Genomic DNA, 213,323 nt, shown 5'->3' on the forward strand with positions numbered 1-213,323 from the left:
TGGTGAAGTGCTGATTGCTCCCCCAAAAAAGATTCCATCGGAGGAGAATTTTCTGTTTCATTAAGCCATGGTCAGAAATAATAAGATAGCCATCTGTAGACTGAGAGAGAATAAGTGAAGGGGGCTGGGGTATATGGAAGGTGCACAGCTTCCAGGACTGTCATTGTGATTATTGTAAAGATGACTAAGAGACGGATTGTGATTTTGGTGTATTCTTCATTGATCTATCCTCTCTTTTTCTGTTGTCATCTCTATATTTCATTTTATCTTCACTTCTATTTGTTTTATTGCATTTTACTTCTGCTCTTAATCATGCAGGCCAAATCTGTGTGTTTTTCATTCTGACATGTGTACGTTGTCTTAGTTTACAGCCTTAATGTATCATTGGCTGGCTGAACACCAGCTCGATTTTATGGCCTGGGATCAAACACTGTAAAGCATGCTCCGATTGGCATACAAACGCACCAGTGCTTACTCATCACACTGCATGGAGGGCAAGCCTTGTGCACCGTTTATGTGCTTTGTTTTTCAATGCACTGATTACTGAGGAGTGCATGGTCTACAAGCTCATACTGCTGTGCCCCCTCTCTCTCTCTCTCTCTCTCTCTCTCTATCTCTTTCTGTCTCACTACTAAGGACATCTTCCTCATTTATTTGTGACAACATAACAAGAACATGACTCATCCAAGATAAGAGTAATGAATAGTGGGAGTCTTATGGGCCCGAAAACGAAGACATTAATGGCAGTTCTATGGAGAAAGGTCTGGTGACAGTTTGTGTGAAGGAAAGCCCCCTATCATTTCCAATCAGCTGCTAGTTCTGCATGACTAATGCTGAAATGACATATATCATTGTCAGATAGGGCATGTTCACACAGCTGTTTTTTTTTCTCACATACAGTAATAATGACAGCGTCCAACACACACACACACACACACACACACACACATGCACGCTAGCTCACTCTTATCTTGCTGGCTGACACCATTTTGCTCTCTAACAATCTTGCTAATTATAATTGTTAATTAATTCTCTGCCAGTGTCCTCATCAGGAGACTAATAACCTACATTTCCATTAATTAGACCTTCAACCCTTCGCTCCCTCTCTCAGTCTCTCCGTCCCACTCCAATCCACCCCTTCGTCCCCTGCCTGCCTGCATCTCTGCTCCCGCCTGCTGCTATCTTCTCCCAAGATTGTCAACGTGCAAACATGGGTGTGTGTGTGTGTGTGTGTGTGTGTGTGTGTGTGTGTGTGTGTGTGTGTGTGTGTGTGTGTGTGTGTGTGTGTGTGTGTGTGTGTGTGTGTGTACTTGTAGTACTGACATTGTGGGGACAAACATTTGTTCACACAGCCACTTAATGGGGACTCAACTACCATTTGGGTACAAAACGTTCCAACAAGGAAAGCAATTGAGTTTTAGGGTTAAAGGGATAGTTTGACATTTTAGGAAATACGCTTATTCACTTTCTTGCTGAAAGTTAGATGAGAAGATTGATATCATTCTCACATCTGTACGGTAAATATGAAGCTAAAGCCAGCTGCTGGTTAGCTTAGCATAAAAACTACAAATAGCTATCCTGGCTCTGTCCAAAGGTAAAAAAGACATTTACCTACTGGCACCCCTGCAACTCACAAATTAACACATAGTAGTCCAAGTCTTTGCTGGTTGCCTGGCAACTGGTTACTGGCCAAGAAATAGTCTGGCACATAACCCCCCTCAAAAAAACAGCAAACTGTTGTTTTTACACTTTGATTTTTGTAATTATAATAATTTTTGGAAAAGGGTTGCTGTTTTCCTCAATTTCCTTTCAGTCTTTATGCTAAGCTAAGATAACCAGCTTCAGTCTCTAGCTACACATACCAGCTACATACTTGAATGTGGTATACATTTTTAAGTAAACCTCCCAAAATGTTGAACTGTTCCTTTAAGGCTTAGTATGTGTTTAATTCATTAATATAAGTCAATGCAAAAAATGTGTGTGTGTGTGTGTGTGTGTGTGTGTGTGTGTGTGTGTGTGTGTGTGTGTGTGTGTGTGTGTGTGTGTGTGTGTGTGTGTGTGTGTTTGCACGTGCATGCCTTCAACAGTGTGTGGGCAATCAATTGACAAACAGACCCTTTTCTTGGAAACTACTCTTCCCATCAGGCTTAGCTGACCTGGTTTCAGTGCACAGTGTAGCAGTGTTGTCATGTCACCACTTGCTCTGATCTCAGAAGAAATTTCAGATGCTGTGAACATACTGTTAACTGTTGCAGAAAGATTAACAGGGTTGTTTATTTCATAGGCCTGTTGATCCTTCAGTCATCTGGATGCAAACTCCATGACTTATAACTGTTTATTTCCTGTTTTAGCTGCACTTAACTAGCCATTTCATGCACTCTCCACCTCTAAAGCGCTCTGCTCTTTTCTTCCAGACTGAATACTCTTTCGCTTCGCCTTTCCTCACTCCGTCTGGCACAAGAGGAAGTGAGATTCATACAGTTGGCGCTTGCCTGTCCATACTGTATTGGTGGTGGCAAAATGGCAGCTTCTGTCTCATCCGTCCTCCTTCCTCTACCTCCCTCACCCTCTCCTGAGAGAAGTAACCCAGATTTCAAAATGAATCGCTGCCTGGTCCCCTCAATCCTTCTCTCTCTCTCTCTCTCTCTCTCTCTCTCTCTCTCTCTCTCTCTCTCTCTCTCTCTCTCTCTCTCTCTCTCTCTCTCTCTCTCTCTCTCTCTCTCTTCCTCTCTTTCCATCTCTCATCCTCTTCTTAGTAAAAACAGAATCAATCTTGGAAAGAGAATACCACCTCTCTATCTCGTCCTCCTCCTCACCCTGCCTCTGGGTTAACGGATATATAACACTTTACTCTTCTATCTTTGGTTCCTAGAAAGCTTGAATCTCCTGAAACGCTCGTTGCTTTCGCTTTTGCTTTTTGTTGTAATAGGTTTTTCTTTTCTTTTTTTCTTTTTTACATTTTGTCTGATTCTTTTCTAATTACCACAGCACTACTTATCTCGGTCTTTTCTTCCGGTCGCTCTTTTTTTTTTAGGTGAACGGCTACAGGTGTGACACCCTAGCCTTTCTTTTGAAGTGAGCCAAACGAGGCAAAGAAAGGGGGAGAGGAAGAGAAGAAAGCTGTCCTTTAGTCGAGCCTTTCTTTCTAAATCACCACAAATTCAGGTATTGTGTTTTTGTTGTCTTTGCTAAATGGGTTTGCCCACATTTTCAGAACATAGTTCTTCTTGTCATTACTTTTACTAATTTCTGATCACTGTGCCTTTTTTCACCATTCTCCTTATTCAACCTTTTTGTTTGATTTACTTCTGCTTCTTTTCTGAGACACCATCATTTCATTACATTTCTATCTGGCATGTTTGTTTTTTTTAGCTACAAGGTTATTTATTTATTCATTAAATCCCTGTTGGTGTTTCATATATCATTTAGTAGTGTGCAACTCTTGCACCGCAATCTCTTCAGCTAATTTGCCATTTTGCTCTTTTTCCAGAGCATCTCATTCCCTATAGACATATACATAATATTCTGGTCCAAACTTTACTTCTAAAGTGGGACTAATTGCTAATAAGGGCAGGCAGAAAGTTGAGATTGGATACAGGCTCTAATATTGGAGCAGGTGGTGGGGGTGTTGTTGACATGGCAACAGGAGGCACAGTTGACATGATGACCAGGGGGTGGAGGGTTATCCGTTCTGCCAGGGGGATGGATATATAAGGGGTACAGCAAGCGGGAGATGTAGGTAAAATGGACAGGTAGTATGTGGGACAAACAGTGAGTCGCACTAATCGTTCAGCATCTCCAACCGCGTCTCAGAGTCTCTTAGGAGAGTTCTTTCTCCGTATGTGAATTAACCTCCCTGTCTCCCTCATTACACCTCTCTTTCTTCTAACACTCTCACTCTTGTCGCTTTCCCTGTGCTCCCCCCCATCTTCTTCTGCACTTCCGGTCCGTTCTCGATCTTTCTCTCGATCACGTCACTCCTTCACTGCTCCCTACATCCCATGTGCCATTAATACAACTCCTGTCGCTACCATGACCCATTACACTTTTCATCCCTCCTTCTCCCGCTCCCTCTCCCTGTTCTTGCCTCCTCCCCTCCTCCATCTCCCATGTTCAAGGTCTTTTTGCCTGTACAACTCTATACCCTCCGTACTGACACTCATCATCCATTCCCCCTCTCCCTCCCCCTCTCTTCTTTCTACAGTATCCTCCAGGCATCATGTCGACCCCGATCTCCCCTTCCCCCTCCCTCTCCCCGTTGACACTGGCCTCCCCTACATCGGCAACCTCCCCCGGTCCCTCCCCTCTGCCCTCGCCCCTCTCCCCTCCACCCAGGGTGCCTGTGTTCCAGAGGAAGGGAGCGCTCAAACACAAGAGGATTGTCGAGGTTAAAGACCACCAGTTCACTGCCCGCTTCTTCAAACAGCCCACCTTCTGCAGCCACTGCACCGACTTTATCTGGTACAGAAGCACACAAACACACACACAGCTGCACTTTTAAAGAGAAACCAACCCGGCAGGTCATAAACCGCCTTCTCAGGCATCCCACTACTCCATCTGAAACTGACTTTCTCTGCACGTTTTCTCTCTTTCACCAGATTCAGCTGCCAGCTGGAGAAACAGCCCACACTCTGTAGCCACACTGACCTGATCTGATCACATAACCTCACCTCCACACTGCAGCCCACACAATACAGGAGTTACTTTAGGAACTTCATGTACGCACACAAATGCAGACACATGCTGCATGCACACAAGCAAGATTTTAATTAGGAAATCGTTTTTTTTCTACTATGAATGCTTGCAGAAAGTAACAGTACATGCAAAAATGCACAAACACACACAGGCAGCGGTGTAGGCAATGGGGCGATCTTTAATACACCACTTCCATAAAGTCTCCCCAGGACAGATTAAAACAAGATATTCTAACTTTTTATTCTTCATTAGGTCCTGCCACCATTAGTGTTATTTTTCAGACTTTGGAAAGCTCCACCTAAGCCACAAAAGACATTATGGAATTGTTTTCACAGGCCGACTTCTCATAAAGAGTAAACTGATCATACATAAAATCGGTGGAGTGGACTACAGAGCTATCTACAGTAACTATCTTTTAAACTGCTGAAGTTTACACTTGTCACTGTCAACTACGCATCTCCAAATTTGTTGATTTTCTTTTTTTTTTATATAGATAAACTGAAGGATTTAGTGCTCCTTTTATGAGTTTAGAAAAGTATTTTACTTCTTAAGCTATATAAGCCATTTAATAATGATGGGAGAAATAATGCCAAAAATGGAAAACGAGAAATTTGGAAAAATGCATTGTCACAAAGCTGCTCATGCTGATGTTTTGCTAATGTTGATATTTTGGAGATACACAGTTTTCACAGGACAAGGATTATATTTTTCCGCTTATCTTAATCTGCTAAGTATTTACAGCTAAATGCAGAGGGAAAATATTCTATTGGGGAGGCAGTGTAAACAAAAAGAAAAGAAAAGAAATAGTTTAATAAAGTGCCAGTGCCTCATACTGAAGTTCAGTACTTGAGTAAATGTATGACCTCTGACATGCAGGCATATAGGTGTTCATGTTAAAATGTCCATACACACAACCATGCAGAGAGCTTTTTCTGTCCAGTGAAGCTTGTGTGTGTGTGTGTGTGTGTGTGTGTGTGTGTGTGTGTGTGTGTGTGTGTGTGTGTGTGTGTGTGTGTGTGTGTGTGTGTGTGTGTGTGTGTGTGTGGACATATGGTGGTGGTGTATGTCGGATGCAGGGCGGTGCATGTGCCAGCAGCCTCTGGGTAGCTTTCAGGACATTTTTCCAACTGGCTCCTGTCTTGGCTGCAGTAGCAGCACTTAGTTCAGGGTGAAAACTATTTTCCTTCACACAGGCTGTCAGAGCAGCAGCTCTCAACCTGGGGAGGATTGGTAGATTAATTAAAGACGAAAAAAAAAAGTGACACTTTTGTCACAGTTCAATGTGTGTTTGGAGTCAGTGACCTGCTGTTCTCAAGGGTCATAAGATAAAATCACTGGACCATACAATGATATTCTTTAAACTGATCTAGAGACAGATTCAACAGGCCTTTTTCACAGCAGACATTTTGACTTAGCATAGTAGGAAAAGCATGGATGTTACTAATATCATTTACAATGGATCTGTTGTATGCATGTGTCCCATTCAGCCATGACAGTGGGCCAACATGCACAATACCAGGACCCTGAAACTGAAGCTGCTAAATGGAATTCAGCCATGATTAATTTTGTCCTGTGACATGTCAAAAAAATTTCATCAGTAAAAAAGGCCTTTTTCAAAGACCTCTTAAAATGAATTGTAATTTATCTTTAATATATTATTTATAATTTTTAGTTAATGCTTTAACAGTCCAGCATGTTTTTGAGTATTCTGGTAAGTTTTATCGAGTTTTTCGAATGTTTTTATTATTAAATATATATAAAAAAACATTTTAATTAATTGCATACGTTTTCAAAGCATTACATTTAAAATGCAGTGAATTCCCTGTGATATCTGGCCAGCAAGCAACACTGTTGAATCTCTCCAAACCCATTCCTGACTCTCTACTGCTCTCTGGTGGTCAAAAAGCAGAACTGGGCCTCATACACAAAGACTGCTGCAGACAGAGACTTCTGTTGAATGCTGATCAAGGATCAGATTACCCTCTGCAACCCTGTCTTTAATTATTACTCAGCCAGATGGTGAACTGATTTTAGATCAGTGATTGTGGTCAGTTTCCTATGAACCCCTGGGCCTCTCCAGTATGATTGTGGAGTAGCTCTCAGCAGTGTCTTGTTTGTCTGCCGTTCTAATCAAAACTTGATTCAGAGCAGGCAAGCCGCTGAGTGGACTCTTTAGTCAATCAATGGCTTTAATTATTCAATTAAAGCTCTAAGGAGACACTGGAAACTAGCCAACAGCGCAGTTCTGGAAACTGTTTTTGAATTAAATTGTGTTTACCTGTGTGTGTGTGTGTGTGTGTGTGTGTGTGTGTGTGTGTGTGTGTGTGTGTGTGTGTGTGTGTGTGTGTGTGTGTGTGTGTGTGTGTGTGTGTGTGACATTGATTGACACCACCTGACCTGGTCAGCAGTGTGGCTTAGAGAGGAAAGACACTCAAACTTCACACATAATGACTTTGTTTATCACGTTGGTAGCCTCTAACACGGCTAGTGGTGTTTGTTTTTTGATGAGACAGAATTTGTTCTCAACTAGTGCCTGCATGTGTTTTGGTCTTAATACAGGTTCGAAGAATGCAACACTATCTCAGCACTACCTCAGTTTTGGCAGCATTATCTATTCTTCCATGGCTGGGAAATAGTCTCAGAAGTGTGATGTTTCACCTTAAAGAGGAGTAGATGATTGTATTTGTGTCTTAATCCATGTGCCTTTTTCATTTAGGGGCATCGGCAAACAGGGATTCCAATGTCAAGGTAACGATAAACCCGCTGTTATTGTCTTTTTCCGCAGTGTTTTATCTTCTCAGATTTTCTCAGTGTGACCGATTCATTTTTTGAGGATATTTTTCCTTGCGTTTCTTCTAGTTTGCAGTTTTGTGGTCCACAAAAGATGTCACGAATTTGTCACCTTCACTTGTCCTGGCTCTGTGGCGGGCCCCAGACCAGAAGTGAGCAGATGTGTCAGCGTATTCATTACTTTCACTTTTGTTTTCCTCCTTTTCCTCTCAATTTCTTGTTTTTCATTTTAGTCGAGATTTAGCCTGTCATCATCATATTTAGCCATCCGCTCAGTGCCAGGAGCATGTGTGCATGACTCATCCGTCAATCCGTGCATCCTTTGCATCGCGCATCTGTGACGTCTGCACTCATGGGATGTCATCTTACAAGGCCTCAGAGATGCAGCAAGTTGAAGATAGAGAGTGGGGGGGAGATGCAGGTGGAGGGGTGGAGGGGCTGATAAGAGGGAGAATTAGAGGGGGGAGAGAGCAACATACTCAGTCTTCCTCTCTGTGGCATTTTGAGGATTTCAGGGAGATTTGTTTTTTCTGAACCTTTTTTCTTCTTCTGTCAGCCAAATAAACTGCCTCAGAAATTAGGTCAAGGGGAACATGTGTGTAACAGTGTGTGAGTGTTTGAGTGAAAAAAAGGATGAGAGAGTGAAAGGAACACACACAGGAGAAAGAGGGTGACGGTGTTTTTAAATAGCGGCTCAGAGGGAAAGAAGTTTGGGAGAAGGTGGTGTGTGGAGAGTGGTGGTGGGGTCTGATGAGCTGTAGAGAGATAAAAAATGATTCATCTCTCTCTGCAAAGTACACACACACACACACACACACACACACACACACACATGCACTCCTACATACACTCACACACAGCCTTGCCGAGATGCACTCTCATTTATATGTCTTCTCCCAGTGGAGAAATCGAATTGGCTTGTGCATGAATACCCCACTCAACAGCTCTCCACTAATCATACTCATGCATGATTGTGTGTAAATGTGTGTGTGTTCACAGTTTCTTCCATGGTCACGCTGTGTCTGTGTGTGTGTGTGTGTGTGTGTGTGTGTGTGTGTGTGTGTGTGTGTTCTCAATGCAGATTGTTTCTGCTGTGTTTCAGGACCTGAAGAGTCAGCACACATTTAAAGTCCACACTTACTCCAGTCCCACCTTCTGCGACCACTGTGGCTCGCTGCTGTACGGCCTCATACACCAGGGCATGAAATGTGGCAGTGAGTTTCACCACATATAGCCTAACAAATATGTAATAAATCTGTGCATGTACTTTGTGTTGTGAAGACGTGAATCAGTTAACACAGGCACATTGTTGGGGGCTCGCCTTCCAGCTAGGGAAATAAAGCTGGTCCTGACCAAATTAGTGTTAAGTTAGAGTTGACTTTGTTAAGTTTATGTTTTGGGGTATTTTGAGAAATACGCTTATTCACTTTCTTGCAGAGAATTAGATGAGGTGATTGGCAACCAGCGGAGACTCCAGGAAGTGACTAGTGCCTGGCGAAGAAATAGTTTAAAACATAAATCCCTGTAAAACCACAACTGGTCAGGTTTTTTACCCACCAAACAAATGATATATGGCTTGTTAATTAGTGAGCTTTAGAGTTGCTGGTTTGTTACCGTCAGACAGAGGCCGGCTAGCTGTTTTCCCCTGTTTCCAGTCTTTATACTAAGCTAAGCTAACAGGCTCCTGGCTGTAGAGCTATAATTATAGGTAAGACATGACAGTAGTATCAGTTTTCTGATCTTACTATTGACAAAAAAAGCAAATAAGTGTATTTCTCAAAATGTCAAGCTGTTCCTTTAAGGTTAGGATCAGGGTAGGGGTTAGGCAGTCTCCGAGGTTATAAATATAAGTCAATGCAATAGCTTAAAGTGACAAAAACAAGACATGTTTTTCACAGTCAGTGTGATAGACATTTATTTATAGGAAACATCTGATCATTTTTAACTTGCTATTTATCTAATTACCGATTTTTGGCACCTATGCATGCCTTTGTTCATACTTTCTACATATGTGTATCTTTGTACTGTAAGGTTGTGACATGAACGTCCATCGACGGTGTGAGACCAGTGTTCCCAGTCTCTGTGGCCAAGACCACACAGAGAAGAGAGGGAGGATCCACCTGACTGTCAGAGGAGAGACGGAGGATGTCTACGTCACTGGTGAGGGGACCAGCTGGATCATGGGAAGTGTTTTAAAAGAAATAGTAGGATTACACAGGTAATGAAGGATTTTTCTCTCTGTGCTTTCTTTTATTCTACTTTCTCTTCAGTGCGGGAGGCTCGTAACCTGATGCCCATGGATCCAAACGGCCTGTCAGACCCGTATGTTAAACTCAAATTGATTCCAGACCCGAAGAGCCACAGCAAACAGAAGACCAAGACCATCCGCTCAACACTTAATCCCGTCTGGAATGAGAGTTTCACCTTGTGAGTCCTTGTGAACTTTAATCCAAGGTGGAAAATGTACTTGGGTCTGAGACAAAATGTGCTTTAATTACAGTAAAATGTCCCAGAAATTGGAATTACTGAGTCACAAAAAGGGACCCTGAAAAACAAAGATTAGAGGGTAGAAAATAAGAATGATGCTCCCTGAGTACATGCAGCTTATTGTACATCAATGGTGTTAATATTTCATCCTTTATGTTTGCATTTTTAAGTTAGGATATTTGGAAAATGCCTTATAAATCAAACAATTGTCACAAAGGTGAAAAAATAAGAAAAACAATCATTACCTTCTGTGTCTTTGTGCGTTGTTTGTGTTGCTTACACAGTGAGCTTACTCTCCCCAGTGATTTTGAGTTTTTGTGTTTGTCTCTCCAGCTCAGTGCGTGGTCACCAGTGGGACAGGCGTCTGTCTGTGGAGGTATGGGACTGGGACCGCACGTCCAGGAATGATTTCATGGGAGCGCTGTCATTCGGAGTGAGTGAGATCTTCAGGCGTCCTATCAGTGGCTGGTTCAAACTCCTCGCCCAAGATGAGGGAGAGTACTATAACATCCCTGTGCCAGACCCAGATCTGCAGGTAGGAAATTTACTCCAGTACGGATGGGAAAAAAAGCCATTGATCCTCATGTTGAACAAAAAGTAGTCTCGCATTGCCAGGCTTATCTTCACAGTGCTGCAGAGTAAGGTTTGGCTACACCACACATACTGTACATTCTGGGATAGGAGAAAAAAATGCTCTGGGTTGTTTTCATTTCTTTGAACCAATCACAACAACAACTGTGGCTCTGCAAAATTGTTTTGTTTTGTTTTGGTGGAACATTTGCACCCTGCAAGAGAAAATACCACATACAATATTAAATTAAGTTAACTGCTCACATAATACAGTAGTGTGGGCTATTTAAATTAGCTGGATACATAAACGTAATTTGCTTTTACCAGTGTATTGCCGTGTGTATTTCTAGCAATTCTCACCAATCGGTCCCAAAACTTCCCAGTTAGAGTAGATGCCATAAACATATTCTTTGTAAATCTTTACAATTGTTCCTAAAAGAACCAAGCAGGCCTGCCTTGTTGCATGATCCAAATTTTCTTCAAAACTTGCCATTTTCATCGTGTAGCTTGCTAGCTTGTTTGTTGTTGTTTCCTGAAGTGAAGGAAGTTTGAGAACGGCAACACACAGAGAGCGGGAGGTGAGGGACATCTAGCGCAGGCAATTATTCTGGAAATGTACTTCTGTTGATCCAGACTAAACAAAAAGCAACATGTAACTGGAGCAGCCCTTGATGTTTTTTCCATGCTAATGACCATTTATCCTAAGGCCTCAGCCTTTATCAGCTTATAATTACCTAGATCAAATAAACAACAGCTGCAACAGCTCACACTGGGTCAGGATCTTGAACTGTCCCTCCCTATTCTATCTGAGAAAAAAAACACAGAAGAAGATTTATGCCTGGTGTTGTCGCTAAATACACTCTGTCTCCACCAGGGGGCAGGATTGTTCTGCCTGACTGTAATCCGAAACTAGTGGTAGGAAGGAGTTTGGTTTGTTGGTAAGGTTTTGTGTGTGTGTGTGTGTGTGTGTGTGTGTGTGTGTGTGTGTGTGTGTGTGTGTGTGTGTGTGTGTGTGTGTGTGTGTGTGTGTGTGTGTGTGTGTGTGCGTGTGTGCGTGTGCGCACACGTTGGACTGCATCCACCCATTCATCTCTCAACTCTCCTACTACGATTCTCCAGGAGCCTCAGCCAGACGGCACAACACCCTCTTTGCCTCAAGCACTACCTGCCTCGCTGCCTGAACCGTTCCCTGCAGCCCTGTCCCCAACCCCTGTACCACCCTGCCCACCAGTCCACACCCCAGGCCCTGCCAAAGTGAAAGTGGGCATCCTTGACTTCAACTTCCTCATGGTGCTTGGCAAAGGCAGCTTTGGCAAGGTAAACACAGCAGTCGCTGAGATGAAATGTCATCTTCTCTACATACAATCAGTGCCTCTGATCCAACAGCTGTAGGTGATATCAAATAGGCTGTTCATGCTGAAAACAGCAAAGATTATTCCTGGCTTTAAATAATATTGATGGACTTGACCTTAAAGTGGCATTTCATACAGCAGCTCCTGGGTGGAATTTCTTTGTAGAAAAAACCCTTTCTTACTAACATGCTCAATGTCTCTCCTACTTTGCTGCCAAATGATTAATTTAACCCTTAGCTTCTTTTGTGTTGTCAGCAGTCGTGAGCTCAGGCTGACTGGCTTCCTACATGCCACACAGTCCTCCTGGAGGTGTTCATTTCAAGGGAGCCTCTGCTCTCCATTTTCTCTTTAATTCCCCAGTAGATGAGGCATAATGAAGAGAGTGGAGTTTTGAGTCCTTCTTCCTCCTCTGAAATCCCCCTGTGCTGTTTCATAACTGTCAGAGGAGAGTCTACAGAGGACAGGAGAAATAGACTCGACTTACATAAGATGTGAGAAAAAAAAAAACGACCCAAGAAAAGGAGACACAGACCCCGGGGCTGCCGAGTGAGGGAGAGTGAAACTAAGATAGAGAGGAAAAGGAGAAGATTTCTGTGCTGCGGAAAGTGACACGATGACCAAAAGGAAGTGGGATAACAAAACCGGAAAAGAGGGAAAAGTATATGTGATTGTGTTAGTAAGATTTGTAATATTCTGAAGAGGTATGAGTCCCATTTTTTTATGCGAGTTTAAGTTTAAGTTAGTTTAAGACCACGGGAAAGTGCAGGAGACGAGATCACTCGGTGACTCAGTTTATCAACGACACTGCACACATACACACACACACACACATACAAATGCACACACACACACACACAGCCTTCTACACAAGCACCTTTGTGTAGTCACATTGATTTCTGAAAAATGACACCATGTAATTTTCGCTACTATTCACAACTATTTGAAAGTAAAATGAGATCCCCACTAGCCAGTGGCAATTACAATTTTAAGCACTGTTGTTGTCAGCACTTTTCCAGTGCTCTTGACCATATCTTTCCCACGGACCACAGTAAAACCTGGGTCATGTGGCTCTCATTGTAGAAAATTATAGCATCATTAGCTTTCAGAGCAACCCACTAGCAGCCAGTTTCGCAGGATTGAAGAAATAGTTGCTGAATGTGTTTTTAATGTCTGATAAAAACTCTGCTTTGCTTTTTCATTATGACATTAATATGTCTTGAAATCTTCAGGTGTAGAGCAGCTTTAATTAAACATTGCCTCAGTTAGTTCACCATGTCGGGTAAATGTGCACAGTGCTGAACTTGCTTAAGCATCTGTTCATATAATGTGATAACGTTCTTACCAGTACATGCATTATTTTAATACTAGACACTTTAAACAAGTCCTGGCTTGGCATGACACATGATTTCATGCATAAAATATTCCAAATCTGCCTCAAAAGCACATAATTTTTATTAAAACAGCAGAACTAGTTTCCTCCTAACTAGAGCATTATGTCACTGATAACACAATGACCTAAAAATGTTCAGTACTGGCAGTATTACAGTATATGCATAATTCTATCTAAAGCTAGAAGTGAAGCTTTAGTGAGAGATGCATTTAAGACTTTGACGCAAAGAGTGCTGTTCTGTTAACTGTGTTTATGGAATTTGGAATTTAAAAATGCTCTTTAAGCAGCCAGTGGGTGTAGTGTTTTCTATAAATAAGCATTGTGTTTATTTATGGGCCTTTAATTTAATGAAAAGTTTGGAACAAGTGAATATGGAATAAAAAAAATGCTATTTTAGCAGACAGTGGGTGTAGGGTTTTCTATAAATAAACATTGTGTTTATTTATGGGCCTGAAGGTTTAAGTCGTGTACTTGCTGCTTTCAAATTCTTGTTGTTCTTGTTCTTTGTTGTTACAAAAACGTTCTCTTCTCTTGCTGTCTTCGTGCAGGTGCTGCTGGCAGAGGAGCGAGGCAGCGAGCGTCTGTTCGCCGTGAAGGTGTTGAAGAAAGACGTTCTCTACCAGGACGAAGACATGGAGAGCGCCCTGGTGGAGAGGAGGGTTCTGGCGCTTTCCTCTCGCCCTCACTTCCTCACATCACTCTACTGCGCCTTCCAGACTGAGGTGTGTGTCAGTCTCATAGACTGTTGGTCGGTCTGTGTGTGTAGAAGAGTATACAGGGTCCTAAATGAACCCATAAACTTTCATTAAATTGTCCATAAACCTACCTGACATGTTGGCTGCCCAGTCCTCCCAGGAGTTGTTTCAGCAAAGGCTGCCTGAGATTTTCGATTAATAAATGAAATAATTAGTTTGCTTTCTTTAACAAGGGTCCTTGGTCCTGAAGGAGGTTTTAACAGATTGCTTTTTAATTTGGACAAGAGAGGTGATTATGTATGGAGAGTGTATGTGTGTGTGTGTGTGTGTGGTGTGTGTGTGTGTGTGTGTGTGTGTGTGTGTGTGTGTGTGTGTGTGTGTGTGTGTGTGTGTGTGTGTGTGTGTGTGTGTGTGTGTGTGTTTTTTTTCTGCAGGACCGTCTGTATTATGTAATGGAATACGTCAACGGAGGAGACCTGATGTTTCACATTCAGATAGTCGGCAAGTTCAAAGAGCCTCATGCAGCGTATGTAGTCAAAAAGCTCCTTTCTTTCACCTTTAATTACAGTCCTCATCTACAGCTTCTCATTTTCTTTCTTTTATCCTCTGTTCCTTTACATACACACTCATCTCTTAGATTTGTTCATTATACCTGGTGACTCATAAAAAGTCATCAGCTCACGTACCAGCCCTCTTCTCTTTCTCTCGACTTTCTCCTCCCACCATTCTCATCTTTCCATCTATATTTTCCCTCCCCCTGGCTGTTCATCTAATCAATATTCTTTGATCAATCATCTAAAACTTATTCTCACCCTGTTGCTCATATCCAGCTCTCTTTCTTCATTTTTCTGCCTTTAATCTATTTTCTCTCCCTTTCATCACCCTCTTGAGCTCCCTTCTATCTTTTCTTGCTTAAAACAATTTTTCAAAAGATAAAGCAACCAGTAGTGAGAGACACCCCCCCCCCCCCCCCCACACACACACACCCCTTTTTCTTTCTCCCTGCAGATTTTATGCAGCAGAGATAGCGGTCGGCCTCTTCTTCCTTCACAGCAAAGGCATCATCTACAGGTAGAGAAGTGGGCTGCTCATCTAACATGGCCTGGTTTGGCGCTGTCACTGCAGCACACAGACATGACACAGATTTATCATGTCTTTTGTGGCTAATGACTGTTATAAAGATGTTATCTATCAAAATGATTCATACCTGTGTGATCTGTCTCCTCCTTTTTTAGGGATCTGAAGCTGGATAATGTGCTGCTTGACAGCGAGGGCCACATAAAGATAGCTGACTTCGGGATGTGCAGGGAGGGCATGTTAGAGGGCGACACCACGCACACTTTCTGCGGCACTCCTGACTACATCGCCCCCGAGGTACACCAAACCCGCCTCTCACTTCGTGGTCCAGACTCCAACTCCTGAATTTCCCTCATTTGCTCCTTAGATCCCTCATTTCCCCTCGTTTAACCCCTGTCCTTCCCTATTCAGTTGCTTGACCTGTTTTGCAGTGCTGCGAGACGGAAAGTTGTTTCGCTGCAACTCCTCTCATCTCCTCCGTCCTCTCTGACCTTGTCAGCATTTTTGAATAATTAACTTCACATGATTCAATTAGCAGTGGTGTGTGCTTGTGCTCAGAGAACGTCACGATTGTCCTTCGGAGACCTTGTATTACCAGTTTTACTTTCTCTTACTGCGATGACTTAAGGCGATTAACTCCCGTGAGAGTAACACAAACCACTGAAAACTCATCTCAAAAGGATTTCATTGACGAGGATGCAAATTTTAGCCTGAAAACAGTGGAGGGGATTTTGCTTGACACCCGTTTGAAATGCAAAATATCATAACTGTATGCTGTGTAATTCTTACCGTAAAAATTGTTTGAAATGTGTGTGTGTGTGTGTGTGTGTGTGTGTGTGTGTGTGTGTGTGTGTGTGTGTGTGTGTGTGTGTGTGTGTGTGTGCGCGCATTTGTGTGTTAAGTAATCATTAACAAATACAATTCAGAGAAAGAGTGAAGGAGATATCCACTGTCTGGTTTATGGCCTTGTAGTGAACAGACCCAGTAGAAAGAGAAAGAGAAGATGTGACTGTCTTTGATACGTCTTTGATATTGTAATCCTTGCTATACCCCTGGGTATCGACTCTCTTATGTAAACATTGATTCTCCTGCATCTGCCATTTTGGAAGAGATACAATATATTTCCCCAGGGGCTGGGGAATTGTTCCCATGCAACACACAAATCCAAAATCATGTGTTGATTATTTCTGAGCACATTCATACATTTATCCTCTCTAATACCATACTTTCCTCTCCCATTGCTTTTCACTCGGGCTGTCTCTGATAGCTGCATGCTGCGCTTTCGCTCACTCTCCCCGTCTTCTGTCTACTTCCTTATCTCTGCACTGCCATTCTTCCCCTTTTATCTCCTCTCCTGTTCTCTCCATCCTTTTCAGATTGTGGCATATCAGCCCTATGATAAAGCAGTGGACTGGTGGTCCTATGGAGTACTGCTGTATGAAATGCTGGCAGGACAGGTAACACTCAGCTTAATCCTAACAATAGAGCCCTATTCACAGACGCTTAAGCCTCCAGTGCTTGTCCTTTGTAATTACTTCAAAAGACTTTCAAGAGAACTTTAATTTCAATATATTTGCTCACAGGTCTTCGTGGTTACTCTCTCTTTTTTTCTTCTTCTCTCTCTGTCTTTTCCTTCCAGCCACCATTTGATGGTATTGACGAGGATGAGCTGTTTCAGTCCATCATGGAACAGAGTGTGGTATACCCGAAAAATCTCTCTCGTGAAGCTGTCGCTATCTGCAAGGGAGTAAGATGCCATTCTTCTCACTCATATAACTGTTTGCACACAGACAATTAAGATCAATGAACATGTAAATCAGAAAAATTTAATTCAATTACTTTCTAAAATATATTTAAATAAATACACCAAAGCTTAACCATTATTGACTACTCAAAGGAATTGTTCAATATGTTAGGAAATACGTTTATTTGCTGTGTTGTCGAGTTAGATGAGAAGATTGATCCATCCACCCATCGTCATCTGCTTATAGCTCTGACTGGGCATTACCAAGGCATTCCCAGGCCAGGGTGGAGATATAATCTCTCCACCTACAGTAGTCCTGGGTCTTCCCGAGGCCTCCTCCCAGCTCGACGGAGATTGATAACTGTTTGTTGAAAATGAAGCTAGCAGCCAGCAGCCATTAGCTTAGCTTAGCGTAAAGACTTTGAACAGGGGGAAACAGCTAGTCTGGCTCTGTCTGAAGGTAAAAATTAATCCTCCTTTCAGCATCTCTAGAGCTCAGTAATTAACACATTGTATCTTGTTTGTTTAATATACAGACAATAGTACAGTACATACAAATGGTTTTACAGTTTTTTTTTTTTGCCTGACTTCTTCTTGGCCGGGCGCAGTGATTTCCTGAAATTTTGTTACCATGAAATACTCCTGCACCTGAACTCCTGAACCTGATACAATATTTTAAATAGTGAGCTTTAGAAATGCTAATAGAAAAATTTTGTAACCTGTGGACAGAGCCAAGCTAGCTGTTTCCCCCTGTTTCCAGTCTTTATGCTAAGCTTAGCTGCTGGCTGCATGCACATTGTTGAGTAAGAAAAGCAGAGCGGGTATAATTCACCTGTATCCCATGATTACCACAATATTTTTCTTTTCTTTTTCCAATGTTTCCCTCCTTTTTCTTCACTCTTTCCCAAGCTCCTGACGAAGCACCCGGCCAAGCGTCTGGGTGGAGGACAGGATGGAGAGAGAGAAATCAGGGAGCATCCGTTCTTCTGCTGGATTGACTGGGACCGTCTGGAGAGACTGGAGATCCCAGCGCCCTTCAAACCCAGAACTGTCAGTTGAACAGATGGACTACAGACTCTTCTTTCTTTCTTTCTTTCTTTCTTTCTTTCTTTCTTTCTTTCTTTCTTCTTTCTTTCCTCTCTTCATTCCTCTTTTTTCTTTGTCTCTGTCTCTCCGAAGACACTTTTAGGATATTGAAGCTGTCACTTTCTTCCATCTGTCTCCTCTCTCTCAAACTCCCACGCTTTCCCTCATTTCTCTGCATCCTTCCTCTCTCTGCCATCCTCATTGTGTTTGCCATTTCCTCCCCTCTTCTTCTCTCTGTTCAAATGGCCTTGTCCCTCCCTCCCTCCCTCCCTCTCCCCTATTCCCCTCTCGTTTCTCTCTTTCAACACCTCTACTGGTTTCTAGAGATGGGCTTTGAGGATCAGACAGTCCAGTTATAACATACAGAACCCCCTGACCCTGGGGTCCTGCCTACTCCTCCCATATGCAAATATATGTCATCATTAGCCTGCCACACGCCACTTTGCAGCCCGCTGGCCAATGGTGAGGTGTGCCTTGAGTGAGCTGAGTATGCTCAGGGGTTAGAGGCCAGGCCCATTAGCCAAATGAGATTCATGTCATCCAGCACAATGGCTGTCAAGGAGCAGGAAAGGAGACGTAAGCAGCTTCCTTCCTGCAGTAGGTGTGGTAGAGAGCTCTTTCAAGAGAAAACGAGGGTGTGGGTGAGAAAAAGAGATACGTAGGTGGAGTCTTTTTATAATTTGGCTTCTCTTATGTCTTTTTTTCAGGAGGAGGATGAGGGTGTCTATGCAATCAGTAATAATCACAAATGTGTGGATGTGCATGCTAATCTTCTCTTTTTCTTCATCAGGGTGGGAGAAAAGGTGAAAACTTCGACAAGTTCTTCACAGCAGCTCCACCAGCTCTCACTCCCTCTGACCCGGATATACTAGCAGCCATCAACCTGGAAGACTTCCAGGGCTTCACCTTCCAAAACCCAGACTTTGCCCCCTCGCCTCTCACCGCTGTTTAAAAACGGCTCCCACACTTGCAAACATTTCCTCTGAGGGTACCCAAAATACCCTGGTAATCCCCCTAATAGTAGTTTTATAACAAAGAATTTGAACATGAGAGCTAGCAGCAAGTATTAAAGACACCTCTCATAACCAAATTCTGACGTTTACATGAAAATGCCAAGGCACCTTTATATTCATGCACTCTCTTTGATGCATGTATTATATCGATTGATAGTCACGGAATATGTTGCAGCAATGCAAACAAAGCCAGTATTATGCTTTAGGTTTCCATCTTAGAGTTTTTTTGGAAGACATCCCTTAATTTGATATAAGAGTACTGTAGTATGAACTTGAGAAATAAATCTCTTTTGCATGCAGTGTTTTAGAATGATTTGCTTTGACTCACTAATTTTCCAGCGTTGTAGATTATCCAAGGAAATATACCAGTGTAACTTTACAACCAATTTATTTAAAAAAGATTTTGTTACTCTGATTAGAATCATCTTGTATATTGAGAAGCTGTATTTTACAAAACAATTACTAGTCAGGTTTTTCTCATACAGGCCAGATAGCAGGCAAAACAAGTCACTTTTTAATCATTTTACAGTTCATACACACAAATACAAAAATGTTTCTTAGCAGGTCAAATACATTCATACACAGTACAGGAATTCAGCATCAGAATCATTATATTGTGTCTTTCTAAATATCTATCTCACTCTGTGTATGTGTGTGTGTGAGAGAGAGAGAGAGAGAGAGAGAGAGAGAGTTGACACTTTGATGATGCAAACTGAGCGAGTAGCCTTTTTTATTTATTAGACTGGCATCCTGTGGAAGAGCTCAGTCAGGTTCCTCTGGCCTGGCCTGAACTCTCAGTTTAACGTCACACCGGTGACCTCAGATCAACCACAGTGATGCTGAAACAACGGACCAGGCACGATGTGACAGTTAATGTAGGCTGCAGTGCTGCCTCCCCCCAGCTCATGCCCACTCTGCCTGGCTCTATTGTCACTGGGAGGAAGTCCTTACATCACTGCCACAGTTTGGGCTGCATTATTTTTTATTCACAGGTTTTTGTTTTCTCTAATATTCTTGAGCAAGCTGCGGGCCTATCCGCATTGCAATATACAGTATCTGTGCTCCTTAATGACATCATACAACACTAAAATATGTATTTGCAATCTTAGAAAATATGCCTCTTAATAATGTTTTCAAGAAGCTTGTACAGATACAAGGATTATTTTCGTGGTGTATACCATGAAGCTTTTTGCTGTATAATGACGTACTCCCAGCATTGATTAGGCGTAATTAAAAGTGAGGCTCAATGGGACTGTTCAATACATGGAAAAATAATAGCAGCACTGTCATTAAACACTATCTGAGCAGGGCAAGTGCCTGCAAATATACAGTTTAATAATCCCATTTCAGTGGTCTTATCTCAGAAACCAGCTGGTTATTTCACACCATCATTCTGAGGAGCATTTGCTTTAAGTGCGCATGTGTGTGTCCCTTTAATAGTGGCCAACTGTAAAAGGGCATTTCATCTGATCGCCTTAGCTCAGTTTGACTTGAGGTCAAATGTGACAACACACAATAACGATAGGCAACACAATAATATATAATACAATAGATAATGTATGCATTTATGTATCTGTTAGTTAACTTCTGTTTTTATCTGCTGGAAAAAGAATGTTGAAATAAACTTACTGAAAAAAATCATGAAACGAGAACAAGTGAAGTGTTTCATTATGTGATTTTGTGCGAAGCTGCTGAGAAACAAACATGCAGAAGAGCCTCTCGCTTTGTCTCCTTCTCACGCCTCTCTGTCACGCTCACTCCCTCTCCCTCACTTTCACACATACTTGCACTCAAAAGTGCAATCTCAAGCATGTGCACGCACACACACAAACACACACACTCAGAAGATGCTGACCCCTCTATTTACTGTGATACTGTAGTTGTCGAACCAGCAAAACCACCTCTCAGGCATCTCACTTTCACTTCCTCCTCCTCTTCTGAAGCAGCCTCACACTCCCACCTCCTCCAACCTTCTGCCCTGCCCACCTCCTCCCCTCCCTCCCTCCTTCCTCCCCCTCCAACCCCTCCAGCATCATGATGGGACTAATATCCCCATAGAGATCTGAGTTATAACAAGTTGACCTTCACATTAAAATCTCATCAACTTCCCATTTCCCTCTCTACCTCCCTCTCTTCCTCTCTATCTGGCCTTCATCTCTTTTCTTATCTGTTTGTCTTTTCTGTCAGTGCTGCACCGTAAATGCTTTAATGTATTATTTTATGTCATTCTCTGTGGATTACTTGTCAAATCTATTATTGTTGGTGTCATCTCTTTGATATACCACCCACTGTTGTCTTTTGATGCGAGTATCGTGTCTTATCTTGTCCTAGCCTCTGCATCAATAATATTATCTGTTTACACGTATATGTTCACTGATAAAGGTGTTCAGGCAGTGAAAGTGAGAGTTTTCTCACATTTTAATTGTATGATTTTCAAAACATTAGATCCCAATTTAAAGATAAAAGGATTTAATGGGTTTCCTATTGATTCTTGTGATGACAGGTTTTGCTTTTTTTATAGTCTGTGATGTTTTCTAACTGACAGTTTCACACCTAATAAGGGATTTTAAAGTATAAATAAAACATGGAATAAATCTTTGTTTGATGTACACCTGATGTTGACTGCCTGATTTTAAACTCCTCACCACAACCTTTACTCCAACCTTGACAGTATCGGCCTTCATGTAACTGAACCTCCAGCGCTCTCTGACCGGAGTCGTGTGTGCAGTCCATCATTCATTGTCACGTTGACATGATATAATTTCACTTCTTCACTGCTGCCTCCTCTTCCTCTATCTCTACCTCTCTCTGTTCTCTTATTTCGCCTTAATCTCTCATTCTCACCCTCCCTCCTCCTCCTCCTCCTCTCCCTCTCTCTCTCTCTCTCTCTCTCTCTCTCTCTCTCTCTTACACACACAGACACACACACGCTCATGCCCTGAGGTCAGAGTGTGCTGTAGACTATTGATATCCTTACTAAAAATAAAGGATTCCTCCACCAGCCAGCTAAAAATAGACCAAGGGACATGGACCACAGGAGACAAAGGATGAGGGGGCCAAGAGGAAGAGGAGGAGAGGGATGAAGAGAGAAAGAGAGACAGAGTATACTGCCTGTGCAGTTTTAACTGGTATTCATCTGCACTCAAAATGTGGGTTTAAATGAAAGTGAAGATCTTGAATGAACTTCTTGAATGTTTTCTACTTATAGCCAATTTGATGTTTAATGCTGTAAATTGGACTTAAGTTTAAATTGAAGTGAAATTTTATTTTGCTTTATTGGCACAATCATTATTTAAAGCATATAGTAAGCCTACAGTATGAGGTTTACAATGTAAGTAAAATATTTCTAAAAAAACGTAAGAAAACAGACAAGAAATGGTTTCATCCAATCAATTCAACTTTATTTGTAGAGCAGCTCTCCTACAGGTTAGTGCAATCTGTGTGTGGCAGATGACTGACATGCTGATAACAAAAGAAAATGGACAAATGTGGACGTAAATGGACACAATTATAAAAATGTAAACATTAACCAATAAAAAAAATGTAAAGAAATGTTTGCACATAGCTACACGACACTATATACAACATACACTACATTATGCAACATTATACAGCTACATTACTGTATATTATAATGAAAGAAAAACAAAAAACAAATCATTAAAAAAATGATATACGATAAGAAGAGAAATAGTAGCTGAACATGACTCCCTGCCTCTCTCTTTCTCTCTCTCTCTCTCTCTCTCTCTCTTTCTCTCTCTCTCTCTCTCTCTCTCTCTCTCTCTCGCTCACTCACTATCTCACCCTCTCGCTCTCTCTCTCCAACACTTATTTCCCTCCTGCTCCTGCTATGTCTCTGTTGTAGCCAAAGTAGCTTGCTGGACCAATCCACCGCAGTGCCTGGGACAGATTGAGTGAAAGAGAGAGTGAGGGATTTAGAGAAAGGGTAAGGGGGCCTAAGGGAAAACACATAGAAGCGAGAGAGAGAGAAGAAGAGAGACCAAAAATCCACCAAGCCTCCCTGGTGTGAGGTTTCTTGGCTACTGACGTGTGCGCACGACTCTCGTGGCAGGGTGAGTATTTTTTTTTTTCTCCTTTTAAATAACTACAGTTGTGCGTTTCTTGGCAGTAATTGTGACGATGGCGCCTTTTCAACCTGACTCAGTCATTTAAAATGTATGTGTTGTTTATTGTGTGTGAAGACAGCTATGAAAAGCGCAGCATTCATAACGTGTCCTCATGTCGTGTTAGCGTAAAGACAGCCGCTCGTCTTTCTTCTGAGATATCACAGTTAAATATTACCTGGAAGCCGAGTCGTTCAGCTGCTCTTCATTCCCCCCCTCCCCATTTCATCCCAATTTTGTGTGTGAGTCGCTCACATGTTCCCTGCTCTGTGTTTATCATCTCCAAACTCCGCGTGTGAGTGTGTGTGACAGTAGGGGGGGTTCTAAACAATCATTTGCGCTCATCACTGCCTCAGTCAGCCCTCTACCAGGATACAGATCCCGCTTCACGTACATGTAGTTTACAGAAAATATGATGTTTAACTATCCTGCTTGGCTCTGTGAAAATGGTGCGAGTTTCACCAGAGTGTGGCTGCGCAGCTGAAATGCTCTGAGAAATCATGAGAGAACCTACCCATGGAGTCACGATATCTACGTTTAGTCGTTATGAAGTCATTTATTTTCCACTGAGTGATTCCATCCTGCTCTCGGGCTGATTTTTGAGACGCTGCACAGTCAAGGTGGTTAGTTTAGCACAGGTGTAGGCGCATCCCCGTCGTGCGCGTGCAGTGTAGTCCTTCCATTTTTTGGGCCAAGGTCTTTCCCTGTGTTAACCTATATCTGCTACATGTACTCGTGCTGTCCCTGCCTTAAATACTCTCCAAACATAGTCTCATCCTCCTCCTCTCTCCTCTCCTTGCTGCTTTCTTTTCTTCAGCACATCTCAGAATCGTCTCCTCTCACCCATCACTCCCTCTTTCTCTTGGTGTCTTTATTGCCTGCAAGGCTTAGAGGTGATGTCAGTCTGTAGATTGTGACAGATTAGAGAGAATTAAACCTGTTGTCCCCCTTGTGGCACCTATCTAGCCAATTCAATTGGCTCATTACTTTCTGGGTGAGGGAGCTAAGGGGCCTGTCTCAGAGCGCTAAAATGGGATCATTATCACAAATCTAACAGCAATTTATTTTTCTTCTGCTGAATCTCAATCTCAAGTTTACAATGGCTATTTCTCCCAAAGCTGCAACAGCTCTTTACATTTTCTTTTTTTTTGGGAGGGATGATGTGAACATGGGCGGCGAAGAGCTGAATCGGTTCCTCTCATTTATGTCCAAATCCATTATGACCCAGCAGGATGTATTTCACGTTTTCAATTTGATGGTGCTGTCTATATGAGTGAGAAGAGGGTGCTGTCCATGGTGCTGAACAAGTCTAGAAGAGCCACTCAGGCCCTTCCACTCATGTCTGCTGGGTTGCAACTCCAACTGATTCTACTCATTCCTGACCACTTTGGCACACCCTCCAACTGCTGGAAGGTGTGATTGTTCATTCCCACTCCTCTCTGCTCATCTTTATATCTCCCCCCCTATGTGCCTTTGGTTATTTCATGTAATTTCAGTGAGTTGTTTTTTGATTTTATGGAGACTGCCTCAAACTTTTTCAATCACACAGGCTCAAACTCTTGTCCACCAGTTCCAAGTGTCAGCAGCAGCAGTGGCCAATTCTAGGCCTGCTGTGTGATTCACAACCTCTGACTAAAGAAGAAAAATTAAAGAAACCTTGGTCTGAAACTTAGGAATTCATACACATCTTTAATTGTGCCTTTGTGTCTCAGATGGATGTATCCTGCCATCTGTAAATCTTGTACCTTTGTCTTTTGATCACCCTGATTTTCCATCTTTAATCTGTCCTGTTTGTGGGAAGGTTAGTGGTTGGTCATACTTTCCCCCTCATATTGGTAATTCGCCCTGTGCTTCATGTGCTTCTTTTAGCCTTAACATGCCCAAACTTGTCATTTCTCAGGATTTCTCTGATGCATACCCTTAACCACCAGCTAGCTAAAAGAAGCTCTATTTATCCCTGGTGCTGCATAGAAACTGAAGCAACTTCTATAATGGTCACGTCTTGCACAATAGCTGTCCAGATAAGATGAGGCCAAACTTAATCTTTAAGAGTTCATTCCCCAGCAGAATGGTTGTATCTATTATAACTGTGCTCTTTAAAGACTCAAAGGCTTGTCTTACAAAGAAAGACCAGAAAAAGAATAAAGTGGTTCTCATGTTTAAGTCATTAATTTGGCATTCATTTTCCATCCTAAAAGCCCTATTAAGTGCCTGATAAATGGTCAGTGTTGAATTAGTTACCTTAACCATGGCTAACCATTTTACCATACATTTTTTATGCAAATGGTTCACTCCACAAGACAGTGACAAGGAACAGCAGTCAAGTGTCCGTTACACTAAATGTTACGTATTTAATAATACACAGGTGAGGATTTACAGAGAATGATACAAGAAATTGCAAAAAGGAATCTGGTCAGCTGCTGGACTGTGAACATTTTTATTAATGACAGTCAAACAGCCAGGCACAAGTATCCAAATAACAGCTCAGCACAACAGCTCAAACACATCTTTTCAAACATTGAAGCAGCAGCTGTGTTACATCAGCAGAAGAACGTGCCTGATTTCACTCCTGTCAGCTATGGTAAGAACAAGAGGCTGAAGCCTGAGAAGTTACGTACTGGACGAAGAGAGGAGCAAAAACATTTTCTGTTAGAACTAATATCAATTATTCTGTGACAGTAAGGGTCAGCTATTTGGTGTAAAAGCTCCATCTGCCTCTTGTACACAGTTCAGGCTGCAAACAGCACAGTATGTGTAATGATGTCGGAGAAGTTTTCTTGGTACACATTGGGCCACTGTTGCAGTTTTGAGGATTGAGTGTCAGTGTGTGTTTATACCTCGTTGCAGAGCAGGTGCATTGCTTTGTGCCCATAATTGGTCTCTTCCAGCCTGTTATTACAGTGTCACATTTCATTCAAAGTCACATAAGTGTACTTTAAAGGCCTGCACAGCCTGTGTGATGCAATGCGATACAGTACTGAGAGAGGGCCAAGCTCCTGCTGAAAGAACTAAATGTGGTCCCATAGTATAGCTAGTAGTGCCTAATACAATGACCACCAGGTATAAACCTGGATAAATTGAGAAAAATCCAATGTATCTACCATATATGGAATAAAATCTGTAAATTCAAACAAGAGAAACATCCAAACATGTCCGAAAATAATCAAACAAGAGTGAAGCTAACCTCTTAAAAAGGAAGATATGAGATCAGCTGCATTACAGTAATGATCCTCCCAGTGAAACGCACAATGTGCTTGCTTAATAACTCGACAAAATGAGGGTGTTTACGGTAAACACCAGCCCTCTTTGTGTTTTCCACATGCGTTTGTTCTCCATTACTTGTTAAGCTGATGTTACTAAACAGCGGCCCAAATTAAGCAAAGGCTAGTGGCTGAACAATCACACACACACACACAGATACACACACACACACACACATGCACAGAACCTCACAAATGCATACAGACAGCGTGCTCAAAGGATTTGCAGTGAAGTCTTTCCCCATCAACCGGAACTAAGTCACAGAAAGACCATGTTTGAGTCACACAGGACCTCTCCTGATCTGTGTGTGTGTGTGTTTCTACTATTCATCTCTTAGTCCTTGCCTAAGTTCAGTGGTTCACCATAAAGTCATCCTCTGTTGCGTTAACTTCTCTCTAACCTTTATCAGGATTGGTTGCCACCGGATGTGTCACTAACTCATCTTTAGGAATAACAAGGCGAGACAGGAAGATAGCCAATAGCTGTTTGCATGTGATCACGTCACATTCGGTGTTTCCCCCCGTTCCTCATGACCTCCCTCCATGACCCTGTCCAAATGTACCTACATTTGTGTCTCCGCAGTTGTGACGTGTCATTCCTCCTCTTCTCTAACTCCCTTCCCTCCTTCGTTCCTCCCTCCAGATGAGTTCGTGCAGTAGCCGTGCATTGACCATCCTGTCCACAGTGTTCGGAGCCTGCGGGCTGCTGCTGGTGGGGGTGGCCGTGTCCACAGACTACTGGTTGATCATGGTGGAGGGCATCATCCTGCAGCAGAACCAGAGCATGGAGGTGAAGATGGCGCTGCATTCAGGCCTCTGGAGAGTTTGCTTCGTGGCCGGTAGGAAGATACAACAACATTTTTGAATATTCACATTCAAAAATGAAAGTATGACTGTTGAAGACAGATAGGTGTGCACACATACACACACACACACACACACACACACACACACACAACCATCCAAACAATGCTGCTACGAGTGTGTGCATATGTCCACATCATCACAGCGACAAACACACTGAAAAAGCAGCCGAGCAGTGAATGGAGAAAAGAGAGAAAGCGAGCTTCTGGCCTCCAGAATCATAGCTGTCACAAAACATGATCGTTACCTGTGAGCAGGACTGCAGAGACCCACATGCTTTTTTTGTTTCCTCATGCATCACTGACTTTGATCCTAAAAGCAAACCCCAACATTTTTCTTTTTGTGTGTATGTATGTGTTTCCTCTCAGGAGCAGAGAACGGGAGATGTGTTGCGTCTGAGTACTTCACTGAACCAGATATCGAGATCACCACTGAAAACACTGCAAATATCCTCAGTGAGTTAAACATACAAAAGCCCAGTGACATTACACATTATCTGCTGTGAGGAACTGCAGAGTCCCCCTGCTGATTAATCGTGGGTACTGAAATTTGAACATCATTTTAGAACTGCAACTATTAGTGGGTCGACAGAAGATAATATTACTATTTTGATAATCGATAAAAAAAAACAGCCCAAATTCTTTTGTTGCAGCTTCTCAACTGTGAGGATGTTCTGCTTTATATCACTGTAAACTAAATATCTTTGGGTTTTGGACTGTTGGTTGGACAAAATAACATATTTATTTATTTTATTTAGAAACCAGATCATCCTCATGAACAAAGTGTTTTTAAGGGATTTACAAAAAAGTTAAAGTAAACTTAATTTGAAATAGAACAGGAACATCCAGAAAACTAGAAATAGTTTTGCTATCTTAAAGTTCTCTCTCTCTCTTTTTTTTTCTAACACTCAGAAAAAACAATCCTAAAAGTTAACATTTTACCATCAAGAGTTGTCATTTGTTCTTCGCCAGCATCATTTTCTAATTGCTGTTTTGGAATGGAATAAATATTCAAAGAGCATATTGGTAAAATAATAAATGAAAAGATGAAATTCAGTGATGTTTCTCTGTAATCTTATAGGTTTACAACCATGTCGCTATGTTTTGTTGTAACTTCCTAGCAAAGTTTTGCATCATAACTCATACAGTGAATCCTACAGTGAGTCTGGTTAGAAATATGTCTGTAAACAGCAGGCTATTGTAAAATAGGAAAACTGTTTCCCATCTCCCTGTTTTAGTGATGAAACTCACGGCATCTCCACATAACTGAGCATACTTTATATTCTAGAGTTTACTTCCCCTGACTGTATTAACTAAAACTTTTCAAAAACTTTTCACTTTTCTTCAGAGACATTATCATTCACCTTTCCCAGCAGTTTAAGGACACATTACATCAGCTTTGCTTAACACAGTGACCTCTCCTCCCTATAGAGATGGTGCGGACGGCCACGCCCTTCCCGATGGTGTCACTGCTCTTCGTCTTCACGGCATTCGTCATCAGTAACATCGGACACATCCGGCCTGAGCGCACCATCCTGGCCTTTGTGTCTGGCATCTTCTTCATCCTCTCAGGTGAGAGCTATTACTCATGTCCCGCTGTCACCACACCTTTGCTCTGTGATTGATTACAGCAGCCTGGTGTGTCCTGTGGTTACACATGGAGACACTCCATCACGGCTCTATTTTTAGTGTATCATGCAGGTATGTAGACTGTCATCAGAAAAGGTGACTAGATTAGTTTTAATGACCGCAGGGGGAGAGTTTCCTGCTCTTCTGACTTGCATTACTTTGAAACTAAACAGGCTTTATGTGATGAATTATGAATTTGGGACTACATCTAGGGATTGTGAAACTTCTGAAAATACATGCAAAATTCCCACAGTATCACAAGCAGGTCTTTCAGCTTATGCATTGTAGTTAACCTTCTTGAACATCAGGTGGCTGTAATGTTCCTACTTCTTGTCCTCTGTGTGTGGTGTAAAGACTGTCAGGAGCCAAATTTGAGCTCATGTTCTCTGAAGGCTGTTTCACTTGACATGTTTGAGAAGGAAGCAGCGCTGCAGAGAGGAGTGTCAAACAGGGGCTGCCACGGTAGCTACTGACTTTTCCATTGCGGGTTATGTAACATGGGTAATGTCATGTTTATAGCCTGTGCTGGAAGTGTTGCATTGTTTCACTTCATGAGGTATTTTGATAATAGGGTGATAATATAGGACACATGTATCAAAATGCTTTTCAGCGGTTAGATATTCTGCTGCACTAAGCCCCTCTCTCTAAACACTGTCTTCCTCCTGCCTTCCCTACTCATCCCTCTTCCCTCCGCCTCCCCCCTTCTCTTGTTCACCCAGCCTCTCAGTTTTCTTTGCTTTACTGTATCTCATTTCCTACTCACTGCTTCATTCAGAGTATATTCTTTCAGTATCTGAGTCACTGTGGATGTGGTGGTGTTTGTGATATACTGAGTGATATGAGCCTATTCTGCTAGCATCACTGACAAGGCGGTCTGGTAAATATTGTATTTTGGGTCGGTCGTATTCTGGTTAATATTACAGAATTCAGAGCATGGAGCCACAGCTGTTCAAGTATGGTTTAATTGCTCTCGTACCCCACAGACATCTTGCATATCCATGTGTACTTGTAGACACAAAATGTACCTCTATTTCTTCTTCCTTTTGTCTCACACACATGCACACCCTTTCTTTTACTTCATCTGCTCTTAGTGTGCACATGCACATGCATGTTTACCTCAATTGTTTTAGTGTTACTTATTTAGATAAAGATGTACTTCCACTGCAGGATTGACAGCAGCATGGTTTCCACATTTTCTGTACTTTTCTATTTTAAATTGACAACACAACCTCTTAACTGTTTATAGCGAAGGACATTACTGCACGACAGCCCGGTGGTACATTTGAATTTTGCAGTGAAAGCTAAAAATACTCATATTTGCTGCTTACAGCATGCAGCTTTCTTTGAATATTGATTCTTCGATGTTGGCCATATGTTGTATCTCATGAATTTAACATTTCTGAAGCAGAGTGGAGAGCATGTGAGTGTTCTCGGAGGAAGGGGTTTTAATTTTGTATCTGTTGCTTCTGGGTGAAAAGGGTTATTGAAAGCCCATTCTGGTTTTCCTTATGATGATTGTACTCGATAAGTCCTGTAACACGCTGAAGTTCACGCATGTAGCTTCTTACTAAATGGTCTTAAAAACTGTGTCAAGCCAGTTTTTAGCCATTTTTACCTCTTTTCAATGTTTAGCGCTCTCTTTTTTTGAAACATAGTTTCATTGTGATTTTCAGGAACAACTATGTTATAAATGCAACAATGAACAATTCAATTGAAGTACTTTGTCCCTCGGGATAAGTAAAGGAAAGATCATTGTGCAGTTTAAATGTTGATCTGCAGGCAGAACTGTCTCATAGGAATTACATTAATATGGTACTTATTAGAAAGTGCAAATACTGTATGTTGAAGAGAATAGTATGCCACCTGAATTATGTTAATCCCCATCATGACAACATGTCATAATGAAGGTTTTTTGACCCAATGTTCATGCAAAACGCTTGCTGACATTTCCAAATTTTATCCTGCAATCATGCAGGATTTCATAACATCCTGCAATATAACATCCACTCATAGCAACTAAAGCATTAGTCAACTTTTGTAGGGTTATATTTAGGCACTCAAAGGATAGTAGTAGTTAAGGTTCAGAAAAGATGATGGTTAAATATTGATAAAGTCAGTAGTGATTTGAAGCACAAGGTATTTATTAACAATTACCCGTAACCACAGTCTCACCTTAACCAAAGTACTTATGTTGCCAAAACCACACACTAAAAATGTACCACTACATACATCATCAACATCATGCTACTATGATACTCATAGAGAGTCCTTCCCAACACACACACACACATACACACACACACACACACACACACACACAAGGGCATTTTGCTTTTGCTTCTATGGGGGGAAATTTTCAGTTTAAAGTTTTTTCATCTCTACAGGTCATTAATCTTTATCTCTTTATCTTAATTATGATATACACTCCTTCTGGTCTCTCTCTCATCTCTTTATTAATGTTAGCATTTTGGAGGCTAATTGCTTGGTGTGGTCACTCCATATCCCATCTCTCTCTCTCTCTCTCTCTCTCTCTCTCTCTCTCTCTCTCTCTCTCTCTCTCTCTCTCACTCTCTCACACACACACACACACAGAGTCTCTTAAACCCTCATGGTCCCCACTGGTGCAGCTGTCTGGATTGCCATATAATGACCTCCTTGCTCTCTCTTGTATCTGACTCTCTTTCGCTCTCTCTGACTCACTGTCATTGTTAATGTGCTGTGTGCAGGCCTCAGTCTGGTGGTGGGCTTGGTGCTCTACATCTCCAGTATTAATGATGAGGTGATGAACCGGCCCAGGGAGCCCGAGCAGTTCTTCAACTACCACTATGGCTGGTCCTTCGCCTTCGCTGCCTCTTCCTTCTTACTCAAAGAGGTCAATCTGAGCTCTGTGTGTGTGTGTGTGTGTGTGTGTGTGTGTGTGTGTGTGTGTGTGTGTGTGTGTGTGTGTGTGTGTGTGTGTTCATGTCATGCGTGGTGAGGTTTCATGTGAATCTTCTGCTCATCTTCCCACCTCCCCTCCCTGCTCTTTCTGCCCCTCCTGTCTCTTTCCCATCATCAGCAGCACTGCTCTTAATGTGATGCAGTGGACACTCATCTCCTCTCTCCTTTCCTTTCTTCCCTGTTCTTCACACTCTTGTCTCCTTCTTTTGCCTATCTGTCTCGTTCGTTTAAACTTAAAGCGTACCCTCATCTTTCTACATCAAAAGCTCATACTTTCACCTCTCTACTTTGTACATTCCCTTTAACACTTCTTGCCTATTAGTCACTTTTAATCTAATTCCCCTAGCCATCACTTGTTACTATTTCTTTTAATTGTTTTGTGTCTCTCTCCCTGTTTGCATCTTATCACCCCCTCATCATTTCCTGCTTCCTCTTCTCACCCACTGTCTCAGGGGGCCGGGGTGATGTCAGTCTATCTGTTTATGAAGCGCTACGCAGAGGAAGAGATGTTCCGCCCCCACCCTGCACTCTACCGCCCCCGCCTGTCCGAGGGCAGCGACTACAGCGGTCAGTTCCTCCACCCAGAATCCTCCTGGCCTCCGCCGAAGCGAGGCCGCAGCACCTCCAATGCTTCCAGCGACATCTCCATTCAGCTCAACCAGGCACCCCCAGCGCCGCCCAAAAGCAGTCTCCAAGGCCAGGGTGGCCCGCCTTCTGGGTCTTCTTCCGCAGGGAGCTACCAAATGCCCCCACAGTCTGCTGGCTACCCCTCCACACACACCCTCACCAGGTCGCACTCCTCACATCCCCAAGGCCAGGCTCTTCCCATGGCCATGCCTCCATCGCCTGTACCTCCCCCTCACTATCACACACACATGCACATGAGCGCCTCCCCCTGTTAGGAAGATGGAGCATTGGGGAGAGTTGGAGAGACGCAGACTCCTCATAATCACATATACTGTACTATTAGATGTGGATAAGAGTAAATGCTGAGCTTGGAGCACAGATCATGTAAGATGAAGTGAAGGGAGAGGTGATCAAACATAATGAAATGTAGATTTGGAACAATATGAACCAAGGACAAAGAAGTGTTGGAGATTGAAAGTAAAGATTTTACAGGATTGTGGAGATTTGACAGAAACTGTGACGGACAGACGGACAAAAATTAAGACAGGAGATGAGTGGAAAAGAAAAAGATGAATTTTGTCATTTTGTCATGATGGAAAGAGGCAAAAAAAGGGGTTCCTAGAAAGCCTTTAGAGGTTAGGTTGAGTGACAGAGGAGATATAGGGGAGGGAGAGTGAGGCAGGGAGAGCGAGGGGCTGCGGTAATATACGAAGATGCTGCAGTGCTGCAGGAAATTTGTATGCACTAGGAAATGTACAATGCAAAACACTGATCACAAAGACTGAGGATGCACATAGTTTTATACATACGTAATTCATAAAAAAACATGGATTATGTACTATTATACCGAAAGGTAAATGTGGTAAAAAAAAAGTTATCTGAATTTCTTACATCATCAATCCAGTTTCTTAACGCACAATGTCAAAGTAGTATTATTAATATTATTAATAACAAAAGCATTAGTTTAACAATAGAGTACATCTGAAATGAGAACACTATATGTGAATGTTGTTAATCTTTGTAAAAAATAAAATACAGACAGAAGTGGATGATGTGAGAAGGAGAAATCTACTTTGTTTTACATAATTGTTTAAGATACACATTTCTAAACTTCTTGTACATAAAATTGCACATGAGGACATCTAATATATAGCTGTTGTAAATAATGAATGAAGCTTTGGCACAAGTCACATCAAGAAAATGTCTGACTCATTCTGCTTTGGATGAAGACTCTGCAACAGGCGCACTACAACCAACAACACACCCTCTGGATGCGGATGCAGCGCACGCTGGTTTGAAGGAGGAACCATCCGACACTGATACAGCAGTCTGATGCCCTCTACTGGCCATTGTTCTGCACTGACCCTGGATCAGATCAGAGGCCCAGGTCACTACTTGTTCATGCACATTTCCTTCCTCAATGACCTGCACTGTGTCAGTTGATAGTGCTGCACAGAGTTGGACTGAAGCTGTTATGGTGAATGTCAGGAGCAAAGCGACATGCCATATTGAGCTGCACTAGATTTATGCTTTAAAGACTGGTTAGAAGTATTTTTTAAAAGCTTTAATGCTGGTTATATATCTGGAAAACTTACATGATGAAAGTATTAATTACATTTGCACTTATACTGCTCAAAGGAAAATACCACTGTTTGTGAAACACAGATCCATATTATATAGACAAAGTAGTGGCCGCTGCTTTATTCCAATATTTTCAGTGGCAATTTGTGACCATGCATCATGCCAAAGGATGATGAGTATAATATAATGCAACTAATGATTATTTTCATTATCGGTAAATCTGTTGATTTTGTTTTTCTATTTATTGTCTATGAAATGTCAGAAAATAGTGAAAAATGCTAAATATAATGTCCCACAGCTCAAGGTGATGTATTTAAATTGCTTTTTTTTTTTATTTGACCAATAGTCCAAAACTAAAAGTTTTCTACCATTACATGACAAAATTCTCCAGCAAGTGTTTGACATTTTGCTTGGAAAATTACAAAATCATTAATCTATTATCAAAATAGTGCAGAATCATTTTTCTTGATGGATTAATTGATTATTCAGGTATTGGAATTTTCAGACGATCCCCAATGGGTCAGCACTTATAGGACATTGTAGGACGTTTTAGCCTACTTTGCTTTGCACTTGAAACAAATACGGTTATATTGTGTTTGTTGTTGTACTAAGTAATGTATTTTCAGATGCTTTCGAACTTTGATGCTCAGATCAAGTTGCTCTTTAAATACTGTGCAGTATCTCAAAGATGCAGAGTAGTAATCTTAAATAGACGAGCAGGACCTGTGTATCAAAAACAGTCGTATTTTAATTTAGAATAGTTTATTTTATTTGTTTTTAAGGCACATCATGAATATGTCGATACGATATATCTCTGCAATGAGAATTAAACCACTGTGTCATTGTGTAATGGCTGGTTTTCATTATCACTGTGATGCTGGAGATAGGGAAACACACTGATGTCCCACAGAAGATGTGTTAGATGAAAATCTCACAGATTTATGGGGGAGAATATGAAGTGAGATCAAAATATCATCGTATTTTCACCTTTATGAAGGGTTTTGTTGAGCAAGCGCGTGGCTCTTTAAAACCGCCCTGCTTTTTGTTTATGCAGTCGGACAAATTCATGTTGAGGTAAAGCCCAGTGTAACTGCAGCCTTCTGCTGTTGGCTCTGCTTTTTACAGTTAGAAGGTTAAGTGCCTTGCTCAAGGGCACCTCAGCAGTAGCTGTTGAAGAAGTTCAAAGTATTTCCCTTTCTAAACCTTCCTGTTAAAATCTCCTCTCCAATCTTCAGACTGCTAACCCCCATCATGACCTTTGTGACAGTGGACAGCTGTTCTGTTTCTCCCTTTGCATCACTAATTTCCATTTTTATTCATAGAACCATCTGATAATCATTCGGTGCCTCTTATTTTCTTTTTCATCTGTGTACCTCTTTGTGTTTCCCTTTGTACTACCCCATCTTTTTTCTTTGCCTCTACATGATTACATAAAAGGGTGTAGCTGTGTTTTCTTCTGCATAAAGCCTGGACTCCTAGCACATGACCATCTTTGTAAAGAAAAAGAAATGGGTAAAACAAATGCTTTTCAATGCTTCAATGGAACTGATGCTATATAATCTTGAGTTACATAATTCAATAGCAGTTATGATAAAAATCATTGTTTTTGAAAGTGTTGACATAGTCACTCACTTTCCTCTTAACATGAATAAAATTTTCAACATGGGTAAATTTCACCCTGTTCAACCTCTCTGGTTATCTGCTTCTGAATTTACATCTTTCATTTTTGCTATGAAAGGGTTTGGTTAGAACTGAACAGCATGCACTTATAATAATATGATACATTAACAGTGTTTCTGTGGTTGGTCTCTGTGATGGCGGGAACTATTGTAAATGAATGCACACTGCACTGCGGTGAACCACTGGGTGTTAACCAGGCTCCCTCCTCAGTCACTGCAAGCCACCACAGCCTGAGGGCAACAATTGATCAGTGTTGTATGTGTGTGTATGCATTTGTGCGTGACTGACTGACTGACTGACTGACTGACTGACTGACTGACTGACTGACTGTGTTTATTGACATATGTGGTTGTGTATGCATGAAGATTTGTAATTGTTTACCATAACCAGCCTGAGACTAAATAAATAGCATTAAATATATTAGAAGTAATTGTAATATAAAGCAACTTCACTTCAACAGGGAAGAAACAGTTGTCTCTAAAATATGGTCTGTTTTACATAAATGTCTTATTATACAATTAAAAAGAAGTAGGCTACCTGTTTTTGGTCAAGGTCAAAAAGAGAGTTGAGTGAGGGAATGAGCCATGTACAGTATGTAGGTGAACTAATAATACATTTAGAGCAACAGCCAGTCTCTTGTTTTAAAAAAAATGTAAGAGAGACTAAATATTTAAGAAAACTATCATTCCTATCTGAAATATATGCAAAATAGTAAATGATAATGTGTGTCACTGTGTGTAAGAGAAAGACAATTAGAGTGAGAGGTGTTACATTAGAAGGTCAAACATCAAACATCCACAGGTCAATAAAACTAAAAAGCGTGAGCACTCTGCTGTCTGACTTTCAGGAATGTGTGTGTGTGTGTGTGTGTGTGTGTGTGTGTGTGTGTGTGTGTGTGTGTGTGTGTGTGTGTGTGTGTGTGTGTGTGTGTGTGTGTGTGTGTGTGTGTGTGTGAGAGCATCTCTCCTGATGAATGAAGGTTGACTGCTGGGGTAAACAATTGAGAAATTGTTGTGACATTATGTGGCTACCTTTTTTGTAATAATGTGCTTTTTTACTGTGTGTGTGTGTGTGTGTGTGTGTGTGTGTGTGTGTGTGTGTGTGTGTGTGTGTGTGTGTGTGTGTGTGTGTGTGTGTGTGTGTGTGTGTGTTTGCTTTTTTTTTTCCGTGTATGTGTGTGTTTGACCCTATGTGTGCGGCACTGTGGGTTGAGTGGATCTCTCTTTTCACCATTACCATCACTGCATGAAAGACCTGTCACTCTGTATTAGCTCTCTTCAGCTCTCTCTCTCTCTCTCTCTCTCTCTCTCTCTATTTGTGTGTGTGTGTGTGTGTGTGTGTGTGTGTGTGTGTGTGTGTGTGTGTGTGTGTGTGTGTGTGTGTGTGTGTGTGTGTGTGTGAGAGAGAGAGAGAGAGAGAGAGAGAGAGAGAGAGAGAGAGAGAGAGATATGAACTGGGCAGAAAAAGCCATTTTAAAGCTATTGAAGGTCATTGTCCGCTCAGGTTTGTGCTTCCTAACTGCTGTGTGCGACCAGCAGCTTCCGCCTCTGGCTCCATGTTTATAGATCTGTGCATGACATAATTGAGTTTATATTACAAACAGCAGATCCTTCATCGCTAAAGACTAAATAATTATGGCAATGATAGTCAATCATCACAATTATTATCTGTCCACACTGAGACACATATTGACCTGTAGATATTTGACTCCATAATTTAACATCTTCTCTCTCTCTCTCTCTCTCTCTCTCTCTCTCTCTCTCTCTCACTCTCTCTCTCTCTCTCTCTGCAGAGCTGCGCTCGTGCTGCATTTCCCAGAACTACCAGCGCGGCCCCCATCATTATCATCATCATCACCACCACAGAGGGAAAAGTGTCCCAGCTGGCGCTCCATCGAGTCGCTCTCCAGCAAAAAATATATATCGACATCAATAACGCACACAGACGCACGCACACATACGTATGTAACCTGGTCATGGCTAGTAGGCTACTTACAAACGCACAGCCCTGCGCGCGCGGTACACGCTCCAATAAGCACATCCAGACCAATTCCTTCAATATGAGAGAGAAGAGAGAGAGAGAGAGGGAGGGGAGATGAGGGGGGTTAAACCTTCGCCGTGATCTTGTAGCGCAACATATTGTGGTAGATTTCATCTTGTGTCGATTCTGACATTATCCGTCATTCACATCATTGAGGAGTTTTGGTGGGATGCGACAAGTTGCTCGCGTCGGGCTCGGTGTGGGAGAAAAAGACAGAGGAGCAGACAGGCGAGCGCTCGTTCAACCGGAGGGGAGGGGGGTGGGGGGGGGGAGACGCATTCTCCCCGAGTACAAACAAGCAGCGGCCACATCCACTGTAGACAAATCCGTGTTCAGTGACGTGTTTTGTATTAGCCTTTTTTATGCACGTTCAACCCTTTTCCATCACTGGCTGATTTAAATTTAATCAGGAACCCAGTCCCTCGCGTGCTTCCTATTTTCATCAAGTCTAATCATCCCCTTTGTATTTATTTATTTTTTTGCCTCGATAGACCCGTTATTCAACCCATCCACCGTCCACCCCCTATCTTCTTTTTTCCCTCCATCTCCTTCTCTTCAGGAGTGCGACGCGCTGCGAATATCTGAAATAAAAAAAGCCTGCAGGTAAGACCTCTACAAGCTTCTTTTGATGATAATAATTACACTGTATCACTGTTGTTTTTACTTTGCAGTTAATGGATCACAGCTCATTCAGTGTAATTTGCACGCCACATTGATTTGTTTCACGTTGCCTTCAACTTAGCCCACTACTGACAGTGGAATTTACAGGAAAAAAAATTATGAAAATAATTCTCAGACTTCTGCCACTTCTCTTATTAAATGCTGAATTATATTTCCCCACCAATTTCTGCGGGCCTATAATTAGCGACGGCAACGTCTATTATGCAAATTAAACCCTTATAATAGCTCGTTTCAAGCCCTCCCTGCATCCTCACCGCAGGTGTGGAGACTAAAATATCTGTTGTAGCCTATGTGCTGAAATGGTCGCACAATCAGGAGTGATTTCTGTGGATGTGTGTCTTATTGTGTGATTTGTGTCCCATACTGAGTTTTCTCTGTACCGGCCGCGTGATGCTAGGCGTCCATTTTCCACCGTGTAGCCTATGCAGGCAGGGTGATGTGTGTAGCTTACTCTGTTAATGAATGCACCGCAGTCCGCATCACTATACTTGAGCTTTGCACGCTTTCAGCTCCGTAGCTCCGAGCTTGTATGTGTCTAATCAGTGGTCTTCGCAGCTTCTGCCGCTCTGCTGCTGGACTCCTCACAGTGCAGGGCCAACATCTTAGCTTCGTGTTGGACCTGGGCCACATCATGTTATCTGATGCGTTACGAGATTAATTTTCATTTTAGCCCACTGTCTCCTCTCGCTGGTCAACCTGTGCTCTGTGTTCTGACAGATCCAGAGATAAAGGGCAACAAACATCTGGCACAATATCAACCATTCATATGTTTCATCACAGCTCAGATCACATCTGGGCTGAAATGTCTTCTGAATTGGAGATGGTATAGGAGTGTGCACTGCAGCATTCAGGAGTCACAAACAAGGTAGTGAGGTATACTTGTCTTCACTGGGGCTGCAGCCCATGACAGGTACAACTCTGAATGATTGTCATCATCTGATGTGAAATAACGAAATGTGGTCGCTTGCAGTTACAGCACAAGCTTTTGATTTAGGTGCTGCATCTCTTGAGCATGGGGACTGGCCTTTCCTTTTTACAGCAGTGTCCATCAGAAGCACCTGCTCCTTTACGGCTGTAGCCTAATGCAGATCCAACTTGTGTAGCTCTCACTTGATGTGGGCAGTGTCACGGGGATAAAGTTGAACTTTTGATATTTACATCACTTACCCCTAAAGTGCTGGTGTCAATATGTGGGTGGTGATCAATACTTAAAAAGTAGTTTTTGTGTATTTCATTATAATTAGATGCAATTTGTAAATAGATAATTGTAAATGGGAAACTTAATTGCACAATTAATTAATCTCCATTCTGTACAACTCAGAAGACGCATCATATAACATGGAGTTCATATAAATAATTTAAACTCTAGTTTTCAAGATCACTGGAGGATTATGACTTTTCATAACAGTATAAATTCTAAGTTTATGCGTACACATTGTTGCTCCTTAAAGGGCATGTTCAGCTAACTTATGTGCAGCAATACATCAATTATGCTCCAAACAGTGACAAGAAACTGTCATTTTTTGCGTCATAGTGCTGCTGTTGAGTGCCTGCCTCTCCATCAATGATCAGCGAATCTTTTTTACTGAGCGATGGATGGTCCCGCCATCCGTTGGTCTGGTCACGCCTCCTCAGCCCCTTCGCCTCCCACGTGGTAAACACTGTCTGTACTATGTGTGGTATGTGTTTGTGGCCTTGATGATTGTCTCTGTAGATTTTTGGATAACTTTCAAAACCCCTCAGCCGCCTCTAGGATCTGCTGTTTACGATGTAAGGTGACTCATTGCAGTCAATACCGGTGCATAGCCCACGCAGGCTCTACTTGTTTTTTAGCGCCGGCCAAATCATAATCATCTAATGCACTAGCGGCCCCGAACAATCGGAAAGGATGTCTTTAACTTCTGAATGTTTCCGCTTGCTTTGCCTCGCTATTCCTCTCTTCTTTCATAGCTGGTTGGCCGTTAGCCGTTCATCTCCTTCTTACTCTCTGTTTTTTATCTCTCTGAGGAGAAACAATTCTGCAATGATCATCACATCTGTCATGTAGCCATATTGTTCAGAGGATCAATGCCTTTGCTGCAATTTTTCTTGATGGTCTACAATGTTCCTTCCTCTCTTCAGGGAGCTCAGGAGGAAACCCTGCTTTGTACAAGAGGAACAAACTCAGATACCTCAATTTAAATATAATCTCAGGGTCTCATAACCGGTCTAATGATCAAAACACAACTGTTCAATCACATAAACGTGTAACTTGTAATCTTTGCACCAATGTCAGTAAAACAAACTCCTGCATATTTACTGTACTTGGTAAGTTAAGTAAATCTGAACCTATGATTGTACTTGGTGTGCAAAGGAATGCAAATTCAACACAGGCTTCTTGTATTTGCTGATTCAGTACACAACATTGCTTATAATTCCAGTGAGCAAAGGCTTTTATCCGAAGCTTTCTAATTGACTCCTGTCTCAATGGCTGTGACCCATGCATCAATTAACCTCCAGCTTTGGTGATTTTAAGTGATTCACTGAAGTTAGAGCAGCCTCTGAGAGCAGGGTTGAAAGAGCCTGTGATTGAACTGTATCGTGTCAGTGATTTATTGTAGGCAACCTGCCTGTGCAGTGGCATGCAGTGTAAACAGACAGCAGACACAGTGTTAGCATGTCTGACAGCCGAGCATGCTCACTGCACTGGAGATACACAACATGGGACCTGTGACCAAAGCATCTTCGTTCATTGCAACAGGCTGCAGGTGTGTGTATACACTGTATATATAGTATTTTTTTTAAATAAGTTCGTCAGACATCTTCATCAGCATTTATATACAATTTCAAGGATGCCAAATAAAGTATAGTTCTTTCTGTAGCACTCTAATATTTATATAATGAATAAATGTCATACCTGTAAATACCTGAAAACATTGCTCGATTAATCAGTTAGTTGACTGGCAGAAAGTTAATTTAATAATTTTGATTAAAATAACGTCCACTTACTAGTTTTTTTCTGGAGCTTTTCCTCAGCAGAAGGAGCTTGCTCAGATGTCATTTGTTATCAACTCTATTTACTAATGAAGACCATGAGATGGGAATGAAATCCATTGTAAAAGCTAGTAAGTGGACCTTGATTGCTAAATAATAAGCTTGAGCCTGGAGTCAATTAGCTTAGCTTAGCATAACGACTGGAAAGGGTGGGAAACAGCTAGCCAAGTTCCTCGTAAAGGTAATAAAACATACCTAATTAACGCGTTATCTTCTTAACACATTTTCTCATCTTTTCTCATAAAGAAAGCAAGTTTGTGTATTTCCTCAAAATATGAAAATATGTTTTGCGTTTGTTTGTTTTGGTTGTTGTTCACACCAACATTCATTCATTCATATTATTCAATCATTTGTTAAAAAATGCCTTTTTCCATTATTAGAATTAGCTGTTTTCTCAGTTTTATATCATGTTTGGGTTTTGGACCGTTAGAAGCAATTTTGAGGTGCATCTTTGGCTCAGTTAAATTATGATGGATATTTTTCTAAATTTTATGACATCTTACAGACTAAATTAATCATTAATGAAAACAATCATTATTTTAAAGCCCTGCTGTCTGTATTAAGGGCTACTGTCTTTTTTGAGTAGCTTTGATATCTGCAAATATTCAGTTATTTTACTGATTCATTTCTTTCACCTCTGCGACACTTATATGGAGGGATAATACATTAACACACTAATTTATATGGAGGGATAATAAGTTAACACGCTTCTTTCTGTATAAAAACCATGAATTTAAAGAGCCATCTTTAGCTAGATCTGCTGTCACTTTACTCAGTGAACAGGGACGTATTTATGCATATGCATGGTTGCACGTGCACATGTGTTTAAGCATATGTTCATGGGTTCATGAGCGTCAGGTCATCCAGAGACACTTTATTTTGGGAGCCTCTTAGACCAAGGTGTTACTGTCACTGCCTCCTCAGGCTGTTCTGCTCAGACAGGCAGAGACTTGGTCACATGCAGTCTGAGGATCTTGGTGGACCTTACACATGGGCTGAATGGCAATTCTGCTACACTTTGAAGTGCTTTTTAAAGATGACCTATTTTATGATTTTATTGTCATAATTTTGACAGTTGTGGGGGTTGAGGCTGCATATGTGCTTACATGCCAAGGGTTTGATTGCATGTTGATCTTTTTCTGTGCACCTGTGCGTGTATGTCACGCTGGCATGCATATGTGTGTGTGTGTGTGTGTGTGTGTGTGTGTGTGTGTGTGTGTGTGTGTGTGTGTGTGTGTGTGTGTGTGTGTGTGTGTGTGTGTGTGTGTGTGTGTGTGTGTGTGTGTGTGTGTGTGTGTTAGCCAGCTGTGGGATCTCAGCAATGAGCTCAGGTGTGTAGCTTTTTCTCATGATTAAGGAGAGAGCTACCAAGTGTGCCTGCTCTGAATGTTTAGGCATGTTTGCATCAAGCACTCAGAATAGAATACACTGCATTTATTTTTAGATCTGTCATCATAAGTAGGCCTAGTGCATTTTTTCTCTCTTGGTCAAGCAATCAGTACTAGCTTATGTCATTTTCACTAACTACATCCCTGATTTCGGTTATATTTCCTCTCCTGGACATGCAACAGTGAATGTAGTGTGACTCGCTTTTGAATCGGTGTTGTTTGTCTACACTGAAAACACTCTTACATGCCCACAAAGGATCATTGCTTTTCACATGTGAGGAAAAACGTATTACAGATGTCATCATTTATTCAACAAGCAGTTTGGTAGTTGATTTATGCAATGAATAGCTAATGGAGCAGCTGCTACAAAATTCAAATCTCCTGTGTGATTTATGGCTGCATTATTAGAGCCACAACTCATTGGGTGTGCTTATATTTTATACAACGTATTCTGTCATGCTGGAAATGAGTCACGCAGGTAGATCTGATTACATCAAGTTTTCTGACAAGTGAGGGCCTGGTCACATAATGGTCCTTGTAGCAGCTAGCTCCCAAAGCTAAGCCCTTGGCCTTTGTTGTTCATCCTGCTGCAGCTAATTGCCCTTTGGCTAGCCCTGAGCCCGGAGTGTTGCAAACATGCATATAAAACCATCACTGTACATCAGCTCTGGGAAGCTCAGAATTATGGAAAAGGAAAACATGTATTTTTAAATCCACACCCATATTCTAAATCTGGAATTACCCTAAACTTTTCACTAGTCAGCCGAATCTGTTGCCTTTGGGGACTGTACAAAACTTCTTTAAGGTGTTGAGGGGAGCTGAAACTTATGTTTCACTTTGTAATAAATACTCATGATGGATAGTTTTAACATGGCGCCTCATAACCCACAAAGCAACTTAACTGCTGACTGTTTGGTCTGAGATCCGAGTGTTATGCTAGTAGCTGCTAATGTAGCCTCGGGCAGCTAGCTTCAAGTAGAGATGAGGAGCACCATTTACCCCAATTCAAACCTTAATATTTTTAAGCAACTTTTAATGTGTGCCACCAATGTTTACATTTATAAAACCCTGATACCGAGACAGAACAGTTGTCCTCTGCATATGGTGCACCTTCTGTATAAGGCCTCTTTGATGTAACCATTACCTATATTTGCAAAAGAAGGCTGAAATAAAGTATGGATTTAAGACAAGAAAAAAAAGCTATTTTATCTTGATTAAGAAAAATACCCTTCCCCTTTTTATGACCTCCTCTCCCCCCCCCCTAATCATTTTGTACAGTCCCTTGATCTAACCCATTTAGTTTAACTCTCACTTTTTCTTTTTTCTTGCCCTCTTGTTCTTTCACGCTCATTTGGTCTCACTCCCCTCGTTCCCCCCTTTCTTAATTATTGATGGAAAATAGAAATTACAGATAATTAAATGACAATTATGATCTCCTACACAGGGGAGTTTTCGCTAAGGGGAATAACTTAGTAGGTTACTGTTAAGGTCATTCATTAAATACTGGAGTCAAAGACCACACACACACACACACACACACACACACACAGTAGATACTGCATTTTTAGGCCTTGCAGATAGTGTAATCCTTTCTGGTATATTCCTCAGGGAGAGGCAGTATGTTGACAGGGTTGGAAGGTCATATTACATACAGAGAGACACACACACAAGCAACATAAACATTCACTTGTTTGCTTGCAAATATGAACCCACAATGTATAAATAAGCCACACTGTGTGGTAGTGTCATTTGACAGTTTACATAATAAGGTGCCTGAATGCCGAGATACGAGGCTAACTGTCTAACTATCTAAAGAGATAAGGGGAACATTACTGGGATTCAATAAGATTGGACGAGACCCATCCTCAGATGCACTGGAGAGGAAATGTGCACACATATAAAAAAAAGGCACACAACACACACCATCTCTCCTTCTGTCTCTGAGGCAGCTCTGTTTTGGGTCTCACAATGCAAACAGGATGTAACCTATTTTGATCACGGTGCCATATTGCATCATCAAATATTAAAAGACTTGACTGCACTGCATTATGTCTTCTAAATAATGTTTGTTTAATAATACGGGCTGCTATCGTATCCTCATATTTTTTCAAGAAAAGACGCAGACGGAGCGGTCATTCTTTCCTCAGTAATGTATGTATGTGTGTGTGGGGGGGCGGGGGGAGAGCATCTGTGTCATTGATAGAGCATTAGTACACTGTTCTGTCTCTGTGTCTGTCTGGGTTTCTCAGTCAACACTCATGCTAGTGATTTGAAATATTCCTCCTCATTTCTGACTTTTTCCCATCTCTTTTCTTTCTCTTCTCTGCCCTCTCTCTGCTTTGCTCTCCCTGCCTCTTTCTCCCTCTATCTTTGCCTGCCCCTCTTTCCCCCCCCCTCACTCTATGCTGATCCAGACTTTGGAATTCAATGTTGCTATGGTAACAATGTCAGGTTGGTCCTCTCTGCCTCCCCCTCTTGCTCCTCTTATTCAGGCTAGATGCAGTACAACTCGCTCTGGAGTCATTCTGTCTTTAGCCTGTAACACTGTCACTTATAATTACTCTAATCTCTATTAACATCATTTCAATATGCTTCTAAAACATTAAAAGAAAGCCTCTGTAGTGTAGAATGTAGATTTGATGGGTTGATTAATCAATCAACAGAAAATGAATCTGCAACAAGAGTCTACAACCCTGCTAGCAGCTCAGTGAGGCTCTAGGTACAGTGGCGCTTTGAGCTACGTAAATGCTAATATAAGCATGCTAACATGATCACAATAATAATGCTAACACTCTAACATTCTTCTCCCTAATGCTAACATAGCACAAAAGGTCATTAGGTTTGCAGATGTGTGGTCATAAATCAAAGTATTGGACAAATTATAATTTCGACCTGATGATGGTGCTTGATGAAAAGTCAGGGGATCACCAAAGTGATTACAGTTCATCCTGAGGAGGATATAAATGTGTGGAGCAAATTTCATGGCAATCCATCCAGTAGTTATTACAATATTTCACTAAAAGCCAATCATGTCAAGGTAATGGTAGCACTAGAGGGAAAGTTAGAGGACCACCAAAGTCACTATGATTAACTTCTGAAGATCATGAATGTCTACACAAAAGTTCTTGGCAATCTATCCAATAGGTGTTGATATTTCAGTCTGACAGACTGACACTGAGTCATGCTGCTAGAATGGCAAAAAATTAAAAATAATAAAAACTCCACAAATCCCCCAGTTCCAGATTCTCAATTGTAGGGATTCACTGCTTTATTTTGTCTTCATCTTCTAGATATTAAATTAAAAACGATACGATTGTGAGGTTTTGAACAAAAGTGGAAAGGGGCAGTATTCACTATTTTCTGACATTTTATAGATCAAACGATTAGTTGATTAATAGTGAAAATTCATTTAACCTTTATTTACACAGGGTGGTCCAGTGAGAGCAGTTCAGTCTCTTTTGCATGGGCGCCCTTGCAAACAAGACAACAAAAGCAAATGCAAAAATCCAACATTTAGACAAACATGAAAAATGTACTAGGGCTACAACTAACAACCATTATCAATTAATCTTCAGATTATTTTCTCGATTAATCATTTGGTCTATAAAATTTTGAAAAATGTCAATTACAATTTCCTAAAAACCGAGGTGACATCTCCAAACTGCTTGTTTTTTAAATTGACAGTTCAAAACTCAAAGATTTCTAATTTATTATCACAAAAGCCAAAGAAAAGCAGTAAATCCCAACAACTGAGATACTGGAACTATGTTCCAATGTTTGGTACTTTTGCTTGATAAATTACTTAATTAATCAATTATAAAAATAGTTGCTAGGCATTTTTTCTGCCATTCAACCAATTGATTAATTTACTCATTGTTTCAGCTCTAAAACTTACAAAATTGCAGCAAAAAAAGGATGAGGATAAAATCGACAAAGGCGGGAATCAAATCAGCATTAAACATGTTTTTTTCAACATGGCTATTGCAGCTCTGATTGAATGATTATACTTCTAATGACTATTTAAACTCTTTGTAATACACATATTGAACATGTTCTTTTCATCTTTAAATGCATGACCTACATAATACTACTACAAATACTAATAAAATCCTCCTGTCTTTTGCCTTATTTTCTGTGCAGCAGCAGAGCAGTGACCATGGTGCAAGTTTTCTGCTAACAGAGGACGGACGGATAGCGGGACAACCGTCCAAGCCACAACCTCCAACAGCAACATCTTTGAGAAAGAAAGAAAGAGAGAGAGAGCAAGTGAAAGAGGGCAAAAGAGAGAGAACGAGTGCACGAAGGAGAGAGGGAGCGGGTGAAAACAGTCGATGGATGCTGTCCGGATTGAGGGGACAGCACGTTCTTCACTGACGAGGAAAAGAAAGATTTCAAAATTGAGTCGAAGGATAGAAACTCGCCGTCAGGTAAATCTTCTTGACTGGTTGAGACTTTACTTTAGTCTTTTATAATGCCTGTCAGAATCTGTATTATCAGGCTGAAATGGAAACGCTTTATTTAATTATAGGCCACTGAGGCAACTTTATTGCATCTCACACATGCAGGTGTGCATCTGACGAGCTGTATGATGCTATTTGTGTGAGAGCATACATGCCTGTGTTTATGTAAAGGGTGCACCCACATTCCCTTCCTAATAATGACTGTAACAGGTACAAGGTGATCTCATGTTAGATCTGCTGTGTGTGTGTGTGTGTGTGTGTGTGTGTGTGTGTGTGTGTGTGTGTGTGTGTGTGTGTGTGTGTGTGTGTGTGTGTGTGTGTGTGTGTGTGTGTGTGTGTGTGTGCGTGTGTGTGCGTGTGTGTGTGTGGGTTTGTGTAGTCATCTCCAGTCCTGCTGATTCTGAGGAGGGAAATGGTGTCAGGGTCATGAATATGGAGCACATTGAGATTGGGAGGGTGTGATCTGTTGTGTTTCACATCAATTCTGTCTTGTTAAGCGGAGTCAGCAGAGTCATCAAACTCTCCTCCAAGGACACATCATACAGCCACTTATGCACCTCCCACATCCGCCTCCTCCTCGCTCTTGCCTTTTCTTATCGCCTCCCTCTCTGCCTCCCACCGGTGCCCCTCTTGCCCATCATCATCTCACCTGAATCGTCTTTCTCAATAAACTGCACTTTGTGTATGATTGTAAACACATGTCTGCTTAGTTATTCCATTCTTTCTTGTTCTCTAACTTATCCGTCCCTTTCCTCTTCTCCCTCCCTTCCTCCTCCTATACTTTCTCTCTGAAGGCATGGTGTGTGAGAAGGGGATCCAGATCCTTCTCACCACCGTGGGGGCATTCGCTGCCTTCGGCCTGATGACGGTGGCAATAGGGACGGACTACTGGCTGTACTCCCGTGCCCTCATCTGCAACAGCACAGCCAATGTTACCCAGGATGACCCCCATAACAAGGACAAGAAGGATCCAGGGGCGCTCACCCACTCTGGACTGTGGAGGATATGCTGCCTGGAAGGTAAAGAAGAAGTTGTGGGAGACATTTTGGGTCATGGGGTGGGATTTGGACTAAAGGGGATGTGTGTTGGAACAAAGTTGTTTGGGTTGAGGCTGTTGATTTCAGTAAAAAGGGTGCAGAGAAAGATGATGGAAGCGCAGTGCTGGTTATTTTCTAGCCATTTAGCATTTAACAGAGATCCAAATGAAGTCTAGACCTTCTTGCTTCCAGGATTTGTAGGGACCTGAGGGTGAGTAGGAATAATAAAGCAGAGTCAACTGAAGATTGAGAAATGCGCTTATTTGCTTCCCTTCTGACAGTTAGATGAGAAGATTGATATCATAAATATGAAGCTAAAGCCAGCAGCCAGTTAGCATAGCTTAGCATAAAGATTTGAAACAGGAGGAAACAGCTATCTTGGCTCTGTCTAAAGGTAACAAAATCCACCTATCGGCACCACAAAGCTCACTAATCAACACGTTATATCTTGTTTGTTTAATTTGTACAAAAACTGAAGCTTAAAAACGATCATTCGTAACATCCCAAATTGTCAGAGGCGTGTTTCCAGTTTTGGTGCTGAGCTAAGCTAACTGCCTTCTAGATATAGCTTCATATTTACACTACAGATACATTTGGTATACAGTTTTATCAATCTTCTCTTCTAACTCTCTAGTGAAAGTGTATTTCCCAAAATGTTGAACTATTCCTTTAAATGTTCTTTCTACTCTTTATTTCCCTAAATCAGTTAAGAGGGGATGGGTGACTACCCATTTTTCCTGCAGAATAATTCAGATTGCGCACACATTATTTTCTGTATATAGACTTTGTTGTAATTACAAACTCTTGTCTTTCTGCCTCCACTGTGTTTTGACTATTAAAACCAAAATCGAGTAGGTGCCACTGGACACTGGAGGTAGTGATGAATCCAACTGAACTGAACTCATTACATTGGAATGAAAATGTCTGTGCTATGTCAAAGCTTTTAAGTGGAAACATATTTTCACTCACCATGTGTTGCAAAGCGGGATCAGTTTGTTTAGCAGTGTCCGCCTTTCACTTGACCTTTGGACACTTTGTTTAGGAAGCTGCAGCATTGCTGTAATATCAGTAATCATTATTAGCATCAACATATACACATTCTTCTCATACGTTTAGACCGTACCTAGTCACAAGAAGACACGTTTGCATAATTGCAGTATAATTACATGATACTGAAGCACAACCCTCACTCTAAATAATCCATAAATCTTGTGTTTAAATCAGGCTGCAGTAATTTAATTCAAGTGCTAAAACAAAAGGCCCAAGTGGCAGAAGCTACAGAAACTGGCAGTAGCCATCTCTCAATCTTCAGCTTGTCACTGCAACACAAGCTGCTAATTTATTATACATTACACTGCCTGGCTGACACTCAACAGTAATGGCTGGGATGGAGTTAACATTGAAGCAGCTACAACCGGGGTAGTGGGAGTTAGCGATCTGCGCCTTTGCTACAGACTTCTGTCTTCAGGAAAACCTCTTGGCTCTCCCAATAAAGCATCCTCGGCCCATCCTGGGCTTGGTCATTGTACAAAGCTAATTTGTCCTCATCTCTAAGCTTCCTGATAGCAAAGCAGCCAATTAGAGATAAGCTCTAGCCCTTGCAGCACTGCTGCAGTGCACCCCCTCCCACTCCCTCCTTTGCCTCACTCTTTCAGTTTCTCCACTTGCTATCCCTCTGTCTTACTCCCCCAAACATTACATTTAATCTTTCACTGGTTACCCCTACTTGTAGTCTTTTCTCTCACATTGTGGTGCAAAAAAGCTGACAGTGTCTTGGCATGGCTTAGAGGTCAAGTATCCTTGATGTCTGTGAGTATTCAGCCAAGATAGATGCTCAGTAGTCGTGCAGTGATGCAGTGAGGTGTAGCTGGAGTGGAAATGCCGGACATGCTAGCTCTTAAAGATTTATGCCTGTGGGTTGGTGGAACATTATGCTGTGGAAAGAGATGTGTCCTGTCCTCTCCAGCTTTTTTGCAAGTTTACTGAAGGTGGGGTTGGACTGAATTACCTTTAAATCATTATTTTATTTTATTTGTAGGATTCTTTTTTTTCATTTAGCACACATATAACTTAGCCCCACAGCTGTGTCAGATGAACTCAGGTACCCCTTCAGGTTATAAATGTGTTCATTGAACTGATTATTAACTGGATGTTATTTAATACAAATCAATATATAACAGCGGATATTGTTATAATTCACTTTTTATATAACTGAACTCTTAATGTTGAGCTCAGTTTGGTTAAGTTCCAATTTTTACTACTTTCAACTATCAATTTTAACAATGTATCAAATTAGTTTTAGCTTTCTATTCAACTATTTATCTATTTTTATTCTATCCAACTATTTTAATTGCATTTTCCCATTACTACATTCCTGGTATTACATTGTAGCTGACAGTTTTTACTTTTCTGCTCACATGCTAACTGTTCATGTTTTAAAACTGGCTCAATATGTAATTTCTTTTCTCTTGTTTTGTTTCTTTTTATTAAGTCTTAATTTAGTTTTTGTTTTCAAATTAGTTGAGCCATTCAAAAACTACCCCCTGGTAACGGTAAAAGTACCCTTTGGGGTACAGGTGCCCCTTAACTGATATAGCACATAAAGATAAGATAAGATAAGATAAGATAAAATGGAGCTTAATTTATCACGAGGGAAATTGTTCTGCAGCAGTCGCAGTACTAAGTAGGAAAGAGTGCAAGTATATTGAGTGCAAATATTAAATATCAATAAGGTACAAATTCAAAATATACTAAAATATACCAAAAAAACAATTAAACAAAAAACAAAACAATTAAACAAAAATATAAACAGGTTAACAGAAGGGTCATATAAGAAGTGGCATATGTATGTATGTATGTACAATATTAAATCTGAAGTACAGGTAGTGTATATGGCTATACGGTTTGTCCACAGTTGTGTGTGCAGCACTGGAACCAGTATGAAATGTTATTGTCAGAAATGGGATTCAAACCCATGAATCCAGGGGAGCTTGCGACCTGAACGCAGCAACTTCTCTCAGCCATCCTGATTTATAGAGAAGTGAGGATAACACAGAACAAGCCAGCTAATAGCTTGTAGAGATGCGTTTAGTTGCAGTAAGTCATTCAGAGAATCAGTGATCAGTCCAACAGCAAACATGTGCTTTAAGGAGCTGAAGGAAATCTGCCAAAAATGCCAACTAATGTCTAAAAAAAATGAATGTATGACCACCACCTGAAACAGTCTGTTGAGGCTGTGTCTGAGAATGATTCACCGGCCCTGTGCGGCTCAACTGATGTACCTCCTCCGTTTCTTTACAGACCAACCTGTGGAAATATAAGAGCTGTGAGAAAGACCAGCTCACCCCACATGTGTCCGTCTCTCCCTACGTCTGTGTCTCTTCATTCCATCACTCCCATCCATCTTTCTCACAATCCATCCATCAGCAACAGTGGTGTGCTGTCATCATCGTGCGTGCTTCCAAAAATTTGTCTGTCTGTCTACATGCAAGACCCCGGCGGGTAGTTATCTATCTGCCTATGTGTGTCTACATACTTGTATTTGCGTGTGTGTGTGTATGTGTGTGCACTGTATATGTATGTGATGTTACTAACTTGCATTCAGAAGAACCTTTGTGATGGTCTCATCAGTATGTTGACGTTTATCACCCAGTGCATATGCTTGGATTCAAACAAGAGATTTTCCAATAAAGATATGACTATGTTCAGATGTCACTCAGTTTGTCCCTCAGGAGGGTATATGCTGTTCTCTTTTTTTAATATTACAATTGTGAGTTCCTGTCTTTTGTTATGTCTGGTCACCCCTGTTTCTTCTCTCACATCTCAGGAGTAAAGAGAGGATCGTGTTCTCAGATTAACCACTTCCCAGAAGATGCAGACTTTGACCATGATGGGGCAGAGTATGTCCTACGTAAGTCAATACCAGCATTACTAGGCATATATGATGAATGAATGAGAGAGAAGAGAGAGAAGGAAAATAAAGTGTACAATTACCTTCCATTACTTTTTTTACTTGGTGTTTTTATTGCGCATTCCTCAGAAGATTATCTATGCAAGAAATAAACGTGTCATTGTGTACAGAAAGTCAGGGGAGATGGGTTGCCCTAGTTTGTCCTCAGTGCCCTGCAGTGATGTCTCTCTGCTCCATGATATGCTACATGTGTGCCTGTGCATACAGAAAGAAAAGCTTGTGTTCTGTTTACAATGTTGCAGAGGCATTTTGCTGGCATTTAGGTGGCATTTTCTCTCCTGTGGCCTAGTTTTCCTAGATGAGAGAAGAGTGCTAATGTGTGTGTGTGTGTGTGTGTGTGTGTGTGTGTGTGTGTGTGTGTGTGTGTGTGTGTGTGTGTGTGTGTGTGTGTGTGTGTGTGTGTGTGTGTGTATGTGTGCTTGTGTGTGTGTGTGCGTGTGTGTGCGTGTGTGTGTGTGTGTCTGTGTTCAGACATTGCCAGACCTAATCGCAAATGCGAGTTAGTCTGGAACCTCCAATTTCCAAGAGGCGTTATCAACGGCCTTAGCCCAAAATACCTCTGGATGCAATTGGATGGACTAACAACCAGTCGAAGCACCGAAACATGTGTTGAGCACTGAGCGACGAACAAATGTAAACATACTACAGCGCGCAGAGATGATCTGTGATGGTATAGCATCAATGTCTGTAAATGAGTAAATGTTGCTGTTTTTGCCATCAGAATTTATCCCCGGCACAAGGGTGCGCGAGCCAAAAATTACGTCATCACATATTTGCATAAAGCGCGAAGGCCCTGCAACTTGTCAGTCATTGTCTGAAACCCACCCTATATGAGATAAAGTGTTTTTTATCTCAGTGTTTTATTTTATATGTATTTTTAAATTTTTTTATACTTATACTTTATACTTTTTAATGTGAACTAATATCTGTAGGAAATTTTTGGTTTTATAACTTATAATGCAGCTCTTTTATGTTGAATCAAGCGTGGATTTGATGTCATAAAATATATTATTATAACTGTAAGACAATTCAGATATTGTTGCAGAATTCCGATGTCATTCGACACATATTTGCATTCCACCTTCATTCTAGTTTTTGCTGTTCACCAGTATTCTCTCCTCTTTTTAGGGGTAGTCAGGGCTTCCAACATCTTCCCAATCCTCAGTGCCATCCTGCTTCTGATGGGAGGGGTTTGCATCGCTGCCAGTCGTTTCTATAAGAGCAAAAGGAACATCATCCTGGGGGCGGGAATTCTCTTTGTGGCTGCAGGTAACTTACATAAGAATACTGTATGTGTAGATATATGCGCTTATATGTGTGTGACTGCTTGTGTGAGTGGTGGTCCGGAGAATATTACTTGCCTGAACAGTTTCAATGCTTGGTCTGGAAGTGTCTAGTTGTGTTTAGACTATTCTGTCAGTTTAATAGAGCGTTTTACATTCAACTTTCATCTTGCCAGTTGTCTTCATTGAGAATGTCACAAATCATTATGTCAAACAAATGTGTTTATTAGTACAATAAGTTAGTCTGTCTGAGTTTATTTAGCTCTTTTGTAAACGCTGTATTTCTGTTCTCCCTTAGGTCTGAGTAACATAATTGGTGTGATTGTGTACATCTCGGCCGCACTGGGGGACATCTCTCCTAAGAAGGACGAGGATAAGAAGTGGCAGTACTCCTACGGTTGGTCCTTTTACTTCGGAGGTCTGTCCTTCATCATGGCCGAGATGGTGGGGGTGCTGGCTGTCAACATCTACATTGAGAAGAACAAGGAGCTGCGCTGCCGCTCGCGCACCGACATTTTCAAGAGCACCACGCACGCCATGCTCCGTCTGCCCAGCTACCGCTTCCGCCGCCGCTCCCGCTCTTCGTCCCGCTCCACTGACCCCTCCCGCTCCCGAGACCCCTCACCTGTAGGGGGGGGTGGGGGCAAAAACTTTGGTCTGCCCCCCTCTGCGCTGCTTTCCCAGGGCCCCATCTCAGTATCCACTTTACCAAATCCCCACTCTCGCTCCCACACAACCCTGGCTGGAGGCGACATCTCTCTCTACACGTTGTCCCGTGACCCCAAACTGGGGGGTTTGCCGCCCATGTATGGAACGGTGGACAGGGCCACGCTCTACCAGCTCCACAACTGCTTCCCAAAGGATGGAGGGGGAGGGGGGGTGATGATGAGTGGTACACTTCCCTCGCTTAAGTCCCACAACCCTTCCAATTCTTCCAACTCCAACGCACCAATGCCCAACTCGGTGGGCTCCGGCCCTCCACCCTTCAACTCGTCCACAGTAGACAGGGAGCGAGGGATGGGGACTCTGGACAGGCTGAAGGGAGACAGGGAGAGCAACTCCAACACCCTCAATAGGAAGACAACGCCTGTGTAGAGAGAAAGGGGTGTGAGAGGGGGAAGCGAGAAGGAAGGGAGAGAAGGAAGATGGGTAGTAATGAAAGAGGGAAGATAGAGAGAAGCACTGTGTTTGTGTGGCTCAACAGGAAATAGATAGCAAGACAGGTGCAATGCTAAAGCTCTCCCTCCATGTTCACTGTTAGTTAGTCTGCTCAATCTCACTGAGAACAAAAAGAAGATTAGTAATAACAGAGTGATAATAACAACAACAATAAACTTTCACAATAAAACTATTTTGATATTTTAACGTGCTAGAAATGATTTATTTTGTTAATGATCAAACGCAATTAACCTTGGGCTATTATAAAAAGGTTTCACATATTTTTTGTGCAATATTACTGCTAATTAATCAGATCATCATTAATGTAAAATTGTTGTTGTGATTATTCTTAGCGTTATTACAGGCTAGCCAGATTTGCAAACACTATATAGTTTGGAATGAAAATTTCAATTTCCATGTTACTTTCACTCTAATTTTGGATCTCAACGACTTTTACTGTGAATTTCTTCCATGCAGAGCCACTGGGACTGTCAGTGATCTGTGTGTAACTGTGTCAAAGTGTCAAGCATGAGTGTGCACAATATGTGGGAGAATGAGGGCCTGTATTTTTTTAACCCCCATATTATATAAATTTCATTTATAACATGAAGTCAGATTTGAATACTGTAAATTGTCTTCCAATATTGATACTGAAATGCAACAATAATGTGAGTGATTGAGACAACTGACCAACTTCGTTGTTATTATAAGTCTGAGTTTTCTATGGGCCTCTGTTAGTCTAATTTCCATTCTAATCAGTGTTAACAGTAGTACTTGTAGCTATAGTCGTGTTGAAGATGTTTGTTCTTGGGCATTAACAGAAACCTCTGACTGGAGGAAGCAGAAAATAGAGATATAGAATAATACATTTGTACAGATTCAGGTAAAGTTTACTGCCTGAGCAGAAAAACAAAAAACCTAATCATTTTTTTCTATGAAGAGTCCCAAAGTGAGACATGCAACTCATACTTTTCAGTGGCAAAAAAAAAAAAGACAATATGTATATGTGGGTTGAGAGGGTTTAAAAAACACTATAGAGAAAACTTTTGAAAAGATACATGTACATTGTAATTTACGCATACATATATTTGTAAAGTCTATAGATTCGTTTTTCGGGACCACTGTTCAAACTGGGTATGCATTTTGGGCTGTTTTGTTCCCGGTGCCCTCCCTGGACTCTTGTTGGGTGGTTTCATCCGCCAACCCTGCGCCGCCATACCTGCTCCCCCTGCCAGATTTACCACAGAGACGACCCCTAACCTCCCCAAAGATTCTTTTCACTGTGCTTCCCTCATGACCGCTGACTCCTGAGTCTGAACTCTGACCTGATCTGTTTATGTTGATGAGAATGTAAACACATGTAAACAACCCCCACCCCACCTCTCTCTTCTGAACTGTCCCGAGTGACTGCAGATCCGGGTTGAAACCATGGACACACCGCTACATGATATAATGAAGAAGCAAAACAAAACAACCAGACGCTTCCAGATTCTATGCGTTTTCATTACTTTGATTTAATTTCAGAAAAAGAATAATGTGATAAAAACTGCACACAGATAGCATTTATGTGGGCAATATGAATAGTATGTAGTTGAGAATAGATATATCTAGACAAATGATTATGGTTTATCTAAATGTGTGATAAACTTAAACACTGTATTGCACGAAGTTTATAAAAAAAACAATAACAGACATATTCACAGAGTACTGTCTTTTGTTTCTTTTTTGCTAAGAAAGCAGAGTGGGGTCTCTTCTGAAGTAGTGAGCATATACCTGTGTTTTCCCTCAGGAGCATCTGTAGACAGTCTATAAGTATTCAGATCCTTTAGCCTACTTAAAGTGGCTAAAATCAATATATATATATTTTTTAATAACAATGTATCTAATGAAAATGTGAAAGGAGTCGCTCGTAGTGAAGAAGCTCCAGAGATCCCCGGAATCTGCAGCTCTGCTCGGATTTACGAAGCTTTACAGCGAGTTTCAGCTCATTGTTATTGTTTAGCTATCCGGTTCACTAAATTACTGTTCTGGTTCACTCTCACCATTCTCATGGCGTTGTTTCCATCCGCAGCAGGAAGCTGTTTTCAGCAAAAAAAACTCTAATATTCTACTGTACAATTAGCTGCCCAGAACCAAACAGCAGACAGACACAGTTAGCAGCTAGCTGGTGAACATAGTGGAGCATTTACAAACTAAAGAGCCAGCTATTTAACTCAGAAGTTGGTAGAGACCAAAAGCAGAGCTAAAAGAAGAGTGAATCTTGGACCTGAGGTTTTCAGAAATACAACTCCAAATAAATGATAATGTTGCTTCATAACAGCATAACTATCTCTTTGCTAACAAGTTCGCCATATCAAGTGGCCAACAAACCTCTTATTGCAGGTTTAAGTAAAAGTAACAATATCACACTTCAAAAATACTCCATTATTAGTGAAAGTCCTGCAATAAAAATGCAACCTAAAGTCCCTTTCCACTCAAAAAAATTTTTTTATTCATTGTTACTTCACTTGAATGGTTGATCTTCACTGTAGAGAATGATGTATGTGCAGAGTTTGATACTAGAAGTCTGTTTTTACATCTGCTGAAAGTTTCTCTGTCTACTCTATAAAAATGCATCATATGTTATAAACTGATCATTTGTTTTGTATGTAAAATCTTCAACTGAAAAGTACTTTGTTTACTTTCCATCACTGGGCTATAACACTGTTCTTCGTTAGGAAGCAAACACAGCTCTTATTATTTACTCAAGCTCAAGGTCTCTCCGCTAATCTTTGGTGTGCTGTGACCCTAAAAAGACTTCAACCTTCACTGTCAGACCTGAGGCTCATAATATTTGCAAATATATGGGTAGCGCCAGATGGGTGGTATTTGTCAAATAGAATAATGAGGAAAGCAACCAATAGTTAATTCAGTGTACTTTTCTATGACCACCCTACTTGAGCACATCATTTTTGTTCTGATGGACCCATCTGGTATCTCATGCATGTTTTCGAATAAACAATTATAAAGTACTGTGAAGGTCTGCTTTGACCCCTTCAGGCCCACTGGGCAGGTTTTGCTTAAACTCAGAGGGTTGATCACTGGTAGGGAGGAAAGTGGGAATACTTGCAGTGAGGATCAAGCTGTCCCTTCAGAGACAAGAGATGATACTTCAGATGCATTAGGGAAGAGGGAAGCAGTCTCACTTCCTTGACAAGGGGCTGAGGTTCCCAGCTGTGCTCCTGGACCCTGAGGATTAGTTATCTGGAGTGTCTCCCCCTGCCATTATCATACCCACAGTGTAGTTTTATATTATATATGATAATAGCTAGATTCAAAGAGGCAGGATATTTAAAAAGGGAGGATGAGAGGCTGCCAAAGCAAACTCATGTAATCTACTACACAGGCACCATTCCTTATCAGATGCAGTTAAAGATGTATGGACATTCATATTTTGGCAATATATAAGTTAAAGTTTTTCCCTTCTCAATCAAGAAGTCCAGGAAGCCCATTTACATTTACAAAAATGGAGCTAGTGGTTGTGCACCACTTGTCACACAGTCTCAGTAGAACTATTAGAGTAGTATAACTAACAGCTATATATACAACCAGGATAGTGTGTCATGTGCATCAGTTTCTGCCCACTGATAGTTAAAAGCATGTGTGAGTGTGTGTGCAGGTGTTTGAATGCCACTCAGTCCCCAGCATTTCAGTTGTTAGAATAGTTATTGGGACATCTGATCAGCCCATTGTCCGGTGTGTGTGTGTGTGTGTGTGTGTGTGTGTGTGTGTGTGTGTGTGTGTGTGTGTGTGTGTGTGTGTGTGTGTGTGTGTGTGTGTGTGTGTGTGTGTGTGTGTGTGTGTGTGTGTGTGTGTTAGTGAGTGTGTGGCAGAAGGGTTGGTGGAGGTAACTGGCAGGCTCGCCTGGAGACAGCAGGGAAAGTGACGCACTGAGTTCAGGGGTGGGGAAGGAGAGGAGAGGGCAAAGGGGTGTGAGGATAGGCTGGTGGGTGACATAGTTTAAATTCATGGATAAGGTTTCCCAACCTCTGCAGTGATATGCATTGCGATGAGCTCTGGCCTAATTATAGAGGAGAAGATTTGGGGGAGGGGGATGTTGGCAGAGAGGTTAGGAGTCACATTGTGAAGGGGTGAAAATGAGTGAATGTCAAATTTTAAAGCAGACAGGGTGTCACGTCAGCAAACGAAACGGAGGCAATTATTTTATGTCAAATACCTTTAATAATAAGCAAAACTGGCGCCACATACTGTACATATATATGTGTACAAATTACCATTTATTTTGTAAAATATCCTTTTCTGGTAGAGAGACAAGGTGATCATCCTATGACAGAAATAAAGCGTATTTACTGCATACATACTGCAAATACAGTGACTAGAGACAACACTATAAACCATTCATACAATATAAACCCATTCATTCAGTTTATGTGCAAAGTTGAGCTTATGAAGTGAGTCCATATAATTCTCCGATATACAAAATAGTATTTTAATCACTTCTACAGTTGATTTCATTCAACATACACTCATAGTGAAGCAGCATTCATCCAATAGTTGTAAAACACACATAAATAATAATAAATAATGACATGAAGCCTTTCGTTAATCAAGTATTAAGTGTTAAAAAGCTTCATAGGACTTATTACTAGAAAATTAAGTATACTCATTGACTGTTCATAAATCAACATGTAGCATATACATATAAGTAACTTCTCTGAAAGTAATCAGGACTGCCTCTATACTGACTGTTAGTATTATCACAAACAGAATTTGTTGCTACGTTGATGGTGATACATTCTGATAGTGCTTTCGGAATTTGAAACTGTGGAAGCCCATTTCCGCCTGAAAAAAAGTACATGAAAAGTTAAGAAGAAAAGAAAAAAGTACTTATGGTTAGTTATAATTATGAGATGGTTGGTGTCCATCAGTTTGCCCCCAGAAGCCATAGCAATGATGACAGGAGCAAAAAAGGAAGTCAGTTGTCATTGTAGAGCAAAGTAGTAATTTTAATTAAAACAGGGAACTTTCCCTTGCACTAACCAAGTTGTTTTTGTGCCTAACGCTGGCTACACACTGGCTGCGTGGCGTGAGCGTGGTACACATGTATGTTTCCCATTGATAAACTGCACTCAAGTAGTAGTATATTTCATGTTAAACATAAATATATACTGATTTGATTACAACAAAGACAACGGCAAAATAGGCTACAGAATATTTCGTTCTGTATTAACAGATGCAATATTTGAAAATCAATAATTATTATTTATTTATTTTTAAATTACATTTATGTCTGCATTTATGTCAAAATCTAGAGACTTTCAAACATCAAAATGTCATTTATTAATACGTATTCATGTCAAAATAACAAAATTTTTTTCCTATTCTATTTTGCCTGGAAACGCTTCCAACGCTTCCAGGCGTCGGTTCTATTTCTAGCATGCGTCTCGTGCGTGTCACGCAGGCAGTGTGCAAGCTCTAACCTGTTAACATGGGAGCCGAAATAAAAACGGACACGCCACGCAGCTGACACGCTCACGCCACGCAGCCAGTGTGTAGCCAGCCTAAACCTAACCAAACCATAGCGTTATTGCCTCATAAAAGCAGTGATTTAGTTTAAAAAAAAAAGATAAATTATGCTGTCCCGCCCATAGCAGCGTCAGATCAAAATAAAAAAAGATTCTTCGCAGAAATGGGCTTCCATATTAAACAGACCACAAAAAGTTTTAGAATAGAAGTGTCTAAGCATTTTTTTTAATTTATGCTAGCAAAAAGACTGCATTTATGTGTGGATGTACAGCTATGGGCAGACTATTTTGTGACACACAAAACACCAGTTTGAAAATACAGCCTTCCTCCTGCAGCTCTTGGTCCTAAGCCCCTTCCACCAGACGAGCACCAGTATATGCACATGCTTCATACAGTCACCTGTACAAGTAGTTGCTATTCATTTCAATCATTCCGATTGTGATTGTGATCCTAATGCCATTATATAGCCATCCTGTTTTCTTTGAAAACTTGTGGGCCTGTAGAGCTTGTTGAGATGACATACTGTGATTGGAGGCTCTAGCTAACTACTTAAACATGAATTAGCCATAGCTGTGAGTCTTTGGCTACGGTTAGAAGAAGGCTAAACTTTTTGGAAAAGGTTATCTCTATCTCTGAAATGCTTCGCTGATATTGACACATGTTTTATTGTGTTTATTGTCGGACTCTCTTTTAGACTTTATTTCTTCAAGTATGTCTTTTTTTTAGGGTTTTGTAGTTTAGGTAGTTGTTGCTAATGCTGGAATAGCAACTTTTTCTGCAGGACCTTCCGTCATTGAATCATGCTTTCACTATCTGAAGGGATGTGCACACGCATGTGCATTTGTAGAACAGCCAATAGGAACGCCCTCTCTCTCTGATATGTCCTGTGATTGGCCAAAGTCTTCCGTCGCAGGCTAGATTTTCTAAAGCCTGAAAATAGAGCCAAGAGGAGAAACCACTTGAATTAGTCTACCATATGCTGAAAGTTGGAACGAAATTGTTTTTGCCTAATGACGCCAAAAAAAAAACTGCCTAAAAAACTGAGTACCCCAGCTTTAAGTAAACACAACAGCTACAAATTTAACAGCAGTAGCCCTGTTGTTCCTTTCGTCTATTTTCTACCCCCCCCAAAAAAACACTAAAACAATTTTTTACTAATTCTGAAGGCCTCACTAATGCTGACTTCTCTTCATACATTTGATTAAGACATTGTGCAACTTTCCTGACAAATTGTATGCCAAGAGCAAGTAAAGTCACAGCCAATCAGGAAATGGACGTTTCCACTTGCTCTCAAACAAGACATCAAGGATAGTACAGTAGCTCACAAAAGTGAGTACACCCCTCACATTTTAGTAAATATTTCATTATATCTTTTAATGGGACAACACTGAAGAAATGACACTTTGCTACAATGTAAAGTATTAAGTTTACAGCTTGTATAACAGTGTAAATGTGCAGTCCCCTCAAAATAACTCAACATACAGCCATTAATGTCTAAACCGTTGGCAACAAAAGTCAGTACACCCCTATGTTAAATTCCCATATAGGCAGGCAGATTTTTATTTTTAAAGGCCAGTTATTTCATGGATCCAGGATACTATGCATCCTGATAAAGTTCCCTTGGCCTTTGGAATTAAAATAGCCCCACATCATCACATGCCCTTCACCATACCTAGAGATTGGCATGGGTTACTTTCCATAAAATCATGTCTCAATGCAAATCAAACCAGCTATTAGGCTAACTGACATAAAACCATGCCAATCTCTATGTATGGTGAAGGGTATGTGATGATGTGGGGCTATTTTAATTCCAAAGACCAAGGGAACTTTATCAGGATGCATATTATCCTGGATACTAGCAACCTGATAAAGAGATGATAGAGAGAAGATTTTATGGAATCTACCCCATGCCAATCTCTAGGTATGGTGAAGGGCATGTGATGATGTGGGGCTATTTTAATTCCAAAGGCCAAGTGAACTTTATCAGGATGCATAGTATCCTGGATCCATGAAATAACTGGCCTTTAAAAATAAAAATCTGCCTGCCTCTATGGGAATTTAACATAGGGGTGTACTGACTTTTGTTGCCAGCGGTTTAGACATTAATGGCTGTATGTTGAGTTATTTTGAGGGGACTGCACATTTACACTGTTATACAAGCTGCAAACTTAATACTTTACATTGTAGCAAAGTGTCATTTCTTCAGTGTTGTCCCATTAAAAGATATAATGAAATATTTACTAAAATGTGAGGGGTGTACTCACTTTTGTGAGATACTGTATGTGCATATTTTATTATCATTCAAGTGCTAGGTGGCGCTATTCTTGTGTGGCAAGCATTTCTGCCAGGGGCTGAAAGGAAGGGAGAGGATGATGAAGATGAAACCTCCGAAAATAAGAATGGCACCCGCTGAGCCAACGCAGGCCACAGACCAGGACAGCTCATGGTGTAAAGGTATGGAGTGGTCACTGGATAATAAGGCCAGCACGGACTGGTGGAATATCAGGATAGAGAGAAGGACCAGTACACCTGCACACAAAGAGGAATTAGTGGCATAAAAATAAAAATAAAATCACATCAGACTTGGTAATGTCAACAAACAACTGATCATAAAGATGCCAAATAATAGTCAGTTAGTGATATTGCCAAACTTGAACGTAAATAGGTAACATAACGTAGTGAGGTTCCACCTGATAGGATGAAACAGAAGGAGGCTGGCTTGAGAAAGAAGGGCACTCCTTTGCTGAGAGACATGCCGATACAGATGGAGCCCATTACCATCATAGTCAGACTCAAAAGGGCCAAGATAGCTGCTGCTAGGTTCAGCTCTGTGAAGGAGAGCAGAAAGAAATTTTAAAAAAGTGAATGCGAGTAAAAACAAGAGTTGAAATTTGTAATTTTATTCAGCAAGAAATATTCAGGAAAGATGGCAGACACATTGTGAAATCCGATATTAGGTTTAATTCTACTGGGTTATAGTTGATTATACTTGATCATGAAAATACAAACATGATGTGAATTGTGCCACTTCCCATACTGGCTCCAATTTTATTGGCATTGCGAACCTGAACAGGTGCAACCCAAAAAGCTGATCAACATTTCACAACAGCCAGTGCCAGTTTTGTGTTTTTGGACACTTTTTTGACACAATTATTTTATGAATGAAAACACAGCAGATACAAGCTTTAGGAATAGGATAATTAGGAGGGATACGAAGCCAAAAAGGTGGTGAGATAGATAACAATGAAGGCAACACAAAAAAACGTATGTTTCTCATCATCCATTGGTGCAAGTGTGTGCTCATAAGATTTTTAAATGAACCTGTAGAGACTTAAAACTTGGTTGACGTGAATCAGTCCTCACAGTGAACACATTTTGTTAATGCAGTTGGCACCACGGAGTATTTTGAAGAGGCTTTATTGTTGGTGCCTGGCATCTACGAGCTGTCTGCCAAACAGCAACCACTTTCAGGGGAACAAGACTGAAGAGTCTGATGTCATGTCAGAGGATCTGCAAGGCTATTTAGGCAAACACACACACACACACACACACTAACATGCTCACAATGACTAAGGTAACATGCTAAAGTTTAGCAGGTATAATATTTACGATGTACACCATCTTAGTTTAGCATGTTAAATACAAAGAACAGATGGGAATGCCATTAATTTTGCATTACGTCAATGCTTGCTTAGTGCAAATCTTCTGGGTTTAATACACAAACAGCACACCTTCTGCAATTTGTTCTCACAGCTCATATTAAATGTCTGAGCTTCCTTGAATGCATCAAATTCGAGTCCCTGCTCAAAACCTTTGACCTGCTAAGCTAAAGCTATAGTTGACTTTATGCTCCCTGTGATGTAAGTATCAAGTCTCAGCCAGCTGATCTCCAAACTGCACTGAAACCAGCGGCTGCCCGGACAGTAAGGTAAACACATTAATCAGCCTGATAGCTTATGGTTTGCTTTGGAAAATGGGTGGCAGCAAAAGTTAATGGGCTGAAACATGCAAAAACCACCAGCATGGTCCTCTGAGCACTGCAGTGAACGTCTTTATTGATAGTAGCTGCAATGTAACCGTTAGTGTGCAAATGCATGTGTAACAGAAATTGCAGGGAGGAAGCATAATGTCTCACTCTTGTTAGTTGTCTTCTTGAATATGACTGCATTCTCCCCAGAGGTGAAGAATTTGAAGTAGGTGCAGTTGGTTTCTGTTGGTAGATAAAAAGACAAAGAGATCAGACACAGGTATACACACACACATACACACACACACACACACACACACACTCCTATGGATAGCTGCTGGTCTTCTGTTATGTGCCTCCTATGCATCCGTGCACTCTGTCCTTCCAGGCATCATTCCTATTTCTATCCAAGTGTCGAGCATTAGCTGGAATACCCAGAGACACACACCGCTACACACACACATACACACACACTGCCCCGCACTGCACATATGGTGCTGCCAAAGAGGGTGAGAGACAGTAAAACACTGAGGGTGGATGGCAGAGGGGAGAAAGAGAGATAGACAGAAAAAAGGTGCAGATGGAAGATGGAAAATGGAGAGGCGTGGCTGCAGAAGAAGAAGAATGAGTGAGGGGAAGGGGATATGTGGAGTGAGCGAATGATGAAGGGGGATGCAGGAAATATGGATAGCGGAGGATGAGATAGCGGGGAAAAGGAGGAGTGAGTTGGGGGCAGATGGAAGGGGTGGTGAGTGAAGGGGAAAAGAGAGGGGAGCCACAGATGGAGAAGGAGGTGAAGGAAGCAGGAGATGTCAAGAGGGGGAGGAAACACAGAGGGGTTGGTTAATACTGCATTAGACTCTCCCTCAGTCCCTGTCTGTCCCTCTTCCTCGTTCCCCCCTCTCTATATTTAGACAAAAACTGTGAAGTAGTCAGATTCCACTTGGCTTCACAAGCACATAGTGATGACTTTCACTCATTGAACATTATGTGGTCCAAGATGACCACACGCACGCACACACACACACACACACACACACACACACACACACACACACACACACACACACACACACACATACTCTAACACATTTCTTTCACACACAAAAACAATATGTTTGTGCCTGAGCACATTTGCAAACATTTCTACTAAAGCAGACACACCATTTATAAGCTTACTGTTTTTTTTTAACACATTATGCTATGACAGTCAACTGGTTTTGCTTTCGCTGTCCCTGCTGAGGCTATAACTACTGAGCTGTCATGTCCCTCTCCAGCAGGCAGCGAAGATGGATAGCTGGTCTTGAGATGACAGGCACGGCATCAGCGGGGCCGCACTTTGCTCAGGACAGGAGCCAAAGGCACGTAAACAGCAATGTGAAACAGAGAAGCAGAGATGGCAAAAACAGTTGTTTTTCTCCAAACATGACAAGCCCACGGCCATCTGCGACAGGCGGCGTGGGCCAACAGTGTTAGGAAGTGTGAGAAAGATTGTCAGAAGCATACTGGCTGCTCTCACACACACCAACAGACCATCTCAGAGGCACAGATATAGATCTGCTAGCTAGAAGCAGCCAGGGATGCAGGACATTTTGACAAGGTAAGATGAATTAGCCCTTGACAACTGGATAGAAAAACAATGTTGTGTCACATCATTCAAGGTGATGCATGTGAATAGTATTTATGTATATATGTGAACCACGTGTATCTCTGCTGGATGAGGAGATTTCTTTTTGGTAGCTCTACTGTGTCTCAGCAGTTTCCCTGAGATAGGCAGTGATTCCAAGAGCAGCAACTTCAAAAGCCTTCCTTGCCAATCTCTATCTCACTTCTCCCAATACCTGTCTCTCTGTCTCCACACTCGCTTTTCAGACACAAGTAGGTCATTGTGGAGAGAATCAACGCACCCTGGAGAACCCAACCATGGTCAAGTTGAATGAAGTGCTTTTAGAAAGGAACTGTCACAACTCTAAATATGGATGTTCGTCAACACAATAAACCTGTGGTCTGCGGCACTGCCCCATATCATCGTCTGTACTGTGTGTACAACAGGAGATGATTAGGTACCCAGTCAAGGGAAAAACTTGAAATCGATGCTTCATTTCACTGACAATATTGTGAATCACAAAGATGATATTGTATAATGCTACATGTACATGCATGCTGCTTCATTAAAACGCATACGGTGGTCCTGCTCATGCTCTGTAACTGAGCATCGTATTTCTTTAATGATTCAATTTGCACATTATCTGTAGGATGACCTAGATACATATGTATGCAGGCAGCTTCACATACACAACTATCCTCTCTCGATCCCTTTACAAGGTTACAGTGGATGTACATGTGTGTGTGTGTGTATATATGTATATATATATATATATATATATATATATATATATATATATATACTGAAAGAAAATGATAAATCATAAATATGTTGCTCTTAGTGGGATCGATTCTTTTTTATTAAAATGAAGTGTTGGCATAGCTTTCCTCAGTCCCTTATAGGTTCAGATAAAAGACCTACAGATGTAAGCATATTCCCAGAGGGCATACATCGCATTAGTTAAGCCTGCTCCCTCTGTTTTCACGTCAGTGGTGATGGCAAAAGAAAATTGTGGCAATTAAGTGTACACGTTTCTTCCCCCAATGATGTCAACATCCTCTCAGAAACATCTTTTAACCCTTTTTTTAATAATTCACTTTCATACTGAGGCTCATGTAAAGTGGAAGTAGCCTCAAAGTAGATTTGCATGGCCAGGTAATTCAGTTTGCAGAGAGGCAGACATGAGCAGACAGTTGGAGAAACGAAACAGACACATGCCCTACAGAAACCTCACCTGCTCACCTCTTGGACAGCACTGACAGACAAATGAACACAAACTCACACAAACACACTCCAGCTAGAGGTCTCACCTCCAGGTAGTTCAGCAGGGCCACAGCTCGTCCTCTCTGGGTCTATGTCAGCCACCCATAGGGTACGAATGCAGCCCTTCCACAGGCCATAATGGGCCATCTGGCAGGTCTGGTTGCCGCTGAAATTCTTTGATTGGGCCAGCTCCACCCAAAACTCTGTCCCCATGCCCAACACCGTCAGGGTCACGCCAATGATAGCCACGAAGAAGGCCAGCTTGATCTTTCCCTCCTCGCTGTCACTCATCTTGTGGGTCCTCCTCTGTACCCTTCCAGATTTAATTCCACCTAAACCCCCACCTTGTCCAGCCCCTGCCACCCCGATGCGACCATCCTCATCCTGCTGTACGAAGAAGTTGGACCACATACTGATCCCAACTGGCCAGGCCCAAGGAAGACCAGGGGAAAGAACAGGGCACTTGGGCTAAATATTAGTGGAGCAAATAATAGATGACAAGATGGAAGGAGGAAATGGGGAGAGGTTAAGTGTGAAGAAGGTGCAGGTTTAAAAACAGTGTATTTTAAAAACACAGCTATCAGCTATCCTGTGATCGATGGGTAAATTGAGCAAAAGCAGTCAGTGTGAACAAAGGATCAAGTGAAAATAAGTAGGCAAGACAATGAAATTAGACTGAAAGAGATATGAGTAAAGCTACAGTAAAGTGGGTGGCAGATGAAGTCAGGGAAATTATAAAATGGGAGGAGACGGAGGCAAGGACCAGGAGAGCCAGTGTCTGTTTTATGTCCAGTCCCCTGAAATAGAGAGATGAAACAGATAGATGAAAGAGCAGCCAGCATATGCTTCACAAGAGCAAAATCCTTTCATCACCAGCGTAATATTTAATTTCCAAGAGCTTTATCAGCATCTACAGTATTCCCTCCCTAAAAGCCATATGACATGCTCTCAGCCAACAATAGATAAGCCATATGGTGTTTCCCTGAAAGGCAGATTTTGCTTCAGATGAAGAAACAATTGGGCTGAATGAGCCGGTGGAGTTGGATAGTGCGGGTTCAAGGTGAGAGATAACACCACAGCACCAGACTGGACCACCCATTTTTTTATTTTCTCAGTGGACTTGACAACAGAGCTCTTCCCGAGCAGGTACACTATTTATGGCTTAGACACAGATCCTCTTTGATCTTAGGGGATAATGGGTTGCCACAAATACCCTCCATCCTGCATTATGTGTACCAGCAAACACTGGGAAACTGCCACCATGACATTTTTAAAGTGTGCAGTTGTGTGTGTGTGTGTGTGTGTGTGTGTGTGTGTGTGTGTGTGTGTGTGTGTGTGTGTGTGTGTGTGTGTGTGTGTGTGTGTGTGTGTGTGTGTGTGTGTGTGTGTGTGTGTCAGTATGGGGCATATGCACTGTAAGTGGGTCCAGGCTTATAGAGTTGTTTCCAAACTGTGAGCGAGGGGCCTTTGGAGCCGTTTAAACAACATGAGTGACGGGGCACATCGGTGTCGGCGCACTGCGCAGGGTGCATGAGAGGTGATAATTCATGGCTGACCCTCTGACAGACAAGAGGGGGCTGCAGTAATTAACTCTGCCACACACAGTTGGTGGATCACTTAATTCATAGATTTGCGGTGACAGCATCAGAGGTTTTATATAGGTAAAGCACCACATGAACCTACTTAGTGCAAGTCCTTTGTGTACACTTTTTAGTAGTACATTAATATAAAGAGCATTATGCAGTATGCACATTTAAAATTACTTTTCCAGTATACATTCTAAATATTATTGTCAAAATAGCCGATAGTAACATACATATAAACAACTAGAAAAAAACTATGGTCAGCATATGGTTATGGTTGAAATGATCATTTAAAGCGGAAATGATTAGTTGATTAATCGGACAGAACATTGTTCGGCAACAATTTGGATATTTAATTATTCATATAAGTAATTTATCAATCAAAAGAATGAAAGGAAATTTAAGAAAATTAGCTGCAGATTAATCGATAATGAACAGAATCATTAGATGCAGCCTTAAAGTCATTATCACAATATTTGTAAGGCTCATTACTGGTATAGCTTATAGATTATGATAAAACAAATGTGTGCAAAATCACATATAAAATGATCAAACTAATGTTCAAAGCAATAAACTGTTTCATTACATGTCACCAAACTTTCAGATGTGTAAAACAAAAACTGTCAGTTGAGCAACTCTATCTGAAAGAGTAAACTCCTTTTTGTGGAATGATCATGTGCTACGATTGAAAGCTCCAGAACAGAAGGTCGACTTTGTGGTGTGATTGTTTGGATGACTACTTGAATTAGATTTTAATCACAACTGTTTTGGAGACATTCATTTGGACAACAGAAATGTGTAGAACAATAACACGATAAGATTATAACATCATGATATTATTTTGCCAAAAGTCGATGAACGATTATATCAAAGTATCACCCGATCCTAATTTACAGCATGCCCTGCAAAGGGATATAATTCAATTCAATTGTATTACATTTTATTTATAGTGTCAAATCATAATAGAAGTTATCTGAGGACACCTTTCATATAGAGCAGGTCTTGACCCCACTCTATAATTTATAGAGACCCAACATTTCCCCATGAGCAATAATCTTCTAATATTAAGAGATTATCTTAAAAAAACAAATGTCTCTAATGATCCAAAGGTTTGGAATAGCAGCCATGCATTTGAATACTCCTCCAGCATTAACTGTAATAAAGAAAATCAAGACTGCAGCTGCTGACAGCCAACTTAGTAGTCATAGAGCAACAAACCTTGATCACATTACATCCATATTAACCACAGAATGATCGGAAGGGTCAGAGCATGCCAGGCTACTCCACACAGGGAGGGATAACACAGACAAATGCTCACTTTGTACTAAAACATTATCCTAAGCAGAGTATGCATGTATGCATGTGTTTTTGAGGTTGATGATGCAACAACAGCTATGATGCACTGACTTCTAAGGTCTGTAGCAGCTGAGCTTGTACACATGGGTGTATTTTACATGAGAAAACTATTGTTTCACCAAAGACAGCCACAGCCACCTGTGTGACATGTGGGCGTAAGAAAGAAAAACTATCTAATGCACATGAGTGAAAAGAAGAATAAGTCTGACCTGTTTGGCGTGTGCTGTTCAGTTCAGGAGGAAGAGACGCGTGAAACTTAATAGAGGGGGAGAGTGGTGATGGGGGAGTTAGTGAGAGAGAGGGGGGGTACATTAAGGGTTATGGAAAGTGAGTGTAACAGGGGAGGGGGCTGCAGCCTGGTTGGTTATAACACTGTTGATGATTAAATGTGTGTGTATACATGTCTGTTTGCCCCGCTTAGACTGCACCTGCAATCTCAACAGCACCCTGTTCACACTCCACACGTTTGAATGTTAAATCAATGAGCAGAGGTGCTACAGGGTGGTCTGCTCACATGACGACAGCCATGCCAGCATGATTAAAAAACATGTCTGTAACAGCCTTGCGTGTGTGTGTGTGTGTGTGTGTGTGTGTGTGTGTGTGTGTGTGTGTGTGTGTGTGTGTGTCTATTTTAACCAGCCACCTGTTAATGACATTAAGTGAGGGTAAAAGTGGAGCCTGTTTGTATGTGAGGGGCTAGGATAGAGTTTTACAGCAACACAATATACTGTGAGGTAAGTGCAACTGTAGTGCAAATGTGACACAGAGACAGAGTGAAAGTGAAACAGAGAGATGGAAAGAGCAGCAGAGAGGGACACACAAGAGAAGGGAAAAATAAGTACAAAAAAGGACAGAAAGATGGGAAAAGGAAGTGAAAGAGTGATAAAAAGGTAAAGAAGCACTAATGTATGGGGTAGATGCAGATATGGACTACACTGGCTGTAAATGAAATGGTTTCGAGAAGAAAATGAGAATGTGCAGCCCCCATTTCATTCCTCACTGAGCAAGGTCCGGAGAGACTTCAGAGTCTCAGTCTGTTCTTGTGGAAAGCTTTACTCGTGGCCCAGCCCTGCTTGGCTCCTCCACAGTTTAGGTTACATACGTGGCACAGTGAGAGGGAGGCCAACCCCAGCGGCCAGCCACGCTCAGGGAGGGCAGGAAGGGGGGAAGGGGAGAGAGGGGCAGGGGGTGGTGATGCAAACTGAGACTGAGTCGGGAACAGAGAGTCAGGACATGAGAGAAAAGGGACAAATCAGGCTGTAGGCAGTGGCAGGAAAATAAACACCTACAATGTTCAAAACAGTCATGCTCCTGTTCCTTTTTAGAAGAGATTGTTGTTGAAGCCACAGCGCACTTTGCAGATGGACTTTCCCAGAGAGACAGAAACTGTTTGGCCACATGGCAGCCATGATAAATTGATTCATCTGAAGTACAGCTATCTGTTTTAATGCACATATGTGTGTCTATTCTTTAAAATTACTTTGCTTCTAATTACACAGCCTATCTCTGCTCCTCCATCATATGAGATTGATAGAAAGTGTCCGTGGGCGGTCTGAGGCCATCAATAATCTACAGTATGCTGATGTGAATAATCTTGTCTCCACATTACTCAAGTGGCTCTGTCAGCAGTACTGGTTTATGCTTGAACACACTGAACTGCACACTTGTGTTCATGTATGCAGCCATGTGCACATTGATCATACATTACAGCTGCAACCATTTCTTACTTTGGCACTGCAACGTAATGTTGACTGAGAATATTGGCCCGATTAAAGCATAAGTCATTTAGAAAAATACAATACAAGATATGTATTTTTTGTATTGTCAACAAATCACATGAAAAGACCAAAACAATTAATTGACCTGTTCGGTAGTGTTGTTCAAAATTCAATAAGCCACAATTAACATGGGGCCTGCAGTTTATTTTTAGTCAATCCCACATGCACATTTTTGTGATGTAACTCCATATACAAGCTAGTGCACCAAATCTGCAACTGAAAATATTCCCCAACAAAGCCATTTACACAATTTTAATTAATGTTTGATAAAAAAAAATACAGTGCCCAGCTGTTTACATAAAAGATTTACCTTTTTTATTTTTTGAAAGCATATATTTGTGACCTGTATTTAAAGATTTACCTCTTCAGTAGAAACAAACGGGCTTAGGGGCAAGGAGCCACAGACAGACTGGGCAAGTCAGAAAGTATTGAGAGATGGGTCACCAACACACTGTTACCTTTGATCTTCATGGGATATGTTGACAATAACAAAAGCATAGAACATGTAGTTACTTATAACATTAACGATGGCTCAGTGTCACAGTAAGTGAGACAGTGAGAGCCAGCTTTCACTATACCAGGACACTGAAACTAAAGCAGCTAAATGGAATTCAGCCATTGATCATTTTATTATCTACACGTGCGTTTCCTACTGTGACATTTAAAAATGGCTTCTGTAAAAAAAAGTCATATGCATTCAACCAGACTTTCTGCGTCAAGGTCCTTTTTCGTGGGATGCTCAAATTCTTTTAACTCCCGTACGCTGAATGCAAACTGCCATACGTACACAGAGTACTGCATCCATCCTACTCCAGTGTTGCACTCTCCCACTGCTGCAGTGTTCTATCTTTCTGAATGAGGATCAATGGGGAGGCACTGCCCAGAATGACAATGACCATCACTAGAGTTTTACATTCACCACTAGAGGGAGATAATGCATTTGCAATTCTGACTGCAGCATCAGGCCTGGGGAGGGCTGCTAATAACATTTAATAGGTCTCATCATGTTAGGCAGCTTGAATGTCCTTATCTATGAGAGAGGCAGGGTCAGTTTTACACGTTTCCTCTGGTGGATATGGCTTCAGCAGCCCTGGGAGAGCTGCTGTTTTATCTGTGCCCTCCGGGAACAACAGGGTAGCGTGAGTGTTGCATCAGTGGCCCTGCTGCTGGGTTTTGTGCAGTGGGGTGCAGCGATGCAGATGGGCAGTATAGAGCTGACACAGGACATTATTTCATGTCAGAGATTTGTTGCTATCCTGTAGCTGCTTTACAGTTACAGTCCCAGGTGGACATAGCAGTCATTGCTGCTGACCACGACTGTGTACTCATGTGGACTGACTTAAATATAAAGGGAAAGACCAGATAAAAGCACTTGATTTATGAGTGGGTTACACAGCAAGCAGCTCCAATTCAAGAGCAATATACTATTCCCAAACAATTCATGATATAATAGAAAAGAAAAAGTGAGAAGAAAAAATCTATGAGCTTATGATTGGCTAAACCTAAAAGAGATAAACAAATACACACTTAAATATATATGCAAGAGAGGTTGTCTTTAAATGTTTTGAAGGACTTTCAACGAGAAAATTAGTTCATGAATTAGGACCCCTATATCCAATTAAAAATTGAAGTGTGTGTGTAGTTATATGGTACATACTTAGGAATGTTGCAATGCTAAAAATGCTTTTTATTAAGAGTTGTGGAAAATGTACTCACCCATATTATGTTGCAGTACAAGAAGTAATATTTAGATGACATATTACAATGAAAAAAAAACTGACTGTAAAATTGCTCCATAGTTCAGACATTACATTCACTACAGGGCTTGATAAGTTATGCCATCAACTGAATGAAACAGCCTGGACATGGGTGCAGTCTGCTCCATCTACATAATTAACTGTGAATGTCATCACTCGCTGGTTGAGTCAAAGTGTGCTGCGACCGGTCGGGGATGTGGGCGCGCATAAGAGAGGAAACAAAGAAGAAAGACATCATGTAAATTCAGTTTTTAATCAACATTTGAAAACAAATTGGACAAATGAAAGACTGTTTTTGCTTTTTATAAACTAGATGTTTTTAGCTTTTTTTAATCATTTAAGAAATCACGTATTTTTTCCAGATTTTTTTTTTTTAAATGACCGACACTGAGAAAGATTTCAGAAAGTAAGGAGTAACATCTCATAAGTGTTATCACTGACACAAACGCTTTTCAGCGCCATCTTAATCAACCCAACAGAAAGCAGCCTCAAGCCCGTACACGTGGTCCTCAGAGAATCAAGGGCAGAAGATGAGGGAGATGAGAGAAAAGCAGACTTTATCAAAGTACATACAGACTGTTTTTAACATCCAAACAACTACATTTTAGTGAAAATCCTCCAACAGTAACATAATAAAATCATGAAAGCTAAACACTAAAACGTGAAATGATTTATCTTTGAAATTTAGTTGGTGTATCATAGCAAGTGTTTGTCTGCAGGCTTTAATTTATTAATCTCTAGAGAGCCCAACTAAAATCAAGCCATTGCAGTATTAGTTTTAAGTCTTTAGTGTGGCTTATCAGTGTACCTAGTTTGTCTTTTTGAACAAATCAGGCTTGAAGTTGACAGAACAGAAAGAAGTTGTGTGGTTTTGGTTTCACTCTGTGGTACAACATGAGTCGTGGGTATTAGTCACGTGTTTATTTGGTCTTGTCAGAGGTGAGACGTTGCAAACACAACCCGGTCCAACACATATTACACCCCAAATCTGATGGGAAACAAGGAAAAATTAAAACTAGTGATGCAAGGCTGAAGGACAAGATAGTGACATCTATTAACATACAGACATCATTAATAGAGGGGCAAGCCAAATTTATTATAGCGAATAGACATGTAATAACATTAAGGCTTTTTGGTAAGGAAGAGATAAATCCCCTATTAAACACCAATCTGTTTGCCTCTGCCCACCTTATTTTCTTTTACTTCCTCTAGAATTAAATCTGGACTGAACTGCTAAGACGAAACAACCTCACCTGTTAAAAGCTGTGCACAAAAGATGGACGTGAAAAAAGTTACAGAAAATAGGAAAAAAAAGAAACTTAAACTGGCATAATTGAAAACTCTTTTCTGGAGCTCATGTTATTCTGCGGCCTGAATACAAGGTAATATACCAGCTCAAATCAGTGAAGCTACACACAGTATTGAAACAATTACAGTTGACATTCAGATAGAGTCCAATTAGACAACATATTCTCTAACAATCGTCCTGAGGGGGGTAGCAGTCTGATGAAAATGAAGGAACATGAAGAAATGAGTCCAAGCTGAAAAAAATAAAAAACATGAGGAGTCTCCTCTCACCTTTCTAATGATGGTGGCAAAACGGAAGTGGACATTACAGCTACTGTATATCTAGATTAGATGGTCAAACAAAAATGCCTTCATCTTCCTCTCCATCTCCCCCACATCTCCCTCTCACAAATAAACACTCCTGTTTTCTCCATCCCTCTTCTCCATCAGAATAGTCCAGTTAGTTCCCTACTGCAACTCCTTTCTAATGTACTTAAAACAGGCTACCTCCATTTAAATACAAACCTTAAAGAATGGGACCCCCCTCCCACCCAAAATGACATCCCTGTCTCACAAAGTATAAAAATTGTTGACCCCACCCCAGACCTATTATTACACACATTTCTCAAAAATCTTTGACTCCCCCACCCCACCACCCAAACCTAGCCCCCTCGGTTATGGACTGAATATAAACCCTCCCAATTCTTCTCCTTTTCCAATTCCAAATATCTGTTTAAACTGCTGGACATTTCACGTAGATCTCAAATGATGAATTTGATACTGCCAAAGCCATTTGTCAAATGATTAATACGCTTGGATCTACCTGAAATGTTGCTTTGCGAAATCGGGGGGCTGATTTAGAAACGGGTAATACATGTTCCCTCCCTCTTTCCCTCCCTTTGCCCACCCCCTCTTCTCTTCACGCCTCCTCTACCAGAAGTCTCGGCGGTGATACGCGTCTGGATCGCAGTATTTGGTCACCACCACCCTGTTGGCAAACTTCCTTCCGGTCAGCCCCTGCATGGCCTTCTGGGAGTCAAAAACAGACATGAACTCCACAAAGATCTACAAAAGAGTGAAAAAAAATAACCATTACAATGACGACAGAGGGTATTACATAATGTCATTTTTCATGACATTTAACTTTAGACAAATCACATTTTGGATCAAATCAAACAACAGTTCCTACCTTGCCGGTCCCAGGCACCTCGAGGCCGTCCACAGGTCGAGGTATCTCGATGCTCTTCACTTGGCCGTACTTGCTGCACTCGTCCCTGACGTCCTCCACAATCTCCTCATATTCTTCATCATCCAGCAGCTCCTCTGGGGCCACCATGTTCATCAGACACAGAACCTCAGTGGGCAGCCCACCCATTTGAGTCACTGAGCTGTTCAGACCCGGCACCTGCAGCGTCACTGGGGTCTGATTTATACTTGTCTGCAAGGCCAGACAGAAAGGTTAGAACAGGGTCAATGGCATATTTTACATAACGTATTATAACTAGCTGCAAGACATCTACAATGTCATTCAATGTGGACCTAATAGGCCAAAACAGAGGTGAAAAATAAGTCATGCTTATCATTTTCATATAATAAAGAGGCTGTTCACATAAATGCCAAAACATTTTCTCACTTATATCACTAAAAGTGAGAAATTATGTTCTGGTAAGAGATAGTCTTTGCACTGTAGCTGCTGACTATAAAGCTAGTGGTTACAAGTTTAAAAGCCAGGAACCATGGGTTAAAATTCAATATGCAACACACTGAACAGACTTGGTTTTATAGTATTCAATAGGTGATGTGTATGCAAAATATTTTCTTGGACTACCATTTTTGAAGAAAATATATGCATCTTTAGGTGGAGTCATCCAATATGGGTTAACTTTGAGGGCCCTAGTCTCCTGAATGGTTGGTCATTCTCCTAATCAAACCCTGTGCTAACACACTCTCATATAGGTTAAGTTGTAGGAAAGAAATGTGTTCAAATTGAAAGGAGTGAGGTCAGAAGGTGATTGATTTCTGACAGAATGCCCTGTGCGCAGTTGTTAGCAGTGTGTCTGAGTGTGGCAGATACATTTGTCCAGTAGATCTAATCAGCAATGTGTCTTTATCCATTTTAGCAACTCTAAAACAGCAACCAGCCTCCCACAACCCTGCTGTCATCTGTCCAGCCTTTGGAAACTCACCAGAGTGGCGTTCTTGGATCCCACACTGGCTCTCTGCACCAGGAGCTTCTTGTCTCCCAGCTGCATGCCATTCAGTCCAGCAATCGCCTGTGACAACATCACAGTTTTAAATTTTACTTTCAAAAACCCATACAACTTCAGTTTGTTTAGTTTAAAATGACAATGTAGTATTTGGACAGTGTCTGTTTGAAATGGTCTGACCATCAAAAAGGGGGAACAATAAATGTCCTAATTTAGGTAGCATATTTTCTGTAGCATTGGTTACCTGGTCATTAAGGTTGACATCAACATATTCACAAAAGGCATATCCTTTAGATAAGCCTGTAGCACTGTCCTTCACCAGGTTGAAGGCCTTCAGGGGGCCAAATGACGTCAAGAGCTCCTTCACCTGAGACACAGGACAAAAGAGTTCAAAAATGTCCAGTTTGGAGACAAAGACATTTTATGCAGAAATACTGACCTGGTCATCGTTCAGGTAGTTGGGCAAGCCGCCAATAAAGAGCTTGTGAGCAGAGTCAGGCACCACTGTGGACACCACACCTGCAAGAGACACCAAGACAACCGTAAGAAACATGACCAGGGAAGCACACAGAGAGCAAGCCCCTGTGACGTATGTATAACTGTTTACTCATGAATTATGCCACAAGTACTTAGGGTTAAAAACCATTAATTGGCTGTGTACCAGGCACATAGACACTGGGGTTCTCGCTCATGCCGGGCAGGGGCTGGTAATCGTGGGGACGACGAATCTTGAGGCTCTGGCCTTGAAAGATGATGCCATCAAAGGCCATTGCCTGTGTTGTTTCGTCTACTGAACGGAACTACACAGAAACAAAATTAGAGGTGATTAAATTCTAAACTGCTTCCCAGGTAGAACAAATTACATGTTTATTGGGATACTATTTCACCTCAAGGAAGGCAAAATTCTTATCCTGGTTAATCTGTACTGCAAGGACAGGGTTTCCAGGGGCCTGAGTAAGACCACCCAAACGCATCTGGGCATTGAAGAAGTCCATCATGGACTCCTAGACAGAAGAGAGGGAGGGGATTAAGGAACAGAGTTATGATGAAATCACAAGGATTAAATAATCCCACTAAGAAACCTAACGTGTTTGTCAAAAGCCAAGTGCTGTCCTGTTCCTTACCTCTGTGATACCAAAGGGGATGTTGCCCACATAGAGCCGGCGGGCCTGCCGGGTCATCTGGCTGCCAACTACCGGTACAGGGGTGGGAGTAACAGCCAGGCCGTCTGGAGTCATGGTGGGTAGGAGGGCTGTGGCTGGGATCTGGCCTGCAGCTAGAGAGCAAAGCGAAAGATAGAAAACATTCAACAACAACAAAACAAATGTTCAACTCTGAAACTAGGATGCCTATTTAAAACCAAATACGAAAAGAAAATTGGGATGTTACCTTGCATGGCTTTGTACTGCATGGGAGTGATGTGTTCAAAACCAGGAGGAGGGACATCCCAGTACTTCTTCACCTTGTTCTTCTTCTTCTCACGGTGTGGAGAACGGCTGTTGATGAAATAAAATTAGAATAATCAACATGTAACAAATATCTCTCATGTGCTCAGCAGTAAACTACTAGATCAGATTATGGGTCATGTCTTCAACAAATATACAACATCTAGTAACTTTTGGGAAGATTGCATCAATCAAAACTTTGTACACATGATGGTAAAGGGAAAGGGGAACAGAAGAGACAGAAAACCCCATCCAGGCAGATATTTACACAATGAGTCAATAATACAAAGAATCAGAGGCAGGTCATTAAATTGCAGTTGTTGCAATAATGCACAAACCGGCTTTGTGTTAGTTTGCTGTATTACCTTCCAGCATTGTCCTGGGGGAAGCTGGTTGGTGAGCTGAAATGACATTGGAAGGGGTTCACATTTCTCTGAAATTAATCATGACATTCACCAACATTTCCACTTCACAGTACTAGAACCAGCATTTCAATGATCCTCACCAAATACAAAAGCTATCACGAGCCTTGGGCAAATCTGTATATTTCTAAAAGTGCAAAATCCTTTGAAGTTCAGATGACAATCCGGTGAATTCAAGGAGTCTCACAGCCAACATACAGTACGACACCATTTGTGAACAACTAACAATGCAATGAAAGCAGAAATGATATCCTCAAAAATACAAAGCAGCTGCAAAGGGGAGGGGTCAAATTTTACATGTGCTCACACCGAGAGAACCCCAGTAACTTGTTTTAAATTAGCACTGAGAGACAAGGAGCAACAGTCAGGCCTGAGGTCACATTCACAGCCAACAAGTAGTAAAGCGTTGACAAGCTTTACAAATGTCCACCTAAGAACGAATGCATTCAGGCAGTCACTAAGGAGATGTATGTCTTTAAACTATTAAAAATAAACCTTATGCAAACTCATTAACTAATCCATTTGACCAACACCAGATTTTTTTCATATAGATTTGTTTGGCATTTTATTCGATAGGACAGCTGAAGACAGGAAAGGGGAGAGGGAGGGAATGACATGCAGCAAAGGGCCGCGAGTCGGACTCGAACCCCGGGCAGCTGCAGTAAGGACTGAGCCTTAGTACACGGGGCGCACACTCAACCAGGCAGATTCACTGAAAAGCATATTTTTCAGAAGATATTCTCAACACGCCTAATATTCTCCAAAAATAAAATAAGTATAGGTGTTATGTGTTCGAAAGGTTTCCCTGACAACAGACAGAACTGTCGATCGATAGGTGGTTATCATCGGTTTTGGCAGTATGGGAAAACTTGCACCTGTATGAATATGTTCCCACAGCTACAGGCCTACAGTAAACAGATTCTATCAAACAATGCATGTCAGACTCATCATGAGACAATCACACGTACCGCATGGCTGCATTTGTCAATGACATGTAATACGACACCAGACTGAATAATCAAATAATCTAAAATTACAAAGCTATTCTTCTCACAAGAGTTCTATTAATACCATGCTGTGCTATTTTCATGATGGATCTGAAATTCTTCATGAACCATTTATAACTTAATTTTGATATTCTGTGTTAAATTATCATGAATATAAAAACTTTAAAAAAGGAGGTTGTGGCAGATGTTGCTTTGTGTATTCAAAAGTTTGTCCCATAAGCTTGAGGCAAAATTACTACAATGTCATAAGCACAAAAATAAAGATCATCCAAAAAAGACTGCATGAAAGTCAATCTGTTTATTTAATTATTTTTGGGGCATTTTAGGTTTATATTTTTTTAGGACCGCTGAAGACATGAAAGGGTAGAGAGATGGGGAATGACATGCAGCAAAGGGCTGCTGGTCGGCCGCTGCGTCGAGGAGCAAACCTTTATATATGGGCGCGCGCTCTACCAGGTGAGCTAACCAGGCACCCCTGTTAGTGAAATATTAAATAAAATTTCATAAATTAAAGTGCAGTCAATTTTCAGTGAAGACCGACTAGCTTATTTTAAGTCAGTCTAAATAACAGCTACACTTTAAAGTCACAACTTGCTGTAGACACCTCTCAAGCTTTGTGAATTTGCACTGTTGCCCATAATGGTATCTGCCAATGTTACTGAGACGAGATCAACCCCCCAAATTTTGTATGGGCGATAGAAGCTGGCTTGAAAGGAAAGGACTTAAATTTGTTTGCATTTGCAGCCACCTACAATACAGTAGGAGATTGGTTAGATACCGAGACCAAGTCGAGGATGTGGAGAAGACATGCTGATGTGACAAAAACACATGCATGTGCGCACACTAACCGGGGATTCCAAATGGCACAGATGGGCTGCGATCCAGTTGCGGAATTTAACCTTAAAACTATGATCCATACAGAAAGTCACATGTTATTATAAATCTCAATGCCTTCTCCTCCTAACTCCTGTTAAATCACATTAGACTAACGTATGTAAAGTCAATTCTTGTTCATTTTGTTTGTTACGGATCATTGTTCGTTTTTTAAAGTGTATTAATCTATATTTGTGAGATTCTAATAATATTAAACATGCTGTGTTGTACTATAAATGCTCGTGTTGCACACATCTCATCTGAAAACATTTCTGTCATTCAAAAAACTCTGAATTGTAGATTAAAACTTTTACAGCCAACTTAATAAAATATTGTGTTTTATTCAGGCTTGAGTCCATAAATACAGTTCACGGATTTGCACACGGAGCAGAACTGAAGGTTCGGTTAGCGCCGATTAGCTGTTAGCTCCAGTTAACTCCATTATAAAGATAAGCTTGAGCGGAGACTGCCGCGGAGAGGGTGAACAGTCATACTCTGATAAATGACGTTTGGGGTGCTTTCACAGCAGCGTGGCTAGGGCTGGGTATTGTTCAGAATCTTTCGATCCGGTGCCAATTTCGATCCCGATTCCTAACGATACTTTTTTCGATACCATATGTTTTAAAATCCATTTCAACATCAACAAAAATACATTAAACACAAAGCTTTTATTTTCCACCTTAATTGTGAATCAAAACAGTTATCAAAATTAAAAAATTCTGGTAAAACTGCTCACTCAGTAACATTAATAAAAGTGCCTTGCCTTGCAAGCTCAGCCTGTCAGTCAGTCATCAGGGCAGAGAAACCACCGTTGTGGCTGCTTGTAAGAGGAAGTGTAACGTCAACAGCACTGCGACCGCTTTCGGCTCGCCATTAATATCATACGCTGTCTGCGTGAAGTTTTAAAAAACTGTAACCACACTTGAAACCAACCGTGACTCTGTGACTTCAACAAAACTGCAGACAGTTTACTCCGTCCGCACCTCTCCGTGTGCGTCGGTCGGAGCTCCGCGTCAATATGCAGAGAGGACAGATAAGCTTGCGCTTAGACGCTTTTGGAACCGAAATTTGGCACCGAAAGATAAAGAATTTTTCGATACTCATAGGATTGGAGTATTTTTTTTGATACCATAAAAGCATCGACGTTCGGTACCCAGCCCTAGGCGTGGCTGCGATTTATCAGTGCAGTTAATTCAGAAAGCCACAACACCATAAGCAGCATGCTGCTACTACTAACATGAAGCCTCTGAGCTCAAAGTGAATGTTGACGCTGTGTCATGCAGGCAAAGCCTGACTTCACGAGGGGTGGAGACCGCTGGTCTGTGTGCACTATAAAAATACATTGCTGATTGGGGGAATAAAATTTAATTCGGATTTTATCTACCTGGGCGGTGCGCCCAAGTAGAACCTATATATGGGAAACACTGATACAACACTGGGAGTAGAAGCAGAGTGATTTGCTTGCAGATTTTGTTGATTTGGCCATTTTTCATGGATATTTGTTCTTATACTATAAAAATTAAGTAGTCTACATGATTAAATAGTTTCTTCCATTTAGTCCAGTAACGAACAACATGGATCAAAGATTTGTGGCTGTGTTTTAGTTGTTCAAATAGTGTAGTGATATAAATGATCAGGAGTTTGCACAGGGTGTTTATTTTGAAAATTGACCGAATGCTCTAGCCATTCCACCCTGCCCAGTCTTTGAAACGCCTTGCGGCTCTGTAAAAAAAAAAAAAAAATAGACCTAGCGGGTATTTTAAGCGAAGCAGAGAAGAATGCCGCTTCTGGAACGCGCTGCGCCGCGGCTGGTGAAATCACAGCATCATCTTGAGTGGGCGTGATCGCGCCAGTGGCCACTGCGCCACCAGAACGCAGCGCAGACACGCCTAGTAGAATTTAGGGGTCAGAGTGATGCAGAAGGTACTCACCTGCGTCTGTGTCTGCGCTCTTTACTGTCCCCACGGCGGTCTCTGCTGCGTCTATCCCTGTCTCTGCTCCTCCTTTTCCTCTCTCTGCTACGGCTGCGGGAGGAAGAACGGCGGTGGTGGCGGTTCTCTTTGTCCCTTTCAGCTGCAGGAATAGAGTGCCTATTAACTTACAGAAGGGTACATAAAAATTGAATATATAGCTAGCCAGTGGAACAATGAAAACAGATACTAATAATTGCCTTAGCATGATACATAACAAAGACTGGTAATACTTGACTTCAGATGGAAATTAGACAGGCAATGAGAAACATCACTGAGTATGAATCTCTCTCACATAACCTTAGTTCATATGGTGATACTAAAATTAGTGCAATGGTAGCAATTTTCTACCAAGATTGGCTAACAGCTTTCATAGTAGTGGTAAGCTGAATAGCTACAAATCAATGCAGTGTATCTGTTTTGTTTAATGTGCATATATGTCACAATGTGCAATTTCGCCAGCACATAGACATTAACCTTGTCTACAACCAAGGAGCAGTGTATTGAGTGCTACATAAATGTAAATCTGGGTTAAGGAGAGCTTCATATTGGATAAGGGTAGTGGCTGTGGTTGGTGGCGTTACAGGTACAACGCCGGCTGAGTGTGAGAAAGTTGAAGGGGCAATAATAGGTAAATAGCAATGGAAATGTTCACTAGACGCAACAGCTGCAAAGAATATATGCTAGCTGCCTCCGTCAGCTGGTAACGTTGAAGGCAGGAGGACTACCATGGTATAGACTGCCCCTACATTAAAGAAACAATGCATCTAATGGTACCTTTATGTAGCTAGCTAGCTAAACAAACTCGCGGTATTCGGAAACTACAGAAGTCTAACGTTACTTGACTTGAGCCATTATCGGTCCGAGAGAATTGTCTGACGAGCAGCAGTAACACTATATCACATCTCACATGGTTCATGAGAGTGGGCTAATAACTTAGCATAGTGTTCCAGTAAATAGACGTATCCATAGTTAGCTAAAAATGATGGCGGCTCTTACAATCAAAGTGCCACTGCCGTTTTCAATTTGTATGTGCAACTGGTTCATTTACCTTGTTTGTTTTCAGATAGCTGTCTTTCGAATTCGTCGAAGTCCGACATCTCTGTGAGTTGAAGGCTGCTACGCTTTCAGCGACTGCGTTGTTTAGTTGGCCGTGGCTAGCTTAAGCTAGCAACAAAGTGAACAACGCTAAAATCAAGTTCCTCGCCGATGTTACGTTAGCTCAGGTACGTTTGCTTCAACTAGCAGCCTATTCAACAGAACTACCAAAAAACGTTAACCAGCACACACATAAGCGGTGTGGTATTTATTTAAAACGTAACAGACAGAATAATTGAGAAGGAAAGCGTGTTCGCATGGGTTAGCCTGCTAATGTTAGCTTGTAGCAAAGTCCAGAAGAAAGAGGCCTGCTGCTCCAGACACTGGTGTGGAAGCTTGTTAGCTACTTAGCTAGCTAGCTAGCTAGGTACAACGAAAGACGAATGAATGAGACTCTTTTCCAAGCCAAATGCAAATTCAACGGAGTCGCTGGTCCACAAGGCGCAGTTGTTTGACTATAGAAGTCAAATATATTCGCTTTTAAATTTTTAAAGGCTATCTAAACAATAACGATTTCGGTATGCCCGCTTTTTTGCTCCGTCTCACAGGTACCCCGTGACACCGGAAGTTGATGAATGACACTTTTCCGGTGAGTGAAAAAGACGCTGTGCAGAGCTCATCCTTCAGGGTCAAACCGTTCTCTTGAAACATCCATGGGTCAAACAGAAGAAAAGAGAAGTCTCCACTTTTGCCCCTCTTCACAGCTACGTTAAGTGTCGTTATCTGCTAATGCTATGTTGGTGGGATCAACGTTTTATTTTGCAGGTCGCCAGTTCAAGTTCTGACAAGTCAATGCAAAGTCTAGACAGGCAAGTTCCAAACTCCCCTAAATTAAATTTAAAAAAGTATATATATATATATATATATATATATATTTGATATAAAAAAATTAAATAAAATAAAAGAGGAAGAAGAAAATGATTAATTGCTGTCCGTCAAATTTATTGAATTTCAAAAACCTGGGTTTATCAAATTTACAAAAAAATCACAAACTTTTTATGACATGATAGAATTCTGACCACATTGCTTTAACTGGAAATTACAAAATAAAGTGCTCAAAGGAAAGCCAGATTTTCTTTTATCTAAAAGACCATTTACTGCATTATATAGTTGCCCAGTTTCTGATGCTTAAAAGAGAATAAATAAATCATTTTTGCACACAATGTATGTACTATATATGTAATGGGTGGGATTATACATATACTGTATATGTGGGATATGCCAATGGCTGAAGGAACACCTTGTCTTAGCCTGTCTTTCCCACAGACAGGGTAAAACATACTACAGAAATTGTTAGCAATTTACTCCCCAATCATAAGCATTTTTCAGTGAATGGTAATGTTGGATATTACAGATAAATAAATCTACATTTTTGTAAAAAATCAAATACTTTAATGACCTGTGTGTCTTACTATACATTTGGTGAGTGATAGGCAACTTTCAGTGAGATACACATTATACTCAACAGATATAAATATGAGACATACAAATGAGAAAAAACGGATTACTGTTTTTTTTTAAACACTGTACCCTGGAATGGTTTTACAAATTCTTCTTAGCACTTGCACGGCACCGTGCACTGTTTGCTTTTTAGTCATACAAACAATCAGACAGTGGCATAACTTCCACAGATTGAAGTACCTATCTGTTTACTTTTAGGAAAATTTAAGTCAAAAGCCACTGTATTCCACTGTTACCTAATCTGTTTTAATATAAGAGATCTCACAATGTTACTGTACTGGTATAAACACCACACATTAGTGTACAATATAATTAATGTTTGCTGCTTTGAAAATTTTGACTAGATCTCTATTAACTATAGGGCTGGGTATCGTTCAAAGGTTTTTGATACCGGTACCGATGCCAATACTGTGACTTGGATACCGATTCAAAAACGTTACTTTTTTTCGATACCAACATTTTATAAAACAAAAAGAAATTACAACATTACACATTACAGCACAAATCTTTTCTCTCTGTCTCTGTGCGTAACAGGGTTTTTCCTGCATGCCTTTACAACGTGTAATGTTAGACAGTAAATCCCAGCATTATTAGATCTTAGTAGAAGCTTGCTGCATGCTTATTGGTTCACTGACTCTGATGAGATTTACTCCTAAGGTATTGACATTGGGTACTTCTACTGGAGCATTGGGAAGCTAGTTGCTTTTGCTGATTCTGTAACTCAAACTGTAACATGTTTGTGTTGTGTAGTTAATGCCCACAGTTTTTCTCACAGAACCAGAAGTTACACAAAGTTACATATAGCTAGTATAGTAAATGCTCTTTACTCTTTTACAAAAGGTATTGTTGCCACGAATGCATTACAGCAAGAGCCTCAATACCAGAAGCATAAGAAGTGAAACATTTTAGTGCGGATCATTTACAAAAAAGGCTTGGTACAACCCTTAGTGGAACAACAGAGTAATGCAGCAGTATTGCTGTTAAAACTGGGCCCAAGACCAACAGGTGTTGTCTGTCTTTGATTTTAAACTATAAACAAGTGGATCTTGTTGCCAGAAGTATGTTACTGTAAAAAAACAAACACATTTTATAGTCAGTTTGTTATATGTCCTACTCTTTAAGAGTTCGCCCCTCATTTAAACCAAAAGAAAGGAAAAAGTAGTGTATTCAGGGAGTGAAAGTGGACCAAAACTGTCTCACACCAGGACATGACATAAATTGCATTAAAGCAAGTGAAAATAGTTGAGGATATAATGACAATGCCAAAAATATTACAACAAAGACACACAGAGAAATATAAACATACAGTATAATTCTACAAAATCTATGGAGTGCAGCATAATTTTGTTCAGGAAAGCAAAGGTCTGTGTGTCTCTGCGAACACTGAGGCTGAAACATGAATGAGCTAAGATGATTACACCAGCTAAGTACTGAAGAAAGGCAATCCCCTCTTTAATCCCAATAGTAAAGACACATTCTTGTACACAAATTCTAAATCACACAGACATGCCATTTTTGCTCTTTGAGCAATGAGAACCATGTTTTTTCCCTTTCCGGCTACAGCAGGCACTCCCATATCCTCAATATGGAACAATGGCGAGGAGGATTTGTCAAAGAAACTGACACCCTTTTGATAATAAAAATGAAATTGGAAAAGTGTAATTGTTTGAAAAGTAAAGGATCTCTGCCGCAGTTTACATGGCCATAATCGGGACGCTGAGATAGCAAAATAATTCCTCCTGCCTCTTGGCATCTCTCGGAGGTGAGCTGGCCTGCTGCAGCAAAAAATAACTGCCTCTTCTCTCCACACTTAACCACCAACTCCACTGTCTTTCTCTCCTCAGTGTCTAAACCTGTAGGAGATGGGCAGGAGCAGGTTATTTTTCTTCAGGGCCTGCACCCTGCTAAGTGTCTCCTCATCCAGGGCAGTGTAGCAGCGCCGGGCATAGTCCAGTAGCTTCTCCTTGGATGGATCAAACTCGCCCACCTCTGCCACCTTCTCTGGGGCCACTAGTAGCAGTTCAGCAATGGGTGTGGTGGAAGCCACCGTATTGCGGTCCACACCATGGATTTGGAAGGCTTTCGACATGTTTTTCAGACGCTGGTATGTAAGCAGGATCTTCTTGTAGCGAAACAGCACTCCAGCCGCATCTTTCACTGCAGAACAAGAATATACAAGAGAGTTAGCTACAGCAGTCTTATGACAGTCTATGGTTAAGTAGGAACTGAAATGTTGTGAAATTTTTGAAAGTTTTGTTGCAGGATTTTTCTCCTTCCCTTACCTCTCTGTCGCTCTCTAGGGGCTCGGAAGACCCGCCTCCTTTTTAATTGATGTCTGTTGCTGTTAATGGTATCTTGCATTACATCTTCCCCTGATATCATTTCCTCCTCCTCGAGGTAACCGTCCTGTTCCAAGTACTCATCAGATTCTCCCAAGAGTGAAAGTGAATCTGATGACAACATAAAAAAATCCCACAACATAAGTTTTTTCCCCTCCAATTTCCCCCCTCATAAGTATTATCAATTAAGTAACAAATCCCCCCCCCCCCCCATGGTTTTGGAAGGCACCATGGTTAGAGGACCAGGCCTTCGTTGGATAAACTGACGTGAGGGGAAATGCTGCAACTCTGTCTTCTGTTCTATGAAGAGAAGAAAGCCGTAATAATTGAGAAGCTGCAATCTAAGATGGAATACATAAATGTAACAAAGTAAACCATAAACATGCTACACTAAAGCATAACCATATCTAACCATTTTTTAATTTCGCAGTTAAGTGCATAAATCTTTGTTTTTACCAACAGGACGATCTTCCTCTCTTCTTACCCTCCAGTTGAATCGTCTGGATTCGTAGCCTACAGAGAGACAAATACCAAGAGTTAAGAACTGCCTTGCATAAGTTCCGTTTCTAATCAACTTATACTCAAATTCTTGCTGGACAAGGTTATCATCTCACACCTGTCCCCTGTCCTCACCGTTACTGTACTGGCTCTGACTCTGCTCCCGTCCCTGGCTCTTTGTGGAAAAGATGAAGCGGTCTAGCTGGCAACGGAGGAAGTCCCTCTCCTCTTCCAAGTCCTCAATTCTTTTCTGCAGCCAAGAGTTTTTCTCCAGAAAGATCTGTAGCTGGGTCCGCAGGTTGGTGATCACCATGTATGAGTTGTTTAATTGAGACGTGCCAGCAGATGGGGGCGACTCTGAGGAGGACAGACAGGATTGTCAGGTTGTACATATTTGTTAGGTTATCATGTCTTTTACACATTTTGTTGTTGTAACATTTCTATTCTATATTTATGTTCTTGTTTGTTGCAGTACTTTGCTTTATTGTTTATTTGCTTTTAATACGTTCATGCACCAATCGCCAAGGCAAATCCCATGTAAGTGTTACTTACTTAGTAAGTACAATAATTCAATAATTCCTATTCTATTCTGATGCTGATTGTGATTGTGATTGTTTGGGAATTCGCCAATATTGTAAAACATGAAACTCTGTGTGAAGAATGAAATTATTGTACAAATAAAAGGGAATTTTCTTCTATTGATTCTGACATTCACCATCAAAATTCTGATCACTCTGGTTGAAAAATCCTTGCTGCTCAAAGTTGCTCTCTTCATAGGGGATGGCAATTTCATAGGCGTCCTCGTTTTTTGGAGCTGAACAGGAGGAAATATGCACAGTATTAATTAAGTGACTGACCTAAAGGTTGACAATAATATTAATTTGCAGGTTATAAAACCTTACTCTGCAGGTGGAGTGAGCCTGCATGGCTCTTGGATGTGGAAGCAGCATCAGTCCTGTTTCCGTCCTCCATCTCATACCCAAACAACGTGAAGAATGCTTGATTAGTTTACACCGCTAAATAACTCACTGGGACATTTCACACTAATGAAACGAACAAATGACTTCGTTAAATAAATATAGTGCTTATGATCACATTTATTTGCAAAAGGTGTTCAGGTCACCGGCAATATTTCATTATGTGGTGTGTCGTATTTTATGCAAGCCCAGACATCGAGCAAATCCAGCATAAATTGAAACCGTAAAACTGGATGTGTTAACAGTAACACAAATATAAGTTTGTAGCGTGCTCTCACTATGAAAGCGTGTTAACGTTAGAGTTAGCTCCACACTACGTTAGCCTGGCTTAACGTTAGCAAGGAATTAGCAGTGAATATAAAATTACAATTCCATCCATTCTGTACACCTTAGTGTTGGATTCCGTCATTCAGACATTACTAGAATCTCCATGCTTCCAATATATTGTGCAGAAATTTGGTACATACCACTTTACGTTTGTAATAACTTAATCGTGCACATGTAATAAGACGTTATTACTCTGTCATATCTCCATTCACCAGTTCGTCTGCTAGCTAACAAGCTAACAATAACAATTATCGCTCTTTAATTTTTTTTCCAACACTCTCTTTCGTCATTTCCGGATGTAATATAATTAATAACCGTCTTTAGCAAACGGTTATAATAGAAAAATATGTCCTGCAGAGTCTTTGTTTGTGTATTATGGCAGTATTTAAAGAGATGAATATTTCAAAAATATGTGGGCAAAACAATAATACTCGTGTGTGCTGTAAAGCAATTTGCTAATGTTTGCCTATTTAAATAATTATAAGTCTTGAATTATTCTGTGACAAAAATGACAAAATGTGCACCAACGACACAGAGCAGGTGAGGAAGTGTCAGGTTTCCATTGTAATCACGTTTGAATGTCATCAAACAACGTAACGGTAAGTTTGGTATTTTTCTATCCCCAAAGATATTTTCGTAAGTAATGGCTAGACTTTGCTGCTGTGTAGTTGGTCTGCATAACATACAGTCTATGGTTGAAACGTACGGGACAGATGTGGCACTTGTTTGGACAAATGCAGGGCCAGTGTAAAACATGTAAGACATGTTATTTTACAATAGTTTGTTTTAGGTATAGAGGAAAACATATAACTTGCCTTCGTAGCTAATTAGTTGGTAAATGTCATGCATTAGTTTATAAAGTCTGTCTTTTTATTATAAATATTTTTATGATTTTATTATTAAACTGTCCTCAGGACAAAGCCACATGTCCACATAACATCCTCCCCTCTCTCTGTCAGTGCAGCCGCACCCAAATATGACTGTCCCACTGTAAACTGGCCCTGGTGTTTGCTGTGCTCATGGACCTGTTGGGTGTGATATCCGTGCTGCTGGGGGTCTTCACTCAACTGGAAATCCAAGGCTGAGACTTTGGGGATCTGCTCGTGTACTCATGAGCCTTGCTGGTGCTACTGTCCCTGGCAGGCTGGGTAATGTGGTACAGTGGCAATATTGAGGGTCTCACCTGCAAAAATGAGTTTGGGAAAACTGTTGGTGGAGCTGTAGATCGCCTTGCCCTCTCCCTGAGCCGCACAATTGCAGGATACGGATCCCCAGGACTCACAGTAGCCCAACATAGGAAGTGGAGCCCAAAGATGCCAACCAAATGACTGACTGTTAGACCTGTCCGTAACCAGGCAGCAGGCCAAACTGAGGCAGAGGAAGTGTCATTGCCGATTGTCGTTCTCTTCACAAATCTCCTCTTGTGGAGTCTACAAACACCTTGTTTACGTTTATGTGTTGGTTTTATTGCTTCATCTGTTTGGTTTTTTTGGGCTTTTCCGCCTTAAATTTTTGACAGGACAGCTAGGTGAGAAAGGGGAGAGAGAGGGGGAAGACATGCAGGAAATTGTCACAGGTCGGATTCGAACCTCTGCGTCAAGGCATACACCTCTCAGTATATGTGCGCCTGCTCTACCACTGAACCAACCCGGCCACACTTCATCTGTTTTTAATATGCTAAATGTGCTGTTTTACTGTAAAGTGTCTTTGTAAACACTTTATAAATAAAATGTATTATTATTACATAAAAAAAGAAACGGTCAGTGTCATTTGTACTTTTTCATAAGGAAAACTGGGAGAATTTGTACTCTCTCTGCTTAAGAAGTTGTATATGGACTACACTTTGTGGGCTGTAATGTAATAGCCACTACTATAAAAAAAGATGATTCTGCTGTATTGTCAATTTCCTTTGGAGTTATTCATTCATTTGATGATCCGTTTGTGTTGCACCAGTTTACAGCAATACAACTCAGAATGAAAGTTACCACATCAACCGTTGAAGACATTTTTTAATGACAATAATCATGTTTGCACAAGGTTGAGTCAGGTCAGAACAAATGCTCAAGTCTTCATTTTCTTTCCAAGAAAGATAAGTAGATTCTATTACATCAACATGAGTGCAAACTTGCAATTGCACATAAATACTGCATAGGACACTTTTAAAGACACATTTAAAATGTGTAGTTTGTAGTTACACTATATGCAACGTGGAGGGGTTAAATTTGAAAAAAGAAAACCACAAAAAAACAATAACAAATAAATTATTCCCAATCTCAATACATCAGGAGATAAAAAGTGATTGTCTTTACGCTGAGAGATCAAAACCTGTTCCAGTTCACAGTTAACAACAAAGTATGGACACAGCAGCTTCATGAGCAGCCACATCATTAAGTTAAAGGCTATGATCAAAAGACATAATACAGAAAGACCTGGTGGAATGAAGATAAGAATGACAACTCTGCATGGTCTGGTAGAAAAATGTATCAGGAAGCGGTTTGTCAGGGAGACTAAATGTATTGTTAGTGCAAAGATAGAAATAAGCTAATCAGGCATCTGAATTACTGACCAGTTTTACAGAAATTATATGAAATCAGACGAAGGCACACAGTAAGGCATCAAAATCCATCAGGATATTCCAGTCAAAAGATAGATGTACAAAAAAATGAGGTAAAAAAGGATGAAACAGCATGTATCAAATATACATTTCTAGAGGATACTTTAATTGCTGCCACATTGAGATGCTGGTTCATTCAGTTCCATGAAAGCACCATTTCCAATGTTGTCTCTAGGTTTGCTGGTGTACAGGACACATGTGCTATGTCTTTATCTCATTCCAAAAAGGGCAGAACTAGGAGATGATTGATGTCAGAGGGCAGGGCTGGGAACAGAGGGGGTGGAATTCTGCCAGATGATCATTTGACTGCGTTCAGACCGCTGAGGTGTAGCTTGGGACAATTCAACCGATCCCTCATTTGCATCGTCTCCTGAAAAAAGACGGCTCAGTTAGACATTTCATAAACTAAGCACTGCCTAAACAGTAAAAACATGCAACATACAAACGCTAATCGCTAATGCTAATTTGACATTAGTGGCCAGGTTGGTTCAGTGGTAGAGCAGGCGCACATATACTGAGAGGTTTATGTCTCAATGCAGAGGTCCAGGGTTTGAATCTGACCTGTGACAATTTCCTGCATGCCTTCCCCCTCTCTCTCCCCTTTCTCACCTAGCTTTCCTGTCAAAAATTAAAGGTAGAAAAGACCCCAAAAAATGTCCTCACTATTTTCCTTCAACTCACCCATTCGGAAGTTGATGTAGCCCTCTCCTCCACTGAGGATAAGCTGAGAGGTAGTGACAGTGCAGCCAGGAGAGACGATCAAACAACCTGTGGGACAAAGATGTCACTACAAGGCAAATGCAGCATGCAAAGACAAGGATCTACCTGAGTCAAAAACAAGTTGTTGAAAATGTTTAGAATGTTTGATTAAAGACAATCAGATTCTAACCAGGTGCAGCTATGATGAACCTGACAGCTTGTCTATGTCCATGGTAACACAGCTGGGCTGATGAAATGGAGCAATATGGGATGGAGATGGCCTCTGATGCTGTAGACAGTCATTAATATAGTTAATGCTAAATAGAACACATTTCTGAAAATATTTGATTCATGTACCTATATTCTCAGTCTAAATAAAACTCACTTATGGATAATGGAATGGAGAAAATGGCACCACCTCCTGTGCCCACCCACAGACGGCCAGAGATGATTGTAAGAGACGAGATCTGGAGAGGTGAGAGTGTCAGGAAGGCTTGGCCTACAGAGGGAGACAGAAGCATGTTAGCTGAGCTGCAGGAAAGAGTTTAAACCCAAAATTGCCTGATACAAAACAAACGCATAATAAATCCAGCATTTGTAGTCCCCTGGCTCTAACAATAACTGCTCTTTCTAAAATCTCTAGCAGGTAGACCTTTTGCCATTTTGATGAATTGCTGCCACACACCCCAGGAATTTGCACATAGTCTTAAAGCCACAAAGGCTGCTAAAATATATAACTGTTTAATATATTAAAAGAAAAAAGAAAAATATACATTTCTTTCCTAAATTATAAAATTGACAACAGAAACAGGTAGTAACAAGAAGATTTCAAAGTATCCAGCTAATGACTAACATTGATGTGAGCAGTACTGTTACATTATAGGAAATGACTACACTATGCTGTAACACAATGTAGATACCAGAGCTAATAGATAGGCACACAGTAATGTTCAACTGTAAATGTAATATTTTGTACAGTAAAAATGGATTTGTAATAAATGGAAAAAATACCTAATGTTTTAGTGACCAAAGCAGTAAAATCAACTTCCTGTAGTGGCCGGCCTGTGGACCAGTCAAACAGTCTGAGGATTGGGTCAAGGCGGCAGGATGTCCAAACACCACTTCCACCAGCACACAGGAAACGAACCTGCTGCTCACTGCGCTCAGAGACCGAGAATGTTTGCTGTAAGGTTAGATGAGGAATAATGATGGTGAGTTCCAAGACAGTGTGAACATGAGACAAACAATGTCAGTATCTCCACTGTTTCTTACCTCAACCTTCTTGTTGTCAATGTCAACCACATGGACTTTGTTCCAATATCCCACCCACAAGCGGCCACCTTTTGCAAGGCAGCAGCGAATGGGCTGCAAAGGGTTTGAGCCGAGAGGCATCACCAAGTGTGACTGTAGATTCCAGCCACCTGTCAATCACAGAACTTATTGCTTCATTATTTATGCCAAGCATCAAGTTACGTGAAGAATGCTAAATGAAGAAATAGAGAGATTAACTGAGAGTCTGATTTTACTATAAAAAGACATTTACTATAAACAGAAAGATGTTACCTGAACTGTGTGAGAAAAATGCTAAAGTCCCATCAGCTAAACCAGCTATGACTTGACCCTGGGAATCCCTGTCCAATTGAGTCAACAGAAAGAAGCACATTACAACATACATTAATTAAAGGCCCCATATCATGCTCATTTTAGGTTCATAATTGTATTTTGGTTTCTAGAACATGTTTACATGCTTAAATGTTCAAAAAATGCATTATTTTTCTCATACTGTCTGTCTGAATATACCTGTAATTACCCTCTGCCTGAAACGCTCCGTCTTAGCACTTGTCTTTTTAAGCCCCCCTCCCGAAAAAGCCATGTCTGCTCTGACTGGTCAGTGTTTCTGGGTCTTTTGCATCTGTGCTCTGAGGGTTTTTGCACTCATCGTCATTGCAGCTGGGGAATGACTGTTACGGCACTGTAGCAGCACTTTCTACCTATATTTAGTATAGTTGTGACATCACAACCTTACAGCAGTCCAAATTGTTCGTTTAAAGGCACCCTTTTTTAATACAAGCTGTGTGCATTTCTCAGTGGATTAAGTATTTTGATACTTTTAAAGTATAGCACCTCAACCTGCTTAATAAAAAAAAAAGATATGGAAATCTCACTTTTTACAATAAGGGACCTTTAAATGCTAAAACTTAAATATGAATACAAATATGTTGAAAAAACACAGAGCAGACAGAACTCACGTTAGCGAATAAACACCTTCTGAGAGAGAAACAGACTGCAGACAGCGCCTCCTGCCAGCAGAGGCTGAGTGTACCAGTATACTGTGAGACAGACAAAAAACAGAGAGAAAAAGTAAAAGTGCTTTGCCAACATGCATTTTACTCAGAGTTTTATTTATTTGAAGTGAGCTGTTTATTCAGCACACACTACCTTCCTTCCTGAGTTCCAATCCACACAGTTCCTGCAGTGTCACCTGATATAACAAGATCAGAAAGGAAGTAAGTCAGCAATGTTGATTTCCAAGTGTTTCCAGTTATCAGTATGGTATGAAGGGATAATACAAGTACACAATACATTAAATAAGTTGTCTGTGTGCAACTGACCTATGGGTGGCACAGCACAGATGCAGAGAGCAGGAGCTGTGGGAGGGAGGCTGAACTGATCCAAGACGGTGTTGGACCGTGCTGGATCAATCACTGTAATATCACTGCAGGAGGCAGGGCCAGAAACTACCCACACAGAACACTGGCAGAGAAGGATGGATATGGAGTTTGGAAAGATGTATGGCGTGAAACAACACGTCCATGGGGCAGTGTTAGTTATGCTTGGATGGCATTGTACATGGTGATTAGAGTATACTGCAGTTGTTATTTAACCAGGATAATGACAGACTTACTGTGGCCTCTCCTGAGATCTCAGGGGTGACTGCAACCGCACAGTTCAGCTGAAAAGAAAAATAATTTAGGGCCAACGTTTAAATGCTCTGGAGGTATGATGTAACAGCTGCAAGGTTCTTGCATTTAAGAGTTTCGCAGTGAAAAGATCTACCTTAGCTGTGGAGTCTCTTTGATCCAGCAGTCTAAGCTGCATTAGAACAGGCACATCCTTAGGCTCTGGGACAGGTTCATGAGATTCCTACAATGATGGCAGTTAATCACCAAGATATTGTTAGGATTGTGGAAATGTAATTGAAATGAAACTCTCTGTGGTATGAAAGCAAGATTGTTTTTCATTAGTTTAGTTCAAATAAATGCGTATGTGTGGTAACCGAAATGTACAATTTAGACTCTTAAAAGCTAGGGGAGCTTTAGGCCCAATTTTTAAATCATGTACTCTTCTAACATTCCCTCTCAGCATTTCTCCTATGCGTGCATTGCTACTACCTGTGTGATTGCCAGCGGTGTGCTCCAGCCGTGTATCTGCCGTTTTCCAAGTGATCCCCAAATGTGGGAGCGAATTTCTCTGTAGAGTTCTCTCCTCCTGACACGAGGGGAGAGAGCAGCAGGAGAAGCAGATCTAGAGAGAATGCTTCTGCTGTTAATCAGCTTGGGTGAGCCTTTTAAAATGATTCAACTGTGTTTGCAAATAATGATGTAAACAGAAGAGCATATGCTTAAGTGACATGGCCAAAAACACTAGCTTACTCAGCATTAGTTTGACTGGCAGCCGGTAGTTGTGGAGACCCCAGAGGAGAGCGAGGGAGTGATGGAGAAGTTGGCAGGGCAAATGCAGAAGCAGAAGGTGGGAGTAAGGGTCCCTTGGACAAACCAAACAAACGGTTGAACCTGTAATAAAAATAAAAATAAACAATTGTCAATATTTTATAAAGACTGCAAAATGTCGGTGTACAGCATATTACCAAACGTGCAATTATATAGCACACTTGTTTATTTAGCTCTGTGTTGTGTCCATGTAATGTCAAGTGGTTTCACAGACAGATACACTATGAATCTAAAAAGAGCAAAGATTCTTCCCTCTCAGCTGACATCTTTTACCTATTCAAACACTCACAATGTCCTTCATCACACAGGGTGCTTTACAGCAATCTTAAGGAGCAGTCTTTTTGCAGTCACTTAACTCTCTTAAGCTCCAACTTCTGCATATTCACATACTTCTAACCAAATGGATCCTTATTATTGTTATTTTGGTGACTCTTTTAGAAACCGAGTGCTACAGAGCTACATTCCCACTGCTTTTGTAATTTATATTTTAATGTTTTTATTGACTAGAGGTTGCTGTATCAACAAAAGGTCAAGGTAATTCCCAATAGTTTTTTATACGGCATATTGTTTGATACATTATTGGTTTGCTTTAATAATAACAATATTTCAGTATCATGAGGCAGCTTTACTGCCTGCTTTATCCTCTGGCACACAGTAGCACAGGCATGGGCACAAGAATACCCTCCGAAGCTGCAACAGCCAACTATTTGTAAGTTATGACTGAGGACATTAACTTTTGTCAAAGAGGATGAGTATGTAGTATAATGTCAAATTATAAGACAGACACTTACTTTCTCCAAACACTTAATCTTTTGTCCTCAGTTAACCTCTCATCCTTTGATGCTCTATAAAAAAAAAAAAAAAAAAATGAGGTTAAAGACAAAAACCATGAACACAATTGTTCTTGTTTTAACCAAATTCTAAATTCTCTATTGGAACAAACATAACCTTTAAATCTTTAAAAAAAAAATAAAAAAAAAACATCACCACAACTATGTTGATTTAGTAGCATAGTTACCTGAGTGTCTGACTATGTCTTACAGCCTCCTGCAGCTCAAACAGACGCTGCTTGTATTGGTTCTTCTCCATGACCACACGAGCCATTTCAGAACGAGAGAAGTGGCGCATGGATGCGGGTAGAGAGGCCTGAATGGAAAGATTTATGCTATTTAGTGGGGTATATCACATTTAATTAACACTGAGCAGTTACTGAATTTGAAAAAAAGCTTTGCCAATGCAGTGCTACGGTTGCTGTGTGATACAGTAGATACAAATGTGAAAATAACAATGCCTCCTTACATCAGGATCCTCAGATTGGCACGCGTCCAGTTCTTTCCGAATTCTATGAATAATAGTTGATATAAAGGACAAAGTTATTGTAACAGCAGTACATATATTTGATATATTATAATTATAATAACAAACATTTAAAAAATGGCAATATGTCTTTCCCAAAAAGGCAAAGAATTAACAAACAACATTGAAATGGGAAAATATCTAGAACAATCTTCTACACCTCTTAGTTTCCTCCTCCTTCTCCTTCATCCGTCCCTCCAATCGTGAGAGTGTTTCCTGAAGAGAGGCCAACTCCAGTTTAAGAGCTGAACGGTCATCAGTGAGCTCTTCTACCCGAGATATCAAAGCCTTACGGCCAGCTTCTACTAACTCACTGGAAAAAAGAAAACGGAGAAAAATATGAAGAATTTCATTATTATGGGTTAGGGTTAAAGAGTATGGAGGAAATATTTATTCATAATTCAAATTGAAAGTCCAAAGAGAAATTGAAAGTCCAAAGAGAAAACAAAGCGAGATGAAATTAAAAATATTATTATTTTTTTCATTTGGCTTTGGCTTTTGAATTTAATATTTGGCTTTTGAATTTCAATTTATCATTGGCTTTTAATTTTCATTTAATATTTGGCTTTTGAATTTCAATTTAACATTGGCTTTTAATTTTCATTTAATATTTGGCTTTTGAATTTCCATTTAACATTGCCTTTTCATTTGGACTTGACACATGTCAATGTAAATGAGGAGGCGTGGCCCAAAGGCTGGTGGGAGGGTCTGAAACGAAAGGGGTGCAGAGGCACCTTATGAACAGCAGGGGGAGCTGACTGTTGGGGAGCATCTGTCTGCAGCTTCACAACCAGGTTGGCTTGGCCTATTATTTCACATGATAGAAAATGATGATGTAGGCTAAACACAAACAACATTTCATGCAACAACCATGAAGTTTTCATGTAGTTACTATAATTGGGCCCGTGTTAGTGAGGACTAGATTAGGACTGTATTTAAAGCTGATTCTGGTTCCCAACCTCACCCCAGGTGTGTCTGTTTAAAACACAACTCAGACAACTTCTCTCTTTTTATTTTTTATTTAATTAAGTAGGCTACATGTTGGAGAATAGCGCGGACACGCACCTCACACCGCGCGCACCACCCGGAGGAAAAAGTGAGAGAAAGAAAAAGGAGAGGTCACAGTTCAGACAATGACGATCCGGTTGAGATTGTGTGCGTGTGTGCGTCCTCGAGATCTGACGACACACAAACACACGTAGCAGAGCTACCCACACCCATGTTTCTACTGTTGCTTAATTAAATATAACATCAAAAGAGAGAAGTTGTCTGAGTCCGTGTTTTAAACAGACACACCTAGTGCGAAGTTGGAAACTAGAATCAGCTTTAAATACAGTTCTAATTTAGTCCTCACTAACACAGGCCCAATTATAGTAACTACATGAAAACTTCACGGTTGTTGTATGAAATGTCGTTTGTGTTTAGCCTACATCATCATTTTCTATCATGTGAAATAAGAGGCCAAGCCTGGCCAAGGTGGTGAAGCTGCAGACAGACACTCAACAGTGTGCTCCTCAGCAGTCAGCTCCCCCTGCTGTTCATAAGGTGCCTCTGCACCCCTTTCGTTTCAGACCCTCCCACCAGCCTTTGGGCCACGCCTCCTCATTTACATTGACATGTGTCAAGTCCAAATGAAAAGGCAATGTTAAATGGAAATTCAAAAGCCAAATATTAAATGAAAATTAAAAGCCAATGTTAAATTGAAATTCAAAAGCCAAATATTAAATGAATATTAAAAGCCAATGATAAATTGAAATTCAAAAGCCAAATATTAAATTCAAAAGCCAAAGCCAAATGAAAAAAATTATAATATTTTTAATTTCATCTCGCTTTGTTTTCTCTTTGGACTTTCAATTTGAATTATGAATAAATATTTCCTCCATAAAAGAGAGTTAACAGTTCCAACAAATTATTGACTTTAAAGTGATGGTTCGGAGTAATTTCACCCTAGGGTCCTTTGCACCATGACCTCGAGCCAAACACCCCCCCAGAAGCTTTTTTCACCTGGGTCGAACATTTGGAGAGTTAGCGTAGAGTAGCGTTATCAGCTGAATAGCTTAGCGCAGGGGCTAATGGATCCACGTTTGTATCTCGTAAATGACCCCACTAATAATGCCCGAAATGATACCAAACGTCTACATGTAGTACAAATAGGTTATGCTCTCATAAAACGATGGATTGGAAAGTTTGTAAGAAGTTTATGTAAATAACACTTGCCTGCTAGCTTCTGCTCTCTGCTGTTGTTGTTGCTGCTGTAAGACGAGTGCTTAGGGACATCTACAAATTACAACACCGAAAAGAGATGCAACAAAAATATTTTTTTATTTAACTTTTTTTTTTAAAGTAAGTGCTGTAGTATAACTAGCAGGAGACAAGTTATAATTGAGGTAAGTTTGGAGACATTACCTTATTTAATCATTAAATTAATAAATATTTTTGTTGCATCTCTTTTCGGTGTAGTCATTTGTAGACGGCCCTAAGCACTCGTCTAACTGCAGGTAGCAGCAGCAGCAGCAGCAGAGAGCAGAAGCCAGCAAGCAAGTGTTCATAAACTTCTGGTGTACTTACAAACTTTCCAATTCATCGTTTTATGAGTGCATAACCTGTACTAGTATAGAAGTTTGGTATAATTTCGGGCATTATTAGTGGGGTCATTTACGAGATACAAACGATGGATAGCCTCCTAGCAAGCTATTCAGCTGATAAGCGCTTAACTCTACTAACTCTCCCAATGTTCAGAACCGAAAGAAACGGGGGGTGTTTGGCTCGAGGTCATGGTGCAAAGGACCCTAGGGTGAAATTACTCCGAACAATCACTTTAACATTTTCTTCTCTAATGGATTTGTTTGTACTGAAGAAAGAACCCCAAGTGTTTGGAAAATCCCCTGCAAACTCAACTAGCCATAACAAGGTCAGAAAAATTAAATATAGGACTCACTGGGTGACTTTCAGTTCCTCATACTGAGAAAGAATCTCCTCAAACTGGTCTGCACTGCCTACACAAAAAGAAAGTATTAAAAATGTTTGAACACACGAAGAACATTGAGAGAAATATAGGTCTGACTGGTTTTACTATTTACATTTACTTTCAAGAAGAAATGACTACGTGGAATGGTGCAAAGTGGTAAAAAAGGAAATAACGCTTTATGAAAACTATGGCAAGATACCTTTTTCACTGATGTACTTGCACTTCATGTTAGTATGGTATAAATAGTTATTACATATCATTTCCAGATTATATTTGTTTACTCTGTGCTCCAATGCTACACATAGGACACAACACACAGGCATTGTTATGGAGTTTGTTTTTGAAAAATCATAACTGGCTAATTCCTGGGCAGTTAACATTTTGTTAAGATAATGAAAAAGTACATCAACCATGTGTTTGAAAAAGTTCTATAAATGTGTGAATTTACCTCTGACACTGGCCCCTCGGTCTACACTCTCCACATAATCCAGACTCAGCTCTGACAGCTCAGAGAACACAGAGTCAGTGTTGCGCAGCTCCCACTCCACACTATCATCTTCCTCCACCTCTTCCTCATCTTTTTCCTGCCTCTCTCCTCCCTGCACCTCTTCTACTTTGGACATCTTCTCTCCCTCTTTCTCCTCTACTGCCCTCATCTCGTCCTCCACGCTGGTCTCCGTCTCATTTCTCGGTGGCTCGTTGGTGTTCAGTCTAACTGGGGTGCTGATGAAGATGCAAATTAAAAAGAGTAAGAAATGTAAGAAAGTATTCAACTCTTTTATGTGCTCTATGTGAACATGAGCTATAGTGAACTTGGGTTTTAGTTAATGATTATATATACTTTTCATCAAAATCTCCAAAAAAATTGTTAATTGCTTCAGATTATTACCTTGCATTCACACTGCCATGAAATTGTCTCAGCTCAGGAGTGGAGCTTATGATGTCATTGATAAACTGATCTGCGGTGGGCTTTAATGCAATGTCAATCGCCTTTTCTTCTTTGGCTAATAGATCCTCCAAACACGGGGGACCAGAATGTGAATGTGGTCTTTGAATCATCTGCAAGCAAAAAAATAATAGGTGAAACAACAGCTACTTCTCTGCCTTGTATTAAATTGTTCCAAATATGTGTAAAGTGAGAATATGTTTACCTTTTCATTCACAGTGGATTCTGACAAGACTTGGTTGGATGGAAATTCAGCATTCTTGGGACGCACATGATTCCTAAACGCAACATGCAGTGTTACATAGCAAAGAAAAGTCACCTGAATAAACAGTATCAATGTGTGCTTCTTTCTGACATTTTGCACCACTTTCTTGCAGCCCTCTTACCACGACTGAATTAAAGTCTGTGACTTGTGATCAACACCTACCAACAAATGCTATTTTATTTTGGAAATTACCACTAAATACCACTTTTTCAGACAAAAGCTCAAAGATGAAATTATAGCTTTGTTGCTAATGAGCTAACCCTTTCCATAAAAGTCTTATTTATAAACAGTAAAACATGGGGAATTTGCGAGTGTGCTTTAAGTGTGACTGAAAAGCTTAACTCAATTTACATTTGCAAAATTGGTCTCAAACTGCCATTTTTCATTTATAGTAAACACTGCAGTTAGTATCCTTGTAAAAGGTAAACAGAGATACTGCTATGTTGCAACTGTTGTGGTTAAAGTCAGAAATGTTAGCATGTTAGCGAAAGAGAGTGGGATTTCTTAATTATATTGTTGGCTACAGTCCATAGTAGCTTGTGTGTGGCTCACAATAAAGCTGCGGTCATGGTTTATAGCCCTCCTGTGTGAGGCACTATCTACAGTATAATAAATGAGGTATAGATTAAAAGGTGCTGAATAATAACAACCTTAAAGGAGAATCTCTTTCAGAATCCTTTCTCTTTTCCAAAAGTTCCCGATATGTGTGAGCCAGCTAAAGGAGAGAACATCAGTGGTATGTAAGAAATAAAGTAATGACAAAAAACAGCTAAATATTGTAACAGTGTGTTTAAGAAGTCACTGTGTGGTGATACCAGCAGTATCTGACCTTGTTGTGAGTATGCCTCAATGTGCTCAGTTCTCTACTCAGATTTGCTTTCTGCTCCTCCAAGGCCACCACTGCAAAAAAACATACCATGTAGCTTTAGAATTACTATCTACTGTTCCAGTATCCCTAAAAAATGTATAGACCGTAGCTCTTCTTCTGGAAGATTTAAAAACGTATCTCGTCATGACTTGCACAACAAGATGGAGAAAAAAAATACAATACATGGCTACTATGCCATTTGTCACCGTTAAAGTGATGGTTCGGAGTAATTCACCCTAGGGTCCTTTGCACCATGACCTCGAGCCAAACACCCCCCCAGAAGCTTTTTTCACCTGGGTCGAACCTTGGGAGAGTTAGCTAGAGTAGCGTTATCAGCTGAATAGCTTAGCGCAGGGGCTAATGGACCCACGTTTGTATCTCGTAAATTACCCCACTAATAATGCCCGAAATGATACCAAACGTCTACATGTAGTACAAATAGGTTATGCTCTCATAAAACGATGGATTGGAAAGTTTGTAAGTACACCAGAAGTTTATGTAAATAACACTTGCCTGCTGGCTTCTGCTCTCTGCTGTTGTTGTTGCTGCTGTGAGACGAGTGCTTAGGGACGTCTACAAATTACAACACCGAAAAGAGATGCAACAAAAATATTTATTAATTTAACTTTTTTTTTTAAGTGCTGTAGTATAACTAGCAGGAGACAAGTAATAATTGAGGTAAGTTTGGAGACATTACCTTATTTAATCATTGAATTAATAAATATTTTTGTTGTAACTCTTTTTGGTGTAGTAATTTGTAGACGCGACTCTCTTACTGCAGGTAGCGGCAGCAGCAACAGAGAGCTGAAGAGAGCAGCGGCAAGTGTTAATAATTCTGGTGTACCTACAAACTTTCCAATCCATTTTGTGTACTTGTAGACGTTTGGTATCATTTCGGGCATTATTAGTGGGGTAACTTACGAGATACAAACGTGGGTCCATTAGCCCCTGCGCTAAGCTATTCAGCTGATAACGCTACTCTAGCTAACTCTCCCAATGTTCGACCCAGGTGAAAAAAGCTTCTGGGGGGGTGTTTGGCTCGAGGTCATGGTGCAAAGGACCCTAGGGTGAATTACTCCGAACCATCACTTTAATATTCAAATACTCACACTGATCAGCTTGCTCTCTTGCTTTCTTCTCTAGCTCTCTCTCCCGCCGCTCTCTCTCCTTTTCCCTCCCCCTCATGGCTCTCCTCTCTTGTTCAATTTGGTCATCTAGCTCCAAATATCTCTAAAGAAAACAAAATGCTTTAACAGCTTTCAGCACAGACAACCGCCGACTTTCACAGCTGTTAAAAACACATAACCAAAATCATGGTATGCCACACTACATTAACACTTTTAAATCTCCATCAATCCCCACCTCTTGACTTTCTTTCCTGAGTGCTCTCTCTGCTTGGTATCTCTCCAGCAGCTCTTCTCGCTCAGCTTTCTCCCTCTCCGCCTCCTCCTCCCTGTCTCTCAGCTGGGCTTTGCTGCTGGCCAGCCCCTCCAGTACCCACACAAATATGGGTACCAGCGACTCCACCACACCTTCACCATGGGTCTCAATAACTGTCTGCGAGGGGGGAAAGCAGCAGAGTGAGAAACCATTCAGAAAAAACATATTCGGCATATTTTTTCCTGAAAACAATAATGAAGATATAAAAATAACTTGACGATCTGCTTTACCTGTAGCTCTGAATAAAGTTTTCCTGCCTCTTCACTCACAATGTTGGGGTCCAGCTCCACCTCCCCTGTCCCACACAGCACTCTCTCACTGTACTCCATCAGCCAATTATTTTGATCTGCTGTATTAACTGTCAAAACAGTTTCCCTAGCTCAACACAGAAGGCAAATGATTTTACAACTATATTAGCCAATTCTGTTGCTCTCTTAACTATACTTCCTCACCAACTACTACAACTAGTTTATCTGGCTTTCTAACATTTCTGCTAACACCAGCACCACCCATCCTTCACAACGTTATGTTCCATTTGTCCTTGACAAGGGCAGCATCATCTTAGACTGCATTCAACTAGTCGTTTCTGTGCTGTGAAGTTAATCTGATGTTTTAGAGTCCATCCTGGGAAAGAAAAGAAGAAAATATATGATATGCAATGATAATCAATCTCTTCTACACTTCAGCTAAAAGGACAGCCAACTGTTCTGTGCAATATGCAAGCTTAGACATGCATTTCTTTTTGTATCTGTTCCAACTAACTAGCATAAGCTTTTAAAAGGTTGGAATTGCCATGTGGTTTTCTGCTATTATAATCTGTGACTAATGTAGTTTAACAGAAACAACAAAGCATCTGCACAGCAAGGATAAAAGTCAAATTCCAATGGTTGGAAGTGGTGGTTTAACAGACATTCATTTAAGATCAGTAACTTATTTGTGTTCAGGTTTAGAGACAAATGTTTAGATTACACACATTAAAGCAAAAAGTTCAAAAATTAGAAAATTGTGATGGGATTTTTTTTTTTCTGACATCTTGTAGACAAAATGATGAATCGATAAAATAAACATCAGTTTACCTGAAAATGAAAATAATCATTAGTTGCAGCCTTAATCAAGTATATGGCAAGGTGTCTAATGAAAGGTATAGCCTATGTATATGAAGTTCATTTATGGTTCTTTAAGTACATTTTATTTTGGCTTTAGAGTCTCGCTAATGCGCTTTAAAGACCCTTTGACATATAATCTACAGAACAAATGGGTTTTTTGTTCAATATCTATGCGTCGCTAATAAGTATAAAGTGCAGCACAGGAGAGACAAACCAAACGACTGTGTGTGTGTGTTTGTGTGTGTGTGTGTGTGTGTGTGTGTGTGTGTGTGTGTGTGTGTGTGTGTGTGTGTGTGTGTGTGTGTGTGTGTAAATAGCACACAGAAGTTCAAACGGTTACATGTAAACACTCTTTAACACTCTTTAACGACAATGAGCTACTTATAGCCTTCATGGTTAGCTAAGACATATCCAAACCTTTTAAAATGACACACATGAATTGGCATACTGTAGCCTATAAATAAGTAACATGACTGACAGTGGACACCTTAGGAGATCTATGGCAGCAACGTTGTAGGCTCACTTGAAAAACAAGCCGAGTCGTCGCGCTGTTCGGCCATTTTACACAAACTCACCTTCATGGCTGACACCTTCGTGACTTTCATTTAAATTCCCCCAAACTGAAATTCCAGCCGTTTTCTCTTCGGGTACGATATTACACATAAACGAGTTTAAAGGAGGGGGTGTTGTTTGATTCTGACGTGCACAGACATGTCCTCAGTTCGGCCAATCAGAGCGCTGCAACCGTCGACTGTAACCAATAGACGGGAAGAAGAGGTGGGATGTGGGCAGTTTTGTTTTCAAAAGGAGAAAAAAAAGTTTCCTGAAACTCGAAGATGACACGTGACCAAAGGAGCTGCAGCGGGTTGTCAGGTGATCTGAGTAATGCACGTCGAAGTGGACATACCTGTAGAAATACTTCACATACCTGAAAGCTAGCTAGTCTCTTTTACCATGACATTCAAAGTGATTAGAAAAGTATAAGAAAGTTTACGATGTTTGCATTGTGAACGCTGCTTGTAGGTCAAGTTATTTAGGTGTCAAATTAAAAGGTAAGACGACTATTAAATGTCGTGTCAAGAGGCATCCCCCAGAGAACTCTTTCTTTAGCTATTAGAAAATGTGCTGTAAAGTTATCACTATATGAATCACCTTGGGAAAAGGTGGAGTAAGGATACTATTTAGCACAGTGAGGGACAGTACAACATGTAGGCCTTTAGCTACTATAAATCCCGATGCGAATGTTATTGGATGAAGTACAGTTCATTTTAATTCCAGCAGATGGAGGTACGAACACATCCCCCCCCCTCTCTTCTCCCCCTTCTTCTTTCTGCTTCCTTTAGATTTCTGTTCAGTTGGTTTCTGTTTTGTTGACCTGCACTTATTAGCCCTTTAAATTGACAGATAATAGGCTATATCCTCTTACCTGTAGTGTTATTTATCAGTTGATTGTTTTGGTGTAAGATATGAAGATATCGGCCGTAGAAATGTCTGCCTTCTCTCCAAAATAATGGAACAATATGGGCTTGTGGTGCTCAAAGGGCTGCAAAAAAAAACATAAAAAAAAAAAAAACTCAACAGCAATTTCTGTTTTATCATGACCCGGTTACTCAAGATTATCTACATGCAGTTCATGTAAGAACTATGGTAGAAGCAAAATAATTATTACATGAAACTCAGAAATGCATACACTTTTTTTTTGGCAACTGGCACCAAAACAATCTAAACTGATAGCACTACAGATAAGATGGAAAATGTGTATTTTTCATTTTGGGGGGAACTGTCCCTTTAAGATATGATCTGTCCTGCACTGTATTTATTACAAATTTAACATAGTAGTCTTATACTACATCTTTCACATCCACCTTGACAATTTACTGTTGGGCTAACAGTATGTGTTTTACTCTCATAATGATAGCTAAATTCTATTTAACATTTCACTATCACACTTGACACTTGTGCTTAACTATGACAAGTCAAAATGTCTGCTGTTGATGCCTTTTTTGTAAATCTCTGATTTGCTACCACTGTTATTATATTTGTTGTGTTTAATCCAATATTTTTTTTTCACAATTTCACAATAACTCCCAGTGAAAACTTCAAAGAGAAACTCCTGCCATCTACCTTTATTGGAAAGGTGTTTGGCTCACTTCATATGCACTTACATACTTAGTGAAGGTGTCACTCTGTCTCTGTCCCACACACACAAACTTACACATTTTACATGTAGTCACTTTATTACAGTACACACTGCTACATGCTACATGTGAAGTCCGTGTACGTTATGTGCTGGCGCTACCCGAGCTGGCTATGTACTCCGGTAAGAGAGTCGCTGCAACCTTTGGTTTTAGTTCAACAGATTTATTGACATCCAATCCCAGCATGTGAATACAGTGCTTGTTGTTAGTATGTGTTTGTGTGGTTTGCAGGGAGTTTTCCACACTACATTTAAATTACCAGTTGTGAGAACAAAAGAAAATACAGGAATGAGTGAAAAACAGTGGTAGGCAGTGGTTTAAGGAGTACTACTGGTGCAAGTATTACTTGAATAAAAGTAGCAATACCTAATTATAAAAACACTACAAGTAAATGTCCTGTATTCTTACTTACGTAGAAGTAAAGTAAATAAAGTTAAATAAATAAAGTATGCATCAGGCAGCATGGCCCCTTTCAGAGTATTATATTTTAACTACTTCATATAGGCTTATGCTGGGTACTTTCATCTATAACAATGCAACAAATCATACACAACAAAATGTATAGGCTGCTCATATGTTCTGTACAATCCTGATCATCAAAGTTACTAGTTAAGACAGCTGTTGATATGAGGGAATATGTTGTGTTTCACTGGAAAACAGGAGTTGTATTTCTACATAATTTTGATTAAAATATAAAGGGAAGAGCAGGAGTGAACTTAGTTTTTTTCCCCATTTCTCTTAGGCTATATCCTGTAAATAATTCTTCTTTATATTGTGACTTTTTTAATTACCCTCCCACTCTCTACAAGAACTTCTTTTCCATCCTCTCTGTCCCTTCTTGTCATCTCTCTCTTCTTCTTTGTCAGGAGGTGAAATGCCACCACACTTCCTACCACCACGAAACAGAAGGCCAGAATTACAAATCCAAGTCCCAGTAAGTGAGAGGTTCCTCCTTCAGAGTGGTTCAGTTGGTCCCACAGCCCCACTGCTACACAACTGAAGCCGATGAGAGTTCCCCAAAAACCAAAAGCCAGCATACAGGATCCACAAGACAGCTCAACACCCCCGGTCACCACAGTGACGCCCGCAACCGAGACAACTCCTCCTGGTAAGGTCACTGTCTCAGATTTAGGGTCGTAGGCGACAGTAGAAGTGACATCTGATAGAGTTGAAGGATCAAGTGTTTCCATCTTGGTTGTTATGGTTGGTTTTAATTCCTTTGTCAGATGGCCAGCTTCTTCTTCTGTCTTACTCCTACAATATGACACATAGTCCTGATTTAAAACCCTTAACATCAAGTTTCCCCTTTTTATTTGCCTTTATGTAGCTTTAAGATAGACAAATCGTCTTATCGCTAGTTCCAACTCTTCATTGAAAACTATATGATGTTTAAACCTAGTGAAATATTCAAACCATGTTTTTTATTTCACCAAAGCATCATTACACGTTTCCCGAAAATACGCCTAATAGCCTTATATATTTGGTATCTTTGGAAAATTTGGGATCTCCACAACAATTTTAAATAAAGTTCTGTGGGTGTAACAATGTTTGGTTGCACAGCATTAGTATGTAATGACTGACCCATTAGCTGGGTTTAGAAAATGTAGAATAATGATATTTTAGCATTGGTCAGTTAAATGCTGGTTTTAAGATACAAAGCAACTGAAGTTTAGATACAAATACAGGTGCTGTTTAAGGATTTGGCAGTGGCGGCGAGGAAAAACTTGCTCAAAATTCGAGATCACTAATGCCCCAGATGCATATCTTTACTTTTTAATCAGTTTCATAAAATAGAATATGAAAGACATTTGCTTACACCAGAAATTTGGATGGATTGATAAGTAATTTCAAAATCAAGAAACTATGTTAATAGTGATATCTTTACTTAAACTATTTATATAATAAGTACAGTATTGCTTACCTCAGCGTTAAATCTGAAGCTCAGATGTTAGCAGAAAAGTCCTTTAAATTCATAGATGTGATTTTGTTTTTGTCCAGGTATTTGAGTGATGTTAATGAAAGCCTAAAAGTGCTGCTGACTTTCTCTCTGGACAATGGGTGTAGAAATGTGAGCAGGGGCCCCAAGTGCTGTTACCTTTATCATATACGTCACAACCTGAGGCCTCACAAGATGGTGGACACAATTGTCAAGATTGTTGTCAATGTTTGTTTGTTCCTCTCTTCCCTTGTGCTCAGTAGGAAGCTCTTGTCTGTCATTAAGCATCATTATAACCCATTACCAGATATTTATCTAGGAACAACTCCCTTCCTCTTTTCCTCTCTCTTTCAGTCTTAAGATTTGAGTCGTGTCCCACCAAGGCATTGTTTGGGCTGAGAGTGGATTTTTCTTTTTAAAAATATTTTCCTGTTCAGCATTCACATTTCTCATCTCCCTGCTTGGGAGTGCTTATTATGTAGTCAGTGCTTTTACTTCTAAAACTTTAGGACATGAGGTGTACTATTCAACTTTGTGACTATCTTGAAATACGATTGAGAGTTAAAATGTTGAAAAGTCACACTTTTATCGTGACGTTCATTTGGAAAATAACGATTAATAATCACATACAAAACAAAAAAAACAAAACTTTAATTTTAAATTCCTTGTCTGCTGGGTTCTCATACTAAGTAAAGGAGTACATGAATGAATGGGCCTGATCTGTTTACACAGAGTGGGGCAGATGTACAGTATATGTGTCAGTGCTGACGTTGAGGTGGCTCCCAGGTCAAAGCTGCGCTGTAAGGCAAAGCTTGATACCGCCAGTTAATTGGCTATAATGCTGCCCGGCCAACTAGGATGTCACCAGCGTCACTGGCCTCACTGCAGATATTTTTAGATGTGTTGACTCCTACTATCAATAAACTTTCACCTATAACTGCACTACTTTTTATATTTATATTGTGTATTATACATTACTGCCTGCAAAAGAAATGTGTTGTTGCAAAGCAATGTAATAGCTGCTACAAAGAATGTATTCTTTCTTGGGTGTCATTCATTGTCATTTTCTTTTTGTCAAAAGTGATCACAAATCCTTTCTTGCGCTGGCTCTAGCAATTAGTGGAGGTAGGGTAAAGGTTAGGCACAGAGAGGGTTTGTAGAGAGGAGGGGGTAATTCTGTTGGCTTTGGCACTCACAGGATAATGATGATGGTAATTGGCTAAGGGTTGGATTGGGTGGGACAGGGTGGGTCAGAAGTAATCCAATAGATAGTCTCACTGAGCATATTTATGGAGCAAAGAAAATCCTGTTGCAAAAAGTGTAACGAACAGAGTGTACATAAAAAGGGCTGGGCGCCTGGATGGCTCAGTTGGTGGAGCGGACGCCCATGTGTGGAGGTTTGCTCTTCGACGCAGTGGGCCCGGGTTCGGCTCCGACCTGTGGCCCTTTGCTGCATGTCATTCCACGTCCCTCTCCCCTTTCATTTCTTCAGCTGTCCTGTCAATAAAGGCCTAAAAATGCCCAAAAAATAATCTTTAAATAAAAAAGGGGCTACTAATGTTATCAACTTGTGTTTTTATCCGCCCTGTTTCAATATACACACCCCTCGTGCCAATTTATTAACACATACGGCCCCTCCTCCATGCTGAGTTGGTCTGAAACAGCAGTTAATACAATCAAGATAATACTTTCAATCTAATCAAAGCAGACACACAGAAAACAGACTGATGATGTAAATGTGTCAGCCAAAGTGAAGTATGATTTGCTGATGCATCACAGTAATTCTGTGATGGATGTTTACAGTAAAGATAGAGACCATATACAGAGAAAGAGTTTCTAGGGAGTGGATAGAAAAATGAAGTAAAATGAAGGCGTAATAATTAGTATGTTTGTGTCACTCAGTACGCAAAATGGGGCGCCTTGTGCATGAAACAATACTTTGTGAAGGGAAGCCTAGGGCCACGAAAGGCTAAAAAGACAACAACAAAAACATAATTTTGCAAACAATTTTTTTGAGTAAGAAAAGATGGGCAAAACTTGGAAAAGGCTTGTGACAGAGAAGTCAGTGAAAGGACATCATAGCTTTGGTAGGACAGGTAGGAGGTCATGGGCTGGCAGCGCTGATGATATGAGGGCCCTAGGTGGGATTGGAGGTACAGGAGAAGCTTAACTGCATGGCAGTCTGGAATTAGATGTCAGTGGGCAACTAAACCCATAATAAATAGCAGACATACTGCTGAAGAACCTAAAGTATTGAAAACAAGGCTTCCCTTCATGTCTGCTAATGTGCTGGTCAGTGTTTAAAAGTGTATACTTTCTTATGATTATGTAGCATTCAATTACTTCTCAATTTCCTGAAGGGGTTGTTACCACCAAGGATACATTGAAATGCATTGAACTGAACTCTGTTGATAAATATTGAGTTATTAAGTAAAACTATTAACTTCTTGGATACACCACTACAAGGCATTACTCAGAAATCCTACTTTTTAAAAATAAATAATTAAACAAAGAAATTAACTCAACACTGTCTTATACTGTAGATCTTTCTAGACTTCCAGACCCAATAGAGAAAAGTAGGATCCAGGGGGTCATTTTAGTCTAAACCTCAGCCACCTTACAGTAAATCCCGCATTAACATAATTAACCCAGTCATCCATGGTAGGAGTGTGTTTCCCCCTGCCCTCCTGATCTTACTCTTATTCCTGGTCTTACTGCTGAGACACACACTCAGTTCTCCAGCCATCATCTGCCCACACAACACACAGGTAAGCATTCCCTACATGTTTAGATCATCCTCACATTGTGATTTATTGATATAGTAGTAGCAAGATATTTAGGATTTCATAAGTGGACTGTACTAATATGTGTAAATCTTTTTTTCACTTCAGGGTGTCTTTATACATCAACAGGAGAAGTCAATCCAGTGAACAAATATTTTTGAACAGGAGAAGATAAACTCAGGTGGCAAATATTTGTCAGTGAGTATTGTCAAAACTGACACATTACTAAGACACTGAGAGCATCTACCATGGGAAATTCAACCAGTAGCGCAATATCAAAGGAGATCCTGCAGGACCTGAAGCTCAACACCACATTCACTGAAAATGAGATCTCTCAGTGGTACGAGAACTTTCAGACGCAGTGCCCAACGGGACGCATAACACCAGAAGAGTTTGAGCAGATCTACGCCCGCTTCTTCCCTGACAGCGATGCCAAGAGCTACGCACGACATGTGTTTCGCTCCTTTGACACCAACGATGATGGCACTTTGGACTTCAAGGAGTACATCATCGCACTGCACATGACCTCCACTGGGAAGACGACCCGGAAACTGGAGTGGGCCTTCTCGCTGTTTGATGTGGACAAGAACGGATACATCAACAAGACAGAAGTGACGGAGATCTGCCAGGTGAGAGGGATACGTGCAGTGATGTGTAGGAAGAGGATGAAAGGATTAGACACTTTAATAGTATGACAAAAATCAAATAATGATATCCTCTATTTCTACAGTGTGAGGATGTATCTTGCTCTAAACATTTAGCCTCTTTAGAATAATTTCTAAACATAAAACTATGTTGACTAGGAGTGCTAAATACAGAAAGGTTATAACATTTAACCATAATTTTAAACTTTTTTTTGCTGCTATAAACATATAATAGACATTTAAGATGTTCTGTTGTCTCCAGGGAAATGTTTTATACTAAGTTGTCAAAGCTGCAGAGAGAAAATATGAGGATTTCCTGTAGTATACTACTTTTTAAGCGTTAATGTTAAATTGAAAGTTATATGACAGTGAGGTGGTGTTGATTTAACTCGATGGTCATTTTAGTTTAAAGTAGAATAGTTTGGGATTATTATTGTTGGAGCGCATCATATTGTCAGGTTCTCCTGGTATTTTGCCAGTTCCCTTTTAGACCCATGGACAAAAATAGTTGTTATACCATCCCTATAATTAGTATTTAGGTCCTATTTGCCAACCCAATTAGCTATAGTCTATTTGGGCCTCAAACCCCTGATAATCTCTGTGATTACAGGGTTAACTCTGAGACGATGTAGGCAGTCCTACTCTTAGGCTAAGATAATAATAATAATAATAATAATAAGACTCTTGCATCTCTCTATCTATAGACAGACTGCTTATCCCTAATCCATGTTCCTTTAATTCATGAAGCTGCCACTTCCCACTGTTAGATGTAGTTATGCTAATTACTGTGTAATAGTTGTTGTTAGCCATTGTTTTCATATAATCAATACTCAGACTGATGAATGTTGTAACGTTTCTTATCTTCTGTTCTAAGACGAATGATATATTATTGTAAGAGGTTTAGACAGATCAGCCAAGTTTCCAGCTGGCATTGTAATAGGATTTCATTCCTGGCCAACTGGCCTGAGTCCATGTGCATCACATTTACAACCACTGTACAAAATAGCTACATTTTAAAGTCACACTGCCAAAAGTTTAACAACCTACAACAGAATTAGAATCTGTGGAGAGGCAATAAACAGATCTGCTATATGCAGAGAAGCTAACATAATTATTACAGAAAGATAATCCAGCTATATCGGTTTTCATTTGTGGGTTTGAAGAGTAAACAAGTGAGGAAGGCAGGATGAGCCAATTTTACTTTAGTATAGTACACCGATATGATGAGATGTAAAAACAGTGTATCTTCAAGGGGGTGTCCACATTTGTATGTGAGTTCTTGATACATATCTGGTTTTATTATGTATAAGTGACCAGTAACTATAAGCTCCCAGTGTAAACTAAACAGAGCACAAGACCAGAGGGGCAAGATGGAGGGACAGTCCGGGGAGAAAAGAGATGACATCTTGGTGTTTGGCCTGTGGCCTGAGTCTTGGCACTAATCCATGTTAATCTAGATGTCTTAAATGTGGGAGATGAGTGCTTCCCCACTAAGTGGGACACACACTTAAAGGCCTAAACCTAAAGTGCACAGTCATTTAAAATCTGCTGGATTCTAAGTGGCATATTTCTGATTCATAATGTCTGAAAAATGACACACAGGTCTAGATGTGCTAATTAATTATTAATTCATTAATTTTTAACTTGTATACATAGTCTACATAAATATACATAAATTGTGACGGCCAAGCCCTCCAGGATTGCTCTCGTAACTGCTGCTAATCTGGTGGGCAGATCAGGTGTCGTGGGGATTGCAGGCTACATTTTATGTAAGATTTAATTGTAGGCTACTTGATTTGGTTGTATTCAGCCAAATTGCCCAGTGAGTATACAACGCCTAATGACAGTAATCAGGGACTAGACTTTCTTAGACACTAAGAAAAAGTGTTGGCCTTTAGCTTTTCTCGAAATGTCAAGTTGTTTTTCATCAGACGCTCTATAAACCACAAGACACTAATTAACTTGACTCACTTGTCCTACAGGCTACATGCTTCTTGGCTTGCACACATTTGTTTTATTTGCTGTGTTGACGTTCCATACGTTATTTGTGTGAGAGAAATGATGTAGCTTAATCACAGATCTTATACCCAACCCCCCTCTCAGGCCATATTTAAGCTGATCCCCAAGGAGGAGCAGAGCAAGTTACCAGAGGATGAGAACACACCCGAGAAGAGAGCCAACAAGCTGTGGTCTTACTTCGAAAAGAAAGACAGCGGTAAAGGAAATAACACACGTTTGTTTACACATTCTGCCCCCACTGTGCATGACAGGTCATTGTGTTCTCATCGCTACGCACTTATGTTAAAGAGAGATAAAATCTGCGTGAGCTCTTACTACCTCTCCTCAGCAGCTGTTCTTACATCCTGTAGTGAAGATTACATTTTACAGCTGTTTGGCTTGACAATAATACACCACCTGGGGGCACATCCCCCCAGTTACAGCATCACATGTATCATGCAAGCTTTATTATGTATGTACCAGCCATGTATCATGAACTCTTAAGTGACTTCACTGCGTACTACTGTCACACAAACGCATGCGCGCGCACACACACAAGCACACACGAGATAAGACAGAATTTCTTAGATAAGAAACAAGTGCATTATTCAACCTCATCATGACCCCAAACTACTTACTGTATATCTTGTTTACCGTTTTCTCTTACTTTTTTTTTTTCTTCTCATAGAGCGACTGGCTGAAGGAGAGTTCATCAAAGGAGTGATTGAAAATGAGAATGCAATGCGTCTTATCCACTATGAACCAGTTAAAGAATAAAGTCATTCCTACTTCATCCCCTCTCATTAGACTCTCTTAAACTTTTATTTTTTCTCAGCCTCACATGCTTCCTCCTGCCTCCTCTTTCATCCACTCAACCCCTCCGTGTAAATACTCTTCTCTACAGTGTCTTGGTTGCAATGAACCTTTCAGTAAGTTTTTGTTTATGTCATATTGGTTTACTATCATGTTTGTCTATTAATTTATGTGAAATAGAGGCTAAAAGAGGTAAATTATGGAATAGTGTTTAAAATGTATACAGCTAAAAATGAGATTTCTGGTGACTATTATTAATGCGATACATATATACATTCAGAATGTGTATTATAAATGTGTCCTACTGTTAACCTTTTAAATGGTTCAAAAATGTTTTGACTGGAGAAATTAATGGTAATGACAAATCTAAGTATCATACCCAATTGTTAGCTCACTTAAGTTTTTTTTACATAACTGGAAATGTCTTAACAGACGTGGTAGCTCTGAAGTGTTGTACTCTATTCACTGTACAATCAATTAAATATTTTCTCATAAATCTGTGCTTTGAAAATCTATTTGTCTTTCCCAGAAAAATAATAAACTCGTCTATGACCTAGAAACATACTGTGTTTATAATGCTAGCAAAAATGACGCTTTGTGTTTTAGGTTTTCAATTATATGTTGTTCAATTATTATGTCTCGGACAGTAAATCCAAGAGTATCCCACATGTAAAACCTACAAACATTTAAGGTACATTTTTGTACGTTTATTTAAAAAATGTTGCCTATATAATTTTATGTTAAACACAGTAAATACCTGAATTTAAAAAACAATTATTTCCCTGAAAGTGTGTGTGTGTGTGCCTGTGTTTCTTTCCAACTTTCGTTCAACCCCCCACAACCTGCTCCATCCCTTCACATGCCCTCCATCTCTCCTCACTCTATTCCTCCTTCATTTCCATCCAACTCGGGATTACTGGTTTACACATAATCTTCTGTTCAACATCAGAGAGCAGACTTTTCAAAATCTCTGTAATCTTTCTATCACTACGTGTCTGTCGTATGGGTTTGTCTGTGCATCTGCAGTGAGACTGTGTTTGTTTTAGCCTCTGGTCTACATGCATTGCATCAAAAGTTTGTCACAAGCAAGAGAAGAGCTTGAAAAAAACAAATAATGTTGAATGGCCCACTCAGATAAATGAGAAAGGACAGGCTGACCTGTTTAGGTATCAGCAGAAGAAACATCCACCCCGTCTAGGCAGTGAAATGATCGTTCATATGACTTGTCCTGATACATTGCATGTTAAAATATAAACAATTAAGTAATAATTAAGTTTATATGCCTTTACAGAAAGAGACACACATTTACTTTCCTACCATGAGGCACTGAGAAATACTCGTAAAACATGCAGTCTTGCATGCCAGTGTGACATACTCATACATTGTAGTCTTTACAGTTTAATATGTGTTGATTTCACCAGCCTTCATGCGCAAATTAGTATGTCCCAACTTCACTGAAAGTCAAAGTGAAAGAAAATAAAAAACAGCATCTGTTTGCTCACATTGATGCTTCTCCAGCACAGTGAAAGAGTCTTTCCTTTTTCAGTTTGTCAGCCCTTGTAAGTTGATGGATATAAAAGATCCCCTAACAAGGTGAATCAACTCGGTCCATGGCCTCATCCATCTCATCCATCTCTCTCTCACAGTCTTCACACCCCTCTGGCCCACAGCCTCCTACTAAAACCAGCGTTGGCACATCCCCATTTCCTACTCCAACCACACTACCGTTCGGAGCCCACGCTACATCGATCATGCCATCTGGACACTGCAACAGGCCACTGACAGAGTAGAGCCCGCCCCCTGGAACAACCTCATCATAGGAAGGAGCATGAGTGGCATTTCTTGCTTCCTCCAAACGGAGCCTCTGTTTGCGACGGAGCTCGATGATGGTCTTTGTGTAGGAGTTGAGGGTGACCACAGCGGCCCCCATACAGCAACTAAAGGACACCCAGGCAAGACTGGAAACAGAGGAGATTTGGGATAATTAGAGAGAGAAGAGAAACATGTCATCATATCCTGTAAATAACAAGTATTATATGTACATGCTTTAAACATATAGGCTTGGATCTCTAAAGAGCAGCCACCTACGCAAAAGACCAGCCGTAGTCCCAGGACTGAGGCCTCCAGTCTTTGGGGCCCACAATGACTGTCATCTGAAATACTGTAGTGTACATCATATGGGCCACCATCCCAAGAAGACCTACAGTACATGAGGGGTGAAACAAATAAAAAACAGACCGAACCAAGAAAGATGACCATGCAAATAAATAATGATATATGGAGAAGGAGGTGGTTATAAAGTTAGGGAAGGAAAAGACGCTGAGTCTCACCTGATAACACAGTACAGATAGCTGCATAGGCATTAATTTTTAGCGAGTGCATCTCTTTATGGGAACACAAGACTTCCAGCCACATCAGTAAGAATCCCATCCCCAGCAGGCCAATGTACGTAAACTCTGAAATAACTGACAGCCAGAGCACACCTGCAACATTTGAAAATGCATACACAATTGACACATAGAAAAAAATATTTAAATGGGAGAAAAAATGTATTTCATGGTTTTTATATTTCGGCTGATACACAACTCACCTTGTGTTTCTCCAGGTGTTAACTCTATAAAGCTTCGACATTTCTCCCCTGCCAATCAAATTTACAGAAATGAACAAAATGAAAACAGAAGACATTGTCCTTTAAATATGAATGAAAAGATTTTTATTGGAGAGCTGAGAATGAAATTAACCTTTGAAAATCTACTAATATTACTAATATTGTGACAAGATGCAAGTGTGTTTATGTGTGTTTGGACATGTGCTTTGTGGCCTTACCATCGCTGTGTTTCTCGCAACTTTCCCAGAAACCAGTGTGGAAGTATCTAAAAGCAAACTTGTCTTCTCCCGTCTCCCAGATGTACTGAACTGCATTGGCCAGCTGCCTCTGTCTAATCTTGGCCAGCTCGTCCCTCCTGGCTGGAGACAGTGTGCGGTTGAAGGGGTTCTGTGTGGGACTCTCTGTGTGACAGCACAAGAGGGAGACAATGAGAAGAGCATTTTAGGTACATCTTTGTATCGCTTATTCCTGTTATGATAATGGAGTTGGTGGCAGGATCCAAAAATGCACTGGGTGGATCTCTTTACAGCTCTTTAGACATATAGGCTCCAACAAATTTATACTTTCATACATCTGTGGTCCATCTATTCTTCCAACCAATCCAGACTTGCATTTCTTTAGAATGTGGGAGGAAAAGCCACATACACCACATATTATGCAAACACCAAACAAGCACAGGACCTGTTTACAGGTACCAGCATCAAAAACTGATCCCCTCGGAGAAAATCAAAAACATAAACATACAGTACATGCATGTGCAGGCAAGCAGATGCACAAACACACACAGAAGTGCATAATGCAAATAACTCAGAGTAGAATTAAATGACAAACACACAATTTGCATGCAGGTGTGTGTTGATATGAAATTATTGGTCATTTAAAAAAAGAGTATGTGCTTTAGAATGAAGTGAGCACAAAACAAATCTGTTAATCACACTATGGCTTCAAAAGTATCATGCGTCTGTGTTTTCCAGTCACATGCAGGCTTGTCAGCCAGCACCTTGTTATCCCACGTGTGTGTGTGTTTGTAAATCAGGCTTAGAAGCATAAGGGAGACTCAAATCCGCCATTGTAAAGGTAGATCTTGCTGTACAAGTACACAAAGTACATGTAGTAATCAAATATGATTATTTTATGCAGTGAGAGCTGTTAATCTCATTGTGGATTAAGCATATCTGTTGAGAAAATAAAAAACCTGGTAGCAGACAGTGCACTCTCCCCCATAAACCAATCTACCCTCACACCCTGCAGATTAATACTAAGCCATAATTAAGTTCACTGTGGGACTAAGGTATGTGCAGAAAGAGATTAAATAACATCAAACCAAGTACAATCAGTTTCTCACATGAGGAGAAGCCTGTCAGTTTATCCAATCAGATTAGTTTGAGGCATTGGTTGTTATGCAGTGACACAAGTGCAAAGATCAAGAAATTCAATACTTATAACCTGTAATCAGGTTCAAATATCAAGGCCACATTTTTGTGAAGTTAATGTGAGAAAGCTGCATTTTATATCATCAGCACATTTTGACAGCCTTATGAGATGATGCACAATTACAAAGCGACCACATGCACAGACACTCAAACAAAGATGTGACATAATGTATTGTATGTACACTTGCTTAACAGAGAAACATTTTGGTCAATGATGCCTCAACAAGCATCGTGGAGACTGAGGGTGAAGGCTCATTCTTGACGATTTAATCTTAACTTAAAGTCCACTTACTCGCTTTTCCATTGGAAAGAGCTTTCAATGTACATCTCACAGAGTTTGGTCAGTGTACTTGATCTTCTGTACACGATAGAGTCCACTGATGATAAAGGCTGTGAGATGCAGTTGAAAGCTCCAGAAGAAGCTTGTAAGTAGACCTTAAGTTAGGATCGTTTTTGTCAAATTATGGTGATTGTGCAGATTTTTACCAGAACATAAATTATACAAATATCTGATTACCATTGGAAATTAGTCATGTGAAGTCGTAAAGCATCTTAAAACAATGATGCATTATCCTGCTGAAAGTAACCTGTGGCGATAATGGGTTGTACTGTCAGTAACAATATTTCAACATTCAAATTATGCCTGACTATTGCAAAATAGCTAATGCCAGGAAAACAGTTGACTGTTGACATCAGGTAGGATGACAATTGTGACATGGCCATGAACATGTTGCAGCAGATATCAGGATTAGTCACTGGGCAACTTTTTGTAGTTTAGTATAGTCTTCTTTTGCTTTAGGCCAGCTCAAAGCTTAATATTATGAAACACTCCTATTCACCAGTGTGGAACATAACATACCTGTACTTTACTTAAGAAAAATGTTGAGGTACTTGTAATTCAGTATTTTACTGTATGCTACTTTATACTCTTACTACATTTCAGAGGGAAATGTACTTTTTATTCCACTAAATGTATTTCACAGCTATACTTACTGGTTACATTGCAAAATTGGGAGGGAGCTGTTTGCATAAATGGGAAGGTGCTCCTCAAAAAGTGGATATTAAAATAAAAGTAATTTCAATTTTGTGTTTTTGCCAATAACAGTAAAAGATCAATCAAAGTTACAGTATACGTAAAAAGAAACCATAAAGAGAAACAATAAAGCCATAGGAAGCATAATAAAGCTGCAGAAAAAACAACTTCTGATGTGGAGAGGTGAAAGACGATGAAACATCTACCTGTGGTGTAAGGCTCGCTGTCGTTCTGACCACAGTTCTTCATTTTAACGGGCGACAGGCAGAGGGGCTTGACCACCTTGTGGGTGCCCTCACACCAGTAGGAGGTGCAGAGTGCCAGGATGGAGAGGGCCAGAGCCAGAGTGGTCAAGGTCAGGGAGAGCAGGGAGCGAGAGCGACGGGACATACGCTCCAGCATGGCCACACAGGTGAAGGGGGAGGCGGGGGGAGGCCAGAGAGCGAAAGAGTGACGGGGGAGAAAGTAAGGCACACGTGGGAAGAGGATAAACAGGACAGAAGGTACAGTCACAGATAGAGCCGAGAGGGCAGGACAGATGTTTTGGGGTGGTTTAAAGAGGTGATGAGCTGCCAGGTTTAAATGGAAAGCAAAAGATAAATGTGATGTAACGGTAGACAAAACACATCTGACAAAGCGATACTGTAAAGTCAGTGTGATTAAAAGAGAGGAAGATAAAGAGAGCACGAGAGGAGGGAGCCGGATAAGGTGCTCTGAAGTTGATACACGTGGGAAAGGACAGATGGAACAAAAAAATGAACAAGAGGGGATTTAGGTGGGCAGTGGTCCACTCCAGGAGAAATGCAAGGACATAACAGTATGCTGGCCAGACAGTTTGAATGTGATATCCTTCTATTGATCCCTGTGGTAAATGATGTGGCCATACATCCTCAGTACTTGTAGACCCTTTTGTGTGCACTTAATAGATCAGTGTGACTGTACCAAAAAAACATACAAAATACTAGAATTTATCATTAAAAGTTGTAAAGAGGAGATGGAGGGCATCCTTAAAACCCAGTTCATCACCTGGCAAGAAAGTGAAATTAAATAGTTGAATGGAACGCATAAAGGCTAAAATCAGGGTGTCCATATGGTGACATCGTACTTTGTTGAATGTTAGTAAGAGTTAAAAAAAACTGCCTGAGGTCACATATGTCCTGTAACTGTGTATAAGGAGGGGTTATGGAAGAATAAGTAACATCTGCTATCCTGTGACTCCAGCTAATATCTTCCTGCTTCCTGGTTAACACACTCAGGCGTGACCCTGCCACTCATTATGAACTCCCCTGCTGGACCCTAAGTGGAAGACAAGACAGAGAATAACAAAAGATTACTTTTTTGGGATGAAATTATGGATAAACCACAGATCTACTGTAAATGAAATTTCAGCAAGTAATCCCTGATAATCTTCTTTAATCTGTTTGTGTTAGGTGTGTTTGTTTTAGTGTGAAGTGCATTCTGAACATGTCTGCTGTCTTTCTCATGCAATGTCTCCCTGTCAGCCAACAGCTCCTGAAATACAACAGAACTACAATGTACGTTTTACTGTATCTCCAAAAGGGTTTCTACAATCTGTGCAAGATGTACAATGTCCAAAGAATAAGGCCAGCATAAATGCTTTGTGATTGCTGAAATGTTAAAAACAACAATAACTATATGTGCATAGCTTTCCAATGAACTGAACTCTCATCTGATATCACCATTATTTCCTCCAATGAGACACTCCAAGACAATTTTTTCTGAATAAACATTACTTTACAGCCTTCACAGATAACATATTAAACATGCAGTACAGTGTGACCAATGTAAGTTTGCAAAAGTTCACAGCATGAACAAATAAGATGCAGGCTAATTTATAGTATTTGCTAGAATTAACCTTGATAACGGTTGTTTTTCAGATTTATTGACATTGTCGTCTTGACAAATTAAGTTGCTGATTAGAAACTGGAGACACATTTGCCTCATGTAACCTGCACTCATTAGCAAAATTTCTGATGTTACATATATATTTTTTGTCTGTCAGAAAATAGGCAATAATACAAAATAATCTTTTCAGAAGGTAAAATCTTCATATTACTTGTTTTATCTGTCCAAAGCCCAAAGCTACTCCTTTTCCCATCACAAATGAAAAATAAAAGCATCAAATTCTCACATTTGGGAAGCTGGAACCAGCAACTGGTATTTTTTATGTGAAAAAAATGGCTGAAAGATTAATTTTCTGATTAAATTTTCAGCTTGTTATGTTAAAATAATTAGTACCTACCAAAGATCTTTTTCTTGTCCTTTGTAGTATTTCAGGTCAAACATGAGGTAACTACCACAGTAAAACACTCCCACTTCTTGCCGTCCATACCTATGGTCCTTATGGTTATCTCTGTCTTGTTCAAGAGCCCTTAATCAAAAAGCTCCCTAAGAACTTGATTTTAGTTGCTTCATCTGCAACCGATTATCCGTGTCACTGCACTCTTCATCTTTTTCTGTATCTGTCACTAGTATCCCTCCTCCAGGATGAGCATCAGTCACCCTTACCTCTCCAGCTGCACTCCTCCCTTTAATCCTCCTGACCAATAGTCAGACAGAGATGCAGATGCAAGATCAATGGAGCGACTGAGCGTCTCGTCTCCACGCCACTCAACTCTTTTCTGTCTTTCTTGGGAATTTATGTCACAAAACCCATCCTGAATCATGTAATTCCTCTAAGTCCATCTGTTACTGTAGTGCCCCCTCTCTTCCTGTGTCTGTACCTTTTTAAAGGTGGTTCCGTCTCAACCTCCCAAAAACCTTTTCCACCAGTCTAAGCTGTTAGCCAATTTGAAGGTATTCAATTATTGAACCAAAAGAGTTGATAAAACTGTGAACAAATGTGTCCATATGAATGGGCTCCCACCCCCCACCCCTAATCAGCACCAGCGCTGAGTGCTGTGCAAAGCCAAATCCTGTGCCCACTAAGTTAAGTGTTTATTTTTGGGTGCCAAATGTGATGCCTTAAAAAAAGTGGGAAGAGCTTTACATAGTCACAATAATTTATTTACAATATGTATGTACAGAAAAAGCGAAAGAAAAAAGAAAGAAAAAACAACATTGTGTGCATGTTTGGAGGATGAATTTAGGAAAGGGGGAGGTCCGAAATCGAGTTTAAGAAAGCAGTTCAACCCCAGGCTTGAGATTTACAGTAATATAGAACCAGCTTGCCATCGCTGCCAAAAGACTGAAAAAGAGAGGAAAAAAAGACAAAGATAAATGTTAAATAAAATAGTAAGGCAGATGAGTGATGTCACAGTACATTTCCAAAATTACAATGTACAAAACTAATGTTAACTGTTAAATTTCATTTAATATTGACCACTGTGAATTCTGGACTTCACTTCTAATCAGTGGTTAAGGCATTTTACATTTGTAACCATAGACTGTTTACAGTCTATGTTTGTAACATGGAGCTTCCCTTTAATTGCTCCCTCTTCTGGTCAAAGCTTCACATGACCCATTTACTTATAATTCCAATGACATAGGCTACTACTCTAATATTTCATTAAAGATTAATGATGGCGAGATGAAGCCTCATGAAGCATTGAAGCTTTCCAGCAAATTGGTTCGCAAAAGAGTTAATTTCCAGAGGCTTCATTTGCTCACAATACCACCTGTTGGTCAAAGAGTGTAAATGAAGCAGATATATTACAGATGATCTATGTGATCTGTGATACACTGCATCAGAGAGGGTTTTTGACTGTATTTTGCACAAGTAAAGACTTAGAAATAACAATGAAGAAAAAAACAATTTCCACGTAATCCATTTATATCAATATGGTGTGTATTTTCTGGTGGTATAATATAATTAACTTAACTGTATAATAAACGGATTTCCTTGAGAGGAATGCGACTATCAAACATGTGTAAATCAATCCTTTTGGTCATAACCAGTCACGTGGTATGGACGGCCAGCGAGGCTTCGGATGTCAATGATGTCATTTGTCTAAAAAGATACAAGCCTCGAAACGCGCTTTACGGAAAACCTCAGGGATTTCTCGACACATGCTTCGAAGCCTTGGCACAGAACGTAACATCACTAGTAAAGACATTTAGTTACACTGTGGCTGAGTGTTCTAAATATCACCACAATAATAATGTATCCTATAAAAGGTCATATTTGTTCTCATCTGTTATCACTGATAGGGCTTGGCACATTTGCTTCAATTAAACAAGATTTGAATATACAGTATGTTGTTGGCAAGCAGTGTAGTACACATGAATAAACCTGGTCTTTTGTGTGTACATGTGTTGCATGTGTTGCTTACTACTAAGATCACTAGCATGAACTTCCATGCTTATGTTTTAAGTAGATATGTACTTACATCAAAGAGGACCCCTACTTCTTGATCCGGTGAGGGGGCAAAAGACTGGTTAACATAAATGAACTGGAAAAAAAAACAGATGCAGTTATATGTATAGAATTGCAAGACATGAAGCGTGTTTTCAAAGCCTCTGTTCAAGACAAGATTTTAGCAAGTGAACAAGCCAGTGGACACATGTCATCCTTACCAGTTGTTCACTGCTGTCAAGCTTGAGGAAGCGAGAGATGAACTGAGACAAGGACTGTACTGTCCTCCCCCTGTCCACTGCCCACTTCTTTGTTTTCATTATAGGAGTGTCTCCCACTGCCTTCAGCAGAACATCAACTATAGAAATGGAGAAAATAAAAAGTGAAAGTGCTGCTGCCGCCCGCCACTCAGACTGGCAAGGGCAAATCCAAACATGAATTGTTCAGGGTAATTTCTGGATGAGTTAAATCCAGTGATGTCCGTGACACATAACCGCTATTCCACAGTGGAAAAACAAGAACTATGATTATGTACTTCCAGTAAAAAGTAGATGAAATACTGCAGAATTGCATGGCTTTTTAAAGGGCCGGTGCCATATGAACTACAAAAACTAACACCTGTTGGGCTTTTGCACTATTTGTTATTATAGCCTACAATTCCTTGGGTGCAAAATTTACTCCCCTTTAATCCCTTCTGATGTTAATTTAAATTATTTGAATTTTCTAACTGCTTTCCTGTTGGTACAATTGTGAAATACATTTGCCACGTGTACTTGAAAATTCTTCTATTTGTTGCAATTATAATCTTTGAGATTTACTGTTGTCGAGCATTTGCCTTGATGACAAAGAAAACTTAGCTTTATTGCTAAAAACTTGCATGGGACCTACATGTGCACAGACCATATTTCATGTTATTTCCTTATTATTAAGTTTTCTAAAATAACTCTTAAACAGAAAGCCACCCTTGAATTCAATCTCACACAGCTATTGAGCATAATAATGAAAAGGAGAGTACTTCTTCTTGAATTCCTGAACAAACGTATTTCAAACCCCAAAACATGAAACAAGAAATGTTTAGCTTATAAGCTAACATTTCAAACATTTCAATAGTTCATTTCTTAGCCTCAATAAACTATTATTATATAACGTTACAAGATGCGTAATTGCTATTGGCACCACCAGTTGAAACGGTTGATACATAATGGAAATAGACTCTCTAAAAAAAATATTCTAAAAGAGCAAAACGATTTATGTTGCCTTTATAAATATTAGCAATAACTTTAGCCGAAACCGGTAGTACCACATTTTAAAAGCTAAATGTTTATTGGCTAAACAGAAAAAAATGAGCATTCCTATTGGCTAGAATCTCTGTCAATCGTCTTTCACGTCACGCACCCGGAATTGCTCCCTCTCGCACTATCAACATTCCTCGTAAACAGATGGTTATTATTTGCTAATTGAGTAGAATTTTCGATATATTACACTTTCTTACTTTTTTTCTTATCATCATTTGTCGTCGCGTCGTCTGACAGCGGTTGTGACTCCTCTTTTTGCGTTTCTATTGGGGATTCTGCATTGTCAGACATCTTCAGGTAACCACTTTGCTTTGGTTAGTTGTTCCCACCCATAGAAGGTTCCCCCCACCGCACTGAGCTAGCAAGACGAACAGTGGCTGCGATTGGCTACAGAAACGTCAATCACCAAGACACGTAATTCTATTGGTCAATGCGCTTATGGAGCGCTGGGTTTATCAAAGACTCATGAACTTGTGTCTTCTCTTAGCTACATGCTAGGTCAGTTGGAATATATTTTTTCAGATTCAGATGTTTGTTGTCTGTTAATCCTGTGCCGTTTTTGGTTAATATTGAATGCATTCTTCCTCTTTCACTTGCAAGTATACGTACATATTCGTTTGGTTTCTAATTACACAGGAGACGGTACATTGGACATCATACTTTATCCTGGCAGCTGAACTTTCTACAGTCCTGTTGAACCTGTCACCCACTGCTCGTCCTCCTCCTCAAAATCGGACCATTCAGACAACAACAGTAAGTTAACTTTCTTATGTTTAAAATGACAAAATGACCCAGGATCGCAGTCATCGTTATGTCGCTACAATTCATTTCTGTTAAACTATGATACCAGTTGGTCTCATTGTTATGAAGACAGTGCAACTCCTTCGAGGAAATATTTTGCACAAGGAAGGGAACCAGTTTCCTCCTTTGGAAGATTGAACCAATGTTAAAAAAAAAAAAAAAAAACATAATTTGAAGCTCAAAATAAAGCTCAAAGTAGCAACTACATTGCAAACACGATATTCAGTGCTTATTTCTCCAGGTGTTATTGTTCAATGATTTACTGCTATTTTAATGTTCAGTGGCCTATCATCCCCAACACTGTACCACTACCTGCGGATATGTACCTTAATATATCCGAACACAATTTGTTCTGTCCTGTGACCTGGTTCTTGCAGTGGCAAGAATTGGCAGGCTCTCCACCAAGGATTCGGTGCTTTTCCTGTGTGACATGCAAGAGAAGTTCCGTCCCAACATCTTCCAGTTCACCAACATTGTCAGCAATGCGGCCAGATTGCTCCAGGTTGGAAATACTCGCCATCACACAACTATCTTAGTGTCAGTCATACCAGTTATCAGCCTCAGAAATACATTTATATTCATTATTTTTCTCCTCCTTATCACAGGCCAGTCGTGTTCTGGGCATCCCGTCCATTTTGACAGAGCAGTACCCTAGAGGCTTGGGTCCCACAGTACCAGAGTTGGGAGCAGAAGACCTGACCGCTCATGCTAAAACTTCATTCACCATGATGATAGAGGAGGTTGAGAAGGAGCTGCAGACCCTGGGGAACCCCAAGCAGGCTATACTGTGTGGAATAGAGGCACACGCCTGCATTGCAGTAAGATCACCTCATAGTTTCTGTAGTTTAGCTTTACAAATGACTTCCTCCTCAGCATCAGAGAGGAAACCATAAAGACACCTGGAAGCTCCTTGCAAGCTTCCAGTAATGAATGCATTATGTTCACGGTCATGTTCATCTTTTACTCATACTAGTTATTGCAGTGAAAAATGACCCAAAAAATGAGCATGACAGAGGTAATGATTTGACAGATGATTATTAAGCTATTATGCTGTTATTAAGTAATGTAGTTATGTCACAGAGCTTCAGTTTCTGAATTAGGAACTCTGCTTCTTGTGTTTTCCACAGTGCACAACATTTGACCTGCTCGAAAAGGGAATGGAGGTTCATATTGTGGCTGATGCAGTCTCATCCAGAAGGTATCCATGTATTCTATGTTTTTTCTGCTATATAGCATCATTATTACCTGCATAAAATATAGATTTGTCCATGTGTGTGTCCCGAAGCTGTATATTTGTCTTACTGCTTTTGTGTCTCCCCTTCACAGCCAGACAGACCGTTTGTTTGCTCTGTCCCGACTGAAGCAGAGCGGAGCTTTCCTCACCACCACAGAGGCTGTTATGCTGCAGCTGGTTCAAGATGCCAAACACCCCAACTTCAAGCAGGTGCTTACCGCTGCTGCTTTCTGGGTTACTTTTGTTTGTTTAGATGTATCATAAATGTAAGTCTGGCTATATACGCAAAAAGAAAACACATTTGGCTTGTCCTCAGACTGCTGTCAAATAAAGTCTACAGACTGCAGCTTCAGGGCTGCCAAAATACACTGCCTAAAACCTTTATCACTGACACCAGTTGACCAGTTACAGGTGATCTTATATTAGTGTGAGGTGAGACATCATACTGCAGCGATCAAACCCAAATGTGCCAGATTGTATTTAGTTGTAAAGCTACCATATTGCCCTTGCAAACATGTCAATATGGATTTAATTCTGAGTATGCTAGCATACTTATGCCAGCATAAGTAATGAAAGTGACAAATATATATTCTGTATTGACAGGTCCAGAAGCTTTTGGCCCACCCATCTCCTGACACCGGCCTCCTCGCCTTCTTCAGCGCTCTGTAGGGAGATCATCACCTGTCATTTTGTGCCAGAAATACTGTACAGAATGTTACTGCTTCCAACACAATGTTTAAGTTCTTCAATAAAGTGATGCTGCTATAAATCTGTACTGCTTTTGTGTTTTCTGAATCAAACTCTCATGCTTTGATGTTTGATAGCATGAGGGTTTAGCTCCTCCTGGATCTGAACAGTTTACCTAACCTAACTTACAGGTTGTTCCTCTTTTGATATCCTGGTGATCCCACAGCTGCAGAAACTTCCTACTTCAAGCTGTTAGAAGCTGAAGAGGAGGGGCCAGCTCACAGAGGCGGGTGCAAAGAGTTATGTCACAAAGAGGGAGGGATGAGTGACGTAATTCTGGTTTAGTCAAAAAGGGAGGGGAAGAAGAGAGGGAAAGAAAAAGGAAGCTCTCCGATAAGTTTTTGTTTGCATTTTTCCAAAGTTACACAAACTTTCCCAAAAACCAAGGTATGACTGGAGGCCTTGTGGGGATCAACATGCTGAAGAGAGAGCTCTGAAGGGAAGGACGGACACCAGTTTGTCAGCAGTTGTGCACAGCTGATGACAACATCAAATATTTATTCTTTTTAAGGCCTTGGGCCCTCGAGTGATTATAAAGAGGTAAGCAAGTCACTCTTCTTTCTCAGAAAATAGAAAGTGTAGGTGGAATTGTGACACGTATATGCGGTCACATTCATGCAATGCCTTTGCTTGTGAATGACTAGTTTCCAGAGCAGCACTAAGCGTGTGAACTTGCTGGGTGGAAGTACAGGAACAGAACGGTTGACAGTGACATTACAGGCAGAGGTAAATCTACTTAAGCATTTCTCGGTATTTGTGTTTGTCGCTACAGTGTCCAAAGTAAAAGGATGTGTTGATCCAATGCTTCCTCTTCTGAACCCTCAGACCCTGGACAGAGAAAAAGAGGGACAATGTCCTCTGAACTGGACTCCAGTCTCACCAGTATTGACTGGCTGCCTCAGCTGGGAATCAGCAGCTTGCGCTCGGGGAGAGAGAGAGGAGGAGGCGAGAGGGACAAGAAGAAAGACCGAGGGAGGGAGAGGGGAGACTTCCTACCCTCTGTGCCGGACCCCTCCCCTTCTAACTACAAAGGGAAACCCCCTCACAGCTATGCCACTCTCATCGCTATGGCAATAGCAGCTGCACCGGAGAGGAAGTTGAGTTTGAATGACATCTACACCTGGATCAATGACACGTTTCCCTACTACAGCCGAGCTGGCCGTGGATGGAAGGTAAGCTCCAATGTAGAAACAACATATTATTAGTGTATTAGAATAGTAATAACTTTGTTACTAAAGTATAACTTTAAAGTATTTGGTTTGGTGATTTGTAACCAATTTGAATATTATTTGCATCAAGTGGCTGCTGGTGCATGACTGACATCACTTTGTGTCCTTAACAGAACTCGATTCGGCATAATCTGTCCCTTAACAAATGCTTCAGGAAAGTTCCTCGGCCGCAGAATGACCCCGGCAAGGTGAATTACTTTTGTGCATCATGTGAGATGGAGAAATGATTGTTTAAAAGAGCGTAAAGTCGTGACACTTGAACTGTATTTGTAGGGTTCCTATTGGACGATGGATGGACCTGCAGAGGTGAATCAAGTGAGGGCACCTAAACGTCCCTATCCAGAGGAGGAAGAGGAGAGCCAGGATGTATGTTGTTTAATATCACTCACTCATTAACTTGTTAACTATTAAACCTACATTGTTAAAATGTCAAGTACCCAAAAGTGTCAAGAAATCACATGAAGCACAAGGATTCTTGCATTTTATCCCCATATTTAATTTTTCATTGTACTTCTTCAATCTGACAGCTGTAATAAGTTAGCCTGACGTGGTCATACTCAGATTCTAGTCAGAATGTGAACTTCACGACCTCGAATTTTGTGGGCGGGGCTAAGTTCGGCTGGCATCCAGGCTAGTAATAAGTAGTAGTTTCATAGCAAATGCAAATTTTAAACTAAAAACATTGTATTATTAATTACTTAAAACTTATAATCAACACGTTACAGCCTGAAGGGACCAGTGACCCATTTTATCCCTGATACATATTTACTTTTAAGGGTCAGTTCACCAAAAAACTTATTTTCTAATTTACCTCTGGTGGTAGTTAGCCATGCAGATACTGGTTTTGGTTTGATCTGTCCAGGTTTTGAGAATATATGTGTCTCTGATTTCTGCATCCACCAATAAAATGATAAATGAAACTTAATGCTCAATTCAATTCAATTTTATTTATAGTATCAAATCATAACAAGAGTTATCTCGAGACACTTTACAGATAGATTAGGTCTAGACCACTCTCTATAATTTACAAAGCCCCAACAATTCCAATATTGCTCACAGCATTAAAATATTATATTTAAAATTTAACACCAACATGTCTTTCCAGAAACAATGTCCTGGTTACTCTCGCCTATTAAAAACAGTTGACATAGTTTTTTGGGGATTAGTCAGCATTCACTTACAAATTGTATTGAGGTGAAGGCAGAAATCTCAAAATCCGGGCAAATAAAAGCATGGCTCTGTGAAAAACATTAGTATTTCTCTACTGTAATTTTTTACTTTCTTACAGGATTGTAATAACTTTTCCACCCTTGAAAATAGTAACGCTGTGCTGTTACAGGATTCTCAAGCACCGGGGACAGAAGCAGAGAGACAAGCCTCTCCTCCTCCACCACTCTCCCACACAGACCACCAGCTTCTTAACACAGAGCCGCTGGGAGCCATCCAGCAGCAGCCACCCCACTCAGCCTCCCTCTCTCCACCCCCATGCAAGGTACAGTCACTTTCTCCCCTCTTTATCACAGTCAGGGTTGCTGCATCTAATCTAATGTCTTCTATCTTCACAGCAACCGTCACCCTACATGCCAAGCCCTGTGTCCACTCACCCTGTCCAGCATCCATCTGTCTCTCCTCCAGCTGGGCTTCCTCCTCCTGCTGCCTCCATGTCTACTACCAATTCCTTCTCACCTTGCCATCCACCCGGCCCCACTTTCTCCATCCCCGATGCCTCTGCTACACCTCTGTCTGCTGCCAATATTTCTTCTCCCTCTTTCCCTGCTAATTCAGTATCTGTTCCCACTTTCTCCTCCGCTCCTAACTCAGTGTCTGTTTGCACTGTGTTAGGACCCACTCATTCCTCTGCATGTGTTGTCGCTTCATCTGTTGCTGCCCCTCCTGTTGTCTTATTAAACTCCTCCACTGATCCGCCGCTGCGTTTCACCTTCGATGAGATGAACTTACCAGACTTGTATGCGTCTTTCAAGTCTCTCTTCAAGACCATGCGGGAGAAGGGAGGCTCACAGTGTAAGTGCTATGTGTGCCTATTAACTCTATAAAGCATACATCATACACATAAACGGCTGGGATGAATTAGTGTTTTAATGTTCTTTCCAGCGGATGTTGCTCCCCTGGCTGTTCTGAACAACGACACTACCCCACTACACACGCCGACTCTGCTCCCAATGTCTCCCCACCCTGCACTGGCTGCACACCCTCCTGAGACAGAGCGCATTCCACAATACAGTGAGTCTCACATTACCTTATCATACCCAAAAATGCTGGAATTGTATTAAAATCAGCAACATAACACAGGAAAGATCAGCGCTTTCTAAAGTTACCTTCCTCCCTTTCACTTTAGCGGTGCCAGCTGACTGGTTCAATAACCAAGATTCTCTGAAGAAGAGCTTCCGCATTGCCAGCAATCTAGACTGGGCAAACATAGACCTATCTGGTCACCCAGGTCTGTGCTGTTTACCAGATTCTTGTTTAAAAGGTGGCTTCACCAAAATTCACAAAATAAATTTTTTTCTCACTTACCGCTGGGGGGCTTATCTGCTGAGTTTTTGAGGTATCCGTGTCTGAGCATTTCTCTGGTTCATCTACAGAACACTCACAAGTCCGTGAAGTGTTAGACTAATGAAGACAAGAGCTGAAATGTCTAGTCGATCAGTCAGTAAGTCCAAATGTTTTTCCCAAACAAAAACACCAAACATTTTCTGGTTCCAGCTTCTAAAATGTGAAGAGTTGATGCTTTGATTTTTTTGTTGAATGTTAAGAATATCTTTTGGACTGATGGTCAAATAAATTAAGTAATTCTTTTTGGGGCTCTGTGAAAGACTATATATATATACATTATCTCAGAGAAATTTCAGAGACTCATATCTCAACAGATAAACTATCTCCATGGCTTAATACCACTAGAGAGAAAATGTTTGTATTGTTGATTTAGGTGAACTGACCCTTTAAGATGTTTGTCTTTTGCAGCTAATGTAACACCTATTACAAACACTTTATACTAGCCAGAATGTATATTATATATATATATATATATATATATATATATATATATATATATATATATAGTGGCAAATAATAAAACAATGAGTATTATTATTATTTAGATCTTTACAAAATGATAGAAATGTTGAGCAAGTCTGTGTTCTTTTAAAAGATGACTAAGGGCTTTGCCTTTCTTGATAACTTTTTTTGTTCTAAAAGGCCCTAACTTTCTGTCACCAGACCTCCTGGAGAGCATGCGACAGGCAGAGCTCTGCGACTGGGCCCTGGACCCAGCACTCTTCACTTCCCTCTGTGACTCTCTGAACCGCTTCTTCACCCAGAAAGGCATGATCAACTCTGGGAATAACTCCCCACTAGCCCTCGGTTCACCTCACTCCTTACAGGCCCCACCATTCACCTCCAATCCACCTCCTACCCTCGCCAGCCTCACTCACCCCTCACCCCTCCCTTACTCTCCCATAGTTCACTCTGCCAGTGGAGTGCAGCCGCCCCGGAGGGCTCTGCACATGCAGGGACAGGGCCTTCAAAGACCTCAGCTAACACAACCTGCTAACACAACTGGTAAGACCTCGCACATCTTGTTCAAAAAGTGGTTTTCTTTTTAACTTTTGTGGCAACTGAGTAGAATCCAGTATGACATGTGGATGGCTCCACAGAGAGAGAATATAGAACAGATAAACATTTTAAACAAAGAAAATTTTTTCAGGTCTGCTCTAAAACAATACTCACGTGCCTTTATGTACACTGAAAGAGCTACTGGTCACTGTAATCACTCCTCGTCTGAAGAAATTCTACGGTGGCCCTGAGAGGCCACTGCACAGCAACTTAAGAAAACGCACGCAAGTAGATCACAACATGCAACAAAAAGAAAACACACACAAATAAACCACAACACGCAACATAAAGACAACACATGCAAACAGACCACAACACGCAACATAAATACGCATGTGTTGTCTTTATGGTGCGTGTTGTGATCTATTTACAGGTGTTTTCTTAAGTTGCTGTGCAGTGGCCTCTCAGGGCCACCGTAAATTTCCTTCCTGAGATAATTTTAATGTAAGTGATAACAAAATCCACAAAATGGGCTTTACTTTAGCGGAACTTTACACAATTTTACACAGAACAAGGACTGTGGATTTTGTCACCTAACAATTACATTAAAATCATGTTAGGAAGGAATCTTTTCACAGCCAGCAGGGACAGCAGCAGATGTTTTATTAAGATACTTGAAAAAAATGTGGCGTTTCTTAGCCGTTTCCCAAAACGGTAGATGCAGTCTGTTGTAAAGGAGAAGTTATTTAAATACTAATAAATCCTTCCAATATTTTCTCACTTCCTTTTAATCGTGTGCTAACTTGGTCCATGTTTCTCTTTCTGTCTCAGCTGGGATGCATCCTCAGTCTATGACACCCCGACAGCATCCTCCATTAAAGAGTCTGCACAGCAACAGTGAGGAGTTCCAGGATGACTTTGACTGGGATTCTCTGCTCGTTTGACCCTCACCGTCTGTGGAGGAAAGGATTACAACCAAACGTTTCAGCGAAATGTGGCTCTTCACAGCAGTCTTCACTAAACTTGATGCTGAGGCTGCCTCTTACTTGTGCATCTTGAAGTTTCTCGGGGTGCAAGTTTGTCACATGTGACTGAACGCTGTATTTCAAGGTTGAAAGAGTTGTACATGTTTTCACCTTTATTCAAATTCATATGCTGTAATAACTTTTTTAGCTTTTCTTCTGCAGGTAATTGGCAGGGTGTTTTTTCTGTTGGATTTTAGATTAATAAACATGTTCACCAAAGAAAATAAACTGTAAATATAATCTCGTCACATTATTGTTCTGCAGCAGAAAAAAAAGCACATATGGGATATAGACTTTAACTACAGCAAGCATGAAACAAGCCAAACATCCTGTGTTTTTGTTTTATTTCATAAATTCCTTTTGATTTTTTTTTTCCATTTTACTTTTCAAATGTGAATGTTCACAGTCATCACCACACAAAATTCAACCTTACCTGATAAAAGAGATATTTTTTCTTGTTGATATAAAATAACAATAAATTCATCAAACTAAATTAAAAGAACAGCATGAAGCATGTTGTCAAGTCCCAGGTTGTTTTCTTCCTTTCATTCATTCATTGAAATAATTGTCTTTTATTTTTTAGAGAAGCATCAGTACTCTTCCCTCCCTGAAGGAAAGAGGGATGAAACAGGTGGTCAGTGGTGCTCTGGGACACCTGGACACCAGGGATCCCATATAAAATGTGTGATTGGAAAAAATCTAATGCTTCTGATTAACAAAAAAATAAAGTGTGAAATATGATTGGCGGAAAAATGTGTGACCCTTATAATACCTCATTTGAAATCCCAACATTACATAGTATTAATACAAGTGAACATTTTTAAAAAACAAAATAATGGATGTAATTTCTTCCTTTCTGAGTCACTGAAATAAGTCCGTACACAGAAAAAATGGAGACAGATATTGATACATATACACAGAAACTATTGCATACTCACAAATGAGCATTCATATTCTCATTCGCACATTGCTGCAAACACACACACTCAACAAACATCCCATAATTTTTTTCCCATCAGACCACAGACATTAGAGCTCTCTTTAGTTTTCTACAATAGTAAGGAAGGAAAAAAAAAAATAAGCATTTGATTTAAATGGCATCATCGTGTGATTTTCCTTGTTTATTTGTTCCCAAAAATTGGAAAAAAATAAATTACATTTAACATTAAATTAAAAGTGAAATAGCTGAAACAATTTGACCACATTGTGCCTGAAATGTTAATGCAGGGTTTTCAGTCCTCATCTCAGTCTGGAGTTCATTAAAAAATCATCCTTCATGCACTTGTTTCATTTCAGTGATTCAGTGTTTGTCTTCATTCTAGAGGGAGAGAAGAGGAAGAGGCAGGTACAACAGTTTTTCTATTCAGTTTGTTAGTGGCTATGTCCCCTCTTCCTCCATCTCTCTCTCAGTGCAGTACTATTACAATAGAGTAGAGTGACACTACCGAAAAAGCATCCTGGCCTCACAGACTTACCTTCATCTCAAGACAAAACTGAAAAAAAACGATACAGAACAGGACTAAAACAAAATAAATAGATCTCCATTTCCCGCCCACAAACAACGCATACTGAAATGAAAGCAACTAAATGTGGAAAATTATTCTGAAATGAAGTAATGCTTTTGAAGGATAAACATAATTTTAGATTTTTTTTTTTCTTTAAATATAGAGATGTACACATTTTTTTCTTTTTGGACACAAATTGTGTGTGTGTGGGGGGGGGATGAACGAAGGGGGGCAGCAGGTACGACAGCGGAGGTTGAAACATAAGAGCAAAGTAGTGGTGACACTTCTTCAAAGAAGAAAAGGGTTGGTGCTCGCTCCCGTCGTTCCTCCGCCTCCCACTGACCCTCCGGCCCCCATCACTCCTCCTGTTCCAGTGGGCCCACCCAAAATCAGCTGAGGAGGTGCTGCACCTCCGGGCCCCAACAGAGCCGAGCCTGGGGGTGCCATAGGTGAGAGCCCGCCGTAGGGCATGCCCATGGGGCTGACCTGCATCATGCCCAGGCCCATTCCTGGAGCCCCCATACCCACACTCATTGGCCCCATGCCCATTCCTGGTTGCACCATGCCCAGCATGGGATTGGGAGGCACAGGACTGGAGCGGAGGCCGCTCAGGCCAAGTGATGAGGGCTGAGGTGAGATGGAGGTCATGGGTGGAGCCACGCCGAAAGGGTTGGAGGAGGCAGGTATTGGAGAAACCCCCCGACTGGAAATGGTGCTGCCTGGAGTCACTGCCATGCCAGGAGCAGGAGATGAGCCTGAGGGTCAGGGGTGACAGTTAGACAATACAGCATTTCAATATTACAATATTATTCCTTCAACTCTCAAAAGATAGGTTGACTTTTTCATTGAATACATTTCCTGAACGATATCAAGTCATTGCTCTTTCCCTAGAGGATCAGCTTTACACTAACGTCTTGCTTTTAAAAGGTTCCCTGTACAATATTGTACTAGATTTACAGTCCTAAGCCTGACCCAGAAAAGCTTTAGTTCAGTTGGCATGAGTTTAGTTTGTCTCCAACAGGGTTGTTAGGTGGCTAATAGTCTGCTTTTGATCTGGGGTGTTCAGAAGAACCAAGTTCGTTCCATCCAAATTCTCTAATCAAATGGCTTTTTTGGCAAGCTGTATTTTATTGTGAATAGGAACACAGCTGATGTTGGCATCTTAAAACTTTGTGTGGACAGACATGGCTCTACCTAAAAATGCAGAATACTCCCCAGGGGTAAACCTGTTTGTCTGTCTACAAAAGTTATGCTGAGTTTAAAGGGTAACTACTTTTTTTTCCACCTAGACCCTATTTCCCTATGTTTTTGTGTGTAAGTGACTGATAGGAACCACAATCTTTGATATTGGTCCAGTATTAAGTGTGAACGCTGTAACCGGCAGCCACAGACTGGGCTGCAATGTAACCCTATGGGGCAAATGTTCACTGTCTATTTAGTCCACTAAAAGTGCTGTTTTTGCCACTGAAAGGCTCAGATTATTAAAAGGTGCTCCAAGTGATGGGACGCGTTTTTTAGGCTACAACATTTTTTGTCACATACAGCAAACATCTCCTCACTATCCGCTAGCTGCCTGTCCCCTGAACACACTGTAAAAAACCGTGGTCTCTGTAGACAGCCCAGGCTCCACAAACGGCAACAAAAACTGTGCCAACCTGCACAATGAACCATAACAAAAAGTGTTTCAGCCAATAACAGACAAGAAGGGAGGAGGAGGTTGAGTCATGAATACGCATTGTGGAAGTAGCCTACATGCTAACGCTGCTGCAGTGATGGCTCAACCAACTCCTTTGTTTGTTATGGTTCGTGGGGCAGGTTGGCGCAGTTTGTTTTTGTTGCCGTTTGTGAGCCTGAGCTGTCATTAGAGACCGCGTTTTTTTTTTTTTACAGTGTGTTCAGGGAAGGCAGCTAGCGCATAGTGAAGGGGATGTTTGCTGTATGTGACGAAAAATGTTGTAGCCTAACAAACGCGTGACATCATTTCAAACAAAGTTGTGATGGTTGGAAAAGTGGATAGGCGACCCAAAACGGCTTTTCACAGTTTTATTTTGTTCCTGTCGATTTTGAATGAAGTGTTTTTTATGATGCTAAAATTACTGTTTATTTAGATGGAGTCTGGTGGCTTCAGGGAACGCAATTTTGCAGATGTTTTCATGTGTAAAAAAGGATCCTACTCTTTAATAGAAAGGTCGACCTCCTTAGAAATCCTTTCCATAATGTTGTCAGACACTTAAAATATTAATCTGAAACTGTCGGTGGCAAAAACAAGCACTTTTGTGAACATACTGTAAATATAAGATACACATTTGCACTATTAACTTACATTGTAGCTTGTTTCGCCTCGCTTAATACTGGACCAATGTCAAAGATTGTTGTTCCCATCAGTCACATAGACACAAAAACAGTAGTTACCTTTTGAGAAGTGTGATTACTTCTCTCTTCTCAGGCTACACACAGATCACACAATAGCTGTAACTAACCTGTGTTCTGGAGGAAGGGGTTGTGTGCTGAAGAGGAAGAGATGGAAGGAGGCGGTGGCTGTTTGGGTTTGGGTTTAGACGACACCAGGGAATCAAGATCCACCAGCGCTGCGTTGGGGCCAAGGAAGGACTCTGGAGTCTTACGAACAGGAAGTGAAGAACCAAGAGATGACAGGTCAAAGGGCACCGGCGAGCCTGTACTGTCACAGCCTGTTGCTGGGGACCCTCGTCTCTCTGGGTCTCCTGAGGAGGAAATGAAGGAGGAATGGAAACCGTAAATCAGAATACAAAAATAATGTAATAATAATAAAACACAATATAGAATTTCTTTACCACAGATGCTAGAGGAGGATGAAATGTAGGACAAGACAACTGTTCTGTGCATGCAATTAAAAATGTGTGTAAACTACGAAAATCCCTTTAAAAGTGCGTACTAGTACCTCAGTGTTTGTGAGTCCATGTAGCTTTAAGTGTGAATATACCTGTGCCATTTGTGTGTTTGGCGGTGCCACTCCAGATGTCAGAGGTGATAGGGTCAGAGGCAGGGACAGGCCCGTCCCTTGCCCAGGGGTCTACTGGCCCCCCGGAGGAGGATGTGCTGGGTGGCACTGGGGGGCCCCAGGGATCGACACTGGGGGGGGTCACAGCTACATGGGAGGGGATGAGACGCAGGGGAGGGTTAACGTAACACCTTACAGGTACAATCCACAAAAAGGAGGGAGCAGGAAGCTGGGCTGGGTTCCAACACTGGTGTTTCTCTCCTTGACCTCTGCAGTCTCACTAACTTGAAAGGTGAGGACAGGTAGCTGTCCACCATATTACGTTCACCTATTTCATATCTGAAGCTCCGTGGAGGTAAAGGAGAGATAATAAGCAGCTAACCCATACATTAAAAAGGCAAAAAAGGGTAAGAGAAGAGACAGCTCTGGTTGAGACACAGCCACAGTCAGTCCTGAGTAGAAACAAGGGGATAAAAATCCCTGGTTTAGACACAGAGGGAGAATGGATTTAGCATGCTTGCTTTCCTCATTTCAAACTGAAAGCATGTAAGTGTATGAGGAGATATGACAGCATGGTGACATGACAGAAAATGCGACAAGGCTGTAATGAAGACAGGAAATGGACTGTGGAGTGAAGAGGAGTAAAGGTTGAGAAGTCTTCACATCCTCTTTCATCCACAGAGCAGGACACGCTTCTCTTTCGATACTCAGTGACGAGTACATTCCCATCAACCTGACTGGCTACAGAGTTAATACGTGACCAGTGTTGTAGCTGCTTACCGGAGCTCCCCCAGGGGTCGACGTTGTTAACTCTGTTGGATGTCTCTCCCCAGGGGTCTGGAGGAGGGGCTATATTGGGTGGGGCTCCCCCACCCCAGGGGTCAGAGCTTGTAGGAGATGTGGGTGACGCTACACCCCATGGGTCTGTTGGGGCTGTGCCCCACGGACCTGAGGCAGCAGGGGCAGGAACTGTGGGTGGAGGCGAGGGGCCGGCAGAGCCCACAGTGGCTGCAGCAGGGGCTCCCCAGGGGTCCACGGCACCCAACTCCATCAGAGCGCCCTGTGCAAAGAATATATTACGGATTAATGTTCTTAGCTGTATTCAGGGGAAAAAAAATTTCAGCGAACAAAGCTGAGGTTAGATGATGCTGTTGTGATAAGAGGAGTAGAAGGAGACAAAGAATTACAGAGGAGACATATACATCAAATTGATGGTGAAAGAAATCAGATTGAACGTCTTTACAATCAATTTTTATTACCTTGTCTGTGCAGTGTCAATGTAACTTGATAAAACTGCAACACAATTTCTATATTCCTATAGAGAGCCAAAGTCACGCCCTTCTACTTCCGGCCAATGGGACCTATCTTTCGAAAAAATATCAATGGAGTCAGTGGAGAGATAATTATTTGTTATCCTGTTTTAATTGAGCCATGGATTACAAATATGATGTTTGTAATCCATGTCAAGAAGAAAGTTGTTGAAGTATAAGACTGTGAAAATACAAGCTAACATCAAGCTAAGTGACGTAAATTGTGTGAGACGGGAGATGTACAGTCGTGGCCAAAAGTTTTGAGAATTACATAAATATTGGAAATTGGAAAAGTTGCTGCTTAAGTTTTTATAATAGCAATTTGCATATACTCCAGAATGTTATGAACAGTGATCCGATGAATTGCATAGTCCTTCTTTGCCATGAAAATTCCACTGCATTTCATTGCTGTCATTAAAGGACCTGCTGAGATCATTTCAGTAATCGTCTCAGGTGAGAATGTTGACGAGCACAAGGCTGGAGATCATTATGTCAGGCTGACTGGGTTAGAATGGCAGACTTGACTTGTTAAAAGGAGGGTGATGCTTGAAATCATTGTTCTTCCATTGTTAACCATGGTGACCTGCAAAGAAACACGTGCAGCCATCATTGCATGGCATAAAAATGGCTTCACAGGCAAGGATATTGTGGCTACTAAGATTGCAGCTAAATCAACAATTTATAGGATTATCAAGAACTTCAAGAAAAGAGGTTCAATTCTTGTTAAGAAGGCTTCAGGGCGTCCAAGAAAGTCTAGCAAGCGCCAGGATCGTCTCCTAAAGAGGATTCAGCTGCGGGATCGGAGTGCCACCAGTGCAGAGCTTGCTCAGGAATGGCAGCAGGCAGGTGTGAGCGCATCTGCACGCACAGTGAGGCGAAGACTTTTGGAAAATGGCCTGGTGTCAAGAAGGGCAGCAAAGAAGCCACTTCTCTCCAAAAAAACATCAGGGACAGATTGATCTTCTGCAGAAAGTATGGTGAATGGACTGCTGAGGACTGGGGCAAAGTCATATTCTCCGATGAAGCCTGTTTCCGATTGTTTGGGGCATCTGGAAAAAGGCTTGTCCGGAGAAGAAAAGGTGAGCGCTACCATCAGTCCTGTGTCATGCCAACAGTAAAGCATCCTGAGACCATTCATGTGTGGGGTTGCTTCTCATCCAAGGGAGTGGGCTCACTTACAATTTTGCCCAAAAACACAGCCATGAATAAAGAATGGTACCAAAACACCCTCCAACAGCAACTTCTTCCAACAATCCAACAACAGTTTGGTGAAGAACAATGCATTTTCCAGCACGATGGAGCACCGTGCCATAAGGCAAAAGTGATAACATAGGCTCGGCGCGGACCAAAACCTTGAAATTTTGGGTCCATGGCCTGGAAACTCCCCAGATCTTAATCCCATTGAGAACTTGTGGTCAATCCTCAAGAGGCGGGTGGACAAACAAAAACCCACTAATTCTGACAAACTCCAAGAAGTGATTATGAAAGAATGGGTTGCTATCAGTCAGGATTTGGCCCAGAAGTTGACTGAGAGCATGCCCAGTCGAATTGCAGAGGTCCTGAAAAAGAAGGGCCAACACTGCAAATACTGACTCTTTGCATAAATGTCATGTAATTGTCAATAAAAGCCTTTGAAACGTATAAAGTGCTTGTAATTATATTTCAGTACATCACAGAAACTGAAAAAAAGATCTAAAAGTAGTTTAGCAGCAAACTCTGTGAAAACTAATATTTGTGTCATTCTCAAAACTTTTGGCCACGACTGTAGTTCACTGAGCGGTTTCACACAAAACCAAGTGGTACTACGACAAACCTACGGCTAACTGAGACTTTCTTCGGTTGAAAAATTCTTTTAAACTGACGAACATCATATTTGTAATCCATGGCTCAATTCAAACGGAATCAAAAAATAATTATCTCTCCATTGACTCATATTTTTTCTGAATTAAAGTCCCATGAGGTCCACTGGAAGGGGAGGGACTTCGCCTCTCTATTCTGCACTTTGTACACAGATGTTTACAGTCACATAAACAAATGGACTGTGCTCTCCTACACTAGTAAAGAAAGCGGGCTGTTTATTCAACTGAACATGCTATCTTTACCACTGCTTTTCGAAACGTCTTAATGATTTGATCTCTCATGTGGCTGATTTTATCAGATTTAGAGACAAAAAATAGAAGCTTATGCCAGGAGAGTGAGAGTAATACAGATACATTTCACACATACATCCTCAGGCTTAGTCTTCTCCCTCCTGCTCTCCTCAATGGCCATCTGCAGTCTCAGGTCATCACCTCTGCGCAGTCGCTCTTCCTGCCAATCACACACACTGTGATGTCAGCAACCTGAGACACACAACCTCGGAAAGCACACCACAGGTACAGATTTAGGACCAGTTTACAATTCCACAATTAACATCTGAATCGGTGGGAGTGGAAACTGAACACTTGACCTTTAAAAATGATCTTTAGTCAACAGAAAAATAAGGCAAATCTACCAATCCCTGCATTATTTGTAAGAGATGGCAATTTTGTCTGATTCTCACAGTATTACAACAAAACACAATCAAATAAATTAATGCTTGTTTTACACACAAAATAAATAAACTGTTGGATGTGCCTTAGAAATAGGTACCAGTCTATTGGATAAGGGCAGTTGAGTCGCTTTATCATCTAGCCTACCTGGAGCAGAAAAAAGTTACAAAAAAAAAAAAAAAAAAAAAGAGTAAAAATGAACTGGGGCTTTTCATAACCAAGATCAATGAATTTAAAAAAGAAGAAAAAAAAGGCCTAGATCACCCCTGATACAGAGCTTGCAGATCGAACCAGGACATGCCCACCTAATGCCACCTTTTGTCCTACCTCTTTATAAAAAGAGAGTATTAAACAGCGAAACACGACTAACCCATGAGGAAACAGGCCGTCTATGCTATAGAACTCAGCAAGTCTTTATGCTTGTGGCCACTAAGCAACATTAACAATGGCATTATCCTTTATACAATAGGCAAACACGTTTTGCACTCAGTGAATACAGTACAAGGAAGTTACAACAGCAGGAGATGTAACATGTAAGGAAAAAAGTGCATTTCAAATCAAGACTACAGTTGAAAGCATGCTATCAGAGAGGAGACATGGGGAGGAAAGAATAATCAATGCTTACAAACCACTCAGTGTTTAATTTAGTCAGTTATGATAAATATTTGCCAATGCCATGCAAATTCAACAATCAAATTAGAGTTAATCAATTCTTTGGGTGCTCACTTTTGACGAAGATTTGAAAAGCTCCTACTTTGCAGACTTTTCACGAGTGCAAGCACCATAATAGAAATGGACACTCTGCAGCAAACTAAATTATCTCAACCAAATTACTGCAGTCTGATATAAATTTATATCTTGAGGAAAATGGCACATGACAAATATGAGCATAAATTCATTTTCTTGATTGATCAATACTTGATGTGTGTTTGAGAAATCCCAATTGACAGAAAGACAGAGAGTTGATGAGTGGGTGGCCAGTCAGCTGGGCACACTCTCTACCCCCTGACCTTTTGTTGCATCTCTTTGCTGAGTGTAATTGCATAGCGGAGCTCTGCGTCCTCCAGAGGGTCCTTGCTAGTCTGGGGGAGGTCAGGTGTTACATTGTGAAAGCAAAACTAGGTGTATGTAGTGAATAATATCAATAATATCCCTCTGTGTACACAGGTGCTGCAACAGACTGTACAAACTGCAAACTTAGCTGTAGCAGTAATAGTTATGCTTTAACCCTTATCTTAGAGAGCAGTAACGTAGCTGTGCCTGCCTTGAATATGCTACTTCGTGTTACCTGCTCTGCCTCTTCTTTACTCATGGCCAAAGCCAGCTGGAGCTGCAGATCTTCCTCTCCAGTGCTCTGTGGCCAGGCCTGCTCAGGGTCTGCCCCTCCAGAGTGTGAGCCCACTGACAGGCTCCCCCCCAGGCTGGGTGCTGAGGGAGCTGAGGAGGCTGGAGCAGAAACAAATAAACTCATTGCTAAAGGCCCTTTATGCCCACCCTTCTTCAGAGTGTAATACTGTAACTTGGAGCATTTTAAGTACCCATCTCACCACTCGAGGTCTGTGCCATCTTTTCTTTGGTTTTGAGGGCGTGGATCCTCTCCTCTCTTAGTCTCTCTTCATCTTTCAGCAGTGTCACCAGCTGTTTGGCTTTCTCTCGCACATTCACCCCCTGGAAATATACAGGTATGAGCACAGAATTACAGGCTGCAAATTATGTGTACTTTTTTAATGTTAAATATTCCATAAACAGACATACATATAATTACTAATGCTGGTATTACATTGTACACCTTATTGTAACAGCTTGTTAATTTCCCACAGTTTCAGTTGTCAACAATCCATAAAAACTTTATTGGCTGGCTTTGTTTGCACAAGAGGTCTGAAAGTCATTGTAAAATGTCCTTGAATGACACACAAGCAGCATGTTTGACAAAGCGGGCCTGCATTCCACAAAGGTGGACCTTACTCACTAATCACTTTAACTTTCTATGCAGCTTTGTGGGCATGGTGGGTTTGTGTACCTGGTCTTTGCCGTCCCTGTCTATGTACTGAAAATCCTTGAGGGTCTGGACTGCGTATATGTTCTCTCGGCACTGTTGGGCAACACGTTCTGAACCCGTCTTGATCAGGTACTCCATAAGAGTCATAGCCTGGTGAAAATATAAATCACAACCAATGACCAACTGTAGAAAAAAAAGACACACACGCACACACCACTCCCTCGCTTACTCATTGACTACACCTGTGCAATAAACACCTAATAGTTTACTCTGTAGTGAGCAGTAAATTGAGATATAGGACACGTCTGGAGCATCATCATTCCGCATCCTGACTGACAGGTATAGTGTTGCACAACAATTATTCCCGACTTCAACACAAATACAAACCTTGTACACGTGTCTCCAGTTCTTGCCATGGTCATTGAGGCGCTTCCACACCATGCTCATGATTTCCGAAAAGGCCACAACATTGTAGGTCAGATCAGCAATCTCTGACATCAGAGAGCTGCTGGGGCCCCATGGGTCATTGGATGTCGCCTCTCTAACCTGTATAACAACACAGCAAGGGACAAACTTAAATATATCCTCCATCCAAACTGTCCATGATGAGTATAATTTTAGGCCAATACACTGTGACAATGTAATGGTCCACAGTGTTCTGAGTAGTAATGCAAACTCAGTCAAGGCACAAGCCAGAAAGAGACAAACTAATGAACGGATAATATGATTAGATTAGCTCATATTTTGTATAACAAGGGGAAATAGTGAGAAGGTTACTTCAAAGAGATTATCATCAACTACATTATGTCATATGTGCAGCAGAGATACATGGCGGGTGTAAAAAATGAAAAAGAAGAGAAGCAGAGGAACACACAACCTTGATTTCAGCCTCTGAATAGTTGTGGACGATGTTCTTTACTTGTCGCCGTAGCGATGAGGTCGACATGGCAACGGTCTGGCCGTCGAGTTCTGTTGCAATCTGAACAGCAGATGGAGAAGAAGGATTGTAAAATATAGTTAATGCAAAATAAACAGCGACGGGACAAAGAACATTGTTATTTCAAACAAAGACAAACAAAAAATGATAATTAAAAGAGTCAATACAACTAAAAAAAAAAAAGAAGAGTGCACGAAGATAAAGAGTTAAAAAGACTGGAGGAGATGTATGCAAGTACAGGAGTCTGGATGAAAGAGTGAAAGACCTTGACAAGAACAATTTGGACTGTGAAAGATGGTGTCTATACCAGAGATCAATCTTAAATCATGCCACTGCTGGTAACAGAGGAAGAGAGACAGCGTCATGCACACCTGTTACACAAGAATGATGCAGAATAAGGCTCTCTCCTCTCCTCTTGGTATATTTTTGTTTTTTCTGGCTGGTGAGCCACTCATTCATGGAGTGCTATGTCTCAGTTTGTCTGTTTCTTCCCGTGGCAACATTGGGTCGCGAAACCTCAGGCACAGGGAGATGAAAACTATGGAGCAAGATTGAGATAAACATTAAAAAAAGAACCCATACTCACTGACAGATTAATACATCACAACAAACAGACAAGAACAAGCTAAACTTTATGCTAGCTCTTATTCCAAAGTTACCATTGGAAAATAAGGACAAAGCAGATATTCAGCAACAAAATCACAGGACTTGTTGCTGATGCAAAGTCAAGTCATAAAGTGCGTTTATTCTCTTAAGAATAACCGGGTGGTATGAAGAGACTATTCCTGAACCAATAAGACAAAGAAGGGGGAGAAACAACTTAACAAAAATTGTATCAGTAGGATTCACATGGAGCTGCGTGTTTTAGGAAAAGAACACTTGGTTCATATGATCAAGTACACACTTCAAACTTGTGATTCATTCATAGGCCCGTCAATAATTGCTTTCACATTTTAAAATCATTCAGACAATGTCCATCCTTCTATCAGGGTAGAGCTGTGCAACAGCAGTACTAAATAAATATTGTATTTCTGAACAGAAACTACATTTGTAATCTAATGCCTGCAACAGAATAATCTATTTACTTATTTTTTAGGTAATACTATTCCTTATCATTAGATTAATTACACTTTAAAATGTTTTCTTAACTCATATCACCAGACTGGAACATCCAGTAGTTTGAGAGTTTACCTAGAATGAATTACTAAAAACACTCCAACATTGTGGGTAAAAAATAGGTCATAACAGCAAAGCAAGAATGTTTAAGCTAACAGGTGGTATGCAAATGAACTCAATAAGACACGATGTGCAAGGGCTCGATCTTAGAACGTACAGTCTTGAAGTAACATACAGGAGTGAAAAACAATGTTTCACTCCTATCAGCTATAAACATGGGTTGAGTGTAGAGTGAGCATGCTATCAGCAAAAAGTCGGTGATTGACAAGTGGAAAGAAACATTGTCTGGTGCAATAAATTATGGTTTATGTTATTCCACACTGGTAGCTGAGTCTGAATTTGACATAAACATCCTGTCTGCTGCTGCTGGTGGTGTAATGGCATGTGGAGAATGATTTTGTGGCACAATATTGGATCCCTCTGAACCTACTGAGCATTGTTTGTGTTTGATTGCTTACATAGCAGGCTGAAACATTGTTGCTGACCAGATGCAGCCTTTCACTGTTACAATCTGCATTTTCTCACCAAACAGATGCCCCCATCGGCCCATGTCACACAGCATCAGAGGTCGGCAATAACCAAAAACTTTCTGAAACTGACTTTTAAAAGCCCTATAGTTACTTTCACCTACAGACATAATTGTGTTGTCAGTATATTTAAAAGCTCTCAACGAATGTTTTTAAGAGCTAACCTTAACCTGCCTCTTTATAAGACTAAATGCTAATTATACCATTGCTTGGGATGGACATATTATTTTCATTAAATGCATTTAATGGAAAAAGGGAGAAGTTTGAGAAAGGGGATTTAAGATCTTTTAAGTCAACACAGTGCTCGGCCACTCCCTCAACTGCCATTTCTCAAGGACCAAAGGGTGGAAGGCATAATCTTTTTGCTAAAGAAAATGATAAATTCAACCCACCCACTGCATGGATAGTCCCTCCAACCAGGCAAATAAGCGCTAGTAGGCAACCAAGAAATTGTGCTGCTCTTCCCATTCCCCAGCCTCGAGCAGACCTTTCCACATACTGCACTCAAGACTCAACAGTGACAAAGGGAAATACACAGACTGACCGCTACACAATGTACTCTGATGGGCATGAAAATGTGCAATTGGTTAAAATTCATTTTAAACTTGTATGTGTTTTTTTTCTTCTTGTTTAAGCAATGTAAAGAATAATGTACTTTAGCCCTTTTTCTTACAGTCTTAAATAAACTCTTAACTTGCTCTATTCCCATAGACGGTTTTCAACAGTCACAATTAAATAAATTAACTTAATAACAAGTATACATTTTTTAAGAGAATATATGCATTTGGACATGACCATCTGTTCAGGTTTTAAATATACTTTGGTAAACCAATGATATAACAAATATGCTATTAAAGACACAACTTTTCTGTATAGTTTTTAGGTGTTTTAAATAAACCTGACACAAATAGCATGTCAGTGTTTAGATTGTAGATCAGACAAATATAAGACCATGTTGCGTAACTGAAAATAAGGCATACTGAAGCTCTGTACCAAAGTTCAGACACACCATCTAATCTTTGATAAGGGACATAACATGCCCTTTGCATTTTAGGTTATCCATATCTCCACAATCTCTGACACTTTGAGAAAAGGTTTCATTAACTATGTTTAAAGTCTGCTGCTCTAAAACACACAATCACTTTATCGTCTAGCTACTATGACAGATCAGCACACAGGTAGCTATCAATGACTTGTTGTATGCAAGTGATTGAGTACCAACACACATGACGAAGAGTTGTCATTAAACTTAAGCTAACTTATTCCTCCTGTCACTTGCATGCAGTTGACGTTGCACAGCCCCAGGAAGAAGTTCGCACACCCATTTCCCGGCACACAGATAACGTTAACAACCCATTCAGACAACTGCCGCTATTCCTGTCTACCAAGTTAGCCAACTAGCTAGCTAGCTAACTAATGTAACGTTAGGCAATCTAACAGTCAACTGACGTTATGCTAGCTAACCAGAACCGTTGTGTGTTACAATCAGCGTAGTGTCCAGACACAGAGTTAATGGGTACTTATATTAACGTTATACAACAGTGTTACCAAGAGCATATCTGTGTCACAAAGACTGTATAATGAGAAAGACAAGTTTACGAGCGATTACTAGCTAAAGCTAATTGGCTAACAAACGTTTACTGTCACCTGGTACTGTCATCTTACATTAGCCAATTAGGAAGCAAACTCTCCCATTCTCACCGAAGCTAATCGAAACAGTTGGCTAGCACTTTGACACCAGGGTTTGGGTGAAGTCTGGGTAAAGTATAAACAGGGGGGGCAGAAGGGTGTAGCTAGGTACGACTTGACAGACAAACGTCAAATTAAAAGGTGATGTTCTCTTCACAACACTGAATAGACCAAAACAGAACTGGACGTTAATGTTACCTGCCAGTTTGACTGATAAAAGGAATCACTTGCTGCTGCTAGGAAAGATTAGCCAGCTAGCTAGCAGTTAGCTAGCCATCTAGCTTCTGCTAGTTAGTTCGTAACAGAACTGCTAGACTGTACAAGCTTTATCAAGGACACGTCCTGCTTCGGGACAATGTTGAATATATACGTTTAAATCACAAGCCAGCCAAAATGTCAATAAATAATGACGACACACCACAATACAAATTCAAATTAAGTGTGTACTGACCCTGTTGTAGCTTGACTGTACGAGGAGATGGCCGAATTTCCGCTTCCGTTCTCAACTACAGGAAAACCGCACCCCCTGTAGCTTTGTTTTCCGGGGATGGTAGTAGAAGACTCATGAATAATTAATTGACTTTTTAACAGCCAAAGTTAAAGTATCAAATGAAAATATATACAAAACTACGTTTTGTTAATGTTTAAAGCCTCCGAAAGAGAGACAGGGGCGTGCCCTTTGATTGATTGTCTGGCCTAATTAAAAGATTATTCAAATACCACCCACTGTCTAGTGGAAAGAAATAACATCCTCTTTCATGCTTTTTTTGTATTTCTTTAAATAACTTAAGATTTTTAAAACGTTTTGTATACTTACATACAGACCCATCAGAGGTAAAGTGATAACATTGATTCGGCATACACCCATGCCATGTGAGAAGCAGAGAAGAAAATTATACAGAGACATCATTGAAAGGGGTGATAAACTGTGTGATAACTAATACCTCTTTAACTTAAAACGTATTTATGTCTTAATTAATTTTATTTTTCAAACTATTATTTTTATGTATTCTATATTCAAAGCCAAAAAAATGGCCTTCCTCTATTTCATTATTTATTTAGTGGACATAACCCAATGCATGTGGTTCATTATGATATAGGTTTTTATTCTAAACGTTATGTGAAAGTCAAAATGAGACATTATCACTACTATTGTTACAGTCATCATAATCATGACCAACAATTTGTGTAGGTTATATGACATCTGTAAATATGTTAACTGTCCTTTAATATTAGGAGTGATCGGCCATACAGTTTTCCTACCCATACCCACACAGACAGGGCTATTTTTTTATTCATGTTTGCCAGGCAATGGAGCTGGAGGTTACAAAACTTTCTTTTTGCATGAATAGTTATAAACACATCATAATTATTTCCACAGAGACTCTCATATGACTAAACAAAAGTCTTCTTGTTGGTGGCTCAGTGGGGAGACACATGAGCAGGCTGCTGATTGATTATCCTCAGTGGTTTGAAACTATAATCTGCAACAGGTCACATCATTTTGAGACCTACAAAACTGAGCAACATATAGAGCCTTACTTATAAAGGCTTTATTCAAAATAAAATAAGGCTCTCTTAATTATAAAGTAATACCAATCTAGAATCCAAAATCACTCTCTTAACTTCATTAATAAGTCATGTAACGTAATGCATGACACTGTGTGGTTTCTCCTCAGTAATGTAATAGCACACGTTGTCCACAAAGAGGCACCATTGAACTAATTCTAAAATCAAGTAAAACTAGAACTGCTTCCCCCAGAGTCACCTGTCAGCAGATCCACAAATAAAACATAGTAAGCCTTATAGCTCAGAACAACACAGTAACAGCTGGGGTGCATGTGTGTAACAAGTTCCCCTTTTATCTTCCATCTCTTTATCCTTTTTATCTGCTCGTTCTCTCCGGAGAGGAGGGGACTGAAGGAAACACTGCAGCATGACTCAAGCAAATAACTGCAATGCACCATTGTATTGCTTTGGAAACACTAATCTCATGAAGACAAACATAAAAGCTATTTTGACAACGATTGTTCCACTCTTATGTCACACTTTATACGTTAGAAACTTTATACATTATTTACTTTATGCTCACTGCCCCTGCACTGTGTTAAAAGAGAGTTTAAGACAACAAGATTTCTTCAAGAACACAAAATCAATGTTTTGCAGTGTAACATCAAATCAAATATCCAAAGAAAAGTATTCTAATCATTAAGATCATCACTTTGTGGAAGTAAGAGACATTCATTAGTTTGCCCCAAGATAACATTATGATGCACAAAACAGAATGTTACCAAATGTTACCAATGATTACCAAATCTAATATGGCAATCAAATCGGGTCAGGGTGAAGGTCATAGATCTAGTGTATGGAAAGTTTTACTTTATCTTAAAACTAAAACAACACACACCACATGATTGTTCCGTGTCACTCAAATATGTGTTTTTTTTTGTCATATATGCTATGTTATCTTCGCTGAGGGTGAATGAGAGATTTGGAATTGGTTCTATTCATGTTCTTGCTTTATGCTGCATCCTAAGATATTTACCTTGATGCTGTTATTTGTATGTAGTCATTTAAACCAATTGTAGTTTGAATTTTTCATAACTTTTCCATAATTTCCAAACTGTTGGTGTTTAAGAGTGCTCCATCCTCTTTTGGAATTTGTTATTTCTGTTATTGCTCCATTCTCACAACACATACCAAAAAATTATGTGACCTGTATAACTAGTACTAATATATGTATTTATTGACAAACAAACAAAAAGAGAAGAAAATTATTGCAGTCTTCTCTCAGTTAATATAGCATGCATGTTGTACATGTATATATATGTATATGTATATATATATACATATATATAAATTGCAAAAGTTGAAAGAGAAGACCATCTCATTTGTCGTGTAAGCATAAGCAATTTCCTTTTTTAGTAGTCAAAAGCATTCAAAAATATATAGGTGTAACCAAATAGCAAAGATGTACATTATGTACTGTCACGTGAGTGTGTGCTCTTGTTCATGTGTACAAGGCCCTCAAAGAAATCTACATTCATGTAGTATATGACTGTGCATATGTGTGTGCATTACTATAGTGCTGTTTTATGTAAAGCACTTTACATTGCCTTGTTGCTGACATGTGCTATATAACAAAAGCTGCCTTGCCCTGCCAAGTATCTACACTTTGCTTGTATGTGTATTTGTGAATGGAAGTGACACTCTCTTGGCATCAAAGTTATGTTATGGTGGTGTAGAGGTTGTCACAGCAGGGGCCAAAGGACCCTGTGGTGCGGGCACAAACATGGAAGTATATGTTGATCATGGCCAGCCTCATGACCACAGCAGTGGTAGTAACCTGAGCAGGGGCCAGCCGTTGTGATAGCAGCCTGTGTTTGTGTTACATAATGTGCAGCCTTTGAGCCAGTGGCATGTAGTATGTAGTACCGAGGAAATCAATCTGAGTGGACAGGAGGAGGAGGAGGGTGTTGAGGCCATAAGGGCTGGAGAAGAAAGAATCAGAATGGGAAACAGAGCTGGCATGTAAACAGAAAAGTACAGAACAAAGGTATTATGTAAGACAAGGTTTCAGGCCATAATATGCACTTGGGAAGAGATAAAGCAAGATGGGTTTTGTGACAAGAGAGTGGAAGATGAGGAGAAAAGTTTGTCTTGATGATGATGATAGAAAATAACAGATGAAAACCTTGAAGATGTTCTTCACTGTGAACTCAAGAGGCTAGAGGATGTAGTCATGAGGAAATGAAATTAATATTATCATGCCTCCTGCAGTTAGAAAAAAAATAAAGGGCAGCACAGGAAGAAATTACAGTAATATTGGACAATAAAGTAGCATGCTTAGGTGTACTCTGTAATCCCAGTAACATTCAGGGATCACCGTTACAGCTTACTGGCCTATTACGATCATTCCACCATACCTGTTGATTAAAAGAGGGATCCTACACTGTGGGAGGAATTCCTGACTCAGACTGACTGAGAAGGTGAGAAAGAGCGAGAGACATAGGAGGAGCAGAAAGATGAGGAGGGTGTATTTGGATTTGTAGAAAGTAAGTGACAGCTGAGGAGAGTGGAGCAACGGGTTAAAGAGGTCAGGCTGACTGACAGATTAAAAACGGTGGGATATTAACACTGTTGTGTAGTGGGAGAGAGGGGGGGCACATGGGAGAGAGGGAGAGGCTTGAAATGCCTTGTAGCTTCACGCATATCTGCCAGCAGAACAGGAGAGAGTCAGAGAGAGAGAGAGAGAGAGAGAGAGAGAGAGAGAGAGAGAGAGAGAGAGCTGGCACAAGAATAGGAAAAGGGAGGGAAAGAGTTCAATGCGTGTGTCTCCTGGGGAGAAGCACATAGTCAATAACCAGGTCTCCGGTAAACATCTATGAACCTTCTCTATAAAGCTGCTGTGCTACTGCGTGGACCCACGGATCAAAGCAGACATATCAGCTTCAATTCCAGTTTAATTATCAGTCTAGCAGAGGGGATATCATTGAGCTCCAGCACAGAACAGTAGCTAGTTGCAGTTGCAGCAGCTTGCCAGGAGTTAAGTCTTTAGATGCTGAAAAGAGCCGAGACAAAGTGAGCAGAGATCAACCAACTAAACAGAAAATGACAGTAAGTATTGCACTTTATTCCTGTGAGGAGGAATCTAGCTGTGAAATGTTACATGCACGTTTAAATTGCAAGTGTCATCACATTGTGCTGCAAAAAACAAACATCGATGGTAACAAAAATATGAATTAATACAATTATTTCCTGTGTGTGCCAGCGATTGGGGGTTTTAAGTATCATACTACAAGTGTGTTTTGTAGCTATATGATGCGATGACATGCAGAAATGGCATAAGAGCATTGACGGCTTTTTATTGCAAAATTACTGTGAGGCTGCAAAGGTTTGATAGACAATGTTGTTGAGAGGATTTTTAGCCTGTAATGTTGAGCACTTGTACTGGACTTCAAATGTGTTAATGATGTTAGCTCATGCAGAGCCTCTTTTAAAATCTCAGCTCACTTGTTGTCACTTTATGCCAAGGGCCGTTAACTATAGGGTTTTGATAAATAATCACCTCAGCTCACAAGGACATGGCAAATATCAGGATGCTCCTAGTGCAACACATCTTTTAGACGCATCTGTGATGATTAATGTATCAGAGCCACTAAATCTCGAGAACTCTGACCTGGATAAAACTCAGCTGTAAGCTCAAAACGTCATAAAATATATTCATTTCATTTCTGGCATGAGGGGAATGAACAGCAGCTAAAGAATGTAATAATGCGATAACCCTGACATGTGTTAACAACTCTGTGAGTGAAACCTAACTGAGATTTGAATTTAGGAATGTAGCACTGTGCTTTGAGTTCAAAACTGTGAGGACAAATAGACATAAATAAGGCTCTAAAGAGAAGATGGCCCCAAGGACGGCCACCACGTCTCAAGCTTCTGAATTTACTGCATTTATATATATTATATTTTATATATGTTATATTCTATCCCTATATGTCAACTCCTGCACTATTTTATGCCTTAGATTCCCATTTTTCATTGTCTGTGCTTCTTTTTATACAAGTGTTTAAATGAGCATTGTTGGAGAGAGCCTAAGATCTAAGATTTTATTGCCAACAACTTCTGCTCTGTAATTGTTTTGCATACGACTATAAAGAATATATATTTCTTTTTTTCCCATGTTACCAGTTATATTAATGTGTATATACAGTAAGTTGATACATTACTATTTACCACAAGGTTTCCTATAGAGACCTAATTTTTGGAAAATTGTCTCAAATGCAGCGTTTTAGCAGCATGTGAGTCTAAATGTCTGTAAAGTTGACGTTCTGGAGATACAAAATGAAGCTTAGGTGCACCAATTGAGCTGCATCAATCTATAGACCATTGATCTTAAAGCAGCCCATCTTCTGCTCTGATTAAAATAGAGCTGTCTTGGCAACATCTGTGCCAAGCAGCACTCTCAGACTGGTTGAAACCTGCAGTCTTATTTTTGGCTGTACATCAGATCCATTTTGCAGTAACTCATAACTGAGATCCAGTTTTTAAGCTGCTGTCAACAAACAACTCCAAAATAAATCTAAAGTGTCATATATCACCATCAGAGATTAATTGGCGATTGGAAAATTTCAGTGATCAAAATTAGGCTTATTATCTCAGTCCAAACAAGAAAATGTTATTGATATTAGTGCAATAACCACCAAATATTTGTTTGCAGGGACATAACAGGTGTAATTTAATCCAAATCAAAAGCAGTTGACCACTAAGATCAGTTACGCAACATGCAAAACATATGTTATTGCTTTATCTTTTGTGTTAAGCTGTGTGTGGTAACTGTTCACAGCCTAACTAATTTGCTGGGGTATGTTACTTCAAAGGAAGTAGTGAGGAGTGACAGTGCCAAATGTCCTGATTGCCCTGATAAGACATCACGCTGATGACATCTAAAGTTTATCCCGTCTATAGGACAAAGCGGATCATGCCAGATCTGCATAAAAGTGATAACATATTACAATTTGTTCCACAGATCTCTGACAGATGCATGATGGGCAGTGGTAGAATGTAACAAATACATTTACTCAAGTACTGTACTTTTGCAATTTTAAGGTATTTTATTTTACTTAACTTTACTTGAGTATTTCGGTGTATTTCTATGAATTTATACTTCGACTCCACTACATTTCAGAAGGAAATATTGTACTTTTTACTCCACATTTATTTGATAACTTTAGTTACTTTGCAGATTTAGATTATTAATACAAAATATAAATCAACTAATACATTATGATGTATTACTATAGACTAAGATACCCAGCAGTATATAAAGTAGTTCAAATTAGCTCCACCGTTACCAGCAGCAACATTATTGATGCTTACATCCAATAATATAATATACAATATTCTGAAATGGGCCATTCTGTATGAATACTTTTACTTTTGGTATTTCAAGTATATTTCAATCCTAATACTTGTGTACTTTTTACTTTTACTTAAGTAAGCTTTTGAATGAAGGACTTCTACTTGTAGCAAAGTATATCTACAAAGTGGTATTGCTACTTTTACTTTTTTTGTTTAAACATCTGAGTACTTCTTTGACCACTGATACAGATGGTTCTTACTCTGAATGGGAGCATGCAAGCAAAGAAATTAAAGAACTTTAAGAAAACAACAAACCGTATTAGTGGTAAAGCAACTAATGAGATATATGAGATTTAAAGTTGCAAGGTCCTCGTTACGCAACGAGCCATGTAGCGGGTTCAGACTTCATTCTGTGAAGTTATCTTTCCTCAACATCAACACATGCCAATCAAGCTGTGGATCTTCTTTCACTTTGATGCCACTGAACCAATCATCATCTGTAGGCATCATGCAATGATACTAAATATGGATTTGTGTGTGTGTGTGTGTGTGTGTGTGTGTGTGTGTGTGTGTGTGTGTATGTGTGTGTGTTCCCAGGCTGCAGCAGCTCAGGAACTTGACGAGCGATGTTTCCTGTCGGCGCAGTCCATGCCCAGTCTGAAGGTATCCGAACACTTCCAGGTGGTAAAGCTCCTGGGAGAGGGATCCTACGGAAAGGTCATGTTAGCTGTGCACAGAAAGAGAGGTTAGTGCTCAAGACTTAAGGTTACAGGTCATGACCATTTCAATTCAATCAGTCTGCAAGAGTGTATGAAATTGCCATTCAAATATCCTAATGCTAATATATAAGAGTTTTGATTATGTTTTTAAACTCATTCTGCCCAATCTGAAATGGGTGAAATGCTAAATCTCTACTGCAGCACATTTACCTCATGCTCAGGTTTCTTACTAATTAAGAAACGACACATGTTGTGCAGGGTCAGCGCTGCAGTAACGTGAGGACAGATCTGTCTTTTGATAGTGTTCACTTAACCTTTTGTGCTTCTGTTGCTGTGATAAAGTGCTTTGGGACATTCTCTGAGATAGGGTTGCTGCAACTGGGGTGTAGCTGTGTAACAGAGTCGCCCCAAAGGGGAAGTTATATTTGTTCACAGTGTCAATGATGGACAAACTCACATTCCATCACTGATGACAGCTTTTTGACTAAAGCTGATTAGATGTTGAAGTATTCAACAAATAATGTCTTTGCTTCGTCTCCTTCAGGAACCCCAATGGCTCTGAAGTTCTTCCCTCGTCAGTCTACCTCGCTCACCTCTTTCCTGCGTGAATACAATCTCTCCCTTTCTTACTGCACCCATCCTTCTCTGACACGGGCAATTGGCATCTTCTTTTCCACACCGTCCTACTATGTCTTTGCCCAGCAAGCTGGTCTATATGGTGATCTCTACAATGTCATAGTGTCAGAGGTCAGTGCCGTTATTGCCCTGCATGGTATTTTCAGCCTAACATACTTTTTCTTGTAAAATGAAGAAAAGAGAGTGTTTCAGCAGAACAAAAGCGTGCATGAATGTTTGGTTGGGATGCAACCCCTACATTTACATCCTACTAATTTACATCCATCCATTAGCTATACCTGTTTATCAAAAGGCTCAGAAGTATCATACTTTATGTCTGCAGTGTGGCTTTCTCGTGGAGACGTCGTGGAAAATGTAAGTGCTGACCCTGCTCTTTTGAGCTCTCATTTCTGTCAGCAAAAACTTGAGACGTGCTTGATAAAGGCTTCCAGCTCGCCCTCGTCTGTTTTTGTGTCACTGCCAGTAACATAATAGACCACTGATAAGAATAAGGGCACCCTGCTCTCATGGCAGTACATTAAGTAAAGCACGGCTTTCCAAGAGTGTCACCAACCATTTTCGTGACGCAGATTATGTTTGTCTTTGCGCCAACGGTGTTCTAACCAGACCTCACCTCATTTTCATCTTTCATCTAACATGTAATGCTGTAATAAGTTATAGAAAGTATGTTTTCTGTTGTTGAGACACTGATCCAGACTGTTTTTCTGTTTAAGGTTGGGGTGGATGAAGAGTGTGTCCAGAGATTGATGTCCCAGCTGAGCGGGGCCGTTACACATCTCCACTCCCTGGGCTTTGTCCACCGCGACATCAAACCTGAGAATATCTTCCTGTGTGACAGTTCCTGTCGCTGGGTCAAACTTGGGGACTTTGGCCTTGCCCGGGCCATCGGCTCCACTGTTCGCGCTGTCTGGTACGAGTCTCCCTTCTGCACTCCTGAGGTGGAACCTGCCAAGGAGGCTCAGAAAGAGTGGGATGGGACCGAGGAGGAGATGGAGGACATTTGGATAACAGTGGAGCCCTGTATTGACAGTTGGGCCCTCGGTATACTCGTCTATTGCCTCTTGACTAGCTGCTTCCCCTGGGAGGAGAGCACCCATGATGACCGCGGCTACCGTAGATTCAAGGAGTGGTTTGATCGTGAGGCTGAAAAGGAGGAGAAGATGAGGGATGGTGAGTGGAGAGGTGAAGAGGAAATAGACAGTTACACAATCATGAAGGAGAGCCAGAGGGACAACCCTGCTCCCTCACAATTTGAGAGCCTCAGCCCTCTAGTGATGACTCTTTTTAAGGAGCTTCTCCACCCTGTGCCCAAACACAGAGGGCGCCCCGAGGAGATCCTGAGCTATCTGGGAGGGCCGTGGCTGACAGAGACAGAGATTGAGGAGAAGAGGAAGGCAGAGGAGGCAGAGAGGGAGGCCAGAAAAATAAGAGAGGGAGGAGGTGTAGAAGAAGAGCTATTAAGGGAAGGAAGAGGGGAGAGATAAGCTTTGTCTTTATAAAATTGTTTTATGACGGGTTTTAATGAATATAATGTGTTTTGAAAACATTGTACAATGTATTTTTTTTGATGATTAGCGATTTAAACCTGGTCGCACAGAATTCCGTGAAATGATCCCGAATCGTTAACACCGCATTACGTGGCGGTGGCACGGAATGTGTGAAAAATCCGTGTGGCCACCACGGAAAACAATGCCAATGTAAAGTCAATGAGAAGATGACGTAGCATTAAGAGCGACTACGTTAGCGAGTACTATGTAAGGCTGAAATTCCGCGTAAGGAGATCGGGGTTCGTGTCCCGGAGGTGAAGTTTCCTAAAGTCGCTTTCTTCTTTTCTGTCCCTTTCTTCCTGCGTGTCACGGAACCGTAAGCCCACCCATGACCTTTTCCTTAACTTAAGGGGCCGGGCCGTGTCGGAATTTTCTGCGATCCGTGTTCATTTCACGAAATTCTTCCGTGGGCCCATCATGGAATGTTTTACGATTCTGTGAAACTGCCGCAGATTCTGAGTTAAGGGGGCCGTGTTCATTTCACGGAATTCTGTGAGATCAGGTTGATTTAAACAAATACAAATGTATGTTCTATAAGGTGCTATATTTTCATATTTTTTTAATAAATATCCTTATTAAAGTTACCACTTCAATTGTTGTATATATTCCAGTGTGTTTGTTTATATGTGTATGTATGTGTGTCTTAATGAAATAAGTCTATAGATAGTGTGATGTTGATGAAACTACAAGCTGCATTATAGTGCCTTTAAAAATCTGTATCGCAATTGTTGTAAAATAAACTCCTTGCATTTAAATTCTCATGAGATACAGTTCATGAGTTACACATACAGTGTCACATGATGAAGTCATGTCAATTTAGATGGTGCACACTTACAATGTGTCTATTATTACACAGTTAAGATAACTTGCATTTTAGAATGGTATTTCATGGTTTACATACAATCCTAAGACAGACACCACCTACCAAGAGCCTGGGTCTGTCCGAGGTTTCTTCCTAAAAGGAGTTTTTCCTCGCCACTGTCGCACTAAATGCTTGTTCTTGGGGGAATTACTGGAATTGTTGGGTCTTTGTAAATTATAGAGTGTGGTCTAGACCTACTCTATCTATAAAGTGTCCTGAGATAACTCTTGTTATGATTTGATACTATAAATAAAATTGAATTGAATTGAATTGAATTGAATTAAATTTGGAGTTGAGCCTCTGAAAACACCAAAACACTGCACTGTAAGGATAACTTGTCCGCACCCAAGCTGACCTCAGGGTCCCTGATCTTTATAGACTACAATATAAGTGTTTCTGAAGACAGAAGGGGATCAGGAGTTATTCAACCTTTCAAAACTGAAAAAATCATAATCCTGAAAATGAAAATAAATGTAATAATGTAACAATAAATGAAGTGAACCTAACATAGAATTTACTAATGCTTTAATAATGTAATACAATAAGCCATACATATTGTCTTGAAAAGTCACAAATAAATCAGACACATTAGGTTGGTGTATGTCCTCCTCCAACATTACCTGCTTTGTTCTTTGATCAACGCTTCCAGAGGATGCAGCCCAGAAACATTTATCAATGACTTACAAACGGCCCTTTACTGATTATGTAGCAACATGTATAGCTACAAACCAGACAACCACTTTTTAAAACAGTTTAACTTCTTAGTGATGTGTAAATAATGAAATAAAGAATTCATTATGTTTAAATAATCATTGACAACTTATGATACCTTTATAAGAGACTCTAGAAAAAAAGTACCTATGGAAAGCAGGGACATCTTTGATGTGGTGAAGCGACAGGTGCTGCAGAACAGAAGAAGCACATCTAAAATTGGACTGAACAATACAGCCTGACAGTGATACCAGCGTGATCTTCTTCCAAGTTTACATGATGCAAACCTCGGGCATACTACAGTACCTGCAGCAGGAGATGTGTGATGTTTATTCACATTGTAGCTAAAAGACCTTTATTATAGTCTATTATACTTGGATACATGATTGACGTGTTGACAGTAGAACAAACCTCACGTGAAATCTGCTCACACTACCGTTTGACCTCAGTGCTGTTTGTGGAGACAGTTGTTCTACATCTGTCACACGGGACAATTACTGGTTGAAAAATCACCGGCATTCCTGTTGCAGTGCTGCCAAAAGAATGCGCTGGTATTGCTTGTAGCCACTTTGCACACTTGTGCCACTACTGAATCATGCCATGATGTCAATAACAACTGTCTACCACTGTGGATGAAAAGAACTTAGCAGCATGAAAATAATAAAATACACCTTCAAAATGAACTTATATGGTCATATTAGATGGGGTGTTTACTTCCACTGCAATAATTAAATGTAAAATCTACAGCTGCAAAGATGAATCAATTAGTTGTCAACTAGGAAATTGATCACCGACTATTTGATAATCGATTAATTGGTTTGAGTCATTTTTTATGAAAAAGTCATAATCCTTTGATTGCAGCTTCTTGAATGTTGATATTTTCTAGTTTCACTCCTCTATAGCTGCTTTCCAACCAGAGGGATTTTTGCAGTTCCTAGATATTATTCCATAACAACAAAAGGTCAGTTCCTATAGCCACTTGGCCAGTGTGAATGGTCGGAAAGAGGCTATTATAACACAGCCATCTAACCACCACTATGTGGAAAAGGGAAAAGACCCTGCCCTGAAGTAGGAGCTGAAAGAGTTACAGGAACTGTGGCCAGAGGAACTTAATAATCCCTAAATTGGTCCAGTCGGAACACGAGAAAAAAATGGTTCTAGGAACGTTATGTTCTGGGAACTGCAAAATTCCCTCCGGTCGGAACGCGGCTATAAACAAAAGGTCAGTTCCTATGGCCACTTGGCCAGTGTGAATGCAAATGGAAAAAACTGTTTTGGGGGAGAGTAGTAAGTAGAACTGTTTAGAAGTAGACTGTTCCTATAACTACGTTCCTGTAACTACTTGGTCGGAAAGAGGCTTATTACAGTAAACTGAATATACAGTATTTGAGTTGTGGACAACACAAGACATTTGAAGATATCATTTTGGGCTTTGGGAAACAATGATCTTTCACCATTTTCTGACATTGTATAGACCAAACAACTAATCGATCATTTGAGAAACTAATCCACACATTAATCGACAATGAATATAATTGTTAGTTGCAGCCCTAGTAAAATTGCATCACAGGGAATTAACTTTACTTTCACATTGCATTGTGCACAATATCTCAGTTTCAAGTTGGAGTGTGTCCCTGTTGGTAGCAAGCTGCTAATGTGAAGTGTGGCCGTGTGTGTACGTCAGTAGGGCCAGTGCTAACCCCTGCTAAGGGCCACTCCAGATGGACTTATAAATAGACCCCACACCCATCTATTTACACACTGTGCAAATCATCACCTCCCTCTGACTATCTGTAGTCCACAGCCCTCCAAATGCAAAAGTCAGGCTGCCTTGGCGCCTGCAGGCCTGTAACAGCACAATCTGATGGAACACTGTGACTCATCTTACCTGTTAACGCCCTGGTCTCTGCTCTCTTTTTATCCCCAGCCCTCTTGCTGATTACTTTCCACTTACGTTCCTCCTCTCATGTCACGTAGGCCTTGTGTTTCTCTTTCATCTTTGCCATACTTTGTGCAATTGTGGCAGCTGTCTCCCTTTCATTCATTCCCTCCATGGACCTTTCTCATCTCAGGTCACTGGTAACATGAACAAGAATTACTTCTTTAGCTGGGTCATAGTAAAGTGTGTTTTTTTAAAACACTTGGTATCTCCGTTAGTAACGCCTGTTGTTGTAGATACACGGTGTTCCGGGAAACAGAGGACACAAGGCTCGTGTGACACTCGGTGGAGGGTTAGTAGAGGACCACAGACTGACAAATGGAAACACATGGTGCAGACCACAGAGACAATAGAGTGCCAACACAAAGATGCTGATCGAGGTGCAAATCTGCTCAAGGCCCATGAGGACAGAGAGCAGAGATGATGAAAACAGGAGAAATAAGGACAGCTAATGTATGCAGGTCCTTACTAAAATCCAACAACAATGTCAAGGAGATGGAGCACATTTAACTTTAAGTCTTGTTTGTACTTCCAAGTCACGACAGACCTTTAAACATCTGTCAAGATGGAAGACACACTCGCAAATCTAGAAACCCAAGAACATCGGATTTAGAATTGTAATGTCAGCAACATTTAGATTTCAAGCTACCAGTATCAAATGAAGCTCACCTTGGCACAAAGATTTAAACTTTGTGAAGGCATGGTGTCACAGTCACTGCCTTTAAAGCATCTTCAACATGTACATGTTATATCTCATATGCAGTAAGTTCCCTTGTTTCTGTCTTTAGAAAGAGAGTTTCATGTTCTTTAAATGCTTGTTTCTTAACACAGATTAACACGGGACACATGGATGGAGGATGCGGAGACAACCATCTGGAAATTGATGTAAGGTGTAACAGATATTTAGACAGATATCTGATAAAAGATTTCACATGTCATGAGAGTGATAAGTGCAAAAGCAGACACCGATATAAGAGCCGGATTGATGGGCAGAGTGGAGCAAGTAAATGGGACTGTGTGGGAATCTATATGGCCAAATGTCTGAAATATATCCCTGCAGTGAATCAAAACACTTGGGTCATCATCCCCCAACTTTCTCTGTCACCTGGCTGCTTGTGAGGTTCAGCTACTTTAAATGCTTAAACGGGATCGAGAGTGACGATACTGTTTCACTTGAAGAGCCTCAAATTATCACTTTTGCAGAGTGAGAAGCACTAGATGAGCAACACTGGAGTGTGTGTGTGTGTGTGTGTGTGTGTGTGTGTGTGTGTGTGTGTGTGTGTGTGTGTGTGTGTGTGTGTGTGTGTGTGTGTGTGTGTGTGTGTGTGTGTGTGTGTGCGTGTGTGTATGTGTGTAAGAGAGAAGTAGAGAGAAGTAGAGTGAGAATGGCGTGGTGAAATGGTGAAAAGGAGATCGGTGGGAGATTATGTATTGCAGCGCTGGCATGCCTCTTGCATTGCCGTCTAACTAATAAACAAGTTTAGAGATTATCATGTGTTTACTATCTGGTATGTTTGCCTCCTAACCATTCTGCGGTGCTTTCTGGATCCCCAACCACCTGCTCCTTTACTCTCTTTCTTCTCTTTCTGCCTCTCTCACCTCATGCCGGAGCAGCTTGGGCAGAGTGGCAGGTTGATGTGTTCAAAGGATTGATTGTCCCTCTTGGCTCCTCTCCTCCTCTCTTTTGCTTACATGGTCGCCATCTGTCAAGCTGTCATCGGCCTCGCCCGGTTGACCTTGTTAGGGCCATCCCACAGGCTCACTCTGGTGTCCGTGTAGCCCCGATATGTCAAGGGGATGATGAGTGTCTCCCTCTTGATCTGACAAAGCCTACTGTAGGGTGAGAGCCAGTGAGAGTTGGGACTTCAGGGGAATGTGTAATAATATTTATATTAGTCAAGTCTATGCAGAGTCAAGTTTCCATCCCAATGCAGCTGTAACGTCTGAGACTCTGAGACAAAAGGTTAGGAACTATAGCCTTGATAGTCACTTTCATCGTTGCACAGATAACCACTTGGGATAGCTTATGTAAACTGATAAGTAAGGAATTGTGGGTCAGAGAAGACACATTTTTAATAATATAAACAAATATATAATATATGTAAATAAAAACATAAACTGTACAAAACACTAGACTAGAAATAGTCTCAAAAAACTATGAAGCAGAGCAGATGAGGAGCTGAGTACCTTGACCATCTCATTGTGGAATGGATCACAAACTTTCATAAAGATTCCACATGGTGATGCTTCTTTTTTTTAAAAAGGGCAGCAGAGGCAAATATGTTTGCAAAAAAATTTAAAGTTATAACTTAGTTTTAGTGCTTATTTTACAAATATCTTATTGAAGGCATCACCTGTTAATGCACAATATTCCAAAGCCACTGAGGAATAAATGAAGTATAAAAAGGGATGCCAAAACTCACAGCTATGACGGTGTCTTTTCAATGGCGTCTGTAAAGGCAGACATGATTTCCTCAAATACAATTCATCTTCTGTAACTGGTGTTTTAAAGACGTCCCCGGGAAGATATGGTTTCTAAAAATCAGAACAAACCGAGCAAGATTTATTTATTTCTAGGACAACAAATTAAACCAAGGCTGCAACAAATGGTATAACAATTAATATGTTTGTATTTGTATTTTTTGCATGTATTGATTAATAGTTTACCCTATAAAATGTAATAATAATAATAATAATAATAACAATAATAATAATAAAATATACCCTTCACAACTTTCTGGAGCCCAAGGTGACTTCTTCAAATATCTCTTTTCTTTCACCAAAAGTCCCAACCCCACAGATATTCAGTTTATAGTGATGCAAACCAGAATATTTGGTGTTTTTGCTTAATAAATGACAATTAATCTATTCATATTTTTAGGAGTTTTCTATTGACCAACAAATTAATTAATCAACTCATTGTTCCAGAACTAAATTAAACAAAGAAAGTGTGGTTAACATGGAGAATTGAAATCATCCATGTTCAGGTTGTGCGACACATGATGCAGGGAGAGGAAATACATGTTTAAAACACAGGACTGTCACTGATTATTACAGCAGAGAAAACCTAGGCTTGGCTCACATAATGGCATTAACTGTACTGTCAATTCAGTAACTTTTTTTGACTGACCCCTTATAGCAGAGATCTTCAAAAGGGGGTCCGGGACCCCTAGGGGGTCCTCAGAGTCACTGCAGGGGGGCCTCCAAATTATTGTCAATTTTTGAAAGTTTTTTCAAAAATGTAAATGTCTTAACATAATTCCAACATATCATTAGCAAATATAAATCCTCACTGATGATAGGCTTACTGGCCTATAGGTAAGGTATAGTCACTAAGATAGCCCCCCACAGATACAGTTCATCCTAATGATTCACTGTGCCACATTGCCACTGTGTAACAATAAAAGATTAATAAAGTCATGCCAACAATTATTTTAATATCTTAGTGTTCTATGCAAAAAAAAAGTATAAAGTATAAAGGCTTTAGGCTGCCCTACACGTTATTGCAGGCCCAGTTTAATATGCAACTTAATTTTATGCAATATATGTAGTAGAGGGTCCCTGCTCGGTCCCTCTTTCAGTTAAGGGGTCCTTGGCTTAAAAAACGTTGAAGACTCCTGCTTTATAGGATTATTTATGGAGGCCAAAACCCATTTTCTATGTGCATTGCTCCACCTGCTGGTTATATTAAGTAGTGCAAAAGTCACATTTGAGGCCCACTGTGGTTGGGTGCCTTTGCTAGTAATTAGTGTCTTTCAATTGCTTCATTATTTAGTTTTCTCCATTAATATGAGAACTAATCCAGGCAAATTCCAGAAGAATGGTAAGTAAGAAACAAGTAGCAGATATTTTCAGACAAGACTGTGTTCATCTTAAACAAACACAGTTAGTCATATATTTACTTAGGTGTCTACAATGACTTTGAGTATAAAGAAAAGGGTGTTGACAAATTCCTCACTTGTGCACCTTTATAAATGTATTGGAGCCTGTGTAATGAACAAGAGCAACTAACCTACTTTTTGTGGAAGATGACAGTCCGAATGTTTGGCTTTGTGTGGTAATCAGACACTAGAAACAGGGCTATGGAACGGTATATCTGTCTAATAAAATGTGTGTGAACCAAAGAAGAAAAACTCTTAAAATTAAACACAACAGACTGAGGCTGCATGATACATCTATTTACCAGATTGGGGCAGGAAGAAAAAGTAAAAAGCAAGAAAACTGTGATGGTTAGGAGGACAGGGGGAGGAGGAGGAGAAGGAGGAGGGAGGAGGAGAGGGAAGGAGGAGAAAGAAGAAAAGACAAAAGATTCATAAAACTAAACTAAAGCAGTTGTGGACGACAGCAAAAGTTGTAAGTACGAGTTAATTATGCTTCTTTTTCACCCGATTTTAACTCATATTATAGCAAATACACAGAGGAGCATCTGCACATGCAGGATCTCTCACATCCTAAGATATTAATGGTAGGATATTTCCTATTCATAGGATGTAAACATGAACTGTAAGAGTGAAAGCTCGGCTGATTTACGTCACAATTTATATTTTACAGTAATGCGATGTGTGGTTGTATGCAGAGTTCAGTAAGTACAAGCAGTGAAAAACATGCCACTCTCACAAACTGATCAACAGAGGCATGCACCAAGTTAAACCAGGACAATCTAGAGTTTTCAAATCAGTAATTGCAAATGTGTGACTCTGGGATTATTGGAGCAGAAAAATGCAAAACTGTCAATGATCAGGGGGCTTTGTGATGATTGTACAGTGGGAAAACAGTAACATGTTCTATGAAAAGAAAGCTGGAAAAGAATGTGCGACTGTACCAGAGGAGGGGCGGAGGGGCTCTCAAATTGGGCACAAAAAAACACATTCTTTTGAGAGAACTCACGTCTTGGACTCCAAAGTTACACTGACACATCACGAGAGGAATGATGCAGGGCGGGAGAGGGAAGGAGAAAGAGTGAGGGCCAGACGGAAAACTAATTTTAAGAGGTAGAAACTTTATAAAGTGTCATTTAAAACTTGTTCTTACAGTTGCTCCTCTGCTACTTTATCTGGCTGTTTACAAGCAGTCCAAAGTCTACATAAAAATCAACAACTGTACAGATTATTCCAATGCAAAATGACATCAGGCACTCCTCTATAACGATGACAACTTATCCAAAACACAGCACTACTCTGTGATTTTAGCTGGAGCAAAACCTTAGGGAAAACATTACAGTGACCTGGGAGCATTTATATGCAAGGAGATTAAAGGAAACATAAACAGCAACAAAACTCTTGAGTGCGGATATTGAACAGTTCCACTCTGTGAAATCATCCTGACTCTTTTCCTCTTCGGTTTCCTCCAGCTCGTAAAACTCACCCTCTTACAAGTTTAAGGAATGGGCAGCCTTCCAGTGGTCCTGCTCCTCTGCAGTTTCCACGGTAACGCTGCCAAACAGAACACACAAATCATCATGTTTAATTACGGTTGAGTCGCTGTGTGTTTGTTTTTATGCTGCGAAACACTCCCCTCATGTGGTTTCTGTTCCACAGCGTTCACAGCTGTTGCCCGAGCCCAGCAGCCCGGTAATGCTCTTCTCCTCATAAGCCTTTTTAGTTATGTTGCATGACATCTGTCAGTCTGAGTCATTGCGATGGGTCGCTGCTAAGATGTGTTCCCAACCTGATCGTGTTTTCTCTCCTTGTTTCTAGAGAACACTGACACCACCTTGCCAGCCAGTGAGTGACAGCAGATTGGAGATGACCTCTGGCCTGCCTCTCAGGAGGCCCCGTGAACTGAAAGTTTCCTGCGCTTCATCTTGTCTGTGTGATTGTTACATTTTAAATATGTCTCGTCTCTTCTGTCTCTGCAGACTGTAGGGAGGAGATGTATCCTTGCACCAGGATGTACTCGGTTCACCGGCCCATCAAGAGATGTATTGGTGCTCTTTGTCTCTACAGGTGGTTTGCAATCTTTCTACCAAACACCAGTTCTAATTTAGCAATTGGGAATTAGTACTTGGTCCCTTCACTAAAGTGAAAGTAGTGACATCACAATATAAAACTACTCCATGACAAGTAAAAGGCCTGCCTTCATAATTTCATTTTCATCAAGTACCTGCTATAACATTGAATATTCATGCCTAAATAAGCAACAATCAAATATTAATTTCAGAAAAAACACATAGTTTTAATTTATCATTAGGACTGTGCAGGAGTGGTTTGATCAAATAAATAAACCAAATCTGCACATTATAAGAAGCTGATTGAATAAATAATTTCAGGACCTTTTAGTCAAAGCATATTAGCATTATCAGCAAAATGTACTTAAAGTATCAGTGCTCGTTATGCAGCAGAATAGCCCCTGTCCGTGTTTTGATTGGTTGTTACATGTTAGATGCTATTATTGGATTAATATCACTGACGCATAAATTGGGAAGCAGCTTTTTAATGTTGTAGTTGGTCCAGGTGGAGCAAACATTTTAAAAATGTAATCCAAACAATAACTACAGACATCAGATAAATGTAGTGGAGTAAAAGTATAAAGTTGCAGTACCTCAAAATTGTACTCCAGACAGTACTTGAGTAAATCTACTGTAAGTAACAATCCACCCCTAGTAACTGTAGTTGCACCTTGTCACACCAGGTCAAACTATCACTTGAGCTCTTTTACAATACTCAAAATGTTAATGTTGTCTCCTACTTCTGACGCAGCCTTCCTCGTGTCTACGTGATCAACAATGAGATCTGCATGAGGACGGTGTGCCAACAGGATGAGTATCTGAAAGGTGAGATGCTCGCGACTGGAATGCTCTGCAAAAGATTCTCAAACCGGAAAAACTAATTTCCATTTCATCTTTCAAAACCATTATATCATCCTTGTTCACGAACATATGCAGTTGCTTCTCTACATGATCATTTTTCCAGCTAAATATTTGAATGGTTTCTCCCTCTCTTACTCACCCATGTACCTGTGCACTTCTCTCGTTATAACTGTTGTCTGTGTAGTATTTCAAATTGTATTTTATGTAATTTCTAAACTGTATATATTTCTAATGTATTTATTTTCTAGCCCTCCTTCCCTCTCCCTATAAGTGGCTTTGTCCATTGTCTGGCCACCATTGTAAATAAGAACCTGTTCCTAATAACTTGCCTGTAAAAATAAAGGTGAAAAAAAGAAAATGCTCTACATGTAAAATAAGAATGATGTTGGATATACAGTACGTGATCATGCATTTACAGAAATGATCCGTCTTTTGCACATTACAGCCGAACTGTGCAGAGAGCTGTCCGGGTGGCCCAGGCGTGTTGAGAGGTCATCTAATAGGAAACGCTGTCGCAATCGCCGTAGCAACCCCAAAACCTGGGCAAACGAGGCCTGATGGGGCCCAGGATGGCGATGTGACCACCTCTGAGGATGGAGCCTCAAACCAGGGACATCGTCAAATAAAAACAGCCCATAACACCATAAATCAACCACTTGACACCTGTGGGTGTTTTTTTTTCTCTTTCACACGTACACACAAGTGTGCAGAGTCATATCTATGTTTATGTATTAGTCTTTTGAGTGTGAAATATTGAAGCTCATTTCATGTGTTTTTTGACACAGATCATGTCTTCCGTGGTTTACGATCCATTAAAGGTACTGTAGTAATGGGCCTATAGCAGCACTGAGTCATTTCATTGTACAAAGAAAGACCCACTCTATGTATATCTTTATGTTTTTCTTTGCATATACATTTCCATATTCATATACAGTTTGAATAACAAGTAACATTTGGGAGAGATGCATATAATTTAAACAGTAAACAAACACTGACAGACATTGTTTAGGGCTTTACACTCACACAGTCTCTGTGTTCCAATCAAAATCTATCGTCACACCACTTGTCAGCTGTCACAACACACGTGCATGTGATACCAGTGCAACATAAGCCATCTCTCTGTACATGACAATATCACAACAAAACACTGCATCAAACACAGACTAGCTTGGTCCCACGTTGCATTTGCCTGCATCAGAATACCATTAACATTACATCTTAACATAGAATTGAAGTTCACAGTTAAAACCCAGTTTGTACAGTACAACATGCTGTGTGATTGAGGTCTGCGACCTGACCACCTTCTCAAAAAAAAAAGAATTAAGCAGATGAATGTCTCCCCAGACTGACTGAACAGTGCAGAAACACAGACCTATTCATTGAGGAGAGAGGTCGTGACCTAAATGACTCACCAGTCGCAGCTTTAACAGCTGGGCTGAGTAGAGATGACATAACATGGACTAAATCATTTCTGTTTCCCCCTTGAGGCAAAGATAAAAGCACTTGATGCCTCTCTTTCTTTCGCTAACACCCATACCGCATCAAACATTCCTAATTCCCTGTCTCTTTGTACTGCTTTACAGTTAAAACAATGCACACAGTGCCAAGGACCCATCCCCCGTGAAATATGTGTTCAACAGCTGCAGCTCAATTTGAAATGTCCTCTCAAATTGATGCCGCAGAGCCACTAGAGAGCACAACTAGTCTGTAAATCAGCTTCTTTCAAGTAAAAATCATTTTGTGGTAAACTTCACCTTAACGTAAGTCGAATATTTGAACAATCCCTGTGTTAAATGCAGACTTTATGCATTACTAACTACATAGACAGAGTAGACTGCCAGTCAGTGCATATAGTCAGTCCCACTGCTGGGGACTTGAGAGATCAAATAAGCTACAGTACATACAGATGACAACACCAATGACAAGAATTACAAACTACCGACAATATATACATTTAAAATAAATATTCTCTGTACAGAAATTCATTCATTATATTTAATTTGATTTCATCAATCAGATGTTTCTGATTATGTCTCCCTTGCTCATATTTCTATTGTGTATACTCTACGATAGAAATCAGCAAATAAAACATTAAGACGAGGACAAAAAAGGGAAAAAGCTGAATTCAAACGGGAAAATGGAAACTATAGAGCTAGATTGGATATACAGAAGGAGAGAGTGAAGAGGATCCCCAAGTATGATGGGGGGCGGGCATAGCGTGATGGCCTATAGTTGTAAATCTTTCTAATTAAGACTGGATTATGAGGTCAGGGTGTATCTCTGGCTAAGAGCAAAAGCCATGAGGGACTGAACTAAATTAAAACAAACTAGCACAGGGGGTTACCCTGCTTGGCAGGGAGAGATACGGGACCCCATAACGGGGGGAAACAAAAGTAGCAAAATGTGCTGCATTGTATACAGAGAGATAAGTGGGAGACAAACAAAATGTATCCCTCCTCACTTCGTGGATACGGAGTCAAAGTCTCCCCACAGGTCCGAGCTGGCTGTGCTGGTGGGGTCGGAGGGAGCTGCTGAGTTGGAGTTACTGGTGTCCAGATCTAGCAAAAAACCTGGTGGTTACACAAAAAAATAAAAAATACTGAAACATAATGCAACTCTGAAAAAGTAACAAAAACAGATTTCTGATGTGACGGTTTGTCTCTTATCAGTCTAAGAATTCAGCAACATTAGGCAGGATTACAAGAAATGTAAAATCTTTATCTTACAAGTAATTTTACCCGCTATGATGTCTGAAAATTATAGTTTGCTAAAGGGTAAGTTCACCCAAATAAATAAACATACAGTACTTCCCCGCTCACCCTAGTGGTATCTAGCCATGCAGATCTAGTAATATTGAGGGCTTGAGATATCGACCTCTAAAACGTCTTCCATTACCCAAACACAATGGAAGTGAATGGGGCTTCATTTGTGCTGCTTTAACCATTGAAAACTCAAAAGCAATGAGTCGTTCAACAAACTCCCATTTACTCTGGGTAATCCACACACTTTATTATTAACAGTTTTCTTGGGGGCTATTTCTTTGGTAGAGAGGAGTTTCAATGAAAACTGTTCAACGAGAGGTCTGTGGATTATCCTGAGAAATTTGGGACATCATTTTGTGGAAAGACAAATTACGTTTCTCAATGCTTTGAGCACCACAACCAAACTTCCATACACCTTCATTGTATTCAAATGACTGCAGACAAGCATCACCAAACTTCAGCACATGAAACCGAAACTGCGTGCATGACTAAACACCACTTGGAGTGCATTGAAAACAATTTCAGTTTAGTGATATAAACTAGTGTGATTTTCAGTTTAAAAGCGTCTTTGCTGCAGAGGGCCAGAGAGGAGAGGGGCAACAATATTTGTTTTAAAGGAAAATTCCAGTATTTTACAACTGGAGTCTATCGGTCATAGTTTTGGTTACTATTCCTACAGGTCAGCATAACACTGCACTCACCACTTTCACTGTAAAGACTGTTGAAACAAGTGCTCCACTGGAAACAGCCCCCAATGGGGCAAAGGAAATACAAGCTTTCAACAACTAAAAACTTTCCTCTGCTTTATACTGACTATTAACATGAACTCTCAATCTGTATGACTTCTGAGGTCACACTATGTCCCACTGTGAATGAAACAGCTGCACCGATCTAGAACAACCTGCAGGTTGAACACGGATGTAAAGATGCAATGCAATGGATTATCGGGGTAATAATGTTAAAGGTTTAACCTTCCTTTAGACTTCCAAAAAGTAGATTTTCACAATTAAGTTAAAAGGACAATTCCGGCGCAAAATGAACCTAGGGGTTAATAACACATGGGTACCAAGTCGACCGTTCTCTGGGATATGTTTTCATGCTGATCGAATGTGACCAGTTTTAGCGCAAACTGCTAATTAGCTTATAACGCTAGTCGTCGGGGCATGCGAAAGTAAAAAGGAATCGCTATTTCCATACCACTAACAAGGCTCAAAATAGCACCACACTTCCACGGTAGCATAATGATGGTCCCTACATGTAAACCGAAGCATTGAGAATGTTGTAAATGTACAAACAGTTTATTAAAAACATAGTTTATAAAGACAGTACCGTTCGGTATACAGGCGGGCACCATCTTGGGAAAACAGTCATGACCAGTCGAACGACGAACACTGTGCTTGAGTTATGTTACTGGTTACTGGTTACACTGAGCCTTGTTAGTGGTATAAAAATAGCTATTTCTTTATACTTTCGCATGCCCCGACGACTAGCTTTATAAGCTAATTAGCGGTTTGCGCTAAAACTGGTCACATTCGATCAGCATGAAAACATATCCCAGCGAACGGTCGATGCGGGAACCCATGTGTTATTAACCTCTAGGTTCATTTTGCGCCGGAATTGTCCTTTAAGATTGAGTTAAGCTTGGGCTGAGCTATCTCTACAGTAACAGAGGTGAGGACAATGCTATGCTTGCTGACAGATATGTTGACCAAAAGAACAACCATCGGTCTCCAAATTTTGTTTTCTCATGATCATGAGAAATCATTTTTGAGATTTCAACAGAACACAATGAATGACAAAACATGAAGTCCACTGTTTGTAATCTTGACATGTATATGTATACATATGGTGTGATCCTGACATAACAAGCTTTCAAATTACTTTCTTGTGATTATGGAATAATTATTATGGGATATATAGGATAACAGAGCTTCTTATGTAGAGATCATGATGTATTTATTTCCAGATGATGAGAAAACAAAACGCAAGACAGACTGTAGGTGCATGACATCGCCGGCTTTCTGTACTGTACTGTTACAATTACCCACCGGTGTCAGTTCCTCCTGCAGATGGTTGTGTGTTATGATTGGTAGATCTGGACGAAGGAGGTGGGGCTAACTTGCCCCCAGGAGGAGGTGGAAGAAGCCCAAAGCCACCTGAACTCTGCGGGCGGGACCTGTCCTTCTTTTTTGATTGCTGGAAAAGGTATAATTAGGAGAACCCAAAACTCAGTGAGTGTGTGGGTTTATAAAAGTTCCCAGATTGTTTAACAAGACCACAGAGAAAACATACTAAAAGAGATTAAAAAAAGTTAAAATAGTAGTATACATTTGGTGGTTCAATCGTCAAACCGAGAGCAATTTAGCTCTTCCACTAACCAACCTTATAAACATTAAGTTGAATGAAAATAAGGTTACCCCAATATTGAGAGTAATGGTCTGTCCTTCTTTGAAGCCTAGGTCCAGTTTAGGGGTGGTGTCGGGAGCCTGCTCCTGCTTCTTAAATTCATCTTCCTGCTTCACCCACCTGGAGAAAACGAGGAGAGACAGAAAAGTCAAAAGTATTACGAGATAGTTAAATAAACCAGAATAAATAAGTTCACTTCTTAGTTAGTTATTATTCGTGACACACTATGAAGCAGCTGCATACTTGAAGTGGTCTTGAAGTGCAACATTGAAGTCAAAGGAATCGCCTCTGTCTCCGAACCCAATGCCTATGAACGCACTTCGGCCTATGAGAGGAATGAACACAACAAACAAGGGTTAGGGTTTAGTAAGAGATTTGCGAGGTAGTGCACACAAAAGCACACTAAACCTGGCAGATTCTTACAATAATCTGTACACTACAATTAAACAGTTTCACATCTCTGCTCTGGATCATCCTCTTCAAACATGTTCTAAATTATGAGCACATTTACAAAATATGTATAGCTTAGCAACAAACAGTTTACCCACCGTTGTCATCCTGGATGCGGAGCACAAAGTAACGGCTTGAGTCACTAACTGTTTCCACTGTGATGCCAGGGTACTCGACCACTGGTGCTTGGGCAAACAGCTCCCCTGTAGAACAAAATAAATATCTTCGTTATCTATTTGGCAAAATGGTCCAGTGGAAATTTGGATCATGAAGAGAAACTAAGAAATCCTCAGATTTATAATAGGGCAAGAAAGTAAACAGTTGGCTTATGCTGGGCAAGATGGATCCAACTTCTAGTATTCAGATCATATAAAAAAATGGGGCAATATAAAGTATAAGCCGAGGACAACAACCATGCCAACACCTGAAATGCACAGACAGAGTGCACAGTTTGCTTCAAAATAAACTGCATGCTTGGACGTGGGCTGGGTCACCTTGGAATAGATGAGTAACAGAGAGGGGGATGGCGAACACAGTGAAATGATTTACAACAGCGACAGTGCCAGTAAACAATGGCACTGTTCTGTCTGCTTCTCTCTCACCAGAGATTTTGTCTTCCAATTTCACGTAGGCCACTTTGCCCCGGGCCGTCACACGCATGCGTCCTGTCCAATCGGGAGCATCCAGCTTCCAATCAGCAGCCCTGAGACACAAACACACACACACAGGCAGTCAAGGAGATGTAGTGTGATGTAGGTAAATTGGTGACAGCGGTTCATTGAGACTGATGTTGACACGGATGGGGAGAAAAGGCAAGAAAAACAGGAGATTTGTGTTTTGGGTGCACGTGTCTGTTGTTATGATTCGTCCAAAACTCAGACACACTGTAGCTCTATTTTGGGCTATTTTCTATGTGAACAGACCGTGACTAAGGCATCAGACCTACGGCTGAAATATTACATCATCAGCCTTACTCATTGTACATACGGTCACTGGTTAACCAATCATGTGTCTCATGGGACTCAGGCCTATGCTACTGTTTGGTTGGTGTGATGTCTACTCAGATGCAGCTGGAGCACCAGCCAATGAAAAAGGGCGTAAACAATTCAATGTCAACCTTTTCAACAACACAACAGCCCTCCTGCATGATAACTCAGAAACAGATAAAGGTATCTGTCAGGACAACACTGTCTTTCAGTTTGATTACCCATGGCCATGTTTAACCTTTGTTCATCAAACAGCATCAACCCTGCTGAAGTGTCCTTGAGCAAGGCTTTTTACAGCTCCAGGGATGCTGCTCTGTTATACTTTACTACCTAAATGTCAGACAAGCAAAAGAAGAGTCTCTAAAGCTAAATAAAATGTCATTACCGAGAAAGTTGTCCTATAAAAATCACTTTAAAGCAGTGTAAGCATTATTTATCCTGATGTGCCATTGGACGACAGCATATTAACTGACAGGAATGTGACCCATCCATCCCAGTCCCTGTTTAGAGGGCTAACGCAGTGCAGGTATAACCGTTGATATTTCCCATGATGACCTTGTAAATGATACAATAACAACCAGCACAAAAACCGCCGTTACTTGAGCGTGCGTGATTAGGGGATGAGCTCGGTAGGTAGGTCGCCGAGGCAACGACTCCTAACGGCTGCAGCTCGCGGATGCTGGGTCAGAAATCTTGCCGTCAGGCCGCTGCTCCCCCTCACCTGATAGCCCGGTTGGAAGCTCTCGGTGGGATTCGGTAAACGTTGACTTCAGGTTTGACACAGAGGACCGCCTCGTACTCGGACTGACCGTCAGTCGCCATCTTGACTTTTACTCAGTCGGTGCACGCCGCCGTTGGTGGTGACGGTGAGTGGCGTGTCCGACCGTGCGGCGTTAAAGCTGCGTGACCGTAATAGACGGTGTATTCGCGCACAAACTGGCGACCCAGCTTCACTGCTACTGTTTCAGTGATGCTCTTAAAGGGACATTCCACCAATTATACACACAAAGATATTTTACTCAACATGGAAAGTACGAAAGTACTTCTGAGCCTGCATCAACTAAAAGAAAATATCTTAAGTGACATCACATGAGTAGGTTTTGGCTTACATTTGGATTACAAACTGGGGCATGCCATGGAGTTTGAAAGAAATGAGCATTTACCACACAAAAAGTGTTGACTTGTATTAGGAGCTAACATTTAGGATATCTCTGCCTCTGCTGCTTCAATTTGAACCATTTACGTTTTTGCTATATGTCACTCCCATAACTTTATGAAAGTGCAATAATTTGTCACTATAGTTGCTTGTTTAAATCTGCAATGCAAATTAGTTTTGAAACTAAAATCCAATGCTCTACAGTTATTACTACTAGCAGTTAGCTGGATACACCAGTTAGCGGAAGTTCTATAATCATTTTTGAAAAACTAACGTTAGCTTGGCTAACATGAGTTAACATCAACAACACAAGACATAATTATTGCATTGTTTTATTTCACATGACCATATTGCTACAGAAACAGCAAGCAGCAGCTACCTAATGTTGCAAGCCTTGCCACAACTTTTCTCAGTTTTTCTCATTCTCAGTAAAAGCAGTTGTAGTGATGGACCAACACCAACATGTCTTTTTCTATACAGACTTAATGATAGACTTAATGGTAACACCAGATCACAGGTCACAGGTATTTTTCACAGTCCAAGAAGCTTGAAGGCATCTCTTAAATCTTCTGTTTCAAAAGGCTGAGAAAGAAAGAAAGGGAGGAAGGAAGAAAACATATAATTATTATAATTTTTAAACAAATCTTGATTGGTTCGACTTAAGACTGTAGATTGAAGAAAGACATGCAGTATAGTAAATCTTCTACCTGGAGGATGCGGTTGAGTTTTCTGGAAAGGCGAACAGAGTTTGAGTGCAGCTCTTCCCAGGCCTTGAAGTTGCTTTGCTTACGATCCACAAAGGTCTGCCAGCAATAAAAGAAGTCTGAAGAGAGAGAGGAAAAACATATCATTGTTCACATCCAGAAAGCGACCATGATAAGGAAAACATTGTCTTTTTAAGTGGAATGTGGCTTGTTTGATCTTCCATTAGTTTCTTGCTCTAGAATCATATACACATCGCCTCTACCACATATACACCAATGTATGCCTCCACCTTTGTAACTCATGACTGTGATCTGCACGCCAGCTTTTTTCAGCATTCTTAGGCCGTCTCTTTCAGGGCTGTTCTCCGTGTCACAGAAGTAAAGGCGAGAGACGAAAATCCTTAGGCGAAGGTTGGGCGTCTGGCTGAGGAACTGGGACAGTCTGATGGAGCAGTTGGCACAAGGAGACCAGGAGCAGAACCAGGTGATGGAGTAACTGAGCCTCCTCTCTCCAGTACCGCTGCATCCCCACAAACCAGGGCACAAGGCTCCAATGTAGCGCAGGAACAGCAGCTATGGAGAATGAAAAGAAATAACAGGGATAAAATCATCCTATACTTTTAATTGTTATTTTCTGCCTTTCCCCCATCTTGACCCACATAACTTACCTCTACATGGCAGCCATTGCGATTGCGGAGGTGTCCAAAGTCAAAGGATAAGGAGTCTGGCCCCACTCGCCTCTTCACTACAAAGCAGAGATATGTCTCATGGCGACCCCTTGCCCAGCGCATGTTCTTGTAATGGTAGATGAACTTTTTTCGGGGCAAAAGCACACTGAGACACAGGGATAAATGGTGTCCTTTTTATTAGGTAATGACATGTGGGCGCAGTACATCCTACCTAAAGAATATTTAAAACGTTCTTTTTGAAATAATAGATCCACTTAAAAAAAAAAAAAATTGCAATCTGAATTTATCAGTCAACATTTAATCAGTAATAATGCTGTTCTCAAGAGCGTTGCTGTTCTGTAAACAGAATGCGTTGGCAACAGAACCTCAGTAGTATTCTGTAATTACGCCAGGAAAGTATATGAGAACAATTCTGTAAAGACACTCATTAAATTACCATTTGAACTTATTATTAGTCAGATAGCTCACACATGAATTCAAATTTGATACCTATAGTAATTAGCACAATAAACTCATGTAAAACCTGTGGTTAACCAAATGTGAGTAATTGATAGTCAGAAGACGACTAACATTCACTGCTTTTTCTCACTCTCAGTTTCACTACTTTTAGCGAAACCAGGACATTAAAGGCCTTCATCATTCATTAATACTGAAACCTCAATTGATGATGCTCAAAGGTGGTATAGTGTCATAATTATTTAAACAGAATTTCACTAAAGAATATTTTTATACTAGTATCAAAGTATCATCACTTGTAAAAACCCTTTTTTCATTTAACAGTATGCATGTGTAATCTGTATAAATATGTGTCATATAGAAAGACATACATCATATAAATAGAATGTATGAATTTTGCTCACCTGTCTAGCTTTGTAATCATTTCGAAAGACGCGCTTTGCTGTCTTACTCGGCGGGTACAATAAATGGAGGTAAATGACAAAGAGTGAAAGTGTGTGTGTGTGTGTGTGTGTGTGTGTGTGTGTGTGTGTGTGTGTGTGTGTGTGTGTGTGTGTGTGTTTGTGTGTTGGGGGGTTAAAGGGAGGGAACTGAGAACATATACCTCTAAACATAAACATCCTGCAGACAACAGAGGCAGCTTCTGGTTGGACAGAAAGATTTTTCAAAGTAAATTCAGGGGGCGTGATACAAAAGAGATGGATGGATTGTATTTTCTTGCTGCAAAACAATGAAAGCTATAAATAAATTACTCATCTTCTAAATTCTTTTAAGGGCATCACATTTCCTGTGTTTTAAACATTTTAACGTTAGTTCACATGGTGATTGAAGTGAAACCAATCTTTTGGTTACAAGGCAATAAAGGAATTTTATTGGTGGAAGTAGATTACACAACAAAGATTTAACTAAATCTGAGTGAACACACATGAGAGGAGGAGTGTTTGACGTGATTTGTAACCTTTGGAGTTTTTTTTACAGACGTCAGTAAACTTAGCCGATTGACTGGAACTTTCATAACACGTAAGACTCATCCAGTCTCTGGCCCTTCCGCTTTAGTTTTCCCAGATCATTAAGTAAAAGCTTCCAGGTACCTTCTCACCTTGATCCACAGTGGGATCGACCAATCCTGCTATTCAGCCTTTCCACTTAACTTGTTCCCCCACATCCTCTGGGCACCAAAATTTGGTGGAGCCATAGGTGTTCCCAGACCTTGCAGGCCCCTGACACCTACTTCATCCTCTGATCTGGGATTTCCCAAACTGTGTCAGACTGGGAGCAGAACTGTAATCGACCTCCCTCACCCTACGTGTGTGCTAGAACGGCCGGCCAGCTGACCGACCACATTGTGTGAATAAATCTCACCCATAAGCCTTTGAACCATCAGATGCTGTCATCCGTCCTTGCCAAATCAGGATGTGTATTATTTTGCTCTCGTCTTTTCTTTGCTCTGTCTGTTTTAGCTCTGGCCCAGTCTGCTCACTCAGTGGCACTGCATGCAGGCATCCTACTTTCCCATGACTCCCCTCACCCTCTCATGCACTCTGTGGTTTGGGGAATTCACCGTTTCCCAGGGTGGCTGTTTTTGGAGCTCATTTGTGAGTGTGTATGTGCGCATGTGTGTGTGTGTGTGTGTGTGTGTTGTGTGTTAGCCATCTGTATGAGCATGTCATTAACACAGTCTATATGTTATACATCATCTGGAACTAATTTATCTAATTAATCCTATGATTGTGTGGTGCCCCAAAATTCTGAGTGATTCACGTGTGTGTGTGTGTGTGTGTGTGTGTGTGTGTGTGTGTGTGTGTGCGCGTGTGTGTGTGTGTCTGCATGATCTGAGCAACCTCACATCATATTGCATTAGCCTTACGGTGCACTAAGCCTGCACATTTGATCTGGTGTGCATGTGTCTTTTCTCGATTTTAAGAGGCTGATCAAATGCCAAACTCTATGTAACCACTTCCCACCCAGCTCTCTGGGTTTGACCACAGTTGACCAAGGTCATCTCACAGTCACACATGAATGCTCACGTGCACTACCACTGCTCTGATGTGTGTGTGTGTGTGTGTGTTTGTGTGTGGTGGAGTAGTACAGTATGGCCAGACACGGCTGTGCATTTAAGCCATAGTCAGGGGCAAAAACTGGGTGTAGGAAATGCCAAGTCATACTTTCCAAAACCCACCCGCCCACACACTGCACACGCGCACACAAACACTCACACACAGCCATACCGTGCAGACGCACATGACCACAGTCACAAACAGACTTTCTTTCCAGTGTGTGAACTCACATCTGTTTCCTGACAACAATAATAGCTACAGATCAGGCGGGTAGAGGCCCAACAGGTGTCTGCTCTTTGACAGTCATGAAGAAACGACCTGATGATGACCAATAAGTGGCACAAGTAAAAATACAGCTTTCACAAACTGAAAATGACCTTACCACACACTAACTCATGCATGTAACAACACTTATGTTACTGGGTGTCTCAGCTTTTTCATCAAAGTTAATTAAAGGACAGTGATTTCCCACTACAGTTTGCATGATTGAGTTTGCAATAAAGTATAGGCCTTTATTTGTCTTCACATCAGGTGAGATATGGCTCCTTCCCACACACATTAACATTGTACAAACATCCTGTGGTGTTTATCTGTGGCACATTGATGCTATACTGACTTTGCTTGAGGTTAGAAGGAGCTAGATGCGCAATGCGAGCGTGTGAGCTGCTAACCATATTAAGGTTAGCCTCAGACTGGGGCTGTGTGCATTTCCCCACTTAGTCACATAAACTGCCAGTCACCTGTAAACCACACACATTCTTGAGTCAGAATACCTATGCATATACTGTATTTAATGTGCTGTTTAAATCTGCAATGCAAATTAGTTTTGAAACTAAAATCCAAGTATTTCTTTCAGATTTTGATTAAATCTTTGTAATAAATACAATATTTTAGGGCTGCAACTAAGAGTTTCTGTTATTATTAATTAATCTATGTTTGCAATTCATATTTAATGTAATATACTGATGTTACCACAGCCCAAAGTGAAGCCTTAAAATTGCTTATTGGGCGCCCGGATGGCTCAGTTGGTGGAGCGGGCGCCCATATATAGAGGTTTACTCCTCAACACAGCGCTCCCGAGTTCGACTCCGACCTGCGGCCCTTTGCTGCATGTCATTCCCCCATCTCTCTCCCCTTTCATGTCTTCTGCTGTCCTATCAAAATAAAGGCTGAAAATGCCCCAAAAAAAATCTTAAATCTTAAGTTTGAGGTTTAAAAAAGGCATACAAATCCTTACATTTAAGAGCTTGTAACCAGAACACGTTTTTTATTTTAACTTGACAATTTATATAAAAAATAATAATAATAATGAATAATGTTTGAAACTGTATTGATTTGTTTCCTGTCAAAGTTTCAGCATTAAAGAATGCAACAAAGAAAACCTAAATGAAAGAAGAAAAAAACTGAAGACAAAGGAGGGAGCACTGTATTTGCAGACTCATGTACCCACATACTGTACGTCAGGGTGAGCAACGGCAGCAAAGGCGCGTGGAGAAGGATGAAAGCAGATAAATTCTGCAGATTCACATAAACCACACACACTTCCTATACAGTAACTGTACATCCTCCTACACATCTGCATGGTTTCACACACAAAAACGTGTGCAATCATACACATAATTTTCTTTATGGACATCTTTTAAGAAAAGAACCACACAAACACATATTTAGTAAAACACATATTTTACATAAATATTTTATTAAATTAGAAATAATGATAGAACAGCATTACTGTGGCTTCATTGTGTCATATTTGAATGATTAAATAATAAACATCCATTTGTTTTATAAGAATGGAGAGATACTTAATACAGAACAGCAACACATACACTAAATAAATAAATAACACAAATACTGAATAAATTATGAACTCAAACTAATCAATAACACCTTTTGCAGGGATCTATAGTTTGCACTGATTTTATGGCTTCTTTACCTTTAGCCATTACAATGCCACTTTTTCCCCTCCAAGAGTCCATCACCACTCAATCACAGGTCTTTGTAAAACACTTTAGTGAGGGGGTATCCCAGAAAGCCTCTCTCTGGAGTCTCCAGCTTCCTCTCCTCCTTGTCATCTTCTTCCTCATCAGTCCCCTCCTCAAACTGCCGATAGCCCAGCTTCCTGAAGAAGGCCTCCCCCAGCTTGGAGGGGTAAGGGACGTGTGCATACACTCTGTGTGTGCCACCCTCACTCTCTCTCTGCTCCAGACTCTGGACGAGCAGCCGGCCCAGACCCTCCCTGCGGTACCAGCAGCCCGTCACCAACCTGCAGATCCTCCGGATATTCGCTCGCTTCTCGCTTTCCCTGAAGATGCACCCGAGGATATCACCATCGCAGTCTGCCACCCACACCTGCCCTGCTTCCTGCTCCCTCTCTGGGGTGACATTCTCTGTTGACAAATCTTTGTCCTTGTCTTTGGGTGCGATTCTGCGCCTTGGCTGAGTAAAAGAAATAAGATTATTTGGCTGCAACATTTCCTCACTAAGAGAAACCCCCCCCCCCCAAAAAAAAACGTCAGGCTAACCAGTAGACTAACCTTTTTAGTCACTGATGTTTTCCCACTGATCCTACAGTAGGGATTCTGCAGTGTCTCATCCTCTGTCCCTCTGTAGCTGCTACCCACGTAGTCCCAGTAGGGGCGGCTGCTGCCCAGAACCCCTGTGGACCGCGGTATGGTGATCTTGAGAAAGATAATTAGCAGGAAGACAGGAATAGCAAGGGCCAGGATAAAGGAATGGACAAGACAGCGCAGGATTGAGGAGAAAACAGCCAGGATGAAGAGGCAGAGTGGACGTGTGAGGATGTGGAGGATGAGACGGTTTTCTGTGCCCTCGCAGCCCTCCTGGTGACATGCAAGTCAAAAGAAATCAGCCTCACAAGGACAAGAGTAAATTCCCATTATGATGAATGTAGCCGGTCTAAAAACTCCTGTCTAATTATATTGTACAAACCTTGACGAGGGCTTTGACCATCTCTATGTCGTCCTCCTTCATCCTCCTCATCACCACCTGATCCAGCTCCAGCCTCACCATGTTTAGGCTTTATGCTCCAACAGCAGGATTGCTGCAACACTGTTTCTACACACATCCACAGTGTGCACAGGGACCCTACAAAAACAGGGGAGTCATTTATTTTGGTTGTTAAAAAGAAAAGTGACACTGAAATGCAACGATGTTTGATACTCAATCATGCAAATAACTGATACTTCTGTAGACCTTATTGTGTTATCTATACTATGACACACATGCTGTAGTTGAAATGGGTCAGATATTTCCAATATTCATGTTATGCAATGCACTAGACTTCGTCGACAGTAAGCTAGTAAAACCACGCTGGCTCTAAACAACATAGACAGACAGAGACAGATGGGGGATTATGGAGGATTTGTAGCATGCATGTGTCGTCATCATTCTGTACTTGAATATAACGCACGCTACAGGCGAAAAGACCTTGTTCAAATCCTTATATGGTTATTACGAAGTGCTCATTTAGAGCCCCTGCTTCTGCTCTAAATCCCGGTTTTGCTTACCTTCTCCGCGACGCTGCTCAAATTAAACTGAAAATGGGTAAACACTCCGCATGTTTAAGATTAAAGCAGAAACGGACCAGAGAATAGACCAGAGACATTTCTTACGGAAAGGAGCTATTCTGAACACAAACGTACTCTGTTCTATGTCCCGTTGCACGTTTTCAATGTGTTCATCTACGTCATTTCCGTAAGCATGAGCCGCACTCATGGCCGCACTGCGCAAAGGCTACGTGAATGGCAAACGCAACGTAACAACGTAAACAGCGCTCCAATTAATGAACGACCTTTGAATATTTAATGTGTTTTAAAGGACAAACTCAAACTACAAGAAAGAAACAAAAAAAGGCAAACGATAAAAGATATTGACAGATTTATTAATAATGAACTATTTACTATTAACATTGTGAAGAAAGTGTGCCATGTACATTTATTCACAAAAAGTCATAATTACTTAAACAAACTGCAAATGACAGTATCATTTAAACTAATATAATCAGGAATATTCCAAGGTCCATGTACAGCCTATTTGAATGTATAACATTTCTAGTATGTGGCACCATGGGATGACAGCACAGTACTCATCTAACTGCATGTTCTCCCTCAGCTCCAGGAGAACACAAACTAAAGTGCTAACACACTGAGCCCACACACCCACACCCACACACTCTCTTTCTTCTTCTCAAACATGCACACTTTCAGTTAGAGAACTGCATCTATTTAGAGTTAAGTATAGGTCCATTTCTTATTGTGTCCTCAGATGATGTCGGAACCTCTACATTGGCTGCAGAGCTGTGTTCCTTTACAGACTTTTCATTTGCCTCAGCTGTTACACACTCATATTTCACCTCACTACTTTGTGAGATCTCTCCATCCCCTCCTCTCTCCATTCTTCCTTCTCTTAAGCTACTGGTGCTGACCTCAATTATGACAATTTCCTCTCCATTTCCCAGCTGAAATATGCCTTCCATGGCTCCTCCGTCCTCGTCCACCCTCCCACTTGCGGCATTGCAACCTGCCCCTTCTTCTCCCATCATTCCCCCTTGACCTTCTATCAGGGCTATCATCTGCATACCCTCCTCCGTTTCCTGCTCTATCTTGGTCTCACCCCCAAGTTCAAACACAACCTCCTGCCCATCAAGTGGCACCAAACTTTGGGTAGGTGTGCAGGAAAGATGCAAGCTGGTTTCTTGCCCTTGGCTGAAGGTAGCACTGGACGGACCACTGTCCTGTGCCTCAGTGTGAAAATGGAGGACATAAGACTCTCCCTGGCTGCCTTCCTCGCCTGTCTGTCTCTCCCCCTGTTTTTCTCCACCCCATTCATGCAGAAGTGACATCATCCCTCCCTTATCTCCCCCATTTGCTCCTTCACCTTGCCCATCTGTCTTGAACTGCAACACAAGTGATTTTCCCTCTCCACCTATTCCTCCATCCACTGTCTCTCCTGATGCATCCCCTTCAAACTGTAACACATATGACTGCCCACCTTCCTCAATATTCATCCCGTCCTTTGCCCGTCCTTCATTATCAAAACATAAAACAAACTGTTTCCCTGCCATGGCATCCCCTGTCCTTACTTGCCCCACTGTTGTATGATTAGAAACTGATGCTGTGGCTACTGTGGTGCCTGATGTAACCATGGTAACAGTTGATGGGGGTCCTGAGGTGTCCACTGAGGGGGCTACAGTGGTAGAAGATGAAAGAATTGGGACAGCAGTGTAAGATGTTGACAGGGGACAGTGAGACACTGTGGATACAGATGATAGTAAGGACTTTGTAGCAGCAGAAATAGTCTGTGAGACGTTGGTCACATTACAGTTTGACAGTGACAGAGCTCCACCTGCAGTATGAGTGACAGGAGCTGCTGCAGATTTCTGAAGAGTAGCTTTTGGTTTACGTCCCCGTCTGCCCCGAGCAGTCCGTGTGCTTTTCCCTAATATGGGCTTGGTCAGTAGGGAGTTGGCTGAGAGAGTGTGTGTTGGCGTGGCAGCAGAAATGTTTGTATTGTTGATATTGTTGGTGATTATGAACCTGGTCTGCTGTTGTTGCTGTGATGTCGGAAAGTGGGAAATCCGAGTCTGTGTTTGGTTTAGGACGGGCTGGAGCGCTTGGATAGTCTGAAGCACGGGGAGAGCCTGAGGCTCCGGAGCTGGATGAGGGTTGTTTGCCGTTGGGACGAGAATCAAGCTGGACTGGCTGCCATTGTTGGAGGGGCACTGTAGAAGGAAGAAGTTTTGGGGCTGGGACGGAGGTGGTGGTGGGGGTGGAGGAGGAGGTGGAGGGGCTGGTGGATGGGATGACAGAGGAATGAGCTGCAGTCCGCTGGCTGTCTGAATCATAAAGTAGTTCTGAGAGGTGTTGGGGGGAATATTAAGAGCTGGCTGGGACACAATCAGGCTGCCATGGTTTCCTGAGGTTTCCAGAGTGATGGGGTTGAGCAGAGTCGTGGTGGTTGTTACTCCCCCAACACTAGCTTTCACAGCCACTCCATCTCTACCTCCACCACCAGGGCAGGGCAGGGGAACACCACTGCCATGGGTGCGGATGTGCCTCTGCAAATAGGAGTGCATGACAAACTCCTTTGAGCAGTACGGGCACTTGAAGTCCTTGCTTGAGGAGTGTGTCCGAAGGTGGAGCTGGAGGTTGGAGGAGTGTGTAAAGCTTTTATTGCAGTGTGTGCACTGAAAGGGTCTCTCACCAGAATGGGTGCGTTCATGCTGCTCACAGAGAAATAACAAAAGAAGAGGGAAGACAAATTAATAAAAAAAAGATCAGATTAAACAGATCTATTCCATACTAAAAACGCTAATAATCTACATGAGTTCATAGCTGAATCTGTCCCAGCTGTACTGACCTGTTTGAGGTTTGAGGTTTGGGAGAAAGACTTTGAGCAGATGGAGCAGGTATGAGGTCGCAGTCCAGAGTGCATCTGACTGTGTCTACGCAGGCAGCTGGTGTTCTTGAAGGACTTGCCACACTCCTTACACACATATGGCCTCTCGCCTGTGTGCTGCCGCAAGTGGTACTGATAGTGAGAGCTCCATTTGAAAGTGAGAGGGCAGTGAGGGCACTGGAATGCCCGAACACCTGTGTGTACCTGGGTAAAGTGAAAGTTTTAAAAAAAATTACACTTTTTGGTGTTTTAAGTTGTTTTTGTTATATGATCTACCACCACATCGTATTTACAATACAAAAAAAACTAAGTATCTGCTGGACAATACAGTTTTCAAGTGTAGTACGTAAAACTTAAAGAATGCAATGAAACCCATTGTTGCCATTTCATTATATTTTCCAATAAAACCTAAATGCAACCTAAGAGAAGGCAACCAGGAAATGTGTGAACGTTGCAATCAGTTACAACTGTTACAACTAAAAACACACTGAAATTATACGGTGACATCAAATTTAGCTCTCAAATGATGAATCTCTAATTGGGAAACTTAACTTGTGTGTACATTTCTTGCCACAGAAGTCTTACCCTCTGATGAATTGAAAGCAGAGATGACCTCTTGAAGCTCTTTCCACACTCGGTGCAGCGGTAGGGCCTTTCCCCCGTGTGATCCCTCATGTGATACTTTAGCCCTGATGAACCTTTGAAGGCTTTTCCGCACTCTGAACAGCGGTATGGCCTCTCTGTATCAGTGTGTGAAACAGTGTCACGATTGTGAAAATTAAAACTTATTGCCACCTTGTGGTTGCGCCTCCGCCAACCAATCAAGTTGCAGTTTCCATCTATGTCTGTCCAGACTCATAATATATGTAGTGAAGACTTTGAAGCAAACAACATATGACATACATATAAAATGACAAAATGACACATAATACAGTAAAAACTGAATTAATGTTGATTGTCTAGCCCCATTGTAGTAATTATCAAAGAAAAGAACAACCTCTTAAGCGTTAAGTTATTTTGAGAGGAAAGGAAGTTCCCTGGTTTCTATAAATGTATTAAACAACCAATTTGATATTGGAAACAGCATGGCTAGCTTTGCAGTAAGAGAATTACCAGAACACATGAGCAGATTGCTTGGCTCATACTTCCTATTTTTTAGTCAGATCTCCATTGTCTCTATGTTTTGTGTCTGCTCTGCTATGAAAATGCCTTTACCTCCAGCAGGAGTGCTCTTGATGGCTCCTGTCTTTTTGGGGGCTTTGGTCGGTTTGGCCGGTTGTTCCTCTTGCTCCTCACCGACGGTAATGATGTTGACATGGATCTCCCTCTGCCCTTCCTGCTGCTTATCAGCATGGCTGGGAGAGGAGGGAAGGGGGAGAGACAGGGAAAGGGAAGGAGGGCACACTATCTCAGCCTCTGCCTCAGCCAGGAGACGTTGCTCAGGCGTGTGGGAGTGCTGGTGGGTGAGGAGGGAGGAGAGAAGGGGAAAGGAGCGGTCACAGGCGGAGCAGCTGAACTGGGAGCGGGACTGTGATGACAGAGAGTGCATCTGGACAAAGAAAAAGGGGAACACGGGAGGCAAATATTACTCTACGATAGATCAATCAAAATGCAATATATTAATCTCATTGTTCAATATACAGTGCAGTGCGGCAATTTGTATACCAGTGTTAGTAGAAGAGCAATTATAACAGTCATTCTCACCAGTGATACATGTCTATTGAGGCCTCCACTGGTCTTAAAGGTCTTACTGCAGTAGCCACATGACAGCCCTGCCCATGTGGTTCTGGCCTCTGGCTGAACGATCTCAGAGCTCTGAGTCACTTCGGTGAAGCTCTGCAGCAGGTCAAACTGGGCCTGGGTGGTGCCCACATTCTGAGGACAAACCAAAGGAAGTTATACACATAAATAATACATATCTTCAGATCAAACTCACTTCATAGAGTAGGTATGTATTTTTTTTTTTTTTTTTACATCAATTAAAATTAAATTCTGTAGACAAATTAGTGTTTGTCTTCACTTTCAAGAGTACGGTCATTCTGTCACTCAGTGGGTAGAGCAGGCGCACATATACTTGGAGGTTTATGCCTCGACGCAGAGGTCCAGGGTTCGAATCCGACCTGGGACGATTTCCTGCATGTCCTCCCCCCTTTCTCACCTAGCTGTCTTATCAAATAAAGACGGAAAAGCCCCCCAAAAAATGTATCTTTAAAAGTACAGTCATTCTATTCCATACCATGTTACAAACAGGTGATATACTGTACCTCATACAACTTAATCTAATAATCAGACTGAATTACCATTTTGTTTCACTTCATTTATTTAGCCTGGTGTGTTTATGATAACTGATGTCTTGTTTTTTCTAAACCAATCAGCAGCGAGTGACGTATCGTTCACGCTAACGTAATTTTCAGTTGACGCAGAAGCTGCAGTAGCCAGGAGCAGTTCCCTTTGTCGCATTGATCAAAGAAATTAGCTGATCTGTAAATCAAAGTTACTCTCATCTATGGTTGTCACCATTTTTCTGTCTGAATTTTTGAAGATGAAGATGAAGTTTCCATTTCTAATCCCACCTGCTGACCTCTAATTCAAGTCAACTGTATCTCTAATCAAGGGAGACAGTTGTCAATGGGCACAACACCAGACATATTTGAATTGCTGAACAAATCTGAGATGTGGGTGGCGATTCAGAGGTCTGGAACCAGGCTACATACAACGCTCCATGACCTGATTCCCTATGTAGATAATTCAATTCACTTTCTGTTATGGAAGTTTAATCCAATCACTTACTGTATTGCTGCCATCTGCTCCCTCCGTCAGACCAAGAAGCACCTCTGTCGTATGTCCATTTTCAGCCACTGTGGTAGTCTCCACCACCTCCTCAAAATCAGCCAGGAGTTGTCCAGCTCCGACTAGCCCATCCGCCACCTCCATCCCTGCCCCAGACCCCACCTCTCCACAGGCCCCATGTCCATCTGGAGCCATGTGGGTGGACTGGTGCTCCTCTAGATCTGTTCGTGTGCCAAAGGTGTGGCTGCAGCTGCCACAGCTGTACAGCAGCACACTGGCCCCGGTGTCTGTGCTCAGGTGTACCTCTGTCCCGATGGCCCTAGATGCACATACGCCTTCCCTAGAGGAGGTGAGGGTGAGCTGGGGGAGAAGATTTGGATTCTGCCCGGATGAGGTGGTTGACAGGAACACTTCTTCCATACCCAACCCCACTCCATCAGTTCCCTCCTGGCTCACAAATCCCACCATGTCAGTCAACATGGACGATGTCACTTCCTCTGTCCCAACCACCACCTCCACTACCTCACGTCCCTTCCTTGCATCCTCTCCCCTCTTTGCCTCCCTCCCTCCTGCACTGAGGTGCGAGTTCTTGTGCAGGGCCAGGTTTGATGAATGTGTGAAGCTTCGTCCACACTCACCACAGATGTAGGGCCTCTCACCTGTATGTATCCTCATGTGCTGCCTCAGGTTGGTAGACTGAGTGAAGGATTTGTTACACACTGTGCAGGTATAAGGCTTGAGACCAAGGTGAACATTTTTGTGTCGTCGCAGACTGCTTGAGTTCTTGAAGGCCTTGGGGCAAGTGTCACAGGGGTATGGACACTCTCCAGTATGCTGGCGCAGGTGATATTGGTAATGAGAGCTCCATTTAAAGGTCAAAGAGCAATAGGGGCACACGAAGGTACGCACTCCAGTGTGGACACTCTGGTGGACCTGGAGATGGACGGAGATACAGATGTGAAATTTCTTGCTCATTTGTAAGACCTTTTTTCCCTAAAAGAATCAGTTTAGAAAATGACTTTGTTTGACATCTCACCTGGAGCAGAGAGGAGCGTTTGAAGGCTTTGCCACACTCCTGACATTTGTAAGGCTTCTCCCCTGAGTGAGACCTGCAAAGAAAACGTAACTATTCAGGAAGATAGCACACTTATACAGTATATATGCCATCACAGGTGTGACACATAATCAATATAGAAATACATTGAAACACTTTCTCTTGTGATATGTTGTACACACTGGTGCCATAGCTGTGTTATTATTAAAAAGGTATGGATTATGGAACACACTACTTTGAGTTTCCTGAAACCTGAATTTGGACACTTCTGCCTCCCTCTCCTATTCACTTCAATACATAAAGTAATATTAACAGCTTCAGGACTCTGTACCGGGTTACATTTATAAGGGTGGTAAAGGGAATGTAATTATGGGTACCGTTGGTGGTAGAGCAGAGCAGAGGAGCCCTTGAAGGCCTTGGGGCAGAGGTTGCAGCGGTATGGTCTCTCATTGTTGTGGCTCCGCTGGTGGTGGGTAAGCCTGGACGACCACCTGAAGCTCTTCCCGCAGTCCATACACTGGAAGGGATGGTCCGACTGCTCGACCTGCTGGGGTGGGCCCGGCACGGACGATGTCACCATGTCAAGAACCACCTCTTCCCCACGCTGTACTACTCCCTTGTCTCCCTCCACCAGCTCCCCTTTGTCCCCATCGTCCTCACAATCCTCTCCCGAACCAAGAAGGGATGGGAAATGAGAGAGGGAGGCGGTGGACTGAGGTGGTAAGAGTTCTGCTTGGACCACTAAGGCCACTGAGTTAGCCATTACCAGAGCAAGCTGGTAGCAGATGAGGGGGTTCCTTGGCAGCAGGCGTGGATCAGTTTTGGTGCAGTATCATGGTTTTTCTGTTACCTTTCCTTCGTTCATGTTTTCTTCTGTGCCTTTTATAAACTCTTTCCCTGTCAGCCACTGGAAACACCAGCTGTCATCCCAAGTAGACAGCTCAGGACAGGTCTGAGAAATGGAATTAAATACAGTATTATAACTTGGTAACTCCTGGTGAGAATGTCCCCTTTAAATTTCACCCCCTGACTCCCTCCCTCCATCCTGTATGAAGCTAGTCCCGCCGCCCCCTCCCTGCTGTCTTTCCTCTGGCAGTCAGTCCCCGCAGTGCGGTGCTTACCATATCTATGGGTGCTTATTAGCAATACACACAGAGGCTACAGCGAGGTTACACATGAAGCTACTTTATAAGTGTATCCAAATATAACCGATCAGCTGTGCAAGCCGACAGACAACACGCACAGAAAATATCAGTTTTCACAGTATCAACAAAAACAGCTAACGTTACTGGCCTTCATTTAAAGCTAATCTCGCCCCGTCAATGCGGAATAGCGTCGGTTAACTGCTCGATAAGGATGTGCATACATTCAGGCGGAAGCAGTACTCACCGAGCATCTTTAACTCATCTTAAAGCTATATTGTTGATATTATGAAAAGGAACTGGGTACCGCAGTGCTAATCCACACAACCTTAACAATAAACACAGCGCAAACTAACAGCAGTTCTCCACCCGATGCCGCCTTCTAAGAACAGCGACGGCGATTGGCTGTTTGCTACAATAGATGTACTACTGCCATTGGCTAAGAGCTTCAACAGACAGATTGACGTTTTTAAACCTTGCTTAAAATATTTCTGATTTCCAAATTTGACTTGAAGCACTTATCAGTCATGTATCTACACTTCAATATCTTAAAAATAATTTATAAAGCGTTTTCACAATCAATATGTATCCTTTATTTTCTGACTCTTGTGCACAGACTTCTGGGTAACGTAGTTCTGTGTGTGTGTGTGTGTGTGTGTGTGTGTGTGTGTGTGTGTGTGTGTGTGTGTGTGTGTGTGTGCGTGTGTGTGTGTGTGTGTGTGTGTGCGTGTGTGTGTGTGTGTGTCTCAAGGTGTGTCTGCCCTAACCTCTTTATATACAGTCTATGGCCGTAGCTCCCATCTGTCCCAGTTTACATTGCATGTGAACTAAAGGTAATAAATATATACTAAAATCCATTGTGCACATTCTTTAGTATTTATTTCACCAAGGCACATATTTCACATTGAGGCCAATCAGTGTGTGGAAGAGGCATCTTGATGTTACAACAATAATTTAAACATGATGGTATAATAAAAGTAAATAAGAATAAAAACTGTATAAAAGTACAAAAAGATTGGAGACTTGCTCCACCGCAGCACAAAATAAATAGTTCCAACAAGTTACTTAAATAAATAGTCAATACTGTAACAAATACTAAATTAGGAATGAACAAAAAATATAGTGATAAAGTTGGTAAAGTACTCTAAATTATATTGTAGAAAACAACATAATACACAAAAGCACTGTGTACAACAATTTACATTCTTGTACACTTATGTACACCTGTACAGAACAAAGTGTCACAATACATAGTATTTTAAGGCTTTGGGTGTTTAACTAACAAAAACTAACTTTTCTACTCCAAAGCACAAGTTTAAAATCAGCCATCTCACTCATCCAAGAGGCTAATCCTAACAAGTTTGTGCAAAGAATCTAATGAGGTCCATCAGTTCTTAGCAACAGGGCACATTCATACAACTTTACCACAACATTAAATATGCCTCTTCATGCAGAACGAAACAGGCAACAACAATAGACTCTGCCTGTGGTACAAAAGAAAGTATTCACTTCTCTTTGGCTACCATTTTGACATTTTCAGTTGTATACAATTAATTTGAATTGATACGTTAAGACGTGGCATGTTTAAGATAACATTAACATCTTCTAAAATGTTTACTCTAAGGGCACTGTAAGTGAGATAGTGAAAACCTTGGCTGTCCTATGCTACATCTACTGGAAGAATTATTGGCTAAAGAAATACACAAATGCAAAGTAGATTAAGTTAGTTTAAACAAAAGTCAGGAAGTGCTACTGTGTTTTCTTTTTTTGAGGATCAGTGAGACACAAGACAAAAAGAAAGATTACAGAGATGTGGGCAAATAAATTCACGTTAATACAGAAATAAAGATGAGAGTGACACATTACAACTTAAAATAAATAAAATTAAATAAATTACTAACAATCAATAAATAAATAAATACATAAATAACATGGTCATGAACAAGGCCTTTAGGAGAGAGTTTGGGGAATTATGACATGATCGTCATAGTTAAACTGGCAGTTTGCTTTTACAGGAATCTTAAGGCCCGGACACACAGAGCAGACGGCATAATGTCGGCAGAAAAGGCAGTTGGGCTGATCAGTCTCCCGACATTGGTCAAAAAAGTGCCTCGGAACACACCAAAGCGACGAGATGTAATACGTCCCCATAACAGCAGGTGGCGCTAATTTGTATTGTCGCCCAAAAATGAAAACCGGCAGCTGATTGGACGAACGCGTCACGTGGGTCTGGTTTCTTTGGAAATTCCAAGGGGGTAAGCCAACCTCCACGAAGCGTAGCTCCTACGCAGCCATTTTGATGCTAACAAGCCATCACCCCCTGTTAGCATCCCATTGACTGCCATTCATTGTGGCGTCACTTTGACAGCAAATAACTTTACATCTGAAGCGTTTAAAGACTAGTTGTCTATTGTTTATTTCTAAAGAAACACGACAACGTATAAAAAGGCTCCATTACCTTGTACCTCACGTTATGGCTCCGTAGCAGACATTTTTGTAAAAAATAGGCTAACGATCCACGCGATAGTACAGGAGAAGCTCGCAGGCAGTTTTGACTTACATTAGAGGTTAAAGTTGAATTACTAATGTTAACTAGCATTTTAGTTAGCAATAATTAGCCTGTGCCCATGTTATCTCCTTACATATGCCTACACTCTCTGTCTCTGCAAGATTCAGAAAGATTGAGATTTCTCTTGGCTCAGCTACCAGAAGATCTACAACTTTCAGACAGGTTACTCACGTCACATCTACATCGGCAAGCTCAGTTTGCAGCTGTGCAGTAACGCTCAGCCCTCACCGAAAAAAGTGCTTCTAATAGCCTTCACTGGTCTCCGTCCAGAGCAACGGGATCTGTTGGTCCATTTATTTTACTGTCTATGGTAAATTCAAAGGCTTGTTCAGAATATGATCTCATATTGTACTAAAATAGTTTACCGAAATGTGTTTCTGAAAACATTTTAAGCGAGAAATATGCTATGCAGTTGCTGAATCTGTCTTCATTTCAGATCAACCAAGGTCAGTTTAAAAGATTTTTGTCAGATTTTGAGAGACTCTAGTCATGCTCATTCCGCTCCCTGTTTCCGGGTTAGCACTCTAGCAATCAGATGGGTCATTTGAGTCTGACTGCCGGCAGTGCCCACCCCGCCGATTATACATGTCAAATCGGCCAAAATGAAGGCCGACGGCCCCTCGGACGGACGACGGCACGGAACACACCGAACAGACTTGAGTCACTGACCTCGCCAGACTGTCCAACCGCCGATTATCGGCTCTGTTTGTCCGGGCCTTTAATGGTTGTAACTGGCTGCAGTATAGCTCATCTTTATTGGCTCTGATGGAAACACATTCTTCAACACACATGTCATTAGTTGACGTTTGGGCCTTTTAAGGGATGCTGTTGACTACAGTGCACACTGACATGGTCCTAATTCCCCTTTGGCTGAGGCGGATTCCATGTGTCCTCACTGGCTCTGCAGCCATGTAGTTGAGAGGAAATGAATGAATGGGTTTTGATCGTCATTGTACTGCAGAGACTTTGGGCTTGAGGCTGATGAATGCTCTGTATGCCCAATCACAGAAGAGTTTGAAGTGTTGAAGAAGCTCATGGCTGGACTGCAAGACATCAAACTGATAGGGGAGGTGAGGGGGGAGGGAGGGGGTTGCCTGAGTCAGCCTTGGTGCTTCAACTCTCAACATCTGTAGGAGAGAAGACAGGCAGACAAACAGATTAGAAAAACAATGAATGTATTACACAGTACAGTTATAAGTGTTATTTAATATATAATATATATATTAGAAAATGACACGATTTCCTGCTAAAACTTAAATTTACAACTGAAGACAACTGAGTATCAAAAGGGGAACGCTCTTTACCTGACGGTGTAGCAGATTGATGAGAGATTTCATTTCTCTGATCATCTCTACCAGCTTGGGAAGCGCAGGGTGGTGGTGCTTCTTTGAGACCTTGTTCAGCCACTCAAAGTGGTGCTCATACAGCTTCAGGTCAGCATGCAGCTGAGAGAGTGTGGGCTTCAGCTGGAAACAACACAGACATACTTAGAGACTTTGCATGGGTGTGGCAAGATGTAACTGTGTGGATAGAAACAGACAAGCCCCTCTCCATTCACGAGCATGCAATGCACGCATACAAACGCACACACAAATACATTATCAGAGCATTACCTCAAGATTGTTGAGGTCATTGGCTGATCTGTTGCTCATTTCTGGCAGAGACCTGAACCTGTGAGGCTCCACGTCTGAGTCAAATGCATGCTCCCTCTGAAAGAGAAAACAAGACAGAGCAGCCCGTTAGTAATTTGCATCAGCGCAATTGTACTCATCCTGAGACAAGTCACGGCAACATGAGGAAAGTATTAGTCTAGCACCTCGATTAAATGACTGTTTTCTGTGCTTAGAGACAGTAGCTCTCACTGAGGGGAGTGTGGTTGATCGGGTCAGTGTGAGTTCAACCACATTCAGCCTCCCCAAATGTCAACAATAAGACCAAATGACCTGAACCCACAGGATGTTTTCTACAGGGAGCGAGGATAACAACATATCCAGTGACTAAGAAATCTCCAAGTGGGACAGACAACACAGGGCTGTAGGGAAACTCCAGGGTCACAGCTATAAAAAGAGAGAATGACGCAGTACCACTGCCCAGCTAGAGTTGTGTTGTAAACTTTGTCCAGACAGCAGGTGTAATGCTCATCGTGGCCACCAGAGGGGGATAAATAACCTGATAGGTACCTTACAAAGGCAGCTGTGCTCATCGGTATTACAATTGGTATTAAACATGTACTCCAGATTCAGTAATGAATGCAAATAAACGGAGATGACTGATGTGGCATGCGTCATTTCCAATCAGCAGAGGAACACAACAACATTAGGATGATGAGTGCTGAGAAATGTTTTGTGTAAACAGGTAGTGTGTGCTTAATGCTTCCTTAACCTGTTATTCAGTGTTTTTCTTGGCCTACTGTGTGCCTCCAGTTGTTTGTGTTGATGTTTTTAGTGATGAATGTGCCGCATTGTCTCGCATGTCTCTCCATCAGCCTTTCGTACGAGCTCACTTATGTTTGTGGTCCAATGTTTTGTCTCCGTTGCTTTTGTCCCCTTCCATCCCTCGCTTCCCTACCCTCTCCTCTCCCCCCTCCCTCTCTCTGTCTCATACCAGGTGCACAAGCACATGCAACATCTCGTGCACATGTGCATGCATGCACACACATACACCACTGGCTTGTCATCTAGTTGGCTCTCTGATCTCTTCATCTCTTGTGGTTTTTGCTCCATCTTTCTCAGCCTATAATTCTCCCTCTTATCCTCCTTTTCTCGCTCTCTCCATCACAGATCATGACCTCACCCGACAGAACTAAGCATCCAACCTTTTTCTTCCTGAATGCAAATACTGGAATGTGATAAATCTTTTTGATTTTTATCAAGTCACTTTGCTGTGGCGACCGAAAGCAAAACACTAAACACACACACACACACACACACACACACACACACACACACACAGCGCCACAAAAATGCATACACACAAATGCATGCACACATATACACATTTGCACCCATACTGTATGCATGCAAACACAGACTCACTCACACACACACGCACACACAGTTACGTTGGAAAACGTATATAGACCTAAGTGTACACACACATTTCTGTCTTTAAAGAATCAGTTTCATTGCTTTTTTGCAGGGACTTTCCATGGATTCCCGTTCTATTTATCTTTCCTAACTTTGTGCTCTCTTAGTGGAATTCCACACAATGAGGAAAATATTTAAAATAAATCTTCCATGTTACTGAACACTGTCTAATACTGTCCCCATCACCCTTTGATAATGCTGGTTTGTTCACATCTGGACCCCAGGTTACAGACCTCTGCTACACAATGGTCTGTGACATTGTTTTAAAACAACAAACCCACACACACATACAGAACACACACCCACACTTTCTGAACACTATCTATCAGCCAAGACTAGAGAGAGTATGTGGCTATTTTTGATTTTATCCCCTGAACAAAAGAGTTTAACGATTTGCATAATGCAAAAATAGAATCTAGATCAGTCATGTGTAACTAAAGATCCACAGATATGATGCCTCTTTCTTTTCACCTGTTAAAACACTGTGTTGATACACAATCACCAGCTGGAGCAAAATCTTGGACGAGTTCCTCAAATCTGATTTTCCTACCCACTTGACTGTCAACAAAATAAAGTTTTGAGCCAGTGTTGTCAGTAGAGTGCACATTTCATAAGAGAGAAAAAACTCTTCCAGCTCCATCCTCACTTCCACAGTCTAGCCGCAGAACATAAACATGTTTCTATGTAAACAGGCAAGTGATATACTTTGCTGTCATGTCATAGATGGTATGCTTAGCAGTTCAGCTTTAGTTGGATGCAGGTAAAGTGTTGATATGTAGTCCTAAATTAGTCTGGATGGGAGAACATGTTCCTAGAACTTAATGTTTGGTTTCTCTATCACCTGACCACATCGTGTATCTTGTGTATCCATCACTGTAAATGTGTGTTTATTCTCCTTAATTCCATAAAACTTTATATTCATTTAATTTCACTGGACTGCATAAAGGCACAAGCCTGGCCACCAATCTTCCTTCTACCGCCACCAGTCAAGTGACCAGGCAGACCAAGAGGTTGCTGAGTCAGACCTCTCCGGTCCAGTGTGGATTAAAAGTGAGATCACTCAGTCAAATCTCCCCTAAAGCTTTTTGCTACTTAAGCATGCAGATGGACTTCAGCCAGTCTGAAAGCAGCTTAAGTTAAACTGAAGTCCTGAGCAAAACTATTGTACAGTGCATGGTGCAAAGTTAGTGCTACTTGAAGTGTGTTGACACCTAAACTGAAAGGTAACATTAAGACCAAAATCCAATTAGGGAAAGATCAGTCAAGACAGGCTGTACATCCTCTTCGACCCTCATACTAACAATTCAGTTAGCACAGGATAGTCAGGGCCTCATTAGCCTTTCCGCCAATCAATAGCTGAGATTGGCAATCACCATGACGACATCTTTACTTACCAGCAGTTCTTGGGTGAGCTTCATTAGATTTTTGGTCTGATTGGACAGTTTGTCCATGTCAGTGGGCCGCCGCTGTGGTACTGGAGAGGCAGACGTGAACACGGGCAGCTGGGCCAATAGCAGCGAGAAGAGGAGCGACGAGGAGGAGTCCAGCAGCACTGTAGGGTTAGAACAAAACGGAAGCAATTAGTGGAGAGGCGCTGTCATCTCGCCATAATGATAATGACCTCAGGCCACGGCTGTCAGCTCCAGGGGGAAGATATTGCACCATAATATAAACAATAGCTCCAGACTTGGCAGAGGAATCCTCAAGAGCTTCAGTGTCAGAGTCATGTTTTCACAGGCTGAATGCAAATCATTAAATCATTAAAAAAGTCCGGGCTTTGACACTGAATATCAGCATCACTCTTTTACCATAAGCAACTGCAATGAATGCTGCTGATTGTCACACCTGCAACTGGATAGGTACGTGAGTTGGTGGTATAAATTATATAGACCAAGCCAAGTCAACTCTCTAACAGTAAGCTCATTCATTCTTTTCCTTTCAAGTTCAAATACAAGGTAGACTAAGTATTAAAAAGGAACCACAGTGGTGTTGAAATGATGAATGCTTGATAATTACAGGTGAACCACAAGAATCACAGCCAAAATAACACTGCAGGAGCATCTGAGCTCCCTGCCATGTAGTGTAACTTTTACAGTGTAGGGATCACCAAAGAATAGGCCTACAGTTGTCAAGTCATAAGTAAGTCAATTGTTTAGAATTTTATTCCATGAATACATCATTTAATTTAACCTGTATATGAAGGACAGAATAGGTGTTTACAGTCACATAAACGTTATAGACCCATAGTTTAAATATAGCATTTGGAAATAAAATAAAACTTTAGAAGAAATGATAATTAACAACTAAAGCAATTATGAATGAAAACACACTCGTACAAACACTTACATTTCATATTTGGTTCGGATCCAAGGGATGGGTAAACCAGCAAACAGATAAATAAATAAATAGAAAATAAATAAATAAATTGAACTCCGGAAATTGTCACGTGCTCCGGTTTCTTCTTCGCACTCTTCAGTCAGAGTGAGGAGGAAAGTTGTCAGGACGAGAGAGGATGAATGGGAGAGCAGAGTGATGACTGAGGCACTCAGACAGAGAGAGAGAGAAAAGGAAGGTAAAAGTATTCAAACTTTCTGTCTTTGGTAAAGTTTGAGATGAGCCCTTGTAGTCTTTATGGAGTGCTGAAGGCAGAGAGACACTTAGACAGTTTGGAGAGAGAGAGAAATGCAGAGAGAGGGATGCGAGTGTGGTAAGTCCAATTTTTGCGCGCAGTGAAGTGTTTAGGCTTGTTTAAAACTTCCTTTATAAAGACGTCGGGCCTATGACACATCGGCAGTGACTCACTTCATTCATAAAAACACACACACACACACACAGACACACGCTCTCTCTCTCTCACTCTCTCTCTCTCTCTCCCTCCTCTCTCCCTCTCTTTCCTCCTCCCCTCCCTGCTGCCTGTCTCCCTTTGCGAAACTTAAAAAAAAAAATGTTCCGTTGTTTTTTTCTGTTTTATTTTCTTTCCTCTATCACTTTCTCCCGTCCTGTCCTGTCCCTATCTCCAGCACTTCCTCTGTCGCATCCCGCTACCTGCACCAATCAGTCCCATCTACCTCTTTTTATCTTTCCATCTCCAAATCTCTTCCCCCCTCTCTCTATCTATCTATCACTGCAGACGTTTTAAAAAGCCCATTGTTTTCACGTGTATCAGCATATCTTATATGTAACCATCTATCTTTTAGAGGCTCTAGTTTTACCTGCCCTTTCTTTTTTCTTGTGCTGTATTCAGGGGTGAAATGTCATAAAAGGTGTGTTCTTATTTGTGTTATTTAATTTATGGCAGAGCTCTTTTAGGCTACACATGCCACATTCCCTGTATCATAGCTAATACGCACAGCAAACACCTTTTCTCTCCCATATTTCTCTCCCTCCTTTTCTCACCCCTTGCTCTTTTTTTTTAGCGCCCCTCCTGAGACAGCAGCCTGTTATTTCCACTGCCCCCCCACCCACCTCCTCTTTTTTTCACTCCTTCTCTCTCTCTCCAGGGTGAAGGAAAGAGTGAGGAGTGAGAGACGGATAGGAGCAGGAGCGAGGTGTTGTCCAGACCAGAAGGGGCCTCTAAAAGTGTTGCATAGAAACAGTGAGCAGACACACACACACACACACACACACACACACACACACACACACACACACACACACACACACACACACACACACACACACACACCACAGGACATTAACACAGACACACACGATTGAGGTATGGGAGGTGGTTGGTGGGGTCAACACAGCAGACACACACACACACATACACAAAACATGCACATGGATGCACCCACACGACACGCGCTGTGTCATAGAAAAACATGCTGCTCTAATAAACCAAAAGATACCAAAAAGACGATTTCTAGCTCAGAAACACACACTGATACATGCAGAAACATAACAGTTTACTGTATGCACATCGACATGATTTCTCTCTCTCTCTCTCTCTCTCACACACACACACATACACACACACGTAGAGTGGGGCAGCCTGGAAACACTCAGTCAGGTGCAGTAAAGCATGGCCTACTGTTGCAAAGGGCAAGAATGAGTTTCCAGACACCACAGGGGGACAGTTGATGCATCATACTGTATATCACAAGGGAGTCAATGGGTGCGTTTCCATACACCTGTGAAAAACTGAGTGGAATCAGCGAAAATGCGACGAAAGACAAATAATGATGGCAGATGGAATCATCAGTTCTGTGTTGAGCGATGAGGAAAATGTAACACTCCTCAAATAAATACATAAAAAAACTAACAATGTTATATCTACATCATATTTTCAAATTTGTTTTTTGAAGTTTGACTGGTGCTCCTTTAAGTTATCTCGTTGCACCTCTTCTTCTGCAGTAGTATAATGGCACCTGACTGGAGAATCATTGCATTGCTTATCTTGATGAACCAACTCCGCATATTTGCACAACAGTAGTGGATGGAAACACACGTTAATTCACATTTTCTTTTGCCGTTTCTCTGAAAATTGAGCTAAAATGTGTGCCATACTTGGATGGAAGCCGGACTACAGACACAAACAAACAAAGGAAGAGAGATAGAGAGACCAGGGGGAAGAAAGAAAGCGTTTTTGAGTCTGGGTGTGAGATTAGGAGACCCTCATTCACAGACATACACTCATGGTGTGGTTTGAAAATAATTAGTGGTGGGCCTTGTATGCGCACAGTCGCACACTCATACCCATATACACACAGAGTTGCCAGTCCAGTGGTGGGCCTACACAGACAAACAAACACCCTCGAATGATGAGGGCCTGGTAGCAGCGAGTGGGTGGCAGAGTTGTTGTGGTGAAAAGGGGTCATACTCTGTTTTCGCGGGTCAAAAGTAGAGAAGAAAAGCAGGAGAAGGAGGAGAGCAGTAGAAGAAGGAGAGGAAATAGATGAGTGAGGTTGGACGTAGGGAGATATTGACACACTCGCTCTTTTTAATTTCCCACATCAAAGGGTCGTTTGAAGACACAGCTGGGGAGAGAAGAAAAGAAAAAGTGAAGTTAGTCACTCTCCCTCATTCCCTCTCTGGGCTGCCTCTCATGATGGGGGTCTCCTGGGTGGTTCTGAAGCACAGTCTTCTGTTAGGCCATCCGCCAGCGCTGTTCACTCACACACGATGACACCGGGTGGGTGCCCTTTAAGTGTGCGTCTGTGGGAGCGTGTGTGTGCATGTGCATAGATGTCAGCGCACAAAATAAAAAGGGTTATGTATCTTTGTTTAGACTTTTGTTTTTGTGTGTGAGAGAGTGAGCTGGGTGCATGCTTGTTGGAAAAGGGGGAATCCAGGGTTTGTGTGAATGGGTGTGCGTACAGTATATGTGTGTAATTATGGGTATGTGGTGGTATAAGTGCGGTGTCTGTATAACGTGCATGAGCATCAGTGTTTGTGTGTGCGTCTGTGTGTTTGTGTGTGGCCTTCATATGCTACCCATTACATCACCAATCTGTGTAAACCACCATAGGAGGAGAAACAGAGTGAGACACTCAGACTACGACCTCAAAGACATCAGAGAGGAAGGGGAACCTGTGACAGGGCCTGCCAGCCCTCGCTGCCAGACAAACTTTACTCACACAAGCTTCACTCAATTCGGTCATGCTTTACACTAGGTTTCCTGTGCGCCATGGCATGTATTCACACATTATTACGCAGGCTTCAAATCATTTGAATGCCTCACACTTTTCGCTCACCTTTTGCCGGGTTGTTAATCCACACAGTTGCTCGATTCATTCGTTTACCGGAGTGCACTTTAAAAAGTTTGATTTAAACAAATTAAGAATGAGTGTTACTGTAATCTTCATAGTTAATTTATCTGACAAGGAAGAGCATGAGTATGAATTGGTTTTGTCCGTTGGGGATTGTTGTGTACTTAAGTGTGATTATGGTTGAAGTCTGGTAATGTGGGTTTTCCCATAAGTGTTTGTTCCTGTCGGTTAATTTCCATGTCCAGGTGGGTGATAATATAATCTTGTGGATATTAGGGTTAACTCTCATGTTCTGCTTAGCTCAGTGTCATATGTAAACAGTGAATACGTTGACCGTGACGCAACGCTGCTCAGATGGTAAAAGGGATTATAAGAGAAGGAGTAGTAATAAATTCATCATTTTTATGTTGCACCCTCATTTCCTCCAGGGAATTCCAGCAGGGTCTGAGTAAACAAACGCAAAGATTACGTTCAAAAGGAAAACCAAAGGTCCGACCTTTTACTGTTAATATTTACTCTCCTAAACAGGACACTTTCAAGTTTCCCCATGACCTCCTCCACCTCCTCTCTACTCCGTCATTTTGTCCCCCCATTCATTCTCTCCAGCTCGCTGCCAAATGCGTGACTCCAGCTGGGTATCCTATCTGGGGAATTGTCATGGTAACCTTACCCTAACTTGCTACCCACCGCCATCATCTCCCCCATCCCCGTTCTTGCCCCCTTACTTCAACCTACGTCAGAGAGAAAGTGAGTGTGTTAATAGTTGAGGGGGGGTAGGGAGAAATAGTGACACACAGGAGGAGGCTGCAATCATTGGGCAATAAAGTGACGTCTCTGACTCTCTCTTTCTCACTGTCAGTGGTCATTGTTAAAGTGCTGATGTCCTCTTTCAAATATATAAAGATATATGACAAGAGACCCTCCTCTCAAGCCCCCCTCAAGCCCCCCTCAAGCTCCCCTCCTCTGGCGAGTCTTTAGTTGATAAAACTCCCCATGGACGTGATTCACAAATTATGCGTGTCAATTGCTCTCTTCCTTTTCCATGTGAGCGGTCCACTGGTGGCAAATATGGCTGTTGTGCATCTGTTGCTTTGCTTTTTTATTAGACCATTAAATAGGGACATTAACCAGCATCATTATTGCAGGTTTCCTCCGCTGGCTCAGCTCACAGAGCAGAGCAAAGGGCAGGATGCAGGGATGAAAGCAAGAACATGAGGCAAACGTCTCTCCTGGCAGAAACTTTGGGTGTAAAATGTTTAAATCAGCTCTCTTATTAAACATATTTACGAGGCTAATTTTGTTTGGAAACCAAACTCTATGGTATGTGAGAAAACACAGTGTGTGTGTGTATGTGTGTGTGTGTGTGTGTGTGTGTGTTTGTGTATGTGTGTTCTGTGTGTGTGTGTGTGTGTGTGTGTGTGTGTGTGTGTGTGCGTGCGTGCATGCGTGCGTGCATGCATATGTAACAGTGAGAGTAAGCCAAAATCCTCTCCCTCTCTGACTCTGCGTTGCTCACCTGCTCACGTTTCCCTCTCACTTAGTTTTGCGTCTGCCAGTGAGGAAATCTCTGAATGAACTAGTTGAAGCAATAGGTCACAGACAGAGTGTGAGAAGGAGAAGAGGAAGGAGAGAGAGAGAGAGAGAGAGGAGGGGGAGTACAGCGGGAAGCAAGCAACCCACGCAAAAGGAACTTTTTACTGTGCAAACACTCTTTCCATCTACCCTGCTTGCTCCCTCCATCTCAGACTGGTGTTAATACACTGGAGAGCCCAGGCCTGTCTCAGAGCTCCCGTTCCTCTCACCACCATTCTCAGTCGCCCTAAACATTCTTTCCTCTCCTGTCATTGCGTGTCCTGTCTGTCTGCATCCCTCTCTCTCTCCATCTCTTCCTACTTTCAAAGTGCTTCCCTACCAGCTCCCCTCTTACTTTCTCTTTCACACACTCACTCGCTTCCACTTCACATCCCTCTCTTGTTTTCTCTGGTGCAGTCTGGTGCGCAGGAGGATTAATGAAACATAAACAGTACAAGCTTTAAACAATCAAAGCATATTTAATCAAGCAGTGAATTATTTGTATCTCTTGGCTGCAATATATATCTGCACCAGTGACCCAGTACAGAACTTAAAAAAAAAAAAGAAGAAAAAAAATAAAACAGAGGACAGTGAAAGTCCTATTTCTGGTGCATTCCTCAGCGTGCAGAATAGTTATCCCGGAGACAGTACTTGTGCATTCCCTGTCCCTTTGTCAGTCTGTGTGTGTGTGTGTGTGTGTGTGTGTGTGTGTGTGTGATGTATACTGTATCAGAGCTGACCACTACTTGCCGGCGCGCCGTGCGTCTGCGTCAGCCACACACTGAGCCTGTTGTCGTGTTATTCTACGGAAGCTGAGAGCTGCTGACAAACGCAGGGGAAACAGGGAGGGGTGTGTGTATGTGTATGTGTGTGTGTGTGTGTGTGTGTGTGTGTATGTAAAGGGGCAGTGAGGCCAGGAGAGAAGACGGGGAAAGAGTGATGGGAGTGGGAAGACAAAAGGAAGAGCACTTGTGTGTGACGTTGCAGTTTGCCCTACTTGGTCAACGTGACGTGACCTCAGTCACATTGGGGGCGAGGGGGGAGGGGGGGTGCCCTTTTGCAGACAGATTGACACACATACACACAGACACACAAACAAATGCGCAGCTACACACATATGCTTACGTCTGTTAGACAGTTCATCCCAGCATTTAAAACAATTTATAACCCAATGCCCCCTTTTAACCTGACATGTCCTGGCTGTTTCTTTGAATGCTGACGCACATCAGGCCCCTTCATCACTGGCCATTCATTAAATTAACGCTCATTACACGCTGACAATCATAAATCAACCTCTTACAACAATGATAGCAGATAACACAACTTATAACAGTGCACATGGGCAGCTGTATTGATTCTACGTCGTTCCACCGACCACTTCCTGTGCGTCAGCCATGCAGAGTGTGTAAATTTCATCATAACTAAGAGCAAACACAGGAAAGGAAATTTCATATCCGCGTGTTGTCCCTGTTTATGTTTTGAAACAGCGTATGGACATCAGGATCAGGGAGCTGAGTACAACAGTTCGGAGAGTGCATTTGAAAATGTTTGGAAATCAAAAAGCCTACTCTCCACATTCAGTAGGCTGTGCTTTGACCGCACAGGGAGGGGAGGCGGACCTCAAGTTCACTGAAATGTCAACTTTGGTTTGAAGTGACTTTGACTAAAAGCGGTGCAAATATGGCACAGAAGATACACTGTCTTCTTTTTTGGATTGAAGTTTCTGCAGTTGTTGTCGCATTGCTGTTTCGCTTTTTCGCATATTGTTGTAGAAAGAAAACATTTACTGTAAATGTTTATATAGACTGTGGACTATCTACCCCTCATCCTCCTTGGACATGCTATCTTATCTCAGGAATAGTGAGAGCAAGATATGGAAGTAATGTGTTTGCGTGCATTCTTTGTAACCACCATAATTATTATCTCCAGCTGACAAGTCTGACTGCCATCTTTTACTTACATCTGCACGACCTGTCACAACCACGGCGTCTCTCCAGTTTTATTTTCTTGACCTTTGTTCATTGTGGTAACTCACAAAAGCTTTGTTTAGTGTGCAGTTAGAGAACTTTTCACTGGAGAGCTGTGACTAAGAGGAATGACATGAAAGTTATTCTAATTTCTCTATTCTTGTTCCCAATGTTTATGTGCACTTCGACCCCCTGCTGTTCCAAATTAGCCACAAACGGTTCGGTCGGGAGATGTTTAAATGCCTTACATGTCTTCTTTTATCAATAACAGTCTGTGAGTCAAGGACTTAGAAATGAAAACTATCCAGAATATTCTATTTTTGGCACAGAGTTCACACACATTGCCATTACGCCAATGCCGCCCCTGTCTTTTTATGTCTCCCCTTCCCTTTTCTCCCTGGCTCCTCATCCTCTTTCTGTTCATCAATCACTCTGTCCATTTACATCAGAAGGTCACCGCTGGAGGTATGAATGGTGTCAGTTGGCCTCAGTGTCTGCCTTGCATTACAGACGCCCTCGCATCTGGCTGGACCCCCGGTAGCGCCAGGAAGCATGCCAGGAATGCAAGGAATGGCTCAGTGAACGATAAGAAGGAAATTTCCGTCAAACTGGACTTAAAGTCCAGAAACAAAAGGAGCAGGGACAATCACTAGGGATAAATGAAAGGGATGACGACAAAGAGTAGGATGGGAGGCGATGGAATGGGATGTCTGGACAAACATTGTTCTAGGTTTGACACTAAGACAATAAATACCGTGACAGAGGCTATCCTGGGAAGCCGAGAGTGATGACGAAGATGGGATGGTGACACATGAAGAGAGAAACAAAAGTTATGGGATGGGTTGGAAGAGATAGGTAAAACAGAAGTGATGCTATGGAAGAGAGTGACTGAACAAAGATAGCAAAACTTAAAACAGACTGTCACCAATATGAAGGTTGTTGGGCGACAGCGTGGGATAACTGTGGCACAGGAAGAGGGATACAGATAGAGGCATGTCACAGGAAAGGCGAACCCCTTTAATCTGCCCCTGATTGGGTGTCAGTGAGTGGGAAGAGGAGGACACACACACGCCTCACAAGCAGATTTCTGGCTGGTGAATCTTTGGGTTTGACTGACAGCACCTTTTTATGATTCACTGACCCGGCTTTTCTACTGTCTCCCACACTGTACCATCTGCAGAGGCTTTCAAGCTCAGTGTGAAACACAACATTGCCAAACCCTGATCCAGATTAGCTTCCCCTCTGCAGTGACCTGGTAAATCTGACTTTACATCAGTGTCTACTAACAAGCAAAGTCTACATCCCTTTTGTCTGGCTGCTGGCGCTGATTTGGAGGCAGCCAGTTGGTAATTGTTTTGAGCTGCTAAATTGCACCAGGAGGGATAGGATTACCTACCACCAGGGTAGTCCCCCCCCTTCTCGCTTCCCTGTTTCCCCTGGATTACATCAGAGTTTAGGCTCCTTCATCTGTGAGTAAGCACATACCTCACAGTCACAGGGGAGACCAGAAACATGTCTAAGGTGTTACAAAAGAAAGGGGGGGTAATGGGATATATGGAGGAGGACAGGAAGTGTAAACAGTCCTTCTTACACATGGTTTTCTATTCATCTCCAATGAAAAGATAAGAGATGTAGAGGACGGTTGATGGTGATCTAGTTTCTGTGTGTGTGCGTGTGCGTGTGCGTGTGTGTGTGTGTGCTTATTGTTCCTATCTGGCCTTAGCCCAGTCTTTTCTGTATTCAGATCATAAATAATGAACAACCCAGAAGGAAATGAAACATTATTCACATAAAACTCCCCAGGGTGCCTTATCTTGTGTGACAGTGATTCATTTCTGTAATATCATGATCACAGCATAAACCTTGGCCAATTACAATAACAAAATCTAGATAGATAAATAGTATTCCAGCCGCAGTCTGGGCTTCTTCTCTCAAAAGCTACTTACTGATTAAACTTCAAAGTAAAAAGCATTCTTGCGTGACAAAGCAGGTCCTGTAATTCACCACTCAGGGAACACTTTCCCAGGTCAGATCAACATTGTAAAGCTCAACAGAGATGCAGTAAGTGCATAACATTGTGATGAGGGGCAATACATGAGACTTTATTTGTACTGTATGTGTGGTTGTACAGAACAAATTGGGGTCAGAATTTGATCTAGTGAACTTGGACAGTTTTGCCTCTCTCGTATGTTTAAGTAAAAACCTCACATAATGACTTTTTGCGGTTCCCTGGCTTTTCGACCCATCTGAAACAGCTGACACAAGGAAGATAGGTGGGTGTGGGTGTGTGTGTGAGTTTTGAGGTGAAAAGCACAGGCACACAAGGAGAGGTAACTCTTTTGTAACTCCATTAAAAAGAACCCCTGGGAGGTTTGGACGACTGACAGCTGAGGTGGAGCCCGGGGCAGCCGAGCAGGAGGGAGAGTGTTTTCATGTGTTTATGTGTGTGTTTTCCTTCACTACTGGTGCTTATGTATATGGCTGCAGGGGTGTCTCTCAGGTCCGCAGCTGAGTGTGAAGGGGGTTCACTCAGGGGTATAGGAACAGGCCCCGGGGACGACCTATGGAACACCCCCGTTATCCTCCAGGGAGCGATCCTTTTGAGGTGCGGTCCCCCACCACCCTTCACCTCTAATGTGCAGAATCAGTGGAAGGCAGAAACCCAGAGAGTATCCCTGACACTAATATGGAAAAAAGCCTGTTTGGAACGAATATAAGGGCAAATATTATTCTTCCTGAGCGTAACCACGGCGAGCACCTCTGACCTGGCAGTGAAAGTGCTGAAACAAAAAGCCCAAAGACTTTTTCTGCTCCATCAAAGGAGAGCAGCATAAAATAAACATGGCCATCAGATTACCACGCTGAACACGGGGCCGCGTTAGCCCGCGCCGGCTGCCCTGCCGCCCAACCCCATAGCTCTATGGGAGTTAAGTGTGGGGTCCGCTCAGTCAACACCATGACGCAAAATGGAACAAGCCTCTGACAGAAGCCCCAGGCTGATGGAATAAGGCCCCTACCCACAGGCCCCCCGGCCCGAGAGAAACATACTGAGCGAGAAAACGAGAGAGAGAAAAACGGGAAGAAAGGAGGGAAAAGGTAGATGAGGGCATTTTGGAAAAGAGGAAAAGCCCAGCAGTTCCAAATTGGTGGCACTGGCCCTGTCCCAAATTGAAAAGCACACACATAAACGCTCTGCTGCCCTGCAGAACCAGCAGCAGCAGGCCAGGACAGACAGCCGCCAGTGGAGAGAAGGCCGGGGCAGGGCAGGGCAGGGCAAGGCAGGGTACAGCGGTTGGTGGTGGTGGTTGTAGCTGCCAGTGAGACTGTGAGGCTAGCTGGCTAGTAACAGTGAACAGCCTCAGCCTGGTGGATCTGACCTCACAGGGGTTCTTTTATATCCTTGCATGTGCCTGTGTGCATTTGTGTGTAGGTGCATGCACGTGTGCACCAAAAAAAAAAAAAGTTTGTGTGTTTATGTTTGCATTTCACATTCGGGTGACGTAACCAGGAAAACAGATCTGTCCCTTGAGGAGGACCAAGGCTTTTCTTTCGGCCTTTTAATCATCTCACTGAGGGCCTGCTGTCCATTTCATCCATGAGTCTCCCCATCTCCAAACTCAGCCACAGTCTGTCGTCTGTCTGCATCTGACTGATTTCCCTACCGGCACCTCTGACCTTTTCACCACTAGTCTCAAACCTCTCGCAGATTCCTCCACCCCCAGTCTGTCTTTTTGTCAGTCTGTGACCTAACAGTGATTTCCCTGCTCCCTTGTTTCCTTCCTGGCCTTAACACAGGACTTAGCCCAAAGCCATGTACAATATTCTACTCTTACTTTGTTTCAGACAAGAGCTAGTCTCGCACTGCCAGACCTTACTCCACAGACTGTGTCTCATGCAGCCTGGTCCTTTTTTAATCTGAGACCCAAAATAAGAAATTTAGCTTAATTTCTTACGAGCCAGACTCGTAAAAGTAATATTGTCCCCCACAATGCAGGTCTCCGCTGGTATAACAAACCAGATTCCGTAATATTTGGTAATGATGACTCTGTTGGACATAAACGCTCACACTTTCCCCTCTGATTTCCTGATAAAACATGTCTCACAACCTCCATCAGTGGCCCTACAGTCATGGTAGTCTGCCCTTTCCTGTGACGTATGACTTGAAAAACCTCCTTATACTTCAGGCTTTACGATGACGTACAGCTCAGGTAAAGTGTTACCAGATAACAAATAGATACTGAGGCCATTCCAGTTTGTAGCTGTTAGTGTGCGAGCCATGGGCCCTTTCGGGTTCCTGAAAATGACTCCTGTGTGTAACAACAATGAGCACAATCACTGTGGTCCACTGGGCCTCACACCAGCAGCATTGCATTACCACGCTCGCCTCCCTACTGTTCTCCTTTTCTTTTCATCCTTCTCTCTTTTCTCCTCTGACTCAGCTGTTTTGTAGGAAACTCCGTCTCTTTGAAGAAGGGAAGAATCTTTCATTACTCGACAGCAGGGAGAGAGAAGGAGATGATAGGGAGAGAATAACTGCCCCATTGTCTTCACCCTCCCCTCCCTTCCATCCACCAATGATAATTGTGTTGAGCTAATTACAGAGAGCTGCTACAACAGGTGTGGGAGTCTGCACCTGGGTGAAGTCTACTTAGTGTGTGTGTGTGTGTGTGTGTGTGTGTGTGTGTGTGTGTGTGTGTGTGTGTGTGTGTGTGTGTGTGTGTGTGTGTGTGTGTGTGTGGAGAGACAGAGAAAGAGTATTGTGTGTGTACTGTATATGACTACGCAATTCTGGGTGAAAGTGTGTATGACATTTTGTCTGTGTCAGTGATTGAGATCACATAAAACTGTGTGGGTGTGTGTGTGTGTGTGTGTGTATATGTGTCACATGCTTACTAAACCTTACACGTTACTTGATAGTACTCAGACATTGGTCACCGTATTGTATCACAGACTACTGTAATATCACACAATCACCATGGACCTATACCAGTCTGAACCCCATCTGTGGTTAATTATAAAGCTACAGACTACATCTGTTTGACATTACTGGAAAGTTGAAATTAGCACACAAACAAAGTCTCACTCTCACTCATACACCACATTGAATTTCAAATGAGAGTGATTACAATCCCCTAATTGATAAATGTGACCACAGAGAGACTCTTCTTATGATTCATAATCTATAACCGGTCTTTCTCAGTGGCATGTTTTTGATGTCAGCACAGTAAGAAATTGGGGAGACAGAACCGGAGGCAACAGTGATGATGTAAGCAGGGGGTCTCTCACGGGATTGATGTGTTTTCTTTTAAAGCTTTTTACCGTAAAGGAATTCATCTGAGAGGCTGACCGGAAGAAAGGAAGCCGTTTGGTCGGGCGCCAAAAGGAGGAGCATGATAAGTTTGTGGAGACGTCATAGAGCTTCTCTCTCAAAACAAAGAAAGCGGTGAACTGTTTTCTCAAGAGGTCTGCCCGACTAGACGATGAAATTGACTGGATATTACCAAATTGTGACAGTTCAAGTTAAGCTGTTACTCACTCCTGTTGATGA

At 41.2% G+C, this 213,323-nt stretch overlaps 20 protein-coding genes and 1 long non-coding RNA gene across 42 annotated transcripts; 9 read left to right on the plus strand and 12 right to left on the minus strand.

Moving 5' to 3' along the window:
• Positions 1-2,710: 2,710 nt before the first annotated feature.
• On the plus strand, positions 2,711-20,540 carry prkcg (protein kinase C, gamma). 3 transcript variants are annotated; one of them, XM_039806978.1, is made up of 18 exons: positions 2,711-3,165; positions 3,373-3,379; positions 4,205-4,461; positions 7,412-7,443; positions 7,555-7,637; positions 8,588-8,699; positions 9,517-9,645; positions 9,756-9,912; positions 10,306-10,507; positions 11,662-11,859; positions 13,833-14,006; positions 14,414-14,505; positions 14,988-15,050; positions 15,215-15,353; positions 16,433-16,513; positions 16,696-16,803; positions 17,710-17,850; positions 18,677-20,540. In XM_039806978.1, exons 3-18 carry the CDS (start codon positions 4,220-4,222, stop codon positions 18,836-18,838), a joined length of 2,115 nt encoding a protein of 704 aa, XP_039662912.1. In that variant the 5' UTR covers positions 2,711-3,165; positions 3,373-3,379; positions 4,205-4,219; the 3' UTR covers positions 18,839-20,540. The 3 variants fall into 3 exon arrangements, with proteins under 3 accessions (XP_039662912.1, XP_039662911.1, XP_039662913.1); XM_039806977.1 differs by lacking the exon at positions 3,373-3,379 and having other exon boundaries at positions 2,712-3,165; XM_039806979.1 differs by lacking the exons at positions 2,711-3,165; positions 3,373-3,379 and adding an exon at positions 4,599-4,718 and having other exon boundaries at positions 4,379-4,461.
• A 2,184-nt stretch (positions 20,541-22,724) lies between these two features.
• Positions 22,725-35,613, plus strand: cacng7b (calcium channel, voltage-dependent, gamma subunit 7b). Its single transcript, XM_039807261.1, has 6 exons — positions 22,725-22,972; positions 26,927-27,122; positions 27,516-27,602; positions 28,578-28,718; positions 31,502-31,647; positions 32,168-35,613. The coding sequence occupies exons 2-6, from the start codon at positions 26,927-26,929 to the stop codon at positions 32,615-32,617; spliced, it is 1,020 nt and encodes a 339-aa protein (XP_039663195.1). The 5' UTR covers positions 22,725-22,972; the 3' UTR covers positions 32,618-35,613.
• Positions 35,614-37,899: 2,286 nt separating this feature from the next.
• On the plus strand, positions 37,900-56,349 carry cacng8b (calcium channel, voltage-dependent, gamma subunit 8b). 5 transcript variants are annotated; one of them, XM_039806973.1, is made up of 7 exons: positions 37,900-38,246; positions 45,160-45,196; positions 46,886-47,172; positions 48,000-48,224; positions 52,069-52,152; positions 53,341-53,481; positions 53,794-56,349. In XM_039806973.1, exons 4-7 carry the CDS (start codon positions 48,002-48,004, stop codon positions 54,588-54,590), a joined length of 1,245 nt encoding a protein of 414 aa, XP_039662907.1. In that variant the 5' UTR covers positions 37,900-38,246; positions 45,160-45,196; positions 46,886-47,172; positions 48,000-48,001; the 3' UTR covers positions 54,591-56,349. The 5 variants fall into 5 exon arrangements, with proteins under 5 accessions (XP_039662907.1, XP_039662910.1, XP_039662906.1 ...); XM_039806976.1 differs by having other exon boundaries at positions 46,889-47,172; XM_039806972.1 differs by lacking the exon at positions 45,160-45,196.
• Positions 56,350-62,407: 6,058 nt separating this feature from the next.
• On the minus strand, positions 62,408-70,249 carry cacng6b (calcium channel, voltage-dependent, gamma subunit 6b). 2 transcript variants are annotated; one of them, XM_039804898.1, is made up of 5 exons: positions 70,164-70,249; positions 67,063-67,812; positions 64,315-64,389; positions 62,870-63,007; positions 62,408-62,708 (listed from the first exon to the last, which is right to left on the minus strand). In XM_039804898.1, the coding sequence occupies exons 2-5, from the start codon at positions 67,424-67,426 to the stop codon at positions 62,488-62,490; spliced, it is 798 nt and encodes a 265-aa protein (XP_039660832.1). In that variant the 5' UTR covers positions 67,427-67,812; positions 70,164-70,249; the 3' UTR covers positions 62,408-62,487. The 2 variants fall into 2 exon arrangements, with proteins under 2 accessions (XP_039660832.1, XP_039660833.1); XM_039804899.1 differs by having other exon boundaries at positions 67,063-67,483; positions 70,164-70,224.
• On the plus strand, positions 65,428-66,344 carry LOC120561704. Its single transcript, XR_005639637.1, has 2 exons — positions 65,428-65,746; positions 66,019-66,344. It is a non-coding gene; the product is annotated as an uncharacterized LOC120561704 (long non-coding RNA).
• Positions 70,250-74,358: 4,109 nt separating the features above from the next.
• Positions 74,359-84,387, minus strand: u2af2a (U2 small nuclear RNA auxiliary factor 2a). 6 transcript variants are annotated; one of them, XM_039805623.1, is made up of 12 exons: positions 83,752-84,386; positions 82,662-82,803; positions 78,794-78,829; positions 78,373-78,479; positions 78,108-78,259; positions 77,871-77,987; positions 77,627-77,783; positions 77,423-77,502; positions 77,228-77,350; positions 76,963-77,049; positions 75,966-76,214; positions 74,359-75,841 (listed from the first exon to the last, which is right to left on the minus strand). In XM_039805623.1, the coding sequence occupies exons 1-12, from the start codon at positions 83,798-83,800 to the stop codon at positions 75,707-75,709; spliced, it is 1,434 nt and encodes a 477-aa protein (XP_039661557.1). In that variant the 5' UTR covers positions 83,801-84,386; the 3' UTR covers positions 74,359-75,706. The 6 variants fall into 6 exon arrangements, with proteins under 6 accessions (XP_039661557.1, XP_039661556.1, XP_039661555.1 ...); XM_039805622.1 differs by having other exon boundaries at positions 77,645-77,783; positions 82,662-82,827; XM_039805621.1 differs by having other exon boundaries at positions 82,662-82,827.
• A 336-nt stretch (positions 84,388-84,723) lies between these two features.
• Positions 84,724-89,659, minus strand: LOC120562119 (coiled-coil domain-containing protein 106-like). Its single transcript, XM_039805627.1, is given in 7 exon segments — positions 84,724-87,416; positions 87,542-87,898; positions 88,055-88,111; positions 88,232-88,453; positions 88,812-88,910; positions 88,999-89,068; positions 89,541-89,659. Coding segments are annotated over 6 exon segments (1,122 nt in total). The 5' UTR covers positions 89,541-89,659; the 3' UTR covers positions 84,724-87,099.
• A 1,732-nt stretch (positions 89,660-91,391) lies between these two features.
• Positions 91,392-106,114, minus strand: si:dkey-17m8.1 (C-Jun-amino-terminal kinase-interacting protein 4). 2 transcript variants are annotated; one of them, XM_039805221.1, is made up of 28 exons: positions 105,969-106,114; positions 104,518-104,911; positions 104,210-104,404; positions 103,957-104,077; positions 102,809-102,879; positions 102,630-102,694; positions 101,920-101,992; positions 101,658-101,827; positions 101,217-101,491; positions 100,739-100,796; positions 97,961-98,113; positions 97,744-97,786; positions 97,463-97,590; positions 97,236-97,289; positions 96,367-96,507; positions 96,106-96,202; positions 95,771-95,857; positions 95,619-95,666; positions 95,326-95,467; positions 95,153-95,195; positions 94,963-95,043; positions 94,277-94,344; positions 93,986-94,134; positions 93,725-93,896; positions 93,099-93,212; positions 92,904-93,002; positions 92,696-92,782; positions 91,392-92,384 (listed from the first exon to the last, which is right to left on the minus strand). In XM_039805221.1, exons 2-28 carry the CDS (start codon positions 104,614-104,616, stop codon positions 92,266-92,268), a joined length of 2,952 nt encoding a protein of 983 aa, XP_039661155.1. In that variant the 5' UTR covers positions 104,617-104,911; positions 105,969-106,114; the 3' UTR covers positions 91,392-92,265. The 2 variants fall into 2 exon arrangements, with proteins under 2 accessions (XP_039661155.1, XP_039661154.1); XM_039805220.1 differs by having other exon boundaries at positions 96,106-96,238; positions 105,969-106,113.
• A 1,432-nt stretch (positions 106,115-107,546) lies between these two features.
• On the minus strand, positions 107,547-109,734 carry LOC120561895 (transmembrane protein 100-like). The gene is made up of 2 exons (XM_039805228.1): positions 109,513-109,734; positions 107,547-108,845 (listed from the first exon to the last, which is right to left on the minus strand). Exon 2 carries the CDS (start codon positions 108,779-108,781, stop codon positions 108,359-108,361), a length of 423 nt encoding a protein of 140 aa, XP_039661162.1. The 5' UTR covers positions 108,782-108,845; positions 109,513-109,734; the 3' UTR covers positions 107,547-108,358.
• Positions 109,735-112,192: 2,458 nt separating this feature from the next.
• On the plus strand, positions 112,193-116,261 carry rcvrn2 (recoverin 2). The gene is made up of 4 exons (XM_039805227.1): positions 112,193-112,295; positions 112,419-112,939; positions 115,058-115,169; positions 115,641-116,261. The coding sequence occupies exons 2-4, from the start codon at positions 112,559-112,561 to the stop codon at positions 115,727-115,729; spliced, it is 582 nt and encodes a 193-aa protein (XP_039661161.1). The 5' UTR covers positions 112,193-112,295; positions 112,419-112,558; the 3' UTR covers positions 115,730-116,261.
• Positions 116,262-117,023: 762 nt separating this feature from the next.
• On the minus strand, positions 117,024-125,512 carry si:ch211-149k23.9 (germ cell-specific gene 1-like protein). 2 transcript variants are annotated; one of them, XM_039805224.1, is made up of 9 exons: positions 125,376-125,512; positions 125,189-125,208; positions 123,369-124,047; positions 121,046-122,135; positions 118,592-118,774; positions 118,356-118,403; positions 118,096-118,248; positions 117,854-117,965; positions 117,024-117,723 (listed from the first exon to the last, which is right to left on the minus strand). In XM_039805224.1, the coding sequence occupies exons 4-9, from the start codon at positions 121,239-121,241 to the stop codon at positions 117,351-117,353; spliced, it is 1,065 nt and encodes a 354-aa protein (XP_039661158.1). In that variant the 5' UTR covers positions 121,242-122,135; positions 123,369-124,047; positions 125,189-125,208; positions 125,376-125,512; the 3' UTR covers positions 117,024-117,350. The 2 variants fall into 2 exon arrangements, with proteins under 2 accessions (XP_039661158.1, XP_039661157.1); XM_039805223.1 differs by having other exon boundaries at positions 123,103-124,047.
• Positions 125,513-126,586: 1,074 nt separating this feature from the next.
• isoc2 (isochorismatase domain containing 2) lies at positions 126,587-129,259 on the plus strand. 2 transcript variants are annotated; one of them, XM_039805226.1, is made up of 7 exons: positions 126,587-126,746; positions 127,086-127,202; positions 127,628-127,752; positions 127,856-128,068; positions 128,378-128,448; positions 128,577-128,694; positions 129,088-129,259. In XM_039805226.1, coding segments are annotated over exons 2-7 (594 nt in total). In that variant the 5' UTR covers positions 126,587-126,746; positions 127,086-127,201; the 3' UTR covers positions 129,154-129,259. The 2 variants fall into 2 exon arrangements, with proteins under 2 accessions (XP_039661160.1, XP_039661159.1); XM_039805225.1 differs by having other exon boundaries at positions 126,591-126,947.
• Positions 129,260-129,521: 262 nt separating this feature from the next.
• foxj2 (forkhead box J2) lies at positions 129,522-135,298 on the plus strand. Its single transcript, XM_039805932.1, has 11 exons — positions 129,522-129,771; positions 129,876-129,957; positions 130,057-130,403; positions 130,574-130,648; positions 130,734-130,826; positions 131,800-131,952; positions 132,026-132,482; positions 132,573-132,701; positions 132,817-132,918; positions 133,698-134,039; positions 134,865-135,298. The coding sequence occupies exons 3-11, from the start codon at positions 130,083-130,085 to the stop codon at positions 134,975-134,977; spliced, it is 1,785 nt and encodes a 594-aa protein (XP_039661866.1). The 5' UTR covers positions 129,522-129,771; positions 129,876-129,957; positions 130,057-130,082; the 3' UTR covers positions 134,978-135,298.
• A 198-nt stretch (positions 135,299-135,496) lies between these two features.
• On the minus strand, positions 135,497-150,256 carry epn1a (epsin 1a). 5 transcript variants are annotated; one of them, XM_039805929.1, is made up of 13 exons: positions 150,164-150,256; positions 146,692-146,858; positions 146,261-146,362; positions 145,771-145,929; positions 145,405-145,533; positions 144,932-145,052; positions 144,673-144,830; positions 144,395-144,466; positions 143,080-143,163; positions 140,324-140,603; positions 139,526-139,690; positions 139,044-139,286; positions 135,497-137,318 (listed from the first exon to the last, which is right to left on the minus strand). In XM_039805929.1, the coding sequence occupies exons 3-13, from the start codon at positions 146,327-146,329 to the stop codon at positions 136,852-136,854; spliced, it is 1,947 nt and encodes a 648-aa protein (XP_039661863.1). In that variant the 5' UTR covers positions 146,330-146,362; positions 146,692-146,858; positions 150,164-150,256; the 3' UTR covers positions 135,497-136,851. The 5 variants fall into 5 exon arrangements, with proteins under 5 accessions (XP_039661863.1, XP_039661861.1, XP_039661862.1 ...); XM_039805927.1 differs by having other exon boundaries at positions 144,923-145,052; XM_039805928.1 differs by lacking the exon at positions 150,164-150,256 and adding an exon at positions 148,416-148,520 and having other exon boundaries at positions 144,923-145,052.
• A 3,678-nt stretch (positions 150,257-153,934) lies between these two features.
• On the plus strand, positions 153,935-160,233 carry sbk3 (SH3 domain binding kinase family, member 3). The gene is made up of 4 exons (XM_039806510.1): positions 153,935-154,329; positions 157,174-157,321; positions 157,840-158,042; positions 158,645-160,233. The coding sequence occupies exons 1-4, from the start codon at positions 154,324-154,326 to the stop codon at positions 159,413-159,415; spliced, it is 1,128 nt and encodes a 375-aa protein (XP_039662444.1). The 5' UTR covers positions 153,935-154,323; the 3' UTR covers positions 159,416-160,233.
• Positions 160,234-167,236: 7,003 nt separating this feature from the next.
• On the plus strand, positions 167,237-170,632 carry mfap5 (microfibril associated protein 5). 2 transcript variants are annotated; one of them, XM_039806513.1, is made up of 8 exons: positions 167,285-167,343; positions 167,542-167,572; positions 168,341-168,416; positions 168,528-168,560; positions 168,687-168,713; positions 168,848-168,935; positions 169,689-169,762; positions 170,244-170,632. In XM_039806513.1, exons 3-8 carry the CDS (start codon positions 168,374-168,376, stop codon positions 170,354-170,356), a joined length of 378 nt encoding a protein of 125 aa, XP_039662447.1. In that variant the 5' UTR covers positions 167,285-167,343; positions 167,542-167,572; positions 168,341-168,373; the 3' UTR covers positions 170,357-170,632. The 2 variants fall into 2 exon arrangements, with proteins under 2 accessions (XP_039662446.1, XP_039662447.1); XM_039806512.1 differs by lacking the exon at positions 167,542-167,572 and having other exon boundaries at positions 167,237-167,343.
• Positions 170,633-170,677: 45 nt separating this feature from the next.
• Positions 170,678-177,297, minus strand: LOC120562670 (adaptin ear-binding coat-associated protein 1-like). Its single transcript, XM_039806511.1, has 7 exons — positions 177,124-177,297; positions 176,019-176,119; positions 175,515-175,619; positions 175,210-175,291; positions 174,978-175,086; positions 174,609-174,756; positions 170,678-172,368 (listed from the first exon to the last, which is right to left on the minus strand). Exons 1-7 carry the CDS (start codon positions 177,222-177,224, stop codon positions 172,256-172,258), a joined length of 759 nt encoding a protein of 252 aa, XP_039662445.1. The 5' UTR covers positions 177,225-177,297; the 3' UTR covers positions 170,678-172,255.
• Positions 177,298-177,939: 642 nt separating this feature from the next.
• Positions 177,940-179,848, minus strand: aicda (activation-induced cytidine deaminase). Its single transcript, XM_039806801.1, has 5 exons — positions 179,812-179,848; positions 178,931-179,096; positions 178,553-178,835; positions 178,266-178,381; positions 177,940-178,140 (listed from the first exon to the last, which is right to left on the minus strand). The coding sequence occupies exons 1-5, from the start codon at positions 179,829-179,831 to the stop codon at positions 178,090-178,092; spliced, it is 636 nt and encodes a 211-aa protein (XP_039662735.1). The 5' UTR covers positions 179,832-179,848; the 3' UTR covers positions 177,940-178,089.
• Positions 179,849-183,130: 3,282 nt separating this feature from the next.
• Positions 183,131-185,167, minus strand: nat14 (N-acetyltransferase 14 (GCN5-related, putative)). 2 transcript variants are annotated; one of them, XM_039804673.1, is made up of 4 exons: positions 184,995-185,167; positions 184,417-184,572; positions 184,002-184,145; positions 183,131-183,903 (listed from the first exon to the last, which is right to left on the minus strand). In XM_039804673.1, exons 2-4 carry the CDS (start codon positions 184,495-184,497, stop codon positions 183,454-183,456), a joined length of 675 nt encoding a protein of 224 aa, XP_039660607.1. In that variant the 5' UTR covers positions 184,498-184,572; positions 184,995-185,167; the 3' UTR covers positions 183,131-183,453. The 2 variants fall into 2 exon arrangements, with proteins under 2 accessions (XP_039660607.1, XP_039660606.1); XM_039804672.1 differs by having other exon boundaries at positions 184,002-184,307; positions 184,995-185,166.
• A 231-nt stretch (positions 185,168-185,398) lies between these two features.
• Positions 185,399-193,266, minus strand: znf628 (zinc finger protein 628). Its single transcript, XM_039806725.1, has 9 exons — positions 193,118-193,266; positions 192,106-192,680; positions 191,711-191,783; positions 190,675-191,607; positions 189,589-189,759; positions 189,100-189,433; positions 188,470-188,624; positions 187,846-188,088; positions 185,399-187,708 (listed from the first exon to the last, which is right to left on the minus strand). Exons 2-9 carry the CDS (start codon positions 192,489-192,491, stop codon positions 185,708-185,710), a joined length of 4,296 nt encoding a protein of 1,431 aa, XP_039662659.1. The 5' UTR covers positions 192,492-192,680; positions 193,118-193,266; the 3' UTR covers positions 185,399-185,707.
• Positions 193,267-196,059: 2,793 nt separating this feature from the next.
• On the minus strand, positions 196,060-201,243 carry il11a (interleukin 11a). Its single transcript, XM_039806413.1, has 5 exons — positions 200,872-201,243; positions 199,920-200,077; positions 197,053-197,148; positions 196,744-196,905; positions 196,060-196,566 (listed from the first exon to the last, which is right to left on the minus strand). The coding sequence occupies exons 1-5, from the start codon at positions 200,876-200,878 to the stop codon at positions 196,387-196,389; spliced, it is 603 nt and encodes a 200-aa protein (XP_039662347.1). The 5' UTR covers positions 200,879-201,243; the 3' UTR covers positions 196,060-196,386.
• Between the last annotated feature and the right edge of the window lie 12,080 nt (positions 201,244-213,323).

The sequence above is a fragment of the Perca fluviatilis genome, chromosome 7 (assembly GCF_010015445.1).
Source record: "Perca fluviatilis chromosome 7, GENO_Pfluv_1.0, whole genome shotgun sequence".
NCBI classification, from domain to species: Eukaryota; Metazoa; Chordata; class Actinopteri; order Perciformes; family Percidae; genus Perca; species Perca fluviatilis.

Excerpts from the sequence above, each read along its gene's own strand:
- prkcg (XM_039806978.1), top strand. The coding sequence starts at position 4,220 with ATGTCGACCCCGATCTCCCCTTCCCCCTCCCTCTCCCCGTTGACACTG. Across the intron at positions 7,444-7,554 it reads ACAGGGATTCCAATGTCAAG|TTTGCAGTTTTGTGGTCCAC; the intron begins GTAACGATAAAC and ends CGTTTCTTCTAG. Across the intron at positions 16,514-16,695 it reads ATGAAATGCTGGCAGGACAG|CCACCATTTGATGGTATTGA; the intron begins GTAACACTCAGC and ends TTTTCCTTCCAG.
- cacng7b (XM_039807261.1), top strand. The coding sequence starts at position 26,927 with ATGAGTTCGTGCAGTAGCCGTGCATTGACCATCCTGTCCACAGTGTTC. Across the intron at positions 28,719-31,501 it reads CATCTTCTTCATCCTCTCAG|GCCTCAGTCTGGTGGTGGGC; the intron begins GTGAGAGCTATT and ends TGCTGTGTGCAG. Across the intron at positions 31,648-32,167 it reads CTTCCTTCTTACTCAAAGAG|GGGGCCGGGGTGATGTCAGT; the intron begins GTCAATCTGAGC and ends CCACTGTCTCAG.
- cacng8b (XM_039806973.1), top strand. The coding sequence starts at position 48,002 with ATGGTGTGTGAGAAGGGGATCCAGATCCTTCTCACCACCGTGGGGGCA. Across the intron at positions 48,225-52,068 it reads GAGGATATGCTGCCTGGAAG|GAGTAAAGAGAGGATCGTGT; the intron begins GTAAAGAAGAAG and ends CTCACATCTCAG. Across the intron at positions 52,153-53,340 it reads TGGGGCAGAGTATGTCCTAC|GGGTAGTCAGGGCTTCCAAC; the intron begins GTAAGTCAATAC and ends TCCTCTTTTTAG.
- cacng6b (XM_039804898.1), bottom strand. The coding sequence starts at position 67,426 with ATGTGGTCCAACTTCTTCGTACAGCAGGATGAGGATGGTCGCATCGGG. Across the intron at positions 63,008-64,314 it reads CAAGAAGACAACTAACAAGA|AGCTGAACCTAGCAGCAGCT; the intron begins GTGAGACATTAT and ends TCTCCTTCACAG. Across the intron at positions 62,709-62,869 it reads CTTCTGTTTCATCCTATCAG|GTGTACTGGTCCTTCTCTCT; the intron begins GTGGAACCTCAC and ends CTTTGTGTGCAG.
- u2af2a (XM_039805621.1), bottom strand. The coding sequence starts at position 83,800 with ATGTCGGACTTCGACGAATTCGAAAGACAGCTATCTGAAAACAAACAA. Across the intron at positions 78,830-82,661 it reads GAGCGCAGACACAGACGCAG|CTCACCAACCAGCTTCCCCC; the intron begins GTGAGTACCTTC and ends ATGTCATTTCAG. Across the intron at positions 78,480-78,793 it reads CCCCAGGACAATGCTGGAAG|CCGTTCTCCACACCGTGAGA; the intron begins GTAATACAGCAA and ends TTTCATCAACAG.
- si:dkey-17m8.1 (XM_039805220.1), bottom strand. The coding sequence starts at position 104,616 with ATGGAGTACAGTGAGAGAGTGCTGTGTGGGACAGGGGAGGTGGAGCTG. Across the intron at positions 97,787-97,960 it reads AAGGAGGAGGAAACTAAGAG|AATTCGGAAAGAACTGGACG; the intron begins GTGTAGAAGATT and ends TATTATTCATAG. Across the intron at positions 92,783-92,903 it reads GTTCATCATAGCTGCACCTG|GTTGTTTGATCGTCTCTCCT; the intron begins GTTAGAATCTGA and ends TTTGTCCCACAG.
- LOC120561895 (XM_039805228.1), bottom strand. The coding sequence starts at position 108,781 with ATGGAAACACTTGATCCTTCAACTCTATCAGATGTCACTTCTACTGTC.
- rcvrn2 (XM_039805227.1), top strand. The coding sequence starts at position 112,559 with ATGGGAAATTCAACCAGTAGCGCAATATCAAAGGAGATCCTGCAGGAC. Across the intron at positions 112,940-115,057 it reads AAGTGACGGAGATCTGCCAG|GCCATATTTAAGCTGATCCC; the intron begins GTGAGAGGGATA and ends CCCCCCTCTCAG. Across the intron at positions 115,170-115,640 it reads CTTCGAAAAGAAAGACAGCG|AGCGACTGGCTGAAGGAGAG; the intron begins GTAAAGGAAATA and ends TTCTTCTCATAG.
- si:ch211-149k23.9 (XM_039805224.1), bottom strand. The coding sequence starts at position 121,241 with ATGCTGGAGCGTATGTCCCGTCGCTCTCGCTCCCTGCTCTCCCTGACC. Across the intron at positions 118,404-118,591 it reads TTGCGAGAAACACAGCGATG|GGGAGAAATGTCGAAGCTTT; the intron begins GTAAGGCCACAA and ends TTTGATTGGCAG. Across the intron at positions 118,249-118,355 it reads AACACCTGGAGAAACACAAG|GTGTGCTCTGGCTGTCAGTT; the intron begins GTGAGTTGTGTA and ends CAAATGTTGCAG.
- isoc2 (XM_039805226.1), top strand. Across the intron at positions 127,753-127,855 it reads ATGCGGCCAGATTGCTCCAG|GCCAGTCGTGTTCTGGGCAT; the intron begins GTTGGAAATACT and ends TCCTTATCACAG. Across the intron at positions 128,069-128,377 it reads AGGCACACGCCTGCATTGCA|TGCACAACATTTGACCTGCT; the intron begins GTAAGATCACCT and ends TGTTTTCCACAG.
- foxj2 (XM_039805932.1), top strand. The coding sequence starts at position 130,083 with ATGTCCTCTGAACTGGACTCCAGTCTCACCAGTATTGACTGGCTGCCT. Across the intron at positions 130,404-130,573 it reads GAGCTGGCCGTGGATGGAAG|AACTCGATTCGGCATAATCT; the intron begins GTAAGCTCCAAT and ends TGTCCTTAACAG. Across the intron at positions 130,649-130,733 it reads CGCAGAATGACCCCGGCAAG|GGTTCCTATTGGACGATGGA; the intron begins GTGAATTACTTT and ends CTGTATTTGTAG.
- epn1a (XM_039805927.1), bottom strand. The coding sequence starts at position 146,329 with ATGTCGACCTCATCGCTACGGCGACAAGTAAAGAACATCGTCCACAAC. Across the intron at positions 144,467-144,672 it reads GTAAAGAAGAGGCAGAGCAG|ACTAGCAAGGACCCTCTGGA; the intron begins GTAACACGAAGT and ends GACCTCCCCCAG. Across the intron at positions 140,604-143,079 it reads AGAAGACTAAGCCTGAGGAT|GGCGCTCTGATGGAGTTGGG; the intron begins GTATGTGTGAAA and ends TTCTTTGCACAG.
- sbk3 (XM_039806510.1), top strand. Across the intron at positions 157,322-157,839 it reads AGCTGTGCACAGAAAGAGAG|GAACCCCAATGGCTCTGAAG; the intron begins GTTAGTGCTCAA and ends CGTCTCCTTCAG. Across the intron at positions 158,043-158,644 it reads ACAATGTCATAGTGTCAGAG|GTTGGGGTGGATGAAGAGTG; the intron begins GTCAGTGCCGTT and ends TTTCTGTTTAAG.
- mfap5 (XM_039806512.1), top strand. The coding sequence starts at position 168,374 with ATGGGCAGCCTTCCAGTGGTCCTGCTCCTCTGCAGTTTCCACG. Across the intron at positions 168,561-168,686 it reads TGCCCGAGCCCAGCAGCCCG|AGAACACTGACACCACCTTG; the intron begins GTAATGCTCTTC and ends CCTTGTTTCTAG. Across the intron at positions 168,936-169,688 it reads GGTGCTCTTTGTCTCTACAG|CCTTCCTCGTGTCTACGTGA; the intron begins GTGGTTTGCAAT and ends CTTCTGACGCAG.
- LOC120562670 (XM_039806511.1), bottom strand. The coding sequence starts at position 177,224 with ATGGCGACTGACGGTCAGTCCGAGTACGAGGCGGTCCTCTGTGTCAAA. Across the intron at positions 175,620-176,018 it reads ATTGGAAGACAAAATCTCTG|GGGAGCTGTTTGCCCAAGCA; the intron begins GTGAGAGAGAAG and ends TTTGTTCTACAG. Across the intron at positions 174,757-174,977 it reads CCATTACTCTCAATATTGGG|CAATCAAAAAAGAAGGACAG; the intron begins GTAACCTTATTT and ends TACCTTTTCCAG.
- aicda (XM_039806801.1), bottom strand. The coding sequence starts at position 179,831 with ATGATTACAAAGCTAGACAG. Across the intron at positions 178,836-178,930 it reads GCAATGGCTGCCATGTAGAG|CTGCTGTTCCTGCGCTACAT; the intron begins GTAAGTTATGTG and ends CATTCTCCATAG. Across the intron at positions 178,141-178,265 it reads AACTCAACCGCATCCTCCAG|CCTTTTGAAACAGAAGATTT; the intron begins GTAGAAGATTTA and ends TTTCTTTCTCAG.
- nat14 (XM_039804672.1), bottom strand. The coding sequence starts at position 184,497 with ATGGTGAGGCTGGAGCTGGATCAGGTGGTGATGAGGAGGATGAAGGAG. Across the intron at positions 184,308-184,416 it reads TGGTCAAAGCCCTCGTCAAG|GAGGGCTGCGAGGGCACAGA; the intron begins GTTTGTACAATA and ends GCATGTCACCAG. Across the intron at positions 183,904-184,001 it reads AAACATCAGTGACTAAAAAG|CCAAGGCGCAGAATCGCACC; the intron begins GTTAGTCTACTG and ends TCTTTTACTCAG.
- znf628 (XM_039806725.1), bottom strand. The coding sequence starts at position 192,491 with ATGGCTAACTCAGTGGCCTTAGTGGTCCAAGCAGAACTCTTACCACCT. Across the intron at positions 191,608-191,710 it reads AACGCTCCTCTCTGCTCCAG|GTCCACCAGAGTGTCCACAC; the intron begins GTGAGATGTCAA and ends GTCCATCTCCAG. Across the intron at positions 188,625-189,099 it reads CAAGAGCACTCCTGCTGGAG|AGAGGCCATACCGCTGTTCA; the intron begins GTAAAGGCATTT and ends ACACTGATACAG.
- il11a (XM_039806413.1), bottom strand. Across the intron at positions 196,906-197,052 it reads ATGACCTCAACAATCTTGAG|CTGAAGCCCACACTCTCTCA; the intron begins GTAATGCTCTGA and ends TGTTGTTTCCAG. Across the intron at positions 196,567-196,743 it reads TCAATCTGCTACACCGTCAG|ATGTTGAGAGTTGAAGCACC; the intron begins GTAAAGAGCGTT and ends TCTCTCCTACAG.